The sequence below is a fragment of the Exophiala aquamarina genome (genome assembly GCF_000709125.1).
Source record: "Exophiala aquamarina CBS 119918 chromosome Unknown aczIA-supercont1.1, whole genome shotgun sequence".
In the NCBI taxonomy this organism is placed as follows: Eukaryota; Fungi; Ascomycota; class Eurotiomycetes; order Chaetothyriales; family Herpotrichiellaceae; genus Exophiala; species Exophiala aquamarina.
Window position 1 is genome coordinate 688,242 of NW_013550587.1, and position 257,510 is coordinate 945,751.

The following is a 257,510-nucleotide window of genomic DNA, read 5'->3' on the forward strand; positions in this document are numbered from 1 at the left end:
GAATGCGAATCAAGGACTTGATCATCGCAAAGATAGGACTTGAAGTCACCCGTTCTAATTTGTGATGGAGTCCTATCTGGTGTCACCGACTCACTGGAGGTGGGCATCGGATACCCGCAGTATTGCATGGAGAAAATGTCCGAGATGGATCATGATCTGCAACAAAGCATGAAACACGGGTTTGCATGACTGTTGCACTGCTGATGAGCCAGCTGACAACATGCACATAAACAAATCTGTCGGTCGATTTCTGTCAACGGCGATTCTGGACTCTCTTCGAGCCCACTGTAGAATGCGGCATTGGGTCTGATTGACATGCACATCGTGAGGGCGGTTGATCATTGACGGGATTATTATGCAAAGTGCATAGCCACAACCTCGATAAAAACCTCGCAGCCACGGACAGGGCGTGTTAATTCGGGAGGCGTCGCCAGAGATAGCACTGCATGCTGCAGGCCTGCAGAGGCCAGACAACGGGGCGGGAACTGAGTCCGTAGTGCAAGCCAAGTATTATGAAAGTGGATGGATGACGCCCTTGAAAGTGTCGCAATTCTAGTGTCATTGACGAGTGGGCAGTTAGGCACGCGGATGGGGCTCAAAAGGAGAATTGTGGGTGGTGTCGCAGTGTAATGGACGGATACCCGAGGGCTGCGTGCGTGGGCCTGGGAACTGGTGTCTCCTGGTGTGGCGTGGCTCGTGGCTCGTGGCCCGTGGGTTTGTTTGGGGCTCTAGACCATTGGGAATCTGGGATGCCTTACCCAACCAAGTCCCTAGCTGCCCCTCGTAATGCTCCTCCTCGTCCCTCGTAATGTCCGCCCGCTGCCGTGACGCCGTCGTTGTTGGTTCTGGCGTCCTGGTGCGCTTAGTGCCTTGCCCCCCTTGTTTGACCTGCCTGCCTCGACCCGTCTTGACCCTCCTTATCCATCCAGTCCCAACAGTGCATGTGGGTAAGCCAGGGCGCTCTCTAACATTGGCCCTGTCCGCCCCTGTCCCCGAAATCAACCCACCTGTTGTCAATCTTCAATCTCTCGCCTGCAGCTCGCCCTGGCTCCTGATACCTCCCCTCATGCCTCTGCCTGGGTCCCTGCTGACCCTAACTCAAACAAGCTTGACTGCCTCCCTGGCTCCCTCCCTGGCTTCCTAGCTCCTGCACGCCTCCTGCTCCTAGTCTCTAGTGTGTCCCGGCTGCCACTGCCAGCTTCCTTCCAAAATCCTGAATTTTTGATTCTCTTGCCTTTCCTTACCAGCCTTGGTTTCCCTACGAAACGTCCCTTCCTTTCCTTCTCTTATCATATTCTCCTTCTTTCGCTTCAATCGCTGCGGATCAAGGAAGGTGAAGAGGAGGTCTATCTGTCACGGTCAATCAGTTCTTCACAAAAGGAGGGCAAACGTAGAGTAAGCAGTGTGTCGCCTTGAACAGAAAAAGCTAGCCACGCTTGCCAACGGGCGCGTCTCCTGCAGCTGCATTGGCTCAGCAACCAAACCAACTCTGCCTTCACTCTCGTTTCACAACAACCACACCCAGCTTACACCACTTCTCCCACTTGCCTTGCACTTACGATATTCACCTGGGAGCCCAACTACCACCTAATTCAGTGTCTTTGGAATTCATTCTGTTCAGATTTTCATCACACTACTTCGCCGGTGTTTGCACGGTTCTCCTTAGGCTTACCGCCGAAAATACATTCACTGCTTACGGCCTGCACATACCTAATAATCCACATTTCAGGAAGCCGCACAGTCAAACTCCTTGGAACGCACCTGCAAGATTACAATTTGGCGTTAATGGGACTTCTGTGAGGTGCGTGTACGCAGCCGCTCTCGGGCACCAGCTCCCACTGCGGTGGGCCTGTATCTCCAACCCCCTGACCTGACCGTGCTCTGACAATACCTTAGATCTCGAAGCCTCCTTTCAACATGTCTGGCCATCCCCAGCACCCGCAGCAGCAGGGTGGTTATGACGATGGCTATGGCCAACAGCAGGGCAATGACGCCTACTACCAGGACGATGGACGCGATGGACGCGGCTACCATGATCAATATGACTACAATCAACACCAACATGGTGGAGAAGGATACTATGATGAGTCGTGAGTTTATCCTTGTCCCTTCTGTGAAGAGAAAATAAGGTGGCTGACATGCTCGCAGTGGCTACTACAACGCAGATGCATCAAACCCTTACCACAACGATGGAGGCTATTACGAGGGTCATCAGGGTTACCAAGATGACTACTATGATGGTCAATACTATGACCAAGGAGCTGCAGGACAGCAATACCAAGGTCAACGACCCCGACGCCGTGGCCACGATTCAGAGGAAGATTCGGAGACATTTAGCGACTTCACCATGAGATCTGATATGGCTCGTGCAGCCGAAATGGATTACTACGGGAGAGGCGACGAGCGATACAATAGCGGTTATGAGGGCGGCCGAGGATACCGACCACCATCTTCCCAAATTTCGTACGGTGGAAACCGATCCTCTGGTGCCTCAACTCCCATTTATGGCATGGACTACAGCAACGCTCTACCGGCCGGTCAGCGATCTCGAGAGCCTTATCCTGCCTGGACCTCTGATGCCCAAATCCCTCTTTCCAAGGAAGAAATCGAAGACATCTTCTTGGATCTGACAGCCAAGTTCGGGTTCCAGCGAGACAGCATGCGCAACATGTACGACCACATGATGACCCTCCTCGACTCTCGTGCCTCCAGAATGACACCGAACCAAGCTTTGTTGTCTCTTCATGCCGACTACATTGGCGGTGACAATGCAAATTACAGGAGATGGTATTTTGCAGCTCACCTCGACCTCGATGATGCAGTCGGCTTTGCAAACATGAAGCTGGGTAAAGGCAATCGTCGCACTCGCAAGGCACGCAAAGCCGCCGCCAAGAAGGCAAAAGACAACCCGCAAAACGAAGAGCAAACACTCGAAGCCTTCGAAGGCGACAATTCCTTAGAGGCAGCCGTCTATCGCTGGAAGACTAGAATGAACAAGATGTCGCAGCATGATCGTGCCCGGCAGATTGCTTTGTACTTGCTTTGCTGGGGCGAAGCGAACCAAGTCCGATTCATGCCTGAAGCTCTTTGCTTCATCTTCAAGTGTGCCGATGATTATTTGCACTCACCTGCTTGCCAGAACCGAGTTGAGCCCGTGGAGGAACTCACCTATCTGAACGAGATTGTCACGCCTTTGTACACGTACATCAGAGATCAATGCTACGAGATCATAGATGGAAAGTATGTGCGCCGTGAAAGAGACCATAACCATGTTATCGGCTATGATGACATCAACCAGCTTTTCTGGTACCCCGAAGGTATTGAGCGAATCGTCATGGAAGATAAGTCCCGCATAGTCGATTTTCCTCCTGCTGAACGGTATGTCAAATTAAAAGAGGTAAACTGGAAGAAAGTCTTCTTCAAAACATATAAGGAGACAAGATCCTGGTTCCACTTGGTCGTCAACTTCAACCGCATCTGGGTCATCCACTTGACAACTTTCTGGTTTTACACTGCTTTCAACTCTCCCACGCTCTACACCAAGAACTATCAGCAACAACTTAACAACAAACCCCATACCCCAGTGCAGTGGTCGGTGGTGGCGCTTGGTGGCGCGGTCGCATCTCTCATTCAAGTCATTGCAACTTTGATAGAATGGTCTTATGTTCCTCGTCGATGGGCCGGCGCTCAGCATCTTACCAAGCGACTCTTGTTTCTCATAGGAGTTTTGGTTCTGAATGTTGCCCCCAGTGGCTACATCTTCTTCTTCAACCAAACATCCAGAATTTCGCTGATCTTGGGTGTGGTGCAATTCTTGATCGCGCTCGCAACGTTCTTCTTCTTTTCCATTATGCCTCTCGGTGGTCTATTTGGGAGTTATATGAAGGGAAACTCTCGCCAATACGTTGCGAGCCAGACTTTCACTGCTTCATACCCACGCCTCAAAGGGAACGATATGTGGATGTCTTATGGTCTGTGGATCATGGTTTTTGCCGCCAAATTGGCGGAATCATACTTCTTTTTGACCCTTTCGTTCAGAGATCCTATCAAGATCCTCTCGTACACCAAGATTCGCAATTGTGCTGGTGACGCCATTCTCAAGGACTACCTCTGCAAGTATCAGCCTCAGATTTTGCTCGGTCTTATGTTCTTCACCGACTTGATTCTTTTCTTCCTGGATACTTATCTCTGGTACATCATCTGGAATTGTGTTTTCTCAGTTGCTCGATCCTTCTATCTGGGCGTCTCTATCTGGACCCCATGGAGGAACATCTTCTCTCGTCTGCCAAAGCGTATCTACTCCAAGGTTTTGGCGACCACCGACATGGAAATCAAGTACAAGCCCAAGGTACTCATTTCTCAGGTTTGGAATGCCATCGTCATCTCCATGTACAGAGAGCACCTTCTGGCCATTGACCATGTGCAAAAATTGCTGTACCACCAGGTTCCTTCGGAACAGGAAGGCAAGCGAACTCTGCGAGCGCCGACCTTCTTCGTTTCGCAAGAAGATCATTCTTTCAAGACTGAGTTCTTCCCCTTGCAGAGTGAAGCTGAGCGCCGTATCTCGTTCTTCGCGCAGTCTCTCTCCACTCCGATTCCAGAACCTCTACCAGTGGACAACATGCCCACATTCACTGTTCTTATTCCACATTACGGTGAGAAGATCTTGCTTTCTCTTAGGGAAATCATCCGTGAGGACGAACCCTATTCCCGCGTTACTCTTCTCGAATACCTGAAGCAACTTCATCCCCACGAATGGGATTGCTTCGTCAAGGACACAAAGATTCTGGCAGATGAAACATCCCAGTTCAACGGAGATTACGAGAAATCTGAAAAGGACACTGCAAAGAGCAAGATCGACGATCTTCCGTTCTACTGTATCGGCTTTAAATCTGCCGCTCCTGAGTATACCTTGAGAACTCGTATCTGGGCCTCGCTTCGCTCACAGACCCTGTATCGTACTATCTCAGGTTTCATGAACTACAGCAGAGCAATCAAGCTTCTGTACCGTGTCGAAAACCCCGAAGTCGTTCAGATGTTTGGTGGCAATTCGGACAAACTGGAGCGTGAGCTTGAGCGCATGGCAAGACGCAAGTTCAAGATTGTCGTGTCAATGCAACGGTATGCCAAATTCAAGAAGGAAGAACGCGAGAACACCGAATTCTTGCTCCGCGCGTACCCTGATCTTCAAATTGCCTATCTCGATGAAGAGCCACCGGCGAATGAAGGCGAAGAACCGCGTCTCTATTCTGCCTTAATCGATGGTCACTCTGAAATCCTCGAGAATGGAATGCGTCGACCCAAGTTTAGAGTGCAACTTTCCGGCAACCCAATTCTTGGTGACGGTAAATCTGACAACCAGAATCATGCCATCATCTTCTACCGCGGCGAATACATTCAGCTCATTGATGCCAATCAAGACAATTACCTTGAGGAATGCTTGAAGATTCGAAGCGTTTTGGCCGAGTTCGAGGAAATGACCACAGATAATGTCTCGCCATACACACCTGGACTTCCTCCTTCGAAGTTCAATCCAGTTGCTATCCTCGGTGCTCGCGAATATATCTTTTCCGAAAACATTGGTGTTCTTGGTGATGTTGCTGCTGGCAAGGAACAAACGTTCGGCACACTTTTCGCTCGTACCCTAGCACAGATTGGCGGCAAGCTTCATTACGGCCATCCTGATTTCTTGAACGGTATATTCATGACTACTCGTGGTGGTGTTTCCAAAGCACAGAAGGGTCTACACTTGAACGAGGATATCTACGCCGGAATGAACGCGCTGATCCGTGGCGGTCGCATCAAGCATTGTGAATACTATCAGTGTGGCAAGGGTCGGGATCTCGGGTTCGGCTCCATTCTGAACTTTACAACCAAGATTGGTACTGGTATGGGTGAACAGATGCTTTCCCGCGAGTACTACTACCTCGGAACTCAACTCCCTCTTGATCGGTTCTTGTCCTTCTACTATGCCCACCCTGGCTTTCACATCAATAACATGTTCATCATGTTGTCTGTGCAGATGTTCATGCTTGTTATGATCAACCTCGGTGCCCTCAAACATGAGACCATCACCTGTTTCTACAACCGCAATGTTCCCCCAACCGATCCCTTGAGACCTACCGGATGTACCAATCTGACACCAATTATGGAATGGGTCGAACGTTGTATCGTCTCCATTTTCATCGTCTTCTTCATCTCCTTTGTCCCCTTGGTTGTACAGGAATTGACGGAACGTGGCGTCTGGCGTGCTGCTACCCGTCTGGCCAAACATTTCGCATCTTTCTCATTCATCTTTGAAGTGTTTGTTTGCCAGATTTATGCTAGCTCGATCCAACAGGACTTGTCATTCGGAGGTGCTCGCTACATCGGAACTGGTCGTGGCTTTGCCACTGCTCGTATCCCGTTCGGTGTGTTGTACTCGAGATTTGCTGGGCCATCCATCTACCTTGGCGCCCGTTCCCTGATGATGTTGCTTTTCGCTACTATCACTGTTTGGGGGGCTTGGCTTCTATGGTTCTGGATGTCCCTACTCGGTCTCTGCATCTCACCCTTCATCTTCAACCCCCACCAGTTTGCCTGGACGGACTTCTTCATCGATTACAGAGATTATCTCCGATGGCTGTCCCGTGGAAACTCTCGTTCTCACGCCTCATCTTGGATTGCTTTCTGTAGGCTGTCACGTACACGCCTCACTGGTTTCAAGCGCAAGGTCCTCGGCTCGCCGTCGGAAAAGCTGTCTGGAGATGTCCCTCGAGCTCGATTCACCAGCATCTTTTTCAGCGAAGTTGTCGGTCCATTCGTACTTGTCCTCGCAACTTTGATCCCATATCTGTTTATCAATGCTCAGACCGGCGTTACGACCGATATCAAGCCTGCAACAAACTCTCTAATTCGTGTTGGCATCGTCGCCTTCGCCCCTATTGCCATTAACGCTGGTACTCTGGCAGTTCTGTTCGCCATGGCATGTTGTATGGGCCCTGTCCTGAGTATGTGTTGCAAAAAGTTTGGGTCCGTTCTTGCTGCTATTGCTCACGCGGTTGCGGTTATTATGCTTTTCGCATTCTGGGAGGTCATGTTCTTCCTCGAGGGCTGGATCTTTGCTAAAGCACTTTTGGGCATGATTGCCACTGTCGCTCTTCAACGGTTCATTTTCAAGCTGATCATTGCCCTGTGCCTAACTCGAGAATTCAAGGCCGATTCTTCGAACATTGCATGGTGGACAGGAAAATGGTACTCCATGGGCTGGCACTCAATGTCCCAACCCGCTCGTGAATTCCTTTGCAAGATTACCGAGCTTGGCTTTTTCGCTGCGGATTTCATTCTTGGTCACTTCATCATGTTCATCATGCTTCCAGCCCTCTGCATTCCATATGTGGACAAATTCCATTCCGTCATGCTCTTCTGGCTGCGCCCCAGGTATGTGTTCCCCTCGATTAACCTTCCTGCATGCTAACCTTGTTCAGTCGCCAAATTCGCCCACCGATTTATACCATTAAACAATCTCGCCTGCGGAAGAGACGTGTCATTCGCTACGCAATTCTCTACTTCCTCCTGCTTGTTATCTTCCTCGCATTGATCGTTGGACCGGTGATTGTCCGCAAGTATATTACCGCCTTGCCGTCAATTCCTATGGACTTGTATCAGCCCACCAACCAAAACAACAACGATACCTTTTCCAGTATTACTGGTTCTGCGTTGGTCGATTTCGGCAATGGTGGCGCCGCCGCAACTGGAACTGCAGGTGGCGGCGATGCTACGGCTGCAACAGGTGGTGGAGATGCAACAGCTACCTCTGCTTTGTTCACCTTCCGGCGGTGGTAGATTCGTCGGATGGTAAACCTTTGCCAGGCAACCTGCTCCATTTGCGTGGACTGTACACAACTGTAGCTGGATGGGGATTTTTGCCAACTTGCGGCACGTGATTGACCTGTGTGCAATCGTTTGTTGGCCTGTGTTCGGAAAACAAACTAATGATTGAAATGGCAATAGACACTCGCCTTTTCAGATCCTTCCCACAAAGATGGTTAGCTTCTGCGACGGGTTGAGTTAGGGAAACATTAAAGAAAGGCGTCAATGGTCGTGGATGTTAGGAGTTTCTTTGTTCTCTAGAACTACTCATATTGTACATGAAAATTAAAGGAGTTATTATTTACCAGTACTCGCTGCATTTGAATTCCTGCCACTACCGGAGACTTTGGACCATTTTAGGCCTAATAGAATCGCTTAGGAAGGACATTTGCCCAGTTCGCAACTTCGCAAGTGACGGAGTCTGCAAGGCGGAGGAGTCGGAAATTTGGCGTCCCCCTGAGTATGATCACGTGACCATAGAACTTCCGCGACACCTTGCGCCAAAAACCGTAGCATACCACTTGGGGAATATACCACATGGCTTTCTCTGACATTCTTGCCTCTCAACATTCAATGTGGTCGCAAAGATGGATGTTCAAGACGCTCAAGAGTATCTCACCACCCTAGTCCGCTCGACTTCAGAACAATTCCATAAACTCCCAGGGTCAGCCATCTTCTTACGCTACGTGAAATCGAGTTATCAGAACGATCCCATTCGATCCGCCGTTGAACTCTTCCTCGTCCTTTTTGCCATACGCTACCTGCTTGCCCCCAAATACTCCACCAAGCCGAATTATGTGAAGTTATCAGATGAGGTGGGTGACAGATATTCTACCGGATGCCCGCCGCTGACCTATGCGATTTGTTTAGGAAATTGATGACCTGGTCGACGAGTGGACGCCCGAGCCTCTCGTGGGGAAGACGACCCCTTTTGAAGAGGCAGATCTAGAGAAAAGACCAGTTATCGTTGGGTAAGTTCCCAATAGAGTTCACATTTTCCACCGCAAGCTGAGTCCTCATGCCCCGACAGACCCAGCGGTCCACGGTCCAAGCTGGCTAATGGACGTACCGTGACGAATCTCGCATCCTACAATTTCTACAATTTCGTCTCGAACGAGAACCTGAAAGAGCGGGCGATTCAAACACTGCGGACTTATGGAGTCGGTCCATGCGGCCCCCCGGGGTTTTATGGCACGCAGGACGTGCACATGAAGATTGAGGCCGACATCGCCGCATTCCTGGGCACTACGGCGTGCATCATCTATGCGCAGGCATTCTCTACCATATCCAGTGTGATTCCGGCCTTCTCCAAGAGAGGTGATATCATCGTGGCGGATAAGGCGGTCAATTACGCAATCAGGAAAGGAATGCAGATTTCCAGGAGTACGATTCGCTGGTACGAGCATAATGATATGGAAGATTTGCAGAGGGTGTTGGCCAAGGTCACAAAAGAACAAGCCAGGAAACCGCTGACGAGACGTTTTATTATTACAGAAGGCTTGTTCGAGAATGTTGGTGACATGGTCGATCTACCAAAGATTGTGGGTTGATTTCCACCTCTAGCACGAGACTACAGCTCAAGAGCAACTTCAAGGAATATCCTACTGACTTGTTAGATCGAACTAAAACTCAAGTACAAGTTCCGCTTGATCTTGGACGAGACGTGGTCCTTTGGAGTCCTCGGCCGCACAGGACGGGGCATCACCGAACACCAACATGTCGACGCAGCTGAAGTCGACATGCTCATCGGTGCTATGTCTGGCCCGCTCGCTGCAGCCGGTGGCTTTTGCGCCGGATCAGACGTGGTTGTTGAACACCAACGTCTGTCGGCAGCCGCCTACACTTTCTCGGCCGCCCTGCCTGCCATCTCGGCCGTGACCGCCAGCGAGACCCTCATGATGCTGCAGACTCAACCCGAGCATCTGTCTCAACTACGCGAGAATCTCAAGACTATGTGGTTGCAGTTGGATCCGCGCAGCGACTGGATGTACTGTACGAGTGCCCCTGAGAATCCAATCATGTTGCTCGTGCTCAAGCCGGAGGTTGTCTCGTCGAGGAGATTGACATTGGATGACCAGAAAGTGCTGTTGCAGGATATTGTGGATGAGGTATGTGATCCTCTCAACGTTTCCCTTTGGCCCCCAACAAAACGGAGCAGGCTTTCGGCTTCCGGCTTCCAGCTGTCTGTCGCTTCCTCGGCCTTCGCACTGACGACATTTTTCGCTGGTTTACCAATAGTGCCTCGCACAAAACGTGCTCATCACACGCATGAAAACACTCCCGACAGGCGCCTCCAAGACCGAGATCTATACACCTCTTCCGGCGCTCAAGGTGTGTGTAACCACAGGCCTATCCAGGAAGGAAATCGAAAAGGCCGGTATCACCATCCGCCATGCCATCACCAAGATCCTCTCGAAGAAGCGATAGCCCACTGCGCCGGGTTGACCAGTGGAGTTTTCTCACTGATATTGAGTTACTTTCGCAACGAGCGCGGCTCGCGGGAAGAAAGGAATGCCTGTTCTGTAGACTGTACCATAATTTAATAATGCTTTGACCTACCGTCTGTCCTACCTGCCTGGTGGGTCTTTGCGTTAGCATTGATCCCGGCAATGCGGTTGGTTTCTTTCTAGGTTTTCTGGCGTATGTATGTTGTACGTGTGTATGTGTGGATTAGGTATGGACAGAGAGGGGGGTTATGTGAATAAATACATCAGAGTAATCATGTGAATAAAAGGGGGGTCCAAATTGCAGCGAGCTATTTTTCTCTCTTGGTACAATCTCATATGTTATATACTACCTCGTACTGTTGGTTTCGCGGGGATACACAGATTGCCTGTTGATCATCAACTCGTTAAAAAGGTAAGCTACTCTTCCTGGATCCAGCGTGGCCGGAGGTTGTATAGCTTATAGTAGGTGTAGATCCTCTCTCGGATGTATCTATGGGTCTCGGGGGAAACGTGTCTCCCATCGCTCTTGCGAACATGTTTGAAAAACCGGTACATGGCATACTAGGTAGTGCAATGCCGGTTATAGCGGTATGGAATGGAATGGAATGTATATATCCAGCCTTGTGTTCAAGCTCTGCACTACTAGCAATGTTTTGTGCTGTGTTGTACTCGCTTGAGGAGGATCAAAATTCAGGACCTGCAATGGTAGGAATGGATCCAGCCTTATCCTTGAAGCCCCTTTACTAAGCAGCATTTCGGACTCAGTTTGTGGAGGTTGCCAAAATCCCGAATCTAGCCTCACCTGGAGAAGGTCCAGCCGTGTCTACGAGTAGAAGACCATCCCACAGGCCTCGGTCCTTGATGCTTCGTACTCGCTCGTGATGGGCCGTCATAACCCGGACATGGCGAGGAAATTTCCGGCCTCGCCCTTGAACGGGGACGGTTGAAGCTGAATGAACACTTGGTACTCTTCGTAGTCGCTTGCGATCGATCCGGACACGAGGCCTAGGCTTGGGTGCGGAATTTGATCTCGGGTTAGGTCTGCAGCAGCCCAGCCATTCTCGTACCAGCGGTGAGTTGGCGTGCGTCAGGTGTGCCCTAGAAAGAGGAATCAAATGTGTAGACGAGATGCATTCCATTATTGGGGAAACGCGGTGGATGCACGTGTGGACGAGGCTTCAATCCACACGTCGTCTGAGCCATTCCTTGCTTGCCCAAGCCACATCTTCGCTTACCAAATGGTTGTGCTGACGATGGGCGCTGTAATGGCGGACCCTCCCACGAATCCTATTTTTTAGGTTTGAATCCTTCGCTTACGGATCGAATGGTCTCGTATTATAAGAGCTTGCACGTCGCTGCCAGTGTAAATGGGAATAACTCGCATATGGCAGACACTCGAAGCAGATGCAGATGCGGACACTCTGTTGTAATTACTCCGTCGAATGTAGGGCAACTAATTCTCGGTAGTGTCGGAGCATCGTTTCCTAATCGTGATAATTAAGCGACATGACTTGGCTTGGGCGTTCGCTTAACTGGATTATTCTCCGATAGGTGGCAGTCTGGCAGACGTCTAGTCTGTCTAGGTGGTTAAATAGGTTGTGTCTATAGTGGCATTCGGATATGCAGGCCGCATTGCCTCGTGTCGGGGTTAGACGTCTTTCGTTGTGCCTAATCACTGAATTCTGATGCGTCCGCGTCATCATCGTGCCCTTTATGGAGGGCCACGCATTCTTTACGAAGCAAAGGCTTCTTCTTGGAGCTCATTTCCCAAGCGAAGGGATGCTGGTCTATCTCACCGTGGCTTGTTCAAGGCAGCTGCATCTGGAAGATGTGATGAAGGCCTCCACCGCTCTTCCTTACTCCCTATTCAGGCTGAGGGTTTCTACCCGACCAAGTATTGTTGTCGTATGTGCTCGCCTAATGAGACAAAATTGCAAACAAAGTCTCGCTTCTCGAATCTTTGCCCAGCTTTTAGGTTGGTTTTGAAACGCCTTCAATAGCGTTGGCGTATCATGGCTAAGCATATCAGTAATATTGTATACTATTGACGGTTTGCTTGCCTCACAACTTACCCATGTCTTGGGTCTAGCCAATGCACGTACGAGGCCCGTCCATCTCACTCTGTGTCTGGGACTTCCCTGGTTACTTTCGCTTCTTTCTCGCTTACTGAGGGCGCGAATGTACCGTCTTAGCGATTAAGAAGCGAAAAAAAGGTTAGATGTCCAATGGTATGTGAATATAAGCGAATTTTTCGTTTCTTGACGCATCGAGAGGTTGTGTGAAGCGAGTTGAACAGACTGATGCTCAAGAAATGTATTTTCCTGAATGCTTCTATACTCGTACGCGGGAACCAAACTGGCAGTCACGGGCGGCCATGTCGGAACTTAGGATTGTCCGGGGGTGCCTTCGCTTCCACCTTGTTGATAAACACCTCGTCTCCCAACTTGTCCTGGAGTTCTCCGACTTAGATGGCCTGTCAGTCTCAGTCCACCTTATCCATCACGCTTTTCTGGAGATTTTACAAGACGGATTCATCAATACTCTGCATCTGTAGCGTCTTCGCTTACGCGTCGCCTTCGCCGGTTCATGCTCAGTTCAGCAGACCCCAGACTATCAGGCAGAGCCACAACTCAAACCGGTGGCCTCGCCAATAGCAAGGACTGAACCGAACGGTTTCCTCGAACAACAGATGAAAATACGTCTGGGGCCGAATATATTCGGACTGTACCAGAGGATTCTACAACACCGTGAACAACCTTTCATCCCCGTATCGGTAGTTGCAGGGAGTTCAGCTCTCTAGATGCGGGGAAAGGCGCAAGAGCCTAGTGTTACCGTTCCCTTGCCTTGGTGTTTGGGAGCTCTTGCCTTAAACGTGTGCAGCTGCTTGCTTGTGGCGTTCCTTGATCAAGCTGTTGCTGGTTCACACTGTTGATATCTTGGTGTGACCTCGCTCCCACGCCGTATCAGACTACACTCGTTCAACTTTGACTGGTCAGGGTGTAGACGTAAAAGGTAAGTGGTAAGAAATGGCTCAGCTGTACGAGTGTTCTTGCCAGTAGGCAACGACACCTTATGCATGGCTCTGGGAAGGCACCGCTCCTTCATGCTATATGTTCTGTTATTGTCCCACCGTTCTGTTCTTGGGCCTGCTCCTCACACAAGTCACGAACAAGGCTCACTCCCAGATAATTACTCATAATACCCCAGAACAATCACCCATTCTTACGAGCGCCAATGTCTTCCTTCCCCACTCAGCCAGCTTTTATCCATGTTGGAACATGGGATGATAAAACTCGCAAGCACCCAGCAATGAAATGGATGGAAGACTACACCCTTGCTTACAACGCTCGAGCGAACTGGGACCAGAAGTCCTATGACTGGCACACCTCTGACTTCTCTTTGGTCAAACCTGATGGCACCGAGTTCACGGACGCGGAAGAAGCATGGGCTCAATCAAAGGCCCTCTACACTCCGTTCACGAGCGAATTCCACGAACCTTATTTCTTAGTCACCTGGGAGACGGATGAAGGGTACGAAATGCTTGGACAGGCTTATTTGTTCGCAAACTGCGTTGGACAAGCAAGCGAAGGCGAACAGAAGGTCAAGGACGGGCAGGGAAGAGAGTGGGATGTGAAAATCCCGGGCGCCTTCAAGTTCCAGTATGTGAAGAAGGATATTGCTGTCCATGGAGGATTTGAGATGCGCAGGGCTGAGATTATGAGTGAATCGATGCCAGCAGTCCAGATCTTGATGAAGAGAGGGGTCATGAAGTTGTAGTGGCTGGGCAAGTCACTGCTGTTGTTTGCAAGGGGAGAGCAGCATACGGAGTACACTGGGGCGAGCTTCTGTATCACAGTCACTTCCCTGGGTTGGTAAATATCAGGTATGCAAAGTCAAGTATCAAGTGCTAAATTGTCCGACTTGTCCATTTTCTCCACACATAGACAAAGTGTGGGGTGGGCCGGCACCCCAAGCTCACACACAGCACCGTTAGGTAGCCCTTTTCAATTCTTGGGCCTCATCATTGACCCCCAGCCACAACAAATGGGGACTGGTGTAATGCCCGCATGAATCCAGAAAACCTTTGACCTTCAATATCTCATCCAAGTCAATATTGGCATATAAGATAGCCTCTTCCTTATCTGGTAAGTCGTGTGACAGTTTCCTCCCATCGGGTCCAAATATTGCAGACGACCCACCTCCAGGCGTATTGAAAAGTGCTGCGTTTGAAGTTCGGAAAAACTCGATCGCCTGTTGGGAGATCACAGCCGTGGAATGAAGCACAAAGCATCCGCCTTCGATAGCGTATGCCGATGATATTGTTCGAGCGCCTAGTAATGTTAGTTTGTTCGCCCTTTTCGAGGAGAGAGACAAGTTACCGGGACTCGTCATAGACCACAATTCGCCCTGGCTAAAAGGCTCAAATAGTGGTGGCCACGCAGCAACGTGAATTTGCTCATCTTGAAGGTGGGTGTTGAATTTTAGCAGTGGGAGGACATGCTCCCAACATGCAAGGGCCCCGACCCTCCCGAAAGGCAGTGGCACGACGCTCTTCAACGAACTCTCACATCCATCCCCAAAGATCGTTCTTTCCATGTGTGTTGGCTTCATTTTCCGACGGTGCAACACGATCTGGCCGGCAGGATCAATGCTGACTTGCGAGATGAAGAGAGTGGTTTTCAATCTTTCAGAAAACCCAAGCGACACTGATATTCCCTGCGCTGCTGCTGCGGCTTGAATCGATTTCATCTCGGGAGAATCCACAATGAGTGAGTTTTTGATGTATTTGGCATGGAACACAGGATCAGTTGGCCGATCCCTTGACCTTGTTGTTAGCGTTTGCATGTTTTACACCAAATGGGCTCACGAGTCAGTTGGCTAGATGAGGAATACTGACCAGATCCATACAGGATATCCAGGTATCCATGTTTCCGGGAATGCAACCAATTGTGCACCATTCTGGCCTGCTTCTCGAATCAAGTCGCAAGTCTTCTGTACACTGGCACCTAGGTCCAGCCAACTCGGCTCGCTTTGGGTGACAGCGACCCGGACCTGACTCGAGTCCGCTGGTATTGCTTTCATATTCATCACCAGATAATTGCCAGGAAAGATAAAGAGATTTGGTTCCTGTGCTCTGAGAGTTCGAGCAGTCTACAGCGACAGTGATGTAGTCTGGGACATCGCTACCTAGGGTGTGATTCTGTACCATTTGCGGGTTGTTCTGCGATGTTGCGGAAGATACTGTTTCCGCACACCAAGGCCCCCGATACTGTATCATGCGGGCCCTCCATATCCGCAACAACCGCCAACAAACCAAGGATCGTTGCCAACCAGTGCTTCGCGATTCTTATCTTTAACTTCGCAACATATCATGGCATTGAGCATCGGCAGTGGCAGATATAGGTTCTAGGAAGTATATAAAAGGGGTACTACACCTGCGAGCATTGTCGTGTGCTCCGAGTCGATTCCACACGTCACCAGACTTTCATCTACACAGAATTTCGTCGGCGATGGCTTTCGGGGTTCTGCAGAGTGAGAAGGTTCCCTTTCCAGTTGGTACTGTGCTTCTAGAGTCGACCACTTCGGCATCCTCAACACTTGGAGCACTTGGCAAGATAAATCTTAGTCCACTTCCGTCGTCTTCTCCACGAGATCCTCTTAATTGGTCTAAGGTTCGCAAAGAATTATTCTTCCTTGTGATAATCTTCGGGTCATGCCTCAACGGGGTTCTCGGGCCAGTGCTTGTGCCTGCATTCGGCATTATACAGACCAGCCTCGATATTTCGCTGACCAAAGTCTCACTTCTCAACGGCGCTCTCATCATGGGCCTAGGGCTGAGCTCTTATCTCTACCCGATTCTAGCAACGGTAGTCGGAAAGAGGCCAGTATTCCTGCTCACATCCGTCATCCTTGTGGCTTCGAGTTGTTGGGGAGGTGGTGCGAAGTCGTATAGCAGTCTGCTGGGGGCACGTACTGTACAAGGTATTGAATCATTTTCTTTTCCTGAATTGACTCTTGAACTGACGTCTACTGAAAGGTCTCGGTATGGGCTCTTTCCTCAGCCTCTCAGGAACCGCGTCGATAAACGATGTCTTCTTCGTCCACGAGCGGGGTTTCCGAGTCGGTCTGTGGAATGCTGCTGTTATCGTTTCGATAAACGTGGCTCCTATAATTAGCAGTCGCATCATTGTCGCCTGCGGATGGCGATGGGCCTTCTGGATCCTGGCTATTAGCTTTGGAGTTTTAGTGGGTGCAACCCTAGTCGGTATGCCAGAGACCTCCTTCGATCGCAATGGGATCGAGGGTGAAGTAGTAGTTGGGAATGAAGACCCCGACGCCGCCAAGTTATCTGAGCGTAACGCGACAAAGAGTGGGTTTGGGGAAGATTCGGCCACTATTCAGTCGTCTCTGCCGCCTGTGAGAGAGATCGGGAAGTTGGAGATGTTGCCAATCACGTTTCAGAGCACGTTACATCCTTGCCCGGCATCGCAAGGGAGCTTCAAAGATGCTGGTCTTTCAATGATCAGGGCTCTCCGGCTCCTGAGACATCCAGCTACGATATGGGCCTGCATCATCTGGTCAGTAATGTTCAGCTGGGTGATCATTCTAGGCGTTGTTGCTTCCCAAATCTTTGCTGCTCCCCCATACAACATGACACCAACGGCAGTGGGAAATTTGATCGGCATTCCGCCTTTGATTGGCAGCCTTCTGGGAACTGTGCTAGGAGGGTATTTTTGCGATTTCGTCGCCCTTCGGCTCAGTCATCAGAACGGGGGCGTCTATGAGCCCGAGTTTAGGCTTTGGACCATTTTCGTGAGCTGCATCGTGCCCCTCGCCGTTGGAGTCTTTGGCCTGGGACAGGCAATCTCGAATGGAAGCTCTGCCATAGTTTGCGGCTTCTTCCTTGCCAGCCTGAACTTCGCGATCGGCACAGGTTGTACAACTATCGTTGCATACTCCAATGACGTTTTCGGAGACGAGGCAGGAGAAGTTTTCGGCCTGGCAATGCTGGTCAAGTCATCTTTCGCATTCGGACTGACTTTCATGCTGAACGACTACTATGCTTTCCATGGGCCAAGAGGATTTTTCTTCACATGGGGTTCACTGAGTCTTGGTTTAACGCTCTTTGGTACAATACCTATGTATATCTATGGGAAGAGGGCCAGGGCTTGGGCTAAATAGTGGAGCCACAAGGCTCGATCCTGATTGGACGCAGAATCAAGAGAGCTACAGTGGTTCAATGAGCGAAAAACGAAAATGAAGAATGATATCTGTTGTAGGTAGTAGTAAAGAGACAGATATCAGTATTGGAAACCTAACGAGCCTTCAGCTTGATAACAAAGCTTGATTCTGCCAATGGCTTCCAGAGTAGGCCTAGGAAATCGTACATTGTAAAGATAAGCCTCCTGACCCCGCTATTTAACTCCTCCATATTACTGGACCCTTTCCGCCTCCATTCCCATTACTTCTCAACTGTCTACTAGGTACTAGTTAGATACCTTAAACTTTTGCTTTATTATCTACTTCTTTCAGTCTGCTCGCGTTCGATGAGCAATGCACAGCAAGGCAAGGCAAGGATAAGCCTTGCTTGCGATGCGTGTCGTCAGGGAAAGCGTCGAGTAAAACAGCCCCTTCGTATCCTTGAGCGAAAAGTCTAACAAGCGGTATAATAGTGCGATGGTGGCAGACCTAAATGCGCCTTGTGCGTGAAGCACAATCGCCAATGCGTCTATGCTGACGTGATAGCGACACGGAAGTACAATGCTAAAGCTATCCTTCCTACAGGCATTCTGGCCGCTGACATCTTTACAGGCGGAAGTATTGGGATGAAGACTACGTGAAGTCCTTAGAAGATAGAATCGCCTTGTTGGAATTGCAGTGCAGAAGCAACTTGGATGATGAATCTGCTTTGGGATCCTGGGACTCTCATCAGGAATCTGCGTTTGCTGAGGATGGCTATTTCAACGGTGGCTCAGACCATTTTGCCTCGCCTATGTTTGCGTCTTTGGACGATGGGCAACGGTTATCGCTGCCTCTAAAGGATGTGGAAACTGATGCTCTCACCGCAGCAGGGAAAACAGATTCTGCTCTGGACGAACTTTCCGCCGTAATATGGAAACTGGACATCAATGAGGACGGCGAGGCTCGATTTACCGGGCCTTCGAACAGCCTCAATATCCCTGGAATGCCGATATCGAGAGGACGGCCAATCACCAGTGCCACAGCTATGTGTACGTCATCGTCAAACCAAACGTACAGTCAATTGGAATGGGATTACTACTCTGCACTATTCTTCGAGAAAGTGAACCCCTATTTCCAATTCTTTCCGAATGGTAACATCGACATTCTCCTGGCGTCTGTCGAATCCGAACAGACTCAGAGACTCGTGCGTCATGCAATCCTTGTTTCAGGAGCAATGCAGTGTGCAGATGGCTTTGCAGAGAACATAATCGAACAAAATGTCGTTGCCGCAAGTGATTTAGCACTCTATTGCTCTAGGACATCTCCAAGTGAGGTGTTGGTCACCGCCTTCTCGATCCTGGCAGTCAACGAGCTTACCCTAGATAATTACAACATGGGATGGATGTATAATTGCATGGCTGGGGCCATTTCATCCCATCTAGCGCTCCACGCCAGTAGCCTTGAATCACTGACTGACAATACGCCACAACAGGTTCTGACGAGTTCCGTGCGTTTAAGAGCGTTCTGGTCATATTTCTTGGTTGATCGGATTGCTACCACTCTCCTGGGAAGATATTGCACCACTCCATGGCGGCGTGTCAATGTCCCTCTGCTAGCAAGCTCTGAAGTCGGAAATCGTGACCTAGACGAGGTGGTGTTTGAGCACCAGTGTCGCCTGTGGCACATCCATGACCGCTTTATGGATCAAATGTGAGTCTCTACTGCATCCTTCCTCTTGGACTTGTCCCCGTCTCTGTGCCTTCTAGATTGACCAATCGCCAGCTATGTATTTGAGTTCAGCACGCTCCCTATGTCTCACCGGGTGAAGCTGCTGGGTGATGCACAAGCAGAATTACTGGAATTTCGAAAAGCTATGCACAACGTCCTGAAGTTAACTAGGACCACCAACAGGCCCAGTATCATTGTCATGCATATCTCATATGCTATGTCTCAACTCCTGATTCACAGACCCTACTTACATTCTGAATTCCGATCAACTGTCGTGGCACGATCGGCAATGCATACCGTGAATGCAGCTGCTACGACAATAACTCGCCTCGTCAGCACTGTCTTGCGATGCGCTGATATCGCAAGTGCCCCTTTCTTTCTAACCCACCACATTCTGAGTGCAGGAACCGTCCACCTTCTTAACTCGACCTCGAGTGATCCAGGCCTACGCAGAAGGTCTATCACGAGGCTGAAGATATGTTTTAATGCGCTGGAAAGGCTATCCAAGAACAGTTCCGACCGTGCTTCACATGCGATATCGTCGTTGAGGCAGTTGGCTGCAAGATGGAATGCCATTGACGCACTGCCGATCAAGCACTCTGCTCCGTTAGCACCCAAGCACGGATGTCATCAAAACGGGAGCGCTGTGAACCAGAGTCAAGGTACGGGGACGGGCTTCAATGATGGCCCAGAAGGCGACTCTCACCACATGGTCTTTGAGGATGTTCTCAATTCGGGGTTTTTAGACCTGTGGCAGCAGCAATCTTTTCCAGATGAAGCCACTTTCCCGCAGCACGACGGTCTCAACTTGGGCGATGATAGCATTGATCCTGAGCTCTTGTGGGCATACAAAATAGCAGACGATATCGAATCAGCGTCGAAAAATTACTGAAGTTTGGGCCAGCGGGATCAGAGATCAAATCCTCTTCAGCCGCTTTGCTGGCTACTCCAGCCAACATCATCTCTCTTTGCTGGGATTTGCTTTTCCTCGAAGTGTCTGCGCCGTATACAATCTCCCGAACTGGAGTAAAGTCGAGCCAGAGACCCTTCCCCCTTAAGTAACTACCCATAATTCGAATGAAAGTAAGGTACTTGCCTAGTGGATGGCGATGGTATGATGACGTCCTGCAACGTAGGTTTGTCGTGACACCCAAAGCGGGACCAGTGACTGAGGCCGGCGCGAGCTACGGGAGGATCCTAGCTCCTGTCCTTTTCATGATGCCAAGCCAATGACGCGTTTTCCTCTGAAACGGCAACGGCGACCCCAAATTCGACCGTTAACTGCGACTGTGCCCGCACCTGCCTCGTCCGGAGTGTGGCACATTTTTGGCGAACTGCATCGCTAAATGCAAGCCTTTGCCTACGGGTGAAAAACTCTCTACTGCAGTCCCGATACTTCACTTCCTGCATTTCAAGTTCGTCTCTAGCAAGGATGGCCCACCATTTTCTGCGAGGCAAGCAGGCGGGCATCCAAAATGATCTCTCATTCGGCATCACGCCGGGTATCTTCATGTTAGACGACGTAGGTCTGCTCCCGTTGCCGTCCCTGATTGTACCGTTAAGCAAGGCTATAGTTCGCCCGCTATGGAATCAACTCCCAAATTACCGTGATGGCCTACGATCCCGTCCAGTCTCTCCTCGCTGTCGGTACCGATGAATCCCGCTACGGCCCAGGCAAAGTCTATATCTTTGGCCAGAAGCGAGTCTGCGTAACCTTGACCCCTCCGAGACCTGCCTCAATCAAAGTCCTCCAATTCTGCGCCGACAAACTTATTGTTATGGACAGTAAAAATGATGTCAGTGTTTTCAGCCTGGAGAAAAACCATTTGATTGCAAGCTACGCTCCTCCTGGCCACGTGGTCGCACTTGTGTCAGATCCTAGTCTGGACTACTGTTTGTCCGGACTGGCCAACGGTGGGTGTTAAGGCTCCACGATTCGGCTGTTACAGCCCTGGTGTCACATGGCTGACATTATTTGATAGGAGAGATTGTTGCCTACGACCTGGACCGGGAGTCCATGGCACCCTTCAAGATTCCGAATCTTTGGAAGGAACGAAACCCAAGAGCAAGGATTCTCCCAATAGTATCATTACAATTCCACCCCAAAGATATCGGTTCGCTGCTCATCGGCTACTCTGAAGGGGCCGTCATCTACTCCTTCAAGCAGAATAAAGCCCTCAAGTTCTTCCAATATGAGGTCCCCAGAGGCGCTCGCGGCGGAGACGCGAACCCCAGAGCCCTTGACACCGTCAAATATCCACGCTTGACGCATGCTATATGGCATCCCACCGGCACTTTTATCCTAACTGCCCACGATGACTCGAGCCTAGTATTCTGGGATCCCCGAGATGGCCGAGTGATTCATGCACGAACGATCGAGGAGACAGACATCAACATCCCTGGCAAAACATCAAAGGCCGGCCCTGCCTCAGTGAAGGAACCCTACTTTCAAATCAATTGGTGTTCCAAACAAAACCCAGATGATACTGGTCTCCTTCTGGCCGGCGGGTCGCCCACGACAAATCCGACAAGAGGTCTGACCTTTATCGAGCTAGGCTTGACTCCCAACTATCAGACATCTTCCTGGGACTTCCTGGCAGGCCACTTCAGAAATCCTAAGAGAGTCCAGATTCTTCCTACTCCACCAAATGCTTCTATCAACACTTTCCTGGTTATCCCTCGCGCCTCTCCTCACTTCGCGGGTTCTCATGATCCCATAGCAGTCCTGACATCCTTGGCATCTGGAGAACTGGTGACCATTAGTTTTCCCTCTGGGCATCCGATCAGTTCTAGCAACCAGCTTCACGTATCTCTATCCTTTGTCCATCCATTTGTCACCAAGACCGCTCTGGCGTTTGTCGATCGCACTCGATGGCTTGGTATGCGAGAGGTTCGTCAACATGGACCAAACATCTTGGTCGGTGGCGCCGAAGGGAGGTACCCTCTCAAGCGCCATGAGAATCGAAATATCGTTCAAGCTGCACATGCTGATGGTACCATCCGAATCTGGGATGCCGGACATGGTGACTCGATCGAGAACAGCAGCGTGATCCAGGTTGATCTCGGAAAAGCGGTAGGTCGATGGGACCAAATTGATGTGGCACAGATGAGCATGTCTGGTGCAACAGGAGAACTCTCGGTCGGCCTGAAATCTGGCGAGGTTGTGATTTTCCGCCTTAGTCGAAATGAGCATGCTGGCCAACCCTCGATGCCTCCTGGTCCGCTTGAAGGACCCGGCAAAATGACAGACATCACCCCACGGGCCGATCCTGGCCTAAAAGAAGGCTTGCTACCCTTGACCATGACGAATGACCAACAAGGGCCCGTTACAGCCCTACGACATTCAGACGTCGGTTTTGTCGCCGCAGGATATGCCGGTGGTGGGGTCACGTTGATTGATCTTCGCGGACCAGCAATTATTCACTCTGCTCTGCTAAGCGACTTATCAGGCGGAAAAAGCAAAAGAGTCAGTATCAGACGAAACAATTCTCAATCCACATCATCCCAGGAATACCCGACAGTGTTAGAGTTTGGTATAATGACGCTCGAAGGCGATGGTAAGTGCTTCTCTCGCCCTCGCCACCTGAGTGCTGACCCTATAGACTATTCTTCTATTGCATTGTTTGTCGGCACATCCCGAGGCCGTCTTGTGACCTTCAAGATTCTTCCCTCTCAAACGGGCAGATATTCAGCACAATTTGCGGGAGTCATACAGATTTCAGAAGACAAAGTCATTTCAATATCGCCAGTCGATGCTGCAGCCGGGTCGCCTGCTGCAGCCACCGGTCATGCTATGGGAGGCCTCCAATCAGGTCGCAGAGTTGATGGAGTCCTCATTGTCATTACGGCCTCCTCAGCCCACATCTTCCGTCCTGCTCACGCCAAAGGCGCCTCCAAAACCTTTGACAATTACTTTTGTGACTCTGCAACCGTAGCTCGGTACGAAGACCGAGGATATGCAATCGTTGGAGTGTTTGGGGATGGCAACACTCGTGCATTCTCCATCCCCGCCCTCAAAGAGATCGGCAGTACTCGGGTGAACCATATCCTAGACACCAAACGATTCAACGAAGCTATCGTCACTCCAACAGGTGACATTCTTGGCTGGTCTGGACCGAGCGAGATTGCGATAATAAATGTTTTCGGCGCTGGGCTGGCGCTTCCTCCAAGTGTGGATCATCTTTATGACCCAGCCAAACTTGTCCCGCCTCGGCCTACAATCAGCAATCTTCAGTGGATCGCGGGCACGCAGTACATCACACCTTCAGACATGGACCTACTGATCGGAGGGCCGGGCCGACCGCCTTCCAAGCGCATGGTCGCAGAAGCCCGTGCTGCACAAGACGCAGAATTCCAACGACAGCGCGAGGCCGCGCGAACAGGGAAAGCCCCCGCGAAAGACCCTAGCCAAGAAGGTTACTGGGAGTACATGCAGCGCCAGATCCAAGAACGAACAGAGAATCTTGGTCTTGCTGGTGATAGCATGGACCGTGCTGCCGAATCAAGTGAGTCATGGAGTGATGGGGTGAATAAGTATATTGCGAAGCAGAAGAGACAAGCCGCCCTGGGATTCATTGGCGGAAAGCTGGGGTTCTAGCTTCAATGGCTAATCATTTAGTCTCTCTCCACCACCGATCAGATGAGTGTGGTATGGAATGGTGGTATGGCGGTCGATGCTTTCTCTGTGTTGGCCTTGAACGGCCGAGGAGCTGATCATACTGCGCGAGGAGAGAAACAAGCAGCTTTATGAACTTTGGAAGAAAAGCGATGATACCCTGATCCAACGCGAGGAGATTTCGAAGCGTATTCGCAAACGATCTCTCCCTGTTTCGATATCAAATATTTGCGGACTGAGCGCTCCACTGCCAGTCTTTGAAGAGTTAAAGGTTCAATGGAAACTAGATTTCACACTGTTCATTTCATGTATTGCGGGAGTCTATATGTGTTACCTGGCGACTTTCCCGAGATTCCTCATATGATTCGAAATCCCTTCCGGACCTCAAGACAAGTCAGACAAAGAAAGACTGAGGATAGAAGATGGGAGCTACGGCACAAATGTCCAATCTTGACACCATGGTGGCAAGCGGAAGGGTGTCGTCATCTTGGAGCTCTTTTCACCATCTTTTCACCTGGGGATGGAGAACAATTACAATTGCAGGTGGCTGCTACTGCAAACGGATGATCACATACGCTTCGTATCCGATTGGGCTACGATGCCGACAAAGACGGCGATCTGACTGAGCAGGTTCAAACAAAGACACTCGGATCTGGCACTATCGCGATCTGCACGCAGGAGATGTTTCGTTTGAGGCTCGCCAACTCTGAGAAGAGCCACTCGGAGGATATGGGTTGACGAGCGTCGTCTCCCACGTCACTTGAGCCGTCATTTGGATATTTACCAGACCACAAGCTCCCATCCAACGAACCATCCAATGGATAAGCCTACTGGCAGTGCCGTTGGGCCTATTGTCTCACTTTCTTTCATTGTCCCTCTCTCGAATAAAAGCAAGGAAGAGGAGAAAGAAACCGAAACAGCACGCACATCATTAAAGCGGTCGAGTCTCACTCTGCTTTCGTCAAACCAATACGCCACTGATTGTACACTCCTTTCCAAAGACTTCTCGAAGAATTCCTTCTAGAAAACTTGTGGAATTTGTTACATCGAAGCAGAGTAGAAAGTGAAAAGGGGCTGTGACAGATTAGCTGACCTTTGAGAAGGATTTCATAGCTTCGGTGAAAGCAACATCAGGAGGCAGCGAGTCTATACACCCCTTACTAGACCTATTCCAGCTGCTCCCTCTACATCAATCAGTCACTGGGAATTCAAATTTTTTGAAGAAACAAGGCACAATATTTTCGAGACTCCCTCCACATAAGCTTCCAGCCGACAAGATCAAACATTGACCAGTCCAAGGCGACTGAGAACTCTACGAGGAGCATACCAGGCACGAGATTCTTTCCTCGAGAGAGCGGTCATTCTCAGCCTTTGGGCTACCGAAAAGTGGGCCATATTTCAACTGAGCGTCGCTCTCTCCAAGATGAAGAAACTCGTCCGAAAGCTTTCCACCCGAAAGCCAGAAAGCAGTACTCTCACAGCACAGGCCAAGATATCGAAGGCCAGAGGGAGCTCATCGTCGCTATCACAAGCAGACCAACACTCCCAGTCCATTTCCGCTTCTCATCTCCCGCTTGAAGTTAAACACCCCTCCGCTTCTGGCACGCAACCAGGATTCATCCCATTCGGCACGACGCTCCACTTCCCAGCATGTCCACACACTATACCGCCGACACCTCGACCAGCGAACATCCCTCCAGTTCTTCTCACGCAAGTATCGTCCAGCCAATCCCCATCGCCCCGTGGTTCTCGAGAACACATCCTTGCCACCGACTCTGATGATGCCACCCGCAGAGAAGCCGTCGTCGTGAACCAGTTCTTCACGTCCCCGCGCCAGTGCCTCGACTGCACCTTATCACTGGCGCGTGAGTCGCAGCGCATGACGCACGAAGCGTTCGATGCCAAAATCCGTGCGGGCCGGAGACGCATTGGCCTTGCGTGCGCGGATCTCGCGGCCGCTAAGACGAGAGATGGTCGTGCTAATTGTAATAATGGGGCCCTGTGTGGTGAGATATTCCAGGCGAAACAAATCGTGCACGGCTGGATGGCCAAGCGCGACGAGCAGGTCAAGTCCATCTGGGATGCCGTGATTAAGGACTGGGAAGGCGGTGTCAGAGAGGTGGTATATGATGATGGCTCTGGTGAAGGACTGGAGAAGTGTAGCTTCCGGAGCAGATCGGTGCCGGTTGCGGATGCTGATGTCGATGGATCGAACCGCGATGGTAGTGCGGAGGCTGAGGGTGGGTGGTGCGTCGATGTTGTCTGGGAGAGTATTGATTGATCGATCTGATGTGCGTGTGAGATGGAAGCTACATATCTTTCTACATGATTGGTCTGCTTTCTCGAGCGCCTACATAGTCTTGACCAAGCCTTTGATAGGGCATCCAGATGGGCCATCCTAGCCAGACATCGATGCATGTCTGATTAGAAAGCTGGCTCATTTCAACTGGGAAATTAGAGCTGATCGCCTCCTAAGGAGCGAGATTCTGACGAGCTTCATCAAACAAGCAGAATCGAGCACATCTAAACAGCTCTTCATGTTTTTAACCTATTAACAAAAGTAGAATTTCTTGCTCAAATTATCGGCAGGGGAAAGTAGTTCCTTCCAATTAACCAAGACTCATGCTCACCCCTTAATTCTCACCACGTAGATTAGGTATTACCAATCAGCTATCGAATGAAGATCATGATAAAAGAGATCAAGAAAACCAAACAGACCAGGAACAACAGACGTTAAGAAAGGAGAAGAAACTAGCTCAGATCCTAGACCCTAGTCCCTAGAAGAACTGCGCACTCTTTTTTCCCTGCATCTTTGCAGCATTTCTTGCAGTGCCACGTTGCCACGTTGCCACGATCGCGTCAAAGTTTTCGGAGACACATTCTTCCATCACCGCCCTCGGGGCCCCCTTTCCGTTTCTCAGCCTTGTTCCCCCTCCTGCCCAGCGACACATCTCTCTCTCTCTCTCTCTCTCTCTCTCTCACACACATACACACACGCGCGCGCGCGCGCGCACCAACCCAAAAAGCACACCGCTGCCACCCCTTGCAATAACGACAACTGCCATGTATGAAGCAAGTAATAGGTAAATACATCTTAGTCTTCAACAGCCCGTTCCCCTTTCCAGCCATTTCTTCTCATTCCGCCGAGACTCAATAAATACCTGCCGATTCGTCCGCTGGACAAGATTAAGAATGCTTGCTCTGAGCGCGGGTGCTTCGATTGTGAGTCGGCTTGGGAGGAACGGGGGCGGCGCTCGATGTCGTCGCTTTCTTCTTGGTGGGAGGTGCAGCCTTGGGGGCAGCTTTCTTGGGAACCGTCTTCTTGGGAGCAGCCTTTTCCACAGGAGTCTTCTTCTTCGCGGCCGGAGCGGTAATTGTGGTCTTCTTCTTTGTAGCGGTAGTAGCGGCCTCCTTCAAAGCTTTGGCGGCGGTAGCCGTTTTCTTCGCGGCAGCTGATTTAGCAGCGGAGGCTTTCTTGACCCCGACTGTGGTGGACGCTTTGGACGCTTTCCCTTTCTCGGTAGCCCTCTCGGCCTTCCGCTGAATGATCCTTTCCTGGCGTGGGAGGAAGCCCGGGCTGTACCTCTCTGGAGCATTGCGTTCGCGGCGTGGTCGGCCGAGGCTTACGGGTGTGGGCCGGTGGTTGGCAGCAGCCTTCTGGCTCTTTTTGGGGCTGCTTCCCTCCATGGAAGAAGATGAGGATGAGCGTTTGATTGGCCGTTCTGTGTGAGTATTAGAATGATTGGTTATGTCAGAATTCTGAAAAAGGGAAAGATTAGATCGTTGCAAGACTCCCTTTTGACGTGTTGGTGCAGCGAGACACCGGGGAGGAATTATGTCGCTACGGAGGGTAGTGGCCTTACCGGATCCTGAACTGGAATTCTTGATAGACCTTGGTGGAAAAGAGCTCGAACGGTTGAAGCTAAAATGGGTGTGCGGTGTCGAACCGCTAGGGCTGCTGAAGGTGCGGTCTGGTCCATCTTCAGAGGGGGCCTTACAAGATCCTGCACTGGAAGTCTTGATAGACTGTGGTGGAAAAGACCTGGCACGGCTGAAGCTAGAATGGCTGGGCCCTGTCGAACTGCTAGAGCTGCTGAACGCCCGATCTGGTACATATTCAGGGGGATATGGACGACCATGGACCTCAATTATCTGTATTTGGGGGTGTTAGCAGGGGTCATCAAATCGGATGAGGTAGAGGCAACCCGGCCAGACCGGGGTTCCCGCTTACAGCCATCGCGTCAGATTGGAGTGTGCCTTCGCAATATCGATCGTGGTTGTGGTTCAGGCTGAGATAAAAATCTCAAGTGACCTGGGCTCGATTGTATGCCGTAGATAGCGGAAGGCAGTAGGATAGGAAGGGAACGACTGACAATGGAGATAGAGATAAAAGAAGGCGAAGCGGTGGAAAGGAATGAGAGGTGAAGGTCTTGGTAAGGGGAGGTTCAGTGGAACTCGGGAGAGGACAATCAATTAATGGACGATCCGCCTTGAATGAAGCAAAGCTGCCTGCCTGTCAATGAAGTGGACAGCTTGAATAGTAGATAGCATCGCAAACAAAAAAGCAGGTAAAGCAACCAGCAATAAGGGGATTTGCTGCAAGCAGGATGAAGACTAGGCTGTACTGCATGCGGCGTTCGCGAGGAAAAAGGAGGATGGTGTAAAATGAAAAGCAAAGTGGGCCTCTGTATGTGTATGTAATGCAGGATGAAAGCGGATGAGTCAACAGACGTTGCTGGGTTGTTGAGCGGACATTGGAATGTGAGATGATCGAAAATTAGGAAGACAATCCGGTAAGTGCATTCCATAAACCATCGTTGTCTCGCTCTCTCAGGGCATCGAGATGACTGACACTGCAGGTTTCCATTTGTTCGTCCACATGTCCAGTCCATATCCTCCTTCGCCGCAAAGCCTTTCCTTTTCCTTTTCGACTTTGCCGATAAGCCCCCTCCCTCGCCTAGAACAACATCGAAAATGGTCCGAAAACACTTCATTAATTACTATCGAGATTTCATGCTTCTCATTTTCCAAATCAAGAACAGGAAGACATCCAACCGTGGAACCCTCTTGTCGTATCCTTCGTCATTGGAAATTACCTGTCTTTGATACTCAAAAAGGGATTGCCAACCAAGTGGGGGATATCCTAATTTCCTAATGACGGGCTCTCACTTGTTCATCCTGAATGCTGGCCCCTTGTGTATTGTTGGTTGCGAGTCTCATTATAGCTAAGTGGTTGAATTTTCTTCATCACGATAATCGTGTTCATCACTCAACCAAGAGCAGTACTTTCCACGTTACGGAGTTTTGCCGCCAAGGTTGTATCGTAGAAATTGAAATAGGGATTTGGGACACAGAAAGTTGAATGTCGAAGGAGCGTATCCGCGGTAGGTCGGTCGGTAGGATTGCTGTGGCATGCGTTAGTACTTGAAAATTTCAAGGATGTCGCTCATGATAACTCACACTTGAAAACAATCGTACATAAAGTTAAGCCCGTCCATAGTTGCCGTCGATTGAACATCTTCAGGAATTGGGGGAGCCTGGCCTAGGCTGCCCAACTTGAAGATGGCTCCAATTGCCTCTTCGCGACTCCACGGTCGTTTCCCAGCAAACATTTCTAAGACCACGCAACCAAGTGACCAGATATCAACTTTGGCACTGTAACCTTGGCCTTGTGATCGCACGACTTCTGGCGCCATCCAGAAGACAGATCCTTGCATGCTATTGGTCACGTCATTGCCATAGATATTGTCTGACTTCTTTGATATGCCAAAATCGGAGATCTTGCAACTACCATCAAGATCGAGCAAAATGTTATCAGCCTTCAAATCACGGTGGAGGATGCCTTCCTGATGTAGATAGGCCAATCCCTCTAACGTCTGCCGTGCCAACGAACGAACTACTGATTCTTCAAATTTCCCATGCTTGCGCAGACAACTGCCGATCGAACCGCCAGGAATGTATTCAAGGTAGATGCTGATGGAGAACTCTTTTCGTTCGCAACCAAGATATTGCACGATATTTGGGTGCTCTAGATCTTTCATAGTGTCGATCTCAATATCCAGAGCCGCAACCATTTCTTTGATTCGATCTTTATCATGAGCTGCAACCTTCTGATTGACCTCAACCTGTTTGACGGCCAAGAACTCACCGGTAGTCGCGTTCATCCCGAGATAGACGCGGCCATACGTGCCCTTGCCGATGAGTTGACCTCGGATAATTTTGAAAGTGGCTTGCCTCTTGTGTGTCTCATCGGATGGAACGTCTTCCTGAGGAATTGGATCAAGAGTGGACAGCCTATTCCCGGATTTTGGCTTGATCTGAACGATATTGGCGCCAAACATTTTCGTGCTCTTACGGCGTTGTGGAATATTGCTCGAGTTGGCTTGCTCGGCTCTTTGCGCAATTGATGGAGCTCTCCTCACATCATTTCGTTTCTGTGCAACCTCGCGAATGGACTTCATACGAGTGATGCCACCAGACGCTCTGCTCACTTGTCTTTGAGCTACGCTTGCAATCTTATCACGGTTGTTTGCTTTCAAGGTCGATTCATCAGAACCAAGGGTATCAGAGTCGTTCTTCCTCTTGAATTCTAGATCCAGACCAGCCGTTCCAAATGTTACCTGCCTAGCCCTCTGTTGAAGGCTGTCGAGAGGGTCATGGTCAGAGGATTTCATGGGGGAACCATTGTTCTCACCCTTCTCTTCCAGGTATGGCTTGTCGAGATCAACGCCAGGGAAAAATTCGTCAAGATGATGCACGACATTCTCCACTGCAGGTCGATTTGCCCAGATATCACTAATGAAAGAGTCTCGTCGATTCATACGATCATCCGGTGACTGGGCCGAACCGCTGAAACTTCCATCAGACATACTACGATCGTATCCATCACCACTGGCAGTTGCGCTCTCTTCGCCATTATTCTGGCCCAAGGAGACACCGCTAGAAGATCCTGGTGACTTGAAACGAACGCTCTTGCCTGCATTTTGATCCGTATCCACCGTCAAAGCCGGTCGTTGGTCTTTACTGCTAATATTCTGAGACTCAGTCTTTGAAAGTGACTTATTGGATATGGGAATGGCGAAGAGTCCATCGTCGGAGTCATCATCTGAGTCATCATCTTTTGGCGGATGTGGTGAACGAGCGAATGTGACATTGTTGTCCTCAACGTCAAAATTTGGTCCAAATGACTTTCTCGACACGAGGCCTGGACGAGGCAACGTATCGCTCGTCGGACTGATATGTGGTGAAGTATCGAACAGTACAGTGTTTCCTGCGGGATTGCGAGAACGATTCTCGTACGAGGGAAGACTAAATCCGGTATTATTGCCTCTTGAGTCATAATCATCTGTTCGCATTCCGTGACTTCTGTCATGCTGTTGTCTGCTTTGGCTGCCAACAGCACCGGGCGCACCGGCCATTTTCCCAACATTGGCTAGAGCAGCGCCAATGCCTCCCGCTGCATAGGGAGTGGCGTTCGCGGACTTCTTCTTTCCACGGGTTACATCCTCCTCGGCAATGGGATCAGAGATGCGCTTAAGCGCGTCTAATGACGATCTCGTACCGGATCCCCTTGCTCGGAGAGAATTGACTTTGGTCAAGGTAGTCGACTCGGCTGGTGCGGTTGGAGGGCGTCTTACAGGAACGAGACTGTCAACCTTCTTATCCTCAAACGGAGACATCCTCGGACTATCGAAATCGATGACTGTATTACCTCTAATAGCAGTGCCGTTGTATGTGCCATTACCTTGTTCCTTTTGTGCCCTTCGAGACTCCCAATAAGCTTTTGATTTTGCTTCATTTTGTCTGTGGTATTCATCGGCACGTTTCTGTAGCTCCGGATCCATTGGATTTTGATCTAGGTTGGCCCCACCGGACGAGTTGGATTTGACCATGCTAGTGGATCCTTGGCCTCTTTGCGCGAATGATACTCCGAGTCCAGTAGATTGACCTGCAGCTCCGGGCCCAGCAGACAATGACGAGCTCTGAACATAAAGCTTTAAGCTACCTGAATTATCTGTGCGGCCTCGGACCGCAACAAGAAGGCTGTCCGACAAGGCGTTCTCATGTTCAGTTTGACCAGGCTCCGTGACATATATCTGGGCATATTCAGCATCGGCAATCCCCAGCTCAATACAGATGAGGCTGCGCAAAGCGATAGCACTTTCGACGTCGGTGACGTCGACAAGGCGGAAGTTCCAATGGTCAGGTGTGACAAAAACATACCTTCTGGAAACCGCTGGTGCTCGCCGTGTGGGATACAGGGCTTTTTCGTCCTCTGGAAGTGCCGTCGCCGATGACGGCCGCGGCATGAGTGCAGAATCGCTGCCGTTAGCTCCAGGTCGAGAGAACATTTGCCGCAATCCTGGGCTAGTGGGCGATTCGAGGCCATGATCATCACTGTGAGGTGGTGCATTCTCGTGCTTCTTCCTAATAAATTTACTAAGGAAGCCCTTGCTCTGATCTTTGCCACCAGGGCCTGGACCATGTTCACTGCTCCATGTGCGATGGGCATCAAGAGGAGATGGTCTGATCATCTCTTGGGCATCACGTCTATCAGCATAAAATCGACCGGTTGGCAACGCATCGGACGGTAGGATATTCCTTGGCGCGTCCTGTAGCACCTGGGTATTGGGATTGGATCGAGGGTGGCCGACAGCTTTGTTCATGGAATCAGTGCTATTGCTCTTCGAGTGTTCAGGGCGGTAAGTTTGAGCGAAGCTAGATACCGAGGCAGGAACAGCATTTCCGAGGCCTGGACTCGCGTTTGGCGACGCCTCGATCCCTTTTGGTAGTAAACCAGTAGCCATATCGCCAGAGAGATTAGGACTGTGACGGCCGCGATTGTTCATTCCAGTCAATACACCCCGAGTGAAGTCTGCACGGTTGCCGCCGTGGATGTTGTCTGGTGGTTTACTTTCGCTTGGTGTGCTAGAGGTACTGCTGTGTTTACTAAAGACTGGCATCGTACTGCTTCGGCCCTGAGAATTGCGAGGGCCAATGCCTGGAGGGAACTGTGGTGGCATTTGTTTTCCGGGGCTGCCTTCTGGACCCGCTGTACCCGGATTGCTACCGAACTCAGCTCGCGGTAAATGGGGTGAATTTTCGAGATTCCCATCGGTAGAAGCACTTGGAATACCAGATTCGCGGCGACGATGTCCCAGGCCAGCACTAGAAGGGCCTTCACCCCCGTGTTCGACCAATCGAGATACCAGTTTTCGCAGTCTCTTTCCCTCCTCGCGTTCTCTTGCTTGATCCCATCCTGTCTTACTGCCGGAGCAAACCTTTGCGAGTTGGGGATAGATGGTCTGATGCATCATGCTGAGGTTACCTCGACCATTTGGGCCACGCCCTAGATCTAAGAACTCTGAGCCTTGCAAATTGAGCACCTTGAAAGTCTCTTGCCAATCGTTGGAGAAGCCATTTGCAGCAAGCCAAATAAGGACACGATCTCGTGGCCATTGAGAAGCCAGCTCAGTCGAGTTACTGACCGTCACTGCGGCACTGTGCGCTCTTTGTCTGCCGTGATCGCCACTGGGGTGTGGGTTTTGAAGGGTTGCCGTCGGAGGTCCTGGCGATATTGGTTCCTTGACGTCTCGCAAGGGCAAATTAAAAGAGGGTCTGTGCGAAGAGGTCGAAGCGGCTCTGGATTCTCTATTGGAAATCTCAGGATTCGGCTGGGCAGGATTGGGATATGAATAGCTATGCGACGCAGTACCGTCGCTGTATTTTGTTTCCATTTGGGAAACGGAGGGCTCGGAAGTCAAATGCGCATCGTATCGGGAATAAGTTGAGTAGTCGTCGAGCGGGGGAATTCCAACACCGGGACCGAACGAGTCGCCGGTAGGAATAAAAGTGGCAGAGAGGATAGGTTTGTCGTTTTGAGGAGGTGGAGGGGGGATATTAAGGTGGGAAGGTTGTCGCATACCGTATGCTAGGTGCTGATTCTGGCCTGGGTGATGGCTCATTGGTGTCATTGGCGGAGGAGGTGGTATACTCTGGGCCATGCCCGATCGTCCCCAGGGCTGCTGCCATCCTGTTCCAGGCAGACCAAACACAGTTCCTAAAGGCAAGGCATGATTGGGGTGCGGGCCTGGGGGAGGAGGAGGTAGATTGGTTTGTGGATAGGGTCGCGGCGGCGGAGGGGGTAGATGACCCAGTGGATTCTGATTTGGAGGGGGCGGCGGGCCTGGAATATACTGTTGACGTTGATTGTCCATGATTTGGCTATTCGAGACCATGGCCTGGCGTATGATATCCTAGGACTGCGATGAAGCTGGGCAGCGCATCTATGTGCCGTGCCGGTCACCGTAAGCTCGATCCGATACTTAGCATGTCTTCGGCTATCGCCAAAAGTCCACACTCCCTGGGGGCGAAGGAATTGAGATGGCGGTATGGAAGGCCGGATGCGCCTCTTCTCGCATGCAGAACAATCGGATCACGTTGACTTTGTTCAATCGCCGATGCCCGCTTACCGAGATTCCCTAGTCCTAAGCTATTTTGATCAAGGCGACTGGGTGAGGGTCGGGTGTGGAATGAATGGTAGCTGGAGGGTCTCGAAGAGAATGAGTTGGAGAGCGGCAAGTCGAAGGAGGGGTGGTTGTTGTCCCCTTGCGCGGTGTGACAGTTGACGTTGAAGCCAGTGTAGTGGCAACAACAATGGCGGTGCTGTTTCTCTATGTGTTGAAGCAGCGCACTTCGAGGTAAGAAGGTGGAAAGTACTGTAAGCTGAGAGGATGGACGGAGTACGAGGTATGATGATCTTAAAGAGGATAAGAGTCTGTGACTGGGTCGACTGGCTTATCCACTGCTCGCTACGCTAACGAGGACGCAGTACGGAGTACTACGGAGTATACGACCTAGCTCGCGTCAATCGCGTATTAGCCGATTAGGATGCGGAATAGGCGCGTTGCCCCTAGCCTTGTTGGGGCGATGATGGTTGCTGTGAACTCTTCTGTTTAGACCCTCTCCCAGACATTCGGTGTCGCCAGGCAAACTGGCAAGTTTGCTCGACCCCGGCGGGATAACGTTCGTCTTAGAGCTGTGGTGACATCCGCTGGAATTGAGAGGAATACTGAGTCAATGGCATCAATTGGGCTTTGAGGGACTCCAGATGCCTACTAATGGCCTCGGCGAGTAATGTGCGATGTTATAACTAGCGATTGTGGGCAGAGCTAACAAGGTATGTAGCAATTCAAGCTCCCTTCCTACTCACGGTACCCACGTATGTACTAGGTATGTACCTAGTCTACCTTGCCTGCTCAGCTCTGTTCAGGTTCCCCAAGGTCTTGCAATGTGACCATCTCGTGGTCGTCCTGACGTATAAACAGCAAAAAGTATACGAATGCTTACAACTGTCTTCCTCGGCTTTGCCGAATCACACTTGAAATTTTGCTGGTGTGCCGCTTAGACGCTCATTTTGAAATGAAGCAGAATCCGGCTCCTTCCGCAATAAGCTAGCAGTGGGTATCAACATCGCTTTAAAAAAGAAAATCAATCAAAGACAGGGACGACTGCGAAATGTCGTTATTCGTAAAGTTAATGTAATTCTTCTCAGGGGTTTGGAAATAGTCCATGCCTGAGGACAAAGCAATTCAGGCTTAGGCATCATCGAGCACAATGACGATGTTCTGCTGAGGGATCGAGGACACACTGTCCAACTTTGCTGGGCTCGGAATTGCCTCTGTGTCTTGCTTCCCTGTGGTTGCATTACCGCTGCGGTTTGAACGGGTGAGAGGTGGCGCGTCAGATTTGGCCTGCCAAATTCCGTCCTCCTTAATCAAGATTGCCTTTGTGTCTAGCAGCCCTTGGGCCTCCAGCTGTTCTCGTACATCGAGGAGGAATCCATCGATGATGAGATTTTGAGGTCGTGCATCTTTCCTACATATGGGGCATTTCCATTGGTCAGGATTTGTCATTGAGCAACCTTTCACACGGCCTGTGCGGCTTGAGAGGAATGCTTCCAGATCGAAACATTCTCGGTGTTGACATGACCTCCCGCGGACGGGTGTCACCCACAGGGTCGACATGAACGGATCTACTAGGTCAATACTCATAAGCTGGTCCGCAATGAGTAGATCATCGTCGTCCTCCTGACTGTCTTTTCGTGACAAGGCACTCATAATCGAAGTCTTGATCTGCTGTGACGGGATGGTCTGCGGCATTGACGCTACCGTCTGATGGCTCGTAATGCGAATTATCTCAAGACACATACCATACACAACACTCTCCTCTTGAGGGGTGAAGGTAACGCAAACCTTAATCTCATTTGGCCCATCATGTAAAAGATCCGTGACATCTGTACTGAGGTCAAGTCCATGATGAGCCTTACGTCGAAAGTCAACTCCAAAATCTCCATTGACGGAAATCGACAAACACATAGGCCACGTTGTAGGAGCAGATACAGCCTCTTCATCGGACCACCTCGCAGATCGTTCCGATATTTTTCGTTTTATACACTTCAATCGGAACTGAGTCGACCCATCCGAAACCTGTAGCTCTGTGAGCCCAAATACCGTATCGGTAGCAATCTTGCGGACTTTGTTTGCTATTAGCGCAGGAGCAAGTTCAAGGTTCCACGTGAACAACCCGGAGTTGATATCAAAGAACCGAGGCAAGATGATGATCTGCTCGATGTAACGATAATACCGCAGCGGTTTCCTGTTGACAGAATCAGATTCTAGGAGGAAATCAGGAATATGCGTCTCAACCTGATGAATTGCGGTCCGACTTGGAGCTGGCTGAGCGAGGGTTGGCAATACATGCCTGTGATCAGTAGGAAAAAATCGGTCTGTTTCAGGTCCAGGCTGAATTTGTGGTTGAGGATGGGCCGGAGCCAGCTGCTGGCTGGGGTTGGACAAAGGCTGGGAGACGGGTGGCTGTCGAACGTGCCCCGGCGGGTTACCGTGTACAGAATTTGTGTATACAGTGGATTGTACATTGAACGCCGGAACTGACTGTTCAGGAATCACATGAGAAGGGAGAGCGGCTGTAAAGAAAGACGATTGAATAGGATGATTACTAGGAACTGAGGATGGAACCACCCAATAATTCAGGGTCGGAGGCTGGTTCATAAACGGAAGATAAACCCCGTTCCTAGTTGGATGCGAAGCAGCTAGATGAGGGTTCTGTGCTGAGGGCATACTGCGTTGAGAAGGACCCACAGGACGAATGTATGGCGATGCCATCTGAAATTGTCGCCTGAAAGCATGTGGATGCAGCTGAGGCTGAACAGCTGTTGCTTGGGTGTGAGATCCGTATCGTTGAGAAAAACGGGAACTCCAGATCTCAGACATATGTTGTTCCGATCTGTATGAAGTAGGGGAGATCAATTCCTGTTCAAACAGGTCCACGGCGTATCTCAAGTAATTTTGGTCTGGGAACTGGTTCCGAATGATTGACATATAAAGTCCTTTTTGTAGAATTGGTGATGGCAGATGAAGCCAATTTTCGAGCTCTTGAGGACAAGGTGGATAGCATCGCGTCGAAGCAGTGGCTCGCACTTGAGTGAATCGGGTGGCAAAAATGGTCAAAAAGGACCTGACTTTCTGGAGCTGGATGGACGATTGTGCCGTGGTCAATATGGAGGAGATATCTGGAAATCGGAGAAATAGGTTCGCGACTTCTTTGGTAAGATGACGTTGAGGTCCGAGGATGGGTTCTAGCATAGCGAGACCGCCTATTTGGCTATCGTCCAACGCCATGTTCCTCAGCACCTCCGGCCTGTTCGAGCTCCAAGCACAGAATATAGCATGGGTCATGATGTAGAAAACGTCATGGGCTATACAGGCCTCGCGGAGCATAGCGAGCCTCTGGTTGTCATAGACAGGTAAGTCGGCTGTTCTGATCCCCATCAGTTGGAGGGCTTTCAAGTCAGAATCAAAAAGCCCAAGTAGAGGGTTTACAGTCTTTGGGACTGGGGAGTTGTGAGGGGTTGGCAGCTGCACCGGGACTCTATTTGAGAGCGTTGAATCGGCGGTTCGACGCCTTTTTCGTCGAACTTCAGCATCATGAATAGCGCTTAAGCGTTTCCTGCACAGCTCACCATGAGAGACTGAACGGAAGTCTATGGTTGGGAGATGCGATGAAGTCTGTGGTACAGTTGAAACCGGGGTAAATTGCTCGATGGTAGAAGCGTGAATGGAATTCTCGTGTATGACTTGGGCATCGGGCGGCTGAGAGAGAATCGGCAAAATCGTTGGGCTAGCTGCAGGCTGAGGATCTAGTGGAGGTTCCACGATAGATGCATGCTGAAGTGGTGCCTGGACTAGAGGCTTTTGTACCGGCATTGTGGAGTATGACATATCGATAGCCTTAGCGGGCGGGGTTGACGGCAGTGTGACTATAGCAGTAGCCCCAATCGATCTTTCTGGATGTTTTGTTTGTTCGATGGTGGATGGGGCACTTGTAGGCGAAGCTGTAATTGAGCATCGGACGACGGCATCCATGACCGCTGGGGAGTGCCAAGGAATAGGTTTGAAGTCGTAGTCGAGATGGTGAGGTCTGCGTTCAAGGAGTTGGTAGTCGGCGGCGGCATGGTGAGTTAGTATCAATAGAAGTTATGTGGTGGTGGGCACATGAACATCTTATGTTTGCATGAGAAGAATGGCGCGGAGCAGGGTTTCGCAAACATACAATTCAATTGCATTGTGTCCTTGTGGAAGTATATATCATGTCCCATGTCGTCGTCGAGAGTGTGGGCAGTTGTCAAAGGCAATGTCAACTGCGTGACAAAGTTGGTTGACCATTACAAGAGTCAGCCTCGTGCTAACAAGGCTCGCACGCACATGGATTGGAGATGTGGAGAAAGCGAAAGTGCACTAGAGAGACATCACGTGCGTCACTGCCTTATTGGCCGTGCTTGATTATTAGCCACTAATAGCCTCGCTAGCGCCAGTGCCAAGTCAAAAATACCACTAAACTGGATCGAGCGTGGTGCAGCACGGGCTTTTTGGGTTCAAGCCGCTTCAACGTCTTTACCAGCATCCCTCAACTGTTGGTAGATCCATGTTGGTCTAGCAATATGTTCATTATTCTTCTTCTTGTCAATCCTACTTGATGGCTGGTGTCTCCTGTCAGGTTTCTGTCCATAATCTGTTCAGCCTGTACCTGCTCACGCGTGCCACAGCCCTGTCCTGTCCCGCCCTCATGCTCTAAATGACGCCTGCAGGCCCCAGAACGGTTCGCGCAACCTCGACCTCAACCACCACAGGCTCGACGTCGCCTTCGTCCTCACCCTCGCCATATCCTTACCTCACTGTGCTACCCACCTTCCCCTCCGCTCGATCTCTCTCATCTTCCTCTTAACATGCAGACATCTGACATTCTACATGGTGTCGCTCTCTCTTTCTCTGCTTTAACCGATCTTCCATCTTGACAACTCCACAACATGACCCTTCAACTTCCTCACCGTCAGGGCGCTCCGCTGTCGCCTGGCGACGTTCTTGTTGTCATTCGTACGCACATGCGCCCCTCAGCCCTTCACTCGTCTTCCATGCTAAGAATATTTTAGATGACTTCGACGCCAGAAGCCCGGATGAATTGACCCTTCGCAAGACTGATCATATTGAGTTGGTTGAGCTGGACAATGGCTTTGGTGATGGCTGGTACTTGGGACGACACTTGGGTCTGGGCATAACCGGGTTGTTTCCCGGAGGTACGGTTTCACCATATCACCACACAATTTTCACTCAGGCTAACGTATGTGCAAGTCTATACTGCGAAACTCCCCGCCCAATTCACTCCGTTTCTCTCTCGGAGCACAACCGCTGTCAAACAAAATGACCCCCCGAAGATCGAGACATCTGCTCCTTCTCCGATTGTCACTGAATCTTCTCCACCTGTTTACAGTCAAATGGCAAATCCAACCACCGCGACCAGGTCTTCTATCCCCCCCGCGCCTACCGCTTATTTTCCCGGAGTCTCTAGAAGTATTGGACAAGCTCTTTCTGGGTCCTCCGGCGGGGAAGACTCCCCTGTCATGAACGAAACACTCAGCGTCATAGACGAGCACATCACCGACCTAAGTACTCCACGCCAGAGCCTTGCCCCTCCTCGTCCTATCACGGAGGATTCTGAAAGTGACTATAGCAGCCACCTCGACCCGACATCCTACTCCTTTGTTACAGGCCCGGAGACAGACAGCGAGGAGAATCCTCCGTTGACTGAGGCCCAGGTCAAAAAGTGGGATCCCAAAGAGACAGCTGACCATTTGAGATCTCTTGGGGTCGATTCCAAACACTGTGATATCTTCCAAGAACAGGAAATCACTGGCGACGTCTTATTGGAGATGGACCAATCCTTCCTCAACATGAAAGAGTATGATTTTGGCCTTATGGGTAGACGACTGAAGACATGGCACAAAATCCGTGAATTCCAGGCTGAGGTTCGTAGCTCTCAGGACTCAAGGAAAGGCAGCCTCAAGCACAACACTTCCACTGAAGATGTCACTCGCATGCATTCTAGAGCCTTGTCCGGCAATACCATTCTCCCCAGAATTCCTAGCTTGATGGAGGAGCCTGGCCTGTCAATTCGCCCACCAGCATCCTATGCACATCTATCTGGAGACCCTCCCATGTCTCCAAGCTCTTTCGCACGCACAAATCTGGGTGCTGAGACTCCTCCATCCCCATGGCGAGCATCCATGGCTGCAGAAAGTCCAATCAGGCCCTCGGCTGCTTCAATCCGGGAACTATCCCACTCTCGACGTCATTCCTCCATTGAAGTCGTCAAAACCGCCCATCATGATCCACACTCAACTACATCCACCACTTTGTCCTCGCATAGGAAAAATACTTCCTTTGATCGTGATTGGTCCATGAGCAATGCCACGACTGCAAATACTGGGACCAGTACACCATCGCTTAGACTAAACACTGGTACCAAACGAGAAAGCTTGGACCTCGCCACCGATCTTCCATGCGATGGCGACCGCGCTGATGTTGACCTCGATCGTGGATATTTCAGTGGTAATGAGGTTGATAACCGAAAAGTTCGAAACCTCCTTAGAAAGCGAGATTCTGTTGGCAGTCCATCTCACTCTCGGCAAACAAGTCTGCTTGATGAACCGAGCAAGTCGGTCGCGACAAAGCGACATTCTCGCCTGAGCAGTGTCGACTCAATCAGAGACCGTAACAGTACTGCTCTGTCTCCAGCCGCCAAAGCATACCACAGTAGGACTTACAAAGGTCGGTTCCGCTCGGCTAGTGCCCGAAGTCTCAATCTGGCAAAGTCCCCTATCGCTCCATCACCTACTGTTACCAATTTAGAAGATGATAACCTGTCGTCTCTGTCATCTCCCAGAGTCAACAGCAGTGTTCCATCCCCAGCAATATCAACCACCGTGCCGTGGACGGCTTCGCAAAAAGCTAGAAAACTTTTAGGTTTGAGGGCTGCCTCTGAAGCTGTGACAGGAAATGAGAAGGAAGCTGCAGTCGGATTGAACATTACCTCGGAGCCGCTAAGAGAATCACCTACTGCATCCACGGCTGGTTCACAGACGCCCTCGATCGCGTCGAAAAGTTTCGAAGTTGACAGTACAGACACTTTGTCTAAAAGCACAGGTGAACAATTAGCAGCAACCGGGCCTCTTCTCCACACCAAAATGGCTGTCAGGACGAAGCCTAAAACAAAACAGCAAACAAGTGCCTACAAACGTGGCCTGTTGCACTTGTCGCCAGCAGAAGCGCGCCAGCATTGTGACCACCATGGCTGGATGAAGAAGAAGTCAGCCGGACTGATGGCAAGCTGGAAACCTCGCTTGTTTATACTTCGTGGCCGGCGTTTGTCCTATTATTATTCCGAGACTGACACGGAAGAACAGGGTATAATTGATATCTCGGGGCACAAAGTTCTTGTGGCCAATTCCGACCCTATCATCACAATCCATGCAACTTTGACTGGGGCTGCTCTTTCTCCCTCGGTTGGAGGGGGGAGCTCTCCGGAAAAGATCTTGCCTAACACGCCACGCACTCCCAGTGGAAGTGCTCCATTCTACTTCAAACTTGTACCGCCCAAAGCCGGAGCCTCAAGAGCTGTTCAATTCACAAAGCCAACCGTGTACTATTTCCAGGTAGATAATATCAACGAAGGCAGGAAGTGGATGGGCGAGATAATGAAAGCGACAATCGAGCACGATCTCTCCAGTTTTGAAACAACGAATCGGCAAACCACAATCACCCTGGCCAAGGCACGCGCGAGAAAGGAGCGGCCGCCAGCCTTAAAGGGAACGGAAAACATTTCAGAAATGGCAGAGACACCCAGCTCTTCCGAGGAAAGAGATCCACAAGAAAGTGGCTTGAATATACAAGGACTAGACTTTGAAGACTCGAAGCTCGACCTGGAGTTGGAAACGAGTCGGCTCAGTGGATCGAAGCTCACCGCTGAGGATGCACAGCCAAAGGTAGCGACATAATAATGGTCAAGATGGTGGATGATCCCATTTCCGTTATGTATAGATACATTTTTCTTTACCAGGACATAATCTAATGATGACCGACCGTTCTTGGATATCCTATGGATTTTGCTCAAATGCATAGCCAACGCGACAGCAGACCTTTTCTCGCCTCATATGCCTTGGATCAGAGTGAACGTATGGTGTAATACTGGAAATACGTGGCTGATTAGCGCCTTTCATCGCATTTCTACCTAGGGATAGTTCACGTCGAAAGTCCTCACTTAAACATACGTCCTTATCTCCCCAGTCAATCTCCAAACTTTGCTGATTGATAAAGCCTGTCTACCTTTCATCAGATGCTCCCCATTCGTCCTGCATTGCGACTCATGAGTAGCCGTGCCGAGGAACAAATCCGCCACACACCGGGGTCCAGGTTACAACCTCGAGGCGCCCACCCGCTCAGGATCCACTGCGTTTCCCCTGTTCTAACGCGCATCTTCTCCACATTTGCCTGACCTCCAAACTTCTTTGGTGAACGATTCTTGTCCTTCTTGCTGTCCTTCTTGTTCTCCTTGGATGTTTTCTGATGGCTCAATGTCCATAATCCCCTTTGCAGGCAGGTTGCTGCGCTTTTTCGTTCCCTTAGCCCTTTGCCTGAGCACATATCTGTATCTTTATGTTGCTTTTCACACCTGTACCTTCCCTTCGAAGGATGTGTCCTCATTGCGTGCTTTGTCGCAGACTTTCAGTCAACACTGGCCCTTTGCTCAGACATCAAAGACGGCAGTTGAATCCTCACGCGCTCCTTTCCGACTGCTTGTCTTAGCTGATCCTCAGCTCGAGGGTGACAGCTCTCTTCCACCGCCGGAGAATGCTTTCCTTGCGAAATTGAGTCGCCAATGGGGCCAGCTTCGGGCAAGAGATGGCACATCTATATACCCTCTGATCTCAGAGGTAAGCCGGCAAGTTCTCCTTCAGGACATCCCAGATGCGCTTCAAGAAGCACGGAAACGCCTGGACTTGTTTGGCAACGACTACTACCTGGGACACATCTATCGAACTCTCCATTGGTGGTCTCAGCCCACTCATGTCACTGTTCTCGGAGATCTGATTGGAAGTCAGTGGGTCACTGATGAAGAATTCGAGTGGCGGGGATGGAGGTACTGGAATCGAGTCTTCAAAAACGGCTACCGGGTTCAAGACGAGATCACAAGCATGGCGGAACAAGATGGGGAAAATGTCTTTGACATGACAGATGCTGCTTGGACAACAAGAATCATCAATATTGCTGGAAACCACGACATTGGTTATGCTGGAGAAGTCTCAGAGAGGAGGATGGAGCGGTTTGAAAGAGTCTTTGGAAAAGCTGATTGGGATGTCAGATTTCAATATCCTCAGCCCAAAGATGATTCAGGAGATGCTTCGCAATTTTGGCCATCACTTCACCTGATTGTCCTGAACAGTTTAGTCTTGGATGGCCCAGCACTGTCAACGGATATCCAAAGTAAGGGTTACGATTATATCAATTCGCTCATCTCCAAACGACTCCGCCCAGTGGAAGACCGGCTCTCATTCACTCTACTACTGACGCATCTTCCGTTATATAAAAGTGAAGGGGTCTGTGTTGATGCTCCACACTTTGACTACTGGGGCGACGATGACGGGGGTGGTGTTTACAAGCCTCGTGGTGTGAAAGAGCAGAACCACCTCAGCGAACATGTAAGTCGACAAGGGACTTTAGAGGCTCTTTTTGGCATGACAGGTAATATGGATGCTCCTGCACGTGGCAGAGGAAGAAACGGTCTTATACTGAATGGACATGACCACGAAGGCTGTGATACCTGGCATTTTATCCCAGAAGAGTCGACCTACACTAGTATGACTGATCGAAATGAGCAGCCCACGACCACATGGAAAGCTACTCGTTACACCCATGCCAACTTGAGCCAATCACATACTGGTGTGCGTGAAATCACACTTCGAAGCATGATGGGAGACTATGGTGGAAATGCAGGCCTGCTCAGTGCCTGGTTCGACTTCGAAATTGGAGAATGGAAATATGATATCCAGATGTGCGGATTAAATGTCAAACTATGGTGGGCTGTCCATGTCATCGACATTGTGTGTCTGGTGCTATTGTTGTTTGTTCTTGTATGCCACTATCTGAGAAGCGCTGAAACGATGGTCAAGCCAACCAGTCAGCCACAGAACACCTCGAGGCTGGCTGTTAAGGGGAACTAAACGGCCTATTGTTTTCCCGACCAATCTTCATGCTGCTTGGTTGTTGTTGTACCATTCAATCTTCACCTACCTCACAATGCAATAGACCATCGAGGCAGAACTGTTCACTGATACCTGTATCGATTCATCAACACCCTCTTGACCAGGAAGACCCATCATTGCCAACCCAAACACATCCCTGACCTCCCGAGTGCCATGGATCTCCCCCAGAATCCCGCCGGACAACCTCCAGCAGAGCCACCGAGACAAGGGAATCCCGATGTCCGCAAGTACGACGGCAAACTGATATGCTATGGGTGTGAGGAGCCAAAACTGAAGGGATTCTGTGACGGAAGCATGAAGATCTTTCCAGGAGACACGTGCCATTGGCACCGCATCTTGTATGTGAAACCAAGCGAGCAAGGTTGTGTGCAAATTTGACCCTTTTCCAACAGTCTCGACCAGTCCTTGACGCCAGCGAGACAACTTCAACGCACTCCAGTCAACCTACAGCCAAAAGTCTCTAAGACAAGTGTCTTCCACACAGGCAACTGCATCGACCCGACCGACTACTTCATCGTCGGCGAGGAGAACCTCTGGACCTCTATTTACTTTAGGAGGTGCCATGGAGCATATCAAAATTCACTTAGACAAGAGATGCCCAGCACCAAAGAGCACGTCATTCTCAAAGTGGAGTCGATCCCACAGTCGATCGACCTGAAGCCCTTGTGGCAGAGAATGGAGGCCATCTGGTCCTCATCAGAGGACAGAAAGCGGCTCTGGGCTGGTGAACGCCTCATCGCCAGGGGCGGTTGAGGTCGTGATACATACACAAGTGGTGAGTGCCCTCGCTATCGACCATTGTAACTGCTCAGGGTCGGTTACTAATTCTATAAAGCTGTGCTTCTTCGTCCTTGCTTTCCTCGCCCTCACCTCATCGACAACAAGACTCACCACCATGTCTCCAACATCTGCAACGTACTTGCTTGATCCCGAACAGGCTCGGCCTGTAGAATTCAACTACCAGAATTGCATCTATCATGTCTGTCCCAACTGCGCCAGAGCTTATGAGCTGAGAACTTGTCATGGTGAACTCATCGTGACCTTCGAACTCTGCGAGAAGCATGTTGATGCGTGAGCTTTTCCCCACTATCCATTTGACTCCTCTGCCACGTTGACCACCCCTATCCTTACCATTGCCAAAGCTAGAGTACAGCTGCAGCTTACAGTCTACGACTATGCTTCCAAGTTCGAACCTCAAACTGACAGGTAACAATCCGCAGACACAACGACCGCCGCTTTGATCAGGATCTTCTCGATCAAATTCGCCAGGACATCCATCTCGTCTACCCACCTGAGATCTGCGCTATAACAACACCCCCCGAATGGATCCCAACTCTCCTGCATGGCGACTACACCCGTGTCACCAGGGACGTCAAGCTCGAGACCGCGGAGCCAGTGATCATCTTTGCCCACGCCGATGGCTGTTCACGGTCTGAGAATCCAGACATCGTCATCATCTCGCTCACAGCCATTTCCCACCTAGACGACATCGCCAGAACTCATCTTGCAAATATCAAAGATATTCTCGACTCAGACAATCCCACCGCCCGACTGGCCCTCAAGGCCGAGCACACGCGTCTCGAGAATTGCCTCGCCGCAAGCAACACCGCGAAAGGAATGTACATAAAGTGCTGCACCGGCGAGTATCGCAATGCTCTCGACGACGAACTAATCCCCGACTCGACCGCACCCAATGGCTACCGTTCCTCAGACTTCGGCTACGCGGTGCTCGATCTCGAAGGCCCATGTGAAAGGAAACGCTGGACATTCAATGAAGACGGCTGGCCCAACCCCATCCCAACCACATTCACTTACTTGAAGCTGAAGAAGCAACTCGAGCACGTGACCAATGGCCAGGAGACTGAGGATGATTTACTGCAGACGGCTTGGTACATGACCCGCAGCGGCAAGCGGAGCGAGGGGTTTTTGAGGAAGTATCCAGATGGGAAGTACACTTCGCGAGGTTAAGCGGGCAGAGCAGGCATGCCTGCGCTAGGTACCATTCAAAGTTGGAGGGAATCAGTCATAGCGTTGGCTCGGGTATCATTATTGCATGGCGCAGAGAGTGAATGGCACAACAAACATGGCGTCTTCAGCCACTCACGAACGCGTTTTCACTGAGGGAAAGTCTTGAGAGACACAGATGGGACAATCCAATCAACATGTACAGAACCATATCTTCCGACCAGGCAGGCAGACTCGCAGAAAATAGGACAATCAGCCCCAATTCTAGGCAACATCATCAGAAGTGTCAATATGAACCCGACAGCTCGGTTGACGTGATCTTCTTTGAAGCCCTTCCATGTCCCAACGTGGAACATCATTCGCTCCAACCACGATGGTGCGTCCCCTGAAAATTTCACCTCATATATTTCATGTACATCAGAATGTCTCGATCTCGTTTCGCATTCGCTCCGTTGCATGTGTAGATCCGGTTAAAGGTTATGCGGGTCCATATACTCCGCACGTATATGCGTAAACGTACACGTAAATATTTTAGACATACAGGAACCCTCTCCTGACCAATGACCCCGTCGTTTTTTCGTCGTCGCGGTGACGGTGACCACAGCTCTCAAGCTACAAGATTGGCCACCTACAGACCAGTACTGACCTACACCTGAGGGAGGGTGGAGAGCTGGAGCAAGTCGCACTATCTTGCCAATTACATTGCTTCGAGCGCCGTCTGTATCCCATGCCATTTCCATTCGAGAAACCCCTCGGCGGCTAAGAGGTAGGAATAGTCAATGTGAGTACAGTTCTATACGAGGCGTGTTACAGGACCTTCAGGAAGCCGTCGAGCGTGCAAGGGACGTAGTATACCAAAGCAATTCTATTATCCCGTCTGCCACTTTCCTGCCAGCTCCATAGTGCTGGATATTGGGATTGAATTATCTCTGTGTGGGGGTAGAGTGCTGATTCTCCCAGCCAAAATGAGCTCCCATATGGAGTTCGAGAATGAGAGGTTGGCCTGTTACATGGAACGTTCGAAGACAGAGGCACGTGCTTGAGCTCGGTCTGTGTCGATTTTGCCTCTCCCATATCTACTATACGGTATGCTGTGCCACTCATAAAGCAGAGCCGACATCATACTCCTGCAACAAAGTCCATGCCTTACGCCCGAAGGAAAAGTACACTAGGGATAGGGAAATTGGAAAACACGTAGAATGGCGGCAACGTGGACCTATGATCCGATTGATATTGCTATTCTCCTTTGTGTCTGAAGTTTTGTCTAAAGAGTAGCTGACTCATTGGTTTAATCGGTTTGCACCGCTGCCCCGCAGATGTCTGCCTTATCATCTGCAAAAACCTATCTTCAATTGATGGATATCAGGGGGAGTATTTGGGAAGGAAAGATCGAAGGTTACTTGAATGTGCCCCAGCTGTTCAAAAACCACCCACGCAATCTCCATTTTTAGCACAGCCTGGGATATCACAAATGACGCCTCAGAAGAACCAAAACCCTGCCCGCTTACTCGGCCTTGTCGGCGGTAGGCTCTGGCGCAGCAGTGTCGTCAGTTGCCTTGGGCTGCTCGCTCGATTGACCCGCAGCTTCCTGTGGCTCCGCCTCAGATGAGGTCCAGAGAGTCTGCAATTCCGTTAGGGAAACAAAGGCCAAAATCTGACTAGAGCGACTTACCAAGTTGTCTCTCAACAGTTGCATGATGAGTGTGGAATCCTTGTAGCTTTCCTCGCTGAGAGTATCAAGCTCGGCAATAGCATCATCGAAGGCTTGCTTGGCAAGATGGCAAGCTTGGTCAGGAGAGTTGAGGATCTCGTAATAGAAGACTGAGAAGTTCAGGGCGAGACCAAGTCTGATGGGGTGAGTGGGAGCGAGATCGGTTTGGGCAACCTCGGTAGCAGCCTTGTAAGCCTCCAAGGACTTGTCGGCAGATTCCTTTCGCTTATCGGCGGTCGCGAATTCGGCGAGGTAGCGATGATAATCACCCTTCCTGTTGAGGTGTTAGCTCCGGAATTATGCGCGAGAGAAAGTGAGGTTCTGCTTACATCTTGTGATAGAAGACCTTGGATTCGCCGGTTTGAGCAGAAGCAATCAAATGCTTGTCAAGGACTTCAAGTATGTCTTCGCAAATCTTGCCAAGTTCCTTCTCGATCGTTTGGCGGTACTCCTTGATGAGCTTGACTTGAGCCTCATTGCCTTTCGATTCTTCCTTCTGCTCGATGGATGTGACAATTCTCCAGGAGGCACGGCGAGCACCAATGACGTTCTTGTAGGCAACAGACAGAAGATTTCGCTCTTCCACAGAGAGTTCCTGGTCTGCAGAAGCAACGACCTTCATGTTCTCAACCATTTCTATGGTAGATGTATCAGAAAAGATCCAAGGCGCAGGGGAAATGAGACCCACCTTCATATCGCTCAGCTTGCTCGGCAAGCTTTGCCAGGTAGACAGACTCCTCCACACCCATTTTGTGACGTATGACTTAGAATGAGATAGATAAATGGACACCTATTATGATGAACGATTAGCGGATGTATTTCTGCAATAGACAAAAACCGCAGATCATCAACGCATGGAAAAGACGGTGTGATGGAGCGGCAACGAATGGGTTGAGAGCTCGACAAAGAAGATGGTAGCCAGCCGCGCCCTTCCTTTCCCTTCCGCCATTTACAGGGTCGGTTTTGGAAATGGAGGCAAAGCGAGGGTTGGAAGGTGGGATTGACGTCAACTATCGAGCTTGTGTTGAGGAAGGGCATATCGAGGTTGGCCAACGGCGAACAAGTGTGTATAACAGCAAGACCACATGCAATCAAAGGAAGGCATTGTTCTTGCGCCCATCCATATGATTTCCTCGAGCGCATTTGAAGGTAGATTGATCGCGGCGGAAGACGTGGGGTACCAGGAACCCCTTGTTGTGGGCTGAGATGCAGCGGGTAGTGCAGGAAAGCTTACCTTGAAAAGGGAACCGAGAGAGGAAGAAGAACAGAGGGCGAACGAAGCGGTAGATGAAGACAAGGGAGGTGGAAAAGAACAAGAGAGGTGGAATGAGTTGGCAGTTGTGTGGGATTGGAAGAGGAGTGGAAGTAGAAGTGGAAGTGTTGTGTGCAGAGAACGCAGGCAGTGGCAGTAGGAGACACGGGACAGTAGTGGACAGTGGGCAGGAGCGGACAGGGGAACCCAGAGGCCTCAGGCAGGGAAAAGGGAAGGAGCAACCAGCGCCCCATTGACAGTGGGCAACGACTTCAACGGGCAATCACAACCACGGGAAAGTGCAACACTTGTCCCGATCAGGGATGGCGCCATCTGACCTTCACAGTGACGCATGCCCAGTATCAATAATGTCAAGAATGGCGAGCCATCACTGCCCTCTTCTTCCCACAGGCACGGAGACGGAGATTCACGATCCAATTTTGACTCTGAAACCTGAATCAGCCACAGTCATTCGTGTGTTTCAGCTTTAACGCTCGCCATTGCCAGGTTTCATGGTGGACTGAGGCCATTCAATGTTCTGTTACCACTGCTCGTGGGACTGCGTATCTCGTCGATTCACTTACCCAAACACCTGGACGCAGGTCGATGAGAAATTCTTCAGCATCATTGCAAGCAACACAATATACCTCTTCATTATTGCAAATTGCCTGCGTTCAGCCTTATTGTTAGCACAAACAAACGCGTACTTAATGATTGATATTACCATCTCCTTTTCGGCAAGCGTGACTGTCGCTGTTGACTGCTGCTGAGTGATCCGTGCCCTCTGTGGGTTGTGTTGGTGAAAACCACGTGACATTCAGCTTCGTTCGTCATAGGGCTATTCTGACGACTTCAAGCGAGCTCCCGCAGCCTGCAGGTAGACAACCAACCTACTACTACTCGAACACTCACAATCTCAGCACTTCACCAATCGACCTTTTTCCAGCCCCTCTGCTTTATCATGCTACGAACACAAGCAATCAAGCTCGCCAGAGCCGCCCCCGCGGTTCGGAGATCTTTCTCTTCAGTCGCCATGCGGGCAGCTGAAGGAGACACTGGTGCCACGAGACCAGGTGGTGTTGCATCAAGGTACGTCAAGAGCCATCCCTCACGATGCCCCTGAGACTATGTCGTTCAGCGTAATGCTAACAGGGTGATGACCAGTGATGCGTTCACTCGCCGTGAGCAAGCGAGCGAAGCAAAATACATTCGAGATAAGGAGTTGGAAAGGTACGACCATGCTGAGTTACTTTATCCACCTACCATTATCAACGGCCGTTCCACCGACATACTTGGGCTAACCCATCATTCCATGCTAGCATCAAGAAGCTGAAGGAGAAGCTTGAAGCTCAGCGTGAGCACCTCAACAAGCTGGACCAACACATCAAAGAGATGGAGAATGAGAGATCTGGTGGCGAGCATCATTAAACCGGAGTGATCTGGCCACTCAAGCGGCATGGGCGAGGTCGAGGGAAAGCAAAATAACCGGCGTGGATGGACTTCTCGTACCCCTGGGACCACATCTACGATGCACAAATCGTCTAATTCATCCGCCCGGCAGTCCCAATTTGTCTAGAGCGTTGCTGGACCTGAATGATAATTCCACTCTCCTCTGAGCGTGTTTCCAACAAACATAGAAGTTTCGTTCTTATTTTACACTTTCCGGAGCCCCCCGGTCAATAGACCTCATGACAATGCTTCTATCCTGCACTGGCTTGGTTGTGTAAAAATTCAGACAGTCCTGAGCTCCTGCTTTTTTTTATCGACGTCCCATGTAGCTGCGATAGAAGTCTTGAACAGCAGCGCCCCCACTGCCATCCGTTGACCCATTCAAGTAACCCAAGCTGTTGGCAGACTTTTGAGCAGCGGCGACCTTCTCTTGGAGAGCAGCTGTACCCTGATCAATGGCCTGGAGTTGGATCAAGTGAGAGTTGAGGATCTTCACAATTTGCGTGATCTGTTGGTTGTTAGTGCGTGTAAAGTATCCATGGGTCGGGTGACTTACTGGTTCATCCGCCTTCCCATTCTTGCTCAAGCTTGTATTCGCCGCATTCACCTCTTCCACCATGCTTGCTAAATCACGTTCCATTTCCTCAAGTCGCTCTCCAAGTTTCTCCGCTAGTTTGTATGTTCGTTCTCGTTCTTGGTCAGGTCCTCCCAGTTCACTGGGGTTCCCACTCTCCTTGGCCAAAATCTCATCGACATCATTTTCATACTTGGTCAGCCAACTTTCCAATTCTGCTTGCTGGTTCTCGATCGCAGAGAGTTGCATATCAACGCTCATAGTCTGCCGCTCGCAAGTTCGCGTACGCACATACAGCTTGTCAATTTTGGAAGAATTGTCCACTATGATCTGGTCCCAGCGAGCGATAGTCTCCGCGTGGTCTTTGAACTCCTTGGAGTATCTTGACATATCCGTGGCCCACCGAGTCAGGATTTCGTCCATGGTTTTGTTGCGGAGACGAGACTGTGCCGGTGGAGCAGGTCCTGCAGTCGATGTCTGGGCACCAATCGCTCCTGTGCCTATAGGAGGTGCGGATGACGCCGTTGATGCAGTTGCTGCAGCAGTAGTGGCAGGCTGTGTGGTGGAGGTGCTTGTATTTGCTCCAAGGGAGAACAGCGGTGCAGACGTACTAGTTGATGCTGCTGGCTGTGAGGTGGAGGCGGTCGGCTTGGGACCAAAGCTGAAGCCACCTGTTGCCGGAGCTTGGGATGCTGGCTGAGAACTTGAGGGTGCTGCAGTAGCTGGGAACGAAAAAGGACTTGCACTTGATGTGGTAGTGGTGGTCGGGGCAGTGGTAGTGGCAGCAGGGTTTGAACCAGTTCCACCTAGATTAAACCCTCCAAAAAGAGGTTTCTGGCCAGTACCTGACGCTGCAGGCGCCGTTGCCCCAGATGTCTGTGTAGGGGTAGGTGCGAATGGAGAAGGCTTGGTGGCTCCACCGATTTCCGGCGCCGATGGCTTCGAAGACAGTCCTGATCCATTTTGTGCAGGCGGCTGCGCACCGAACAGTGGTGTTGAAGATGTAGGCTGAGATGCAGCTGGGGCAAGTGGGGTGGAGGATGAGGCAGTAGATGAAGCTGCACCGCCGAAGGATAAAGTAGGCTTTGATTGTGGGGCTGAAGTGTTTGCCGCAGAAGTGGTAGAGTTATCTGATGGTTTGGATGGCGGTCCGAAACTGAAGGGACTTCCAGCAGGCTTAGATCCAAATATCCCAGCGGGCTGCGCAGGTGCTTTTGATGGTGCATCCGTGGCAGGAGGTTTCCCAAAGCTGAAGGAGGGGCTCTGGCTTGACTCTTGTGCAGGTTTGGGCGCGAATAAGCCAGCACCACCAGTACTTGCCCCGAATGCAGTGGTGGATGGTGGAGGGCCAGCAGGAGTGGTCGAAGGGTTGCCAAAACTGAACAGACCACCGGCCGAGGACGTAGCAGGAGTTGTTGAGCCAAATAATGAGGGTGCAGAGGTTGTGGGCGTGGAGGACTTGTCTGGAGTACCAAAACCAGCGAAGAGAGATTTGGGGGCGTCGCCGCTCTTGTTCTCGTCCGGCTTGCTTTGGCCAAATTTGAAGCCTCCAGCACTCGCAGTGTCTGTACTCCCAAAGATGCTAGGAGATGCAGGCTTGTTTTCTGTTGATGAGGGTTGTTGCGGCGCACCAAAGCTGAACCCAGTTGTACTGCCAGTCGCAGGGGCAGAAGTACCAGTATTCCCAAACAAACTGCCGCCAGCACCTGATGGTTTGCTTGTTCCAAACAACGACGGAGCGGAGGCACCACTTGAGGACGCTGACGCGCCAAAGTTGAAGGGCGATGCCATCTTTATGTGTAGCTTTTGGTTGATCTAGGAAATGGGCATTGCCGCAGCAGTGATGTACTTCTAGAGGCAGATGGTGGGATGTGGCAGCAGCCAAGTCGATCAGTTGAAATGGATGAGGTGGATCGAAGAATATGGATAATGGCTGCTGGACGCGAACTCCGTTGCCAGGATTGAATTGTTTGGCGAAGAGTCTGAGGGCCAGGTTTGACGCGCTCCTGTAGAGGCAGGTTGGAGGCAAGGCGCGCGGTGGACAAAAAGTAAAGTTGCAGCCGCTACTCCCCAAAGGAGCGGAATGCCAACCTCATCCTGAAATCCAACCAACGCCCTGCCGCTGTCACTGCTTGCCTGTGCCCGCCTCTCTCAGCCCCGGTACTCATCCCTCCTCCCTCCTCCCTCTTTCGGCTGACCTTTGATGATCTGGTTTAACTTCTCTTGACTGTTTTAAAGCAGCCGTCTACACTTCCATAGAAGTACAATGTCAAGACCGGTCTCAAGAAACAGCCTTGAACCTCCTAGGAAGAGTGTTGAATTGCAAGACCCTGGTGCCCATGAGCGTAAGCCATACCATTGACCGTCTATCTTCATATGCTAAAGGTCTTTCAGTCTCCTCAGACGGCGAAGAGTACTTCTCTGATGCATCTGAAGGCCGAAAGAGGTCCAGACCTGTCACACCTGCTTCCCCAATTCCCAGAACGCGAGTAGAACGGATCGATAATGAGCCAAGCTACGGCGAGGTTCCTGGAACTCCTGCCTACGAAAAGCGTATGCTTGATGCTGTACCCGATGAGGTCGAAGTTCTCTCCCCCGAAGCCGGACTCCGAAGTAAACGAAGCAGTCAATATCTTGAGCCTCCTACCACTCCCGGCGGCTCGGTCATTCCTCGCATGGTAGTGGAGAAACTAGACCCAGATGATACAAGCTATGGCGAAGAACCGGGCACTGCTGCATATATTCAAAGACAAATGGATGCTGCTCCAGATGTGATACTTAAAACACCTGCTCCTGGGAAGAGGGCAATGTATTCCGAAGATTCTGAAAGCACTTCCAAGCACAACCGCTCAGGCTCCAACTTTTCCATTCCCGAAACCATAATCACCCCTGTGGATGACAAGCCTGTGCATGGTGATCTCCCAGGAACGGCTGCACACAAGAAACGAGCTTTAGCCGCGTCCCCCGATTTCCGGGAGAAGCCAACCGACCAAGGTAAACCCACAGTGTAGAATCACAACTCAGGAGGGCCATTGACCTCATCCAGGGTCACCCCCTCTCGAAGGTTCGATGAGACGCTTTAGACAGATCTCGACAAGTCAAAAAGACGACGACGATGACGACGGAAATGGTAGCGCTGATGATGATGAGGACGAGGACGAGGAGGAGAATGGCACTGGTCGCAACGACTTTGGGGACGACTTTGATGATTTTGAGGAAGGTGCACAGGCTGGAGCTGATGACGACTTTGGGGACTTCGATGAAGGATTCCAGGGGCCTGAAGCTGAAGCTGAAGCTGATACTGTGAAGACACCACCTGTATCTACCTCAAAGATCAAATCCATACCTGCCGAGACTTTCGTGAGTCCACCATTCTTTAGCATTTTTGCTTTTCATATGTCTGTGCTGATAGTTTGCTGCCTCCAGCCTCTGATTGACTTCGACGCTTTATCATCCTTACCGGATCTTCTTGCTGCGACACAGCTACATCTCGACGCAATGTTCCCTATGTCGACCGCCGACAATATTGCATCAATTCCCAAACAAGTACCTGTTCCAGAAGGCTCACCAATTTTCCCATCAGACCGCTCTCGTTCATTATGGAAACAACTTGTCACACCACCGCCTCTCCAACCACCCAACTGGACCCAATCTCGGATCAGGCGGCTCTTTCTCGTCAGTTTAGGTGTTCCAGTGGACCTGGACGAGATATTGCCTCCCTCCAAACAGAAGAAACTAATACTTCCAGATATCAATCTAGAACCATCATCGCGTAAGTCTGAATCCGACAAGGCTCTCGGCTCTGTCGCTCGGTTGAAAGCAGAAGCCACAAATGAGTCAACCGGGTCCGTGGATAGCACGCAATCGGGGACGAAAGACCGCCCTAGCCGGCCAAAGCGTCTGAAGGGTCCTCTACCGCCGCCAGAACTCGATCTTGTCTCGGTCAAGAGGCTTTGTGCAACAACAGACGAAAAACTGGATGGATTCACAGATGAAGAGCTAAAAGCTCATGTGAAACTGTTGCAGGATACGTCTGAGAAGACATCAGAGTTGTTGGAATACTGGCTCAAGCGGAGAGATGGGCTGAGGAAAGAGAAGGAGGCCTTTGAAGGTGTCATTGAAAACCTTGTGAGGCATGCTAGGAGAGTCAGGAAATGAGGTGCGGCCCATCACTGCGCCGCTCCAATATTAAAGGGTCTTTCGAGGAGGTGCCGAGGAAGTGTTATCTTGTTCGGTAAATTACTTTTCCCAAGCCATCAGACCGCAGCGATCTGGCTTCTCAAGCCATTCTATATCTTCCCTAATATGTGGCAATTCCAACTCTGAACTAATTTGCAACCGTTGTCAGATCATTGCCTGTGCGGCTATGGTACAGAGCAGATATGGTCCACACGCCTTAAAACATTAGTCACGTGGCACTTTCGAGACCACCGCTCTTAAGCCACAATCTAGTCTCGAGACGACATGACATAGCCCGGTGGTCGAATCCCACCTCAAAGAAGGAAGAGAACGGAGACATCCTTCATTTCTCTCCTCAGAGCTTCATACCACGCCGTATAGTATCTAGGCCATGTACGAAGTACAAATCTAGACTCTCAGAGCGTGCATTGTGGATGAATCTTCCAACATAGGGTAAACTAGACAGGGGCCCCTGGGACTACTTCACCATCAGCAATTCTGATTCGCCATACCTCAGCAGAGAGGCGGAAAGGTTCATCCCAGACGCCAGCGCTGGGCCATGAAATTGCAGGTCAATTGCCGCTCTCGGACGGCTGTATTGCCAAATCTGGCAATGACTGGGATGTGTGATGTTGTGTAAGCGCCACTAAAGAGGAGATTTGAGCCAGGGAGTGACAGGGGTGAGAGTAGGGTGTCTGCGAGTACACATTTGTCAACGGCCGCAAGGGCTGATCGATTCTGGGCGGAGGTTAGGTGGGTGGGTGTGTGAATGTACGAGTAGATACCGTGTATTGCCAGAGTATAATGTCGTCTTCAAACTCGCTGGTTGTGTAAAGAGTCGTCTAAACAGACTGTAGCCGTTACAATATTTCTGGAGAAGACGAAAAGGAGGTAGTGTATTGTATGGCTCACTTTCAAGGATCCTGCCCATTGTAGACCGCTGTCTAGAAAACGCTATACTCTTTCGATGCACAAGGACAGGAAAGTCGTTGTCAGAAAATAAATGCCCCTTCAGTTGTGGCGGATTAACTACCTGTTTCGAGAATTATCGGAGGTTCGGCACGCCGCCGCTACTGACGGCGTGGAGAACTTTTATCGCCCCAACATAATTCTCCTGTGCATTATGTCGACAACACCTGAGGTCTTGTCTTTATCACATAAGGCTTTCCACTGGTAACGTATGGATACGTTGACGAAAATTCTCTTCAATTCATAGCGCTCGCATCTTGATTCATCTCACATGCTGGTGAGTTCGCTTATGAGTCTACCCGACCAAGACGAGGTTCCCCCTTTTGCATCTGTGAGTGACAGTTAGCACGTGAAGGAGTACTGTGTATTTGATTCTCCTTTCGCATGGCACCATCAGCACTTTGCGAAAACAAGGTACTTCGTTGACGCGCCCTACTGATTCGCAAAGAACGTTTTGTAGATTATGCCGAGCTGCTCACTCCCCTATCCTCACAACCCTTTTCCCATTTCATGTCGAACCCAACGTGACCCTGATATCAGCAGCTACTTGGCGGTTGCCTCAGCTAATGAGGACCTAGAAGCTGATAAGAATTGGAATCAGTATGCTCAGGCAGGCTCGAGAGGACATGTAAACCTGTTCATAGAAATCGATATGAGTTCTCACGCTTTGGAATGTCGCAAGAACTCTGCGATTGGCAAGGAACGTAGATCTTTTGCTTTGGACAGCGTTGCAGGCGTCGTACCCTGACTAAGGGTTCACCTTCTATTCTGCAAATCTTCCCGAATAGCATGACTGGCATGCCACTGTCTGCGGAGCAATTTCGCCGAGGACGAAGATAGTGGAAAGAGGAAGGGCAGGAAACTGATATGTATGGGTTCCGGTAATTAGTGAATCTAGTGATATTACTCAGAACAGGTTAGTGAGTACGAGGCTGTCTGCGGAAGAAGCCAGCCTGTCTGACAAGACAATGAGTCACCCAGACTCACCCACTGCAAGATAAACAGGGGCTGTCAGACGTCCTGAATTTCGGTCTGAAGGAAGCGGGCGGCCTAATCTAACCTCACTCTTCCAGCCTACGAGTAGGTGTTCTGACACAATGGACATCGGAAAAACTCCCTCTATTATTTTATCTAGTTCGCTGAGGCTGCTCTAAAATGTCAAATCCCTGGCTTGGAGATATATCCTTTCAGTTTCCGTATTCTTCCCGTCCAGATCTGCCACGGACGACTAGCCCATCGCCGCTAGCATTATGTCAGCCAACCCCCTAAAAAGGCCTCGACAGGAGCCAGTATCATGTCGATTTTGTCGTTCTAAGAAGCTCAAATGTAATCGGGAATACCCGTGTTCCAATTGTGCTGCCAGAGGCCTCGAGTGTGATGGTCCAACTCTGCGTAAGTCTTTTTTCATTCTTATCTCAGTACCAGTATAACCCGAGGCGATATTTGGGATGCAGCAAGGTAAAGATCGACCGGACGAAGAATAAGCATTAGATACCAACTGATGAAGATTACTCGATATGACATGTCATCGGCAGTTAAATACCTCTGTACAAGTGATGCACTCTCATGGTTTGCATTCTCTTTCACCACCAACCTCAACTCCACTGGAGTTCAACGCATGATTCTGACCGAGTGAATGACCAGATTCCCAACCCCGATTACCCTCTCATGGGGATACAACCACTTCCTCCGTTCTGGAGCGGCTGAAACGGCTTGAAGAGCTGGTGCTTAGATCGTCTCATTCTAATTGTCGTACCTCAAGTGAACTCCCATCGACAACATGTGAAATCGCAATGCTCCCTAAAACTGCCTCTCCTTGGGCTTCTGAATATGAAGAAGTTGTTCAATCACTTGAGGGTACCGGCACTCGTGATACAAACTCCTGGATAGGGCCACGGTCCAGTTGCTTCTTAATCCAGCTCCTTCCTGCCCCAGAAATAGCGGCACTCCATCTCCATACTCGATCTAGTGGACTTCTGGGTGAAGCGCCGGTCAAGCATTCTGGATACAAAGCTTACTGTCTACCGCCGAAGTTAGATGCAATCATATTTCTTGATATGTACGTCCATTATATCGACAGTCTCCAGCATGTCATATATGTACCGCAAATTCGAATAATGGTAGACGACATCTATTCAAATATCAAGGATGCCGAAAAACTCGTACCCGGACAGCTTGCCCTCTTTCTAGCCATTTTGGCAAGTGCAGCGGCGACATATCAGTTCTTTTTCGACGATGTTCCACTCGACCTTTCGATTTCCGATGCGTCTCAAGTCTCGTTGTACTGGACTAATTCTGCATTGGAGATGTTGGAAATAGCGCGTCGAACATGTGAAGGCGTGATTGAGGACATCCAAGCTACAATACTGCTGTCATTTCTCCTATATCATCTCGAAGGCTTCTCTGCTAGGGTTCGTGGTCTGTTTGCTTCGGCTACTTGCATTGCACGCGACCTGTCGCTCCACAGAATCGACGTTCCAAGTAGTCAGATTTCGGACTCTCGATCACAACCCGATCCTGTGTCACTCGAAATGAAGCGGAGAATATTCTGGCATGTTGTTGCCACTGACTGGTCAGTGTGCTCGAACCCTTATCTCGACAACTTTCATTTTTGTTTTCTCCAAGAAGTGTCTCACGACTTAGTCTGAGGTATCCTCCTTTCTTAAATTTGACATCTTATTTTGAGGAAGCAGCCACTGTTGCTCGGGATGCAGCTGATGTTAATCCCAGGCTTCTATCACTGAGCGGCGGCCCCCAAGAAGGCACCTATAATATGCAGCCTCGACATATGATTGTGAAACGACCGCGAAATGTTGATGACAAGGACCTACGACAGAATCCCAGTCTTGACCAGCCAATTTCATCTCCAACTGTTATGTCATATTACATACAGCGTATCAACCTGGCCGATTTATGCCGCAGGGTCGCAGATACAATGCCATTACTTAATGTGGAGGTCTCGCCAATAAACTACCAAGATATCATTGCACTGGACAAAAGATTTGAAGCATTCCTGGAAGAATTACCAACTTTTCTCAAAACTGACGAACAGAGTCGGATGAGTAGCGAAGAAGTCATGCTCAAGTACCCTCAGCTGCGTGCTCAAAGATATGCGCTAGGAATGATAGCATTGACAAGACGTTGTAAGCTGCATCAACCCTTTCTTATCAGAGGCTCCATCAACAAGGGGTATCATTTTTCCAGGGAAGTGTCACTCAAATCAGCGCGCAGTGTTATCAAGTTGAAGAAATCAGTGGAATTGGAACCTGGATCTGTTTTCGCTTCAGATGTCAAGCTCACAGGAATATGTCACCACATCTTCATGGCGACAATAGTTCTAGTGACTGATTTATGCTTCAACAGAGGCCACGGAGATGATGAGGAACGACACTATGAGGTAGTTGAGGCTTTGAAGATCTTAGAAGAAGCCAAAAGTCGATCTCGAATGGTTGGTGAGTTCGTGGAGTCATTGGAAGATGTTCTTCGGAGGCACAAGGTCCACCTGCTCAATCGGCCTCATACTACCAACAATGTTGGCTCATCAAATGCTCAAATGGACCAACCCCATAAGGATCTACAGACAACTGAAAGCATAAGGGTCAATACTTCAAACCCTTGGGAAACACTGGAAGATCCAATGAGTTATCCCTCTGAGTTTGACTCGGTCTGGAGAGACTATGTGCAACTTGGCCCAGTTCTCCAGATGCCAGAGTGGGATAGCTTGTTTTCTGACCTTGACAATGCTTTCAATTAGTGGAAACGGCTTTAGCTGACTGAAGGACAAAACTTATTGAGGCAGTCAGCGGTTGGAAGTTAATAACTCTGCTCAATCGTTAAGATAGACTAACATCTGAATTTGGTTAGCGTTGTGCTTGATCTTGGGGTGACCTTAATGCGGCAAGGACTTGGCGCAGGCTGGATGGAGAGTCGCAATCACTCCAACTGCCTGTCAGTACAAGTATGTGTATTATTGAATAGACAGACTGCAAACATAGACGCCTGTGCAAACGTCGAACTCCTCCCACATTAGAGCCACTACGCAAGTGATCTACATTCCTTTCAATTTCTCCTTCTGATCTCGTCGAGTGCGAGAGCTCACCATATTGTTTCTTCCTCACCAGCCGTTGCTATTCTCGCCATTCGTCGCTGTCTCGACATTCCTCCTTAGACACAACACGAAGCCTGATCGTACAAGAGTGAGGCATTCCGAGGTTCCCCAAATCTGTCAAGATGCCTGCTGCAACAGGATCATACTCGAACTCGCTTGACAACATTCTCCACTCCCTTCAACAATCCCTCAATCATGGCGACACCTCGCACGTGCAATCACAACTCCAGAAGGCAAAGCTAGCTCTCCTACAACAAGACGCACTAATACCCTCACAGCAGACACCTGCACCCACCCTAGCAACAGCTCGATCCATTCTGGAAGTCGGTGCTCTCCTGTCTATCCGGTCGCGAGATCCAGCTTCTTTCGTCAGATACTACTCCCAGTTACAGCCGTTCTACGACTATCCCCGCCTCCAGCAAACGCCTTCAAGAGAGAGATCGAAGATAACAGGGCTCTATCTACTGCTACTACTCAGTCAGGGTGACTATGCCGGTTTCCATACGCTGCTTGAATCTCTGATTGTGGCGGAGGGCGCCAATGGAGGATCGTCTGTGGAAGAAGATCAATTCATAAGATACCCTGTAGAGCTGGAGCGGAGTCTGATGGAGGGAAGCTACGATCAAGTGTGGCGGAAGACAAATGGTCGAGACGTGCCCGGAGAAGAGTTTGCCTTGTTTTCTGATGTAAGTTCAGCAGCTTGCAAGTTCCGCCACAAAATTGTGCAGTCACTAATCACCGGTTTGTAGATACTAATCAACACCATTCGCCTCGAGATCGCGTCTTGCGCGGCCCGTTCGTATCCATCGTTACCTATTGCCTCAGCTAAGAATCTCCTCTTCCTGGACTCTGAGGGTGCGGTCACCGAGTTCGCAAGTGAGCAAGGTTGGAGTCTTGAAGACGGGCGGATCTACTTCCCTGGCCTAGAAGATGCGAAGAAAGCCGAAGACGGTGATCAGAAGGAAGTGATCAATCACATGGTCGGGTACGCCAGGGATCTGGAGATGATCGTGTAGATTATGCGACCCAGTCACGGACTAGGGGAGGTAACGTCAGTTAAGCTGATCAGCACTTGTACTCATAGCATACACAGCCCGGCATGGTGTTTCGAGGCCACAAAGATTTGGCCGACTTCCAGAGCATAGAATTTGCATGAGATGAGATTCTTGTTGCAAGTCTTTATCCTGTGACTTAGTCAAGCAGCCCCTTGGTCCTGAAATGCGCTATCAAGAGCAAGTGCTGAGCATTATCTTGTTGCCTTCCTTTTTGAATTCATTCTCAGTTCCAGTGCCCAGTCATTTGTTCATTGTCTAATGTCTACGTTGCGACTGCTGAATATTCATCTCTCCTCTTGTAGCAGATGCAGTCCCACCTCGACACATTTCCAAGGTTCCACCTCGAACTCTTGATAGTTCCAGCTACCCCAATTCTCGGTGGTCCTTAATATTCAAGACCTTGATTGCTTCCATGATCCATACGTCCAAAAGCTCATCATCGTCGTCGCCATCCCCTCTATCTGATATCTCCTGTCTGAGGAGCCTGAACTCAAGCTTGTTGAAATACCCGACGACCAACTGTGTCATCGTTCTTTCTCGTGCAATCGATGGGCTTCAGCTGAGCACGGCCCTTGAAGCGATCGATGAACTTCCAAGTGCAAATCTTCTTGTCGTAGAAGCTGGTGCTGACGACGGTGTAGGTGGGGCATCGGGCGTCATCGTCACCCTCTCTTCTCGGCTTGCTGGATTTCAGGACCGCCTTGTAGCTGAAGCGTGGGAACAAGACCGGGGGGGGTTCCAGGCGGGCGGCGCAACAGTAGACCATGCTTTCGTGTCCGTCGCGGAATCGCTGCAGCGGCGTGATGCTCCAGGAACAGCCTGACAGGTCCGTGCCGCGGGTGTACGTGACTCGGATGATCATCGCGCCCGCGTGCATCAACGAGACGACTATCAACGTGTGGTGTTCCAATTGGCCGCCGAAGTGCTTGGTGCGCAGCGCGGTATGTTCTTCTTCGTGCTCTAGGAGCATCAGTTCGCCTTGATCGGTCGTGATCGTGCTGTATTCGTCCAAGACCTTGAGTCTCCACACGCCACCAGCAAACTTCATCTCTTTCTGCAGCACGGGCCGGTACGACACCATGTCGATCTCAAATATGCGTAGTGTCTCGTCGTAGCTGCCCGTGAGCAGAGGCAGGATTTCCTTCTTACCGTGCATCCCGGTGTCACGCGGTACGTGCATGGCTGGGAGTGGGAGGATTGCGACAACGCCTGCTCCGTGGCTACGGCGATCTCTCCAGAGCAGATTTGTATTGATGGAGACGTCATCGTAATTGAAGGATGGCGATGTAGTGTTTGGGAGCTGGACGGACGTGGCCATCAATGCAGAGTCGTCCCCGCCGCTGAAGACCAAACGGTCGAAGGTGTCATATGAGGAGCGAAGGGTAACGGCGGCGACCGTCCAGGCCTCAAGTTCATGCTTGTGGAGCTTCGCAGACATATGCGTGAGCTCTGGGACCTCTTTTGCAAGACGATGGTCGAACACGTCTCGGATTGCTGGAATCTCAACGATGACATAACTAGTGTTGCCAAATGATGAAGTGAATGCAAGGCCTGCGCGGTGGAAATCATCGATACCCGTGACGCCGTGGGTGCTGATCTCAGGGGACCAAGTGAACTGGGTGACTAATGGCTTGAGACCGTGTTCATCAGCGTCCGCAACCTTTGCAAAGCCCATTGGAAGGAGTCTGGCGTCCACTCGACGCCCAAGAACATCACCGTGCTTGTAGAACCGGAAGAAGTGAACGTATCCAGTGCTGGTGGCAACGCCGAGTAGCGAGCCATCGGTGGGGTGAAAGTGGATGTCAGGAATGGCACAAGAGAAGGATATCTTCTCGAGATTAGGTGGCAGCATGCCCGCGTATCTAGGCATCCATTTGTGGGTCACTAGCAGGATTTCAAGCGAGCCTTTGCGGACCTGCGCTTCGTACTCTGGGGTCTCCTCGCTGGCAAGAAGAGAGTAGGTCCCGGTGACCATGTACTCAGGATGAACTGGTGAAACCGCGACTGTGTCAATCTCCTCGGTGCCAGTGCGAGAGATATACTCTGGCTCGGCGTCTTCTTCCATGGCTGCTGACTGACTGTGGACAGGCCTAGGCATGAGTCTCAATTGTGCATGGAACTTGTGCATTCTGGCCCGCAAGCCGTGAAGGACACCAGCGAATTGGTGAAACTTCATGGTGAGAGGTATGATGCGCCGTAGTGCATCAGGAGGGTAGGGGAGGCAGCCTGCAAGAAAGGTGTTTGCGTGAGACAAAGAAATGGGAAAAACTCACAGGTGCGGTTTTGTTGAGGGAGCGAACCAGATCTAAGGCGACAGAATCTTTCCTCTTCTTTACATGCTTCGATGGATTCACTATCGTGCTCGCGCGACACTGGAAGATCCTCACCTGGTGTAGCAATCCAGACAACGATCGCGCTCCTGGGTGTATCAGGGTTCACACAAGATCTTTCAGGGCGGCAGTCAATATCTTCTGCACGGCCTTCCAGGTTGAATTTTGCAGTTTCATTTTCCACGCACTAGACAGGATCACAGCTGGTGCGTTTTGGAGGAAATTGAAGGGACAGCAAGTAGTAGATTAGATCAATTAATTCTATAACCCAAAGTTCACAAGTAATGTGTGTGAGATATGTGAAGTCATCATTGAAGACTACAGGCAAGGCTTTATGACGCTAAAATCCATAGCGCAGGCATTTGTAAGCTCCGCCGTAGATAAGGTAGCACAAGTTTGCTACGGTGGCGTAGATAGTCTGTCAGTAGTCACCCTCTTTTGGCGGCAAGAACCTCAATCAATTAGCATTCTAGCACGGTGGAAGACAGAGCTTGTCCTTGGACTTGAGTATGAAGTGACAATGGTTTTCGATGTCTCTGTTTTTAGAAGTTCAGGCTGCAAGTGCGTGTGAGCGAGAACCAAATCTGCGCTTGAATGCCCCAGCCATGAAGTCGGTGTGACTGTCAGGATGCTGAAAAGCTGTTCACCTGTTTTGACATTACCACCGGTTGAAGGTGATATACGATTCACCTGATTGCCCTACTTGTTTTCCAAGATGAATTTTGGGTGAGTCTCGCCATAGTTCGACTAGTCTACTCATTGCTTTGCCATTGCGAATACGCCAGTAATCAAGAGAGCACCTCGCAGGCCCCTATTGCCTTCTTCGGGTCCCAGGCTTGTCAGCGTAGGGATCGCGGTCCGGGGCCATATCAAGTTAGTGTTTGCGTCTGGTTTGAGAATCGAGGGCGTGGGAAGCGAGGCTAAGAGCGTGCCCTCTCGTAGACTCATATCACCAGACGGTCGAAGATCCTGAATGCCACTTGCGCCAGCACTGGAACAGATCAGAGAGCCATGCGCGACTGTAGACACAGCTTCAAATGGCAGCCGACTGTCTTCCATTTTGGTGAAATCTCCGAGTGGCGTTGGTGGAATTGGCAAGCCATCAGATGCCTTTCTCCCTGCGATGGCAAATCCTCCCTCGACAACAGTAGTTAGCGGCGGCAAGAGCTGGCCTGAGGTGGTGTGAAACTTGTGAACTCTGATATGCCAATCTGGCCATCGACTGCTAGGTGCTATCAGAGCTGTCTTTACCGTGAAGTCTGCGTGACGACTTGGCCTCCACGAGCTGACCAAAACTGGAATTTCCTGAGTCTTGTCCTCGCTCACAAACGTGGCTGTACTAAAGTGCGGCTGCAAAGGTCTCCACCTCCTTCCTATACCAGGATTCTCCTTGATTCAAACTCAGGGCTAGAGTGCTATCAGGTGCCATCTGCTGTATGAGAGCTCCTGTAGGCACACTAAAGCCGAAATGCGATGAAGACGCAAGCCTTCCGTACTTCGCTTCAGTAGCTTTCAAAGGCCAGGGACAGAAGTGCCCAGAGGAGAGTAAGAAATGATGGGAGCCACTATCGCAGATGATGTGCATGGGAGGCTCAACTTTTGTTGAGATCGAAGCTGTGCTAGATGGCAGCGACAGCTCTTGTGAGGTCCAGAATGTGTGCTCTGGAGGAAGGGCAACGACCAACAGGCTTTTCATGCATCAGTACAAAGACTGAGACGAGTTGTAGTCTTCACACATGTACATATTGGGGTAGAGGAAGCCGATATTAAGGGTACCGTCCACATTGAAAATATCAGGCTTTGACGCCCACCATCTCGGGTGCCGGAATAGAAGGCCTTTTACGATTCCCGGTTCATCCAGTGGGACAGGAAAGTTGACATCTACATATGCAGCCGCAAACCAGAAATCCCCCATTGCCCATCGGTATGTAAGACTCCTTCCAAAGGGTATCGCTGCACCTACATTGGCCTGTGAGTGTCGCTGGCTATCATGAGTAGTAGGCAATGACTCACCCTCTTGATTGAAATTTCCGGAAAATTGACTTGCAAATGTGCAATCACGTTCACGATAGGCCTCACATCGCTTTGGATCAATCTCTGCTGCCAATTTGACGTAGAGGAGCTGAGAGAATTGTATCGCGAATGAGCCTGAGTAGTAATCTGCTTGTTTTCCAGCATCGCTCCATTTACCGTCACTGGACCAACCCGCACCAAGATAGAACGAAACCAGAGCATCCAGGTCTTTATCCATTAAGGGCAGAAGCTTGGCTTGAGGGAGTCCACACACTCTAAGCAGTGCCAAAATAATCATCACACGAAACCAGAGCCAATTGGTCGGGGGCCTGTCCTTGCCTATGATCGACTCAAGGCCATGAAGTGATGTCTGACCTTGCCTTTGGAGTCTGACTGTTAAAAAATAATTCCGGTGATGCGAGCAAGGCATAGGAAATGATCTCCATTTCAACCATTCGTTGATCCCTCACGACAATAGGGCCCCAGTATTCTTCGTGGGCAGGGTCGGTCCCATTAGCTAGCCCACGAGCGAAATCTTCAGACACGGATATGACATCGTCATTCGTGCCGTCTGTGCCACTCAATAAGGCACCAATAGCCCAAAGTGGTCGTGCGTAACCCTCTAACTGCGCGGCGGTCTCGTCGAAGTGGGTTCTAGTTGCTGAAGGTAGTCGAATTCGCGCGCGGCCCGGGCTTTGATAACGACAGCATGCTCTCAATAGTTCGAGCGTGGCAGCCCGAGTATCATCTCTCGTAATGAGAGGGTTATCCGAGAAGCCAGTAAGCGGTGGCATTTGAGGACGATGATGCGTCACGTCCTACACGCCCCGACAGGGTCTTGAACGGACTTACCTGACTGATATCAAAAACGTGTCATTCAAGAACAAGGTTATATACATGAAGTCACACAACGAAGCATAAATATTCATCAGATGGGTTCAGACCTGTGATCATATTCTATGGCATTGCTTTGGTGGGAGGGCAATGGGGGGAGGAACGCAGCTGGCGTTCTGCAACGAGGACGGGGGACACCCTTTCCTGAAGGAACGAGTTTCTCCGGGCGGAGCCACTTCCCCCGAAATCTCGGTGGCCCGATGAGCTGTCGTTGCACCTGCCTCTTTCCTTGCTCTGCAGTGAGTCTCTCAACACTCACTCGCGTTCTGGTATAACTGCAGCCGTAGTCGTGTCTCTGGGTCGAGAAATCCTTCTGCACGCGCTGTGACATGCAGCGGGAACATAAACTCCGATTCAACGAGCCGTCTCGCTCAAGCTAACATGTTCCCTCAATCCTGTACCAAAGTGTCAGGCTCAACATGACCACCTCATCTTGGAAAATTGATCGACCGAATGATGAGCTAGATGAGCTGCCCGCTTGCTCTTCATGTCGTAGGTGAAAATTTCGATGCTCTCGGGAGTCTCCTAGTTGCCACCATTGCCTTCGCCTGGGTACGACCCCCGCCTCTTGGTAGGTATCACTCGATGTGATATGTGCTAAGTACCTTCTTAGACCTCCAGTGCTGTTACGATTCAAAACAGAAGCCAGGTCTTAAATCTGGAGCTGTTGAAAGCCTCAATATCCGCGTGGGTATGCTCATGGATTCATAGCAAGCCAGAATAGCGTGTTGATTAACCAATCTTAGCTGTGCTCGAGCAGATTCTTCTGGACTACAACGGTGTGCCTTTCGTGAGATTTAATTTGGATGGAAGCATTGTTCCTCGGGCGTCATATACCTCAGCTAACGCTTCAATTCGGGAAGGGCACGAATCCAGCTTCCCCCCTTCAGACGAGACTGATATCGACATACCTCCCAGTCCTCAGAAGGACAAGTTTCCACAATTGAATAGGCAATGCAAACTCTCTAGGACCGGTCATGCAGTACAAGACCTATCTCTAGGTGTTGGAGGCCGTTTGAAGCGGAAGGCTGACCAGCTGTGCCTAGAGTCATCTCTCCTCTGTTCTCATAGTGAGGATGTGAGACAACGTTTACCTTCACAAGATATCCTCATAGAACTAGTCGACGAATTCTGCATCTCATTCCACCATTGGATACCTTATCTTCACAAGGCTCGATGCCAGAATGAAGTAAGAAAGCCCACGATCAGCCCCAAATTCGTCATTTGTGCTGCATGCCATCGTGGCTACCGGATTACGGTGGCTCAGTAGAAGGAAAACATTTCTCAGCGATGATGAAGCGTACAGGCAGATTGAAGTTTCCAAGATGTTGGTGATGAAACAAGCTATGTCGGAGGTGTCATTAGAAAGCCTTCAAGCTCTTATCTTTCTCTTTTCGACGATGTGAGTACGACATATCCTGGCTAACCGGAGATGTTTTGGCATTTTAACAATTTGGTCAGCCCAACAGTGGGAAGTCCATGAATGCATTTTCTTCGATAGCGCTTCTGACAAGAGCCGTGGACTTCTTGCAATTGACTGTTGAGCCAGCAACCCCTCGTTCTCGGGTCCTGATGAAACCTCTAGCTCTGCAAGAACGTGCTCCCGACTGGACAGAGCTTTAATCTCGCAGACGTTTGTTCTAGTGCATTTTTCTCCTCGATAGGTCAGAAACATTATCCTGGTTCTCTGTGAGTCGTGCTCATATGCTGATCTTCTTAAGGTAGAATTCGGCTTGCACTGGATGGAATACAAGCTTAACATCAGAAGATGTCCACCGGCGGTTGCCAGCCGATGGCCCCTATTTTACGAGGGAAGTTCCGGTACCATGTCCCTTTTTCCGGGCTCTGGAATCGATCCTTCGCAAAACTTAGCATGTCCCTCACTGCTCATGTTCCAGCGCAGTACGATAATGAGGATGAGCCTCCATCGGATGCCCCCCTGGTCATAACTTCACCAGCAACAGTCAGTTCAGCGCCCGTCGATGCTTCAAAATTAGGCGCCTTTGCATACTGTATCGATGCTACCGAATCAATGAGCCAGGTGATCACATGCTTTTTACTACAAAGAATCGACTAGCAGAACCGACAAGATGTCGTAGATTGGCTCACACGTTTCAAAGAGCTGGATCTATGATCAGTGCAGTAAGTGGAACAGGAATAGTAAGATCTCCTGTACTGACTTCTTGGAGCTGGAAAGTCTTTCTCCCTAGCCGTTGGAAAGATTCAAATATCTCCAAAGACAAGTCTTTCGTCGACATGGACCCAAACCTTACCCTTGCTCATCTTACGCATAACACGTCAATGATTCTTTTGCATTATCCGATTGCATTTCCTCCCGTGGAATGGACAAACCTCATGCAGTTACCAAGTGCGTGTAGCGCAGAGACTTGCCATTTGGCTGCTGTGGAGACATCCCACATTGCAGGCAAGTTTCTCAAATATACACCCATTTCATTCGTGAACCCACAGTTTTCCTTCTGCGTGTTTGTGGCTGCTAAAGCGCTGTTAGGCGAGTTTGGGCTAGCGTTTCAATGCTCATGTTAACTGAGCTCAAACAGTGATTGCGCAAACGTCCAAGCAGTAGGTTGCACCCGAGTTCAACTAGTTGATCTCGAACCTTTGGACGATGTCGGCTCGATGGATGTGCCTATCTGACTCCGAAGAATACCGACAAGCTTGTCGCAGACAAGTTGATGTTGATGTAGCAGGTCAGTACGCGAGGTATCTGGAACTTTTACATCAAAGTGTCAGGAAAATTCAGATTTTCAATTTGATTTCCTAGACCACTCTTGCAGGAATCTGGGACATTCACCACGAACACCAGTGAACATACCTGCAGCGACAATTGCGAAGCAGGTAAGCCAGTCGGCCAGTACCAGGAATTTTGCCACTTCTCAAGGAAATACCAACATCCACACAGAAAGAGACACAAACTCGTCGATCAAAGAGGCCTAAACATATCCCAGAAGTACCACCACCAAGCACGACGGCTATGACCTCCCCTCAATCTATCCAAGCTACTGGCTTTGTACAGCAAAACGCAGTATCTCTTCCATAAGACATGTGTTGGATAGCCAAGTCTGCAGCCACGGACAGCAAGCTCCAATATTGGGTGTACAAGAACTGTCCAATGCAGAACATGTACATCCCCTGATTTATATTTCTCCTAGAAATGACGCGCTGTCCGATAGTGAGGGAACAGGAGTGTACCAGCAAAATCCGGATGCTCTTTTCCGATTGTCAGACACATTAATGGATGAACAATGCATGCAGCTGGACAGAGCCATAACCTCAAAATGCAAAACACGTTCTAGGACGACCGAAACAAAATTCCGACCAGTATTTGAATTGTGACTCTGTCACGTACTAATGGTCTACACGCACGTTTGATAAAGTCATCCGAGGGAGATACCTGGTCTAGCATCATACGCATACCAATATTCTATTCTGGTAATATGAATGCTAACAGAAACCCATTCTACAGAGCTTATTCCCGAACTCCAGCAGGAAGTAGTCAGCATAGGCGAGACCATAATCCCAATATCGTATAAAACCATGCTCGTTGTAGCAGGCGGTCGCGTTTCGCAATATGGCATCAAATGAACTCCCGTTCACTCTCGCATTCAGCACCATACACTGATTTAGTTTATCATCTGTACCCAACTCAGCTGGAGCCGATAAAGAGGCTAAATCTCGTTCGAGACACAGATCAATCGTGTCTTGGATGATCAACAAAGCAGCCCCTAAGAAGTCGTGGTCGCTGGGGATTGTGGACGACGCAGGAAGTTGTGCTTTGGAATCACGGGAGATGGCCTGCAGTGCCTGATGGATGAGCAACATACCGTTGGCCGCGATAACACCTGCATATGAATCACGGAGGGACTCCGCTGGATCTTCCTGGGGTGCGTCAAAGTCCCATACGGGGTCGAAAGGATTGTGATGACCCTTTAACTTGTCAGCATGTGCTAGTCGTCCCAAAAACATATCTGCACAGGCGATTGCCGTGTGGAGAAATATGACATCCTTCGTCCACAGATATGTCTGCGCAAAGCCCATAATGGCCCAGGCTTGGCCTCGAGTCCATGTTGAATCGTCATTGTAGCCTTGGTTCGTCATTCTGGCTTTGAATTTGCCAGGACTGCGCGGGTCGAAGTTTACCAGATGATAAGTCGAGTGGTCTTCTCGAAGTACGGTTTTCCGCACAGTTTGGGGGTGAGTCGTTGCGATATCTATGAGCATTGCATCCTGTTCCAGATGGCCGAGATAATACAGTAGGTTGAGATTGCACATACTATCGATGATGACAAGGAAGTTATCATTCATATCGCTGATGCTGTATCGATGGTTGACCGCTTGATCCCAGCTCCGAATTGCCCCTATGTCCGCATTGTAGCGTGAAGCAAGGGCGTAGGCTGCTCTCTTGACGGCTTGCAGGCTTTGTACATTGCCAGTCAGTTCCCAGTCTCGTTGCAATGCAGGCTGAACTATAAAGCCCATATCGTGGGTATCAGTCCGACTAGCCATATTCTGCAGTGCTACAGACCAGTGCCGACCGCAAGTCAAGAGATCACTGTATACTTTCGAGCGATACCACTCAGGAGTGCTGAGTTGTGCTGGGGATTTGGCTGCTCGCTCAATTAAAGCGTAGATACTTCCAGAAAAGACGCCACAGGTCCAGAAGCGTGCTTCTCAGTGCTTGTATCGTCCATCTTCAGGTCCTTACTGTGGTACTGACTCTGGGTAGGTCGCCAGAGGTGCTGGGAGCTTCAAGCCTCGCTCAGCAATTTGCAATATCTTTGCTAGGACGTTCTCTGAATATAGATCGCTAATGTCCAGGCCACAAATTGACGATGCACAGTGTAAAAGTCTCTTATTGGAACTCGGCGGTTGATTCACGCTTGACATCGTGGTGACTCTGTCGAGTTCAGAGACTGGCTCCTCAGAAACAGGAGAGGAGGACTCGGTCTCGGGCTGCATTGTCTTCCTTGCCTAAGCAGAATGGTCTCGCTGGTTGCGATTTCAACGTCAAGCGTCAGGTAATGAGGAAGAGACCACATGATATTCAGTCGATGACTATCAGCGGTAAATTCGAAGTTTTGGCACTCCATTGTTCATCTAGGTATCCAAACAGATCGACGATCTTCTGAATAGGTTCTTGCTCGGGGTCTCTGTCCAAGTCCGCAGCATATCAAGTGTGCTCATTAGTCGCATCTGGAATTGTCCCGATTTTCCGATTCATCTAGGGATAATCATGATGTCGAACCTCGACGTGATTCGGTGGAGTACGGGCTGAGAAGGGTACCCCCAACTCGCCTACAAGTCTAGATTTGTACTCGCACTTGAAGCCGAGCCGCTTGATTATTGTCTGTCGAAACTAGTATCCCTCTACAATTCTCGAAGGTTTTATCAAACTCCCCCATGGATCATCCGACTCTCACTATCCTGTAAAGAGGCTTTATCCCGACGCCCGATCCAAGGACCCCCATGGGGAAGAACCCAAGCCAGACCGGGGTTTTGCCCATGAATTGTGCATGACTTGTGAGCACTGGTCTGTTTTTCGTCCTGGATAGCTCCCATATTTATATCATTACCTCGACTTCTGTCCTTTGGCAGGCTGGGTCAAGGAGTGATTGGACAACTATTCTTCAATCTCTTCCTGGAAATCACTGACCAGCTGTCCTAATGGTAACGAAATTCGATGGTGACTAGAGTGAGAACGTCGTTGATCAAGAGCAACCACGTCAATTCAGGCCGATCAAGGAACTTCCAGTTCAGAATCGATTGTGGCTACGCAGTTTGAAATACACTGTCGACTGGTATCCTTCTCATCTGCCAAAGGAAGAACGAAAGCTACTGCGAAAGCAAGACGCCTCCTTGTTGTCGTTTTGCTCTTTCGTGTGGACATCGCGCCCTCAACCTGTAAAAAGAACTGAAAACTGATTCTAGAAGTCTTTCTCAAATGGCTCAACTCTTCGAACATCAATAATGCGTATGTCTCAGGAATGAAGGAAGAACTCCACCTATATGGAAACCAGTGGGCCTCCATCTCCACGCATTCTCAAACTACGTATCGGCCTTGCAAGATAGATATTCCCTGTTTGGGACCTTCTATAACTGCGGCTATCGTGTATTTCAAATTCCGTCGCTTCTGCTGCTCTCTAGGCCGAAGATTGCGCGGTGGTATCTGCCGACAATGGAAGTTCTGTGGTCCATCGTCACCTTCTGCCAATCGCAAATGAGGAATGAGCATGATATCTATGGAACAAGATTCTTGCTTGGCCTTCTAGAGACACCTGTCGCTTCTGGCACGACATATGTGCTCGGCTCTTGATACAAGCTTGGAGAAGTCTTTAAACGAACTGGGGTTTGGTTTATCTCGAACAATGTGGCTGTGATGTTTGGATGTACGTTCACTGCTCCCCAATCTCCCGGAATGTGTGAAGCGGATTGATAGTTGTTGTTCACATTGACTTTCAATCACACTAACTGCTGCAAACAGGCTATCTACAGGCTGCTGCATACAAGAATCTCAATGGAGAGGGAGGCATGGCCGGCTGGAGATGGCTGTTCGTCATAGACGGAGGTAAGGCGTTCCCAGGGAACACTTATTACCAGCCAGGAGCTTATGAAGCGTCTCAGTTATATCCCTACCAATGCGTTTGCCGGGTACTTCCTCTTCCCTGGGTTGCCATCTAGTAAGAAACCCTTGTGGTTGACGGAGCAAAAGCACGATCTGGCGCGCATACGTCTGCTTGGAGCCGGTATTGCTCCTAGCAAGAAACTCCATCTTGGAGCCGTTAAGCGAATCTTCAAGAGATGGCACTTTTACGTGGCTGTCTTTGCATACATTTTGTAAGTTATCCCACCATGGCTTATCGTTCGTCCGCAAACTGTGCTGATCGTACTGGCAAGCTTCCTCTCATCATCATATCCTCATGGACAGAAGGCACTCTGGCTTAAAGATCAAGCCAGCAAATACGGCAACTACACTGTGCCTCAGATAAATACAATTCCTACCGGAGCACAAGGTGTTTCAGTGGTAACAGCTGTGGTTGCGACATCGCTATGCATGGTATATCCATTATGGTCGATTTTCTCGATTGTACAAAGCATCTACATGTCTGCAATTGTATGCTTGCTGATATGGAACATTCCCGTGGGACTTCATTGTAAGTGGAATCTTGAACCCGTTAGGCGCAAGGCATTGCTGACGTTTCTAGTTGCTTGCTACTATCTGCTGGGCGTATCAGCTGCTATAACACCCATTCTCCTACCTTGGGTTAATGTGGTTATGAAGGACGATGCTGAGGCGAGAGCAGCAACAATTGGAGCAATGGTCAGTAAATCAACCCTTCCTTTCAATTACACTTCACACTGACCAGCATGCAGTTGACCTTTGGATGGGCGGTGTACTCCTTCTATCCAACCGTGGTGTTCCCCGTAATTGAAGGTATGATGTTTTCAGCCACAAATGAGTCACTGCGCCCTAACATCATTATGCAGCGCCACGCTGGCAGAAGGGATGCAGCGTCAACATTGTGTTCACATTTATGTGTTGGGCTTTCTTTATGCTAGGCCAATACCTTCATCATCGGGACAAGAGACGAGGTATAGTCGAGGCACCTGAGACCCTGATCAACAGAAGCGAGAGTTCGGAGGTTAGCCAGGACTCCATTGACGTGGAGAAAGCCGGGGTTACCGCACCTGTGGAGCGACGATAGGGAAGGGCTACTGCCGGAGGAAGCAGTGTTAGGAGGTTGATACTGCTCTGGCAACGATGACGCAAGTGAAGCTTGATCTATCTCGGGCGTGAAGGCCTGGTTCAGGATCCAAGACAGTTGAAGGTTTTATGTTGGTACAGGTCCAGTTCAGGAGCCATGACAGGAGCGTCAGCCTGATCACGTGCTTGGGGTGGGTGGCTGGGCGAGGCAAACGGCAGCTGTCAGTCGTGCCGTCAACATCTCCCTTAATTTCCTAGTTTTTTGAATGTCACATCGTACTCGCGTCACACAAAGGCATGGACGCCGACCTCATGAATTGGTGCCACTCCTGAGTCCGAGTCAAACTGTCACACAGGCCACTACGGCCTGCAATGCCATGGTCGCAGAGGGTGGTGGCAGATCTGATGATGGATCTAGATAGAGCCTGACAGTTGCACGCCTCCATCTAGCCGGGGCTCAACCCCCGAATTGTGCATAGACCATATTAAGGATCTTCCATAGGAGGCTGGGCGTGCACATGCTTGCCTCAGATCGGTCTTATAAGCCAGCACTTGCTTTCCCACTGAACCAGTGCATGGGTTTCTCTGCTCTCAAGCGAAATTATTACAATGCTACGCATTACCATCTGGCTTGCTTTATGTTGCATATTGAGCACTTGTCAGGCACAAACGTTGTGGTTCGTAAAATCAAGAAATCGGAACGCTCCCTACTAACTCTACATCAGTGATGTTGAGTTATTATACTCCCGACTGTTGGCAGACGCTGTGCTTGCGGATTCGTTTTGTGCACAGTTCCTTGCAACGAGGCCATTGTCATCTGATTTCGACCATCAATTTGGCTCAAATTGCGATGTCTACAAAGCAGAGCTGACGCTGGGCTGCTCTGTCTTCAAAGCCGCAAAGCGAGTGCTGCAACAGGCCACCTTGACGATCACAGTCACAGAGTCGCTGATTGAGACAATGACGGTCTCTGCATCTCGAGAAGAATGTACTCCTATTACAGTCACTGTTCCACTGGGCGCTAACCGCTCGCTACCGAGCTCATATCTTACTGCCGTTGAGGCTGTACGGGAGGATTCGAGCTCTCAACTGTACAACATTAATGCAGGCGTGATCCAGCGACCGCGTTTCGAAAGCAGCTTCATGACTTTTACCACGCGAACCACATCCTCCACCATGAGCACTGTTGGAGTTGTGGATGTACCTTCTTCAACACTGTCGACTACAGTTCTTCCAACCATATTCCCAACAGTGTCATCGTTAGCTCCAACGTCACCTACAGCAACTGGAGAATGTGTTCCTATAGCACAACCTCCAGCGGTTGACTACCATGTCTTCCAACCCCTTATTGACCTCTCCTTCGATAACTCTTCCTCTTCCATCGGAGCAACAACGGTGATCCAGCCAGACGATACAAACTTGGAGAATTGCACACCATACACCGTTATTTACCTCCCTGACGAATCAGTGAACACCTGCGTGCGAATGACTGGAGAGTGGACGCCGCAATATTCCAACGCTTACTATAAATGTATAGCTAGAGTACGTGCACCAGACTTCAACCCTGAGAATTATTTGCAAGCCACGACAGGGCTCAACTTCACTGCGAATGATGGCTCCTACTCTATGGTGACGAGTCGAACTATTGGGAGAAGGCCGGAGAAGAAGTACAAGGAGTCCAGCATGATGCTGTTTGCGCAGGAAAAGAAGGCGTACAATGTCGGCTTTTGGGCTTGTGGACCAGGGATGACGTTGTTTGTTTCGGAATTGAGCTGCACGCATTATGGTTGAAACGATCATGATTCAGCGACGTTCAGCGGGCTATCTTAAACGACAGACAACTTTGGAATGCTCCAACCTGACCACAAACCCCCACCAACATCAGATCTGGACTCAATGGATCAGAATGGCTGCGGTCAAGGAGAATGCCGTCAGTGTGATATGCACTGAAAAATGGTCCACATTAAGTTGACAACTTTCTGGGTCACGGAACCTTATTTTCAACGCCTGGAAAGCTACACTTATGAAGAAGTGTTGTGGGAGACACCGGCCTCTGTGTCAGCAGCCAAACCGGCGCAAAGCCTAATCGCATATGTCCGAGGATTGAGGAAACTGGAGCATTGACAGGAGACGACAGCAGTCTGCCATGCCCATATGATCAAGGCAGCCTAGTTTGTGATAATTCAAGATTCAAAGACCCCGGTCATGGTGGCTGGGGATTTAGTGTTTCAGCCTTGTCCCAAAGTCGTGGTTGCCTTGTTTCCCTCACCACTCTCTTCCTCTTTCGCGCCTCCCATTGTTTCCAGCGCGCGCATTAACCGACAGCTTTAAGCTGTACTTCTTCCTAGCATTGCATTCTGTTGAATTGCCATGCAGCGATCGCACTCCATGAATATCCACCAAGATGGCTTTACACCAAGAAAGGTCCATGAAGAAGGAACCATCTTCCACCAGTGCAACTTCTGAGGAGTTGGGTCCAATTGCGGACGATCTTTTGAGCGAGGAATCTGATTTCTACGGTAAGATTCATCTTCGCGGCTCCTCGCGCCGGCCCGTCCATAAGTGGAGCCAAATACTAAAGCCTGACAATTAGGAGATTCGCAAACAGTATCGGGATACAATAAGCTGGCCGATACATACAATCCACAAAAACACTGGGAAATCCATGGATGGAACGCTCAAGTAAACGCAATCAAAGGAAGGAAGGTGGCAAAGAGGCGTGCCAGGAAGCTGGAGAAGGAAGAGACCAGAGCAAAGGCGAAGACATTGAAATTGGTGGAACAGGATGGCCACGAAACTGTGAGGCGTGAGCATGGCTCGAAGCAGGTCGATACTGATCAAATGGATCTCGACCTTCTCCTACCAGCAGATGAGGTCCCCAAGCCTTCTGAACAGCAAAAGCCAGTCAACTATTACGAAGGCCTTCCAACAGCCAAACAACTCTCCGAGTCTATGAACGACTTTCTTGAACGCGTACCTCCATCCACAACCCCACGATCCCAAGGACCCTGGATCTGGGTCGCCAATCCATATCCATCGAAAGGCAACCAGCCTGATTCCGGCGATATCGGTGCTTTTAAACAAACAGGCTTCAACCTCTTGGAAGAATACCTTGCGCGCAAAGAAGAAGTTGAGACGAAGAATCCAGGGAAGTCACCAGCCACCATCACACGTATCCTCCGACCCGAACGAATGAAACTGGAGCGTGCAATTTTCGTGCTCGCGAAAGACAAGCACGTTATGGACGGCAAGTGGATGCTCTTCCCAACACCCGACGATGTCGACCGCGTCTGGCGCATTGTCGCCCAAGCCACCTGGGGTGGCCAGCTCGGGGTGGCAGCGAAAGTGGCCACAAAATCCGAGGGCCAGGAAGCCCCCGAGCGAGCAGCCCAGCGGCTGATCTGCATCTACACGTACGATTTCTCGGACCAGGATGACGTCAAGCGTGTGCTGCTTTCCATACGCGAGCTCGGCCTCCTCGATAACGGAGGCGACCATCCCGGGGCAGCGAGGCCGATCTACTACAAATGCGACGCATACACATACCTCGATATCGCTAGCGGCAATGAATTCAAATTGAAGGCGAGTATGTACAACAGCCGCGACTTGTTGAAAGATGGATGAATGAAGTGACGAAACGAAACGAAACGAAACGAAACGAAACGAAGAATGTGACATCTATGGTGCTACTACCGAGTCTGTTGAATTTATCGATTATGTGTTGGGCCGGGGGGGGGGGGGGGGCAGGAATTGAGCGAGTTTCGTCTGCTCACCCCGATGAATACCAGGGAAATTGTCAATGTATGGATGGAATCAAACTGCAGGGAAAAGGCAAGGTTAAGGGAAATTGAATGTGATCGGGCAAAGCAAAGGTGTTCCAGGTTGCAATATGTATTAAGTCAAGTAACTGTGAAGAGCAAAGAAGGGGGCGGAGTCTTGTCCCCGGCAGAGATTGACTGAAATGTAATCGAATGGAGCGGAACTAGAAGTCGCTAATATTGGAATGCTTCTGTTTGAAACGTAATGCTCGTGCTTTATTTGGTGTGGCAGGAGAAGAACCTGAGCCAAAAATGAACAAGGTGGGCCATTCCTCCCTCTCTACCTCACTGTGCTTCTTTCGTCTCTTTCCAAAACTGGGAGCATTTGATAGAGAGAAAAAGAGGGTTGAATGAGGAATTCTTTGACACCACAGTATGTCGTATACGCTAGTTAGGGAGTAGTGGACTTGAGAGAACACCTCATCAATCATGTCTTCATATGCAACAACACCCGTTGAATCCCCAAACATCTCGAGAATAGCCCGGCTAGAGAGCACCTCTCACTTCTTGGTAGGCTTCTTCTTCGACGCATCGCCCATGGCAGCTAGTCGTCGCTTCTCGTCTCTAGCGGCTTTCTCCTTCTCCTGCTCATCTCTTTCTTCCTTCTCGGCTTGTTTCCTGGCTGCCGCGGCCTCACGCTGCTCTCGGATAAGCTTCAGTCTGGCAAGATCCGCCTTGGCCTCGTCCGTCTTGCCTTCGGCGTGGAGTTTCTGATAGCGCTCTTTTGCTTGTTGGGCAGCGAGAGCTTCACGCTCCCGGCGGCTCAGGTTCTCCTTGTCTGCTTTTCGGGGTGCATCACTTTCTCCGCTGACACCTGTGACGGCGCGTGCTTGGGATCGGGCCTTTGAAGTGTGATTGGGATTGGCAGGCATGTCTTCATCGTCGTCCTCTTCCTCGTCCTCGTCCTCAGAGCTCGTGGGCATGTCACCTACCTCTGCGGCCTTTTTATTTTTCTTGGCGATAGCAGCTTGTTTCTTCAGGCGCGCCTGTTCTTTGCGTTGTTCGCGGCTGGTTTCTCCTCCGGCGGTGACAGCGCTGGAGGATGCGCCAGGAGCACCGTCATCGGAGGTTTCTTCTTCGGATGACTCGTCGTCTTCCTCCTCCTCTGAGGACTCCTCTGCGTTTCCGGGCTCGCGCCACATTCCAATGGGGTTTCCTTCTTTGTCAAGAGGCTGTAGATCGCGAGAGAACTTCTTTCCACCTAGATCAAGGGAGTAATGTTATTGTTTGATCTTTAGGAAATAGAGGGGTATGGTGGGGGTTTTTTTGGCTACCTCCTCTGGAGGGCTTGGAGAATTTTCCTCCCCTTCCTCGTGGAGCCATGATGTTAATTTAGGACGTAAAGTCTGTTCGAGTCTCTAGAAGACTGGGTATCGGTGGCTGCTTGATCGTAGTGCGGTAAATTGGCAGAGAAAGAAACTGGGGCGGCAACACGACGGCTGGTGGGGGTGGTGGCCGTAGAGCAGGGTTGTCACCAAGGAATTTCACAGAAGGGACCGTGGAGTGACTAGAGTTGCAATGCTAGAGAGGAGGAATCAGTTATGCAGTCGGTGAAGACTGAGGGAAGGGAAAAGTAGTTGAGCATGTGACTGGGACTGTGACTGCGGGAGGAAAGAGCGGTGCTGGTCTGCAACGCAGGTGCAAGCGCAGTGGGCAAGAGAATCTTTCTGCCCGCACCAAATGGGAAGGAACGATGACGTAATTAGGATCGCAAGTTAAAATATACCAAGTGCGAGGTACTCACATCTGCCTAGGGGTTGTTGTTCAACAGAGAGGAGTTCCTGGCGGAGGAAAAAATGTTCTTTGCAGAGCCACGCCGAACAAAACAGAGGGTGGGATGAAGCACACAAAGCAGAGTGCATTCTGGTTTGGTTTGTGTTGTGCTGGATTGTGAGTTGGCACGGGTTCGCCAATTCATCGAATCACGGCCTCCGTAAATAACGCAAGGCTGCCTGGGAGCAACTCCTAGTATGTCAGGAATCCTTCCTATTCATGTGAGCCACTTACTACATACTACCGCAACAGTCGATGACTACTACTTCTCGACTCATGAGGACTCGCGAGGCCTAAAGAAATGTGGAATTATCTATTCAATACTCGACATAGAAACATCAAAAGATTACACCTTGGTCGGTCTCCACCCAACAGACCATCGGACACTCGCAAACACCAGTGCTGAAGCCAACATACTCGTTGCGGAAAACAATTGAAGACCAAGGTAACTGCCTTGAGCTTGTTGCACCAGAGCTCCTGCAATCGGTGGGCCTGTTAGCACAGCGAACCCCTATTCATGTTTTTCGTTAGCATCAGGCCCATGGCATCACTTAGGCAAAAGCGGGCCAGCTTACCGCAATTGTAAATCCCATCCCCGCCCTAACTCCTGCCTTTTTCTGGTCAGACGTCAAACTGGTAAGTACAACAGGATATAATGCCTGCAAAGCATGTGCAGCAAAGCCGTATACGATTGTGAAAACCCACAATCCAGCCACTGAGTCCACGGCGATCCAGCAGTATAGAACGATGAAAGCAACTGCAACACATGGTAGCATCAGGTTCAAAGGACCCGTCCACTTCTGTGCCACATAATTTGGGACTGTCCGTCCGACAATTCCAACTCCGTTCAATACCATGAGCAAGTTGATACTCGTCGACTGGCTTGTCCCCAGCACATTTCTACCAAAGCTACCCACAAAGAAAAACCCAACATACACGCTCCAATAGTATAAGAACGTCCCAAGGCAGTAGAGCGTGTATGGAGTTTCTCGAAATGCTGCCCACTCCACGAGGGGGCCACTCTTTCGGGGAGGGAGGCGTGGCTGGTTTAACAGTGAGCAATCAACGCTCGCACACTTGCGGAGGTTTGAACATACCTTGAGGAAAATCGCGGTCACGATTGCCAGGGCCATCTGTACAAATCCCATGGCCCGCATTGCCCAGGGGAAGCCAGCGGAAGGGAGCATCGATTCTGCGATTGCAGGAAATACCAATCCACCCGTGGTTGAGCCCGTCACTGCAATGGCTAGACCCATCGACCTCTTTTTCAGGAAGTAGGTACTTACCAAAGCCAGGGTCGGCACAAAACAGAGGCCCAGTCCAATTCCCACACAGATCGACTGTGCAAGGAATATCTGGTAGTACTGCGTGCAAAGACTGGTCAAGAACATTCCGGTGACATATATGATGCTCCCCAGAATGAACTGAATCCGGAAGTATCCAGCATCTAATCCTCGGCCGCTAAACGTCCCAATGCCAAACAAAACAAACACCTGGGTGGTTCCAATCCAAGCCACAGAGCTTTCGCCACCAATCTGCATCACGTTCACATAATAGGTTTGAAACAGGCCAAAGCTGTTGATGTAGCCCCAGGAGTTGAAGATGACAAGGTGACCCAGGCAAGCTTGGAACCACGCCTGAAATCCTCCATCTGGTGGTGGGCCCGGATCAATGCTGTCCCTGGTACGCACTCTGGAGAGCGTTTTGGTGAGAAATGTGGTCGCCGGTGGTGCTTGAGAAGATGTCTGTTCCAGAGGTTCTCCAGGGACAGGCTCATGTATTCGCTCCTCGTTGGTTGGGGCTCGAGACGCATTCGACGGTATGCCATCCGCCTTCTCAGCGTCAAATTCGTTCTTCATGGCGCCCTCAGTAGTCCAACAAATCGCAATAGCTAGATTGGAAGAGACTTTATATTTTGATATCAATCAATGAAGATATTTCTGATATCAGAGGTCTGAAGAAAGGTCGACACTTCGATGATTTCATTCCTGCAAGTGGGCTCCCTTTCTCACTTCGGTACAAGCAATCAATGTACTGTCTGTCCCACTGGTTTAATCCGTCTCTTACACCTGGTTTGGGGCTGTTGTCAACCGGTACCACCTACGTCAACGAGCCGCTCTTGAAACGGCAGGACGCACTAGCTCGAGGCTGAGATTCAAGGAAGATTGACGAAGGTCCTCCGTCTTATTTTTCCCTTTAATGGAAAATTCGAGAACTTAGTCACCTGTGATGAACAAGGAACGCTTACACCATCTAAAGATTTGATCCTAAACAAACATCGATATCTTCGAGTACATACGCCCTAAGACAAGGTTTTAAGTGCCCCATTTTCCGCCTGGGTCCCTGTTTGGATGGCCTCGGCCAGCCCATAGGGTGACCATAGGTAGCTAAGTGCGAGGGAGAAGAGGGGGTGAGAAGCTTGAAACCCGCTGATTACGCGCGATTTGCTGATCTTCCTCCCCGGGCGGCGCCCTTGAGCCGTGATAACCGGGAATTTTTATATTCCCCCTCCCCACCGGATATGTCCTTTTCCACAGAATCTTCTCTCCATCATGATGAATATCTCCATGGCTTCTCCGACAAAATAGGAGAAGGATATACCCGGTGCATCGTAGTTGGGAAGGTCAAAATAATTAACTTCTTTGCACTATCTCTAGGTATGTTCAGTCTAGGACTACCAATACAAACACCATGGGCGTCAGAGAAACATATCAGTATGACATTTGTATGTCGAAATCTACGCCCACTCGCACTCAGCCTGGGCCCTTTCTGCCCTACCCCCCACAGAACTCTTTCGTCGACCTGTCAACTTGATACTTCAATAAGACGAGGGAAGCTACTCGTACCCTATCGAAAAGGGGATGGGCCGTCTTATTCCTTATCAGCCGCCTCGTGTAATGTTGGATGCTGAGGGGTGTGTGTGGCAGTCCGGAGCAGTTCCCGACGATCTCTCGTATCGTCATGGGGAGAACTGCGATATACATGCTGTACCATGCAAATCAACTCGACCCAGCTCGATCCATTTCATTCACCCCAGAGTTCTGAGTGCTGAGCCCTGTCTGACATGATGCTGATGGTGACCATCATCGACCAGCTCACTGCCCGTTGCATACACTCCGGTACGGTACGAGGCATCAAAGTATGCTCTGCACTCGTTATACTAACGGACTCTAACTGTCCTGGCTGAGAGAATTGTTTCGTGGGCTTTGCATTGCAGCCGCAATATGTCGGATCGACGCGTTTGATACATAGGAAATGACGGTGCTAGTCCAAATGAAAGGACGCTGCAGGTACTCGGTGGTATGTCACTATCCGATCGGTTTGGTGGGTTGGTCGACCCCCCGAGGGGAGCACGTCACTCTTACCCGCAACGATCGAACATGAGCATGAGGGATTGTTTGTCAGACTCGCATCTTTATGTTGTCTAATACCTATTACCCAACATTTTATGCAAGATCAATGAATGGTCCATGCCAATACCGAGTAGTGAAGGCGCTCTCTTTTGTCTGCCTGCCGCCATGTCGACCAACCCGCCGGTCGTTTCATCTTTCCGTTTCCGTTGATTCAATATCTCGCATCCGTCGTTGCCCAGGTCGATTTCCCTCATGCGTGTCCCAAAGAGAAGTGCATCTTTCGTTTTGAAATGAAAGGGTGGCCTCAAAAACTCTCCTCTGTTACGGTCTTCACGTACAAGCCTGATAAAGACCCCCCAAAGATGTCAAAGCTCGATCATTCGTCCTACCACCTGACGTTCGTTGCAAAAGTTCAGAGATTTTCCTGCTTGTTCAACGCTGCGATGCTCGCAATGACATCGCTGGGTTCGAGTAGATGCCAGCTTGCGAGCGTCCTTTTACTGCTCGCTCCGACTGTGCATGCAAAGACCTGCTCTTTCGGCAGGTCTGTCTTCAGGAGCGCGCGAAACATGTCTACAGGGTGAAAGAGTCAGCACAAAAAAGCTCAAACCTCGCGGGGGACTGCCTGTATTGGATAATGTAACTCACCTTCATCAGTCTGATCATCACCAAGACAGAGCACAAACTCCGGCGGGCATCCAGCGTCATACCCATATTCATTGATCAGCCTCGTGGCGATGAACCCCTTGTTGACAAATTGCGGGCGAACCTCCAGATTGGCTTTACCCGACATCACCTCGACCTCCCAATTCTTCATTACACTATCCTCCAGTGCCTTGCGACATTCTCGCGCCTGGAACGCTCCAAAATCAGGGTCAGCTTGTCGGTAATGCCAGGTCAGTGCGACCCGTTTCTTCTCGATCCATGATCCCTGCGTGCGCTCTGTGTAATAGGAGAACACGTCCATGACTTCCTTCTGCCAGCCCATGTCCATACTGGCCGCTAGATTTTCCCAGCTGTCGGAGCCCGGCCGGCGGAGGAAACAGCCATGCTCGGCGCTCAACCCCAGTTCACTGATATGGCCCATCCACTCTTCTAGGAATGCCGAGTCACGGCCGGATATTATCCAGACGTTGTTTCGTGGATCTGCCGCCAGAGCTTTCAGTGTTCGGAGCACACGATCGGCAGGGATCGCAGCGTTAGGGTCCTTTACAATCGGTGTCAATGTACCGTCGTAATCGAACATGAAAAGACGCTTTTTGGCAGAAGCATACTGCGTGAGCATGCGAGTGCGATCAAGCGCCGGAGTGAGATCGCTCTGGGCGAAGGAGGTCAGGTTAGTAAGCAAACGCCTGAGAAAGCTGTTCGACCATGTTGCCACGGTATGACTGATAACATAGTTGTAGAGCTTTTGGTGGTCGCTAGCCTTTTGAGATTCCGGCATTTCAAGAGCTTCCTTCAAAGCCTCGGCCACACCACCCAGATCCCAGGGATTTATGTGAATAGCATTACCTAGGCTAGCGGCGGTGCCTGAGAACTCTGACAAGATGAGGGGACCATGATTGTCCTTTTGACAGATGATGTATTCCAAACTTGTAGTATTCATACCATCACGGACACTCGTGATAAGGCCTACATCGGCCACGCGGAGAAGTGCAAAGTACTCTTGTGAGGACAAGTACTGCGGGTAGTGTTGAACCGGCGAGTGGCTAAGCGAACCATATTGACCATTAATCCTTGACACCAGATGAGAAATCTTGTGCTCGATCTTGTGAGCGCCATCAACTTTGTCTTCTTTAACGCTCGTTGGACTAGTCACCTGGATAAGAACGACCCTGTCACGCCATTCAGGGAACCGATCCAGGAAGATTTCAAATGCCATCAGCTTTTGCGATACACCCCTGACTGTATCAAGTCGATCGCGGCCCACAATGATTTTCTTCCCAGCATACAGTTTCTTGAGCGCCTCCATATTCTGCTCGATGACAGGATCCTGGAAGGCTTGTTGTTGGACGGAGGCGACGTCAATGCCAATAGGAAAGACATCGACAGCAACATGAGCGCCATATGCATCGACACCAGCAGAACTTGATTCGAAGCCAAGGATACGCTTGCAACAGGAGTTGAAGTGTCGAGAGAAGCTGAAGGATTGGAATCCGACCATGGTGGCACCAAGAGCTCCTTCTAGTACATCCTTCCTCCGGGGAAGACACCGCATGTATTCACTGCTGGGGAATGGAATGTGAAGGAAGAATCCAATGTATATGTTGGGTATTCGCTGACGAAGGATATTAGGAAGTAGCATCAGATGGTAATCATGAATCCACACGATATCGCCCGGTTGGTAGATATGTAGGATTCGATCCGCAAATGTCTGATTCATGCGCACGTAGTCCGCCCACGAGCTCTTTTCGGTGCGACCGTCGTCAGGACCATGCTGTCGGTAGTGGAATAAGGTATATAGCTCATGTTCTGCATACTTCCGCCAACGAGCTTGGTCCTTGAACTGAAAATCGCCGTTTTCAGCTTCGGGGCCATCGCCTAGCCAAATGGGAAGCGTTTTCCCCGAGGGATGAGTCATTAGGATGGATTCCAACTGGTGCCTATCTGCACGCGAGAGACTCAAATGATCTGGGTGCTGTTCTCGAGGGTTTGCCGGAGCTCCATTGACAGGATATGGGGCGGCTGATTTGTTGATCGGCAACGAGGCATGAGCTGCTGTTGCGGACACGGCCGCGGCATTCTCATCCTGCAAAATACTCATGGCACGAGCATAAGGCTTTGTTTGAATCTCCCCCGTCCAACCAACCAAGGTATGATTCCATGCTGTTTTATCGGAAGATAAATAAGCAAACGAGTCAAATAAAGCCGAGGTTCCACGCCGAGAGGAGAGATCCCAACCGCCCTTTGGATCGTGAGTGAGCTGATAGGGAATGCAGAAGGTCGCGCTGATGACATTTCCGCTCAGGCGAAGTCCCGGATGAGCGGTACGAGGATCGATGTCAACCGATTCGGTTCCATATGAGTCCACGAGGCTCAGCCGTCGGAGCAATTCTCTTCCGGATCTGGCTCCCTTCGCAACATCCACGGGAGAAGCAGGAGCTGCAGCATGATCCTTGGTCTGAGATGTTTGAGGCAGAGAGAAGTACGAGCTGGTTGGTCGTGATGCTGGAGAGTCAGCAGCTTGACCGCTGCTGGAAATGTTCACCATAGGTTTGGTTCTTGGGCTTGGAGGGTTAGCTTCATCGCGTGAGGCATTGTCCGCAGAAGTCGCCATCCTTGACAGACTATGATCCAAGGATAAGTATCAAGCTTGACCTGAAGTAGTTGGAAGAAAAATAGTCTATTTATATGTCAGAAGTGTGTTCGTTTGTCATAAATGGTGATGGCGATAGGAAAACGCCGGTCAAGGAGCGTGAGAAGTAGAGAAATCGAACTGTGTCAAGGTTGACAACAAGAAGAATCATTAATCTTGGACGAGACCGGCACAACCAGCTCGAAAAGAGAGGAGAAAAGAATACCTTGTAATTTTAAAATAATCCTTTCACAAAGTCCACAGATCAACAGATCAACAAATCAGGAAAACAGCTCATGCCACCACCCCCAAAGCACAGAAGGAACGATTGGAGTGGGAATGCGTCGGAGTTGGACTCGGCCTTTGGGCTGCAGTCTGGTACGGACACACCCAACAGAGGCGCAAGGACTCAAGGAGACAGCCGGAAGATAGGTATCAGACCAACCCAACGCTGCTCTGGTAATTGTCGGAATGTCTATCCAGAAGGAGAGCGGAGGGACAGATGGACCAGAACATGCCTTGAGCTTTTGATGTTGCTGGTCCCTAAGAATTTCTTTTTGATTATGTATGGAACTGGAGTTCTGTCATGTGCTCGGCCAGATTGACAGGTTTGGGTGGAGGAGCTCAAGGATGACGATGAATCACATCTCATTCGTCCGGGAAAGAGGCGGCTAGAACTGGGATCCGGGATAATAATGGATTCAACTTGGTACAGTAGTAACAGGCCTCGAGTCTCTATTCGTTCCAAGGTCGAAACCATCCGACGCTGGGTTATAAACTTAGAGATAAAGCCACTTGGTCAACTTAGAGTTGCCCATAGTAGCGAAGACCTCTTAGGTAAGGCAGCACCGGTTGCCTTTGATCACACAGTCAGCGGACAGGGACCTACCATAGGGATCTACCCCGTAACCTCTGGGTATGGTACAAGGAATCAAATTAGGCGCTTTTAGCATATGTGTCAGCCATGTGGGGGCTTAGTTACAGCCCAGACCTTACCTAAAGCCAAAGTCTTGCCTCAGCTATCACACAGTTTCTTAACCGCTGCCAAGCCACCTAGCTTCAACAACACTAACTACCTATGGTATGGCTTCCCGAGCTAGCTTATTGAATCATCCCTCAAGCTGCCGGCTATCTCTTGCATCTCAAATCGATTCTACAAATAAATCTCGACTTCATTCAGTGTTTGTCTTCACAGGCTTCTGTGTTTCAGTATCGGCTCTGGCTGCCTCGACTTCCGCCATTGGTTTTCCTCCCTTTATAAACCCCTTAAACCCTCCCTTATACACCCTAAAACCCCTTGCTCTAGCCAAAAAAAATTATTCCGGCTTCTCCTATGCTGTATGCCCTCAGACCACCTCTACACTCAGACGAGAGCTCTCTTTCTCTGTCGCCCTGCCGCAATCAGGCTATTTGCCTCGAATAATTCAATTGGAAGCTGGCCTCGGCTGAGCGTCCTTTACCATGGCCAGTCGCGCCCCTCCACAACCAAGACACCCTCTATAGAAATTGACCCTCTCGTTGATGTCAACAGCCTTGCAAACACTGTCGATGCCTACCGTGCAGCGAATCGCGCTCCGGGACTCCTGCTACAATATGGTTCTAAAGGCAGCTCGTTGCCAACAAATAAAGTGAACTGGAATAAACCCAAGCATGACCGCGCGAACCAATTCCCCAGGGCTGCTTCCCGCAGCTTGCGCAACCATTTGACTCCTGGCTCGACTAGAAAAGGTACGGTTGCAGATACTACCACCCAATGGGCGTTGGACAAGGATGCCATCATTCCGTCCGCCTACCGACTCCCATGGACTAGAAACTTTGGGATGCCTCTGTCTGGCTCGCCCTGGCTCTCAGCTGAAGAGCAGTTGTCTAAAGAGATCGAAGCGTTTGAGACATATGTTTCTCCTACTCAAGAAGAACAAAATGCTGCGGAGCTCGCATTTAGCGATCTGAGACGTGTGATCAAGGCTACCAACAAGCACATGGATGTCGACATCATTGGATCGCGCTCCACTGGCACAGCAGATCCCTTATCCGACATTGACGTCAATGTTTCCCTACCTATCACGCCATCATCGATGAAAGCTCAGATTCAACCTGATCGTATCCTACGCTCAATAAGCTCGTCGATTCGCACATGGAGAACCAATCATCAAAATCGAGAATGCCCCATAGAGACGGTCCTGTACGTGAAGAAAGCAGTGGTTCCGATTTTGCTTTGCCGCCACAGTCAGACAGGGCTTCCAATTCAGATTCAATCCACGCCTAGAACGTTCGATAGCACCGAGTATGTGCGATCATTTATGAAAGAGTTTCCCACACTGAGGAGTTTGTTCAAGGTCATGAGACAAGTATTGCATATGCGGGATCTTCATAATGGTCAGCACGGAGGGCTGACCTCATATCCACTCCTCAACATGATTGTTGCTTCTCTCAAGCTTTCCGAGGGCAAGTCCGCGCCTACTAACTCTGGAGCTCATCTTCTTCATTTCCTGGACCTGTATTGCGAGATCGATTTTGCTACGATGGGTATATCTACCCGACCCCTGGGCTTCTTCTCCAAAGATAAAGACCGCCCCGCTGCAGCTGAAAAGGCAGCAGCGGTCAGTGGGCTCTATACGACAGAAATCCAAGGCCAACAGCACTTGATCACCCGTGCCAAAACATCTCCATCAATTCTGGTCTTTCAAGATCCAGCCAACCCAACGAACAACCTTGGAAAGTCAGCCTGGAGGATTCGCGATGTGCAAGAAACCTTGGTCCGCCTGCGCCATCAGTTGAAGTTGGCAATGGAGGCCTGGGACAAAACACAAATCCAAGAAAGAGAAGAGACGTCCAATACCAAAGGCTCGGCGACTCCGACCAGAGGCCAGTCTGTCCTACGGGCGTTATTAGAGGGTGACTATCGTTTGTATGAGTATGACCGCAATGATATAAGGAAGGCCGTCCAGGATCTGAACCACTCCGCAACGTCCAAAATCAAACAGGAAATTTTGGGTGTGGATGGTGAAATAGATGTTCCGCTTAGCTCCCTCGATCAGGGAACAACAACAACTGCAGACGAAGCTGTTGCTGCAATTGATGACGTAGACTTATTAAGGGAAGTCGTATCGTCTCCAGACCAGGCGAGTCTTTTGGGCCAAAAGCCAGGGAACGGCCAGCTGACGGGTAAGACCAATGACGCTATGCGACAAGGATGAGCCATTGACCCGTTAGAGAAACAATGTGTATATTAGCAACGTAAGAAGGCTACCTGGATTGCCTTTATAATGAGAACGTTATATGTGGAATGACGATCTGTCTTACACTACAACTTAAACTGTCTAGCGCCTGGGTGGGCGCCACCCGGCGCATGTGTGACTGGCGATCACGTGATCACTGCCTCCTCGATGCAAGTCTTGGGCATCTGGTCCGCACTACATTATCACACGGAGGATCATTCGTACTAACGGCTATGGGTCAACTGCGCAGTTTCAGTCGAATTGGCGGTCCGTGTCTACTTTTGTGACATTGATTCTTTCGACGCAAACACACCCTTTTTCCTTCGCATTGTCCTTGAGGTCTGTCTGGTCTAATCCGATGAGCAGTCCTCGCATTGCTATCCCACGTCAGTATGGCGGGCAGTTCGGTGCAACAACCGACAGGCGGCGCTCTGACACCCGAATGCCTCGATTCTTCAAAAGGTATTTGAACAGACAGCCGTGTATGGATCGAAAGGGTCGCTGACACATGTTGTGTACAGGCTATTCAAGTTCCCTCAAATGGACTTTGAGATGGCAGTCTGGGAGATGACGCATCTGTTAATTGCACCGAAGAAGGTGTTCAAGTCAATATATTATCATAAACGTGAGAGCCTTGGACACGGCCTGGTTTGGCTTAGGATGACTGACGAGACGTCTAGAGACACGAAATACCTGGCATCGACCGGATCCGTCATTTACGTACCTGCTGTCATTCTTCCTCCTCCTCACTTCATTTGCATGGTCCTTAGCGTACACGCCTGCGTTCTCGTCGGTTGTCAAGCTGGCCCTGATGTTTGTCATTATCCACTTTTTAGCGGGATCACTCTTTATTTCGACAGTGGCATACTACGTGGTGGGCCGTTTGCTTGGACCAGGAATCGCCGGGTTGCCGGGTCGAAGGCGTCAGCAAGGACTGTTTGGTCCACCAGGAGGCACGCGAGGCGCGGAGGTACTGGAATTCGGCTACTGCTTTGATGTGTCGATACGGGCATTCTTCCCTCCATACGTTTTGCTCTACATCGTTCAGTATATCCTGATGCCGGTCATCAACCATCAGAATCGCGCCTCGACCTTCTTCGCCAATCTTTTATACCTGGCTGCGGGAGTATACTGGAGTTTGATCACTTTCTTGGGGTATAACGCGCTGCACTTTCTCCATCATACCCAATTCTTGTTGTCGCCTATGCTGGCCTGGGGTGTGATATGGCTCGTCTGTACGATCTTGGGAATCAATCTCACAACTGTGGGAACCAGATGGTTGTTCTTGGGCGTCAGGGGCTGATTTCGAGGCACAACAGCCACCCGCACTCCAGCGAGCCCTACCACATCTGTCTGTGAATTTGGAGACATCTGGCATTGACGATCCACCGCCCTACGAGGCCAACGAACAGATAAGAGGCACATACTATATTGGAGTGCAGCCGGCGAAACGAAAATCCGGCCGAGCAGGGACTGCAGAGGAGACTGCGCCGACCCTAGTTGAATCGCCACAGTGGGATCCTGCGCGACCAAACTAAAATTCAAGTCTTTGGCCATGTGTTGAGAAATACACGCCACGAGGGTTGATGATAATCAGGTTGATGGACCCAGGTCAGCTCCCGGGGTACAGGTACACACCTCCATCCGAGTGGTGCTGTAGGCTGGTAGCTAGGTTTGTCCCCGAATCGAGCACGAAGCGGGCATGGCGTTCGGTAGCGGGAGGGGCTAATGCAGGTCCCTCGGGCTCCTTAGGCTTGAATGTGGCCCTGTGGGGGGCCCTCGGAGGGCAAGAGCATTTCCAGGGGCAGCTGTGGCTAGAGATTAGGTCAAGGCCTCGCCGAGTTAGGGCGCAGAACCTGCACAACCACTGACTGACTACAGGGGCTTTTTGTAATATTGTCTTCCTTACCAATTCTGATATAGACTCAGCTCGGAGTATATGTACCACCTATTTCCTGGCTAGGGAGGTGCGTAAATATTGATGTTATAATCAGCATGCGAGTAGCACATCCTCTGTCAGGCTAGCATCGACTGGAGGATGCTGTCTCGGGTAAAGCCTCAGCCGTATTGGCAGGCAGGAGTTTGACAGCTTCTACGATATGGTGTCAGCATCAAACCTCTTCAGATGAGATAAGTTAGAGAGTGAGCTGTGATACTCGCTCAACACTTCCTGTTCTCTTCTTGTTTGGAACGAGTGTCATGTTTGTATTTTCAATGCACGCTCTGGTTCTCCCGCTGGACATGCATCTCAAGGCCCTAGTCTGACATTCGGCCTTATAGGGAGACGATTCCGTGCCTGGGGCTAGCAGGCCTGGGTTAGTGTTAGTGTTCGTGTTAGCAGTAGCAGCCAGTTGGTGTCTATCTGGGACATCCCTGTCGACTGTGCATCTTCCAAACTTCCACCCCCTACCCCTTGCATGTACAATTGGATTTCAGATATTCCTTCCTCTTGCATCCAGTACCTCGTACTCCGTATAAGCTGCACATCAGCTTGCATCTACAGTCACTCCTCTGGGGTCGTTCGATTCCACTTCTTCACTGCTTCTGGTCTGTTCCTCAACCCAGCGACGCGACCTTGATCGTGTTTGGCTTGCGTTGAAACCACTTCTCCAAAAAACCAAAACATAATGTCCTAGTGGACCAGCACATCAACGCTATCTCGCCGACCTCAACTCGTGCGACACTCAGCTGTCATCCCGCCTGCTAGCTGTCTCAGACGTCACCGCCCACCGACGTCAACTGATTCCCATTCCGATTGTCATATATAGAGCGCAGCATGACTTCGGTCCAATCCATGCCTACAACAACACCACACCCTCGCAGTCCGCGAAGTCCTCGAAGCCCATCCTACAAACCTGTCAAGCCTCACGACGATCTGCCTTCGGCCTCAACTTCGATCCCCTCGTCGCCCACGGAGGTTTCTCATCCCTCGCAGTCAGCCTATGGGGCACAGACAAGGAGAAATATGGCAGGGTCAGGTACCTTCTTCACCGATACCCCGTCAGTAGACAACACCCCAGAGGCTGATGAGGTCGAGGATCCCCACGACCTCTCCTTCTCTTCCAACCATATCCTGCGTGCTTCGATGGTGGACAATCTGGTCATGTCCCTTGATCAATTCTCCAGTGGCGCATTTGACGACTCACCATACACGCCTCGTAGCAATAGCTATGACACCGGGGCAAAAGAAATCCGCAAGAGAGGCCACACTTTTTCCTCGTCTGTATCGTCAGAAGGAGATGTTCATGACCTCAGGAGCATGCCCAAGCCTCCAGAAACTGTCCCTCGCATCCCTGCACGCAATAGTGTGAGATATCAGAAAAATGTCCAACGACTACCGAGTATCTTCGGCGAAGATGAGGACTCAGTACGCTCCAAGGTGTATGACGCCCAGCGAGCGACTCAGCCCGGACATGCCAGACGGAAGAAGAATATTTCGGCTGGCGGCAAGAGTACTGGGAGCAGCAACTCCTCGAGCATCGATCTCGGCCATCTTGCCAGTCTCAAAGGCCGATTGGGTGGACCGGGCAATCGACGCTCTCGGAGTTTTGATTTTGGCACCAGACAACGCGTCGCCCGTGCTACAAAGCCAAGTGTGGACGCTGACGGTGCTCCCATGCCTGTCATATTTGCGGGCCCGGAAGCTCGAGAAGGACCTGCTGGTATAACAGCATTGCCAATTATTCGCAAGAACAGCTCCAAATCCTCCAAATCCGCCTATGCAAAAAAGGGACGGTCAGCTGCATTAGGGACTGGCACCTTGAGGAATGATGCTTTGCCACAGCTTCCCACCATGAAAAGTGTACCTGGTCTAAACACAGCTGCCCATGACTACAAGTCTAATGGGCCGCCGCTATATGAATCTACGCCCGTTCCAAGACCGGGGTTCTTTCGTCGTGTCTTCGGCTCATCTAAAAATCCTGTGGCTCATACAGACTCGGGCCTCAATTTACACCTCTCCCTACACAAATCGCATGGTCGATCTACCCCCGTACAAGATGATAACCAGCCTCCAAGCACCCCTACCGGGAGAGGTCCCCGGGCAGCAGTTCGACGAACCTCCACAGATATTTCCGCGAACAAGGAGAACCAGCCCGTCATTACGAAGAAATCTTCGGCCTTTTTCCGCCGGAGAAAGAAGTCGTTCTCGAACGTCGTCCCTCCTCCCCTTCCCTTGACTTTGAATGCTGAGTTAAAGGCAGATGCAGAACCAACCAGTGAAACAAGTCCCGTCAGCAGCTTACGAGCATTTATGGATCCATACTTGGGGGAGGAACCGCCCCCAGGAGCCGGTCACGGCCGAACAAATTCCATGCAGGGCTACTACAAGAAGCCAATACCACCTCCTGCATTTGCGCTGCCAAAGGAGTCAGATAATCCTTCGGGGAGCCACGCACGAACAGAGTCGCATAGTAGTAACAAGACCTTGAAGTCCAACCAAAAACCACCATCCACCTTGCGCATTCCCCACCAGGACTCTTTTCTTGCTGATAGCAGCAGCACCGGCAGCACCGAGGAGTCTTCACGAATATCATCCTTTGATACTACTCAGCATTCTGATAGCGATAGGTCAGCTTTTAGAAAGCGCCAATCTGCCAACGACCTGCGGGTTGAGCGTTCTGGGTCGTACAATTCTCTGCCGAATCCAAGTCCTGATCCAAGAAAGACAACGCCGCGACAGGGATCATGGAAATCCGATAAGACATCTTTATCAGCCACAGGAATGGCTCAGTCGCAGACTCATCATGCCGAAACTGGTGAGCATCATGGCAGCAAGACAACTCTAAACCAGAAGGTGGCAGTATCGGCACCAGTACGCCAAAGTTCGGTGGTCGAATCTACTTCCGATCTCAGTGAATATAGATCCGCCCCTAGCACGCCCCTCATCATTGAGGCGCCTGACAACGGCATTTTGGTGACTCCATCACATACGCTTCGACCTGGCCATTCTCAGGCACAGATACAAGACCATAAAAGGAAGGCCCAACAGATCTTTGATAACGCTGACGACGAAGTCGAATCTTCCGATGCTGGGCCCTGGCTTGGTGAAGCCGGCCCCGACCGTGAACATGTGCGGAAAGCATACATGGAACTGTTTGATTGGGTCAATCAGGACATCTTGGAATCGCTGCGAGGCCTTTGCGATCGCATTGCTTTGAAGGGTGAGACCCAGCAAATGGACAGAGTGGTGGATTCCTTTGCAAGACGATGGTGCGAATGCAACCCTGCACACGCTTTTCGATCGAGTGGTAAGTCCAACACCATATGAATTGTTTCAATAGCTAACACCACCAGATGTGGTGCATACGATATGTTACTCAATACTGCTTCTAAACACCGACTTGCATCTTGCCGATATTGGACAGAAGATGACCAAGGTGCAGTTTGTGCGGAATGCGCTTCCCACCATCAAGCAAGTCGCTCAAGTAAACGGTACTGATGAGACAACACGAGGACTCTCAGTCGACTCAAGGATGAATATGTCTACTCTCGAAGATTCGAGCAGCGGTCGGACTCCCAAAAAATCCATGGATCCTACCAGCAATGTCGATCAGCAAACTTCTGAGGCTAGGCCCGAAGGCCGCCCAGATGCAGGACCTGGAAGAGCTTGGGAAATGCAGATGGAGTCCGTCCTGAGGTCTTTCTACAGTTCAATCGCACAGGAACCTTTACCACTCTTTGGCTCACCGATCGACCCGAATACGCATTTGAATGCATCCAATAATTTCCTGACCATTGGATCGAATATGCTGCGCCGAACACCCAGTGTCTTGAGCAAAGCACATTCTGATACACAGCGTGGACGATTAGGCGGCGAAAGTAAGTCTCTTGGTGCTAGGTGGGCCAGCAAGGCAAGATCGCGACCTCGTTTGCCATCAGCACCCGGGTTTGGCTCTAGTAGAACCAGCGTTGACGAGCAGTCGTCCGCCTGGAGTCCATCGATGTCGAGCACCTGGAGCAAGGTATCCCTTGGTAAAACACTAACATCGATGTCAGTGGACTCTCTGGGTACTGAGGCCACCCACAACGATTACCAGTCCTCGATTGGGTTTGCTAATGCTTTAAGTCAAGCAATTATTCGAGATGATCAAATGGATTTCCCAGTAGAGGAGAATATCAAAGCCGGAGCCTTGCTTGAGGATGAATCTCTCGAGCTCTGTGGCGCACCTTGGGCTAAGGAAGGAATTGTCAAGCACAAATGTCACTTGGAGGGTGTGGACAAACGGTCCAAAGACCGGAATTGGAATGATTGTTTTGCAGTGATCGAGAAAGGATGGATGAGATTATTCTCATTTTCCATGACGGCCAAGTCACTCCGAAACAAGGCTCGCACACCTCGGGCAGGAGCAGTTGTAGGAGGAGGCAATTGGCAAGAGAATGCGGAAGAAGTATGGAAGTTTATGCTTCGTCATACTATTGCAAGCTCACTGCCACCGCCAGGGTATTCCAAAGCGAGACCGTATGTGTGGGCGTTGAGTCTACCAACCGGTGCAGTGCATCTTTTCTCGGTTGGAACCCCAGACATTGTCAAGGAATTTGTCCACACGGCCAATTTCTGGAGTGCCCGTCTATCCAAAGAGCCCATGATGGGTGGGATCAGCAACATGGAATACGGTTGGAGCGACGAGGTTGTCAACCGAGCTCTGATGGTGTCTGAGTCTCAGCCTACCCATAACGGCGGGTTGAATGCACGACCAAGCACTCAGATGTCGATGCGGAGCTCCATGGACCATGTCGGTGGTGTGCGTGCTAAGCTTCCAGGAGACAAGGCCCAGATCAAGGAATGGAACCCTCCACAGCAGTCGATGTTTGCCTCACAATTACTTGAGGTGGACCAGTTAAGGGCGTTGCAGACATACGTCAGCAACGTGGAAGAAGAGTTATCGAAGCACAATGAGCTTCGGGGGTTGATGCTTCTTGCCTTCACGACTAAGCATCCGAATGCGAACAAGGCAATGAACAACTGGGAGAAGAAGAGCAGTTACTTGCTCCGTGAGATCGTCAAGTTCCGGACATATATCGACACGCTGCAAAATGCAGAGGCCACGAAACAGCGGATTTATTCTCTGCGAAAGCAGGAAGATGCGGCAGTCCGTGCTGAGATGGATGCGAGAGCAGTGAATGCATAGAACCAGCCTCGCGTAATATGGAAGGAGTGATGCGGCGGAGTACAAAGTATTATTGTCAGCGCTTGCAATTTCCTACATGTATCATATTACGAGTCACGACTTATGAAGCTGCTGAAGGGAAAGGGGGTTTCTGGGTAGAAGGTACGTAGCTTGTGCTACAATGATATGTATGAATCGAGTCCGTCGTAACTTGTATGTACCGAGTACTCCGTACTCCGTCTTTGATGACTGATGATGATAAGCACCTGATAGGAGTTCGACATGGCCCAATTCGACTTTGGTACACTAAGAGCAAGGGAGACCTCGCTTAGGGCGCGTCAGCCCCTGAAGCAGTGAAGCATGGATGACTCCCTGCAAGATGGACAGATGGCGTGTCCATTTCTGGAGATGGCGGCCCTTGGGCGTCGAGAGATGAAGCCGGCGAGGAGAGGACAGGAGGGGCGTTGCCCGTCTCTTGGGTGGCCGTTTAACTGTGACGAGTCGGGACGCTGACTAGGGTCTGAATATGTGCCTGGTAAAGGTGCTGTTAACCGTGTTCATTAGTTAAGAACCCGGGTGCTCAGTGAAGGCGGTTAGGGGCTCCGAAGGCTAATCCGAATAAAGTGGCTGAGTGGAGTGGCTAGTACTGCCCGAGGGGCCCCTAGCAACCCTAACTGCCCGGGGTGCTCCCTCCTCTGTCCTTCCGCATTTCGTCCTCGTAGTCTCAGTTTCAGGGAGGTGGAGGCGCACCAGATGACTTTGGAACACTCAGAGTCTTCAGTCTACAGTCTGCCTCACATTCACATTCCCACTCATCCCTGCACCCATCACTACCACAGAATACCGCTGTATTTTCGAACATAGCTGACATCCACCATCAAACTGCACATCTTGCGGGTTCGATGCTGCCTCCCTGAACACCTCATCTATACGAGGCAATAAAAAACAACGCGCTCTCCTCTCTCCACCTCGTCATCCCGCGCGTCAAAAGTCCGGGTTTATCTCCACACACATGCAGATGTCCAATACACGTCCCGTCAAAGGCTCGAACCACTTCAGCCGAAGACTTCTCAATCTACTCGTACGTGTGCAATAGTAGGACTTGCCACTGAGGTCGGCCCACACACAACATGTCGTCCTCAATCCTGTCCTCGCGGCCACAGACAGCGCGCCGTTCGTCAAGAGTTCCTGGCGGTTTTGATCCAGACGAGGAGGACGACGTGTCACCTGCAAGCAGTGTCAACAATGATTCGTACAGTGACTCCCATCATACCTTCTCGCTCCCCTCAGGCCCGCAGGATCCAAGCAGTCTTCTGCAGCCAGTCGACGAAAACACAAACCTCGGTCTACCAGCTAATATGACTTTGGACGAAAGCGCCATGAACAAAAAACTCCTGGACATCGAATCGAGCTTCAACCCCGACCCTTCCCAAATGACTAACGAGAGCTCGCAAAACCTTCCCCTTGATGATACTCACCAGTTTGGCGTCTTGAACAATAAGGTTGCAGTGCGAAAGAAGCCCCATCCTATCCAAATATCATATGCCAACCAGGACGACGAAAGCCTCCTCCTTCCTAGCCGCGTCGAAGTCCACTCTCCTCGCACACCGCCCGGTGGCTATAAAACTCCCGCGCTTGAACAGCAAGAATTTCATGACATGGATGCCACCGAAGACGCTATACCGCTCGCCCCTAATACTTCCGCTCTTGAAAACATGTCTTCCTCTCCAACCGCTGCTGCTACGGCGCGGACACTACAAAGGGTTCAGTCTCTGGCGACAATAGGTGGCTATGAGACCGCTAACGAGCAGGAAGATGCGCCTTCCGCTGACAGAGAAAGTGCCGTTTCGCAGGAAGATGTTGATGCCACCCCTAGGAAGGATGGCGTACACCCTGACAACAATGGCCGCTTTTTAGAAGTGCCAGGCAGTGTCGATGGACAGCAGGAGTCGTCCGATGGGAACTCTCGACCATCTAGAAGGCCTCGATACCTCCACAAGCGATCATCTCAGGCCCGTTTGTCCTACGACTCAATGGCAAGCTCGAATACGGATGCTAGTGACGCCACTCTCGGAGCAGATTTCGCCCTTCAATCAGGTGGCGCAGTGCCCGATTCTCAGCGGAAAACAAGAAATACCATTTCTCGGCAAGCCAGTCTTGGGAGCATGATGTCTGGCATCTCGAGTATGAGTGATGACGATCGCCAACAACGACAAGCCGGTGCACCTGATTTAAGCACTCTGGAAGAGGAAAGCCCCAGATCCAACAAAGCTGGAGGTCTGTTAACTCCCAAGGCTTCGACGTTCAGTTTCAAAATGCCTACTGATACTGTCATCGCGAATAATGTTCGAGATCTGGAGGTGCCTGGCACTTTTGCTCGACAATACCGCCAAGAACGAAACCTTTCACCGGAAAAGGCCACCATCATCGGCATGACGCCGGGCCCGAAGCGAGGGCTAACTTTGAAGGAGCATCGCAGCACCGTCGAAAAACTAGGCAAGGAGAATTTCGACTTGAAGATGAAGATTCATTTCCTAGACCAAGCACTTCAGAAACGGTCTGAAGACGGTATCAAGGAGATGATCACAGAAAATGTACAACTAAAGTCCGATCGGTTGAGGTTGGAAAAGGATAATCATAATTTACGAAAGCAAGTTCGAGAGCTGCAGAAAAAACTCGAAGAAAACGGTGAAAGAGAATCTCCCACGGCAGACCAAGGTTACGGAACCGATGAAGAAAGGAGTCCGACCGCGGAAGAAGAAGTGCTATACCTTCGTGAACGAGTGGAGATTACAGAGATCGAGATTGAGAAATTACGATCGGAAAATCTAGCGAAGGAATCAGAGAAGCGAAGACTAGCTGAAATGGTCAAATCGCTTGGAGATACTCGTGCTGCAACTTCCGACGTCGGTTCGCGAGAAGAGCGCGACATGTGGAAGGACATGCTTGAAGCCGAAACCATTGCTCGAGAACAATCCGAAGAAGACAACAAGAGACTACGGGAAGAAAATCAAAGACTGAAAAGTGATTCTCTTAGTCAAAGCAAGTCCTTGTCTCGGAAACCACGGATGGGCAGCTCAGTAGTCTCTCGCTCTAGCAGCTTTGAGGCAGCAAACGCACAGAACGCCGAGCTCGAGAGACTGAGACACGAAGTCTCAGAACTCCAAAAGATGATTGGAGCCCAAGCTTCGACATTGACATCCCGTAACAAGGAGAAAGAGCGTCTGTATCAGGAAATTGAGGATTTGAAGCTTGGCCGATTGGGAGGTCTGCGGTCTGTTGCTGGCGACAGTATTCTTGACAGGTCTGCATCGAGAGCGAGATCGCATTCACGTGCAAGCAATGGGACTCGCGTCTCCCGACTGAGTGATCAAGAACGAGAGGGCCTCGAGACCCGGATCAATGAACTCCGAGATGAGGTTTCCCAACTCAAACTTGAGAATCAGACTCTGCAAGGCCAATTCGACGAGGCCCTTGCCGAGCTGGATGCGGTCGATGCTCAGGCGCAAGCAGATGCTGATCAGTTCAATGAAGAGCTCCACATACTTACTCAAGAGCGCGATAATGCGCTCCGAGATGCTGAAGAGCAAGACCTTGCGTTCCAGAGTCTGAAGTCTGAGTTCCAGGGTGAAATTGACGGAATGGCAGACGAGTTTGACGCCAAGGTGGACGAATGCAATCGGCTTGATCAAGAACTCAAGGATCAAATCGAAAACGTCAAAGCGCTTCAATCAGAGATGCGATCAGCCTCGGAGGGACTGGTTCGACTGGAAGAAGATGCTCAGCAAAATCTCTCGCGGTACCAGTCTGTCAAGGGCGAGCTGGATGACGCTAACAAGGAGCTTGAAAGTCTCGAGAAGAATCTTGCTGAGGCCGAAATCAAAATCCAAAGGCTGACAGTTCAACAGGAGAGCAGTCATAATGAGATTGCATTCCTTCGTGAAGAGCAGGACGGTGACAAGATCAAAATTGGAGATCTTGAATCACTTCTCAAGAAGGTCCACCTTAACTTGGAGTCCGAAAGAGAGAAGAGTCGAGATTTGGAACGGCGGATTAGTGAAGAACGGTCTCAAAGAGAGACAGTGGCAAGCCAAGAGAAGCAGGATGTGCAGAGAATCATCAATGACCTCAACCGCGAAGCTACTGGGACGAAAGATGAGCTTCGACGAGTACGGAAAGCTCTTTCATCTCGTAACATCGAGGCCGACGCCTTTAAGGATCGCTTGACCGAGTTGGAGGAGAGCCTGCGCAACATCATCGGCGATCCAAATGCCACTCGAACGGGCTTGATTGGAGCCGTCGGTCGAATGAGCCGAGACCTCGAACAGACTACTATGGAGCTTGCATCAGTGAAGAGTCGACTTGAGGAAAGCGAAAGCCTTCTCGCTGATCGTGATACCCTACTTGAGTCTACCAGCCATGAGTGCCGCAGGTTAGCAGACTCGTTTGAGAGAGAGAAACAAGGTCGACGACAAGACAAGATCGACTTTGAGCGTGCGAATAAAGGCCATAATTCCACAACTCGCGCACTCACCAATTCATCGGCAAGAATTGCTGAATTGGAGGGATTACGACAGACGGACAGGAAACGTATGGCACAGATGGAGGCTCAGCTCAAGGAGCAGCTCACTGAGCGAAATCAGATCTTACTCAATCTCTGGAAGAAGCTGTCTGCAATGTGTGGTCCAGATTGGGCCCATAACAACAGTCTTATCAATGGCAATCTCCCATCACAAGAGGTAATTGGTAATATGCTCTTTTGGCCTGGTTTCAGTCGAAACTTGCTACTTGCTGCCAAGCAGGTGGAAGGAACTCTTTCTACTTTCAGAGACAAGATCAAGCGAGTTGAACGAGAACTGTACAAAGAGTATCAAGCCTTGGAGCAAACCCTTGAGGTGCGTACTCGCAAGCTCGAAAGGATCGAAGAGAGCTGGGAGAAGATGAAGCTCAAAATGAGCGAAATGGAGCTCCATAGCAATGCTGAACATGCACCACGGACACCAAGGTCGGGCAGAACACCTGAGATCAGCAAGCTCAAGGGAGAGAATAGGCTATTGAAGGCGGAGCTCCAGCTGCTGCAACAGCAACAAGTGCACCACCACATGCATCAGCGACGAGATCGAAATGAAAGTCGGGCTTCTGGTTATTCAAGTGTGATGTCTGGCGAGGGCGTCAACCAAAACGTTGATGGTGCGGTGAATGGGGTTGTTGGAGTTCCGACCCGGTCATCAAGCATGAGGCGCAGCCGTAATATGGAACTGCAGCGACATCATACCACGGGCATTGTTGAACATCTTGCCAGTACGAATTATGAGGTCACGTCGATGCGCTCGAATTCGATCTCCAGTCGAAATTCCGGTTTGACGCCAAGTGAGCGAGAGCGGGGAGGATTGATGGTTCCTGCGGGACCGTTCAATGCCCCGGTTAACGGCAACTTTGCGCTCCCTCCACCACCAAGGGAAGCGCCACCGGCACCTCCCAGTACAGCGTCGGGATCAGATCTGGGGAGCCTTAGCACCGCCATCACTATTGGCGGCCCAGGAGGCCCAGGACATGAGAAATGGATCCACCGACTTAGGGAGTTGGAAAGGAGACTGAAGCAGGAGCGGGAAGCACGCCTCTTGGATCGCAGCGGAGCTCGCAAAAGACTCGAAGAGCGCGACGCGGTCAACGAAGAACTCAGGCGAGAGCTGGAACGCGAGCGAGTCAGGAAGAGCACCGAAAACCCACCCGACGGTATCTTGCCTCCTCCGCAGTATCCAGCGTTGGAAGCTCCACCGGCTGAGCTGGAGGGTGCAAGCACGCTCCTCCTGACTGATGGGCATAGGAACGGAGTTGGGCTCGGAATTGGGCATGGGCATGGGCATGGGCATGGGAGCGGAAACGGCAGTGGGAATGGGAGCGGGACAAGGAAGCGCTAGGTTCGTTCAATTCGATTGTCTTGGGCCGCGACAGTGCAGTATATCTTATCACGGAAGAAGAGCAGGGCTGGCCTCGGGTTCCGGGTTCGCCTTCATCGTGCTGGTTCTCGTGTTGGGCTCAGGAGGAGGAGTTGAGCGAGCGAGCGAGCGAGGGTTTGTTTCTTGTTGCTGTTTTGGAGATGCCCGACCGTCGATTTCTAAGCCTGGAATTGGTGTTTGATGCGTTTCTCTTCACCTTTGCAGACTCCGTGTATGATTATAAGAAGGAAACGCGGTGCTAGACCGACATATCAGAGCGGCGCGAGTGTGCCGCGTTCATGTGCATGTGTACTTCTGTACTTGTGTACTATTGCACGTAAATGCAGTCACACGTGGATGAAACAAGCCTGTTTCTGTTCACTGCAGTTCCAAACCCGAGACGAGACGCAAGTATAGTAATGAAATGTACCCATCTAGAATGATTCACACTTTTTGATGCCTTTCACCGTGATCGTGCAGATTTCCGCCAAGAAAAAGTTCGTTGTCAAGGGCAGAGCACAAGGCAGAAAAAACGCATCTTTCCGACCAAACACTGCATTTTTAGCGTCTCTCAGCCCTTCGAAATTCTTTACGAGGTTCAAAGTACGGATGCTCTGGCACACGCAGAAGCCCCCAAAGGCGGAATCACTATGGAGGACATTTTAAACACTCCTCAACATCTTAAACTCGTGTATATGGCTCTACCCGTCCAGTGTCCTAAGGCTACAACCACCTCCAAGCGAATCACAGCCTGTGGAGTGTCGTCGGCCTCTTCAACGACCGCTTTCAGAACCAAATGTTGCGCATATCAGCTTGTTTGCATTCTCTGGCTCACTGCTACCTCGTTGGGGCTTGTGAAAATTGTCATGCACGCCTACGTTGACTTTCTAGCCCTCGCTGTCTCGCGCAGTCGTCCAGCCTTGCCGCAGCCTTTATTGCTGACACCACGACCCTTCTAGTGTCTCTCGGAGTTTCTTGGTCCTCCTGCACTGTGGAGTAGCGATCAGCAAGGTCGATATCTTCTCGGGGACGAGGTGGCACATCCCGCGAGCATGTGTGATTTTCTAGCATTGCCTTTGGTACAGTGTCTCCAGGCTCTCGAACGCTCTTGGGTTTCGTATGCTCCCCATGAGGCCGGTGAGATCATGCCGCACGTCCCCCCTGCCTGCAGGTTGTCTAGCCTCCAATCAGATCTCATGCATCGTCAGGGTCGAGTTCGATCGTCACTGCTTTTTAAGTGTCTATCAGCCTCGAATTTCTTCAATTCTCCACACTTACTATCAGTCCCTGATTCTCTGGCCCTGGCGAATAGCGTCACTGATCCTGCAGTGTACAGCCTTTTTAGCGTCTCTCAGCTTCCAACTTCTTGTATCGCCTCGCTACTACCTGAGAGGCAGTCGGTAGTCCATTGCTTGTTTGGTGTATTCCGGTCTTTTGTTTCCGCACATTGCCACAGCGTTCTTCCAGAGGCTCTGCTCTGCCATTTGCTTTCCAAGTGCGCACTGCATTTTTCGTGCTCCTCAGCCTCAACAGTCTTGGAATTGCACGTGGTTGGGGCATTTTGTCAGTCGAAAGGCAACTACGCTACTTTTTATTCCCCTCTATGGCGCTGCAATTCGGTCGAGAGTCTACGGCCCATTGACACTTAAAGAGCGGGTAAAAGAAGCCAGCTTCATTACAGTGCCGCGTCGTGATCTCACATGCCGACCCAAGTTATGGCTCCCAAAACCCACAGTCAAGCATATTAGCAGCTATGGTCTCGTACATACTTCGGTTGACATCGAAGGCCTCACTGTTAGGCCTTTCACCGCAATCCTCGTGGCATCCTTTGACGAGGGGGGGCATTGTGTGGTATAGCCAAGGAAAGGTATTACAGATTGGGATATTCATTCTTCCTTGCAAATGTGGATCGATCATTATGTCCTCTCCTAGTTCCTGGGGCTCCAGTGTGGGGTGTCGTTCGGCTAATTATCAGTCCCAAACTTACGAGTAGTACCATTGGTACGGGCCACAGAAACTTAAGTGAATAGTCCATCGTGAAGAGTACTACATATATTACATGCGTCTCGTGTTCACGTGCCATGTGGTAATTAAGTCCAGAACGATATACCAAAGTTTCGGGTCTGTAAATAGAAAGAACGGCAATTAACTGGGGTTACCCACCGTTCAAGTCGGCGATGGCGTGTCCGTTCAGTCTAGCACGCGTGGACTGGGCCAAGAAGGAGTCCGTGCAGCAGTTCGCCTCCTAAAGTCCAGACCTGGACCTTTTTGGATGGCACGTGCGTCGAAGATACTAGTGATGTCAATATTGAACTCTTCGAGCGACCATTGTTTTTATCTAGCTAAGTATCTCATCGCTGCTTTGGTTCTGCGACATAAGATTGGATTTGATGGAGCAACCGAGGGCAAAATACAACGTCGCCACCCATTGACTATCTAAAACAGACTTTTGCAGACTTGTTACTATCAGAATCTCAGGGTCTGCTACGTGTGCTACGCCAGGAACTAGAAAAGAAGTGTTTGTATAAGAAGCTAGACATCGTTCTTTGTAAATGGCATTATCTACACCCCTACGTTTCCACCTATCCGCAGAGTTGTTTCTTTCCTTTTTTGGGGATATCTTTGACAATGTATTTCAGTACCCTGTGCCTCGCCACGGCGCTTCTCGCCAGGTTCGGAGTCGAAGCCTGTTCTCGAGTCACCTATAATGCCGGTGTCGATGACCGCTTCGTTATCGGGAGGTCCATGGACTTCGTCGCTTCAACAAACGCGAGCATATACACGTTTCCTGCCGGCCTCCAACGGAACGGATCAGTCGGTGCCAACTCACTTCAGTGGACTTCGAAATACGGTTCAATGGTGACTGCGATGTACGACAGCGTGGCCATCGATGGCATCAACACCGAAGCATTGACAGGGAGCGTTCTCTATCTCGGCCCCAGTGACTACGGACAACGGAATGCCTCTCGCCCAGGTGTTGCCATCGGGTTCTGGCTCCAATACTTTCTCGACATGTACTCGACGGTCGACGAAGCCGCAACAGCACTGCAAAAAATGGACATCCAGGTTGTAACTGCAACATTGGTCCCAGGGGTTTCCTCCGTCGGACATATTTCGCTCTCGGACAAGTCGGGCGACAACTTAATTCTTGAATATCTGGATGGCAAACTCGTCATGCACCAAGGAAAACAATATCCAGTCATGACGAATGACCCGACCTTTGATGAACAGCTCGCGATCGCGGCTTATTGGAAACCTATGTCCAATTACTCACTACCGGGAACCGGTACTCCTTCAGGTATGTTTCAGATCTATCGAATTTACGTAACATCATGCTAACTGCCTTGCTTTCAGACCGCTTTGTTCGCCTATCATACTACAACGGCTTGGTCCCTCAATCTGGCGACCTGGTCACAGCGGTCGCAACCACGGCGGGAATGATCCGAGCTGTCAGCGTGCCGTTTGTGCCTGAAAGTCAAATCAACAAGGGCCTCGATGTCTGGCCCACTCTTTGGCGGGTCTATTACGACGTGAAGGACATGATGTTCTTCTATGAAAGCGCCGTCGCGCCGATATCCATCTATATGAGCTTAGGAGACTACGACCTGAGCTCGAAAGGCAAGGTGCAGCGCCTAGACCTCGCCGATGCTGATTGGGAAGACAGGTATGGTGATATGAAGGGAAAATTCGTTGAATCTAAACCTTTTGCTCCTGTTGGTGGAGTCTAGGCAGTTAGACCTATGACCATCTCAGGCTCTCAGCCTTCCACTGCAACGGCGTCGTTAATCTTATTAATGTACAAGATGCGCATTAGTGGCGCTCTTTGAACCCAGACCCAAACCAAAGTTATTCACACCCGCCGCTCATTCAGAGGTGATCGACGTCGGGTTTTCCAATCCTGCACCTTAATATAAGGCCAAACTATCTAATGGCCTCCTTGCTCTTCCACAAACGCCGTATAACTAACTCAAGAGCGTGCGGTTCAAGGTCTACAGGCCAGAGCCTCAAGGCTGATATATCATGTCTGGCCGAGCATGCCATGCCAATATCATAGATGCGCATTCATCAAGCCCTCAGCTCGGGCTCACACTTTGCAGCTAGGTTATTTTGCCTAGGCCTAAGTACCAATTGAAAATTCAATTAACCTAAAAGGTAATTTAGGAGTTATCCAGAGCTTGGTCCTTTAGGCTCCGGGGGGTTATTCAGGGACTAGATACTGTAATGCATATTCCGTACAGGCTCGCTTTTGATTTCGGGCGGCTGTGCATCTGCACTGCCTTTTTAGCGTATCTCCAGTTCTGCTTTTCCTTTCCCTCGTGTACTTGCAAGCCGTCTAATCACATTGCAGCGTCCATAGTTTTGGTTTCGAAGGACTAGTTAGCTACGTAGTACCTAGCAGTGGACGGAGCACGGAGGACTGACTTTGCTTGGCTGAGCAGTGAATGAGGCTGGCAGACCCTCTTGTGTTCAAGTCTGTCTGAAGACGCCTCCTCGGATTGCATTGGAGCTGGCTACGCTGCATTTTTCGTCTACGGGACGGTAAGACCGCACAAGGTTCATCGGTTGAAGGACTGCTGCGCCATCGTCCTAGTCAAGTGAATCCCACCTGATTTACTTTGTTGTCAGCCTTCTGAATGCAGCAGCATATATGAGCCACGAGTCGATAGCCGTTAGTCAGTCTTCGGACATCTAGGCTAGATATAGGATTCGGACCAACGATGCGGAATGCTAAGCAATATTAATGTACCAGGCAGAACATGACTCACTGCATTTTTATAGCTTGCCTGGATATGGCTTTATCCAATACCTCGTACCTCCTATACTTTGTCATATCTCGCGTGTCAAGTATGTCGCACAGACTCCTAAAGATTCCACATCCTCATCCGGTGGGCATATCGAATCAGTCTATGAAATCCCGACAGTTTCATGTTCTGCATAAGGCAAAAAAGGACGGACTCGAGCATTAGAGTCTAAAACAAAAGTCCAGACGCTGGGACATTCGTAACCCCAAGAGACCCCGAAGACAAGTGCCGTACCGCGAGAGCGGCCACATTTTGAACGCCAGATCCATGCACCTCTCACGCCCATAGCATAAATTTACAAAACCAAACAAGAAGCCATCTGTTCTGGGTACCACTCACCTTTCGGCGACCGCGACGCCAGGGGCTAACAGCGGGTCGAGTTGCGGAGGTATGTAGCATGCGACTCATAAGTGCAGTTACACCTATCGATCAACCCAGGCTAGGCCTAGCCAAGGGCTCGCCTGCGCCAATTCCATAGCCCAGTGCAGCGACATCGAGCAGAGCTTAGCTGCGCCTGTCATGAATCTTTTCATGCCTTTGGCAATCATTCTTTCTCGTAAACGCTTTCCCACAGCGTGGACACTCATGAGGCTTTTGCCCACTATGAGTCAGTCTATGATCTTTCAATATCGACAACCTCACAAAACTCTTGCCACATGTCACGCAATCATATTTAGCATGATTCATTGTCGGACGCTTAATGTCTTTGAACATGTCGGCCTTCGCTTCCGGGTCTAGGTGGAATTTTGCCTTGTGTTGCTCTAGGTCTTTCACCGAGCCGAATCCGAATTCAGCAGTACTGCAGTCCGGTTCAGGACAGTGGAATGGCCGGTCATGCCGCAGGACATGCTCATCGCGTGTTCGTTTATCCATGAACCCTTCGTGGAAATGAAAGCAATTGATCTTTGGACACTTGAACAGTCTCTTTCCATAGAGGGACCACAATTTATCGAGTGTCTCGTTTTCCAAAACCTTGTCGCTCGATATGGCTTCCAAAGCTTCTCGAATCGTAATCATCGCCTTTGCGAGTGTATTCAAGCTAATTTCATTCCGTTTCGCGAAGGGTTTCTGGCGATGGAGCACCATATGCGTCCATAGGGATTGGAAAACCGTTCCACCATCTTCGAAATTATCGAACACCACGCAAAGTTGCGGATTCATCATCACATCTCTTTGTGAACGATCAGCTATTGTGCGGTCAAGGTCAAGATCTTTGGAAAACCTGGTGCTGAACTCATGAGCGGCCTCGCAAAGCTCTTGCATCACAACTTCATGCTTTTCGAATTGATTGGGCTCTGTAAGGGAAACCAGTTTTCCGAAAATGCGGTCGAGATGTTCCATCCACTTTGCTACTGAGTAATCTGCAAATACAAAGGAGCCGTCAAGGATGTAGTGAGAAAGGTCATGTTGTGGGTTAGCTGCTGTGTCGAAGCAAGGAAGACAAAGGTGTTGCAAGCACAAGGTTGCAAGCTGAAACTCGATGTCTAAAATGTCAATGTGTTGGGATTCCAAGATATACCTGTGCCAGTCAGCTCTGCAAGGGCCAATTTCGCATTGAAGGGCTGCCGGATTTCAAACCACGGCATTTCCCACAAACTCTGGCCTTCAAATGACAAGATAAAAGATGTCGTTCACGTACCATTTCGCTGTGGCGTGCACAAGCATAACTCGCCCACCGCTGACGGTGACAAGTGCTCCACATAGGTCATGGACATGTTTACGTGCTTGGCCGCGGACGAAATCAACTGTTCCCCTATAAGGGAATATCGACATTGCGCCCTGCATCTCGTGCCATTTCAACGATCGAGTTGCGCATGTCATCCATCCAAGGAGCCTTGTCGCAAGCCTCCACTCTCCATTGCTGAGATTTCTTTTCATCCGGGCAATTATGCGGTCATATCTGTCAAGTCTCCCGGGTTAACAATTAGGTTTCAGGTTGCTGAGTTGCTCACAACCGAGGCTTTGGAAAGAATGAAAATGATCAGAGATAATTCATTCTACTCACGCTTCTGATAGTTCTTTTGGAAAGCGAGCCGTGTCCAGTTCAGCTTCAAAATCTTCGCGCGTTGCTTGATTAAACAAGTTTTCCAAAACAAGTTTAGCAAACAAGAATTGACCTCCAGAGAATTAGGGACCGAATACACGTCGTGAAGGAGTGCTCACCTCTCGCAAGTGCACATATCCTCTTCTCGAGAGAAATCGAGACCCCATCCTCAAGTTCGAACCTTTGACGGAGCTTTATCATCCATGTCCGCACAAAGATTGCTATATCTTCTGCATTGTCAACAGCTTTGATCTCAAACTGTTGGGCACGTTCCAGTAGATTCCTTATATCAGATTCCGACTGACTAATGACAAGCAGCCGAAATTTTGAGGGTGTTTTCGCATCAATCTTCGCAATGAGAGCCATCAGGAACGACAGAATCGTTTTCCTGTCCTTTCCCAGGCACTCATCCAACCCATCGAGGATTATGTATTGACGATCTCTCTCCCAAGCAACAGTCTCGAAGAGCTGCCTTGCTGTACTTTCCAGACTGAGGGTGATTTCGCTTTTCTGGTAGCGTTGCTCTCGAAAGTATGATACGAGATTCGGATACCAATGGACCTGCTGCATCAAAAGGCCTTTTAATATGCTTAGACAAGATAAGGTGCTACTGTCATCAGACCTGCAGTAGTAGTATGCTGTACGATGCTGTTGGTGATTTATACATGCTTGGATGATGATTGATGCCAAAACACTTTTGCCTAAGAGACTCAGTTCCAAGTTTGCCTGCAAGTACAGGAAGAACTTACCCGCGCCCGGCATACCATGCATCCATAATGTTGATGACCGAGGAAGGTCGTCGTTGATCCAACTTGAGACTGCAGCATAATTTTTGACCCAATTTCCAGTACTAGAGTAATCAGCTCTAGCCTCAAGTATCATTTCGTGAACTACGCCAGGATGATTCCCACCAATCCACTCTTGAATTGCGTGTAGCCGCTCGGCCTTGCGCTCTTCCTCCGCTTGCTGAAGTAAGGAATGAGCGTTGTGTAATTCTTGCGATAGTGCATTGAGCTTTGAAGTCAGTTCGGTGCGGTGGGTCGCTGTAGTGCCCCGATCGCTCTCGTACTGGCGTGCATGTAGGAATAGAAACTGTGATTCAATCAACTGGTTATGTCGACTGAAATTCTTCAAAATTCCGTCAAAGTTAGCGGTAAAATCGTTCCATGCCGATCGGAAAAGTTGTCGCCAGACTGAGGAGACTATTAGTTCAGTGTATGAAGAGACAGCTTGTGAACATACTGGGATGGTCGAAGAAACGGATTACTCGCGTATGGAATTCAAGGATGTCTTTGTAAATCCAAACCAAGATCTTTCTCATTTCTGTATGCTGTATGAACAGCGATTCGTACTGTTGCAATAGAGGAAAGACTTCTCCAATCTGTTGGTATGCCTCTAGAATTCGATCAAGAGAATTCGCCCAAGTACTGGACATTTGTAGAAGGAATTTCAATGGGCCCCAGATAAAAGCAACCATATTGGACGAGTTAGTGAACACTTCAATGACTTTGCCAAATTGTTCCATGGCATCAAGGAAACCACGGATTCGGGTCAGATTGCGCAACTCCCGTTGTGTTTCTTGACGTTTCTCAATGTCGACAAGTGTTTTCTTGACATCTTGGAGTGTTGTTCCCTTGAACTTCCGCAACTCGGTAGCTGTGAGCCGGTTTTTAAACCTGATCAGTAATTCATCCAGAGCAACTGCAAATGGGTCTCGAGCAGCCTGCGGGGCTTGTCCTGCATTCGCCATTATCCTCTCAGAAAGCTAAGTAGAAGTTTGTGGGATGTATCGCGCTCTGTCTCAGCAATATCGGCTTTGTTCAAGTCGAATCTAATGATCAGGCTGAAGTCTTTTGGAAGAATGTCAAACAAGCACGGGAGCTACTATGGAGTGGAGGACGAGTTGATTGTCAGCCGTTCAATGCCAAGGCTTCCGAGTTTCTGATGTGGAAACACTCAAGGAAGAGTAGAATTGGTAAGGCTAGCACAGGTGATGACTCGCGGACTGGTACTGCTGGTAATACTATAGTAAGGCTGGGACAGTCAACAAATCTGCGCTATGTCCGGCTGTGCTGAAGCAGCCCCGCAGAATTGAAAGCTTTAGAGATGGCCGCATTGTGCGTGAAGGAGGTGAAGGAGACTTGCAATGGTCTCGATCAACACGCAAGGCGCAAGGCAGACCGGATGGCCGGCGAAAGCCAAGGCAAACATAGTACTCTTTACCAGGGCAAACAAAGTGGAGGCAGGGGTTGTTGCATGAGTCTCAGCCGCAGTGGCCGAAATGCAGGCCGCAAACCACCCAGCCTTACGAGCGATGCGCAACCCCCTCTGCGCATACATTTCGTCAGTTGAGTCAAAGTGAAAGTTCTCGCTGGAACGAGATTATCAATTTGTAGGATTCCATGCTGATTAAAGTAAACTCAGTTGGGTTCTTCCTGACCAAAAGTCAACATCCTGTAATTAGCAGGCACGCTAAGCAACATGACATCATTGAAGCGTCCCTTCCACAACTTTGATCAGACGTCAACCCTCGGAGAGGAAAGCTTTGAACAGACGTTGAATCTTGACTGGGACAGCCAACAATTCGCACAGGACCCATCACGCTCTCCTCCTGACCATAGACACTTGTCTCGAGCAGATCATCATAACACCCACAGTTGGGGTACTGTCTGGGACGAAGTAGTCGGAATTCCTCGAGTTGATATTGGCAATGCTGCCGGTGGTGCCGAACTCACCTTCGACGAAAACATATTGCCTCCTATCAATGACACGCATGATGCATTTCAAACGTGGTCTTTCGATGACCATGACCTTGGGTTTTTCGCTACTGACAGCCTGGACATCCCCACCTTGATGCCGACGGTTAGTGCCGAATCTCCCCAGCCAGGCTATGAGATTTGCTATGGAATGGTGAGTCCAGCAAAATTCTTAATGTTACATATGTAAGAGAAATTCATTGTTCAGATATATGTCTCTGGGTCCAAATCCGGTGGATCGGACAGGAAATTCAGATATCCAATAATCGCTAACATCTTATCGTCACAATAAATGGCTAATGGCGATTACTCAGATCTACCGAGCAAAGGCCAAGCTTGAGGGTAATATGCCCGAAGTTTACCGTAAGCTCAATGGGGACATGACTCCAACGCGAAATTACTTCAACGAGGACATGATCCCAGCGCGAAATCATTTCCTCCTGGAGGTGATTTGTCTTGACGATGAACTTTTCGTCATTCTCCCTGATGGGACTCGCCTTGCTCAGCTCAATATGCATTTATATGAGGCTCTACAGGACCATGTGAAGTCTCAAACTATCCGTTTGGAAGCTTTGATACACAAACGCAAAATATTCGAGTAAGCTGAATTCTCTCCCATTAACCACCTGAGATCCCCACCCTTACCTTCTTCTTTCTGCTTCAGCATCAACGCCTAGGTGCTTGTTGCTAAGGGCAGTGTCCTATCACTATCATATGGAATCTGGTGCGTACTCAAAGCTGATTGCCTTAGGGACATTGCAGCCGCTACTCGAGAAAGGAATGCACACACTTCCTTGAACATCAATGTCTATGGAAGCTCCTCTGAACATGAAAGAATTGGTCGCGCACTCTCTAATGAGAGAGTCTGGCTTCAACGTCCCGACTGGCTGAACCCAAATACAACATATGATAATCCACACACCCTCAAGCTTGAGTCAAATGATGACCAAGTGGATCTTGAAATTGCCCCCGAGGACGAGGAACCATCGGCAGATACCAACTTTCAGCAGTCCGTCAACGAAATGTATTCTATGCTCACCAGAGACTTGCATCTCAAGGGTATATCCGGGGACGCTCGACTCCGTTCAGCGCTGTTCGCGCACCAAGAAAAGGCCCTTGATTTCATGATACAAAGAGAATCTGGTCCAATTCCAGAAGGCTTTAAATTATGGGAACCGGCATCCCAGGATTCCGAGACTTGGTATTACCACAAAGTCACAGGCATCAAATCAAGAACTCTCCCTACAGAGGTTGGTGGCGGTATTCTGGCTGATGAGATGGGCATGGGAAAAACCTTCTGCGTGCTTGCATTAGTGGTCAGGACTCTTAACCAGGCAATTTCCTGGTCAAATGATGCTGGTACCCATCTGGCTGAAGGAATATCTCCAACGCGAATACTCTCACGAGCAACCTTGGTTGTCGTGCCATCTCCATTATTGTTGGCGACGTGGAAGAGCGAAATCACTAATCGTCTGGATGTGCAATTGAAGATCTTGGTCCATCACGGTAGTGGGAGGCCTTCCAATCCCAAGATAATGGCCAACTACGACATCGTTTTGACAACCTATCACACTCTCATTGCTGATCACAATAGGTCAGCTCCCACTGCATCAGACGTTGCATGGTATCGGGTTGTTCTTGATGAAGCGCATTTCATTCGTAGGATGACTACTTCCTTGCACAAGCGTGTGGCCGAACTGGACGGAAAATTTCGATGGTGCCTGACGGGAACGCCTATTCAGAATGACCTAGATGACCTTGGTTCGCTTTTTGCTTTTCTCAGAATATTCCCATTCGATCGATTAGGCGTTTTTCGCAAGTTTATCTCCGTCCCATTCAAAGAGGGAGGCAGAAGCCGATCCGATGGACGACGGGCTTTAGTGAACCTTTTCGATGCAATGTGTATACGGCGCACTAAAGAGCACCTCAACCTCGCAGAATCCACTGAAAATATACACCACGTTTTCCTTTCTCAAGGCGAGCGCAATCAGTACCATAAAACGAAACATGATATGATGCGGGCGCTCCAGAACCTGGCTGGTGACTCTGAGAGCAGGAACAAGTTCTCCATGTTTCATGCTCAACTCCAGCTACGGCTGCTTTGTAACCATGGAACCTTTCAGCATCAATTCCACTGGGCCAGAAGCAGAAATTCTCGCGATTCTCGGAATGCCCGCGAATTTGTCCTCACCGCTGCCGGTAGTGACGGAGAGGTGTTGTGTGCTGGGTGTGCCGAGATGGTTCCAGGAATTCTCTCAAATCGAGCTCTTGATCTGTCTGATACTTGTGCACATGTATTGTGCCAGGAATGCAGAGCTGGCTCGGGTGACGGATGCCCTGTGTGTGAAGCAAGTTTTGCACCTTTGCGCCGGCCAACAATAACTCATTCTCAAGCCTCCACCGAGCAAGGCTATTTTCTGCCGGGAGGCTACTCCTCAAAAATGGTTGCACTCGTACAAGACCTAATGCAAACCTCGTTGGACGACAAGAGCATTGTGTTCACCTGCTGGACGACAACCCTCGATCTGATCAGCCAACATTTACACCATAGCCATATAGCCTTCCTGCGAATCGACGGAGAACATACCTTCGAATACCGAACGAGGACCCTGCAACAATTTGAAACCGATTTCACAATTAGAGTGCTCATCATGACGACAGGGGTAGGTGCCCTCGGCTTGAATATTATCGCTGCCAGCCAAGTTTTCCTGGTCGAACCTCAATGGAATCCAACTGTGGAGGCTCAAGCCATAGGACGCACAGTTCGAATCGGGCAACGAAAAGCTGTACAAGTCACACGTTACATTGTCAGGGATACAGTCGAAGGAGATATTCAAAAGTTACAGCTACGAAAGCGCGGTATCGCGAATATGCCTGGTCAGTCAAAGGAACCGGACGACCAAAGCATTAAGCAGGAGTTATCATAGCTAAAATGAAGCTTGCCGGTCTCAAGTCTGGTCACTTTGATGACTTACAGTGAGTAGGCCCTTATCGGTGTTGTCGACTCGGTGAGGGTGTCTGATATGGAGTGAAGTGTCGGCCGAACCAACACAGTTCAGGTTGGTAATGGTCCCAGGAAGACTGGGATTTACCGTTACGTAATTTGTCAGAAACCAACATTCCGAACGCGCATCGAGTCCCCTTCAATCTTCTCAAACGAATCAACGATGTACCTCGCCCAGATGTCCAAAGCAAATGGTAGTCTACAGCTCTTGGAGGCACCCTCTTGGACAAATTAGGATTGCAGTTTCAGGGTCATCCCCGTCCATTTTTTCATGATGTGTTGGCAAAAAGCAAAAATCATCCTTGTACTGCTTTTTTAGTCCCTCTCAGCAGTGAGCCGGATACCAATTCACGCCAATGAAGTCTGTGGCTGTTCCAAGGCTCACAGCACGCTTCTGCAAGGTAATGGACTGCAGCTTGGACTCGTTTTAAGCCGACGCCCGAACTCTCGTTAAAATTCTTTTTAGCCCAGATCCAGTCTCTTGAACTCTGTCTCTAGAGCTCCCTCTGTTAGCCACAGAGCGCGTGTCGGGTACTTGGTACAAATTCGGCCACAGTAACCTGATCCAGGATGCCAGATTCGCCAGAGGATGCCAAGATGCCACAGCCCCTGCAAGGTGCTTCGCACTTCAACCTGTTAGGGCGAGTGAAGTGATGGAGACTGTTATGGCTCCCGAGCCAGAGTAATGTGTTCCGAAACGTTATTCGAGATGCACTTCTTTTTCAGACTCTCCCACCAATGTCCTGCGGGTGTCAAACATCTCGGTATAAGGACTACGAGATTGGGCAAGGCCGCATGAATTGCCCTTTAGCAGTTCCCACTACCAATTTACTCCTCCGATCAGAGATACACCTTCTCAAAGGAGCCCCGGCCTCCCCAAATTACTGAGTCTAATCGGGGACCTCCAGTAGATCCAGACGAAAGACCACGCTTGTAGTGGGTATGTGTACAGATACTCAGATAATCTTTCCATCCCTTCAGCTAAGCATGGGCGTTCATTGATATGGTTCAGTGGCTGACTGTCCCCTTCCATTATTCACCGGGTCTGCCAGTGAATGGCACAGTGGCTTCCTGTTTGAAGAAGGGCTGGGTGATCCTAGATGTCTGTCTTGTCTGCACACATATCCTGGCATCGTCAATAAGCTAACCACTCTGAGCTTTAAAACATGAGAAATTAGTCGAGTACGTCGAAGAATGCCAGGCCGCATCACGGATGCACTGCCATTTCAGCGTCACTCGCCCCTTGAGGAGACGCCCAAACCACCGTACTCACGACGGGGAGGGTCGTGGATTCTTACGCAGCCTCGCATCTGCTCCTGCCAGAGCTATGTAAGACCCAGGGTCTCGCGGTGGTCGATCGCTAGGAACACTCTTTTTCTAGCGTCTCACTCCAATTCAAAATGCAGCAACTGGGAGTGGATTCATGCCAAAGGACCATTTGGCAACAGTAAAGATGTCGACCATCCACCCACATCCTTTTGCATGCCTTCTACCAGTTCAAGGCGTCAGCAGCCCAGTGAACGCAGGCCAACAACTACAACTCCAATATGCCGAGTAAGCTCAAACACCTTGCCCCTCTAGACCAAATGGTTGCCCTGACTATGTGTCCTAGCACTGCATTTTTAGCGTCTCTCAGGCGTTCCAGACACCAGTGGTACCATGCCAGACTTTGAGGAGACCTTCACCAGATACAAGTATTTCTGGATTTGATGCCTAAGTTTACCTGCACTGCTTTTTTGGCGCCTCCCGCAAGTTCAAGGCATAGGGGCCTCCGCCGGGGGGCTAACTCATTCAGGCCGCGCTGGGCCTGCTCTGATTGGGAGAGCGTAGTGGCTCAGCAAACCGGTGTCCGCAAAGTTCACTGCTTTTTTAGCGTCTCCCAGTCCTTCTCTGAGGCCCGATAGCCCATGTTTTCGCTCACGCTTCCAAGCCTCGGCGGACTTGGCGCATCAGCTTCTGTCCTCATCTGTCTGCTTCATATGTACGGAGTCGGAGGGAGGGAGATCAAGAAAGGCCGGCGAGTTAGGTACATCCATTGCGAACCCGTGTCTTGCAACTTTGTCCTGCTTCCATTGTACATACATATACTACGGCGCTCCGTCGTCCCCGATCAATTTGCTGTCTGCTGTCTCTGAAACCAGCTTCCACAAGTATCACTGTATCACGGTAGTCACTACATACCTGGTCGCTTTTCACCGGTCCTGGCCCCGCGAGCTTAGTCGCCCATTCAATCATCCCATCGTTTCCCGAAGAGGTTTCACGGGAGCGTCCTGCCAGCCTGTGGCCCACAGCACGAGGCTGAGGATCATGGTATATCGTATTGCCCTGATGCGGCCCACGAAAGTGTGAGAGTCCGAGCCCCACGATCATAACACAAAGGCCACACAGCCTTCGACGTCGATATATAATGTCGGACCTATCCGTCCTTGCGGAGAGCAAGTATGCGCATGCCTCGGACTCTCCGCCCAAGCTCTCACTGCTCACTACCCAGGCATCGTATTTTTTGATAGCAGTATGATTTTTTTTCACGTCGAGGTGTGTGCGAGAGATCTATATCATGTACACTAGGCGAGCGAATGTATGTACAAGCGGAGCTATCTGACCTGGTGAGGTGGATACGGAAAGCGAACACACCGTCCAGTGATGCTGGGACAGGTCCGACAAAATCAGGGGCGGCGATATCGTAGATGTGAGAGTGAAATCGGCTGCATGAAATCCTTCGTGCTTCCACATCTATCCGTGCTCAGAGCCCCGTCACTCTAGCTGTCTAGACCCGAACCAAAACCCTAACACCCCACTTCCCAATCCAAGGCCCATGCTGAATCCACATCTACCAAACTGGCCCAAGGTATAGACAGATGCGGCGTGCGAAAGACAATGCATGGAAATAAACGCCGGCGATGGCCCCTTCCGAGATAAACCAACGATTCCGAATTATAAGGCGTGGAAGGTCAAAACCATAAAAGGGTCGCGAGACTTACTTGCCCGGCGTGAAGGCACTCCGCATCCGGATCCTCGGACCATACTTGTACAGAACCCAGGGAATGGGCAGCAGAGCGACAGTGACGAATCCAAAGAGACTAGTGGCCCAAGCGACGCCCATAGCCCGGTACCTGGAGAGGAAAAGCTTGTCAGTCTCGAGGAAAAGAATCGCATAAAGGGCTGGAGAGAGAGGGAGCGGTATGACTCACATTTGGACAGTGAACAGCGGAAAGACAGCGCCGAGAGCATATCTCAGGAGGCCGTTGGCAGCAGCAGCACTAGCACCGTATAGGGGACCGTAGGTATCAATAAGGTAAAGGATGCAAGAGCAGAAGACGAGGAAATTGCCGATGCCGAAGGGGATGGTTCCAAGAACAGGGACGATCCAATGGACGTCGGCCCTCGACGTCCACGCGAACCAGAATAGCCCGATTGGGAGCAAGCAAGAACCCAGCATTGCCGCGTAGAGCCTCTCTTCCGGCAGCAGTGGCATGAAATCGCCCTGAGCCTGTCTCTTGAGCGTCTTTTTGCGGTAAATTAGGCGGTCTGTGGCGATCGCGATCAAGGTGCCCAGCACAACGCCGATGCCGATGCCGAGGAAGACGAGGCCAGCTTCGCCGGTGTTGAAATGGTAGATTTGAATCTCTGGATAAGGGGAGCGGAAAACAATGGGGAAGGCGGCGAAGAAGCCGAAGAGGACACTGAAGTTGAAGGCGGTGTAGACAGAGAAGAAGGCGACGATGGATTCGGTGAAGAGCATTCTCAGGGGCCGTGCGATGGTCACTACCAGTATGAAACGTAACTTGTTCACACCAGGAGGCACCAGCGACGGTGGGCCCTGGACGTTGAGCTTCTTCGCGCGCCGTTCGAGAATGATGCGCTTGTACGTCTCCTTCTGTGGCAGGGTGATGGCATAAGCTAGAACACCCCAGAAGAGGATCAGCCACTGCGTCCATCGCCAATTCATTTTCATGGCGACATATCCACCCACAGCTGGCCCAAGGGCCGGACCTAGGAACGGAGCCATCAAGAATATTGAACTGGCGACCGCCCGATGAATCGGTGCCCAGAGATCGGAGTTCGAACCTGCCCCGACAGCCAGGGTGCCTGAGCCTACCGTACCGGCTAGAAATCGACAGATAACAAGTCCTGCGAAGGTGTTTGAAAACCCAGCGCCCATAGTGAACAGTAGGGACGGCAGGAAGAACCACACATAGACCGCACGGCGTCCCCAGCTCTCGGATATAGGTGCTGAGATTGTCGGACCGAATCCTAACCCAAGTACATACACCGTCAAGGGAAGGAGAGCTACGGTAAGGCTAACATCGAAGTGCTTCGCGACTTCAGGAACGCCTGGAATCGAAATTATCAGTGGTCAGCAGACAGATCATTCGCTGGAGAAGCTGGTATGCTTACTAGGAGTGTAGACAGAGGATCCAAAGGTGACGACAAAGGCTTGGAGTCCGGGAATAACTGTATGATAGATCTTCTTCGCAAGAGACCAATTCAATGGGTCATCAGGGTCATCAGGGCCAGTCCAATCATAAGCAGATGTGATGGTTCGATCTAGGGCTGCTTCGTGTCTCGAGCCTTGCGGTCTACTACTGGTTGTTTTCTCGAGGTCGAATGTTGTCGTTGCTATCGGCACCGAGGCTGACAGAGCAGAGCTTGAGTCTGAGGGTGCCGACATCTTCTCTGTTTCTGTATCGGAGTCAAAATGTTCTCCTTGCATGGTCGAAGGGATAAGATAACGGAGGGAGGGCGAAATCAGGCCCAAGGTCAGATATTAGAATATGAAGATGTTCAAGGACACTTCTTCACAGCCAGTCCACAAGCGCACAACCGATGCTCAAGCAGTGAGCAGAGGATGAGCAAGTAAAAATGCTTAAAGGCCTTCAACTTTCTCAAGGGTACCCGAGTTTTCTGTTAGAATAGCTCGTTCACGTAAAAGCAGACACAACTCGCCAAGCAGGAAGCTTTATACTCCCGAACCGAGCATGACTGGAACAGCAAACAGCCTCCTGTCACATCTCGAAGTGGCGCCTCATCCAGAGTATTATCAAGCAAGGCGAAACGCCGTAGCTATGCTAGGGATATCGCGTGTAGAATTTGTCGTTACGCACGTTTTTGCAAAGACTCTGAACAAAGAAAAAAAAAAGCAGTGCTGAAAAATGGCCTTGCAACATCCTATTTCGTTCAATAAACGGGCCAGAGGAAGGCATATGGGCGCAACGCCACGGCAATAACCCAAGGATCCTGATCGCAGGTGGGCTTTTGTGTTTAGTGAACATCAAACCTTTGGAGAAGGATCAACAGCAAGCCTCGGACGGGAAGGCGTAGCTGAATAAAAGCCGCGTAAAACGGCGTGAGTAATGCCGCTAGCACCAGGGCGACTTTGCCATGAGGGATGCTTTGTCCTGCTATGATTGGAGCCGACACCATGCTGCTTTTCCAGACGGGCATTCAAAGCAAGCCTGGTCGATCCTGGTCAATCCAATCATGCACCTAGCACGTACCTGTCCCCTACCTGTGCCTGTTCGGGGTACAAGCGACCGACCAAGGACGGGTCGCCAGGGGCTGAAGTGTTCAGTAATCATGATGATTGTGCCTTTTCGAATGACGTGTGGAGACAGATCGAGAAGGTTTCTAAGAAATTGGAGTGCCGAGTTTGGAGAGCGTCTACGGCCGAGAATGTTCCGCGGCCACGGTTGAGGTCGTCGTACACGGCACCCTTGACTCGTAGCAGCCATGTCGTAGTCAACAGTGACTCGTGACTTGATTGATCGGGGACGGTGTGCATCAGGTACGGGCCTTGGTGATAACAAAGCTGGAATGAGGTAGCCCTTACCGGACGAAACAGCTATCAAGCCTTGGCAATTGAATCTGTAACTTAAGACCCAGACCCAGACCCAGACCGACAGCGAGCATCAGATTCCAAGAAAGCCAAAGAACGAGGAAGTGGCGTGAATGGGTGGGTGAGCGGCGAAGCAAAGCCTTGAGACAGTACTTCTTATATGAAGGCGGCCCTTTTCCTCCATCTCACATCTCTCAACCTACATGCCATAAATCACTCGGAGGCCGTCAGTCAGAGGCGTTTAGACCCGCAGATCAACTAGATGTTATTCCATACGTATGAACGACCCTTGCATCGGCTCCTTGATGTCATTGGTTTACTCCGTACGGGAGAGAGAGATTCCTGATGGGGGCAAACTAATCTGGCATGGTGAGTGGAGTCTGAATGGAGGTCAGACATCCTTTTGGACGGATATGGTACTCGAGGCTTGGGTTATATGAGCATGAGACGGGGTCGGACAGCCCGAAATGGGAATTTGAGAGCCTTTTGAGACGAGATCTACAAGGACTAGTGGGTGAGCCGGCTACTCTATGCTGGAGCCACGCATCATCGTATTCCACCCCGTGATCGAAAAGACTGAAGCACCAAGGTAAGACATCAGTAACGTTGCCAAAGGCTGTTAAGCTGCTAGCTACCTGAGACTCTTCACGAGATGAACAAGCTACAGCGATCTCGATACACCGCGGCTTTTGGTGCCAAAGGTGTATATCGACACGCCAGGTATCCTTGGACCATTTCTTTGTCAAGTCAGTATTGGGGACCAAACACGAAACCTCCCAACACCACCCCCTTTGAACAATCGAAACGAACCGTAATCAATACTCATATTTCTGGTATCCCTTCCCACCAAATCATGCATGGTATTTCCGCAGATGCACGGGATCTCAGTTTCTTTTCATTTCTTCTTTCGTCAACCTGCCGTGAGGTCATGGCATCTGTGTTCACAGTTCCAACTTTCCAATCAGTTCTTCCTAAGTCACAGTCTTCTGTTGGCTCAATGGATCCAGGTCTGCACCCTCATACTCTTCACGTCTCATAATGCCCTCAACAGGGCCTAGAAGACGCTTGAATCCATCTCTACCCAGTTTGGCCACTTTGACGTTGGTTTTAGCTACGACGCTGGCGGCACGAGGCTTGTCGTCTAGCAATGCCAATTCGCCAAAGAAGTCACCACGATGATATTCCTTGACAGATTTCGCAACTCCGTGTTTGAAGGCCGATGCCTCTCCGGCTTCGAGCAGATAGAAAGCATCTCCGGGCTCTCCTTCTGTGATGATATTTTCGCCTTCGTTGAATTTGACAGTCTCCAATGCATCTGCGATCTTCGCACGCTCGTAAGGCTTGAGAGTTGAGAGCAGTGGGACTTCTTCGAGGAAACCTTCATACATCTTCCGCTTTTGGGAGGCGTTGTCCATCAGAATTCGGCGGAAAGTGATACGATCCAAAGCCCAGAGCAGGCCACCCTTGCCTGCGCTGACGATGGTTGCAGCCCGGGGTGCATTGTACATCAATGCTAATTCACCAAAGCTACCACCGGGTCCAATGGTTGCGACTTTGTTACCCAAACCGTCAGGTCCAGCTTCAACTGTTCCACTAGGGTTGATGTAGACATCGAAGTCGCCAGACTCGATGACGTAGAAGAAATCACCTTCATCGCCTTGAGTAATGACTTTGATATTGGCGGCGGGGATAGACTTCTCGACCAGGGCGTCCAAGACCAAGGAGAAGGATTCTTCATCCAAACTCGAGAAGAGAAAGTTACCGGCAACTGCATGTCTGAGTCGTTCCAGTTGATCGGGGCTTTTGTGATGTTTTGGAGGTTTCCAATTGCCAGAGTCAGCGTCTGGTTGCATGGACTCGGCCGAGACCGAGGTGCGACGACCAGCTGCATAGTTTGCTGGAGCTTGCTGTGCTGATGAATCTGTCTCTTCGCCTGCACTGGAGCCTAGCCAGTTGCCAAACAAGCCTCCGGCAGCGGCACCACCAGCTGCAGCACCAAAGGGGGAAGCACCGAAGGGGGAAGAACGATCGGCTCCGCGAGGAGACTTGAAGGTGGCATTGGTGGGGGAGCCAAAGCTATCACGTTCCTCATCCTCCTCTTCTATGCTGTGTGGGTTTGTGCTTGCACCGAAAGGGCTGCGTTTGTCAAAAGGGCCAGCAGTATCAGCCATCTTGCCGTTGGTGCTGGAATGGGTGGCGAGCTTGGCTGGTAAGTGAGCGCTGCGCTCGGATTCGAGCTTTTGGTGGAAGTAATTGGCGCAGTATTGAAGAGGGTCGTTGGTATTTGCCTTTTGTAGGTCTTGAATCAGAGCATCAACGATAGCTTGGTGAGTAGCAGGGAGGGACATTGGTATGCGGAGCCTGAGTGAGGTTCGAGATGTGGGGGATATTGGGGACTCGGAGGCGGCTGTTTTTGGCTGGGCTGCAAATTGCAAGACCAGGCAGAGCAGAGCAAAGGCCTAAGAGTGGAACTGGAGGGACTGCACACTGCACACCGGACAGGTAGATGAAGCTAAAAGGCGGATCCCAATCCGTTTGGGAGTGGCCTGTGTCTGCGTGATGGGGAGGTTCTGGTTCGTGACTCGCGAGATGCCTATCCCAGCATGTGGTTTGAGGATGAGTGGCAGAGTGCGGTGCACAGTGGAGACAAAGAACCGGACAGGGAAGGGTAAGGCCTGGAGGGTGGGGCGAGATAGGACTCTAGGAGTGGTTTGACTCGCAGATGACGCTATGGAGATAGAGGGGGAGACGAGATGCGGTGCGGTGCGGGCGTGACTTTTTGGGTTGAAGGTTGTCGGTGGTGGTTTGTTTGTAAGCTGGCGTGAGATGGGCGATGACGATAAGGAGAATAAGGATGCAGATGAAGATGAAGATGAAGATGGAGATGGATGGAAGGAAGAGGATGAATCGAATTCACCTGTGACTGGACCTGACTTGACTCGAGCAGGGAGGGGAAAGAGAAGAAAAGGGTGGAGGCGGATCGATCCAAGGTCCAAGGTCCAAGGTCCAAGGTCCAAGGTCCAAGCTCAACGACACGGGCATGGGCATGGGAAACAGAATTATTATCACGGAAGAAGAGGCTGATCAAGTACAGGTTGTTGTCATACTATGGTAAACCGCTTCCACCAACGCAAGTTCTCTGTTATTGCGTCGTGAGATCGGTGGCTGGAAGGATGAAGCTCTCGCATCTCTCCTCTTGTCTCTCCAGCCGGGCTGCTATTCTGCTGTTTGTCCCTATCTACTGCCCGTGTCCATCTCAACAGCGATCGCTGCGAGTATGTACCCCTCAAAGCAAGCCCGCCCCCGAGAGTCCCGGCAACCAGTAAGACAGAAAATGAAGGAGCAAGCTATGTCATCTTTCCCAACTTTTGGCGGTCAAGGCGAGCCCCTGCAGCTGATGATTGGGTTGCGGACGCCACCAGAAGCATCCAGCAAATGCGGGTGTTGCAGCTCCCTGGAGTCTAAGACCCGGACGGCCAGAGCTCCCAGCATCTCTCGAGTCTCTGAGACGGCACGAGGAACTTGGAAGAAAGAGAAGAACCGACTCTTAGTCCGTCAACGTACTCCGTACTCCATCCTGCGTAAACGACAAGGGTAAACGTACTCGTAGCGAAAGGCAGACTGTGATCTGTGATCTTTGATCCATTCCCTGGGCGATCGTGATCAGCCCACCTTACCGACTGCTTCCCGCCTTCGAGAAGTTCGAGAACGATTCTGGAAGTTCAAAGTCACCCCCTATCATTATCACTCCTCACTTACATATCATTACCAGGTGCTCCGTACCGAGCACTGTCCCCTCATCTTCACCTCCCATGCATATGTTATCCGGGCAACGTCCTGTATTACAATACAACCAAGAATTGATTACCATTATACCCAAAAGCCTCATCTCTCCTAACCGAACGTAAAACTGATGGGGATATCTACAAGACACGTTCAAATCCGTAATCAATGGGATCCGCTGTCCAGCCCAGAGCAACGCGCCATGCTTTCGCAATGCACTCCTACCTCCCCCTGCATGTCCTGTTGTTTGCTGACACGATACCTACTTCCTGCTACCTGCGAACCCCTTCCCTATGCGACCCACCAAGTCCCTTCCCCTGCCTTCCGTGATCTGCCTCTCGGTCGCTGTGTTTCCCCTGCTTCAATTGCTGTTCGTTTAATCAAAGATTTTCTTGAACAATGAGCTGATGCGGTGTTTCTTCTTCTTTTCCTTGCTTGCTGACCCTGTTGCAGGGCTGGTGGTGGGAGTCGTAGCGGCTGCTTTCTTCGGTGTCTCCGTGGCACTGGATGCCGCCGCTGGAGTCTCCTTCTTCGTCTCGGGAGCAGCAGCCACTGCAGCAGGTGTTTCCGTTTTCGCCGCATCCTTGGGTGTCTCAGTCGTGCTTGGAGCAGCCGCTGCCTCGCCTACCTTGGTTTCCGGTACGGTGGCGTCGGCGGCGGCCTCATTTTGCTTCAAGTATTGGACCGCAGGCTCATCAAGGAGGGTAGGATCTTCAGTGCCGTCCGACAAGGCGGCTGCCGCCGCTGGAGACACGCCCGGGGCAGATCCCGATGCATGTGGAGGAGCATATTCAGTGTTGTCACCCTCCGTCTTCTCGGCTGGTGCCGTTGTGTGCGGCAACGACGTAGGGGCTTCCGCCGCATCTGTACCATCGGCAACGGCTGCTGCTGCGCTAGAATTGGTGCCTAGTGTCCCTGCTGGACCACTTGGTGAGCTGGGAGTCGCAGCAGTCGCAGCGGGTGCGGTTTCTGACGTGGCAGCAGCAATGGTCGGTGCTGGCTCACTAGCCCCATCGGTACTTGGGATCTTCTTCAGGAGTTCTTGTTCAACCTCGGATTTCTCCTTTACTGCTTCTGCTGATGTCGTCGCCTCAGGAGACACATGCGCCTCGGCAATCGACTCCTTGACAACTTCGGGCACGGTCTCAGTGGTGGCTCGTACATCATCGACAATGGCTTCCTTTCGTTCTTCCAATGGTACCTTTCCAGCTAGCTCGGCGGTGGTAGAAATTGGTGCAGCTGAAGTGATGGTTGGGCCTGCGTCAAGAGTCTTGCCTGCGTCGGCGCCCATGGGAAGAGATGATTCGGGGATCAAATTCTCTTCCTTTTTGGACGACAAAGCTGCCTCTCCTGCTGTTCCGAGTCCTACCGCAGCAAGCGCACCTCCAAGGAAAGGGACGCTTGAGCCTGCCTTTTCGTAGTCTTCTTTGGACGTGGTGGCCGTGGAGTCAATCGTGTTGGAAGTGACTTGTCCTGCTTCAGGAAGCTTCTCTCCTGCTGGCACATCGACAGGATTTCCTGCACCGACTGATGCGGGAATAGGGTTCACGCTAAACGATTCTGGCTCTTGTCCTGCCTTCTCGTAATCCTCTTTAGACGTTGTCACACTCGACTGGAGTGTGTTCGCAGTCACATCTGATTGAGGTGGGAGCTTCTCGCCGGCGGGCACGTTGACTGGGTTAGAGTCTCCGCTGGTTGCTGGGAGAGGGCTGACGCCGAACGAGTCTGGCTCCTTCATAGGTGTCTCCGGGAAAGCTCCTGGCGGGCTACTTCCACTAGTCTCTTTGGTAAGAGCAGATTCGCTGGCTGGAGTAACTGGTTGGGGAGTTCCCAGTTAGTAAAACATGGGCCTTCAGTGGTCGAGTTGCAGCTCACCTTCTGATGCCTCTTTCCTCGATTCCAACGGAACCCCTCCGGCAAGTGCGGCGGTTGTGCTGGTGGGTGCGGCGCTAGAGGTAGTTACAGCTTCAGGAACAACAGCTGCCTTGGTCTTGATCTGGTCGGGATGAAGAACATTGTTGAGGTTACCATGGCCATCATCCTCTTGGGGTGCGGTGGTATCGATGGTCCAGACGTCATCAACCACGAACTTGTAGAGTATTTTCTTGTCTGCTTCCGACAACGTAACCTCCTTCTCCCAGATTTCGCCAACTTTATTTAGTTGCTCGCTTTTGGACCAGTCATCGAACGTGCCAGTGACATGAACGTCGTTGGCGTTGGGGTGCGGCCTGTTCAGCACAAGCGTCAGCGCTTGCAGCTAGCGAGACACACTCGGTTTAGGGGCCTGCGCGGGGAGCACCAGGAGCGGTGCGCAGAGTACTCACCATCTAAATACAAAGGAACCCATGGCTGTCAGTGGTGTTTGAAAGGCAGCTGAGAATGGTTGAACTGGAGAATGAGGCGATGGCGCAATGCGTAGGCAGACGACAGCTCTCAAGGAAAAGCTTGGGGCACGGTCGAGTTTTTGGCGGGTGGAATGACAGCTGAAGATCAGGCACTGCTGTGTAGAGAGGCGGACAGAGCACCCTTGAAGCGACGAAGAGAGATGAGATGAGAAAGCAATCGCAGCGCAAATCCTTCTGTAAATGAAGGAGGGTGGGATTGTTGTGAGTTTCAGTTGACTTGGTCAAGAGGCAGGCAACGGTAATGATGGGTAATGGTGCAATGCAAGATGCATGGAAGAAGAGCAGAGTCCGCAGCCTCCTCAGGTGGCAGGTGGCAGGCAGGTGGGTGGGTGCTCGGCGGCTGATGCAAAGCACCTGCAGTCTGCAGGTAATCAATCAATCGGCGGTGGACAGTGTGTGCGGCAGGCTGTGTTTGGCGGTGGCTGGAGCGCCCACTAGTTACGTATCAGGCCCTTACTAGCAGCCTGCTAAACACGCCTAAGATCATCCTGTGGGGTCCCCAACGCGTCCTTCTGGGCGTTTGATAGGCGTCGGCTGCCTCTACCTCCGTGCACTAACCCACTAGTTTGTCACTTGACTGAGAGAAACGTCCCACTGCAGCAACCCATCGTGCTCAATAGCCATCTCCCTGGTGACAGTACCTTTTTGTAGTCATTTTCACTATCAATCCTTAGTATTCGACCATTACGAGTACCAATTCGGGAAGGGTGAATGTATATTCTTTGGAAACTGTCTGATACCACAAAGACGGACCGACTAACCAGGCATATAACTACCGAAAGGCCCGTACGGAGTAACGAATCCTCCTCACACCAAATCCAAGTGCACGCCATGACATCAGAGCGGGTCAGTTCTAGTCTTCAAGTCCGTACGTCTGGAAGCTCGTGACATGCCACCCGTTGGTTGCATTATATTCCGTTGCCTGTGTTATGCCGTAAAGCCTTTCATACCGCGCATAATCCGTGCAATTCCCATCCTGGTTCAGGCAACTCGCCACAGCTTCCCCCACAAATTGGCCCTCGAAGTATGCTCCTTGCAGAAAGCCAAAGTACTCGGCGCTGGTGGCCTCACCCGCAAAGTAAAGTCTTCCAAGATTGGCTCGGAGGTTCTGATGTTGCTCAAGAGTCACACCGATCGGCCAGTTTGAATAAGAGCCAAAGGTCCATGGTTCAAGGCTCCATCTCGGATACATAAATGCCGTCGGCATGGGCACGTTCTCTGTGCCATACATGTTTCGAAGGACCTCCAGAATCTGTTGCTTGGTGACTTCCTCGTCTTGTGCTTCGACGGTAAAGCTCTCTTCTTCGACCACTGTCACAAAAAGTATGCCGCTGCCAGGCAGGAAGCCCTCACAATCGATCGACTGGAATGCCGGATAGTATCCTCTTGTGAGCGGGTCGGCGTAGAGGAAGAACTGATTGCTTGTATTCCAGAAGACCTGGTCTGATGGAAATTGCATAAATATTTTTGTATACGTACCCATTTGAAAAGTTTCAATCGAGTTCTGTTTCCAGTCGGGTAACGGAGGGTCAAATGTGACAGCCTCATGTTGTAGAACACCCACACTGAATGTACATATGGCGTATTCAGCCTCGATACAAGATCCATCTTCGTTCGTGATAGTAACACCATCGTCAAAATACGAGATATTGGTCACAATCGTGTTGAGGAGCATTCGAGGATCTTCGGAGCAGTCAAATTCCTCGGTACAGTTCAGAAATTCCGCCGCCTCACCCCTGATGAAGACATTGAAGCCTCTTGAGTCCATTACGAAGTTGTTCTCCTCACTGTACTGATAGAATGTCGTGTTGTAGTTGGTAATTGTGAAGAGGGCAGAGGACACTTCTGGTGGATACGAATACCTATGAAAATTTCTCAGACGGTGTAACTGCAAATCATCAAGAGACAAGACTTACTCCCAGTCGAAGTAAAACCATTCAAGCACACTCATTTGGGGGTCTTTCATCTGCCGTGGCCGCGGATTAGCGGTCCATTGCCATAGTCAGGGAACAGATCCTCCCTCGAACGGCTGGCTTCTGTTCAAGTATAATGAATCACTCAACAGGGGACGTAGAGACAGCCACTCACAGGCTTCCAACCGGCCAAGCTAAGCCCGGCCCTCACCGTGTAATCCAACAAACCTTCACTGAGGATCACTCCCGTATTCTGCTCTAATTGCGCGTAGGCGTCATCAAGGTCGGCCAGCAGGGGGAGATAATCAACTGCTCCGGTTTCATTGAAGGTTTCCATGACTTCATAGTCGGAGTATCTGTGCTAACTCAGCATTGGGCCTGTGGGTTGTTCCGAGGCTGCTCACGTATTCTTGATATCGTACTTTTGTGCCTAAGTCCATATCAATGACCGAACAGGAAATCAACCAAGATTGAGGTCTCTCTACCAAGCGCCAGATGGGGTTCTCTGGACCATCTCCACTTTGAAGTCCTTGGACCTTGTAGATTCTTAGCTTTACTCCACACCAACAGCACCGGTGTTGATACCCAGTTTGCTCCTAGCTCGATGGTATATGGGGTTCCGTCTTCTTGCACTCCGAACGTTGTGTGAGCTACACGGCCTCCGAGATGCCCGAGATACTCGATAATGAGAAAATCATCGATCGATGCGTTCGAAAGTGCTTGCTAAGCTAGATCAGGCATGGAAACCCTATAAATCGCGCCGACTCACCGCTGCAGTAACTCCGGCAACACCGCCGCCACTGATTCCATGAGGATTCTGGTGCTTGTGAACATGAATGAGCCTTACAGAATAGCAACCTGCGTCCGCCTACAGCTTTCTTGTCGAGGAGTCGGCGCTGCCACGCAGCCCCTCGAGGAAACCAAAGACAGAAGCAAGAAGACAGAGAGGAGAAGGAACTCCATTATGACAATTGCAATGTCCAATGCCCAGGAGAGAATCTCTAACGCAAGGAAGGCATCGAGCTTTTCAAGACATGAAGCTCGAGGCCCCGTGGCCACTGTGTTATCCGCAGCATATTCCGGGAGCTCGTAAATATCTGATCATTGCCCTTTTTGGCAGGTTCAAGCTCAACACCGGGAAATCTCATGATCTTCTTGTGGGTCTCTCAAAAAGCCTTGAGAATGGAGAGAGATTGACCTACCGGATGTGCAATCGACATAAACCTTAACGGTGACGCCAAAAGCACAGCAAGAGTGCCCAGCGATCAAGAGCAGCTAGGTAGAATTTGGCAATAAAATGGGCAATGTGACTTGCGCAAAGCCAAGAGTCATTATCAAGGTTCCAGATGCACTGGGAGAAACAAGGTGTGCATGTTCATGAAGTCTGGGATAGACCCCAGCTAGGGCATCACAGTCGGCTAGCCTGCCAAGATTAGACAAGCCATCCTCGGCAGGCAGCTTATCGTGATAGCTTCATCCTCCAGTCACAAGTCACGTCTACGCCAAGCAGCCAAGACGTAGTGATACCTTCTGCGGAGGAAAACGTGCAGTCTTGATCGCGCGCCCGCACTCAGTCCTCCATCTGGAAGTCCTCAGTACTAACTAGCAATGCCATTACTACATACCCTGCCATTATTTGACCTACCACGACTCATTGCGCCTTAACTTGGTGGTTTGAACCCATAGCAGGTGAGGTTCTAGACACAAACAGAGAAAGTCGACGCGACGCCCCTGAGGCTCCTAGCGGCCAATATCGCCAGTCCCTGGATCAAGGCTGCAACGGTGACCGTCACTCCTAGGGGGATTTGACTCTTTGTGTACCGAAGTCAACATGCGTCTTGTCAAGCGCCACATAGACAACGACGGTAGTGGGACCATCACGCTGTGCCCGGAAGAGCCAGAAGACATGGTAAGACGCACGATCTCACCAAATATCTCCATCTGAAAGTTCCTAGTGGCATGCTTACAACCTCATTCGACCGACAGATCTCTTGACCGCTTCTGCAATCCGTCGAGTCACAAATGAGGCGGCATCAACTGGCTCAACATCCTCCCAGAGAGTACATACAAACCTTACCATTCGAGTTAAATCTTTAGACTTCGATCCGCAGGCTGGCCAACTGCACGTGTCTGGGCAGATCGCTCGAGAAAACCGCTTCACAAAGATTGGACAATTCCATACACTTGATCTTGAGTTGCAACGCAATTTTACCTTGGAAAAGGAAGTCGAAGGCATCCATGGAGGCGCTGGCTGGGATAGTGTCGCACGCGCACAACTGGAAGAGGCGATTGATCAAACACGAGGGACTGAAGCCGTGGCTGTCGTGATGCATGAAGGCCTTGCAAATATTTGCTTCATCACACAGTTTCAGACTGTACTGAAACAAAGGGTTGAGGTCACTGTCCCTCGCAAACGTACAGGGGCTGGTAGATCTGCCGATCACGATAACGGCCTGTCAAAGTTCTTCTCTACCGTTCTGGACACCTTAATGAGACAGTTGGAAAGCCTAATGGAAGGAAAGGATAGCAGCACGAGTTTCCCGATCTTGCTTGCCAGCCCAGGCTTCACGGCAGCCGGATTCCTCAAGCAGATCAATGAAACTGCAGCCACAAAAGGAGACAAAGTCCTGCAGGACCTTGTCAAGCGGAAAGCCTTCATTGTTATTCACAGCAGCTCCGGTCATTTGCATAGTCTGAACGAAGTCCTGAAGAGCCCAGAAGTGTTGGTCAGGCTGAAAGACACGAAATACGCCCGAGAGACTTCGCTAATGGATGATTTCTATGCATTGTTGCGCAAGGATGATGGCAGAGCTTGGTATGGACCAAAGGAAGTTGAGACTGCCGTAGACAAAGGTGCGGTAGGTCGAGGGGGTGGGGTGCTTCTCATCAGCAATGCTCTATTCCGAAGTCAGGACATAGGAACGAGACGGAGATGGGTTCGACTCGTAGATCAGGTTCGGGAGGCTGAAGGAGGAGAAGTAAGAGTACTGAGTAGTGACCATGAAAGTGGCAGAAGACTTGAGGGCCTTGGTGGGATCGCAGCCATATTAACCTTTCCCATAGAGGAGACAGATTCTGACGGCGAGGATCCTGATGTCGAAGGTAATGGCAGCGAAGATCCGTGATCCAGGTTGTTGAACCAAGAGCCTTGTTTTCAACACATCAAACATAAGCATAGTCCAAAGTGCATATCTGTGGGGATGGTTTGAGGCAGGCCGAAAAGGGTTTCCACAACATCAACTTTTGCGGCCTTGTCCCCTCATGTTTGTTGCATTTACCCCACTACCGTATAATACGAACCACGCGCGGGAGTTAGTTTTTCCGGGGTGTGACGTGCATTCTTCAAGCCCCATCGATCTCCAAATTCCAGGCGCGATCAACCCCTGCAAAACAAATTGCACCTTCCATGATCAAGCCTCCATCTCACTCTTTTGATCATGCCATGGGCTCCAAAGCCTCCTATGACCTTGAAAGAGGCAAAGAAGGCATACAAGAAAGACAATACCGGGTTTAAATTCACACCCTCACAGCTGGCACGCGCCGACCGACAAGATGCGCAGGAGGACAAGCGACGAAAAGCTCTAGAGAAGCAGCAGACAAGAGAAATTAACAAACGCAAACGCGAAGACAAGGCAGAAAGAGATCGCGCAGTCAAAAGACAGATGCTTGAGGAAGGCCGCATCACAGTCGAGGACACTTGGGGGAAAGTAAACGCCAGTCAACCCCGATTAAACAAATTCTTTGCCCAACCACCTACAGCGATTGGTCCCGCATCACATCTGCGTCATGAAGTAACAAGAAAATCTGACGACAATGCCAACAACAAATTATCGGATTGTTTAGAGCCAGAGCATGATAGCCGTCAAGAGACGCGTATAGTTGAGGCGAAGAATGGCACTTGTAGAGTACAAGACACTAGTGATTCAGATGCTTTGTTGAGTCCCAGAGCATCGTGTCAGGATCCAGAGTCCGTTGATGTCAGACATTCTCTCACACCGCCTAGACCTTTGCATAAACATTCATCTCCTCTTCAAGAGGTACGCCCCTCGCAACTCAATGCGCAACCAAAGCCAGGGGTCAACGACTTTACAGCCGCTGAAAGTGACCATGGTATCGAGGAAGATTTCACTGATGGCCTTAACGATGATGAATTTCTAGAGTTTTGCGACAAACAGAATGATATCGGCGAGGGACATGACTCTTCAGCCACACCACTTAGTGAGTCGGGAGATAAGGCATCGCCGAATCTAAGCCCTGACGATCATACAATGTCTACCATTGAACTTATTCCTCAGGAATCCCGAAACAAGGAGAAGCATACACCCACTGCTCTCCCTGCGAATGATGATACCCAAGAGCCTCCGCCAGCTGTGCTCATCGAAAGTTTCAGCGCCTTTTTTAACGAAATCGACGAGTCCGAACTCATAGCCTTTGCCGAGCAGGTAGAAGCCAGTATGGGAAATTCGCCTCAGGTGTGTTCATTGTCGACGAAAGCTATTGAGGAGCATTCACCAGCAGTATCGAAACAGTCAAATTTTCGGCCTGCTGTCATAGAATCGAAACCACCATATGTCAAATCAAGGAAGCGCCGTATGCCTTGGGACGATATAGACGGGCCAGGACCATCGACACAGGCGGCCATGCTAGAACTCTTGGAACAGGCAGAAGCGCAGATGCAAACATGAGCCATCTAAAATCGCCCGCCTACATTACTGCCCCCAATGAGGTTCTGAAGTCAACGATAGATCGAATCTTGTCAGAGATCGTTGCATTAGGGAGGAGAGGGCGTTCGTTGCCCGTTGAAAAATTTGCACCTTGGAGGTGTTTGGATAGCGCATACTGTAGGATCTGTGAAGTGTAGGTCTTTCTTGCATACTTGGCTTGGATAGGGGGCATACCGGATAAGCTTGACCACCGAGTCGCGGACATACGAAAACGAAATGAGACACGCTAGACTCAGCATTAGATTGCACGATTTGCATTACTATGGGAGGTAGGACCACGTTGCACTGCATATGATACCCGGGGCGCAGGTTAGCTAGCACAGGTCTGTAAGAGACAATCAGCCAGATGCAGAATGAAGAAATGCTCGTTTATCTGCACTTAATTATCAAGATCCACCGGATCCATCTTTCCTTTTCTGCCATGAAAAGCATATTTCAATCAAAATTGTCAACAATCTTGCCAAGTCCTTTCCTCATCTCCCATGAGTGTGTTCTATCGTGTGCCCATTATCGTGGAAACGATGGGGTATATGTGCAAGCCCGAATCATTGTACATTTAGTTGCTAGGTTGTAAAGAACCACTTCGTTAGCCCGCCCCGAGAACCGTGTCCTGTCCTGTGCTGTCTGTTGGAAGAATGCAAAAACAATCAGCAGACATGTCTCCAGCAACGAACACCGTGTGTGGAGGAAACAAATTGAACAAGAATCATGCTCAAACATCAATCTCCTTTCTACCCTCACCGGCCTCTTCATCACCCTTCTTCGACGATCTACTGCTCCCATGGCCACAATGGGCACCGCCCTTGCCGGACATCTTGCTCCAGCCATGGGTCTTCTCGTCATAGTGTTAAACAACGACAGGAATGAGGATCATGAAAACAATCAAGCAATCAAGCCGGGTGCCCGCCCTCTAGATGCCAGGTGGTTGAATATTTGGTCTCCGAAGAGCGGGAAGCCAGGGCCGAAGAAGGATCGCAGCAGAGAGTTGGCGGCGATGCACGACGCGGCGAACATCAAGTACCTGCTGATCAGGTAGCTGAGGCCTTGCAGGAAGGTGTAGAGTCCACCGAGCAGCTGGTCGATGATCAACGCGATGAATGGAAGCCAGCCATCGCCTACGTTCATGCCGTGTACTTCTAAGAGACGGTTGGATAGGCTCCTAGGAACAGATAGATCAATCTGTACACGAAAGACATGTCGAGCGTAAGAAAAAAAACAATTGGTTCGGTGACGAGCAGCCTGGCCGGACGCGAGACATTGTTGCTGATGAGTTCCCTGGAATCGACTTCGATCTCTTCGTGTTTGGCATGGATGGCAAAGTTCTTAGATAGTCTCGCGGCAGATGCGGCGTGCCTTGGCCACCAGGATCGCTGGTGCGTACGACTCGATCAAGAACAACGTCAGGCCGAAACTGAGTCACCCTATGATGCTGGAGATATACATGGCCCACCACCATCGGAGGGAGGCGACGAATGTGATGAATGCAAGTATCACGGACTGGGCCAACCTGTGGAAGGTAAAGTATAGTTTGGAACGAGTGGCAAGAAATCCTAAGAGGGAGTAGACGTACTTCTCAGGAAAAGGGAAATTCTGAGGATGCTAAGGATCGTAGTAACTGTCAAACTCGACAATATATTCCTCACTCCTGTTGCTAGGGACGGGCCTGCAGGCTCCCAGTGTGGTTGTTGTCCTTGAGGTAGCAATTGAAAGTTCGCGAAGTCGAGCAGATGGTCGACTTCCGAATAGTGTTCAGATATTGTTTTTGTTGCGTCCGGAGCCTCTCCAACCTAAGTGGGTGTAATGAACGAGTAGTCGTAGCGTGCTTAATGGCTGTTAGCTAAACAGTGTCAGATGTTCGATTCTATGGAGTTGTCCTGTCAGGTCTTGGTCTGTACATAAGTCGTCACCGTTGGATGTCCATAGCCTTTCGATATCTGGGCATGAGTGGCGATGTACGATAGTTGGTCTTCTCTGTCTCTATTCGCATCGACTTCGGCATTGATCAGGTCTCGGCAAGGATATCCATGAGTGCGGGAGGATTTGTTCCGATACTTTCGACCCGTGTCGAGCTTTTGGTAGTGACTTTGAAGATCAGTATCCATTACGAAGAGCTTCATTGTCAATAGCCAGCACTTCGTCTGTTGTATATCTCGAGCATTCGTGTAAATTCCGTAGCGGATGCTCGGGCTTTCTAGTATCGAAGAATTCGGGCCATGTCTCGTGGAGTCGTGGTAGAGGATGTTTCAGCAGAACCCCTGCTCTCTACCGGATGTGGAACATACCCACCAACGACGCTTAGGCACGGATAAGAGTGCAGCTGGCAGCATTTTCGACACTGATGTCATTCCCTCTATAGAGAGGGTTGACATGTCTTGCAATTGGAGTGGATCTTGGTGTTTCTTTTGTTCTTGTCACTAATGGAAAAGAGAAATGGAGGAAGAGGTAAGTTGCTCTTAAGTTAGCTGGGAGTCAATTCGCGGAATCACCCCTTGCAGGATTTTCCCTAGTAGGTCCTCCGAATGACAGCGTCTTATATAATATTGTGCGCCATTTAAGGCTCGCCCAAATCCCGGAAATTCCATCAGGAAATTCCTCTGCATCAAGGCTCCATTGGAAAGTTAATCTGTGTCAGCGAGCTTTATATCCTCCGCGGAAGGCTAGAGCATCGGACGAAGTGAGAGCCCTCTTGGATGGCTCGATCGCATGCGCATGCGTGAATCCCAAACGAGTCACAATCACATGTCAGAGTCCATATATTATGATCCTCCCTTGACTGATACACTGTGATTTGATAGGTTGCTCCATCCAAATACCCGTTAAATTTGCCCAGCTGTCAAGCAACTCCACTTGTCTCCTTGACCACAACAGGAATTGTGAAAACCTCAAGCATCTCAAATACACCATGAGACGCCTACGGAACACTCCAGGTGCTCACAACTTTGAGTCTGCTTGAAGCCGAGCCTTTGGTTTGGTGGAGACGGAAAGCTCCGTCCACCAAGGATATGTACGAGGAGCGTCCTCTGAAAGCAGATCGGTGAACTTAGCCTTGCGTTTCTCAAAAAAAGAGTTTTTGAATTCCAGATGGTCCCTATATTATGTCAGAAAACGATCGAAAGACGGTCCAATGCCGTGAGAAAACTCACTTCGAGCCAAACATGTCATACAACAACGGGCTGTCAACCAAGTGAGCCTTCTCGGCGGAATCCGCGTTTCTCCATATAAGTTGGCGGTTCAAGTGAGCGGCCATGGTGCTTACGTTCTCAAGAACATCTTTCGCAATTTCAAGAGCACGTGGTAAGACATCTTGAGGCTCGGGCACGAGTGCTGCGAAGATGCCTTGTAAGACGCTGGACTCTGCCTTGTGTCTTGCTCCCGTCGTCAAAAGGTACGTCGCATTGCTGTAGCCGACCATACGTGGCAAGAAGAAGGAGCTACTGGACTCCATTGTGAGACCAATGCGTGCGAATGGAAAGCCGAACTCGGATTTAACGCTGGCCACGCTTTTGTCTGGATATTAGTTCCTGCCTCATTACCCAGCCAAAGCAGGATAAGTCTCTCACCGGATAGCAGCAGCCAGGGTCGAAGTCATGCCAATCCCAACGGACAAACCATTGTACGCCACAATAATCGTCTTACTGCAATTGTACATCGAGAGCGCCAGCGTGCCGCCAGGGTCTCTCAGCTCACGGGTCGGCGGGTTCTTGCGTTCAGTGGCATCTATGGACAGGTCAATTCCAGCACTGAACGTTCGTCCAGCACCAGTCAAGATGATGACTTTGACGCGGTCGTCGACATCGACAACGGTGAAGAACTCCTCGAGCGCATTGATCATTTCAATTGTGAATGCATTCAGCTTCTCCGGTCGGTTAAGCGTCACAATTTGGATCGGTGTTACTCCAGGTGCCGTCTCTGGATAGTTCGATATCAGTACCTGACGATTCGCGGACGTGCGATATCTCTGGGGCACTGCGATGCTGCTTAGTGGGTTCGACATAATCACTAGCTTTTGAAAATGTTCGAGTCTGATTTTCCCCTCCCATATAATGAAGAGACAGCGCTTTTATTTCTAAAGGGCACGGTTTTGTCCAGGGTCTGCAAAAGTATCAGCCTCGGGCCTGGCCGTTCGGCGAATCGGCACAGGCCTGGCGATCAGTAATCGCGTCCCAGCACTACATCTTTTGTTTACACTCTAAGTCGACATTATTGAAGCAAATCAAGTCATCTCATGTCTCACAGATAACCGTGGCTATACGAGGAATAGCCATGATTAGATATTGCTTAGCCGACTACCTCGTATGCATTCAAAGGGATCCGGATGGTTTGCTGTTGGAAAGCTGCCGGGTTGATTCGCGAGACGTTAGGCTTCCGGTGGACCCATACCAATTGGGTGAGACTCGCAAATATGTCCTGGTTCGACAAGGACATGATTGCAGGATCAATTGGAGGGCCTGGAGTATTCAGGGTCACTCAATATCACGTGTGTAACTGTGAGCCTGCTCTAGACATTCAGGCTCATTTATTGATTACTTGATAGACACGGGAGGGAGAAATCAACACTCGCTTCTGCTACCCTAAGCAGCATTTACTCATCACACTAAGCGGTAGATCTCAGGGGAGTTAATGGGGTCAGGAAAGGTGAGTAAAATCACAATGACTTTTCAGTCTAATGTCAAGTACTATGGCCGCAAGGACATCCAGCGCCGTTGGAAACCAGAGCCCGTACAGCACACATGGATAAAGCCCATAAATATCCATCCTCAGCCTTCCGCGACAGGAGTGAACTCAATCCCACCATTCCAAACCCTCGCGATATCCCTGGTAGCCGAGATACTCTTCAGCGGGTTCGATCGCAAGAGAACAAGATCCGCACGCTTTCCCTCTGCAATGATCCCGCGATCAGAAAGCTTGTGCATCTGAGCCGGGAGGAGCGTCGCCGCGCGTAGGGCCTCATGTGGTTTTATTCCAACCTGGTTGACAAATATGTCCAACTCTTCATGCAAGGTACTGCCCAGCGGATGCGAGACTGGGAGTGGTCCATCCGATGGAATAGCGTCCGTGCCAGCCAGTAAAGTGACGCCCGCTTGGTACATGCTCCTCACGTTCTGGATCACGAGCGGCCAGGAGTTGTTGTCATAAGTCGACAGGGCCAGCGCCTCTGGATACTTGAGAAATGCCTGGACAAGGATGGTGGTCGGCGTGACCCACTTGTTGTTGGTCAGGATATCGCTGACCATGGCTGGTGTGACTGTCCCGTCGCCTGGAGTATGCTGGATTCCGTCTGTATGCGATGCAATGGCCTGGAGATAGAAAGGGATCATCGTCGCATGTGTCATCGTCTGCCGACCTCTGGCGTGGGCTAGTTCCACGAGCCGATTTTGTGACTCCTGGCTAAGACCGTTTGGCTCCGCTGTGATCTTCAGCCAGTCGGAGTTATTGCTGAAAGCATTTTCGACGAAAACCGGTGCTTGTGATGGATCTGTCATGAGAAGTTCCGGTGGAGTCTGGAATACGATGGCATGTGTCGTGTTTGGTGCCGTTATCCCATGGTCCGCGGTGAAGAATGAGGTTAGACCTGGTTGGTCCTTCAGAGACGCGCAAAGAGCATAGTTGGCGCACGCCATGTTCAAGGCCGTGGTCACGCCGTAGCTACTCAGGCGTTGCAGGTCGCTGGTCGAAGCTGGATGGCAGTGGCTATCGATGAGTCCGGGGATTAGGAAGCCATCTTTGCCATCGATCCATGTCTTGACCCCTCTGAGGTTGAACGTGATAAGGTCACCTGCTATGGCCAGAGCACCTCGGCGAAAGTGAGTCCCTTGAAATATGTTTACATTTGAAATCCCGATCTTGGACGTCTTGTGAGGTGGGTATGCTGACCGCCTTTGTATATTGGCATCGATATGTTGAACATTAATATCCCGATGAACACAAGATCTTGTTACGGAAACGAGAACCGCAACCAGTATAATCACGGAGAGCATGATTTCTAGTAACAAATACGAAATGCGAGGTTGTAGGAAATTGATTGGAAGTCAGCATGATGCAGATATGCGAGGGACCAGGACTGTTATTTAACCCTGTTATAGGTGCGGTGCGGTCCCCCCCCCTCTCCCCCACCCAAAACTCAGCCTTGTTGCGAGATTAGTTGTTGAACATTGCGGGGGTAAGGCTGTGGGGAAAGTACGCTGGCATGGAGGCCGCTTCGCAACTTGGCGCCATTCTCACGGGGACAATCAGGCTTGCCCCGTCGAAATCATATTTAATGATGTAATCACTGGGATAAGTGGGACTCTTGAATCATTCCAAGCTTCGACCAATCCATATTGTGCCATGGGCGTCCAACTTTGCTTGTGTAGATTAATTCGCTCGCTCATCTGGACTTCCCGGACGAGTGGATCATTCCCGCCAATATTCGCGATTTCAAGAAAAAGACCAATGCCGCGAAGACATCGTTGGGGTCCTGTTGATGCCCATGTAAGGTGATCATGGGACATCGCTTATTAGAGGTCCTATTCAGAAGCGGGGAGTATCGAGTATCGAGTATCTGTCCGAAGAGGGCAGCGAAAGCTTTGCACAGGAAAAGCCTATGCTTGTGGGGCATGGAAATCCGCAGAATTTAGAAATGAGATACCGGTTCTTTCTTTGTGTAGCTTGATCCAAGGTCTCTGTTTAATAGCTCCACACTTTGACCGCGCCTCTGCCTCGATAAACCGCCCAGGCTAGTATATAATTTCGCAATACGAACTCAATGGGCAGGGGTTCTTCTGCTGAGGACGTTCTTGGAATTAATCTCGAAGCGCAGGTAAGAACTATGGATATCGCTGCTTGTACAGGCCTGGCTCCAGTTGTGGAACGACCAGACCTCCTTCTCTGTGCCCGAAACTCCAGCTTTCAGCTTCTAGACCAGGAAGGGAAAACCTTGGGAGAACTCGGCCAGATATGGAGGGCTCCTATACCTCGTTGAGTTTAAAGTTGGATTTGGACAAAACTCTTGATACTGGGAAGATTACTGGCACACTCCTCAGCCAATATGCAATCCAATCCGGCGACACATTGAGTGAAATCGCGGAGAAAGTTGATGGAGATCTGAAGGCAATCATCCAGGTGAGCCCATGCGTCAAGCCTGAAGGACTCTGTGTCGGTCAGATCACCAATATCCCCACTGGTCAGACTGGCGTGGCAGTGTTCAGTCTAGAAGACGTGGCAGGCGTCCTCGGTGTCCCATTATCATCGCCCCAGTCCTTCAATTCTGGGATATTGAATGAGCTGAGCTTCAATCAAGTCATCGTCGTGCCTGGCCCACCAGAAGAAACACTAGGCTCAGTCGGCGGAACAGACGGTGGAGGTTGATTCGTGGAACACTTTGGCACAGCTTCCAACTTGAACGATCCATCTGGTGCAACAGCCCATTACGTTAAGAACGCGGCGAACCGGTTGATGGGACATGTTTGGGATGGTATGTGAGAACGTTAGTGGCGGATGGTAGATACTTCGGAGTACAGAAGAAGAGTTCCGTTCTCGCAGTGACTAGAGCATCGCACGAGGCTGGACTTTGGAAGAGGTTGGTCTTAAAAATCCTAGACAGAAGGATAGATGCTTGTTCCTGAATGTAGAACGATAGTCTCGAGCGATTTCTCATCATTCATCTCATTTCGCTATGCAGGTAAACTGGTTTTTATCAACAACTTCTTGCGTATACAAGACGACAACCATGCAAGGGCTGGCTTTCCTTGTCCGGCCTTTCCCGTAATCGAGCCAACACCCGAGTAAATCCTATCGAGGATGAAGTTGTCGTCACTCATGACCGCTTCTTTCCACCCGTTCTCCCCTTGAAGCTGCCCTCAAAACCCGGCCGTTTGACTTTCTTGCCTTTTCCAGACTTTTTCTCATCCTTTCGCTTGGTCAGGTTCTCATTTCGCTTCTTCTGTCTCACTTCCTGAGCCTTTTGTACACCTTCGAGTCTATCGTGCCATTCTTTCTCGCTCTTTTTCTTTTGACCCTGTTGTCTCTTCAGGGCCTTTTTCAACAAACTTGTATCGTCGCGGACACGCTCTCCATGAGCACGCCGTTTTGCGTTGAGCCACATGTCCTTCTGTTCAATCTCCTTGCGCTTCTCTTCATCCATCCCGGCCAATCTGCTTTTCTTGGTCTGTGCTGCTTTCAGCGCCGAAGCAGTGTCAGCAGTAGCTTTCCCTGTGCGCCGTTCAAGAACTCCGGAACTGGAAGGGTTGACCTGGGTGCCATCATCGAAAGCAATTTTTCCAAAACTGAAGTTGTTATTGATGTTTGAACTTGAGGAATTGTCGCCGATCATGGGGGACCTTGGTGATGCAAGCAAAGAGCCTGATCCTCCAGGAGAGAAACGTCGCGCAATCTCTTCATCCTGGCGCCGTGCTTCCTCCTCCTTCTCTCTGCGTTTTTGCTCTTTCTTTGCAGCCTTCCGGTCTTCTTCCTTCCGCCGTCGCTGATCCAGCAATTCCTGCCGAGTCTTGGGAGTCTGTCCATCACCACCACCAGCTTTACGTTCGGCGCGTAGCTGTGAGATTGCAGCTTGCAACCGCTCACGCGGGCTCTGTTCTGCGCCTGAAGTACTTGATAAAATATCACTTTTTGGAGCAGCAGCGGCAGTTATCTTGATTGGATCTTCGGATGGTGGTAATGTCGATGAGGTAGATGACGTTCCTGATTCTTGTGGGGGAGAAAAGACTTCTGCATGATCATCTTCTGACGAGGACGCTGTCGCTGCTTCATCATCGAAGACCGAGTCTTTCGTCGTGAGCGGGGTTCCCAGGTCGAGGGGACTTTTCAGCTTTAGATCATCCTGCGTCTTTGTGGAGCCCGATGTTGGCTGGTTTTCGATGCTCGCTTTGTTTTTCTTTTCTTGTTGCCTTTCAAATTTGGCTTTGGCTTTGGCTTTGGCATCCTGCTTACGCTCTCTTTTTGCTGCTCTTTGTAACGCTTTCCGTTCCTTTTTCTGTTCTTCTGTCTCTGGCTGCTGGGTTTCTAATTGCCCCTGTTTCCCTGACCTTTTCTCGAGTTTCCGCTTCTTGATATTTTGACTTTGTTCCTCCTGCATGGGCTGCGACGTTTCTAGATTTGAGGCATCTGAAGTGTGTCCGACATCATCGTCTTCGTCATTCCGTTTTCGTTTCAGGGCGGCTGCTGCTCTCTCATCCATGACATCTTTGGCAGTCTTCCAATTGTCCGGATCTAACTTGGCCATTTTTGCTGCTCTTTTTTGCTCGGGTGTCTGTTTTTTGCGCTGCCATTGATCCTGCGCGAGTTGTGAGTAGGAGTCTTCTCCAGCAAGCCGACCAGGTATATACATACGCTAACGTCCTCTCCATAGTATAGCTTTGCCGGGATCAGAGACAGTAAACTATCAAAGGCACGTGCATGGCTTTTGAGCCGTTGCTATTGATCATTAGCAAACTCTAGCAAGAGGATTGAGGTTGCAGTGAGATGATGATCATACCTCGAGCTCGTCTGTCATGCTGAAACTAAGGATTCTTCAATGGAGGCGTATAACAATGCTTGAGTCTTCCCGATCGTGAGGTTGCGTTCTCTGTTCACCAAGGTCTGAAGAACCAAAACCTCTCATAGAGTCGATGAGGAGCCACTGACCGACAAGATGTGGAGAATGAAGTGTAGCCTTCAACGAAATCTTGGCATCGATTTTGCTTTTCGGCTCAATTCGGTGATTGGAAGGTGCGGTTACATAATCTCTACGGCGCACCATTTATTTTGGAGTGCATTTGCTCTCTAATGAAACATGCTCCACCGTTTTAGATTCCGGTTCTGCAGACCACATGACTCGTCAGGTGGCACTGCCGTAGAGTCCGCCGATCCATCAGCTGGAAAATCACCCCTTATTGAGGTTTTTTGGACCTCTTGTCATCATCGAGTCCTCATGTCTATGAGCACACGTTGCTGGCTTTTGCTGCCGTCAAGGTGTGTTATTCCTGCCTACAACGAACAAGCTCAATAACAGTGACCGAGACGTGTTTGTGGCTTGTGAATGCACCACCATATACACTACTAATACGCTCGCCGCAAAGCCGTGCACGCCCTTCTGGCTCCCTTTTTATTGCCCAAAATTAGGTGACAAGAGCCCGGTTACTAGTTGTCTTGAAGAATAGTCGGTACTTCTCTTCGACAACAATGGCCACATGAAGGTGGTGACTTTCCATTAAGTCCCTTTGGCCTACTCGCAACTGGCTTCGTCTCAACTGGCCCCGCGGAAATACGCGGAGCAGAGGTGCAAGGTTTGTCACAGCTGAAGACAATTTTTACTGAGAATAGGAGCCTTGCACTGAAGTCCCGCATATCGGCTGCGTTTACAAATCGATGACACCGTATGTTCCAGTCAGGAGTTTTCATCGAGTAAACGAGGATCTATATCGAGTAATAGGCGCAAGAAGTCGCCAGCCTAGCCTCTGCCCAAAAAGGATTAGGCTGGTCAATAAACTTTATCGCATCCGGAAGGGGCCAGGCAAGGCAGGTGCGACCGGCGCAGGGGTTCTCGCGCTGACAACCGTGGAACTGCGCACATGGCTGGATTCCCAACGATAACGAAATGCGTCAACCCACACCTCACCTCACCACTCAACACCCGCAATTTCCAAAGCCAGAACTTTGCCGCAACTCTCCTTATCTATACTCGATCTGATCGAGTAACAGATACACCCTTCCGGCGCCTCAGCACCAGAGCCCATGCTGCATTTGCCAATGACAGCGCTGAGAAGTGTTTGCTATCCCTCAATCTTGCCCGCGGACTCGGCCGCCCTCTCCACTCCACACTATCCCCCAATGTCTCTCTGGGCCTCCGGATTCTCGTCTACGTCCGAAGATGGACTTGACGAGTCCGATTTGACGCGAAGGTTTGGTTAGCATTGGGCAGGTTTGCCCATTGTGTTCTTTATTAAATGGCTTCTCTTTGCTGCTCTCCCTGTTTGTGCGCTCAAATCCGGTCTTGCACTGCTATCAACACCTAAACTACATATACTCGGCATCTAGGGAGCAGATATCGCTTATCGCCTGACTGATAAGAGCCATAGTCCTTTTGCACATGCAGCCAGGTCACCTAGATACTCTCTTTATGCCTTTTGTCTTTTCGCCATACTATAGCAAAGCCTATCTGCGAGCGCTAAATCATCCTTAGCCATGAATAGCACATCAGACACCTTCCATCCTTATCCGACACCACCAAGATCTCCGCCCAACGCCTTATCAGACACGATAGACGCATCACCAATTACCGTAATCGCGTCCTCGCGCGCTATCCGATCGGGAGGGATCTCAGCGGCCACTATCGTCATATCCAATGCCACGGGAAAGATCACATCGACGTTTGATTCGGTTGTTCCTGCGTCCGATTTCCCACCCAATACCCCATATACGGATTACTCGCCTCATATACTACTCCCGGGATTGGTCGACGCCCATGTCCACCTTAACGAGCCAGGTAGGACAGAATGGGAAGGATTTTATACTGGCACACAGGCGGCAGCCTTTGGAGGAGTCACTACTGTAGTGGATATGCCTTTGAATGCAATTCCGCCTACAACTACTGTGGCTAATCTCCATGAAAAGATCAAGGCTGCACAAGGACAATGTTGGGTGGACGTGGGCTTCTACGGAGGTATTATCCCAGGCAATTCAGGTGACCTTAAGGCCCTGGTGAGAGAAGGAGTCAAGGGGTTTAAAGGATTTTTAATTGAGAGCGGAGTGGAAGAGTTTCCGGCTGTTTCCTCGACAGATATTGAGAAGGTCTTTGCGGAGCTTGCAGATGAGCCCACAACTGTCATGTTTCACGCCGAGATGATCCCTCCAATCTCTGACTCGGTTGGCGACGATGTACAAATTTCGTTGCCGCCTCTTCAACCTCATGGCCCATTGAACGCTTATAGCACGTTCTTGGCCTCGAGACCACCAGCCTTTGAGACATATGCCGTCGAGGAAATCTTATCACTGGCTCACTTGGCACCAAACCTGCCACTCCATATCGTTCACCTATCAGCCATGGAAGCCATCCCACTATTGAGAAAAGCACGAGCCCAGGGGATCAATATCACTGCTGAGACCTGTCCTCATTATCTTTCCTTGGCGGCAGAGCAGATTCCTTTGGGTGACACTCGACATAAATGCTGTCCGCCAATCCGCACGAAATCCAATCAAGACAAACTGTGGGAAGAGTTATGCCAACACCTGGAAGAGGGAGTCATCAAGACAGTGGTTTCAGATCATTCACCCTGCACGCCAGATCTCAAGCTTCTTCCGTCCTACGTTCCAGGACATTTGGCCCTACCAAAGGATAAAGCCAAGTCATTAGAGTTGGAGAAAGATCGAGGTGATTTCTTCTCTGCATGGGGTGGAATCTCATCTGTTGGTATGGGCCTACCCATTTTGTGGAGTGAAATGACGCGCCGAGGTTTGACGTCGAAAGATGATGCGATTATGGATGTAGTAAATTGGTGTTGTGTCAACACTGCAACTCAGGTCGGTCTTGAGCAACAGAAAGGCCAACTGGCAATCGGATTTGATGCTGACGTTTGTGTTTTCGATGAGACTACGGAGTGGGTGGTGGAGCCTAGCACGATGTTGTTCCGCAACAAGTGCAGCCCCTATCAAGGTAAGACAATGACAGGACAAGTAAAGGCGACGATTTTGCGAGGTCAACAAATATTCCTCCGAGACGGACCCAACAATGGATTTGTTGGAAAAGAATGCTCTGGACAATTGTTGCTGGAACCGAGAAGAGCCGAGTTGAAACGGACCAAAAGCTGGTTCAAGAGATGGATTTATGACTTTTGAGCGCGCGGCGAAACATCTGTTTTAGATTTGACCCATGAGACGACCAGAATGAATTCACAGCCACAGATTGATCAGGTTGACTGGGGTGTGATTGATGGCTTGATACCAAAATGCTTCTATCATTTGATAATACCAATCAATGGTCGTTCTTGTTCTGTTCTCTCTCCCACTTCTCCCGTACTCTTCTTCTCATACCACCATGTTTTCCACGACCCCAGATTTCCTCCTTCTCATCGAGGATATGATCCAGAGGTATGCCTGGCTCATCACCCCGAAACTCGGTGATGAACTGTTTCTTCTCATGTTTGGCTCTCTCTCTTTCTATGCTGACCCGGACGTTCCTCAGGTAAGCAGCATACACAGTCACTTCAGCGATACCGACCACGAGACCCGTACCTAGCGATACGAGGACTCGAACTCCGTCATTATGCCACCATCTGGTCAAATATAACATGGTAGCAGCACACATGACAACGCTAAGCAAGATATTGAGTACCAATGAGGGACTGATGTCATCTTTGCCTCCGTCCGCTTCGACGTCTGCCTGCTCAACTGCCCGTCTTGATACTAAAGCGGCGTACTCACGCTTCTCCTGCTCCTTGCGTAGGCGGGCCATGAGCGCAACATACTGCGGGGACGGCTCGGACTTTCGCAGTGGAGGGGCAATATAAACATGGGTGCCATGTAACAGAGCATTGAGAGTAAATTGCCTCGAGCATCGAGATATCGCTAGAAGGGTCTTGTGCTCGATGGGTGCGTCGATCGTGGTAGGAAGATTGCTTAGTGAGGAGCGATCAGAGGATGGCAGGGATGAGATCGCGGAGAGTATTCGTGAGGTTGTATTAAGGAGCACCATTATAGGACGAGTGATGTTCGACCGCGGAAAGAATGAGATGAGGTTGTGAGGGAAGATGAATCCGCAGATGTCATCTCTGTAGGACCGTGGACCCTGCACAAGGCGGGATTCTCGTGCACACGCACCACCCCGGCAAGGCTAGTTAAGCGTGTAGTAACCCCACTTTGTTAGGCTTTGATGCTCCTCTTGACTTCGTTGGAAGAATTGCGAGCGCGATAGGACGCAGTTGGCATATTTCAATAGATGGCAGTGAGGTTAAGATAAGAGCGATTTTTGCAGTGCAGTCGCACCTGCCATTTCAAGAGTGACTGTTGGCCACACCTTCCAAGGTCGCAGCCTCTTGTCTCTTACCGTTTCTGCCGTACAATGCTCTGGTCACATCCCCACTTACATTTTTCACTCGAATCATGGGCGCCAACGAGAGTCAAGAAGCCAGGCCAGAAGAGCCCACTGCAGACGTGGACGAAGAGAGTAAGCAATACCTCATAATCACCCTGCTCTGATTAATAACACCCTATTGTCCAGATTTCGATCTAGATGAGATTCCTGACGACCGCGACCCTGCCGATGTTAGTTCCCAACCTCTGACAACCCCAGAGAACAGGATGCCGACCACACAAGCCGAGTCGCAGCTTTCAAACAGAAGAAAACGGCGGAAGAAGAGGAAGACTAGACAAGATTACAATGACAGCAGCAACGATGAGCCGACCATCGCCGTGCCCGAACAGGTTCAACCTTTGAGCCAAAGCCCTCCTGAGAATTCGCAATTGATGGAAATCGAACCTGAGACTTTTCACATATATGCCAGTTCAGACGATAGTGATGCGGCTGAAGCCCCTGGATGGGATGGTGATCATAAAGTTCGAGAATCAATCGAGGACAAGAAGCAAGAAGCAAGAGAACGTGCCTCACCCGATACTACAGACCATTCATCTCCCTCGGACCAAGATGAGCCTACCACGCCTCCCAAGTCACCAGAGGCTGTCGACATGAAGAGATCCCCTCTTTCGAAGCACCAATCACCAGGCAACGCTAATCTAAAGAGCTCAGGAACGCACGAGTCTGACGTAGAACCGCAAATAAGCAACGGCTTCACCGCCGTCAATGAAATGTCTCAACCTGAGGTGGAATTACAAGCCAATACTACTCTCGATCCACCTTCTCTAATCAAACGCGACGGCCGGTGGCTATGCCCGTTTGCCGAAGAGTATCATTGTTCCAAGACTTTTTCAGTTTTGAAGGGCGCGAAAAGGCATGCACAAAGCCATGTCAAAACGTTTACTTGTGCCGTGTGCAACAAAAGCTTCGGTCGAAATGACACTCTTACGAGACATATGGAGCAACACGATGGCTTGGAACTCGCGGTTGCTGAAGCTGGCGAGGAGGATGAGCCCTTGCAAGTTGAACCTGAAGTCGAAAGTGGTGCTCCAGAAAACCAAAGTGGAATGGAGGAGGATAACCCTGTCGAATACACCACTCCGCTGGAACCCTCGCAATTTGAGGTCGCCGAAGAAGAAGAAGAAAGTCAACTTCGCATTTACGAGGATGGCGAAAGCGTTGAGGCTGGCGATGGCATTGAGGAGCATCAAGCTGATGTTGAGGAGGCTCAAGAAATAATTCCTGCACAGCAGGCAATCTCTGAACGGCCAGCCAGCCTTGATCTAGAAGACAGATCATTCGAAGATCGCATCAGAGAGACACCTGTGGCCACGCAAGGTCAGAAGCGTAAAAGAAGGGTTCAAACCTCAAATCCCACCGAAGATACCCCTAAAGCGAGGAAAAGAAGAAAAGAGACTGCCATGTCATCGTCTAGGTTGCTACCTTCGTCCGCAAATTCTGCGACAAATGTTGAGGCTCAACAAGTCACTGAAAAGATAGTTCCACAGCTACAACTACGTCGTCAAAGCAGTATCGAAGGCTGGGCTCAACCTTACAAGCTAGGCTTGAAACTCCGTCACCCTATTCCCAACCCAAAACCACCATCGAAACAGATGCAGCAGATAGTCGAAGTTCTCATACCGAGCACTAGTCAGGCCGGCCCTTCATCACATGATCTAAACAAAAGCTTGACGCGTAAAAAGGTGATACGAAAGCAGAGAGACCAGGACAGCGATGGTGGACCTGTGAACGCACCGTTTCATTCAACTTCCATCCGATCTTCCAGCTATACTACCACCAATGGCAAGGGGAGAGCTGTGGCTGGAATCGATTACAGTTCTCCTTCTAAAAGTCATGCTGTTCTTAGTTCTTCCCGACAGCCTTCCGGGATTGCAACTTCGGTTGCCAAAAGGACATTTCCCACGACTCCAGCCGACAGAGTCAACGGAGACTCAGGTTCGGATTATAGTGGTGATAGTGCTGCAACCTCTGGTGACGAGATGTCCGACACTGAGCACACCCTGAGAACTATTATGAACAAAAATTTCGAATGTGAAACCTGTCACACTAAATTTGGATCTAAAAAGGCGCTCAAGAATCATCTCGAAAATCCCAATGTGCACTTGTTGAAATGTCGAACCTGTTCTAAGAAGTTTGTGTCCAAGCCGGCCTTGGCGAGACATGAGAGCGAGACTGGCCATGGAAAGAGCCATGGTAGCAAAGGCGCTGGCCAAGTGGGACAAGTCGGTGCCTTCGATACTCACGAGGTTCAAAAGCTGAACAATTGGAAGGACAGGTTCTGCGAAGAAAACAACATCACCGGTGCACAGTTTAATGACATGATGACGGCCACTACTCAACGTCGGAAATCAGAAAGTTGGACCTGTGTCTTTATCACAAGACAGGAATTCCTGGATCAATTTTTCAGTGTGCTCCCAGATCGCAACAGGCGATCAATGCTCCGGTATCGTGAGCGTAATTTTCAAAACCTCGAGGGCTCTCTCAATTGGACAAAGGATGATGACAGGGAGCTTATTCGGTTAGTGAAGGAGATGGGAACCAGATGGTCGAAGATTGCGAAGATAATGATGCGAACGCAAGATGCCGTCTCTCAACGATGGAGACACAAGCTTCAATACGCAAAAGTCGAATCGGGTGAATGGACCAGGTCCGAGAATTCGAAGCTCAATAAGGCAGTGGAGGAGATCAGGAGGCAATCTGGAGTCACTGCAGATGCTAAGGAATGGACCATACCTTGGGTACAAGTTAGCGAGAAAATGAAGACCAGGACACCACAGCAATGCTCAAATCATTGGCGTGCTCTGCATGGCACGAAGAAAGATGGAAGATGGATCCCTGTGTCTGGACTGGAGAAAACCCCTGGTGCCAGCCGGATTCTCGCCCCTTCCAAAATGCAAAAACGTCTTGCTGGTACAGGTCTTGGATCTGGTAAACGTTCACCGCTTTCATCCAAATACGTCAAGGACGATGACACCGGTTCTGAAAATATGTCAGAAGAGCCCGCTGTTCCTGGCAAGAGAGAAGCAAGACTATCAAAGCCGGTGGAGATTGAGTCGAATAGCCAGGTTTCGGAAAATGGAACAACAGAGACACCCCATGTGAGCCGCAGGCTTTTGACAAAGAAGACGCCTGGAAAGACACTTGGATCAAGCCAATTGTTTGAACAGACTCAGGTAAACACATCGGCTCTCAAACTACCGCAGTCCGGCTCTAAGCGACCTACCTCGTATCAGGCTCAATCACAATCACAGGAGAGGCCTTCACCTAATATTTCCATACAACGCCGTGCAATATCTCGATCACCTCTGCAAGAGATCACCTCTTTGCGGAATGGCGGGGTAGACAGAGCAGAAAATGATAGCACAGGGGATGTGGAAGTTGAATATGACGTTAACGATCACGTCGAGATTCAAGAGACTGAGGTCGAGAAATCCGAAGCCGAAGATGACGCCATGGCTGATGAATCTGAAATCGAGGATGAGACTTCCAGTGAAGGAACAGGGAGCGATGTCGATGAAACGAACAAGACAGATCTTTTGCTAGGCCAAGAGTCAGATGAAACATCGGAGGAAGACTCTGACGACGAAGACAAAGACGAAGACGAAGATGAAGAAAGTGGCGATGAGGACACAAAGGATGAATCTGAAGAAGAGCAGCAGAGTTCAGTCAACGATGAGAGTTTTGATTTTATGAACAGCATCAATGAGGTGGCGCAACGGGTCAAGAGTAGCCAGGTCAAATTGACGAATGGCAGAATCCTTGGGTCGAAAAGGAAAGCGCATATCGTACAGGATGAGAGTGGGGATGAAGACACAGAAAGCGAGTGATCCTGTTCCCCCATGGGGTATTAACCTGACCATCGATCCCTGGATTCTGCTCTACATATTATACCAACCAGAGAACACCCACCTGTATGGGGGTATGGTATCCTATTCTGGAAAAACCGGTTATCGCCACATGCGTTGAGCATCATATCCTATGGCATGGACACTTACAGCGAGTTAGGCGTCAAAGAATAGTGATGCCTTAAGAAATGCCTTGTAGACACCTAATTTACGTCATTGATAGCGTAGCGTATCCTGATGCAATGTAATGCGCCCTTTCCAATCAATCATCGAGATCGACACAATATCACACTCCACAATAGGCCACCGCGTATTGAGTGGGGTTCGCCCCGCGTACAAAAGGCCCAACGAGCGTTCCCACATTTACCAGCAGGAGGATTCGACATAAAATCTCCGTTATCTACTGCTGGTCGTGAAATGATGCTCGCAGTGGACTGGTCGTGGTTGGGTAAGTAGTTGGACTTTCCGTGCCTTGCCTGTGTGGGTCGAGGCGAGGCGAGGCGAACCTGTGTCTGATCGTCCTTTTAAGGGCCGGATTGCTAAGATTATGGTCTGGGGGGAATAGTCAGGTTAGTCACGCCGGAGTAGAGGGCAAGTTACATATCCTCGATCGAGAAGGTGGTAGTGAGGAAGAATGAGTGCTCCATCCGTAGTAGTATGAAGTATATATAAGGGTAGAGATGTCAAAAATCTTGCAACAACAGACTGGTGTCTTGGACGATTTCGTACCGAGTACGGAACACTGCCAACCGCGGGTTGCATTGTCGCGTATCTCATGACATGACCTTGAAAGCCACCTTCACGCATCACACAAGTCAACAACAGAGGATGTCGCCCGTCCACCATCTCCCAGCGAGCAAAACCTTCCCGCATCCGACATCCACGACGTCCTACTGGCGCACCGAACTCAGTCCGCTAGACCGGCACCGCTCAACGCCGGAGCTGCCATGCAGAGTCAACATCGCCATCATCGGCTCCGGCATGTCCGGCGTCAGTATCGCATATCATCTGCTCAAGAATGGCTCGTCAAAACGACCAGAGGAATGCCCGTCAATCCTCCTCCTCGAAGCCCGCCAGCTCTGCTCCGGCGCGACAGGCCGCAATGGGGGCCACACCAAGCTGGCGTCCATCCACATGCAGAAAGCGGCGTCCCTCCCAAACGGGCGTGGCGGCGTCCGGGCTGCCGAGGAGTTGGTCGCATTCCAGGTCAGGCAGATCCAGGCGCTGAAGAGTGTGATTGAAGAGGAAGCGATTGATTGTGATTTCCTCATGACCAGGAGCTTTGATGTGTTCTTGGAGAGGGAGTTGGCACGGGAGAGGACCGAGATGGTCAGGCAGATGACGGGCCAGGGGGTGGACACTGCAAGGAGAGAGGTGCAGATTTTGGAGGGCAGTGCCGAGGTCTTGCAGGGGGTGAGTGAGGTGACTTTGCTTCAGGGGTCTCCAGGGGCCCGGGTCGTGTCGTAGGGAGCAAGTTGTGTGTGTGGAGTTTGATCCGTTGGACTGACTTATGTTGCTCTCGTTGCTTCGGCGCAACGACAGATTACAGGAGTTCCCGGAGCTTACGCGGCGCTCAATGTCCCCGCTGCACAACTGTGGCCGTATAAATTCGTGTCCGGCCTGCTCTCCAGCATCATCGACAAAATAAACTTCCAGACCGAGACGCAGGTCGACTCCGTCTCCTCGACCCCCGACGCCGAAGGCTACTATATCCTCTCCACGAAATCGCGCGGAAGCATCCGAGCGAAGAAAGTCGTCTTCGCCACAAACGCCTACACCGCCGCCCTGTTGCCGGAACTGTACGAGGACAAGATCGTGCCCGTACGCGGTACAGCGAGCCATGTCGTGAGGCGAGATCAGAGCATTGGCCGGTTTCAGGAGATCCAGCAGAGAGTCAATACCTACAACCTCGCGTACGGTGGCACTCGGCAAGATTACCTGGTCCACAGACCTGACGGCGGGGTTATTTTCGGTGGTGGATATTGCGTCTTTGGATCTCATGAAGAGTTGATCAGAGGGACGGTTGACGACAGCGAGGTGGCGATGGAAAAGGAGATGACGGCTTATTTTGAACGGCTCATGACTGAGTCGTACAGGGATTGGGCCGTCTCCGGGGCAAAAGTTGATCGGATTTGGACGGGGAGTGAGTTCTTCTAGCCTTTCGATTTTGTGGTCCACATTGGATTTGTTGGTTTGCCATGTCTTTGTCTCTTTCTAGTTTTGGAGCATCTCACTAACCGCTTCGAAAATTGAAATCAACAGTCATGGGTACAACTCCTGATGGATACCCTCATATCGGCGTGGTTCCTGGCCGACGAAATCAATTCATCTGCGCAGGCTTCAACGGCGCAGGAATGCTACATATCTTCCTCTCTGCAAAGGGTCTGACGCAGATCATCAATGATGGTGTTGACTTCAAGGATACCGGGATCCCATCGATTTTGAGGCGAGCTTGAAAAGATTGTAGTGTACACGCACCGTGGAGTACAGCAAGGAGTTTTGAAGTATTGGGAAAGGCGGAAATGAGGAGGTGGGGTGGCTTTGAGGGGCAGCATATCTGACTGGAATCATCGATAAGCTCTGACTGAGTGTTGAAAGATGGGTGTAGTGTAGCAACAGCTAGTGTTCTAGGACTGACTGGGTGGAGATTAAAAACTAGCGCTATGGTCCAAGTCCCTTCCGATCTGACAGGATGCTTTCGTTCGAAGAAGTACAGTAGTGTACACGAGCTAACTCAGGTAAGTCAGATGTGCCACGTTGCTATGGTTGGAGCAAAGTTCGGGTTCGACGCTTTGCTTTTGACCACAGCGTTCGGAGCAGATCGTATAACGCCGTACAGTAATTCTATGGACTGTCAGAAAGGGCAATGGAAGATCCCCATCAATCAGTGACCACAATAGAGTACTGACACTTGTAGCGCTCGAGTCGTGATTGTCCGGGAAAGCGAGGACCAAAGAGGTAGGAGATATCCGGAAAGCCTGTAACTGTTCGATTATTTTGGAAGGCCAATCATTGATTGTGCGGGTTGCGATGCCATTCCGCTCCCAGAGCAATTGGTTCCTCCAGATGTCGACATTAACACATCAAAAGGAGAGCATCCGCCCAAGATGTCAAAAAATTCAAGCATAGATATTTTGGCGCATAAAATGGAGTACCGATTTTCGGAGGCCAGGTCATTTGACACCCAGGCTGGACGATATCAATGACTTCGGTCATCTCTCACAAAGGGATGAGAAATAAGGTTGTTGAAATTCAGAACACGCCATGGAAACATCAGTGATCGAGGCTTCTGGGCATTCCCAAGTCCTGAATCCTAGTCACTGCCTCGATGAACCCCTGGCGATCCGACCTGAGCCTAGACCAATCCTGACTGAACAAATACTGTGCGTAAATGTCAAGCACTGGCGCCAGATGTTTTACCATGCCCCGAGAAGACGGAGGCTCTCCACTTCTAGACTGCATGGGTAAAATACCAGTAGTTGACCCATGGGGAGAGGCAGACGGTGCCCTTGTGATCAGGTAGCGGTTTTGCAATATATCCTTGCTAAGGTGGTCTCAGTTGATCTACACGTCAAGGAGAGCTGCGCTGGGTTAGGTCGATGTCTCGATAGGCAGGTTGGGCGAGATAACTATCGTCCTGCAGTGGAGCTAGCCACGTCCGGTTGACATTGTAATGGACAGCTCGAAGCCGAACGCGAAACTCAGCAGCGATAGTATGAGGATACGCAACAGGATTGACACATGCTTCGGTTTAAATACAATGAGTGACAACTGTTCAGTGTCCGGTTCAGAAATTCTGCCCGCAGTAAGTCAATATCAAATGGTACCTATTACAACGACGATTGCTCCGTAACAGGCGAGGTGTACAACGGATCGGAATAATATTAATCCGATAACAGGTTGGAGAAATTTCCCCGCATGCGCTCGATCCCGATTGGGTAACCCTGTCATCTCCGGGGGAATTTTTGGAACAGTTAAGAGACACCAAACAACGACAGCCACTCTGGCCTCATGCCCCAAGTATCAGAACTCATAATGCGCCCACCGAGCGAGATGTCAACCGTTCAGTCGTAAAGCCTCTTCAAGTTCCAGTTTCCCTCCTCGATACTCCCTTTCATCCTTCTTATGCAGACTCCATCATAAGGCCCCGGTTGGTCGATCCGAGACTACAACCTCACCTCCAATCTTGTCACTCTTTCAACTCCTTGTTCACTCAGCCTTGCTATCATGCATCCGTTGAATTTGCCCTGGAGGGTCCTGGTGACCGCTCCCCTGGCTTTATCCGTCTTCAGCACTTTGTCTCAATGTGGTCCCTCCGTCAACGTTGCCCTGAAAGCATCGTTCTCCTCAGCCCCTTATTTAGTTGAGTTGCTGTACGTCATGCTCCCGTTTCCTCTCTTAGTGCACCGCCTAACTTCGCTCTAGAGAAACTGCCGCCCTCGAGAACTCCTCCTCCTATTTCCCACTGCTCGATCGCATTGCCGATGGTGCCTTTGCAGACTTGACATCAGAGCAAGAGTTGTACAACAAGTTCATTGATATTCTGCAGCAGGGTGGCCATCTTGCTGACCCAGAATCACTCTCTTCCTTTAAATTCGCTCTCGCTCTTCATGCCGCCGCTCCTAGAGTCGAGGCTCACTTTCAATATTACAACACATCAATACAGCCTCATCTACCTGCCGCACAGGATGCTGCTTGCCCTGTTTGGGTGTACCTGGATGGACAACAATACTGCTCGCCCGCCCTGGATCGCTCTCAACAATCGGTAGATCTACCCAATGTCGATGATGAGCTTCCATTTGATCGTGTGCTCGGCCAGTCGTCTGAGAATCCGTCGTCCATCCTTTACGCTGACATCACCCACCCTTTGTTCGGCCAATTTCATCAAGTGGTCAGCCAGACCGCCCGTGATGGCAAGACTTCATATCGAGTGCGATATCGGCCTTCGACCTCACTCGAGTCTAAGCCTCTCTACGTTAGCGGCTACGGGGTCGAGCTGGTTCTGAAGCGAACTGACTATATTGTTGTTGACGACCGAGATGCTCAAAAGTCCGACTCCAAAGATCCAGGACAACAATCCCTTGAGACTGCTGAGGAGGAAGAACTAACTGACTTGAAGCCATTGACCGCGTCAGAAGTTGCTAATCTAGCACTAAATGCAGCCAGCTTTATTGCCGCCAGTACCAATCCGCTGGACACTCTCCTTCAAATTTCCAGCGACTTTCCAAGGTATTCATCTCTACTTGCCGCCTCAAATGCTAGTAAAGAATTTGTTACTGAGCATCGCGCCAATCGTGAACAATTTCTACCTTCAGGATATAACGTTCTCTGGATTAATGGCGTCCAAATCGAACCTCGTCAGATCAATGCCTATTCTTTATTGGACCACCTGAGACGGGAACGGAAAATCATTGCTAGTGTCAAAGATATTGGGTTAACTTCCTCTCAAGCTATAAGCCTGTTGTCCAGTGAGGTCATCGCAGAGGCTCAGGCCAATGAAACTCCGCAAAGATTTGACTGGAGAGATCAGACCGAATCCGGGACCGAGAAGGTGTTGATGTGGTTGAATGATCTCGAAGTGGACAAAAGATATGCACAATGGCCATCGAATCTACATTCTCTTTTCCAGAGAGTTTATCCAGGACAGCTGCCACAGCTCGCTCGGGACATCCATAACCTCATCGTCCCAATCGATATGAACGATCTCAAGGATATAGAACTCGCAGCAACTTCTTTGCAAAGTTTGGTCAGAAGGCTAGTCCCTTTGAGAATCGCTCTTGTACCTGTAGGTACTGGTGAGGTTGCAGACACTTATGGAAAGCTTTCTTACTACATCCTGGACACCTACGGCTTGGCAATATTGATGAACTTCTTCTCAGATGTTGTCTCAGCCAAGAAACTGTCCTTGTCTGCTGCCGAAAAAAGCTTCGTCGCAGTTACCAAGGAACGTAACCCTCGAGAAGGCTCAGAACCCTTGTCATTCGAAGATGTCTTGAAATCTGAGCATTTTCGTCGGCGTCTCGATGCTCGTGATTCCTACACTGAGCGACTTGCGATTGAAGGTCCTTCAATTCCTTTTATGATAAACGGTGTTGTGTTGCCACGGACCGATAACTGGTTCGAGTTGATGAGCGCCCGTCTTTACGCCGATCTCCAATTACTTCAACAAGCTGTCTATCAAGATGTTATTCTAGAGGACTCATCGGTGCCTGAATTTTTTCTGGTTGAAGCGACTCCTCGCCGAAATCAATTGGTTTTCCCTCACGATCCCAAGGACGTCAAAATTGCCGACGTTAGCTCTTTGGCTGTCACTTATGCTGAAGATTTTGCTAACCTCCCTCGGATTCTTGGTTGGGAAGCTACTTTATTGAGTGATCGTGTACATCTTCTCCTGTCAATCGATCTCAATTCCGCCGATGGCCTGGCATTACTCTCAGAGGCAATCGCACTGCAGCATCAGCGGCCACACACAGATGTGGTGATATTACACAACCCAGTCCTTGAGTCTACACCATCTGAAGTTGCTTGCCATATCTTTTCGATGGTCGAGGATGGTCGGCGGGATGTCCATATCGAAAAGTTATGGGATCTGCTTGGGGGAGAGCAGCCTCTACCGACGCTGGCCGATGACGCTATCCATGCTTGTAAAAAATATTGGGCAGGCAAACGAGATCTGCTCCATGACATTGGCTTTTCTCCAGGCGAGAACGGCCTTTGGGTAAATGGCAGGATAATTGGGCCCTTGTCAATGACATTTACCTCGGTAGATATGGAAGCTTTACTTGATTTCGAACGAACCGAAAGGATTGCTCCTGTTACTACTGCGATTACAAGCCTAGGCTTGGAGCAACAATTTACGGATGCTCTGAATCTGGCAAAGGTTACCTCCTTGATCGCTCGATCCTTGAAATCTGATCTTCCAGAAGGGATGCGTGAATCCGCCCCGCTTATTCGCATGGACCGCTTCAAACGATGGAATAGCACTCACACGGCCATCAATATCGCCAACTCGGAGGACCCAAGTGTGCAAGTAGTGGCTGTAGTTGACCCAGCCTCGGAACTTGTGCAGCAATGGATCCCTATCATTCAAACATTATCGCAACTGAGTGGAGTCAATGTGAAGATCTTTTTGAACCCAAAGGACAGATTGACAGAGCTTCCAGTGAAAAGATTTCTCCGCCATGTTATAAGTGCAGAGCCCGCATTCGATTCAAACGGGTCTCTGTCAAACACTGGGGCTTTCTTTAAAGGCATTCCAAAAGATACATTGTTCAATCTTGGGATGATTGTTCCTCCTTCTTGGCTTGTTGCGCCGCAAGACTCTATCCACGACTTAGACAATATCAAGCTCAGCAGCCTAGCAGAAGGCCAAAATGTCGATGCAATTTACGAGCTGGAACACATTCTCATTGAAGGCCATGCCAGGGATGTGACCAGTGGGCCACCACCTCGAGGAGTACAATTGCTCCTAGGGACCGAGGATGAGCCTCACTTCACAGACACAATCGTCATGGCAAATCTAGGGTACTTCCAATTCAAAGCCAACCCGGGTTATTGGCATATATCTTTGAAACCGGGTCGATCGTCAAAGATATTCAACATCGACAGTGTTGGGCAAAATGGATATTCCGCCCATCCTGGTGATGAGACCACCTCGGTCGCACTGCTCTCGTTCCAAGGGGTAACACTCTTCCCTCGACTCTCTCGCAAGCCTGGAATGGAGGAAGAAGACGTCCTTGAAGCCGCAAGTGGAGCCATGGACTATTTCAGCAAGGGTGCATCATTTGCCTCGTCAGCACTGTCATCTCTGGGGCTCACAAAAGCAACATCCACCAATGCCGAGGTCAATATCTTTTCTGTTGCATCCGGTCATTTATATGAGCGTATGCTGAACATCATGATGGTATCTGTTATGAAGCATACCAAACACACAGTCAAATTTTGGTTCATTGAGCAGTTTCTCTCACCATCCTTCAAAGCCACCCTTCCTCATCTTGCAGAACACTATGGCTTTGAATATGAAATGGTCACTTACAAATGGCCCCACTGGCTTCGAGGTCAAAAAGAGAAACAACGGGAGATCTGGGGTTACAAGATTCTCTTCTTAGATGTACTCTTTCCCCTGGATTTGGACAAGGTCATTTTCGTCGATGCTGACCAAATCGTGAGAACTGATATGATGGAATTGAACAAGGTGGATTTGAAAGGTGCGCCATACGGATTCACTCCCATGTGCGACTCGAGGACAGAAATGGAGGGATTCCGTTTCTGGAAACAAGGCTACTGGGAGACATATTTGAGAGGGAAGCCATATCATATCTCAGCGCTCTATGTGGTTGATTTGAAGCGATTCCGACAAGTTGCTGCAGGTGACCGACTCAGACAGCAGTACCAAGCCCTCTCGTCAGACCCAAATAGTCTGAGTAACCTCGATCAAGACTTACCCAACCATATGCAACACAATTTGCCAATCCATAGCTTACCCCAAGAGTGGCTATGGTGCGAAACGTGGTGCAGCGATGAAAGTTTGGGCAAGGCAAAAACGATTGATCTTTGCAATAACCCACAAACAAAGGAACCCAAGCTAGATCGGGCAAGAAGACAGGTCCCTGAATGGACGATATATGATGAGGAAATCGCAGCGGTCATTCGAGACGCTCAAGTGGAGACCGCTCGAGGAAGTGAGGTACCGGAGCGAAAACGCGACGAGTTATGATCAAGGTAAGCGTGAAGATTAGGCTAGATATAGACTGTACATTATGCTGTAGACCAGAAATTCAGCGACAGTGTCAAACCAGTAATATGGCAGAATTCAAGTGGGTTTTGATATCATCCCTTCGACTGCGATTCCCAATACTCGTAAGGAGTCAGTTTTAGTGACGCGTAGCCTTGCCCCGCTGTAGTGGAAACTAAACCTGATGCAGACTAGTTTTCATCTCTCTCAGCCTTGCGGGTCAATTCAATTCCCAGCCGACCAGCGCCACGTCCTCTGCTACCTCGAATCTTTCATTCTCAGTGCGAGGAGTTTTCCCGACCTACGCCGGTCTACTACAACTCGCTAGAAGGAAGCATATCCTGGAATACCCCTCAGTTATTGCTCCGTGATTTCGGCCACAGGTTCACTCACTCGGGCGGCCAAGTTAGGATGCCACCCACCCTAAGAAAAGCTTGTCACGCCTGCTCGACCGCAAAGCGACGGTGTACGCCTCAACTCCCACAGTGCCCCCGCTGCCTGGAAAAGGGTCTAGCTTGCAGCTATGATCTCGAACCAGTCATGCATTCATCAGACGAGGCCACAAAGCCCTATGGCCATGCATCCGCCCAAACAATGGCAGTTGCAGTCGAACGCCCTCGCATCTTCGATTCGATAGAGTCTGCGCATCAACACGCCATCTCAGGCTTCGGAGCTAATGGGTTCACACACCAAATGACTCTGATGAAGAATCCTGAAACGTTCTCTCTGGTCCTAGAGCACCTCATGCAAATCCCGCTCCTTACCTTTCGAGGCCATACTTCGCCATTCGCCCATTCTCAGATCCTGTCCAGTGATCAGTCCGCGAGAGAAGCCCCACCTACACGCTCCGACAAACAGTATCTTCAGCCAAATGACGCATTCTCATCTACCCAACTGCATACGAAAATCCGACATTTACTCTCCCAGGACGTCCAGAAATTGACATTCACAAAATTCCTCTCGAAACTCCACGTCCTGATAGCCGTGATCTTCGCCGCCATGTTTCAGGCTCTCCGGAGCGGGAAGCCGCCGGAATTTCCACAACTGGGAGCAGCCGTAGAGCTCCTCTCTCTTTGGGAGAAACATTTCAAAGCCAACCTGCCCCAACACCTCAGCACGGACCTTTCCGCGTGGCAAGCATGGGTGATCGCAGAGAGCTGCCGGAGGACAGTCCTCGTGCTCCCGTGGATCTCCGGCGTTATCGAGTACTTCCAGACGGGTTGCTGCTCGTACAGGCCATTCGTGGAATCCCTCCCCTTCGACGCACGCACTGGCCTGTGGGAGGCAGCGACTGAAGACGAGTGGAATGCCGCGCTAGAGTGCCACACAGGCCCCGGACCGGGGGAGCCTGACAACGAGTCCAGCCTCGTCTCATGGTGCGAGTTCATCGAGGACGGCGGCGCCTCTCCCAGGCCGCGGTTTGACGGCATGCTGCAGAGGCTGTTCCTCGTGGCATACTACGGCGTGGAAAGCCAGCTGCCTCCAAATCAACAGTCTTCTTTTCATCCAAAATTTCGCTCGTCGGTTCGGTAAGATAGAACAAAGCGCCAGCTTGAACATTGACAAGACAAAATTGATACACACCCCTAGTCCTTCGCGTAGAAAACTGTTTGGCCTCTCTTGGGGCCTCTTCCCCGGCAAGGCTGTCGCCACAACCGCAACCACAGCCCCGTCCCCACTCTTCTCCACCGCTTTGGGTTTAACTTCCGCAAAGAAAAATGGACCTCACACTAGGGTCGGTGAGGGTATTCAATGCTCCGAGCATAGCGAGCGACGTTCATAAGAGTGTTTCATGTACAGCTAAAGGAGTGGATGTAGACCAAGAAATAGCATATATTTAATTTAGAGAAATCCCACCACCGTGGCAGTCCTTGCAGCTAGTATTTTCACCGCCGTCCATTTCATCGCCGAGATCGATCAGCTCAATACACTTTACAGCAGAATAGCATATCAATACTCGTACTAATCCTTCTAAGACTCTTTGCACCGTAGACGATCCCTGTCCTAAAGCGAAGTGGCCAGCCGCGACCGACCATGGAGTATAACCAGAACCTTCCCAAGGGAAATCCAAAGTACGTCGCTTACTTTTCTCTCTCTCTCTCTCTCTCTCTCTCTCTCTCTCTCTCTCTCTCTCTGTGTTGCCGGCCTCGTTAGGGCCCCATGCATCACCTTCCGTTCACCCGTCTCTCCCCCTCAATACATCTTCCCAGTCCTGACTTCCCCCAGAGAACCAGTATATTGCTTCGGACACAAAGCGCTCCCCGTGCAGCGCGGGATCATCACGTACCGGCTATCGAGCAACCGGCTGAGCCCGCTGGCGCACGCCGGCCACAACGCCATCTTCAACACTTTTCGCCGCTCGAGGAGCCAGTTCCTCTATGTCGTGCCCCCGTTCCTGCTGGCGTATGGGTTGATGAGCTGGGCTGAGGAGAGGTATGTTATTTTTAATTTTGTTTCTCCCGTCTGACTTTTGTTGGGAAGAGAAGAATCAAGTGGTGGGTGATTGTCTTGGTTTGGTGTTGGTTCTCGTTTTGGGTTGCTTCGAGTGGTGAATTAATCGACTAACAAGTGTGCTCCTGCTATGGGACGTGTAGAAATGAATACCTGAATTCGAAAGCTGGGCGGACGGACGACGAAGGTGACGGTACTTGAGAGGATTTTCGACGAGGCGATTGAGCATTCCAAATAGGCCTTAGGGGCTGAGATAGAGGAAGGCTTCTTGAGTCGATGATGCGATGGCGCTAAAATCAAGGTCATTTTTCAGTGGAAGACAGCTTTTTTTCCCCTTGTGGAACCCCCGGGGGTGGGGGGCGGAAAGGGGGTTAAAGACTTGTGAACCCGGTATCAAAATTGGTGAGTCGGGGCCACTGTAAAAGATATAACATAAGACCAGCAGATGATAGGGGACCAGAATCGATGGGAAGAGAATCCGCATGGCGCACGTTATGATTCAAGCCAGATGAATCGAAGCCCCCCGAAAAAAAAATAGGAAGATGTCCATATGGTTTGAAAAGGAATTGAATGCTCCAGCTTGAATTAGTTAGGGTTATGGAAGCTTGATAGGTACCTAGTAATCAGCGTCACTTTGAACCACCTTCTTGAGGGTTTGTTGTGCTTCATGCTTGAAGGGATCGAGCCACGGATAACGGTGCGGGACCTAAGGAGCCATCATCGCCAACACCCTCACCAGATCAGTCACCGCCCCCATCGAAGCCTCCAGAGCCAGAGCCAGAGCCAGAGCCAGAACCATTATTGGAGTTGGAAAGACCAAACCGCCCTTTCTTTCCTAGTGATCCATGCTCAACACCCCACGTCTGGCCTTTGTCAAGCTTGGGATGGAGTATATCAACGAGCGAGTCATCAGACTGTTGATCTCTTCCACGCCTGGCTACTGAAGAGCGTAAAACTTCCCCGCTAGCAGCAGACCGAAGAAGACCAGCATTGGGATCAAACCCTCGAACAATTCCGCCCCATTTCATATTGTTTCTCTTCTCCTCAGCCTGGCGTTTCTTTTTCTCTTTGTTGTATCGCTTGGACCTCTCCTTGTCCGCTTTCTTTTGGTCATTTTCGGCTTTGATTTGAGCGTCGCGTTTTGATTTGAGATCCTTAGCATCTTGCAACTTGCGAGCTCGTACATACTTCTCCCTGTCCTCCGCGATGAGTTGCTGTAGGCTTCTTGGTCGTGCAAATGAGATTGGCGACTTCAGTACTTTTGGTGGTGTCGAATATCTAGACTGAGTTCTGGGATGTGTGGCGGGTTCTGAGTCAATAGAATCTATGTGTGCCCTGCTTCCTTTGCGACTACATCGGACGCTCTTGAGGCTTTGAGGATCTGTATTGTCACAATGTCTCCCAGCCCTATTTCCTGCTATCGCATCGTGGCTAGCAGGTTGGCATTCGTTGCAGTTTGAAAGGTCTTGGGACGAACTTGACTCAGGCATCACTTTTTTGAGTCAATTGCGTGATTCGGGATAACTTGGGTCAAGGTGTGGTGGCAGTGGACTCGATCTGGAGGGCTCGCTGTCTGCGATGCTGATGCAGATTGAGAATAGAATGGATCAAGAGTGTGAGGGCGAGGACAATAAGGATGGGAGTCAGTAAATAGCATGTTAGTGACAAGAATTCATACAGATGAAGAGAGAGTGGCATGGTGACATGTTGCGAACGCGTTATGTCTTGAGTGAAGGTCTGAAGAGTTTATGAGTTCATGTTTGTCGCAATGCACCTGCCAGTCACGTTGAGGGGACAGATGGGGCAGAATCTACCCGCACGATATTGGCAGGTTCGACCTTGATCACGAGGAGCATCCTTTTTGATAATGCAATGTCGATGCGAAGGTACCAAATGAGAGATCTGATATCATCTGACTTGTCGTTGGTTTGCTGTCAAGTGATTTGCTTTCAGTGAGGACTGGGCAGTCGTTTGCCACCGAAGGCTATCCGGTATGATCTCCGCGTTCGCGGGGGCTTTGGAACGGTTCAACGTACTCAGTCCACCCAACCAGCAGTGCATAATGTTCTTGATGCCAAAAATGTGTCGTTAAAACTCTCGTCTGAGACTGTCTTCTGTTCATCTCCTATTATCACCCATGCCAGGTGGACCACTTGCATGGAAGTCTGGAGGAGCTCCAGGGGCTTGATTTTGGCCAGGCACAGATCCAGCAGCAGGATTCGGACCACCAGGAGCAGGAGCGTTCTGTGCAGTTTGTTGGCCAGGCAGCGGGAAGCCACCTGGTGCGCCAGGTGGAGGAATTTGGAAGTTTGGAGGGAAACCTCCCGGGGGAGGAAATGGGAGATTTGGAGGTGGAATGCCATTGGGAGGGAACGGAGGGAATGGAGCTCCTCGACCACCAGGAGGAGGAATCATTCCAGGGCCCAAGGGAGGGGCACCCGGAACACCGAATGGCGGTGGCGGCATGCCTGCTCTGGGTTACTAATGATTCGAAAGCTGGGCGAGATATTGTTGCACTAACCTGGGAAGCCTGGCAGTGGCGGAGGAAACCCGACGGCAGCTTGTTGAAGCATTGGATTTGTCTGGCCTTCTGCGGCATATGAGGATGTAATGGAATCAATCACAGACTGCGCCTTCTCATGGCCGATTTCTCCTCTTTGTTAGCTGACGAGATCTCTGGAGGCATGCTTCACCTACGTTGGTAGTATTCCACCACGTTTCTGATGTGATTTCGACCAGTATTATGATCCTTACGGACGGACATGGAGTCGTGCGTGAGGTAGACATCACAGTAGTCGCAGAAGAGTGCTAGGCTTGTTAGTTGAGATGGATGAAGAAATTGCGGTAGGATACTTATATTTAGGCATCTTGAAGATAACTGTATGTAACGTGCGTTGATGGACTGGACTTGCGTTTGCGTCTGATTGATTGATTTCCTACACGAGTAACACACTAGAAAATAGTTGTTGATCAGCAGGAGTAGTGAGGGAAGAGATGTTATGGGTTGAAGTGGGAGGTGGAGGAATGTTAAGTTACAAAAGCGTGTACATAAGGGCGGTGAGAAGCGGCAGAATTATTATTTGGCAAGACCGCGTTTCTGGTGCGCAGTCTCCGTGTACGCGACTCCTGGATTGCTGTGACTACGATTCATCGCTTTTCACCCTTCCAGCATCTCTTCCTCAAGAAATGAGCTCACCGAGACTACTGCAATAACCTCTTGACGTACTTCAGGCCCATGTAAAGGGTCATCTACCTCCTTCATCCCTTTACTCTCTCGCCATGGCAGACGGTGGGAGCCTCCACAACGTGCCACTGGTACTGGACAATGGTAGTGGTACTATTCGAGCCGGCTTTGCTGGTTCGGATCTCCCAGCTGCTTACTTCCCTTCCTACGTCGGTCGCCCTAAGCACGTGCGGACTCTGGCTGGCGCACTCGAAGGGGACATTTTCATCGGCCCCAAGGTCCAGGAACTGCGAGGCCTTCTTAAAATCAAATACCCTCTCGAACATGGGATAGTCACTGATTGGGATGATATGGAGAAAATCTGGACCTACGTCTATGAACAAGAACTGAAGACACTGAGTGAAGAACACCCGGTCCTCCTGACTGAGGCTCCCCTAAATCCTAGACAAAACAGAGAGACCGCTGCTCAGATTCTGTTCGAGCAATTCAATGTCCCTGCGATATACATGTCCATCCAAGCAGTGCTCAGTCTGTACGCCAGCGGTCGCACCACGGGTCTTGTTCTTGACAGTGGCGATGGAGTTACACACGCTGTCCCAGTATACGACGGTTTCTCTATCACCAATGCGACCCGGCGTATTGACGTGGCAGGAAGAGATATCACAGAGCATCTGCAATTGTTGTTGAGGAAAAACGGACACGTTTTCCACACCAGTTCAGAGAAGGAGATCGTAAGGACAATCAAGGAAAAAACCTCTTACGTGGCCCTCGATCCTAGGAAAGAAGAGAAGGATTGGTCTCAAGGAATCTGGAAGAATGAGAAGAGGGATGTCGACTACGTTCTGCCCGACGGTCAAAAGATCAAGATCGGTGCAGAAAGATTCCGAGCCCCTGAAATCTTATTTGAGCCTGAGCTGATCGGGCTAGAATACCCGGGCTTGCATCAAATGGTGGTTGACTCTATCAATCGAACCGACATGGACCTTCGAAAGAATCTGTTTGGAAATGTCGTCCTGAGCGGTGGAACAACATTGTGTAAAGGGTTTCCGGACCGACTGCTGTATGAGATGCAACGACTGGCGGTCAAGGACATGAGAATTAAGATCTTTGCTCCCCCCGAAAGGAAGTATACCACCTGGATCGGTGGAAGTATCTTGGCGGGATTGAGCACATTCAGGAAGGTAAGTGACAGCGCGTTCAGCGGGTAAGCGAATGCAGGTGCAATGACACTAACAACGTGGTGTAGATGTGGGTCAGCATTGACGACTGGCATGAGAACCCAGACATCATCCACACCAAGTTCACCTGATCGTCGTTTCGTACAGAATACCGCGATCAGCAGCCAGCACCATCCAGCACCGACCGACTCTATGACGCTGGCTGGACTCTGGCTGTTTATGGACCATAAAGTCTGGCGGTGTACGGGGAATCCGTACCTTCGTGCTCGTTGACAGCCACGAGGCACTGCAAAGTTAGCCATCTGGACGGACACTTGAGAGCCTATCGGACCCAGCCAATGGCAAGGTCAAAAAGACAAATGGGTTGGAGTCAGTCAGAGTCAGAGCACCATCTGCTGATCTCATCGTTGGGCTAGGGAGATGTCCGGTATGCGAGGAGACCAAAGGTCCGGAATCTGGGGATGGCCAATGACAGGGTGCTAGCACGTCAACACTCTGACCAGACAGGGGGGTTGCTAGGGCGGCCCCAACTTGGGGGCGTGAATCCCTGAAGCAGGGGTGCTCCGACGGAGGAGGCAGCGGAATGGACATGGATTTACTCGTCAAGAGTGTTTGGTACCTGTCTGTTCCTTGCGCCGGGTCGGGTCAAGGGCTCCGTACACGTGTACGAACAGATTGGATAGCAGAGGACATGGGGACATGGAGGACAACAGGATAATCACAATGCTGGGGACGACAAAGGGCTGGCCTGCGCCGTCCAGATGCAGGAGGGTGAAGAGTTTTTCAGAGGTGCATCAAAGGCAGCATTGTGATGGAGTTCGATGAGGTTTCCATTACCCCCAGGAAACCACGTCCCCTCGCGTCAGGCCAAGTCAGGCACAGGCTATTACCCCATAGTTTGGTGGGAAGCGGCGCGTGGCGTTGAGGACAAGGGAGGACAAGGAGGACAAGGCTCGTGATGTCTCGGCATGACTAACGAATTACCATTCCAGCCAATTCCAGGCCATAAATCCTGGCAACCATCGAACCCATGACACCTAAAGCTGTAGTCTGTGCGATTCTCCCATCACGTGTGCTCCATCTGTGCACATTTCCGCTCGTGTGGCTACGTTCCATCATGGCAAATTTGCACCCTGCTTGGCTCCAAGAATCCTTTTCACCTGTCTCGCCATCAGCGGCCCCAGCCCAATTGCCAGCCATTTCCCTCGTAAGCTAGAGTGCTAGCCCACACTGTTGCAAATCCGGGGTGATCTAAGCACCTATTCTCAGCGCAGATGACGCCAAACCTCAATTTCCTCGCCTCATCCCCAGACCATCGTGACCAAGAAAAAATTTGCACCAGGTCGTGTTGTCATCACAGCCCTCACGGCCCGCCTACTGATCTGGATACTCTTTGTTGCTGCGGCGGACACCGCAAGAAATTTTCCGCGCTTTGCAGTTAACGGCAACCTCTTTCCACTCTCCTCCCCTCTACAGCACCATTGTATGTTTCGCGCTTTGCAGTTAACGGCATCTCTTTGAGAAGATGCTGGATTTCATCGTGTAATCTGCCGCCCGTTCCTTCCACTCGAGCTTGATGACTGGCGTCTTTGTAGCCCTTCAGGCGCCGTTGGTCCTCTGCTTTTGCCCCTCTCCGGTCGTGAATCCATCCTAACCCTTGCAGGCTTTGCAGAAGGTGATGTACCTCGTGAGTGCATTTTTCTGGGTTTCACGGCCTGTGTCACCACATCCGTACATCGTAAGCCACCGTTGCAAATTTGCAATCCATGGAGAATATTCGAGAGTTTCACTCAGGCACTTCACACCATCCCCGTATATATTCCCCTGCTCCCCTTCCCACCCACACCCTATCTTGACCTTTGAATGGACTTTTGCTCGTTGTTCATCAGATAAAACAGTTGACCATACACCATCCAACAATACCTCGTCCTTCACTTTCCACCCACCATACTACAACCACCACACAATCCATATCACCTGATCTCACCTGACCACACTAGACCCAAGTCGTCTCCCAACAACACCACAGCCTCCAATCAACCAATCACAGATACAACACACGATGTCTTCCATCTCATCGTCAAATCGCTACTCAATCGTAGAGCCACATCCATCGGTTCCAGCATCCCACTACTTCACCACAGGCCGGGGCGGAGCTGGTAACCGGGTAAAGGCACCGAGCTCAGTAACACGCGGCAGCGACGCATCAGGGCCGGCGGCACGAGTGAACCTAGCCACACACTACAACCCACCCAAGACATTCACCACGGGTCGCGGCGGCGCCGGCAACGTGCACCCCAGCTCCGAGCGCGCCATCTTCTCCTTTGACGAGGAGCTCGAGCGCCAACTGTCGCAAGAACGACACGCCGCCCCCGTCTACCACGTCGGACGCGGCGGCGCCGGCAACGTCTCGTCGTCGTCGTCGTCGTCGTCATCGGGCTCTTCAGCCTCGCAGAAACACAATGTCGGCAGTATCTCTGGCTGGGCCAGCCAGAGGCGGCGCAGCACCGACAGGGAATCCTTCGCCTCGTCGGGTTCCACCTCAAGCGAGTCTGGCGCTGACTACGTCAACCGCAACCTGAAGAAGGGCTTCAAGAAGATGTTGGGCTCCGGCTACTAAGTCCAACCGATCCCAAAATCCCATCTGCATCTGTGACGCATTGCTCCTGAGCATCTTGGGGATCAAGCGCTCGGTATGCCCGCCAGCTACCCTTCAATTTGGTTTTGGCGTGGAGTTCCTGGGGTCTACCAGCCAACTTTTCTCTGCTTCTGGGTTTTTTTTCCGCGCTGTTGCGAGCATGAACATGGGGACAGGGGAATAATGGGAACACAGGGGCCCTACAAAAAATGCATCATCAACTCCGGAAACAACTTCACACCTTATGGGGGAGCGGGCGGAGTCTATACTTTCTTACGTCTTTTTGTTCTTTTCGCCACCTCCGTTGGCCCATGGAGACATGGCCGCAGGATCAGAAGGTGCATTTACGAGTACATCTGGCATGTATGAACATACGTCATTCTGCCATGGAGTATCTTTGTCGACGAATTTCCTTCTTCTGTTGCTATTGAGCATAACGACACAACCACGGTCCTGGCGTTTCATCCCAAGTCAACATATTATTTAGCGTTACGAGCATGTTTCATTTAGGCATTACATACTTCATCGGTCATCCTAGAGCGGATTGATCCAACGTAATTCTCTATGCCCTCTATGATCTCTTGAGCTCTCTCTCTCTTCGAAAAGAATTCGATTTTCGGTGCGGTGTAGTGTCCTAACGGGACGTCTTTCCTTGGTCTTCTGTTCCTTTGAATCGTCATTATTACGAGGCACTGTTGCTTTACCCCGCTCACCCGATCCTGCGCTCAATGCCTTGTCGGCTGACGGTGAGATACTTGACACCCTTGTAAGGCCGAACGCCATCACCCAAGCCCTTGGATTTCTTGACGTCAACAAGAAGCGCGTCGACTTTGATGCCACTGGGGAGCCAGCCTTTGACATTGAAAGAAACCGCGATCGACCGCGGCATGAGCAACCTACTCGCTTGAGATTTCTTGGCCCCGTTGCCCGTTGAAGTTCCGGCTGCAGGAGTCGATCGGATCCCATCTTGTAGGTCGGTCTGATCGGCAACGGCATCTTCCTCATAGTAACCTGCCACGCTGTTCGCTTTCCCGAGTTCGGACGCTTCCACATCGTTGTCGTCATTGGCAATTGACAATGCGTTTAGTGGCCCAGTCACTGTTCCTGTCAAGACCGCTACTCCGTTGATCGATGCGCCGTCTTTGGTAGGCACCTTCCACTCAATTACTTTCTCGAATGCATTGAAGCTAGCTTCGCCTCGAGATGGTTTAATTTCTGTGACATTGCGAACTTCACGTGGGAACGGTATTGTCACAACCAGGGCTTCAAGCGATGGAGCGCTGGAATTGCCCGCATTGGCACTTCCAAAAGAAAATGGCCCAGTACTTGATGCTGACCGTGAGGTGCCGGGCTTGCTTGACGAGGCAACCCCCGGGAAATTGTTGTTAAGTGTCAATCTGGCTTCAAATTCGGTCCCTGAGCTACCGAGTCCTGGTCGTAAATCAACAGTCGCTGGGAGATATATCCGATCGCTCTGGCTTGGCGGTTGATCGTTGTTTAAGTTTGTTGGCATTAGATCTGTTTCATACCCGCCTAGCATGAATCGGCCGTCCGGTGGCACAAAGGACAACTCCCCTGGGTGCTCCTTCCAGCGTGCAAGCCGTACGCAAGGGTGGAAAACTGGGTTCTGCATGGTCCGAGCAATTCCTGAAGATTTGGCACTACTAGTACCTCCCGGAGCATTCAATGTCAGTAGGAGATCCGGAACGCCAGATATCTTAGCTGTGAATGCGATGGCACCATGAGAACGAGCTGAAATAGGACGACCTGACGGAGCAAAGATGACGGACAAACTTTCTATAATGTCGACATAAAGCTCGTTCGACGTGTGGCGCACGTTTGACTTTCTCCAGGGGATTGCAGGTCCTGCAGAAGGTGAAACTGTCGGACGAAGGCTTGCAGCGAAAGAATTCTGTGGACCGAGAGCCGGAGATGCCCTGGAGGTTCAGCAGATATCAATGGTTGTGACAACAGCGGAGCATACCCTGGCAAGCCAACCTGAGTAAATAACTTCCCAATCAACGAAGAGACCTCGACCAACTCTCGTAAGGAATTGGGCTCTGTATTGCAGACGACCCCGCCATCACACATTTCCCCAAGTAGTTGCGCGACGATCTCATAATTGTCTTGTATCTTGACTGTCAACAGGGGGGTTCCAAGGAAGTCCTCGAATACATCGATAAGTCGATGGAGGAAGTCTAGTATCGCAAGGGGTTGCGCATCTTTGAGAGCTACTGCAACCAGAAGAAGATTCCCTTGGGTTACGGAATAAGCGGTCGCAGATGGAGCAAGATCTGAAAGGTGGAGGACAGAAGGCCGAGGAGAGGCTCGGCTTAGAATGCTGGAGATGAGAAGGTTGGCCGTCGGTGGTCGGCCGTTGTAAACGTGTTCGAGGACACACTCACTGTTCTCGTTAGCAGGTTGAGATATTAATGCAAAGAAAACAGCATACTTGTGTTCGTCAAAGATGTAGAGCGCATCGATGTTGACGCTCATCGTTGGAAGTCGTCAGTGTTCGCTTCATTATCAACGCAGGGTAGATGGTGAGTGATGTGGGAACGCGTGCACGTGTTCCACAGAATGATCTAATCTTATCATGAGTACTGTCGTGTGGGTGAGTTTCACCTAGTGAGCTGTTTACCCCGCGATTACATAATATCACACGCAAAACCAAATTGCCTCCTACCAAGTACGAGTCAGTTTTTGGCGGCTGAGTGGACTCGGTACATCTATGACCCAATCGACTGCCATCCGCCAGTTGATTACGGGGTACTAGTCGTTCCAAAAGAGATGTTAGCTCCTACATTATCGATCTGCTGCGCTCTGGACTCACGCTAAAGGTCAACCAGCCAAGGGTTCAAGACTGCTATTAATGAGCGGCCAGGACAAGCCTTCATGGCTGCTGCATGGGGGCTTTAAAAGGTGCTTGAAATGGCAAGTGCTTGCTTTGTGTCCTACCAGCCGTCCTGCCAGCGTCCCGTCCAAGGATATCGATTCAGTGCCGAGGACGAGGTCGTTCATCTTCAGATGGGCCAACTCAGAGCGAAGCTTCCCAAGCCTCATGATTGATGTGGTCTTACAATCCTTGGCGTGATAACAAATATCACGTTCAGCCCGACAGTATCAATGATCTCATCCATCCGAGTCAACAAATTGCGGCACAGTCAGAGATAAACCGGCAATATCTCAATTATTTTGAGTTCTGGTCCCATCACATGGAAGCTCTGAAATGGACCGTTACGCGTCAGACCTTTCAGCTGTGCTCAGAGAGTTGGAAGTTTAAGCATTCGGACACCTATTTTCTGGCCAGCACTAAACGATAGCTGCCGTGTATGAGCTACGGCCGATCATCTTTAGGTGCCCATTACTATGAGGCTCCTGATTTGCTTCAATGGAAAGCACACTTTGTCGAAGCGGCCACGAGCGACGACCCCATGCTATCTTCCAGATCTTACGAGTAGTAGGCAAGGCATGATCTTAAGCCTGAATGTGTAAGCTGGTGTGAGGGGCATTGGTCCTTTCGAACCACATGCAAAAGATGATTTGTTGCCTTGGACGCCAACGCTGTTCTCAAACAGAATGCCTCGATCTGTGGCTGCCGTCGCTTAGACGAAGGTTAGGCCCTAGAGAATCATGCTTCTCGACCGGCGTCAATCAGCTCGACCTCTTTTCGTGTGGCGTAACTCAAAGCTGAACGCCTTCCCATTAGGCAACCTTCAAGTCCTTGTTCATTTCGCCCAATGGTTCTGGTGTATTTCATTTGCGTCTCGTGTGGCCGAACATGATCCCGTACCCGTCTTTCAGCAGCGAGTGCATATATTAGCCAGCGGTGTCCTGCCGGGTCATCTCTGCACAGGAATTCACCATCTCGCCCTGCGTCCAAACTCGCCGAAACAGCACAACATAAATCACAGTGCCACCCTCCAAAATTGTGCCAAGCATGGACCTCAGGACAATGTTTCCTGCTTCGCAGGAGAAGCCGCCCTACCAGTATAGCGTCGGCGCAAACCTCTCAAAAAAGAAAACTGGAGTTGGTCCAGTAAATGGGACAACAATTGCCGTAGGTAGCGTTTCATGTCTCACAATGCCTACTGATGCGGAGTTTCCTGCGTCAGCTTCTTCGAGATCATTACAACCTTTCGACATGGATACTCCTCGGCTGCGTCATTCAATCGGGCGTTTATTTCATATTTCCACGCTCCCACGCAGCCTTTCCAGCTTTACTTCTCTTCGGTTGGGGCATTGTGGATGTCTTATTGATGCATTTCGGATTGAAGTATAACGTCTACATGGACGGCGTGATTGCTGGCAAGTGGAGTGTGGCATATCCCAGTCTACAGGAGACGGAAGTGGTGAATGGAAAGCCTGGGGACAATGGACCAGGCGCCGTAATGATTCTGGGTACACGATCGAACTCTCCGATGGGGTTCTTAGCCGATGGTATGAGCTTTTTCTTTATCTCCACTTGGCGCTTTCGATCGCAACACCATGAATGGAATTGACAGTGCCACTGAATAGGATTCAAAGAAGTTGGGGATCGATTCCGTGATATGATAGCACAACTTGAAGAAACGAGAGAAGAGAGCGGCTGTAAGCTATTCCACGCCTCATTGTCAGTTGAAACTCAATGTTCACATACTGACGCTTCGACTTGGATGCACAAACAGTGATGGGTATGTCATCATGGATCAGCGCTGGAGAACGATCTTCACGCAACGAATACGCTACGATAAGCTACTGGCGGTCCGTCGAAGATATCCATCGTTTTGCGCTATCTCAAATCCACAAGGATACGTGGCAATGGTGGAACGACACAGCCAAGAAACACAAACATATCGGTATTATGCACGAAATATTTGCCTTGCCCGAGCGCTCCGGCTGGGAAGGGATTTATGTAAATTATCAACTAACCGGCTTGGGTGCAACTACTCGCCCTGTCCGGAACAAGGAATCTGGTGAGGCAATGTGGATAAATCCAATTGTGGATGCCAGCAGGGGTGTATACAGGACTAGCCGTGGCAGAATGTCCAAAGGAGATCCTGATGGGAAAGGATCAACAGCGATGCCAAAGGACCCCGACGTCTATAACAGGGTTTAAAGACAGCATAAAACAGTCTCAGGCACCTGAGGTTTATCCTTTCATTTCTAGCTCTACCAAGCCCCAGGTTTTTATTTCAGCGTTCCAAATTGGCTGATCCGGTGAATCAAAGAATATCCATACACGAGCGATCTCTGTGCTGTTCAGGAAGCGTAGATGAATAGGACCTATTTCTCAACATCGTCACCAAATGTTCAAAGTTGGATTCCCTTTGATCAACACTATAGTGAACCAAGCAACCTCCTAATTCACGATATCTGAGCTTGAGAGGTGGCTCTCGATCCTAAACGCCTCGAAATGTTCAACGATGCCCGAGCCAGCACACTCAAGTCCATGCCTCACTGCATAGACCTAAACAATGGTTCATCACCGTTTCTTATACCACTTGAAATCGCTATGAAACTGAGAGGGAAGATGGCAGTCGTTTGCCGATAACCAGTACACTTTGCCATGTTGTCGTAATTCCGTAGCAATGGGATCAAGAAGCGGGGCGACATGGGGATCCTTTGCCGGGTCATTGATCACTTGTATCTCAAAGGAGCCATTTTCGAACACGTTCGGTGGCCCTTCGACGTCCCAATCCTGCTCGGGGGCGGGGTCACCTAAATTATCGGCTTCCCATGACTCTAAAGCACCCGCATCCGAATCATTGCCATCGTGTTCGATCACACGCTGGTCTCGGTAGTCGTCATGGTCTAAGAAACCGAGTTCTGGTGGATTCGGGCCGAAGCAAATTTGCTCTCTGTGCCATCGGTTCAAAGCAGCTATTTCTTCCTCATCGGAATAGTCGTCTTCCACAATATCATTTTCGTCATCTCCTGCCATGTCGATTCCAGGCACTAGAGTAGCTTCCAACTGCGTTATTGGATTGTGGAGATATGGAGCTGGGCAGTCAGGCGGATATGGATTCTCTCCTGTTTTGATGTAGCGGATCATGCGGACCTCGACGTCGAAAGTGTACTTCGCAAAGACCTGGTTTCTGCGTGTTGATTGGTACTCCCAATCACCTTCATCATATACACCATGCTCTCGATGTTCTATGCGGTCTCTTTGGTAAGCATCTCCGAAGTGCCTGATGCGTTCACAAGCTCTCACAGCCCAACGGAGCACGATTGGGTCTTTTCGTGGAAGAGATGTCGGGTCAATCTCGAAAATGAAATGAATAAAGCATGGTCTGAAGTGGTGGCCAATCCCATCTCGCCGTTCAGGGCAGTGTCGATTCCTTAAGTCAGACACCGCCGCTCGCCGAAACGTAAGAGAAGGGATTCTGAAAGGCGAATTTTCTGGAGAAAGAAAATAGTCGATAGCCACTTGCTGGCGCCAGTTAAACCGCCAGTACAAGCGGTCGCACTCTTCATACCAGTCGTCTCCGACCGGTCCACGGTAAACCCGACCCAAGTCTGTCCAGAACCGCTCAGTTTCCTTGTCATTGATCCCTGTAGTGTTGCATATTAGGAGGTTCATGTATTCAGAAAATGGTTTATCCGCGACCCGGAACATCCGATCCCCGTCCATGCCGAGAAAACTAAGGCACTCGTGTCTCTCTAACCCAGCACCACAAAAAGTCATCGTGAACTGAAACATTGTGATTGAGTTCTCGTCATCGGTATCATCAGCGAAGAATATGGAAGACCCCTCCGCGGCGGTGGTAAATTCAAGTTGTAACGGGTGAGAGCCTTCCAGAGAGGCTACCTCATTGCGACGATCGTTATGGGCAGACCAGAATTTTCTCGAGTTTGTATCTGATAAATCGACTTTATAGTTCTGAATCACTCTCTGAGCATAAGAGATAAGGTCCGACCTTTGCGATAGACGATCGACTGCAGCACTGAGTAAGTTTCGTGAGAACTCTAGTACCCATGAATTAATACACCACCGGGCACGAAGCACTGCCTTAGTGATAGATCGGGCCATCCATGGAGAAACTGGATCCGGCAGCAGTGGTATCATGAAACTGTGAGACTGGTTAATAGCATGAAAAGGATGGTCGAGGTACACTAACTAAGCACTTACGAAAGACTCAGATGATCGAGAACGTCGTGCAATTGATGCGCGTAAAACGCAACCGCGAAGGCAGTTCTACAAAGTGAATCATTCCCAGAAAGCCTGTGAGCTATCCGGGGCGACGCCACAAAAAGATTACCATTCAGGCATCTGAGAAAGATCTCTTCGAGTATCTCTGTGGGAAGCTCTTCGAAGAGAGCCTTCGACATCACGGTTGACAAGGCGATAGTTTGTACGGCGGCTCTTGCTTTCTGAGATGATGAATTGTGTTGCTTGCAAGCAGAGAGTCGAGACGAAGGCAAAGCTCAATTTCAATACAGCATGGCTGCCAAGAAGAAATTCGGGGGCGGACATGAAACAGTGTAATCAAATGGCGAATCTGAGGCGGGTTGCGTAGAGAGAAACACCTCTTCGACCTCTAGTCTTCGGCCGAGAAAGACATTATTGATTGAGAAGTCGCCATGATCATTGACAAGATTTTCGCAATCCATCAACCAAGATCCTGGGGCACGTAGATTCCATGGCAATTCTACGGCATACCACTAGACAGTATGCTCATTGCGGCTAATTGGATGTGGCGACAGATTCGTGAGAGAGAAGAGAGAAGAGATTTTGATTACTACGCTGAGACGGGGCGGTTTTCCTGGGCTTTAGCCAAATCTTACGCAAGCGAAGAAAGAGTATTGGAGATGGAGTATGCAGTACTTACAGTAGGAGGTCTAAATTGACCATAGCCATCGACTGCAGATCACATGACTACCCACGTGATACTATTTCAGCCTTGCTCTCCTATCCCTAAAATGGACGGGTCTACCAGTCAAATCATTTATGATAGTCTAACTTGCGGACCAAACTCCCACGGAGGGGATCACCGAAGCGTACCTCCTCACAATCAAGGAAAATGTACCGATTTATTCTTGCACTTCATGACCAACGCTGTGGTAATAATGCTTTTAGCACATCTTTGTACACTTGCCCTCTATGCATCTTCCATCAACTCGAAGAAGTCGTCCGCAGTAATACCATCCTGTAGATCCATAGCTTGGATGTACTCCAGTCTCGTAATACCATATACAATATCCTGATCCATGCCGTACCGCAACAGTATTGGATTCTTGAAATAAAACGCCCTTCGCCGGTCCCACGATCTTCGTGTCATCACCTTTAGCATCGTCGTCAGCCGGCGCTTTACTAAGTCCCTTTGTCGCTGAGCACTATATGAGAACCTGGCCAGGTCGTCAAGAACTTCGAGACCGCTTGCGATCACCGACATGATTTTCCCAGAGTTGATCAAGTCCGAAACCTTCCCGGCTGCGGTGAGGACGTCCAGGCCCGTTGTGATTGCATATTCGATACAGGGGCTTGTGATCTTTAAGTCAGTAAGTGAGTTTTTCGTTTTCTCATCGCTGTTAAGATACTGCACGAGTTCTAGTATTTGGTGAGCGTTTGAGTATGCGGCTCTAACATGTCCTGCGTTGGCCACAGGATCCAATGCTGCATGACAAACATAGCGGTGCAAGTGTAGATTCGCGTAGTGGTATAATATTTGTAAATTGAAAAAGCACAACTTCTTTCCACTCTGATTTGGAGCCTTGTGCAAAGACTTCTTCCAGATGTTCAAGCGTGTTTCAATTTCGCCGTAGAACGACAGAAATGTCTTGACATCTGCTGAAGTTCGGTGGTATTGCTGGTGGTAAGAAAACTTAACGACTTCATGAAACATTGCTGCTATCTGTATCAGATGACCGAAAGTTTCCAGATCTCCAGATCGGTCCGCAGGTCCTGGATTGCATTCTGCTGTCTCCAACGGTCTGAGTGATTCTAGGTCGATCGCTTCTCTTGACTGGAAAGGGTTTCCAATACGTGGCAAGCATAAGTCATAGTCGGACAACGGTGCTGTTAGAAAAGGGGTTGTGTAGCATCCGTTCAAGCATTCAATGATAAAAGCTGACCACGTTAATCTTCGCCTACAATCAACAAGGGTGGTGATCTCGAAGAGAGATTCCCATGCTCCACTTCTTGATGCAGCAGAAATGCCTGCTTCCGTATTAAACTGCAGGCCAAGAATCGTGCGTATTGTCGAACCAGAGGAATTCCATGCTCGCTTATACTCCCCTCGTGAGATGGCCAACAACGTTGATAGGAGATATGTTGCCGCCAATTGAAACGTGAGGATGCCACCACACTGGTTTATTCCTTCTTGCACGTTTTCTGACAAAACAGAGGTCCAAGTATGTGGGGTCGAATCTTCCACAAAAACCGAGCCAACCGCCATGACTGCGTAAATCATCATCTGGTCCGACAGGGACTTATGCTTACAGTTTCTCACCCATGGCACAAACGAAGCCTTAGGTATCGCTAAAGAAATTTGCTTGTCCACGAAAGTGAAGAACCTTTCAATGTAATCTAACGTCAACTCTCGATCAATTTCAAAGGGATCTGCTTGTAATGAAAACTGAGGAGTCATTGTTGCCATCAATGGAGACCGTGATAAGACTTCTGACTTAGTGTTTGGTGTATTTTGGTGAGTACCATTAAGAGGCGCTGCTGGAAATGGGAGTAACATAGTCTTCCTTCGTGCGTGCTGGCCGATAGTTGCACTAGACAACTCTTCCCTCGTTGTCCGTGAGCCATCCAGGGTTTTCTTGGCCGCTCGTATTGATGATACTACAGACTCAGATGCTGAGACCTCCTGAGGAGAAACAACTCTTTGTGGAGCATTTATGTGGGGTGATGATATTTTGGCCCAAACCTCCTCCGTCGGGGCGAGAGACTTCTCAGATAGACGGAAGTCTGTGCTCGCCCGGCTGAAGGATATTCTGACATCCTCTTAGTATTTAGGAAGCTTTTATGAGTTAGGGAAGGGACAAGGGACGTCTGCTACTGACATTGATTCAGCATTGCATTCGTAGCCACGTTTCTGGCAGTACATGCACTTTGGCAGACGGAGTCGACATTTCACCTGAGGATAAGATCAGGATCATGTAAGACGTAAAAGCCAGCAACAAGTACCTTTTTCTCTCGACAAGTATCACAAGCCTTCTGCAGACGTTTTCTTTGCCTCCCAGACTTTGTGAGAGCTATCTGCTCATCCGAAGTGAAGAGCAGGTTCGCATCTCGCCCAACTTTGCTTTCGCATGAGCACGGGGTGAGGCTGGGACCAGGAGCAGAGATCTGCTCGGTTTTGATACATCTTTGGGGGGAACGTGGTAGATCCATTCTTGCAAGGACGTCTGGTACTGCATCACTCGTCTTTGTAGCTCTCAGTTTGCAATAGGATGGGATCTCGTGGTGATTGACCGCTGCTGTTGCGGAAGCATTACATTCCACTCGGGGTATTGTATTGGCTGATTTGGTGAAATTGTTGAGGACCAAGGCTGGCCTGAGTGACTCTGGGTTTGGATGTAGTTCGGCTCCTATGGTTGAAAGAAGTTCTTGAAATGATGGCAGACTCCACTGACATGGGCTTGATCTCATCAAAGCTTGGCCGTTCCAAGCAGGTTGCCCCATTTTGGACCTCGATTCTCTTCAAGTCTTTAGGTATGGGGTGATATGTGTATACGTCCTCTTTTCGCGGACAGGACTGAATCGATATGTCGCGCTGTTATTGCATTAATTATGACATGTTTTTCTTCCACGCGTGGAGAGACTTGACATCTTGGAATGACCGAAGCCGTGTTCAATATCTCAAACTTCTCGGCCACATTGATAAGGGCCCTTACAAGCAATCAGCTAGAGATTTCAGTTAAGAGGCGTCCGCTAGTGAGGTTCGGAATGAGCCAGCGCCGAAACGACGTGAGCATCTATCCCACCCTCGAACTAGAGGGCCAACGAAGAACTGCTGTCCCAGAGCGGGGTGTCTCCTTCTACATCGTTCTCGGTTAATGGCCCCATGATATGACTACTTGACCAAGTCCTGCCCTGCACGACCCGTCTTTGGTGGATCTGACGGGAGGTGCATGGGATCTCGTCATGCAGCTCGACAGGCTGCATGGTTCCCTTGCCCCTTACCGACCCAAAACGAAGATCCGGGAAAATGCCTTGCGCCAATCACATCGCCACGGGAGGACTAGAGCCTCATCTACCCAGAGTTCATCAATTGCCAAAGGATTTGCTTTGGAGCATGATTAAACATTCGATCGAGCTCAAACACCGCCATGGGTCCGATTGAGGATGGCATGAAATTCAGTCAAGGCGTCATGGACGGAGTGAATAACTCGCCTAGGCTTGAGCTCGCTGTGGCTTGCGGAAACATTCTCCGTAACCGAGCATTCCGTCGAAATTTAACTTTCTACCCACTCGTGTGACACTAATCACATCCACCGACAATTGGGCCTATGAATGCCTCGTACTCGATAGGGTTTGAGTCAATCTACCACCCTTGTAAGATCTGATCGATCGTTGCTAGGGCCTTCACTAGCCTAGCGGGTGCGGATGGCTATGAATATGACTGTTCAAAGGTCTCCTTGTAAGATCCGAACTCTTACTATGGGGTGAGCTTCGAAGTTCGCCCATAATCCTGCCCGGCTCCTGTTCCCCAATTGAACAAGGAAAAGAAAGTCTCCTTAGGAATGAAGTATCAGAAAGGCACCTAGAGACAGCTGTCATTTCAGGGGCGACTCCGGCAGGCTGCGCTAATCTATGTCCGAATGATTCGCTAAGGAAAGGAGTACCCCGGTTGACCCATGGAGATCGAGACAGCGTGACAGGAAAAAGCTCCACTGCTGTATCTCGTCAAGGTTTTCGGAATCCTTGGGCGTCCTTCACGGGTCGGCACTTCTAAACAGGCTGCGGCGTGGTGGGGGCCTGGGCCAGTGACATATGTATCACACCTGAGGTGGAATAGATGAGATAATTTTTTAGGTGGTGACTATGAGCCACCATGCCGTTGTTTCATAGATCTGCCACGGGTTGCATTGCCGACGCCTTTAATACGAATGCAATCCCACGTTCGCTTCGTATTCCTGCTAGCGGCTGAACTGTCATTGGGCTGGCGCTTGAGGAATGGGCCCGTAACAGTCAAATATCGGGCTCTGCGTTGAAATTCTTGTGCGTCAAAAAGACCAAAAAAGGAGGAGTGAAGGCAACTAGAGATTGATGATCTTACTCTTGCAAGCTTTACTTTGAATCCAGATTCTAGAGGATCGATCTATCAGGGGCATCAAAAACAGATCGACCAATCCTGCTGACAATGGCTATCCTTCTTCGATAGATCCAACTGTTACTTGGTTAGAGTGGCTCTCAACTTAGCCATGGCTGTCGATGCATCTCTCGCCTTCGCCTCAACAATTCGCTTCCTTAGAGCTCTTGATGCGGCTCTCGCTTTGTCAAGCTCTGCTTCTCCTTCAGTGGTGCCAAAAACACGGTCGAATAAGGCTTGAATCGTCTTCCCGCCGTCATCTGGCCAAAAAGGCGTAAGCTTGGTTCTACCCATGATTGGCTCGTAATGGTTTTCTGAAATGGTACCAACGCACATCCCGAGATGGCGCATGACTCTCGAGTCGATATACTGGTCTGATGCGACAGGACTTGTGATGAACGGCTGCTCAGCATAAATTCCCTCGATCATGGTGCCAAACCCTCCGTGCGAGATCACGCATTTGAGGGCCGGGTGGAGGAATATGTCTTGTTGCGGCGCCCACGCGGTGACGACTCCGTCGGTAAAGCCCTCGCCTAGTCTCCTTTTCATCTCTTCGGTGCCTTCTCGAAAAAGGAGAACCCAGGGAGTATTAGTTCTGCGTAGTGTTTCAACGAGGAAAGCGGCTTGATCTATGGTGAGTTCGATGTGGCTGCCCATACCCACATATGCGACTGATTGGTAAGCCTGCTTGTTCATGAATTGAATACATTCGTCACTCATGGCAGATAGTCTTGGTTTGGGGCGCGCTCCTCTATCCAGAGCATTTTCATACCAAGGTGGTAGTATAGGTCCTATCATGTATTTGATTGTCTTGTCCTCGAAGGGTGCAGGAAGTAAATGGCTCTGCTCAAAGCTGTCGCCTTCGAGTCCAATATTTGTGTTCGAATATATCATCCCCTGGGCTGCTGCTAATGTAACGCCCGACATTTGCAGCATAGGGCCAGCAAAGTCCATAACGTCGTCGGGTTCAGCTTCGAGGTCCTCAATTGAGCCTCCAATTCCCTTAAGGAGTACTCTTCGCCTTGAGTCTAAGTCGGGACGATGTTGGGAACCAAGTCGTATCATGTAGGCTTCGACGAACCGGGAACAATAAGTCAGCTACATCGTATCAACGGGCTGGAACGAAGGGCATCCATTATGGCTTTCAGCAATCAAAGAAATTCGGAGTCAGGGCTCGATCTCCATCAAGATCTCATGAGGGCGTATTCTTGAAGGATCACACAGTTGTAGTCAGACAAGGATAGGAACATACCAGCAGTGGGATTCAACACATGGAGTTGAAGTTGAAGCTCCTTTGTCATCTCCGGCAATCCTCCCATGAGAGGATTGCATATAAGCGCGGTCGTCCTATCAGAAGGGAAAAGCCGGCGAATCTCCTCGATCATCTCGCGCACTGCTTGATTGAATTCGGCACTGCGGACTTTCATGACCAGCTCCCTTGGTTCCTCCGGATGCCAGTCTTCCCACTGGCCATTTCCAAGAACTCGCAGGTGCACATTAGGGTTATGGTCTTGTCCGGTGGCACGCATCCACTTCTCTCCATCCTTCCTGCTCAGGACCAAGACGTGGGCGGTGATGTCGTCGTTCGCGATTGTGGTCGCCACGTTGAACATGTTGACTGCATGGCCGGCACCTGGAAATGGAGCGCAGAGGATATGCGTCTTCTGGGTCATTTTGGCTTAAAAATGAAGGGAACAATAATGAAACTAGCAAAATTTTGATTCCCTGATTCGCCTTTCGAGACTCCAATTGTGATACATCGCTGATACAGTGTACACACGCACTTGTAAATATTTATAAGACGGCTGTAGTCAAGCTCGGAGACAAAATATGATAAATGTCTCCGACATCCCTCTTGCTGGAGGCCTAATCTTGGACTATTGGTCTCAAGGCCTCGGAGATCTTGATTTGTATGCATACTGAAACCTGGAGCACGCCCCGAAATAAGGCAGTGAGATGTTCTAAGAATACTGATTTCCTGAGCCTGGAAATTGACTATGCCTAATTGATGGCGGCTCAAAGCTTATTATGCAGTGGGTCCCTTGGGGCCTTACTGATGACGGAGAACTTATGTTGGGCGGACCCGGGCGTATGATGATTTGCAAAAGGCTGCTGTACCGAGTACGGTAGCCTTGATCAGTGGCCGACGGAGGCAGGATTAAAGGGCTAAACCCCGACCAGGCATCGATTGGGCAATAACCTATAACTTGATAAGGAGATGCATATTCGAACGATTGATGGCGGTGGAGGTTTTGTTCGGTGTAGAGTATCAGACGCTACATACAAGACATTCCCTTGCCATGTCATATGATGAAGCTCGAATTGGCTTCGCAACCAATAAATTTACATGTCAAATATTCGGCGTATCAACCGCTGTGACCTTGAAGCCACAGCTTGACGAGATGGTCCCTTGATAGTTGAAAGGGGCTGTGATATTCGAGGCGGTGTTTCTACGGTTGAGTTTGCAGTTGTAAGAACCACCGAAGCGTCGTTTTGAGGCGTCTTTGTAAGGGAGGTGCCTGGAAGAGGAGAGGGAGAGATTGGTTCAGCATTGCCTTTATCAGAGTTTGAGACAGGTTCTTTTGCATCATGATCCCAATTTCCAGTCCAACTAGGGGCAACCCATCTTCTATCATGCTCCAACGCAAAGGCAGGAGCGTGCGATGTCAATACTCGCTTGCGTGACTTTTCAAGGACCCATTTCCAGCGACGTAGAGGCAGTCTCCGTCGATATTTGTGATATAATGCACTCATGTGCTCAACGTCGCCAGAAGCGTATGCTAACATGGTATTCGATAGTGGTCTCTTTGTAAACACGTCCGGTGAACCTCCAAACCTCGGGTTGAATAGTAATTTTCCCCTTTCCTTCTGCAATTTCCATTTCTGAATCACATCTGGAGAAGCAAACAAGTGCCTCTCAACGCATTTTGCGAGGCCCAACACCGTGAATCCCGGAGCATCTCGTCTCGAAAAGAATTCCATCAACTGGAGGTCCCGTACACCACCAAGGCATATCCCATACTCGGTGAATAAATTATCTGAATCATTGCGAGCGTCGAAGATGACTTTAGGTATTTCATCGCTTTCTAGGATCTTCCTTAAAGTCATGGTGCTCTCATCGGTGCATAGAGTAAAAGCAGCGTCTTTGAGGACATGAATGTCAACAACAAAGATACTGTTCAGCGGGGTAACCAGAATCTGAAGCAGTGCCAAACTTCCAGTTCGTCCCAAGTTATGGCCTTCTGCGTCGATGTACAGGGAAGGTGGTTTCACTGGTAAACCCTGTATTTTGAGAAGCATATCCTTCAAAGCTTTCTCGGTGTCTACCAGTACTATGGTTGCGGGGCTTTGAGGCTCTAGAAATACGTTTTCAGGTATTGAGGCCAGACGAGACGGTTTCGCCGTGCTGTTCGCATTGGTTGCTGCGAGAGATTGAGAAGGGTTGACACGAGACGAGAGTCCTTTGGGAGCCGAGGAAGTTTGAGGACATCTATTTTGATAGGCAGCGCCAGCGGGGCAACCAAATCCAGTGAGTGTCTTGCCATCTCGTGGTGCTGGCAATGACCGGTGCCTTGTCCCAGGGGAGAGAGATGCTATTTTTCGCCCTCCTTCGATGAATCGAAGAGTCTGGTGAAGGCAGAGCTCCGGACATGTCCTGAAGAGGATGTGCATAATGCATTGAAAAGGCGATGCTTTCTCGATCGATCCTCACCCCTTAAGTCTCAAGGATGATATCAGTGTCCTTCGTAAGAGGCGAGCTGCCATCAAGTTGGATACTTTATCAAACCCGGACAACCTCCAATTGATTTGTATATCATGTGCTCTGGCTTAACGCCTTGGTATGATCCATGAGGAGCTCTCAGGACATTTCAAGCGGTCGCATTTGAGTGATAATTTAATCCTGGAGAGGTGGCAAACGTGTTGCAAAGGCGCAGCTGCAATAGATAATCTGGACGGTTTGAAGAAGCAATTATACAACGAGTCGATCAAGGACACGGTAAGTGTAGAGACTGTAAGTGACCAAATTAATTATTGCACCAACTTCAGACGTCGATTGAATTATCTCTTGAATTCGGCATAGTTACTGTATCTGGAATCCTGGCAGCCTTACGCCAAGACCAAGCATTGGATTGTGGTCATCAGGGGAGCTGAATGAGGTAAATTTCCGGTCCCTTTAAAATCTTGCAGTGCAACTCGAAACTTTGCTAGACCGGTATCACCGGGTTCGAAGCAAGCTATTTCCAGAACTAGTTTAGTTGGAAACGAGCTATATCCGACAACGAGACAGAGCATGACACAACACAACACAAGAACATTAAGGCGGATGCGTAACCAATCATGTCCTATGGGGCAAAGGGACACGTTTTATTAGGCAACTCCTTGAAGCTGACTAAGCTGCTACCTGTGGAAGTTGAGCAGGTGTCGAGTTCAGCACATCCGGTGGTCTTGGAGCCTCCTTGCCAGCATCTTCGATTCTCCCTGTTAAAAATCCTAAAGGGATGTTCGGTCCCCAAATATGCAGAGTATCTGCTGCTGCGGGCTCTCTGCTAAAAGGCGTGTCTTCATTGACCAAATCACCATCTGAATAGTGTTCTACAATGTTGCCCGAGCCATCGAACCTGTATACCCAGCGTCAGCCTTATTGTCAATGATGCAGCTAGAGTATGATTGATGAAGACGTACCAGTAATCGAAAATTTGACTGCCAAGCACATGTCTTCCGATGCCCCAACAATTTGTCCAGCCTTTAGAACGGAGCCAGTCGTGGCCCAGGGTCTGAGTGTCAAAGTCATTGATCTCGTAACTGGAGTGGTGTACATGGGGTGGAGCTTCTTCAGGTCCCGAGGCAAAAAACAGGCTCTAATTCTCTTGTTAGCATCATAAGATCAACCCCGTCCCGTGTCAGACTCACGTGATGGTCGGTATATTCCTGACCAAGGTCAATGTGGTTGAAGATTGTTTCCTCTTTACCTGTCTGTGGATTGAAGACTGCATCTGATGGCTTCAAATTCAAAAGATCCAAGTACCATGATAGTGTGCTATCGAATTTACTACCGGGAACGACAAACCCATAGTGACCTAATTTGTGCACTGGACTTGCGCCTTGCTTAAATCTTCGAAAGGTGCCCTTGCGTGGCTGTTGTACAGCTGTGTTTGATGGAAGTTGGTCGGATTTCTGTTCGAGGTGGACTGCGGAAGGCTCTTCCTTCCGTAGCTTCTGCCCATGCACAAATGAAATTTTGAAACCGTTAGGATCAGTGAGAGTGACAATTTGACCACCTCCTGGGGCGTCACTGTCTTGAATGGGAGTGGCACCAGGCTTGCTAGCCGCAGTCTCCAAATCTTCGAGCTTGTCAACTACCCAAGAGCCTCCAATGAAATGTCTCTTGCTGTCAGGTGATTGCTCAGCAACGTAAAGGAAAGGTTGGATTCCATGGCCGCGGAGGTAAACTTTGTTCTGCGTTCGATGTTCTTCCACAAGGCCGAAGTCAAACAAAAATGTCAGAGCTTTCTCTAGGTCGGGATGTTGGTATGTTACGTGTGCAAGTCGAATAACACGCACTTTCTTGATCGCCATTGCCGATATTTTCGAATGAGGAGGCTAGGAGGAAATTTGGAGGATAGTTGCACTTGATACTGAAATGGCTGGTGCGGAGATGGGCTGGGTTCATATGTCGACTTCAAGGCATTTATGGCATCATATTAGCCCAGGTATGCCCCGCGTGCTTTGTCCCGCTTGCCCCGTGTCTTTATGCCAGTTGTTGATCACCGGGTTTTCCGTGTAGTGTGTACATGGCGACACAAGCTATCGGTGTAACCCGGTGCGTCAACAATGCCGGTCACGTGATGAGATTCGGCTTGTTCAGACTACTCTCGAATCTCGACTAATGACAACTTGCACCTCAACCGAGCTAATGCAGTGGATTCCACTAAGTGTTTTCTGACGTAGAAGAAGGTGCAGTAGTTTGTCAAGATTGTTAGCCGTGAGCCTCTTCTGTAAAGAAGATCCAGTTGCTGGAGGCCTAGCTGATTGGTGGCTGCATGAAGTCGAGGTCATGATAGCCACCAAAAAATTCAGCAAACCCAAAGTCAAGGTCGTTTTGTTCATCGTACATGTTTGCTTGAAGATTCGGAAAGTTCTGTTGTCCATATGCTGCAAAGTTGGGCATTCCGTCTTTGTCAGACATGCTTACTGACCGCGGGTATTCGTCTGGGGCTTGGCCGGGCTGTTGATGACTGATCATCTCTCCTAGGTACTGGGAAGGATCGCCGGCACTGGTTTGATTGACCTCATATCCATAATTCTGGCTTGTAGATCCCACCGGGCTATTGATTGTGAGCCGTGGCATGCGGAAAAACACCGCATATCTTCTTGCGAGTTGCTTCTCTTCGACATTTAGGGAACCAGGCCGTTCCAGCATCTTTGCGATTTCTAGAAGACGTCAGCAATAAGCACATGTAAATTGACATTGCCTTACCCGAAACAACACAACCTAGCTTCCATTTATCACTAAAATGGCCTAGGACAAGCTTCGCCAGGTCATGCGCTGTGACAATGAGAGGCTGCGTCTTCAATACCTCTCCATCAATCGCATATGTTGGTAGGGTCATGCAGGTAAGGAAAGGGTGTGCAAGTGCTATGTATCTTGCATCCCAAAAGCCTATTATTTTTGACAGTTCAATCGCCCGATGCCGCAATGACGGCAACACTGTGTTGTTGGCACTTGAGACGCTACGATCATCGGCATCGGCAGTCGCAATTCCAGATACCATGAAAGATATAGTCATGAGCATTAGATGAATGCCAATCACCCAGTTGCATTTTGCGAATGTCTCTGGCGTAAATATCAAGTTCTCGGCTTCCAATCGAAGCGTTGCTGGCAGTGCTAGCTTAAAGCAAACAATTTCATTCTGCAATGTCAACTTCTCATCCATTGACACATCTTGTCGTTGCTGCAAGCGATCGTGTATGGTGGCCATGAAATGATTCGCCACGAGGAACCAAGCCCTTTCGTCTTGATTACTGCAACCGGATAGAGATCGCCAAGACTGGCCTTGAAGATAAAGTAACTCTGCTGATTGTATCTCGGTTCCTGCGAACCAAGCTTCATCCGAGATCGGTAGCGTCACTGCCATCCTCTTGCGGTCAATTGCATACGGTCTCCGGGAGACGCATGAAGCGAAGGTGTCCAATTCCCATACTAACCACCAAGCTCGTCTCAATTCCTCCTTGTCTATATTTCCAATAGGAGAGACTGGAGTCCAATCTTCATCATCTATTTCTGATAAGCCCAACTCGTAAGCCAAACGGACGCACACTCCGATTAGAACCCATCCTTGGGGTGTTGGACCAGAAGTATAGAAGTAGTTTGCGAGTAGAATGCAGCCTTGTAAATATGTCACAGACGGTGTCTGTGTTGGACGCGCCTGGGTGTAGATTCGTCTTGCTTGTTCTGCAAACCAATGACCTCTTTTGAACGTGGGAACACTGCTGAATGCCGGATGATTGGAGAATCTCGCAGAGAGCGCAAACATGCTGTAGAACAAAAGCGCATCATCAGGAGAAAGGCCTTTCATCACATCTCCATCGACTAGTATTTTTGCCTCAAAATGTGCTTGAAATCTCGGTCGATGTAATAAAGGGAGCCACGGTTGAATTTTGTCGAAGAATAGGCAGACCAAATCTACAGCCATGGAGCAGGTAATCTCAGCAGTCCCTTTCCCTGTATTGGGCGGGGTGCCTGATTCCGCGTCTTGGTCAGTAATCGAAGTGCTTCTGTGATTGACAGTATTGTCGGAGCCGTCTTCAATGGATTTAAGCTCCTTCTCCTCGCTTTCTTCGTCGTCTTCAATGGATGATGGAATATGCGGATGGTGCGTAAGAGATTCAGAATCGTTAGATACCTGTTTCTGTGACGAGTCGATCTCTGCTAGAAATCCTCTAAGTGAGTCTCGAAGGACTGAATTTGTTATCAACGGACGAGCATGTGATTGGCCTTCTTCGCCCTCTGAGCGAGATGCAGCTTCAAGGACTTGAACCAATTTGGAAAGACTGTCGCTTATTTGGCGTGATTGTGCCTTCAGTTGAGGCTTGCGCGAGACAGGCTTCTTCCTTTTCGAGGGGAAATGGCAAGTATTCCCAGTGCGTAAGCAGAGGCCACAGACAGGATGTTTCATATCACACTTTGTCTTCTTGCGATTGCATTCTTCACAGGCCCTCCGTGGTTCTGAAGATGACTGAGACATCCTTGGCTCGGCCATGGTATGCACTAGACACGGAGCTTGAGAGCTCGAACACGGTCAAGAGCACCATCTAGAACGAACGGCCTGGACGCGGTTCGAGATTAGCCCGGCCGAGTTTTGTGGTTGTAGATGTGTTGGACCTGAATGATAGAGGCTGACAGATCAACTTCGACATGCCTGGTGAGCTTAGACTTTCCGAGATCTTGGCGTTGACTGATGAGGCAGGTTATGCGGCGGTGCATCAGGAGGGGAAGTGGGGAAAGCCATGCATTTTCGACTTACGAGTAGTAATCACATCCTGACTCTGTACTCTCTGTCTAGCATGAGTAAGCAGACGAAGGAGGACATACCTGGGTGCATACCCACCCAATAAGTGTGGCAAACCTCCTACGTAGCCTTATAATATGTGAGGAGCAAAAGTGTACATCGAGTGTGTGTGCTTCGACATTCCGTAGTCCAAGGGCTTCTGCTTAGTAAACGCATTTGGGAATTGAGAGGACAAGGTGTGTCACACAACCTTGTGTGGATTGACTAACTTAGAACGTGCGTCGCGGGCAGGATGACTGCATTGAAGCAACAGTCCAAACAAGCATCTCGGCGTGGCTGATCTCGACGAAGCCACGGGATGTTGAATCTGGATTTAGAGAGGGAACGCCAGTGCTTGTCTGGTGCTAAGTACAATGATTATTCTATCAGCAGTCGGCGTCCAAAAGGAGTTATTATTAGTCAGAGGTATCCTACGCACCCAGTACTCAAACACGAAGCTGGCACCTCGAAAGATGACTGGAATGGTAATTGACTCAATGCTCGTATCGCGGCCGCTCAGCGTGCGTGACCGACTCAGGTTTCGCATAATGTTCGTGTTTAATTTGCACGTCCAGCAGCCCAGCACGTCCGTGCGCTATAGAGCAGACATGTGGTATATTTGTTGTTGACCTGCCTCTGTACGACATTTCAGCTCGATGCGAGAGGCAAGGCTGTTGAGGTGGGGTTGCATATCTTCAGCCAGTGCCTATCCCCGGCCTCAGTGATGTGGGTCATGTGGTGACAATCTGGAGAATACGCTAGAACTATTTAGGTAACAATGGGCTCCAGCACCAGGCTGTCCAGACTCCCAGGGCCACGCTCGTGTTGCAAGTGGGTACGTACAGCTGCATCTCTTGCCAATGTATTCGTACTCTGGAGCCCGTAGTAAGCTCCCGAGGTAGCGGCTTCAGAGCTTTAGCCTAAACCCCAAGGTTCGCTAATCGATTCCATTGGATACCTCACTGCTCGTGCGAGGTCTTCGCCTCGGGCCAAAACTATCCGGGGGGGAATATACACGCTCTGTACGAACTTAAAGTCCAACAGCGCGAGCTCGTCAATGGACTGGAGGGGGGCAATAACAAGAACCCCAAGGTCCGCAGTACCCCTTTGAGGGTCCGTCCCATCAACAACTCAACCGAGGGCCGAAGTGCCGAACGGACTTAGTTGATCTCTCCCGCGGGCACTAGAAAATTAATCGTGAGGTTTTTCCTTGGCTTTCCCTGCTTTCTGCGCCTCCATGTTTGATGGGGCCTCATTTTGGCGCATTCGATGCATCTGCCTCGTGCTCCAGCCCTTGGGGATGGGACACGCCTTGGATCCCACATGGATCGCTGTACGTTAGATCGCCCAATCTTGGGGTAGACACTGACTAGTCCCACTTGGCTCTTTCATTTCTCCCTCGAAAACGGCACCAAGGCGAGAAACGAGTCCGTTACTGACCTGATCGCAGCGACTCACGCGCCAGGTTATCTTGGCCTTCCAATGTTCGCCTGCGTAGGGAGAGAGATGCCAACTGGGTCGCGAGCTCATCTTAATAGGCAGAGCTTGCTTATCGCGCAAACCGATCTCAGGCGATTATAAAACGCGACAAAAGCAATTAGAAACAGGACTCGCGCAAGTGTCAGCTGCGCGTCTTTGCCATGGACAAGGCGTGCTTTGAGGAGCGGGATACTCCGACCCGCTCGTACTACATCCAGCCCTGCTGAACGCGGGCACCAGAAACCCAAAAAGTCGGCGATAACTTCACAGGACAAACAGGTCCACCCCCATAGACTTATCGGCTCTCGGGAGGAGTCTAGCTTAGCCTCGATAAGCCACTTGCTCTTGCTCATCTGATTAGTCGAACAATTCGAAGAGGAAAGGTTAAGATATGTGTACCCAAATCCAGGCTGGCCTTTGGCACCCCCAATCCAACAAAACAGCCATATATTCCCGACTCGTCCTTTCGGGTAGGAAATCAGTCACCTCTCACTGAGACTATTTTGCGTGGTTTGGGTTGTTCTACGTTCGCAACGTGCAATGATGATATATGCCAAATTACAGATCTCATCGCCTGCTGGCGAGGAGAATACTCCCAGCGATCGACGCCGAGTTAGTGGGCGATTGAGTGTCTTTGACGATTCTGTGCGACAACTTGCTTTTGATACTGTGCAGCTATGCTTTCGAGGTAATACAAAATCCACTACACTGTCTAGTTCTGATCTAATGTCGCACTTTCAGGCGTTATAGCATCATGCATAGGACGACAAACTAGCCTGGAGGATATTATTACTCTAACGGATATCAAATCAGCAGGAGATTTCCGGTCGCATACCGTCTCAAACCCGAAGCACTCTACCCAAGCACACTACGTGGACTTTTTCTTCAAGCTTCCGACCCACGCATCTGCAAGTGCAGGTCTCAGCAAAACTCTCCCCCTTACCACGTCTATCGAAGGATCTACAAGCGTAACTCAGTCGACAGCGATGAATGACCGGCATATCGTTCAGGGTGAATGTGAGGTCTCGTACTGGATCGAGGCACAATTTCGCTGTCGTGGCCAACAAGTCGGGTCCCTCCACCAACCTGTACGAATATCAGGACTATATCCAGACCTACATATTTCGTTATGGAACGGCCAGCCACTCACCATCGGCGCCACTCCTGATCTACTAGCCCGTTGGAAGATGCAAAAGAGCCCCAAACTGTCGGTTTCCATTTACGAGCCCGAAATCACCATTATCCAAGACCTGAAAACCGGAAAACGACAGATCAGCATCCCTATCGCGGTGGCGATGGAAATCCACACTCCTCCAGGCGGAACCACATCCATTGACGGTCGCCAATCACTCAAATGCTCTGTCGACACAAAATGGCAGGTGAGTGACCGCTTTTCCATCATCCCGGTGAGAGCGAAAAGCCGGATACCCCTACGCGGCGAGGTTATCAACAGGACGTCAACCACGTCAACTCAAAAGTCCAATATCCTCTTCCGCCCACTGCCAGTGTACGAAAAAACCGACACGAGCAAAAGCAAATCCAATCAAACATCGTACGTCGCGGCTTCCGCACTCGAACTCTCCGTACCTGATGCAATCTCGCAACCATCTCTATGCTGGAACTATTTCGCTCGGTCATACACGCTCGACCTGTCATTAACCTTTCATGGCTTTCAGGGCGCGCCGAAGTACAAGGTGACCAGAAACATCCCGATCACAGTGACAACGCAGTATGAGAACGTGGAGACGCAGAAGGACCAGGTAGTTGTTGGTGTTTTAGAGACCGAGGCCGACGAAGTGGACGACGGTGACGAGCTTAATGCATCGCTGTCGAATGCGCCCGAGCCACTAGTGCGACAAGGACAACGGACAGCCTCGAGGACGCCTCCACCAGCATATTTCCGATGAAACAGTTGCCAACTTGAAATCGATAGATCTTTCAAATTTGCAAAGAGTTGCATTCGGTTTAATGCTAGAGAGATCTCAACCTGCTCCAAGAAATCCACATCACGGAATACAATGCAAAGACACTCAATGATAGCCGTCCCAAGACATTCCCTGTTTGCCTGGGAAGTTTCACCATGGCTCTGGCAAGTAAAAGACGCCAAAGGGGAATGTGGGACTTAGCCAACAAGATTCCTCCCGATCAAATGGGGGTGAGAATGCCGATCAGACCGCTTATTCTCCCCAAAAGCATCGGAGACATCCCGGCTTACCTGGAAGCCCAAAACAATGTATTAATTACGTGTCTCCCTCTTACAGATTCTGGAATCGTCAGATTTGCGAAACAGTCAACCTCGTCACGGCCTGAATTTTTTTGGGCACGGATCTGGGATCTGGGATCATGTGTTGGGGGGAGTTCTGGTGGGGGCTGGATTCTCCCATCCTAATTAATTATTCAAAACTTCGGCTGATTACTCGGAGGATCTCCCTCCCGCGTGCGGCCTTGGCTCCTACAAAGGTGCCGGCGTCAGCAGCAACTCTTGATTCTCATCCTGGTGCCCGCGAGGACTTTGCGTCGTGGCACAAGCGCAATTCAGGTTCGGTTTCAATTTCGGCCTTGCGCGCCCACGGCTCCACCTCGGGCAGGAAAGAATGCGAAGATATTTGAGGTGACTATCGAATTGCTTAGCCGGCTGAGATCACGTGAGCGGGAGGGCTATCAAAGGGACTCCCAAGGCTCTGGGTCCTTGAGAGAGTCGGCATAGATGGTGGCGTAAGTCGCTGATAGAGAGCATAGATTCTGTAGCGGTCATCCTGGGTTGACGGTTTTGCACAAGAGTATTACCTGGATACAAGCCACTACCTAGAATGGTTGGCGGCAGAGCAAGTACCAGGTTTGATCGCCTAGGTACGGAGTACTCTTACGGTAGACTAGTGGATAGACGGACCAGACAGGAAGATAAATGGGACATCACACGCGACTTCGGAGTCGCGTCTCCCGCACGACATGATACACATAAGTTTTGTTATAGATTTTATGTAGGAGGGGAAAATCAAACGATTGCAACGGGCAAGCAGCTTGCGCAGCGCTCTCAAAGAAGAAGTGAAGAGATAAAACTCCCCGGCCCGCGCCCCGCCTATGTGACAAAGTAAAAAGGGCGAACTTGCCCGTGGCCGATTCTGGGCCCCAGATAAATCCCGTTATCGGTCGAGAGCCTGCTCTTGGCACATCTGCCAGTAGGCGCCTCTCCTCCTCAAGAGCTCATTGTGCGTGCCCTGCTCGAGTATCCGCGAGCCTCGGCCGACCTCGCTCTCACCAAAGACGAAGATGACGTCTGCTTTCTGGATAGTCGCCAGACGATGTGCCACCGCGACGACGGTCATGCTGCGATGCCCGACCAGGCGCTCGATCGCCGCTTGCACGAGCTTCTCCGACTGCGAGTCGAGGCTCGAAGTCGCCTCGTCCAGGAGGAGAAGCTGGGGATTCCGTAGGAGTGCTCGCGCTAGACACAAGCGCTGTTTCTGGCCCCCGCTCAGTGCGGTCTGAGTGCTGATACCCAGCGACGTGGAGTAGCCATCCGGCAGCGAGACTATGAAGTCATGTATGCTGGCATCCTTGCAGGCGCTGGTGATCATCTCATCCGTGATTTCGGCTGAGTCGAGGCCGAGAACGAGATTTTCTCGGATCGTACCATCGAATAGCCGTGGTTCTTGTGATACCAGCGACAGGGCTTTGCGGTAGGATGCTATTTGGATTCCAGTGACGTTCTGGCCGTTGAACTGAATGGACCCGGAGACAGGTTCGTAGAATCGCTCCAGCAGCGAAATCACTGTCGTTTTACCGCAGCCAGAGGGGCCGACGAAGGCAACGAACTGGCCGCTTTCGATTGAAATGTTCAGATTGCGATAGATGGGGCTCTCGCGCGTCGGATATTTGAAAGCAACATCGGTAAATTCGATCTTTGCGCCTGTCTTGACATCTGATGGTACGAGAGCATTGCCAGTAACCATACACCTGACTCTGTAGCCGACCTCAGCACGTAGTTTCAACATACGGTTACAAGCCGCAGACGCCTGGGCAATATTGGGTGCAAAGCTGAAGAACTGTCCGGCACCTTGTGCACCCTGGACGATAGCAATATATACAACGAAGTATTGAACAGGGTTGTACTCTTTAGAAGCCAGTAATTGGCCTCCATACCTAAGGTGTTGTTAGCGGAGATCGCAGAGCCTGACTCAAATAATACTGACCAGAAAGTCAAGGCCAAGACACAAAGGTCGATACTGTCTGACAACGCGAAAACGAGCGCCGCATATGATGCCTTTTTCGTGGCCTTTCGGATCTGGGCTTGCAAGAGATCAGAGTATTTGTTGATGATAGAATCCTCCATGGTCAAGGAGGTCACCGTACGAAATGCGCCAATGGCTTCAGTGGCAAACTGAGAGCTATGGGCGAACACTTGCGCATTCCATTCTTCGAACTTGAGCTCGTATCCAACCCGTACGAATGCGGCGATAAATATGACAGGTAGTGCGGAGAAGAAAGTCACGAGCGTAAGTTTCCAACCGAATGAGAACGCTATCGCAATACAACCAGTCATGTTGAAGATCGAAACCAGAGGGAACACCCCGTTTAAGCCCATTAGTTCGTGGAGCTGTTTGGGGTCTGTGGATAGCCGAGACATTAGCGCTCCTGAAGCATTTTCTTCTTCGTCGAAGAAGGAGACAGGATTTGAGAGCATGTTTTGGAAATAGTCTCGGCGATAATATGTCGAAATATTCTTCAGAATGTCAGCCAACTTCGCTTTGTAGGATATCTCAGAATGGTTCTTACAGATGCGAGATGATTAGACGCAAAACCCAAACTGAAATAACACGCCGAGATACCGAGAGCAAGAACGAAGAACATTAGCGACCAGAATTCGCTTCGTTCCTTCAATCTTGCGCCCGTGAACTGGAACACTTCGATGAGTTTTGCGAATATCCACGACTGCAGGGAGAATGCGGCTGGACGGTGTTAGCATCGTCATCGAAGCATGTATGATCCGGGGTCAAACACTCACATCCAGCTCCCATAGCAGCAAGAATGACCAAACAATAGAGCTTCCAATGGCGTCGTTGCTCGTAAAGGAAAAGTCCAAAAGACCTGAAGAAGCCTCTTGTTTTGTAAGAGAAAGCTTCGTCGCTGACACCCTGCTTTAAGGACGTTATCGTCCCCTTCCTCACTAAAGTATCCAAGTCGTCGGCTTCGTCCACTTCGTCATCTTTGGGGGCAGACTCATTCTCGAGCTGTTGCGCTTGTACAAGGCCTGCATATATCCCGTCTGGCAGTGACAACAATTGATCGTGGGTTCCCTCTTCCATACTTCGACCATCTCGCATCACGATGATTTTGTCTGCTTTGCGGATGGTCGAGAGTCTGTGGGCGATGACAATCGTTGTTCGGTTCTGTGACACGCGTTCTAGGGCCTTTTGGACAATCCTCTCGCCCCTAACGTCGATCGAACTAGTAGCTTCGTCAAGAATGAGGATGGCTGGCTCTCTGATGATACTTCTTGCAATTGCAAGACGTTGACGTTGTCCACCGCTCAATTTGATTCCACTCTCGCCTACCATAGTGTTATATCCCTGAGCCAGGTCAGCAAAGTTCTAGTATCCAGGGGTGACAGTGCTTACCTCTGGAAGTTGTCGTATATACTCATCTGCAAAGGCTTCTTCGCATGCCTTCTCAACCTTTTCCCGTTTGGTAGCAATATCAGCATCTTCCCATTTAGTGCCGAGTAAGCCGAATGCCACATTATTGAAGATGGTGTCATTAAAGAGGAATGGTTCTTGCTGTACAAGACCAATCTGCGACCTCCACCACTTGAGTTTTATATCGCTGATATCAACGCCTCCAATCGAAATTGTGCCCTGATTTAGTATGATCTCTGGTTTGGATTCTTGGCTCTTCTCTACCGAATCTTCAGCCGCAATTGTAGTCTCTGTAGCGTTTTCTTCGTCGGTCTTGGCTTCCTCGCGCACTTCATACCAGCGCTCCAGCAAGGCCACGATCGTACTTTTGCCTGAGCCTGACGGGCCAACTAACGCATTTGTTTTGCCCTTCAGGAAGCGTGCGTCGAAGTTTTTCAGTATCTGGACATTTGCGCGAGTGGGGTAGGCGAAGAAGACATTTTTGAACTCGATATCTTCATGTGCAGATACTTCGGCCTCATCCAAGCCATCGTATGAAACAGAATCGGCGTCGATCATAGAAAAGAATGTGCCTGACACGCTAATCGCCTTCGTTATGTTCATGATTGGAGCAGCCAAAGTACCCAAGATAGCCACCACCAATAGAACGGAAAAGAAAACGCTAGCAAAAAGATCAGTATTGTGAGGGAAAGACAAGGCACAAGGTTACCCACGTAACAACAGTGGACACGCTGCTGATATGGCCATCGCGAAAGAGCTTGATGCCGAACCAAAATGCAAGGGCAAAGCTTGAATACATGGCGAGAAATATTGGCGCAAGCTGTAGCCCAAGGTGAAGAGATGTTTTCAGACTCTTCTCGCGAGAGACCTCGACACTTGCAAAGTACTTTTCCTTCAATTGGGCTTCTGCTCCCAGAGAGAATGCAGTTCGAATCGAGCTAAATACTTCTCCTGCTATTGACGCGGCTGATGCATCTGCTTTCTCAATCTGCTGCACGAGTTTGATGATTATAGGCGTCGTGATGCTGTAAACAATGAGCACAAACAATATCGCTGAGCTCGTTACCAATGTAAGAGCCCATGAATATTTGAATGCGATGACATAGGCAGCGATCGTGAGGGACAATGACGAGAAAAGTGAGTGCAGCTTGTCTGAGATGCTCAATTGAATAGTGTTTGCGGATGAGGTAACAGTATTCGCAATGATGCCTGCTGATGTTTCATCAATCCTCCTAACTGGTTGCGAAAACAGTGATCGGACGTAAGCCAGTCGCAGGTTCGCAGAAATTCGAAGCCCGGTCGTCCGAAAGCAGAACTATGTGGGGTTATCACTGGGTGCGTGGATATGAGGGACTCTGTGAACTCACCATCGAGACGTAGGTAAGCACAAATTTACCAATAAACAGATAAACAAGATACAGTCTGCACCGCTCTATTAGTATATGTAGCCTTTGTATTGAATCGATGGAACGGACGAATTCCTGTTGACAGATGCTTTGAACTGACTTTCCGTGACAGTGGTATTGGGAAGAAAGTAGCCATTGAAATCGCCAACGAGCTGTCCAAAAACAATGTTCATGAGCGGGAGTGCCTGAGAGGTGTCAGTGGAAAGGCCTTCCCATTGATGTTTTATCCGACTTACAACTCCCGACCCAGCCGCGCAACCAAGTCCAACGAGTAGAGCAAATCCATCTTGCTTCGTTCGAAATGAAATGATGCGCTATAAGCGGTAAGTAATGCATTCCATGTGCTGAATTGAAAAGAGCGAACCCAGTAGTTGCTGACAGGAGCTTTCTCCGTTTCGTCTTTCTTCTCCTCGACGGTAAGGACGGTTTCCTCGACTGCATCAGAGGTGACTTTCGGCTCAGTAGACGGGCCTGACTCCCCAGGAGCGCTCATCCTTATGTGAAGTTAGGTGCTTGTGTTTGAATGGCGTTCAGCATCGTCAACTTCAGGCCTTGGAGAATGGAAGGCGTGGCATTGATGAGAAGAAATATGGACGAAGTTGTCCTTTTGCGGTACAGGGATAGTCCCGATTAGTATTAGTTTAGTCGTAATAAAAGGCTAAACGGATACGTGGGAGGAGAACGCCGTATTATTCACGGGATCGGTGGTTGGTGGACGTACTCAGGGGAGAAATTGAGGATCAGTGAAGATCTAAAACCGTGGTGCCTGACAGACCTGGCACCACTTTGTTAACACATAGAACCATGGAGTACTTATAATTGAACTATGAAGGTAGTTAGGCTAAAAGGCATCCGTTTTGGCGGGTGCCTAAGGAACGAGGCCTGCATACGAGGTTGGTTCTCGCTAAATGCCCCAGCGATGAATGCTCGGGAATATATTCTTCCAGAACATCCATGGCATCATAATGTATTCGTGTATAACGGTGTATCTTCTCTGGAGGTACCTCACGAGGGAGCACAGTACGGAGTACGGAGTACTATGAATGAATGTATCCGTCTCCTCGGGCGACTTGTGCCTGATTGAACCATTTGAACAGGCTCCTATCTAGGTACGGCTCCACGCTCCGTATTTGTTCCCATGTAGCGCTTGTTTCGGTGGGGACGACGTTCTAACTGTGTCCGGACTCTTTAGTCATTGTGGCAAATTGTGTTCCGAGTACAAATCGGAGATGTCTTATACACGGTTACGAATACTCCATACGGATACGGGTACGGCGCATGGTGAATGCTGCTGCTACACACTTGGTATCTTCTCGGATACTTTTCATGCACAGATACATGGTGCTCCCTACGACGTACTGAAAACACGCATCAGCATTACTGATGTTTTCAAGTCTACTACCAAGAGTGTCCACCTTGCGCAACACTTGTAAGATTCGGATCGGGTTATCCGAAGTCTTCTGCCCAAACCACCTCGAGTCATCTGCCCAAATCACCTCTAGCAAAGTCTCCTACCCAAATCACCGCAAGTCTCCTGCCCAAATCACCCACAAGCTACCTTCCCATAGAGACTAGATAGCTCACAGGGAGGTAGTGGAAGTGGCTAGGTGAAATGGTGCTAAGGACTATGAGTACGAATCACTGTGGTTACTATTGATCTAGTTAATTAGCGGACCGCCTAGATAGTACCGTTGACGTCTCTTCTTCTTACCGTCCTTATTGACGATCCTCACAGACCGCAAATTCTCGACGGCTACAGCTCCCAGCAAGATGTTTCAAAGGAGACCCAGCGGTCGAGCCAAGCGTAAGTGGCACCGTGACTCATGAGGCCAAGACACCCTTCATCAACGACCACTGAAAATGCTTGGAGCCTAGATCTTGTGCATATAGCAACAACCAGTGGCTCTAGCAAGGGCAAAGTACAGATACGAATACGGATGCAATCACCTCGGCGATAGGACAATTGCTCAAGGGACCTGCCAGAGAATAAAGACCTGGTTGAAGAACACCACTCATTGAACAATCTGCCCTGGGCTCGAGGCAATGTTGTTATCGCGGGTATCACCCGCACCTCGCAGAGCACTTTTGCTGGCAGCGTACTCTGCCGTTCCTCTCCTACTGTTTAGATTTGTGACCAAAGATCGGGCTCCTGGTGCTTCGCAGGTACTCACGCCGACCAAGATGGCACTCCCGTCTGAATCCCTTGAATGGGCGTCGAGGCCGTTCACGATGATACCCACGCCAAAGTACACGCAGAACCTCGTAAGAATCTAACCGTGAGATGTTGATTTAGTACCTATGCTGCCCTATCTGGAGATCTGATGAACAAGCTGGGATATTTAGTCAGACTCCGATACGGATGAGTACGTCGAAGCCGCGAGTTTCATGGCGGTCTTCCACAACCTGCTGCTGAGGTCTCTCAACACGATATATCTTCAAGCGCCATATGTCAAGGACGGGGATAAGAAGGCCTTCGTGGGCTATGCGTATTGCTGGTATGACGCGATAGATGCACATCATACCGGCGAGGAGAAGGAGTTCTTCCCTTGGATTGAGGAGGCAGCAGGCGAGAAGGGTATCATGGACGCGAATGTTGAGCAGCATAGTCAGTACCGGTCGTCGTCATTCTCCTTGCATTCCCCATCTCCCCATCTTGTATCGATGCCGTGAAGCTAAATAGGAACCCGGGAGCCCGACAGAAATCTTCTCCGACGGAATCGAGGAATATGCATCCTATCTGCGTTCCCTAAAGGGCAGAGAGCGCTCTTTTTCCGGTCCCCACCTCCGATCCATCATCGATTCCTTCGGCCCTACCCTACACCAGCATTTGGCGGACGAGATACCTTCGCTCCTCGCTCTGAGTAAATACGGAGACAAAGTTCACCTCAACAGACTGTGGGACAAACAAAGCATTGGGAAGTTCACTTTGCACTCGGCGGTGACACGGATCCCATTTTATTTATGTAACCTGGATCGAACCTTTGAGGGCGGTCTCTGGAAGGATTTCCCAGAAGTCCCAAAAGTGGCCAAGGCGTTCATGGGGAATTGGGTGTCGCGGCTGAACGGAGCGTATTGGAAATTTGGGGCATGTACAATGGCTGGTGAGCCCAAAGAATTGTTTGCCCGGTGACGCTTGGGAGAGCGCTGGACTTTACACGCGTGGTCGATGTCAAAAAATGTCCGATTCGACCTCAAGAGAAATGTCGATGAATTGGCTCTGCGGACTTTTAGTTTCGAATGCAGCAATTACTGTTCTCGGGCTTGATATCGCAGTGAAGGACATACTATCGCCTTCTTTACGCTCCTCGCCGAATGAGTCTGCACATAAGCTTCTAAATGGGCCTTCCTCGCCCTTCCTACCGAACTCGGTCCAGCTACATGGTCGCCTCATGTGGCTGCGGGCCGTTGCATTGCGGCCTTTGCCTTCCGGTGTGAATGATTGTTCACCGACAGTCCAGTCTATGTGAAAGTTGCCGAGTACTGTGCCCTTTTTCAATAGCCCGGTAGAGGTGTGCTTATCTGGGATGATGGTTAGGGATGCTCCGAGGTGAGTATACGGGCAAATCTTAGATGGCCATGAATACAGGACGCACCAGTGAGAGAAGAGCAATTTGTAGTGCAAAGGCAATATCATTGATATAATGGTTTGAATTGTGCAACGGATGGCACATACCAAGCAGCTAATGCTGGAAATGGGACAGTTTGCAGTCCCATTGCTTTCCAACAACCGACTGTGCTAATGATATCCATGAAGAATCTCCTTGGAGGTATTAAATATGATTAATACTAATTGTGGCAAGAGTAAGCCTAGATGAAGCTCATGGTCGATCGTCGTGATTGTTCTTAACCCATCATCAAGTGCCGGAGATGAAAAGTTGGAGCGGAATGCAGATGTCCTGGACTTCTGGTCTGTGCTTCGCGTGGTCACATGTCTGGCGTTTCAGCTTCATCATCCGTTGCATATCAAAACAGCAACACCAACTGGGTGTCATCATTCTGCAAGCTCTTCATCGAGTGCTTCAATCTCTGCTTTCTCGTAGGCCTCCATGATCTTCGGATCCCAGATACTGTTTCCAGGCTCGGGGATACCGTGCTTCATGTCTTTGAAAACCGGACCAATGCAACTCTCCCAACGCTTACGTCGGTCCATAAGCATGCGAGCATTGTCACCAATATCTCTCGCTCTATTGACGCTCATTGCTGTGCCATGACCAGCTGTGTTATGGCTACCTGGCCGTGGCTTGTTGGCACCAGGACCGCCTTTCTTTGATTTGCCAAGAGTTCTAGTTCGTTTGAGGTATGCCTGCTGCACTTGACTGTCAAGATCCTCGTGAATTGTGCTGTATTCTTGGTAAGCAAGGCGTTCTTTGGCAAGATCAAGCAAACGAGCTTTTCGAGCACCGTTGACGATCATGACTCGGCGTAATTCTGCTTGAAGTAATCTCATTCTCTCGCTGATGTCATCATCGTGGTGAGCGTCATAATCAGGATTCTCATCTTGTCCAAGAAATCCGATATGGCGCAATTCATTTTTAAGTCGATCCTCGGTTTGGACGTAATCAAGTCGTTGAGAAGCTGAAGACTTTGAACCTGTCATATCAGCTATAGCTGAGGCAGGAGCAAGAGGTTTCTCCGTATTATCGTGACCATTTGTGAGTCCGTCTAGGTCCATAGTGTCATTACCGTCCATAAATGTGTTCAATTCATTTACCCCGTTTGCACTTTCACTCGTGGGTGGACGGTGTTCGAACTTAAGTAATGAAAGGAGTCTGCTTGCAAGAGGTCCAGTCGAGACTTGATCAGATGAAAGGTTGTCATCGTTAATTTGCTCGACACTCCCTCTAGGATGATTGGCTGGGAGTTTGTCATGGCTGTTGTCCACCAAGACGGTTCCATCCTCTTCAGCCCAAATCTCGGTGTAGTGACGCTTGCCGCGCGGTACAGCTAAGAATGGAGTGACACGATCGCCCTGTGCCAGAATTAGTCTGGGCATTTGGTCAGGTTTTGTGCCACTTACGCGTTCTCTCAGCCATGCCATATCTTCCTCAGTGAGAGGCCGGACATAAGGTTCAACGAAGGTGAGGAAGGTGTTGGCAGTGACTTGGTTGCTGGGTTTTGCATTGCTGAAGTCCTTATCAGGTGGAACGCCCGCAATTTGATCACTGAGGTCTGTTTTTGGATACGAAGTGACACTGTAGATTTCTTTCTTCTCAGTATCCGACATGTCGGGTGTGATATCGCGAATATGGTATATTATTGGATCAGGGGCAAGCGGATCCGGGAAAAATCCTTGTTGGGGGATTGGAGGCTTTCCATGGCTGGCGGGGTTCTCTTCTGCATCAGACATTGATACGTCAGATTTTGCCGGAGATGGGTGAGCACTGGCAGCGGCAGCTACTGGAGAATCGGCAACTTCTGACAGGGATGAAGTTCCTGGGCTTAGTTTCGTCTTCTTCGACGGAGAAGGGCTATCAACAGGGCCCGGAGTGCCAGTAGCACGACCAGGCTTTACCTTTACAGGCTCATCTATCAAACAAAGTCAGTGATAAGTGAAACGAGGCAGCCTCACATCAACAGTGAGGCAATTGATAGCTCGAGGGGAGACTTCGCCAAGCCAACCGACTATGCCACTGCTGATAGATTGAAGGTGAGGGTAAATAAGGAACATACCTTCACGCTTGATCTCAACACTGTCGAGGGTTTCTGCTCTGTCCTTCCGCTTCTTTGCTTTGGTATTCTTCTGCGACTCTTCTTTCCGAGCTTTCTGTCGACGGGCATGCTCGGCCTGGCGCTCCCTATCTTGTTGGTCGGATTCCAATTCTTTCTTCTGTTCGTGTATGAGACGAATTGCCTTTTCACAGGACTCAATACGTTTCTCGGCCGATTCACTCAAGTGCTTCAATTGTTCTATAATGTCGTGCAACAATTTGGGTTCGACCTTGGCGCCATGACTGTCGAGATAGTCGGTGGCTTCAGCATAATTGGGCTTGGACGGGACCAGTAACTTGTTCAAGTCTAAGTCCAGCAGAGGTGTTGTCGTCGCGCCGATTGGAGCCGTGCCAGCACTAATGACTGAACTCGGGGTTGTGTTACGACTGCGAGACCGACGAGCATCTTGTTTCTTCCCTTTGCCCTTGCCTGCACTGGCGAGAGAAGGCATCTTGACTTAGACTGGTCGGCGTGGCTAATATGTCGAGAGTAAGAATGCGTGGGAGGGTAATCAAGGAGATCGGCCGTGGGTCATATCGTCGGCGGGGATTGAATTGGGCCCTTCAAATTCCTAGGCATTAGTTGCGAAGTGTTCAAGTGCAGGAATATTGAGGTGAAGACGCGTCGCGTGTCTTGGATGAATCAGAATTGATGTTGACGATCCAATTCGATGCGCTGTGTGTCTGTACCGTTGTAGGGCCTGAGAGGCAAGTTGTAGTCGGAGCCAGAGTTAGATCACGTGACGCCAAGCCAATATCCGCCAAAACCTCAAATGCCGCCAAATGCTGATGCTCGGCTCACGGACCACTTGAGCAGCTTTGGTTTCCCCAAAGTCTGTAGCCCCAAGGCTGGTGCCCAGACAAGCCATCCCCAGGCGGGAATAGCCCCGCTCAACCTACGAATGGACTCGTCTTAGGGCTGCTTAGAGGCTGATAGGCGAGCTTGGGGAGGCGAAGCACCCAGAGGTGATGATGCACGAACGTGAGACTCCGCGTCAACGAAGCTGAGACAAGACCGTCAGACCCATGGGGAGGAGACCAGCCGCGTTGTAACCGCCACCTTCCTTCCTGCGCTCCCTCCTCGACACTAGTCTTTCGGTCATCTCATCGACATTGTCGTCTCCATTGTGCCACTTTTCGATTGTTGATTCCCAGAATATTTGTTGCAATATCTTCCATGCAGTAACCCGCCCATAACCCTTCTGTCGGCAGCTGTACAACACCCTTTGACCGCTGCAACTCCCCGGACCAAGCCAACAGCCTCGCACTAGTACCCTGAGCATGCATTCGAGACGTTGACCAGCTAACTCGTCCTCGCGGCCGGCCGGCACTGAGCCACGATGTGTGAGTTGCATTCATTCTACATATCATGAACGTATTCTGATGTTTGTAGCTGTCTCAGACTTTGGCGTGGTCGCCATTGTTATCCCAAACCCTGAGTACGATAATTCTAATGGCGCCCGGATAGTCACGGTATGCCTAGCAAGATTAGTCACACAGGTAATCGATGAGTGACTGATAATTGAATCAGGATGCCTATGGCTTTTCACTGAGAGCCTCTGGTGTTATACGCACCCTATTGGCCAACAATCCCCAGAGATGGAACGTTATACAGGGCCTACTCTACTATCCCCAGCTTCCAACCGATACACCATGTACCAATGCAACCCAGTCTCTTGCACCAGCCAACGTGACAACCCGCGCGAATATACCCCTCGGAAACTATCCAATAATTGCAGTCGCACCATGGACCGAGCCTGCTTGCGTACAATCCTACCTGGAAGTCATCCGCTTCGACAACGCCCGAGGCGCCATCTTTTTCCATCCAGACAACGAAAGCAACCAGCCTCCGCCTGTCAATGATGCCTCGTGGTCGCTTAACGATGGAGGCCAGTGGAAATCCGCCAATCAATTCCCCATCTATGGCCTTCCGGGGATGCTTGGGGCTTACCTTCTCGGTGAGTTAGGACAATACTCTGGAAACATGTCCTCCGCTCCATTCGGTGAGGAGCTCGTACAGTTATACAATCCCAACGACACAGTCAGATTGTACACAAGGATGGACATCAGTCAGTCCAGCGGTATCCCGTCACTTTGGGTTTTCTTGATTATTGTACTGGCCATTCTGCTCGCGGTGGTTCTAGTGACCTCTGTCTTGATGCACTGTGTGCAACGCAGGCAACGCCGCGCACTACAACGTCGTGTCGCGAATGGCGAAGTGGACCTCGAAGCCCTAGGCATCAAGAGGCTCAATGTGCCCCAGGACCTTTTGGATAAGATGCCACAGTATCTCTTCACTCCCAAAGCTGAAGGGACAACTGTTGAGGCAGGAGAAACTGAAAATACTGTCAAGCCAGAGCCGAATGACACCACTGCTGGCGTTTCATCCGCACCAAGAGAAGTTCAGTTCACGCAGTCAACATGTCCGATATGTCTTGATGACTTCGTAAACGGTGAAACAACCGTTCGAGAGCTTCCCTGCAACCACATCTTCCATCCTGAATGCATTGATCCGTTCCTTCGCGATAATAGCTCATTATGTCCGATGTGCAAGAAATCAGCGCTTCCTGCAGGATATTGTCCTGTTATTGTGACTAATTTGATGGTTCGGAGGGAACGACTGGTCAGACGAATGCGGGAGCGACGAATAGCTCAGGCCCTTCCTCCAGAATCCAACCCCAGCAGCTCGCCTACGCCGCTTGCCGCAATTCGCAGTACCGTACGAAGAATGTCCACTGCCCCTAACAGGCTCGCCCAAAATGGGAGCGCTAGTGGGGCGCACGGGGTAGCATCCGCACTACAGCCTGTAGGACGCCGACCCACCCAAGATGAGTTGGAGGAGATGCCTGCAGAAGTGCGGTCACAAGGCATATCTGCCAGGAGAGCCTGGCGGCGAGAACGACTTGCACGCCAACAAGTGCAATCTTACGACCAACAGGCTAACGAAGCACGAACTGCCGACATTTCAAGACCTTTATGTGAGTTTTGTCCGGCATAAATCCCGTGTGCTTACTGATTGATCTGTTAGGGCGTCGAGTCGTCGGTCGTGTAATCCCCAGATACGAATGACTTATGAATTTCTGTTGTATATATGTGATGATTCATCTTGGTTCTTTTGGGCAGCATAGCGTTGGTGGGGTTAGAAACTGCTGTGCTGGACAACGATACCTTCCAATGCATCATGTGTTATGGAACATGATGATGATGATGATACCTGAGGCTGGTTTTGGACACACAGGCGATATTTTGTTTAGTTGATGTTGCTATTGTCGTTTGCAAGTTGTGTACGAACTTGGCGACAGGGATAGCAGAGTTGCAAAAGTAGATGAACATTCCGTTGCAATTTCGTGAGTGGTAATCGCCATTTAGTCGTCTCAGAGTTGGTATTGTTCTCGGTTATCTCTTCCAGGGACACATCCTGCGGTAGCAAGCTAGCTCTGAAGGGGCAATCGAAAGGTTTATTTCTTGCTTCACTCTGCGCGAGGCCGGAAACCCCTAGATTAGCTGGCAAACTTATCATGCTTCCCCTTGACCCGGACATCAAGGATCTCCTCGTAGTAGGTGCCATTCCTCTTCGCGCGCTTCAACCGTTTGACCTCGTCATCGTCAAGTCTCCTCCCAACAACTTGCTCAAGTTCACGCCGGCTGACTTTCTCGTTGGCCTTGGTCTCCTTGTGCTGTTGCAGACGTGGCTTGAACCTTGCTTGCATCTTCAACACGACCTGGGTGGTGTCAGACTCCGCCTCGCCGTCGCCACGTATTGAGATGGATACTTTCTTCATCGAATCCTCGCCGTCCACCCTCGAGGGATTGGAACTTGTTTCTACCGTCGCAGACAGATAGCGCCGGCCTTGATCTCCGTCCGCAGTCTTCGACGCCGTAGTCCGCAGTCTGAAACGGAGACGACCTTCGCCCGTCTCGGCGCCTTCGACCACAAACCCTTCTTCCGCGCCTCGTGCTTCGCGTCTTGCGCCCAGGACACCTATCGAGTCGCAGGACAGATACCCGCCATGACTTGCCTTGAAGCTGATTTGCCCGGTGCCGGCCACGGTGCTGGCAACCCACACTTGTCTCACATCATGCGGCTCAGCTGTCTCTGCATAGCTCTCGACCATGTTCTCCAGTTGCGAGGCAAAGATATTTCCATGTGCGTCAGATGCAAGGCATGTGGGTGGAGTGGTAGGTAGGACTATGAGTGTGGGGCCTGTGAGGTCAGATGCCTGGTCGGGTGTTGTCCAGGAGTCATCGTCGGCCGGGTCGACTGTAGCGGGAGGACCTGAGTCGTGCTCGTCTTCGTAACTGCGCTGCTTTCTCTTTTTGGGCCTTTTTGCGTCGCCTTTGAACGAAAGTGGCTTGACCGGCATCCTTACGCAAAATATTCGTGCAAAAGGTCTCTGCCTTCGTGTTTTGCTGTATGACGTGGTAGTCTGGAGGGGATACTGAATTTGGATCTGTGTTGCGCAAGGCGATACAAGGCTGCAAGTATTCCTTGCGTCGGGCCGGGGGAAATATATTCCGTATAGCTTGGCATGCATGTCATGGAAAGTAGGACCTCGGGATTGCTCAAACCTCTCCGAGCCTTTGTTAAATCACCTGGTTGGAACTTGTAACACATTGTTGTTGTCCCAACTCTATTGCTAAGTACTCGCCTCCCGCTGAAGTGGTCCATAAAAAAACCCTATCTTTGCATCAGCGCTGCTGGTTTGCCCCAATTAGTTCAAACCTAGTCGAAGATCTATCAGGTTCCTAAGTAGGATTCCTACCCGAGAAACACTAAAATTTCGCATCTATTTAGACACTGCCTGCTATCACAAACGCCTAGCTCTCTCAACCTCCCGGGCTGTATGTCTCGACGGTTCAAGGAACAGAAATTCATTGATCGAATCCGTGGGTGGCGGCATTCTATGTCGCTACATCGAAATTTGGAACGCATGCAATGAATTAGGGATCTGTCTATCAATGTTCCTTTCATTGCACAGGAAACAGTTCTGAATGCATCACCAACAGCTGATGATGAAAAAACCACGACCGACTTGTCGATGACCCAGCAAACCTCAAGCCCTTGTAACTCCAGCCCCAGCTTCATCGGAGGGAGTTCACAGCTGGTCCAGCACCGGTGATATTGTTCCTTATGATCTTTCAATTGGCCTCTTCAGTACATCGGCACTGTGTACACTCTTCCGCGGCGAATTCCCTGGGAGGCTCTCTCCACCTATAGCACATTGACCCAGTGGTGAAGGGTGAAAGCAGCCACTCTAACTTCAGCTTACCGAAGCCGGCAAGGATGCGGTGGTGACAATTCTGTCTGATGTCGAAGAGCTTACATCTCTTTCGTATCGTTCTACGATGCTCCCTAACAATGTGCTCCAGAGTCGAAAACAGGCATACTTCGGGGCGTCCTGTATGACTCCCTTCTTTGCCGCCACTTTTTTGATTCACTGCTGCTGGGTCTCGCTTCCACCAGGACAGACATCAGACCCTGACTTGACCCCATTTTCAATGCCATTTCCCGTGGAATCGAAGTCACTCACCTTACGTCCGAGTTCGCCCTTTCTCGGACCAATCTTAGTTGGAGAGCCTTGCCTATTCAGGTGTAGTTTGCACCGCCCGTCAACGTCAATGCGCCATGTATTAGTCTATCCTCTTGAGTCTTAATTTCACCTATTCTTCACTTGCACAAATTTGCTATAAGTACTCGCGACAGTAAACAAATGCACAACGTGTCTCGGCTTGCACGAAATGCGCATGACCTGTATCTTCAAAGACATTAGTGACACTACCCCTTAGGTCTATGGTTTATTCTGCGCCAGCCCGCAATATCTCAAAAACCAAACAGCGACAAGCGATGGCCCGGGAGGGTAGACTGCCGGCTCTTGTTGGCATGAGTGGAGCGGAATATGTGCAAAGCAGCAGCCTAGGCTGGGAGGAGCGAGACATTTGTGAAGAACCACATACAAGTCAGTGCTGAAGACAGTCAGAAACTAATGTCCACTTTGCAATTCACGGCGATAGAACCTTCGTGTTTAGGACGTACCTCCGCTTCCGGTGCCAGGAAGAAGGGATCATCACCACCGTTGTTCGTGTAGCATTGCATAGCATTCGTATCTCTGGCCTTTAGTCAACAGTACATCATCAAATCAGGATATTCATCAAGCCGCAGAACGCGGCACAAACGAGTGATTGGCCTCGAAGATTCAAACAAGGCAGCCAGTGTGGCGTGAAGTATGTGAGTACTAGATCTGCCTGCCAACCCGGGCGGCTTGTCGATCGCTCCCCTTTACGTTACTAATCATTCGCATTCGTATACTCATAGATCTCACATCAGGCGTCTTTCTCGAGGACAACGGCTCCCGCATTGGGAAACATTGTCTATTAGGAGCAAATACCCATCTAGACATGCATCTGGAAACAACCTTAAACCAAGTCGGATATCAGGGTAGACTCCAAGTTCTGTCTACGGCAGACACTGGTAGAAAGAAGGGAGGCAAACGTACTCGGTTGTCCATTCCAAATAGTCGATTGCTTGCCAACAGCAATAACGCTCCGCTCGATAGACCCAGGTGGGATGACCAGGGTGTATCCACTCTAGGTAGTCGGTGGGGCGGCTAAGTTCTAACTAGCCACTTAGCGGTAGGATTAACATGCAGGTACCGGATATAAGACTGGTATTTTAGCCCATGGACACAGAGCATTTCCCTTTCGCCGTGGAGGCAACTCAACCAGTGCCGTGTATATAAGAGAGAAGTGAGACTGTTGTGCAGACTGGGAAGCGTTGTGTCTTTCGCGGCATACGAGCAACAATCTGATCATTTCAACGCCTGGCCTCTCATCATTCACAACTTCAAAGTACTTCTTTCTCGTCAAGTGAATCCTATTCTATATACTTGATCAGAGAACCTTCAAGACTACCCGTTTCATACACAACATGACTGCCACCACCTATGCCGAGTATGGCAAGGAGACAGAGGCGTTCACAGTGGCAGCAGCATTTCCGGAAGCTATCAAAGGTCGCACGATCATCATCACTGGCGTCAACAAGCAGGGCATCGGCTACAGCACCGCGGAAGCCTTTGCTTCACAGAGGCCTGCGCACCTGATCCTCGCAGGGCGCTCGCCATCTAAAATCCAGGAATGCATCGATGCCCTCAGTAGCAAGTATCCAAACATCGACCTCCGTGCCCTCAAAATCGATCTGGGCTCCCAGAAATCCGTCCACGCTGCTGCAGCCGAAGTTCTCGGATGGGCAGACATTCCGACAGTGGATCTGCTCATCAACAATGCCGGGATCATGAATATCCCCACGCGCACGTTTAGTGAAGATGATATTGAGATCACCATGGCCACGAACCACGTCGGGCATTTCCTCTTTACTAACCTGATCTTCCCTAAGCTCATCGCCGCGGCGAAGAACGCACCAAAAGGCGCGGTGAGAGTAGTCAATCTCAGTAGTTCAGGAGTCAGATTATCAGGGGTTCGTTTCGGTGATCTACGCTATGAGAAGAAGGCCTCACAACTACCAGAGGATCAAAGACCGAACTTCGCGATGATGAGGGCCTTTGACTTGAGCTTTGATGAAGAGGATGGGTATCTCGCTTTCCCGGCTTATGGTGAGTCTCAACCTTTCTTTGCCTATAGACGGCGCCAGCGGCCTTTGTGCCCTGCCGTTGCAGCTCTTGGATGATTGATTGATTGATTGCTTCATGGGAACACTGGCCTAGTAAGCTGACCTTGTGCGGCTGTATGTCGCGTATAGGCGCCAGCAAGACCGCCAATGCTCTCTTCGCCATCGGCCTCAACGACAAAGTCTATGCCAAGCACGGTGTCCTAAGCATCAGTGTGAATCCTGGTGAGATCAAGACCGAGCTTACCAGGTACGCTGATGAGGGCTTCAAGAAATTGCTCCCAAATTTGGAGACAAAGTTTGGATTTGTATTCAAAAGCTTGCAGCAAGGTGCCAGTACCACATTGGTGGCCGCAACTGACCCTAAACTGAGCCTTCCCGAGAGCGATGGCCGTGGAGCGTTCATGAGTGACTGCCAAATCACTGAAGTTCCTGCGTACGCCGCGAGCCTGGAGAACGCACAGAAGTTGTGGGGGATCTCGGAAGGTTGGGTTGGGGAGACATTCACTTGGTAGGCACATGAAGCAGCTCATAATCAAATCTGGTCTGAGGGATTTGACTGAATGGGGTATCATTTGAGTCCAGCGCATGACGAAGGAGCCAACACTTGGTCCCAGATGTAGACGGAGACGAATTCAGCCTAGAATGGAGGAGACCCAACGGAAGAGACCTTGTGCATGGCAGCGTGGTCTCTTGAGACATCATGTTTGAGAAGTGGGGAAGTGTAAGCAGCGCTGGAAAAGACAAGGGTCAAGAAAGAGTAACTCCGATTGAAATCCGACGAATCAAAGTGACGTTCGTTTACTCATTCATTCTCCTTTCTCGTATGATCCGCATAGATTCAAGGTCGATAAAAACTCCGCTCCCGTGAAACGGAGTTTGATGGCGGCCCGAATGTCGCCATCCGTGCTTTGACGAGCCTGATAGCTCATCATTCAGACTCTCTCAACACAGAGATCGACCTCAAATATCCTCAAACTCGAATTTCACAAGCAGAGTGCAGCTTGTTTCTCTTCCTTTCAAATCCAGCAATCGGATAAATCTCCAACCAGGCGCCACGTAGAGAAGGCGGACTGCTGCGACAGCGAAGATAGGGTTCCTGGCAAAGCTATCATCGCTCTTCAAGATGATACGAAGGAACACCAGCTCGTTGTCATCATAATTCCATTCAAGCTTCTCGTTCCAGATGGGGTCTGTTGGAGGTGGATTCTCGCCTCTGTGAAGAAGGCCAAGCTTGTGTTGCTTGTATCCAGCTGTCTTCTTCTTCTGCGGCTTGTCCTCGAGGTCATCTGGATGTACAAGTGAACAAGTCACGTAGGGCTTGATATCGTCTGCCTGACGGTCGGCCGGGATTGGAACATCTGTTGCCCCTGCGAGATGGAGTCGCAATCGCCTCTTTCGGCCTGTATTCAGCTTGCCATTCCCGCCAGCTCGGATTGCTGCTGGCTTGAGCACAAACCCATCGGAGCCACTGAATAAGGCTTCGTTCAGCTGCATACTCGCTCCAAATGTCTGCCAGTTGAGTGCACATATCTGGGCGCCAACTCCCCAGAAAGGGACTGGCTTCAAGTTCTTTGACGAGATGCGAGTGCCTTTTGGATAGACGCGCATCAGATGTTGTGAATTGTTGATGGCGATTTTGTCGTTGTGTGTCGGCATATGCGATACCAGGCCGGACTCCGAGAGGTTGATCAAGGGATGATGAGGACTGTTCGTGAGCTCAACTTTATCATACCATGAATTGTCTGCAGGCTTCACTGATTGAGCATAGACACCTAGTTCCGCAAGCTCAGGGATGATTGTCGAGACAGCAGCTTTCTTTTTGTCTTTATACTCCTTCCGTGCGCTTTTCTCCTCGTCATTCTCTGATTCAGAGCTCGAATCGCTGCTGTCATCCTGCTCATCTGGAAGATGATACTCAACTATAACGGCGATCCTAGAACCTAGTTCATCCAGGCGAACGTGATCACCGGTACCCTGCTGCTCCTCGTGCCCTTTCTGTCTGACAGCTGAGCTAAGAAGCCTGTCGCCCCAAATCTCTTTCATAATTTGGACCAGACGAAGTTGACCATGGGCATCGCAATGGTTTTCGAGAGACAGCAAAATTGGAGCCGCCCGATATCCTTGAGCATTGATGGATTCTGCAGCTTCCTTATCAACGACATCACGGATGGTTTCACACACAGCACGGAAGGGGATATTGGACACGAGTGTGTATCCATGAGTGACTTTGGGTTCATCTTCATTTTGATCGTCATCCCATGCATCGATTTCCACACAGCGTGCGCCCGCGGTAAGTGCGGTCTCATAAGCACTAGCGGATGAAGTGCCATAGAGCTGATGAGCCATCAAATAGGTGTTGTGGCTTGAACTGATGAAGTAGTCGGGAAGTGGGTGGCCCCTGTCGGTGATTTCTTTTGGGACGTTGATATGCGGCTTGTTGAGTAACGCTTTTAATCCGTCACTCAGATGCTCCGAGTCGAGGTCGGCCTCTCGTTTTGAGAGGATCTTCTCCTCAATAAGAAACGATCTGATGGCTCGGCTCACTTTAAGTTGGGTCTTGGTGACATCGCTCTTGCGAGCGCTGTGGCCGCCTCCAGCAACAGTCGTAGAATCGATCTCTTCTCCTACATCTTCATCATCAACTTCACGCCTTGACTTCGAGAAAGGATTCAACTTGGCCATCCGCGAGGTGATATTGGCAGGAGCTGATTCGGACATTTTCGATGGAATGAAAACTCAAAGCCTTTACATGAAGTACAATTGAGAGTCTATCAGTCAGTGGCCAACTCTGATACCTTGACTTAACTGTTGACCTCATCAAGATGTCAGCTTGACGATGCCAGGCTCCAACTAAAGGGATCCTGGATGAGGTGGCAGGGTCTTGGCTGATGTAAGTTCACCTCTTTATTCATGCAGCTACTTAGTGCAGGCTAGGAATAATTTAGCATACACTAACACCAGATTAGGTTAGAAGGTGACCATCCTCCCGTTCGGGCTACCTTCTCTCTCCGTCTCAACCGAAAGAAGAAAAGCCCAATCTCGAACTGGGAATTTGTCCAGAGCATGTTCACGTTGAAGCAATCGTTTTGGTAGCCTCTGTCGCAGAAGAAATCATATCTAGCTGTGTGTTCGTGAACAATGTCAATATGAGGAAAAGTTTCAAGTCGATCACAACCAGACAAGCGCTCCCAAAACTCAGGCAAACGGAGCGAGAGAGCGGCATGTTATTGATGCCGGATCCAAGTGCCAGTCGAGGCAGGAAATTGGCAATGACCAAGGTAAGGTGATATGAAAAGAACTAATTGCTTCATTTAGCAAAGATTATTACCAGTTCCAAGCTGTCGTCTCAGTTTGTTCCTGCGTTGCTACGTCAAGGTGAGGGTTTCGTGGTGTGATCAGGTGAGGATGCGAGGGGTGCCGTAATCATCACACCACAACCTGGCGTGACCATCGATGAGCTACAACAAAGACACCTACAACTTTGCTGCGGCTTTCGCCGGAATATGGCTCACGATATGGCAATGGATTTAGTACATAAGCCCCTGGAGGATTTGGTAGGAGGAAGTCACCACACCACGAAACACATCAGCAGCACAGAACTGGAACCTCCAACACTCGGAATCCCGCCAAGCAAGCCCAACTACATCCTAATATCGAACTCTCAAAACAAAAATCTACCAAGATGACTCCTCTTTGCTGGAAAGTATCAGCCACTCCCGCGACAACGCACGGTCTACAATTTATGGGCTTTTTCGGCGCAGCTGCCTGGCCCATGGCGCTATGGATGTGGGCAACTTCAGACCCAACCAGCACGGCCTTGGGAAGGAAACGGGCACAAAACCGAGCAGCATGGTTGAGCAAATAGACGGGGCCCAATCGCACGAAATCACAACACATTATTTGGCGCACTTGAGCCTCCCATGAGGATCATCTCATCCGCAGCCTGTACATATACTGTTTTAGTCACACTACACCTCGACGACAATACAAGGCAATGCTGCCTGAAGGGCGTTTACTCGGGCACTAGATACTAAGGAGCAGGATTCTCGTCATTTGGGAGAAGGGTACAACACAACACAACACGTCATCGTCATCGTCATCGTTCACCAAGCCACCTACCTCTGTACAGCGTACCACCCAGCAACATATGGAACGTTTTTGCATCTTACAACCTAAACGAAGGGAAAACCTAGATTGTGGTGTCCAGAAAGACTGGGCTTGGTCAGTCATAACAATAAAAAGAGAAGACAAGGAAAACTGCTAGTCAGATGGAACTCATGACCATTGGCATAGCGTTATGCTTGGACAAACAAGACCAAATGTCAAGCAAACATAAAATCGATCGAGGTCAATATGAAACCCAGCAATGATGACTATCGAGTTTCTATGTTGATCAGCACAGCAACACGTGACATGCTTTTTTCTGTTCATGTGCAAGTTCGCGTGTTCGCAAATAATAACCCTTTCGTTGTGGCCCGTCCCACCAATTCTTCTATGGAGAGGAGAACTAGAAGTTGCTTGGTGCGTGAATCTGTACAATTTCCATTCTAGTGAGATCGCAGGCTTGTTGAGTCAATGCCAACCTAAAGGCTTCTCAATCGCAAGAGTACTGCGTCGAGCCTCGATCTTGGCCTGTTGTATTGAGTTTGTCATTTTCCTTGACAAGCAAAGTGTGTGTCAATTTCCAGGTCTCACGTCTCAAAGTCTCCAATTCCATCATCTTGTCCATGACTGCTTTCTGCATCTTCCTTACTTCGGCATTGTTGCTCATCGCTTCTTCGAGCTCTGCCAGAGATTGACGTGCAGTATTTTGAAGTTCCTTGGATTTTGTCGAGACCAACTTGAGCACTGTGGTACATAAAAGGCACTGAGCACTTTGGGGTTTGACCTCGTCTCCGTTTGCAGCGATGGCAGGGGTGCGGGACGAGCTTGGTTTTACGTCAATGAATGAACGCTCGCGCTTTTCGTTTCCACATTCGATAGTGTTGGATCGTGGAGCGAGGATACGAGTAGGTAGAAGACATATAGCGGTCGCTGTAGGATATGCTGGATGTTCGATACTGAGGTTGCCGCAGCTCAACCGGCCCCACGGCTTTGGCTCGTCACAAGCATGCCAAGTTTCAGCTTTATTCGGATTGAATATGAGGGCAGCGATTGGATCATGGTCTGGGTAGGGACAGGTAGAAAGTGTGTATCGGCACATGTTGATGGAGCAGCGATGTTGGATGGTGTAGTTTAAGAACTGATTGTTGTGATGGACAGTGATGGGATAAAGGACGATGATTGCTGAAGAGAATCAAGCTCCTCTTTAATGAGAGAAGATGAAGGCAGTTAATGATACAGTACTGAGTCAGCCCAGTGCCTCATGGTTAATGCTTTCTGGGTGTGATGAAAACTTGCGGGACAGAAAGATACCTAGTAACAAAGGTGAAAGGTTGAGAGTTGAGGCAGTGACAAGCCAGCAGCCATCAGTCATCAGCTCCTCCTGCCGATGTACACCTTACCACTGATACTGACTGTATCACGACTGCGCCATGAGTGAAGGAACCCTCCACCCCTCCGACCTCTCTAGGTTGGAGTGCATGGTCCTTAAACACGTCGCACTTTTGGTTCTTCAATCTGATTCTGTAATTGCAAGCTTTCTCTCTGAAAGCTATCCTTGTCGACCAAGCCGTGAACATCCCATCCACGAAAGCAATTTCTCCCACCAATTCCCACGTTTCCTCCGAGCTTGTACGCCCACTTCTATTCCATTCTTGAGCCAGAACATTCCGATCAATGTGCTCATTGGTTCCATTGGCTTTGTCAGACACTAAATATTGTGTAAGGCGCCAAATCCCATTCTATGATTCGCCCACTGACAATTTCTCGCAGACATTGGAAAGATACCGTTTCACCTGTTTCACCGGTTGCCATGAGCCTCCTTTGTCCTACTATTGACGAACCTTCAAGACCAGCACTGCATCATATTGCCCTGGGAACCCAAAATGTGTTGGTCAATATTGGTGGTTCCTTTCGGATGCGATGAAAAGCACGTGATGGAAGTGTTGAAGCGCTGCAAGCCGGGTACAGAGTGGCAATTGAACATGAATATCACAGGCACGTGCCCAGGTTGGAGAATGTCGGAAGATTGGGTCATGAGCCGTTGTCGTTTCTGTGAGGAGTATTTTCAGTCCAAGGAGACTGGCAAACCTCGAACAAGGGCTGCTTCATGTACAGCAATCGTTCTTCCAAAAGTGGAGCGTGGCGAAATTGGAAGCTCTGACCTGAAGGAAGAGCCGATCACTCGTCGTGAGAAGGACTCAGTCAAGCAAGCAGCTCTTCCCATATTATCCAGAAAATAGTCGAGCCGATCAAGATGAAATAATATCTCTTGCCAGATGCAGCTGTGCCAGTTTATCACCCCTGGCAAAGATCGAATTATAGACTTGGATTTGAGGTCAATATCGCATGTGGTTGCTGAATTGTGGCGTCAATGAGTATAGGCGCTCTTTCTCGCTCGATATCGCCCAGTCATACCCGTTCACTTATCCAGATTGCGCTTCGGCAACCATAACGGATGATATCGGTGATAGGCTCATATGGCTTCGCCTCTTTTGCATCATTCTCGAGGGCATGATCCAGATGTTCCAACTCCTCATCTCGGATGCGTTTGATGTCATCAATCAGCACCTTTAACTCAGGATCTAGCTCCTCGCCCTTCTCTTTTAGCTCCTGCATCCACCGGAAAAGCTCCCGCACTTGGCCATTGTAATGGTTTCCAATCTCTGTCTCCACGGCTTCGGTACATGCCATTGCAGCCTCTCTTCCCATCATACCTGTTGTCCAACCAAGAATGGATGCAGCTGCTTGCCAGACAGGATACATAGCAGTGGGTCTGATACGGTGCTTGGCCAACAGTTCATTGAATGTCTTGAAATGTCCAGCTTCTTGGTCATACATGTGTTTCATGAGTGGCCGCAGCTGAGGATGTGCTTTGACCAATGGAGGTGTCTGTGCTGTGTATATCAGGGTGGCTGCAAGTTCGCCAGCTTGATTAACACGAAGAGCACTGTCGAGGAACTTCCTTTGTTCATCTGAGAGGGTGGTTTTAGAGTGTTGTGTATCGGAATTCGTGCTCTGTACAGACATCTGCCGGTATGCTGGGAGATGGCTGCATGATATAGGGACTTTGAGGGGTCGATGCGATAACAACAACAGCCCTTGTTGACGCATCTTGGACGATGAAGATACAAAGGCAACGAGCAATAACTTCAGGAAGACAGGAAGTTCCTTCGGTGGTTTGACATGTTCATTGTGACCGAGAACTCTACCTTATTCTAATCAGGTGGTAGCTACGGCGGACTTTGCCGAGTCATGTAGCACTCCCTTTATCCCAGGACATGACTCGTGTGACTCAACAACATGTCTTCACTATGTTCCCATTCAAGGTTCTGCCAGGACTTCATTACCCACTGTGCTTGAATGCGGTCTTTACCACTTGCTTCACATTCGGGCATTCGATTGCCTCTCCCGGACTCAGCATCTTTCCCCGCCCTTCTTTTGAGAAACCACCGAGTCTTTTGCGTCATCTCCTACCTTTCGAGTTGAAACGACTTACTCCCCTTCCCGCTTGATCATTAAGCAAGAAATCACCATCATCTCTACTCAATCAATTTCAATTCTAATCTTTAACCGCTATTTACCGCATATCCTATATCCAGTCCTGTCTCTGAAGCAGTGCCTGTCACCTAATTTTCACTTCACTCTTCACTGTTCGCCACAAGACTGCCTTCAACATGGCCGACCTCGATGCGGAACTTCTTGCTCTTGCCGGAGGCGACTCCTCTGGCGAAGAGAGCATGCCTTCGTCCCCCAAGCGCAAATCTCCTTCACCTGCCCGCTCCAAGAAGCCATCAAGAGAATCCCCACCCCCAGACATGGCTCGAAAAGGCGTCGCAAAGCCTACGAAGCGTGCTAAACGGCGCAAGAATTACTCGGATGATGAAGATGACCTGTGAGTTTTCCGAGTTTTTCAAATGATATGCTCGAACTGACATCTCCCACAGATCGTCATTGTCACAACATTCCGAATCCGCGTCGATGTCCCAATCTGATTCAGAGGCCAATTTTAGCCCAGGAGCTGAGAAACCTATCTTCCCATACGAGAAACTCTACTACGACTCGGCAGACAAGACGAAAATCGAGGCCCTACCAGAAATTGAGCGTGAAGAGATCTTGGCACAACGGAGTGAGCAAGTAGAACGACACGAACAAGATCTCACCCTGCGTCGCCTGGTCGCTGCAAGGGCTCGGGAGGAAGCAAAAACTGCAGCCAAGAATAAGCGCAAAGCTAGCGCCGCTGATTTGGATGATGGCCAGCGAAAGAGTACTCGACAACGTACCAAAGTGGGCGGTGGTCGTGCCGGTGAAGCAAGCAGTGCGATCGAAGCCTACAAACTTCAACGAGCCGAGAAGAATCTTAGGGATGAACAACGCAAGAAGGATGGATTCGCAAGAAGACCAGCCTCCCCTCGCAATGACTTCAGCGATGCAGATGCAGATGGCGAGAGTGATAACGATTTTGATGATCGAAAGTACAGGAGACGGACACCTACACCACCCAAAGATGACCCGATTGCAGAGTTAGCTGATATTCAGAGAGCTCGTGTTGGTCGTGACAACTTTGCACAGGTCTGCTATACTCCCGGCTTTGAAGAAGCCATCACCGACTGCTATGCCCGCGTGTGTCTTGGTCCCGGTCGTACTCCTGGCGTCAACGAATATCGACTTTGCTTGATCAAAGGTTTTACCAAGGGGAAACCATATGCAATGATTGGGTCGAATGGCAAACCATTCCCTGTAGATATGTACATACGAGCTGGGCATGGAAAGGCTGAAAAACCTTGGTCTTTTCTCGAATGCTCCATGTCGAAGTTCACTGATGATGAATGGCGGCGGTACAGATCGACAATGGCCAACGATGACTTGAAGATGCCGACAAAGGGTCTCATTAACTCAAAACTCGACCAAATCAACCGACTGTTGAATCATCGATTCACAGACCCCGAGATTTCAACCAAGTTCCAGAAGCAAAACGATCTTCTTGAGAAGATTTACAGAACTCAGGAAAAGGATGCTATTCGGGCCAAAATCGACCAAGCGGTCGCAGATGGGAATGATGAACGAGTAGCAGATTTGGAGCATCAGCTTGCGAATATTGTACCGATGAAGCTTGCTTATGGGACAAGTCTTTCACGGGCAGAGAACACCTACGTCAACAAGGAGCAGGAACGATTGGCTGAGCTAAATCTTCGAAATCTAAGATTGAATGCCGAGAACGTTCGAAAGGCACAATTGGCTGAGCTGAAGGCACGAAAAGTCAAAAAGCATCTTGCGCCTGGTATTGATGAGCTGTTCGAAGGAAGTGATATCAGCAGGACTGGTACACCCGTCAACGGTGTTGGAACACCAAAGGCCGCAGCTAGCATCTCACGGGCAGCAACGCCGAATCCATCGGCAGTTTCCAACGGTACTCCACGTAGCTCGACACCTAATCCCATCCTTTTCAAGCCTGTGGCAGAGAAGAAAAAGGGAGGGCTTCCCACCATCAGAAAAGCGGCAATGGACGATGAGATATTGGCAAGCATGGATCTTGGAATAGACATCGACATCGACATCTGAATCTGAGCCTGAGCATTGAGTCCCTGCTCATCCTGAGGAGGACTATTTTGAAGTTTAGAGCATGGAGAATAGGAACGGCGATACTTCAAATCAGCCATTGCTTGTGCATATATCAAAATTGCTAATCCAGAACGTCATTGTTACGCCGTCCACTGACTCATCAGGAATGAATAAAATTTCAATCTCATAGAGACTCCTCTTCACTTCGGGATTTGTATTCAACTGGACGTTCAGGGTCATCCACTTGGTGGTTAGTGATGGATTGAGTCCTCACTTTACTTTCAGATGGACTTCACTTGTATCCAATTCGACTTTCCAAAACCGCACCAGAGGGCAACCCAACTATCTCCTTTCTCGATTCTTAGACTCCGTTGGCAACAAACACAACTCTGATGAGATACTGGTTGCTGATCGTTGCCACAAGTATTTTGAAAAGGTCCGTCTACTTCCTTGGACCTCTGATGGACTCCATGGACGCATACCAGAACTGGCTCAACAACATCTAGCTCACCACTACTTCCGATCACTCTCCTTTGAACACCACAACGTTCTGGAAAAACGATCTCAACCTCCTGTAATCCTTCGGCCCTCCGTTTCACCCGGCATTCCTTTACAACAGCAGCCTCCATCTTCTCAAAATGTGCTTCTACCACATTGATAAATGTCCACCCTACAATTACCTTCGTTCATATGTCTTCTGTAATCATGATGAGGCAAACGTTCAAATTACCCGATGTGTTACCTGGAGAGGTCACAGTAACCCTGTACCTAACGGTGCTAAAGAAGTGTGTCCAAATATGGTGATTCGCCATGATAAGGGGTTAGAAAACGGTGATTGGAATACCCACGGTTTCGGCGTAGAGAGGCCTACAATCACTCGTGGCTGTCATGTGTGTTGGATGGTGATCTATGCGGCGAAGTGGATGCGGACTATGGCAACGGATCTAAGCAGTCCAGCTTCGTCCAACAAAGAGGCTAGTTCTGATGAGAACCTTGAGTTCAATCCAGATCATATGGCAAGAACAGAGGAACGAGACACCGATGAAACCGCAAGTGATCAAGGTCTTGGTGACGAGCCCGAGACTGACCATAACGAGGAAATTTTCACAACTTCTGACAACGAGGACGAGCCCAGAACTCCGAGCAATGATGAAATAGCGCGCGGCAGCAAATATGATGCGAGTTTGATTCGCGACAGCGACTCAACCAGTGATTTCAGCGTCGAAGACGAGATGACGTGTTCGATGTACCGATATCGCGGGCCTACCAAAATATTTGCTGCGTCGCCACAAGATCATCGAATTGAGGAAGTGGCCGTCAAATCAGAGCCGCCAAAAACCCGAGAAACACATCCGAACAATGTTTTGCGACGACGACGACAAAAGAACGCTGCGACTATGGCAACAGAGATGAGTCGTGGTGAGGGAAATTTTCAGCAGAGCTCAGCACGTTCGCGAACCCGAAGACGGGTTTCGAAATGGGTGACAAGCCAGTCGAGCATGAAAGCCGCAAGTCCATTTGAGACCACAAACAACGCGAAAAGACCAGCTGTTCACACTCGCTCTCAGTTCATGTCACAACCTGGAGCGTGTGTCGGAGACGCCTTCGAGGCCCTTACAGAATCCGTGGAAAATTCCAACGCTCTTGACAAGAAAGACTCCGCAGTCAACGATGATGACAACGACGATGACGATGACGACGACGACGAGCAGGAGATCTACCCCGCAACCCAAGATGGATCGTACAAAGATAGCGTATCCAACCTCTTCGAGGATAACGATCTGGAAACATCCCCTCATCGAAGCTCCCTCAACTCCAAGAGTGATCAAGCAGCCTGTGAGATGGCGATCAAGCCAAATCTGCGAAAACGGCCACGCCTGGTCGAAGACAGCACGTACGTCGAGGCAGACATGCTACGGGAGAGCGTTAAACACCTCCGTTGCGAGACCGCAGCTCTCAGCGACCGAGTCGTAACCTTGCTTCAAGAGCAGTCAGCCACGGCAATCCGCGAAGTCGCATTGTTGAAGAGGGTGGCTGAGCTTGAAGCGAAGTTGGATTCTGCGTGAAGCATGGGACACATCATGTTGCACGGAAACCATCCTACCTGGCACGAAAGGATGGTGTTCGCAGCATGGATTGCGAGAAGGAGGTCAACAGGGTGGCAAACACACTAATGTTCAGGAACAGCGTAACGAGGACAACGAACAGAAATGAAACGTGGTGAGAAAACAATACAAACGGGCACCCTCTGGCTGGTAGCCGTAGCCTGTCCGCACGTTAGCCATCTCTTCGCTCAGGGCGAAGTTGCAGGCGCAGCACACGACGGTCCTTACAGAAGAATCTTTGCGCTGTGCGTTGTTCATCTACTGAAAATGGTGATACTCCATTTGAGAGCCCGTTGGAATGGCCCAAAGGAGGGTCCATTTACTAAAAGGAGAGATTGGCAGCGTGGATTAGGATACCAAGTCACAACACGAGAAGGCCAAACCAAACCGAGTCGATTGACTGAGTGCACATCGAGCTGACAGAAGTATATACTGTGCCGACCTAGAAGCAAGAGTCGCCCGATTGGAAGTCAGCGGACATCACGCGTGCATCTCTTGGATCCCTCTTACATGCATGAAGCCCAAAGCCTCAAAGGGTGCAAAAGGGAGATGCGAAGGGCTGGGCTGTGCTGACGGGCAGGCAGGCAGGTACACAGGTAGACAGAACAATCGTGAAATGGATCAGAATACGCCATGATGCCGTGTGTTGTTCAATCTCACCTCCCTCCATTTCTGCCTGTGCCTCTGCCTACCTACTTCCATTAGGGGAGCACTTCCACTTTCTCTTTCACACAGGATCGCATAGTCGCGTCCCTTCGACACCCGCGGATGAGGGCAGCGTCCCCCTCTCCCGGGGCGTCTCCTCAGGACCCACCAACGGATTCCGCCGGCCTGCATACTCAGGATCGGGCCGCGCATGGTTCGTAGTCTCAAGGCATACATGCGTACATAGGATGCAACAGGCAGACGTCCATGCAGATATGCACACAGGATACGTGGTGACATGAGATGGAGGTGGCGGGAAAGTGGTCAGCGCGGGTCAGCACAGGCAGGCTTGATAGCTATCAACCATAGAGCTGTCAAAGAAGGCTGCGGTAAGCGGGAACGCACCAGCTTCCTCTGTCTCACCTTCGCCCTCGGTGCCTACGTGCAGGTGGGTACAGAGTGCTAACTGGCAGGTCAACTTCGTTTGGCTCATTGCTTTGCCCATGCTGTATCTCGTATATCCAAACAACTTCAGCTCAAAGGTGTGGTTAGGTGATGCTCACTCCTCCGCGGGGGCCGATGGGGAAGGGTTATGTTCGCCACGTTGGGTTTCCGCTTCGGCCTTTCACGCGCGCCAATCTCCCAGTCATATACCGGTAGGCATACTTTGGCAAAGCGTGGCCTCTTTCGCCTCGGCGTTGAGGGCTGGATCGAATTACTGATCACCCATTGCCCAAATGGCGCAAGGAAGCCAGTTGGCCAATTCTGGCGCGAATCTCGGTGAAACCTGGGAATTATTATGTCGTTTGTCGGCGGAATATTATTTCGATGCCTACTTCTGTCGGGGACTTTGGGTATATGGCGTAAAACTATCCTCACATAGACAGAGATACTACGTCAGAATAGGGTAGCTCGTACACAACATGCGTGTACAACTGTTAAGTGGCCAATTTCTCCCCTTGCAGAGATCCATCTGATGTCGACCCGAGTCCCTAACATCGTCTCGTTACTCGCGTCCGTCTCGGCGCCGAGGACGACGACCCCTTCTGAGATTCGCAGCCTTGGGTCACGGGCGGTACGGTATTCTAGCGTCCGAATACTACTGGCCTCAGTATCAGGATGGCTGCCCCTCCGGACAACCCAGTCTGCGGAGGCGCACACGCCCACCCTCTCTCTCCTAAGCAGCGTTTGCTGACCCAAGGCAAATGGAAAATGCAGGTCCGACCGGTGTAAGAGATACACGTCTTCCGAAATGCCAGCGCTGTAATATCGACTACAGTATGTATGTCTGTGGACATGTACGTCGTTCGGCCCCGCAGGTCCGCGGTGCGAACGACGGTTCGGCGCCTTCGGCCAGGTATGTACTTACTTTACCTTCGCTTCGGGGTGCTCAAATCCATTCGTAATGATGCGGCACTACGTCCGAGCGATGTGTAGAATCCCCGCGTGTGCACACAGCCCTGCGCAGTAGAAGATTCATGGGGGGGGCGCCACAGCCGATTCGGGGCAGAGACTGAGGGAGGTTGGCTGTAGAAGGCTGACTGATCCTCGAGAGCATAATCGACAAGGCAGGGTGAGATGAAGTGCCCAAACCCACCCCTTCCTCGAGAAGGTTTAGTCAGCCAAGGTAGGCAAGACTTACAGAGGCAGATGGATGGATAGGCGGCCTCTGGTGACTCGAAATCTAGGTAGCGCCCTCGACGGTGACATCCTCGCGGTATGTTATGCATGCTGCGTGAGCCCCTGGCTTCAGAACCACCTCCAGGAGGCATCTGTGCTTTGCCTAATGGTCGTCATACCCGCAGGAGTCAATCGGTAAACAAAGAGGGGCCTCTTCTTCCGAGCGTGGACGGAGTAGCGGTGCCATAGAACTTGGCATGGCTATAATTGACAGATACCACGCGGAAACAAGCTCATTACTTCGTCACGGAGACAACACGCGTGCGCATGCATCCCAGGAGGCATTCATAATTAGTACTCGGCCTGTTCCTTAGGATAGCCTGCAAGGGAGCGAATTGCGCACATAGTAACAACATGCTATTTCAAAGCCTGTTGATAAAAGTAGCGTGGAGCTAACATATCCTTAGACTCGCATTGTGCTAACTATAGTAGGCGCTTGACTAGATAGTACCTTGTAGTCTCAGCAACCACAATGAAATGGCTTGCATGGGGCGACCAAACCAAGAAGGTGAGTCCCGGAGACTCGGCCAGAGCAATGTCCGGCCAATCCGTTCGCTAGAGAGCATCTAACGTAGGGGCCTGAATCATTCTGGGGGACTTCCACTAGGTGCAGGATAAGTAAAGAGAGGCCTGAATGTGGTGTCTGAGAGGGGTATAGAATACGTGGCCATTGAGATTCATTCCTGTGGACGGGCGAAGTCGTGGATGCCGAAGACCGACAAATGAGACCGCTCGAGGCTGTGCGAATACTAGTTAATTAGATGTGTAGTAATCGCAAGTACCTCGCACATGGTACGGAGTAGGGCCTCCTCTATTTAGACGGTGATAGCGTGGGCTGATCCATGTGTTCGCAACGATATGTATACCAAGACATGCCTAATTCAAGTCATGCTAGTTGGAAGGACTATTAACGGCATTGGGTCCATATGCGAGTATCGGGGAAAGCTAGTTAGTGATGAAAGGGGGCCGTCCACTTATGATTCTGGTGCGGCGAGGACATTGCTGGCCTGTGTAGGATTATCTGTACCCTGCTGGAGAGTTGAGATATCGACTTCGCCCTCCAACCTTGGCGCTTCCATATTCCTTACTTAGGACCTTCTGGCGAGTACTCGTTATTAACTTAGAGGCTCCTTCATTTTGTCGCTCCAGCCATAAACGGATGCCGTCTCAGTGTCGCTTGTGGTAAAGTGTGAAGCGCTGCTGCTTCTTGGCCTGGGGGCGAAATGCACACACTGGAGACCGATGGTTCCGCAATGAATCGCGCCTCGAGGATCATTGGGGTTATCGATAAAAGGAGACGGGGGATGAACTGCTCTCCACCTGTTTGGGCATAGTTTCTGAGCTTACCCACGACTCGCTTCTTACCACCAAGGATTTCCCTTTCGAGGGCATAGCTTGATGAACGTTCGGCATCAAGAGACTGGGATTGTCAGGGAAGACAGAGAATGCATTCTCGCAAGACGTGTTCGAAACCATGTGGGATCAGCAAGCAGGCAACTTCGTTCAAGCAAGGGCCAGATCAGCGATCAGCGTGTTGGTATGCTCACAAGGTGGATTCTCAACTCTTTGCATCGAGACTAGAGCCTCAAAATTGAGACGGTCGTGACCTTCCTATCCAGTCGAAGATCATGGGGTAATGGGGTGGTGGTCAGCGACCAGGAGACTTGCTGAGTGGCTGTATCAGACGTTTCACTCGAACGGTTTCGTGCTTGCGAATGAGAAAGAAGTGCCAACCTCCCACTGGGGGCAGTTTCACGATGGCAACAGGTCGCTGGCCAGCAATGGTATCTCCAATAACCTCATGCAGATCTCTTGGATGTCTAGCCAATCCACCAACTCGAAATCCTCAAGTTCCTTCCGGCTGCACAGCGTAAGCACTTGCGAGTAACGTATGGCATTATATGCATGCAAGCGGATCTGGACAACGTGAGGAAGTGTGTGAGTGCCTTAAACAATAATGCCCCGGCAGCCAGGCACGCACAGCGCTTGTAGAATGTTGTCGTTGGCCGGGTCCGAAGGTTGAAGAGGCGCGCCGGGGGCGAAAGGAAATCTACGAGTAGGGTTACACGGAGAAGCTCACCTTACACAAGAGGCCTCCCGGCCGGCATCCGAAACATAGTGGCAGAGAGCATGTGAAAAGCATACCCTGTATGATTCGATGAAATATGCTTGGAGCGTTGAGGTCGTCCAAAGATGCGCATGCTCGGTATGCAAGGCCCTTTGTCGAAGTCCCATGATGGCGTGAAGGGGCCTCGGTGATATCTCCAAGAGAGTGATAACATTTTCCAAAACCCCCGAGGGCCAGGGCGACTAGCACGTGTACACATGTTTGAATTCGTTCAAATGTCTGGTTGGATATCAAATGGTTAGATGCATCACACCAGTGCACCGTTGCCGATGACTGAACAATAGCTATTTTGGAGGTGGAAAAATGCTCCGTTGAAGATCTCTCCTTGACCTCTCCGTGATGTTCAATGGGACTCTCTGTTCGCCACGGCGGCCATACTGGACCACTACGCGTGTGTACTGCTGTATGCTGAAAACATCAAGGTCTATCAAGACCAACGGCTCTATTGTGCGAAAGGTCGTTCGCGTACTCCGTACTGATAATACAACACACCTCTCAAACGACCCATACCGAACCGAGCTACGAGTACTCGTATGTCCGGAATCTGACGAGAACCGAGGCTAGGACCCTTTGACAACCGATTTCTGGCTTCCTCTATCGATAACAAACACGATCAAGCCTTTTCCTTCTGTGGAGCCGGGGGAAGCCCTGGCAATCTCGAACCGCAAGCCTGACAAGAGGTCATGATTGGGCCGAGGGCCCCGGTCTGCTTCCGCGGCAAAGCGGCTGAAACGTTGGTTCTGGTGGAGCGATGGACCTCCATCCACACAAGCCAGATCCCGTTGTGGTTTAGCATGCTGTGATTTTCACCCTGGCGCCTCCCACGGTTGGGTGTCCACCAGGCGTGCCTGGATTTCCCTCTACACCCCGCGCCGAGAGCAGGGCAAGAGAGTCGTGGGCTCTTGGGTCGTGACAGGGAAGGGCGGTCGTGATGATTGTACTCGTACAGTAAAGGATCAGCATCACAGTGACAATGTACGGAGCATTCAATACCGGGTCTATTTTGCATCTCCACTGATCAACACAACAAGACCCTGTGCTGGTACCTGGGTAGCAACCCACGCCTTGGGTTGTTTCATAGACCCGGCAATCTTGGAAAAGAACCTCCAAGAACGATGAAGAATCTGATGAGACAGGTGATAGCCGAGAATCGAGGACAATACTCGGAATCCACACACAAGCTCATGCAAGCCCGTTCGTTCTAGCATCCGAACAGAGAGGAGTGGATAAGTTCTGCTGCGAACGGATACGGGGTACGAGCGACTGGACTCTGGCCTCAGGTTTGAATTATTATTGCGTCTGCACACTGTGGACGAAGAACGGAAACCCGTCCCGTCGTGTGTTGGCAGCGGCCGTGTGAACCTTGCCACCGTAATTCCTAGAACAGGACACCTTTTGTGTGGATGCTTCAAAGTTGTTTTCCACGAGTAGCTTATTCGATGTGATACGCGTTCCGCGATCTGTATTTGATTTTTGTTAGGAGTGTTTCTGGATGGACAGGCGCAGACTCAGTGCCGATAGTTTCAACATTGCTGCCGCTTCAACAGGCGACGTTCTCAAACTCTGACTGTTAGGAATAGTTGTCTTTGTTACGTCGGGTAGAAGAGACAAGGCCAGAGTCATCCAGACGCTGTAGGCCGCGGTATTTCTGTTTCCATAGCCGATCGCCACCAGACGCCTTGTAATCAATGATGTTTCCGGCAACTACTAGTGTTGTTGTTTGCGGCCAGCATTGAGACCACGAGCGCCTAATTCAATGCGCTGGACCAAGAAACGAAAGCGGGCACAGAACGACTAGCAACACGAAATCCAGTACGCGTCGACTGTGCTGGACGATATTTCGGAAATTCGGAGCATCGAACATATTTAGGACCAGCCAGTGGTGGGAATTTGGCCGATTAAAATCAGAGGCCTTGCGAATTTGAACATGTACCCGCATGTGAAAGCCACCGTGTACCATTATGGAAATTGAGCAATAGTAGAAACATGTAAACATGCACTCTGTAACCCGTACTAGTAGTATTTGATGTGAGTTCCCCGTCCACACAACAATCAATCAAGAGGTCGAAACTGAGATGTATTCCGAAACTGCCACTTGCTAATTTCCATCGAAGTACTACCAACCAGGCTTGATCCTGGTTTTTCGCCGGGACGCCGAGGTGGTGTGGTTGGGTGTCAAGCGGGCTTCCCCAGAGTTTTCCCAGGCGCCACCGACCCAATAAGCGGGCCAGCCAAACAGATCAAAAAACCTGTCAGTCGGTATATTTCTCGCCGTTGTCGCCGACGCCAATCTGGGTGTTTATCAGAAAACGCCACCAGCAATTGAGAACTTGGGGCAAATGGCGACTTGTGCAAAACAGGGCGGGGGAGTTCGGTTGCAAAGTTCAACGTTGTCGGGACTAGGTGGTAGTAGGCAGGCAGGTTCACTTGCGAAGTATGAGTAGAAACATCGTACCGTGATCCGCATTGCTAGTGACGGATGTTATCACGCAACGAGGATAGTGAATCCGTTCACTGACCGAATTGGAATTCGTCTTGTCGACGACAGAGCTTAACAAATGCTAAAGCACGAGGTTGCAGTCAAAAACCGGGCAGAAAGAATCTGCACCGATGACGTTTGATGCAGTTGAAGCCATCGAAACTCGCCTCCCAAGTCACGCTTGAGGGTGTTTTCTCGGCATTCCAGCGCTCTGTCGCGAAAGGTATCCAAAGTCCTAGACTCCTCACAAAGTCGGACATACGAATAGTCCTGGAGCCAGACATCGAGTGCGCCACATCGAGGTGTAATAACGCGAGAGGAAATTTTCTTGCGCCAGGCTTGGCTGTTGCGCAAGCAGCAGGTAATCAAATGCTTGGGCAAGCCAAGATTGAAGCCACACGCAACACATCATCAGCACTGAAATGACTCTTGAGTGTTGACCAGGGCTGGATCATTTGACGGGGAGGCTGGTCTAGGTGTCTCGAAGATGATTTTAATCCCGTCATCCAAGTCACCTGGATGCGTCGAGTGACTCGTCTGCTTAGCAAATCCTGTCCAGTCTTGTAGGCAACATGGCATGGCAAGAGGGAGGGGGAGGGAGGGGGAGGTCGGCGAGTCGGTATGTCGGCGAGTCGGGGCGCCGTCCACCGATGGTCTTGGCACCAGTTATTCTGGCAAGGCACCAATGACAGCACCGCACACACACAATTTCCCTGGGACCTGATTTTTCCCGTGCCTTGGTTGTGGCATGAATGATGGATGAATGGCGTGGAGGAAGCTTTCCTGTCTCGAAACGCAAAATTCAAGCCAGCTCGATAGCCAAAGACGTACTACGAGCATGTACCAGGTACGAGGGATGGACTGTGCTGATCGACCCTGTTTCCACAGTGGTCTCAGTTGTGGCCTCTACTAACCCCCGGCATGAGGTCAATCAATTGTCTAGTGACGACGAGTACTGACTAGTGCCTGCCGAAAGATGAAGGGAGTGTGCATACCACTGCTAGTAGTACTGCACGACAAGCGCCGAGGGGCCTTAATGATCGGGACGGTTTCTAAAAGAAATGTGTTTCTATACAGAGACGAAGAGCGAGCGATCTCTATATCGGTACCTCCTAGTCGCAGGGCCATGTAGGGAGCAAAGCATATTATTCTTAGATGCATTAGACACCACCATCTGAGCTATTATTGTTGTGATTGCATCTCTTCTGCATGAGCCGAGATCCCATGTTTGCTCGATACAGACGCAGACACGAGATGACAGCAAGCGATCTCGAATGGGTTTCCATAACGTGGCTGGCCCACTAATCTCACTGACGTGACCTCTGAACGCGTCGAGCAGGTCGCCACTACTCGGTATTGACATCTGTACAGAGTAGGTCGGAGAATCACAGGCCGGGTTTTGAGTTAGTATTGATCGCCAGTAGAATGGCCAGGAACGGGGTAGGCCTTGGAGCACGGGGATTCCCACCCAGAGCCGGATGCTTTCGATGGACAGAACAGGGAAAGCAGACGCGGGAGTCTGTCGGGAGTACGCGCTATGTCCTGATGATCGGAACGTGTGATGATCGGCACGGATGGGATGGTTCTACTGTACGAGGGATCTCGAGAGGCGTACGGAGTACCCTGGATTGCTAGAGTAGGAGGCGGAAAGAATCTGTCAACCCGTCTGCAAAGCCACACTTTTGCTACGACCGAATTTGTGTATTCAACTCTTGGAGAGGCATCTGACTATACAGTACGGTAGGACCTTGATAGAGAACAGTCAGCGAAGGACTGCCGAGATCAAAGACCAGTGTAATCGATTGGCGTCGAGTAGCGAGTGTGGGTGACGAGTCGCAAGGGAGACCAAGACAAGTTGGTGCTGGTGCTGGTGCTGGTGCTGGGCTTTGACCTGAAGCAGCCCCGGGGCTGGCGAAAACACAGCTTGGGCGTGGGCTGAGAACTCAGCAGCTGTCCTCGTCAGTAGTCCTGGGGCGGCCGTCTGGGCAGTGGGCTGTGGGCTTAGGCATGGCCATTGGCAAGCCGCGAGTCGGGTGGGTGAACCGCAGAGAAGGGCCTATGGCTTATGGCCTATGGGCGTTGGGCATTGGGTCATGGGCGTTGGCGCTTGGATGCGTCAGGCAGGGGGGTCAGCTTTAGCCGACGCTCTCTGCACAGAGTTTGCACCAGGGACTGTGGACAGGGGGGCAGGGGGCAGGGGGCAGGGGTCATGAGTGCTACGCCTGCTGACCAGGAAAGGCCACTAAGCGAGAAGTGACAGGGGATTGACAGAAGGGATGGTGGAACCACGGCGAGTGTGGCTTCCGTGTCACCTGGGGTGGTGGATGTGGGCTTGAGCAGGCGTAGGCAGTGGCATCCTCGTAGGCGTGGACCAGGGGGACAGGGCCCAGGGGACGCCGAGGGGGGCAGCCCGGGATTGGGCAGTGGGCACCTGGCACTGCAAAGAATGCTCGAGACTGCAGAGGCCCTTGGCAGCGCTGGTCACGTCTCCCACCCATTGCGAATTACGCATTCAGTCCACGCAAACCATTGTGGCGACCATCTTCCCCCAACTGGGCCTGTCAGTCGGGAGGACCCCGTTTCAGAAGGCCGACATACAGGGCCTGTGCCTCATGCTTGATATACTCCATCTCCTCCATATTCATGCTTCACCCTCCACCCTTCTACTATCTTCACCACACTACCTGTATACCACCATCTAACACATCTGCATTGATCTCAGATCCCAGCCAATACTACCATTACTTGTTCTCAGCAACACCATCCCCGCTGACTGTACAAAAGACAAATACTTTCCTTTGTCAGTCTTGGTCGACGCAAATTGCCCGTCCGCTGACTGTGTTCCATCCCGTCGAGGCATCTCTTTGTCCCAGCACTTCATCTTCGACGTTCATATACTGGAATACTACAGATAGCAGCGTTCTATCGCACCCACTCATTCCCAAGTCCCTCAATATGGCGGACTACGACTATCCCCAATCCCCTACCATGTCACAAGATCGGCATATGGGTTCCATGGCTGCGGCCCTCAGAATGAAACTCGAAAACCTCCCACAACTAAACATGCACAACCTCAGCGTTCACCACGCTCAGCAGAAGAGGTTATCAGTCGAACTGAACTCCGCCACTTCATCTCGCTCAGCACATTCCTTTTCCTCCCAACAATCAGACGACACCGATGCCACAGATCTAACCGTCACTCCCAACCGGTCACGAGCAAGCACATTTGACAACGCCGAGCGAATCACCTCTCCTCTGGTCCAGACTGTTCAATGTAAGCCGCCGTTGAGAGTGGTTCTGGGTACCGCTTCGGTCGGATCCAAACTTTCCCCCCTCGCCAAAATCACCACTGTTGAAGAAGCTTCCAAGTTTGTACAACTCTTCCGATCTCGGGGTTACGCAGATATCGATACTGCCCGAGCATATCCAGTTGGTCGTGGTGGTACTTGCGAGAAACTGTTGGGTGAGGAGGAGTTGCGACTGGGCAAATGGGCCAATGTATCCACAAAGGTCTCATCCTTTATGCCTGGATCTCACCGAGCCAAGAACATCGCCATGAGTATCGATCGCTCCCTTGAGGCCCTCAACACTGATGCCGTCGATGTCATGTACCTGCACGCACCCGACCGAGCCACTCCCTTCAAGGAGACCTGCGAAGCAATGAACAAGGCCTACCTCGAGGGCAAGTTTGAGCGATTCGGTCTATCCAACTACTCGGTTGAAGAAGTCGAACAAGTCATCAAGGTCTGCGAAGAGAATGGTTTTGTCAAGCCGTCTGTTTACCAAGGGCAATACAATCCTATCTGCCGAGGTGGTGAGGAGCGCCTGTTTGCCGTCCTCCGGGAACACAACATTGCCTTCTATGCATACAGCCCCTCGGCTTGTGGCTTCTTCTCCAACAAGGTCTCACGAGCCTCGACCAAAGACAAGAACAGCCGATGGAATATTGCCTCCCCCCTAGGTGCCAAATATGCTGGTGACTACTTCCACGATCCCCTCTTTGCCGCTGCAGAGCTTGTCAGACAACAAGCCAAGAAATACGGCATTTCAGGCCACGCTGCCGCTCTTCGATGGACCACGTGGCACTCTCAACTAGGTGCCGAGTACGGTGATGCTGTCATCGTTGGTGCCTCCAGAATCTCTCAACTCCAAGAAAACATGGACATTCTTGAACATGGTCCCCTGCCCGAGCCTCTCGTCGAGACGCTTAATAACATCTGGGAGGATGTTCGGGCCTTGGAAAAGGGACCCCGCTTTTCCTTTGTTTAAATTGCATGATGATTGCTCTAGATATGGGAATGATGATCGGGTCAAATCAGGTGACATGCGCATTTTCGGGAAACCCCATGATCGGCGTTTTACGGTGGTTGCCCCAATTCGAGTGGCTTCACCAGGGAATATAACATTCTACTTCTTCGAGATCCCTCAAGTGCTGAGATGGATCTCAACTTTTTGTTACGCAGGCAAAAACCGCTTTATTGAAAGGGCAGTGAAAGTTCACTCGTATGTGTTATGATACCCTTGTGGTTTGCATGGAAAATTTGAGGAAACGCTTTGATGGCAAATGTATTACCGGTCTCTGGAAGACGCGGGAAAACGGCAAACGCACGACAAAAGAAAGGCCCAGCAAGCCATCAATTGCAATGTGCCGAGTACGAGGAGTAATGCTCGACTCTCACATTTACAAATCAATACCAAAAATAGCCAGAAATAGCCAGAAATCCAATTCAACTGATTTCAGTTGAAAACCAACCTACGCACACAAGTTTCATTCTTTCTGATCAAATTATCAATCGTGTATCCCGCACATATCTGCACCTCCCCGTGTCTTTGCCGTCGCTTTGGCTTGTGATTGATCACTCCCGTCCTCTCCCTCCCACCCTTCTTCCCGGGTCTGGTCTAAGTGCTGACCACTTCTGGCCTGAGGCAACTTGGCCACTCAGAAGAAACAATCCTTTGCAGGTTGGACTGATTTCGGGTTCGCTTGGGGGACGAGGGTAGGCACCTGGAGGATATCTTGGACCTCGTACCATGGGCAGCAGCTAACAGGCTGTTCTCAGAAGTGTGGTACCGGTCCACCCCAGATGTCCCGTCTTTATGCACGTTCCGCATTACAGCCAGTTGAGTTTTGGTTCCGAGTCTGGTTCAGTCAAGAGGCCTGGAACCGATCAAACTCCCGCTCCAAGAACAATTCCGGGCTTACCTGGGATCCAATGAGCCCCGGGACCCCCCATCTGATCCCGTTTCCTTCTGCGAGGGGCGATTAGGTTCCCCGTTTAGCTGCACCAAACCAAGGGCTCCAATATCCAAAGCGCCAAAGCGATGGTCTGTCTAGTACATACATGGCAAAAGTTGCTATAACCAAGAGTTTGCTAACTGCATACTGTGCAGGACTCGTTCACTGTAAGGCCCTATTACAAGCTGTAGGGACTCTATTCGCGCGCACACAATGCAGTTCGACCTGCAATACCCACATCCTCAAGCCTGACGCTTGCGCAATTGTCTAGTCGTAAAGAAAGGACCCCGCCCGAGGATCGTTGGAATTTCACGCACACCATTGCGAACCGGAAAACACCGAGATGGTAAGCCTGACAATTCTCACTCGTGATGCTCCCCTGTTTGAGGAAAACCCCTCGCTTTCCTGGCCGTTCGTCGGCGGTAAGATCCAGTCTAGTAAGGTCGACTTCCCTATAACGCCGAGCCATTTATCCGCCAGAAAAACTGGTTGTTGAATGGAAAGACTACCCGAATATGGCTGAGGCGTCCACCAGAACATCTTCCCACCTGGTGATCAACCTGACTGAGTCCAGGAATCCTTGCGTCAGATCAAAAAGTCTATGGGACCAGGTTTCCGTTTGATCAGACGACAAAACTCTTCAAAAGAGCCCACCAGTAACTACCCCGTACCTAAGTCTCCGACGATGACCATTATTTATTGCTCACCAGCCTTGGCAGAAACTCGCCTCCCTGACTTCGGGTGCGTGTCCCTAACACCTGGAAGACTGGTCATGGAGTAAGCTTTGCACAAGGGAAAGCTGGGAATCGTGTTTACTCCCTGGGATCGGGGGAGGTGGAACTCTCTACCAGTCCCCCGTCCCTCAAGCTTATACCTTCTAAAACTTTCCATCTCCAAGCCCGAGACGAGCAAATCCCTCCACGTGGTTGGAGGTGTCGATCACGTCCATGTCTGTTCAAGACGCCCCACTTTGCCCCAATGTGGCGAGGATAGACGAGAGGGTAGTGTCGTTTGGTTCATTGCCTCGAGTCAAAAACAATCAGTCAACAATCAATTGCAATTGACCAACTAGACATGATCACATCATTGGGAGGAGGAACCAAAATACGAGCTTTTCAGCCAGAGAAACTTATTCAGCCCTCGACGGCATCTCCGTCCTCCTCTGATTCGCAAAGCCAAAATGTCTGGCTGTCGATAGTGATCATTCAATCATACGGCTGCGGTAGGACAGCTGAGAGTGGCTTTAACGCAGCTGGCGATTCTGCACTTCTGTGGCTTGCCGGGACTTGCAGCGGGCATACCGATAGAGTTATCCTCTGAACGCCTCAAAACCAGGTGTCTCTTCTCTCCCTCCTCCTTTCACAGCCTCTTCCGGCCTTCCCAAACTTTTTATTTCCGCATTTCGGGGCTTTCTTTGATTGTTGACCCCAGCCCAGGAACACAAACACTTGCTGTTTACGGAATCACAGTGTGACAGAGGGCAACTTTCGGGAGAAGCAAATGCCTCTTAGAATGTCTACCCTCACACCCAATCATCCTTGGGCCGAGTGCTTCGTCCTTCGTCCTTCGTCCTTCGAAAACTCTGCTTTTTATACTTCTTACATGGATCTGGTTCTCGCAGATCTGCATCGTATATTGGCTCGCGATCGCGATTCCCCTGCCACCACAAAGATAATTGTGGGAATACATAGAGCACAGCTCAGGTCAACATTAACTTTATCGGTTACTGAGGGGCGTAAGCCCCTTGTCGGGGGTTATCGATAGTGATAACGATTCGTCTGTGGGAGGCCCTCTCCCCGGGGCTGACCCTGCAATCCGCGCCCTTTAGAGCATGGCACCTGGCACCTGGCCCCTGAAAAATGAAAATTCTAACTATCAACTACTACTGGGCACTCGGGGACTCGAGATTTCTCTCCCCCTTGAACCTTTTTGTTCATCTTCATTAGAGATGGCTAACTAGCCAGCATTTGAGACCCGCGGACCAAACACAACAATCCATGATGAGACACTACCTGCTTTTTCCACAAGAAAATCTCACTCAGCGCGTAGGCACAACCGCCGACGGTGCTACAGCTTTCAGATTGGCGAGGAGGAACAGGAGCCTACCGCAAGGGTGCATGCGTAAAGATATGGATCCCCCGGGTGGGCCATGGCTGTTGAGGGAGTTCAAACGAGTTTCAGCCTGGTGGTGCTTTGCTAAGCTAACTCCCTCCTACCTTGGTCGCTTGGCTTATGACATCTTACGCGCAATTCTTTCTCATCTGTGACTACCAGTCATTCCCTGGATGTGTTGCTGACATGGTTGATTCAGCGCTGTCGCATAGGTAAGCAAAGCAGGGGGAGAATCGCGAGAGCCTCCATTAAGAAAATACTTCGACCGCGAGTCGTAAGCACTACACGCACGCCCCCGCCTTTGAGTAACGCCGATGAACCTTTGCGCGCTGGTTGCATTCATGTGAGAATCGCCACATCTTGTCGACCACATTCCAGGCCAGGAGATGCCTGGTTCTGCCAGAGCCATGCGTAAACACGACGAAGAGCGTCTCTTGATTGAGACGTGTGACGACAGTTACTCCAATGCGATGAGCTACCGGCTGGAGTCACCCAGACGCGCCATGACCCAGCCACGACGCTGAATTCTTTGAGACGCTGTCTCTCAGAGCAACATGGCCCGATTCAGTAATCGCTGATGAAAGCGATCCCCTTTCGAGGCGAAGCATCATGTTCCTCAGGGCTTCGTCCAAACAATCGTTGGAAGGTGTCTGTAGCAAAGTGACCTCGCATACCAGGCCGATGCTCAGAACTGTGCCATCCAACAAAGCAAGCAGAGTCTAGACCTCAAGTCCAGCCGATGCATGCCGTTCGTTCTATTGCGTGCGTACGCCATGTTCGCATTCAAAAAGCACGTGTTTCAAAGCTCCCCTGCTATTGCATGCAAGGGGTGACTACTTTTCTCGTACCTGCTATCGCATTCCTTCTGTGCACGCACGGACGGGCACTCACCTCATCCCCCACACCACGTCGGATGAGTCTAGGCTTTGCCAACTCAAGGAACACACAGACCACCGACGCGCGCGGTGGGCGAGCTGGGCCTTGCCTTTAAACCCGTGCCCTGACATACGGAGAACGGCCGAGTCCCCCGAGTCCCCCGATCCCCGAGTCTCGTCCTCTTCGCGGGCGCTCGAGCCTCTCTCTGAATTTCGGGTCTGTGCTTTGTGGCAAAAGCAAACCCAGAGTCTTGTTCCTGGCTCTTGTCATTAGGCGCGCGAGAGCTTGGACCCCGAGCTGCCAGAAGGGAGGTCTGACGTCTTTTGGCGGCCCATGTGGAGAGTGAGCTAGCTGCGTAGATCCTCACAGGTCTACGGTTTCTCACACAGATCAATAACACGGCATTCTGAAGTACCGACATGCCGTCTCTTCTCGCTGCGATCTTCGCGACTGAAAGGTCGATAGTCTGAGTGTGTTGGTTCTTTGACATCAAGTGTTGATTAGTCCACGACGGTTGTGAGAGAGCTTTGAGCAGTCTACCTCCTGTGAGTAAGGTACTGTGAAGCGATGATGCAGGGTCCCTCAACATGAAATGATCTCCGCATGCATACTGCTTGCTATTGGCGACCAATCTGCCGTTGGCGGTATAGCTTGAGCTAAGGTAACCGGCTCATCGATTGTATTCGACACCCATAGAGACGAAATCGGGACAGGCTAAAGGCGAAATCTTTAGCAAGTTACAGGTTCTTCAAGAGTCGCCAAAACGGCAACCACATGGGTAGATCAAGATGAAGCAAAGCTCGAGTAGGTAGGCCACGACACGGGTATCAAGGAGAACTTGCCGTCCACAACAAACAACACGACACTCATCGCGGTGCCATCATCACAATACCGATCCCATGTACATCCATCCATCCCATTGCTGAGAACGTCGCACGGGGCTCTGGTGTCGATAGTCTAAGTACTGAACGCTGGCGGTACCGCAATCCATACCTAGGTATGGATCATCCTCGTCTGCTCGTCTCCCCATCGTCCATCCTAGACCACAGCAACAACCCTTTCTCTGTTTCCATCGCACCTAGAAACCCCACGGCCGTCAACTCACCGACGACCAACACCCAGCCACGAGTCACAGGCACCTGCATGTGCCAGTAGCAGCACTTCACCCGGTGATAATCCCCTCTGAACCCTGACCGAAGGACTAGTTTTCAAAATCCGCCCACGCGTCCACGCAACGACGAAAGTTGACGCCATCTCGCTTTGGTCCCATGGTCGTCGCGTTCTGATGTGGGGTTCTCACCGTCTGGTACCTAGTGTCCTTCCGAGCCTGAATCGAAACCCCGCCTACCTCTGCGTCCTGTGTATGTGCGTGTGTATCACCAGCACGAGCTGGTTCGTGTAATTTGCTGAGATCCACGCAAGTCTGTAGGTGAGTTGATTAGGATTCAGGTGAGTTCATCATTCTCCCCGTGCCCATAATCGTCCTTCCCCTCCTCCTTCTCCTCTTGAGTATTGGCGAAGAATCTGCCTGTATGACTATGCAGTGTAATGTAACATGTGGCATGTGATATCCTTAACAGCTTGAGCATGCTGTGCTACTCCTCTTGAGTGACGGGGGAAGTGAAGTGCGTTCTGCTACTGCTCCTCTGGCTCAGTCAACATCAAGAGCACCACCAACATCAACGGCATGCAGTCACTGTGTCAGGTACGTCAGGCAGGGGGCGTCGCTGACTTTACTTTCTGACTCTTCCTGTCTGTGCACTTCCTCGCTGGGGTTTTATCGTCGAAACGCGCTGGGCTGTGCTTAGGTGTGTTACTCGCGGGTTTCACACCGTAAATGATGGTCTGCAGGAGAAAGGAGAGGGGATGAAGAGGGAGGTGACTTTTATGGACCATGGCACGGAGATGCCGTTAATATGGCCAGGCCACGAAGAGGAGCTTCATCTATCGGTTGCTACATGAAAGTTGGTCTAGAATGGAATGCCCTGGCATGCTCTCCTTTTGTCTCCGTTTCTTCTTGCATATTTTCCACTGTACTCTCATTCCTCTTCCAAGCCTGCATATCAAAATCCCATTCCCACCGCCCTTGATCAGGCTGGCTGCTCCGCTGTATTGCTGGCCCCTGGAACTGGGGTCGGGCCTTGGGAGTGATTTAGTAAGAGACTGTCCTCTTACATAAAGTAGCCTGCCTCCTGTACCCTGCATCCAGACGCAGGGTTTGAAGTCTTGTGGTGTTGCTGCGGTGCTCAGGGTGTCCTTGCCTTAGGCTTTTACCCAGCAGGGCCAGTGAGACCCTGCATTGGCCTCACGTCGCCTACCTCAGGCTCTCTCCCATGAACGATTCCAACCAGCTGCACACCATGCGACAGTCCAAGCATGAATTTCTGCACATGGGTGTTGACGAATAATGATTGGATCACTGTAAATCCATAGCCAGCTAATATGTGGCAGAACTATACAGAGCTATGGGTCTCGAGAGCATGACAGGCCGGCTACACACAATTCATGAGAGCCCCTAATCATCCAATTTCCTTCTGGAAAAGAGAAGAAATGTCTGCGACATGCGGCGGAGCACCTCACCGCTGATAACAAGGGCATGTCGTGCACAAGCGTAAGTTGCAGCCCTCGTAGGTCGACGATATGAACAGCGGCAGACAAGGTTCCAGAAAGTTAATAATTTCCCCAGCTGAAGCTGTACCACATTCTCGGGAACAGCGAAATGAAGAAGGGCAAGTGAGCTGCACCCCTAAAAAGACAAAGAAGTGCTGCGGAAAAGCCAATTTAACTGCTTGGCCAGATTAGAAACCTGGGGATGCAGGAGAGCATATTGTCGTTTTGGCTGTCTGGTCAAACGCACGCCTAGGGTATGACAGAACTGAGCTTAGCTAGGCCGCTTCTCGGAGAGTTGGGTAACGTTAGATAAAAAAGTGTGGCACAACAGACTAACCTTGAGTTTGCACCTAGCTCCCCAGGCAGGCAAACGGCCCGTTTCTGAGACATAGATGCATATGGCGTTTTGTGAGTTTCTACATCCTGTCGTCCTTTCTGTCGCCAAGGACCAGATCGTGGGTGGGAGAAGCGTATCTGTGGTTGTATATGTGTCTCGCTCGGTTGTGGCGCGCTGGCGGCCCACTGTGCATGATTTTCCTTAGGCGAAGCGGAGGGGTGGGTTTTAAGCGAGGGTTTTCTAATTAAACCCATCCGTCGTGACGAGCGAACGCAACTTTTGAGCAAGATGTGTATTGGTAAGACAGAGGTCTAAGTGGAAGCTTTGGTAGGTAGGGGAAAGGTCTCTTGCGCATGACAACAATGTTTGACAGGTCCCGAATCTCATGTCGAGAATGCTGGTGGTGATCCAGAGCGATCAGCAGACACGTGGAAGATCGATGTACAGTATATAGAGTGGCGGAGTACGCGAACAATATCGGTCCGCGCCTAGATCTGTCGATGCATTTCCCCGAAAAGGCGGTCCCGTGTAACCTGTCTCCGCGTAGTGCTGATCTTTAAACGTGGCCAGACGATTGTACCGCTCGTGGACCTTTTGTTGATGTAAAAGGAAGGCTTGAGTGGAAACCAAGTCCTGGCATGATGGTGTGGACGGCAGACGAAGATAGAAGATTGCTATGTCGATTAGCATCCAAGTCCGAATCGCGTTCGGAGCCACCGGCGAATGAGAAATTGAGGAGAGAGTAAACTTGCCTCTTCTGACGATGGGTGGGGATTCATTTGGGCAACGATCTTGAGTAGTGCATTATTCGCGATACATGGAATTCGGCCAGACAGTTGCTTTCGAGATTCCAAGTGCCGTAAGAGACTGCACTGAACTGCGGACGGCGGAGCCGCGCGATCATGAAAGCCATGGCGAGCTACCAGCGGGCTTGTTCCTAATTCGAATGTCTTGACTTCGCCTAGGCTCTCTAGAGTGTACTTGTCTCCGTAGTTGAAGTGGAGAATATTCTGATCCCTTGTCCCTCGGGTTCGTGAGGTAGTTGCCCGTTTGGCGTGCTTGGGCAAACAGGTTTCGAGCTCTTGGGAAGAGTTTCCCACATTACGGGGTAACAAGTTGGCAATGCGTGGTCTCATAGGAGCATATTTAGGCTAGCTCCACCCAAGCCTTCGTGAGAGCTGTTAGACCAAAGGCTTCGAGCGAGTACCCCGAAGATGGACTAAATGGAGGCTGTATCCATGGAGTCTTCAGGCGCAAGACCATTGTCTCGCGCCGTCAAGAAATACCGGCCAGCGAGCGTTTCTGATGTTGCGTGTCCATAATGTCGTCAAAGAAGTCGTCATAATTGACTGCTGATGGAGAAGTAGTCTCTATGAAGATGACTTTGGTAAATATGGGTAAGACAGAGGCGGTAGGCCATGCTGCATTTTCGCATATGAGCAAGAGGCACTGATAGTTCGAGCGTGCCAGTGAATAAAGCGTGAGACATGTCTTTAACAAGCACGCATCAGCGTCCCAACTGTGATTTGACAGCTCACAACCGACGAACCTGATAGCTAAGCCACTGCAATATTGAACCCGACCAACTTTTCGAACTTGTAGACTCCTTGATTGATGATCTTCATGAAGCCTCTCTACCTAGTATGTCACGGAAGTCAGGTGAAGACAAGGCACGGCACTTGCCACCTGTCGCTGACAATTTACTCGCAAACAGGTAAGAAACAACGAGGCTGGGGCAAAGCCTCGTGGCAAGAATACGCGCCTCGTCATACCTTCCTCTTCCAGTGACGCTTGGTACACCTTCTCTTTACAGGTGACTACCCCTCACTGGCAACTCTTGGCATGACCAAAAAGCAAAGCCTACCCCTCACCAGGCACCCTGGACTTACAATTGGCTGAATCTCCGTGACCGCTCCCAAGGCTGCGGCTGCGGAAAGAAGATTCAAGAAACATTGGAATTTGTGTGGGCAGGTAATAAATCACAGGTTACCGACAAACAAGTGGTCTCATTCCCTGAACCTTTCATTTCTCCTTCAACTCTATTCCACGCTTCTATCGGTTCTCTAGTATAAAGCTAGCGTCGCTCACATTATGGCAGACTCCAAGAGTGGTAAGGCCCACGTGGGATTCTCTCGCACCCGACCACCAATCTGACAATATTCCAGGAAGGCCGCGTGTCTACTTTGACATCACCATCGGTGGTAGGAAGGAAGGTCGCGTAGTCTTTGAGCTGGTAAGCCGTCCCTTTCGCTTCTTTCTTTCACAACTGACTCATTCCAATAGTTCAACGATGGTACGCTTCACACCCACCACCTTTCCTCTTTTTCCCTCGACTAATCTATCTGCTTCATAGTCGTTCCCAAGACTGCCGAGAACTTCCGTGCGCTATGTACAGGCGAGAAGGGCAAGGGCAAATCCGGCAAACCTCTGAGCTACAAAGGATCGATCTTCCACAGAGTCATCAAGAGCTTTATGATTCAAGGCGGTGATTTTACTAATTTTAACGGCACCGGAGGCGAATCCATCTATGGCGAGAAATTCGATGACGAGAACTTCGAATTGAAGCACGATCGCCCATTTCTATTGTCAATGGCAAATTCTGGTCCTGGTAAGAGGTTTGGAGCGTCGGCCCTTGGACATTGTATTGACGCCTAGTCAGGCACAAATGGCTCTCAATTCTTCGTCACCACTGTCCCTACACCCCATCTCGACGGTAAACATGTTGTGTATGGCGAGGTCATCAACGGAAAGAACATTGTTCGGAAGGTTGAGAATTTGCCCACACAATCAGACAAACCGGCACAGGATGTGGTGGTCGAAGATTGTGGTCAACTCGATGGAGAGGCTTATAGTACAGCCACTCAGAAAGCACCAGATTCGACCGGTGACCCATATGAAGATTTCCCAGATGATCAGGGTGAAGGTTTGAAGGGTGAGGAATATTACAAGATTGCATCGGATCTGAAGGAATACGGCAACAAGGCATTCAAGAGCGGAGATGTCGAGACGGGTATCGAAAAGTACCAGAAAGCTCTTCGGTATCTTAATGAGTACCCAGCAGCCAACGACAACGATCCAAAAGACCTACAGACCAATCTTGACCTTTTGCGATTCACCTTGAACAGCAATTCGGCCTTGCTAGCGAACAAGTCGAAGAGATACGATGAAGCTCAGAAATGGGCAGGGTTTGCCATCGATGCAATTCCCAAAGACGCAAAGGACACAGACAAGGCGAAAGTGTATTTCCGACGAGGACAAGCTCTTGTGGCGACCAAGGATTTGGACTCGGCGTTGAAGGATTTCGAACAGGCGGCTAAGTTGGCACCCGAAGATGCGGGAATCAAGAACGAACTGGCCAAGACGAAGAAGGCCCTGCAAGATAGCATCAAGAAGGAGAAGGAGAGCTACAAGAAGTTCTTCAGCTAGGTGAATTGCGAACATCAACGCCTTGGCCGCAACAGGCCGGAAGCGCACAGGCAGATATCCTCCATTAGAGAATCGGCTTCTCTGGTTGGTCTGTATGCATCTAAAGAGGGGCGGGCCGTCACTCGTAGTTGGAATCGCAAATTGAGTGGAGTGAAGACTCATGAAATAGCCATGAAAGCAGGTCTTATTACTATTCCCACAAGATATACACTGACAATCGGATGAAGTAGTTGCTGGACAGAGAATTCAAAGTCCCCCGCAGAACCAAACCTTCAGTAAGCCGGTTGATCCGTTTTATGGTCATTGACCATGAAATGCGAGTCGTCTTTGTCCTGGAAGGTAACGCCGTAGCGCGAGGGCACGGAGGAGGTTCGGGCGAACACCGATGAAAATTTATTGAGCCAGTAGATGGATAGCTGCAGTCTTAGACCGTCTCGATGATCCTACCTATCGACATGGAAAAAACCGCATAGCCAGCTGGGGGCGTATCATGCTAACATCAACCTTTTCAGCCATACACATCCTCTGGAGTGTAAAGACCTCAGCTCGCCTCAGCCCACCTCACCTCATGCCCAAGCCTTACAGGCACGGGAAAAAAAGATCCGTCAAGGCTGGCTCCTACCATCCGGATTTCCTCCCTCGGGCGCCAAGTTGCCTGTACTCCTGCCGACCTTCATTTCCTCCCTCCAGGTCGACCTCTCCTGCTCCACGACGCCGGGGCCCGAGTACCGGCTGCCATACAGGCCCTGGGCCCAGGCCCTGCCCTGCGCCGCGACGTCCGACGCGCTGTCCTTGTATCGCCTGCGATACCACTTCCCGTAGACCAGCAGATAGTACAGCCTGAACGCCAGCAGGGCGAACCGATCGTTCTCCAGGTCTTCCGGGTACGTGGCGCCCAGGTCCACGGCGGCAGCCAGGCCCGAGATGATGGCGACTTCGTGCGCGTTGACCAGCGTCCAGTTCGCGGCGAAGCGCGTGTGGCTCTTCGCCTGCAGGAACATCAGCCACGGGACCACGAAGACGTAGTGCGTCCAGCTGTGGCAGAGCTGGTGCCACCAGTCGGTGCGGATGATCTTGGACGTGTCGATCTCGCCGTCCGACCACAGGTGCCCGTCGCGCTCCTTGTTGAGGTAGATCGTCTGGAAGACGTGGTCCTCGAACGGCACGTTCTCGGGGAACTGCGCCTGGTAGTTGGTCGTGTCGAAGCACATCTCCAGCTTGCTCTGGTCCGCGTCGTACATCTTGATGTAGTACATGGGCCGGAACCGCGTGCGCGCAAACTCGTTCCGTGAGGCTTGCGATTCTCCGTTCAGGCCGTCGACCGCGAGCGCGTCCGAGTGGAAGTTCTGGTAGTGCTTTTTCATGTAGTTGGCGTCCGAGTGGGTGATGGTCACGTCGTTGGAGAATTTCGCGGCGCCGAGGACTCTCCGTTCGCGCCAGGTCGACGTTTGGGCCAGGATGCGTTTTGCCGTGTCGGCCTGCACGCAGAGGACCATTTCGTCGTAGTGTTCCTTGTAGGGAGCGCTGGCGGTCGGTTCGCCTGTGTTTGGGTTGTGGCCGTCCGGGGCGGGGGTGCGGTTCTTCAGACTCACGAGCACGCCGGTCTTCTGGCCCCGTTTGAGGACGGAGACGAGCTCGGTGGAGAGGCGGACGGTGACGCCGCGTGAGAGCAGGTCCTTGCGCCAGATCGAGTAGAACTCGCTGAAGTTGGGGAACACTACCATCGGAGGCATGTTCGAGGCAACGGATAGTGGATCGGGAGGGTACCACATCCCATAGGTGGGACTGGTACACAGCCGCTCGAGCATCATGGTCGGCGTCTCAGGCGTATAGTTCCCTGTGCCCAGAAATAGAGCTGTCATGGGTAAGGCAATGGTATTCGTGAACTCGTCGGAGAAGCACCACAGCTTGAAGAAATACTTGAGCGGGATCAGGGCGAAGAACACCTCGAACCAGCGCATGAATTTCAAAGCAAACACCAGACGTTTGACTTCCTTCTGGTGGCGTGCAATCAGCTCTGTCGGGAAGACATTCGTCCAGAAGGTCTTGTCCTTGCCGAACGACACCTGCAGGTTGACCGGGTCGGCGTGGAACCCTTGGCGGGCGAACATGGTCAGCGTGTGGTGGAAGATGTAGCTTCCGCCTTGCACGCCTTGGTTGAACCAGCTGGCGCCGTGCCGTTCCTTGTCGAGTGGGATCGAGAATGCCTGTCCGCCGCAGTAGTCGACCGCGTCGATCAGGGTGACGTCGAACTTGTCGGGGTGTTGCGAGAGGTGGTATGCTGTCGACATGCTGGGAAATCTGATTAGCGGCCACAGAGCAATGGACATACTCAGCGCCTTGAGAGGTCTCGCTGATGACTTACCCGCCAGCCCCAGCACCGACGACTAGGACCTTCTTCCGGCCATCTTTCGCGTTGAGAGGTTTCTGCGACATGGTACTGCTGGCGTTGGCAGAGCTTGCCTGTTGTTGCTGCTCAACGTCTTGTCTGAACGCAGCGCTGTCCATTCAAGGAGTGGCCTGGCTCATCTCGATGAAAGAAATGGAGCATGGCATAGAAATGAGCCTATGAGCAGAAGTAATTCTCACTTAAAAGGCATCTTTATTTTTGTTTCATCACCTGTGCCAATTTGTGCTGTGGTGGATAGGCCTACACGAAGTCATGACGGGGTGTAGAAAATGATCGACGTCATCATATCCTGGAACCTGCCCAAAGCCCCCGTCGAATCTGTGGCTGTCAAGCGGACACAGGTACAGTTACTAGATCTAGATCTGAGAGCGGGTTTTGCCGATCATGGGGTCGATCCAGCAATGGGATCTGAGGTGGCATTTCTCTTCATGTTGTCTGCCTCATCATAAGGTCTTATAGGTATCTGCGTTTGAGCAGGATGCTAGTGTAGCGCCTTTCGGATCTGGCTTGAGTCGTCCTATTTCCGAGTGTCGACACAGTGTGGAAGGCATTCGGAATATTGATTTCCCGAGTTCCGGTTTAGGGTGTCCCATTGTCCCTTCGCTCCGCAATCATTCACCGTCCCCAGGGAAGTGCAAACGCGCTTTACATAGACAGAACACATCAAAAATGTTTGCTGGATCGGCCAAAAACAATGGCATTTCTCGATTAGGCAATTCAGACTTCCAAATTCGGAAGAATATATCACATCTTCTCCTCCATCATGCATTCACTCTGTAAAAGTGGATGGACATCTCTTTTACCCGCCCCAACTTAGTACATCTTCACAGGGTATTAACTATATCATCACTACAAACGCGTTGGAAAGGATTCGGACGAAGGATGCTGAAGAAACACCACTTATGACATGTCAAGTTGCTCATCATTAGAAATAACCTTTCTCATAGCCTCACTAGGTAGGTTGGTGGCATCAGCTGAGCTAATAGCTCTCGCCTTGCATCGTTGTGAAAGGACCGACGGTCCCCAGCGTGGGAATCCTACCGAGAAGGAATTCCAGCTGTCGATATGCTGCGCTGGGTGCATACTGAGGAATCATGTGGCCAGAAAGATCGACGGTCACCAAGGTGAAGCCTCTTTCAGTGTGATATTGACCCATGACTCCAGCGCCCGCGAGCGAACCCAATTGATTCTCATACGATGTGCGATAAGGAACGTAAAAGTCATCCCATTGGGACGGCGGGGTGGAAAATCCTTGAGCGTCGTTCCAGGTCATGTTCTGTGTGGCGAGCAATGTGCCGTTCCACAGGAGGATCATGTCCAGAAGGCCGTGGCCGATTATCACTCGGTCGGCTTTTTCGATGACGCCTGGGAGAACGCTCAGAGCGGAAGGGTCAGAGTTGTCGGTCGCATTGACGAAAACGTCGACACTGGTGCATTCGAGCCATTCTTGGACCGGTGCATTAATAGCCTTCTGAACATCGGTCCTGTTGAAGTAGATGAAGGCCCCGTCGGGAACATAGTCGAATGAGCCAGGAAATCCCAAGACGTCCCAGAGCAATGGGCAGGTGGTTGCCACTTGGTAGATATCAAAGCACGGGTTGACCAGTGATATGGCGTTGAACACGGCATCGAATGTATCACATGTGTCGTTGGACAAGTCATAGTTTGGAGGAGTGGGTAAAGGACCCTTGGGAGGGTACACGAGATAGTCGTCCATGAAGGCTGTATAACCACATGCGTCCGCCTGGGCATGCAAATCGGCCACGAAACTGGCATTTAGGTCAAGTAGCGGGCCCCAGAAATCGACAAAAGAGGTGACGGGAATATGCTGCTGAACCACGTCGTAGCTCAAGCTTGGATCGTAAATCATGATGGAGCTGATATTGTAGTAATCGGTGTCGTTGGCATTGAACATCGCGTCCGCAATGTATGGAACGTAGTAACCTGCATAGGACTCTCCGGCAATATAAACGGTGTATCCTTGCATGGCAAAGGTATCGACAAAATTCTTGAAGAAGCCAAGGAATTGTTCCGCCACGTCTTTCTCTGAGGTCGCAGTTGGCGTCCCTTGAGAAAATCCCGTCCCGACAGGTTCTGTGCGCCATTTTCAGTAATGGCCGTAGCAATACCATTCAGGGACAACTGACGCTCGACCCAAACCATGTTTGTCAAGTTGGTCCAGGACCACTGGTTTTGAATTGGTTTGAAGGTTCCATACTGCCACAAGAACGGGCCATTCTCTTTGATTAAGGGTTAGCAAGAGAAGGATGATTGGATGCCTGCTGTAACTCACCTTGAAGAAAGCCTTCAAGTGAACTGCATCCTGGTCCTCCGTTCAACCAAATGAGGATCTCACTACTCGCGGCAGGGTTTATTGAAGGGAAGAACCAGAAGTAGAGCTCGGATGCGTCGGTGGCATTAGAGATGGGCATGAGACCGGCGTATGATTCGCCAATGTCAAAGTCGACTTCTGGAATCGCAGAGCCGTTGACAGCGAATTCTAAATCAAAGTTAGTAGGGCGCTGTTCTTGGGCTCGGTGTGATAACCCACTCTTTGTAGCATCAGTCAGAAAGGAAGGAGCCTGTCGCTTCTTCGGCTGGGGAACAGCAGGAGCAGCAGCTCGAGGGGAGAAACTCCTCTTGATCTCTGGAAGCTTCTTTCCAACATGTTGACCACTTCGTTTGGCAGAGATGAGGGGAATAAGGCCCAAGGCCAAAGCAACGACTGAGAACTTCATGTTCGCAACGACCAGGCGATTGGAATGAGGAGGGACCAGCTTGCGAAAGAGAAACAGGAATCGACCCGTCCGTCGGTGGGTGAAGTGAGTTAATGAAGACTGAGCAGAGCGGAATCAAAATCCAAAAAAAAAAGAGGGAAACAATCAAGCTTCTCTCCAAGCCCAGAGTGAGTGATGCTTGATCACTTTCCAAGCAGGAACCTACCTTGTTTGGGCTTCAATGATGCAGCAGCGACCCACCTCAGAGCGACGGATGTGCACGGGAAGCGATGATTATTCGACAACAGCAGACTCGACCTCGCGTAGGATGCAACAGGCGAGAGCCGACATATGCAGAGAAGGTGAGCTAGAGGAGGGTTGGTTGCCACCAGAGCAAGCAGCCCGGCATACTATGGAGATGAATGTGACGCTGTGAAGGATGGAAATGAAGCGTACAAGGCCCACGGCAGGTAAACTTCAGGAGGATGACGCAGTGTTATCTGGAGGAAGATGCAAGGGTGGCCGAGGTGCCCTGGTAGAGGATAATCCTGGGAAGCCGGCCGGGGGGCGATATGTGGTTGCAATGGAACGATTCGTTGATCCAGTTGATGCAGATGATTCAGACGAGCGTGTGCTTGCTTGCGTGGATAGAGGATCCAGAGATCCAGAGATCCAGAGATGGAGCAGCCCACGTATCGTGCTAGTTGAGTCACCTCGAGGCATAATGCCTCGGTGGTTCAAGTTACTTAGTAGCTTTATCATTGCATAAGCTCCTTGTTGCCTCAGTAGCTGGAGGTTGTTTGCCACGACTGGTGGAACGACCGGAACTGGACGTAGATTGTGCGAGGATACAAACCCGTAGTCATTTCTATCTTTCCTCAGTAAAAGACCCTCGGTGCGCCGTGAGAGGTTGAATAGGGAAGGCTTCGAGAATATACGGTTGATCTTAGAGCTGACCATTCACATGGAGCGGTCGACACCGGGAACCCGAAGCCGGAGACGAAATGATACAGTACGGATACAAGCTGCTAGCCGGCTTAGCCCAACTTGGCTTAGCCCAACTTGGCTTAGCCCAACCTAGCTTAGCCCAACTTAGCTTAGGACTTGACCGTCGACGACGCCCGAGGGCGTCCGGAGGAAGCCCCCTCCAGCCCTCCCCATGCTTCGAGAAGCTTGTCCCCTTCCTGCAGATCGCCTCGTCGACTAGGTCTGTTAAGGGAGCCACTTAACGCTCAGCCAACCAAGTTGCCTGGAAGGGTACATAGTACTGTACCTCGTACTCGTACTGTACCTAAGATAACGCCTTCCCCGCCCGGAGGCATTTCCCCATAAGGCAGGTCGATGTCTATTTATGCACGCAGGTGGTCGAGAGTCTGACAGCTACCAGCGCCAGTTGAGAGTTTTCAACATCGTTCCTGTTATCTGGACCGCAGGCATTGCAACTCGATAATGCCGCGTCTGATTACGAGCTCTAACGTAGCTAAGAATGACTAACGATACTCTGCAAAGTACAGTGAGGACCTGACCTATGCAGGTAAAGCACATCCATCGCCTCTCAAATCACTGCCACCACTGTAGACAGGAATCTTCGTTTCCTCATCGACGTGTCTCCTAATAATCTGCCCTCTTCCAAACCGACCTCGGCCCCAACCACCGACCACCTCGACATCGTGCCCCAGTTGCTTCAGAGCCTTGACCACCTGCTTATCGATGCCTTCCTCGATGTAAATCGTGCCCATACTCATGTCTTCTCCCGCTGCCGACGGCAGGCCGGCGCCCAGGCAGATCCTAGGTGCGTCAAGTGCCTGTTGCGGGTTCATGCCAAATACTTCCATGTTCAAGAGGACTTGCACATGACCTTGTGGTTGCATAAAGCCTCCCATGACCCCAAAGACCGAGTGAAGCTGTCGCTCTGCCCCTTCCCCGTTCGTGAGCATGCCTGGAATGATAGTGTGGTAAGGCCTCTTTCCTCCTTTATAAATGTTGGGATGGTTTTCCGGGCCCAGTTCGAAGTTCGAACCTCGATTTTGTAGTGTGAAGCCACAGCCTTGTGGGATGATGTTCGATCCGAATCCGTCGTAGACCGAGTTGATGAAACTCATCCCATTTCCGTCTTTGTCGGCTACCGCAAAGTAGACGGTGTCGCTGTGGTTTTGAGCCGGACTAGGTTCTCCATTGAGGTGATTCCCAGCTTTGTCCTTTTGAAACAGCTTCGCCCGTTCAGCCAAGTACGAGCGTGACAGTAGCTCTGCTGACTTCACTGGCATGTATTCAGGATCCGTTACCCACCAGGTAGCATCGGCAAATGCAATCTGCAGTGCCTCGATGACTGCATGCAGGTATGGAGCACTGTTGTGGTCTTCCAGTGCGAACGTCTGAATCTTCTTGGTCCGCTCAAGTTCCTCCAGTATGCCGAGTGCCATCAGTGCCACGATGCCCTGACCATTGGGCGGATGCTCCCAAAGCTCCACAAAATGTCCCTCTGATGTCCCATTGCTAACTCTTTGAGCTGCTGTGTTTTTAATGTTCTGGCCACGGAATTTCAGAGATATAGGAGTCGTCTCGTCTGCACCCCGGTTCAAGTGGTCTTCCAAATCAGACAACTCCAAGTGACTACCCAGTTGTTGGAGAACCTCGACAATCGATTTGGCAATCCGACCGGTGTAGAATCCCTTCTTTCCTTCCGTGGCTAGGGTGCGGAAGGTTTTACCAAGGGTAGGGTTTCGCATGATTTCACCCGCTCGTGGAGCTCGAACAAAATGTTCGGCGGTCTTGTCCTTCTTCAGTAGCTCTCTAAAATTGGGAGACGCATTTCTGAGACCCTCTTCGCCCTCTTTCCACTGGAATGCCATGGAGTCAGCTTTCAATAATTTGTGCAACGATAACACATCGACCCACAAATTTGGCAGAGAGCTCGGAGACTGGGAACCCTTCCTCTGCTAGCTCGATCGCCGGCATCAAAATTTGTTCTAGTGTCAGCTTTCCACTGCCAAATTTCTCCACTGTATCGACCCAACCTGCTGCTGCGCCAGGGACAGTCACTGCGAGAGCACTCTTGGTTGGGATTTTGGCTCGAGTGGTGGTGGAAGGAATATCCAGTTCCTTCCTAACTTGTTCGACCGTTGTATTCTTTGCACTTCGCCCGGAACCATTCAGGGCCTGGACCTTTTTGGTCTTTGCATCGAACCACAGACAAAACATGTCGCCTCCTATTCCTGTCGAAGATGGCTCGGTAACATTCAACGCGGCAGCTGCAGTATATCGTTAGGCATGGGGATTGTCCACCAGGGTCAAATCAATTTGAACCTACCAGTGGCCACAGCAGCATCCTATCAAGGCATGTCAATATGGGCAATCCTCATCTCGCTAGGATTGTATACAAACAGCAGCATTTCCACCCATCTTCAATATCCTCTGCCCGGCTTCCGAAGCCAACGGTTGGGTACATGCTACCATACCTTTGGTACTGTGTACAACACTTCTCCGACTAGGAAATTGAACAAACGGCGGGTCTCCAATTGGGAAGATGGCTTGCGCCCTGAAGGTCTTCTCCGTTGATCCCATAATGATGTCGGCGTGTAATGCAGGAGAGTATTACTGCAATGAAAGAAGCGAGGAATGGCAGAATGCGAACAAAGTCAAGCAATGTCGAAATGCGAGCGCAGGCCTAATAATCTGGAGGCTCGACATGTGGCTCCAGTACACAAGGAACCAGGACCGGGTAGGGTTGTTGCCAATGAAATGCGATTCATACAAACATTGCCACCAGTTGAAAGGATGCGTGATTGTTCTGCCGAAGCTCAAAAAAAAACCAACCACCATACTTGAGAGGGGCAGATTTGCTTTACCGTTGACGACGTTCGGAAATGGCCGTCGTGACGCGTGACATTTGAGAATTTGGAGAAGGTGCTGCGTGGGGGAGGAGCTGCTCCGGTCGCACTTGTAGTACCCGGTATGATACAGTGCAATCAATACTGATGGCAAGAGGTGCCCTCCGCACCAGGCCCGAACGTGTAGGAGAATGTTGCGTAATAAGAATACGCTTCGGGAGAGAAGCCCACCGGCATAGAATGCCGATAATACGCGATATCTGAAGCACTGTGACCCAGATCATGACCATCAATCCAAAGGCTATGTATCTTATAATTCATCCAACTCATATCTCGTTACATACTCGTGACACATTAGATATACAAGGATCGGCCTATCTGCCGAATGCCGCCAACAAATGAAAACCTAGCACTTCAAAAGAGTGCATCCCATGCCTCCTAGCCAGACTCCTCTGAAAACCCTGCTCTATTTCCTATCCTGCTTCCAGCTGATACCATATCGCTTGGTTCCTGTTCGTTCCCGTAGTCTATAGAATTTGTTTGAATGATTGATGTATCCCCAGACACCTTGTGATCATGCTCCAACCCGTTCTGGGCGGAAAGCATCCCGAAATTGTACATGCTCGGCGAATGTATCGAATACCTTTTTGAGAAGCCCTGGCCTATCTGTTGAGGGCCGTGAAGTCTCATGGTATTGCCTTTGACTTCTCGAGCTCGAGTACCTTGAGATTTTTGGACGATCCGCGTCCGATCGATGGTGGTGGTGATGTCGACTAGATCCACCGGCCACTTCACCCTCACGGTCCTTGTCCGAGTCGCTCCCTCTCTCTCGCCGTCGATGGCTGGCGCTTCGTGCTCCGTCGTGTTTATCATTGACCCTAACCATGAGAAGGGGCCCCCCTGTGTCGCTCTCACCTGTTCCAATTCTCTTCAATATGGCGGGAATGATCTCTCCAGCATTGCTACTTCCGCTATTGTTCGATCCAGCAAAGCTCGTTCTGCGTCCTGTCCTGCGCCTAGTGTCGCTGGTGGTTTCCGCATCGTCTGGTAGCTCTTTCTCCTTCCCTTTCCTCTTTTCTGCTTTTGCAGCCTCCTCTTGTTCTCGTCGCTGTTTTCGCTCGTTATGAGCCTTGATGCGAGCCTCTCTGTCCAGCCTCTCCCTTTCTCTTTCTACATTTTCTCTTTCCCTTTCTCTGTCCCTTTCAGCTCGGCGCTGCTGACGTTCTTCTTCTTTTTCAGCTGCCTCTTGAGCTTCACGTTCTTTTCGCTTTTCCTCTCGTATGGCCGCCTCCGCAGCTTCTCGTTCCTTCCGTAGGCGCCTCTTCTCTTTGTATTCTTCACTTTCATGTCGGCGATGCTGGCTTTCTTTGGCTTTGGATACTTCTCTGCCAATCGCATTCTCAAATAAACCTGTCTTGTCTTTGGTTCGCTCGAGTTTTGCCTTGTGTCCGTGTAGAGGGTCTTTAGAGTGATGTTCGCGAGTCTCGCTATACCTTCTGTGTGTTCTCCTCCGTCGCTTAGTCGCGACTGAGCCCGCAAGGGCTGCACCAGCTACAATTACCCCCGTCGCTACTGCACCTTCTACTACAGCAGCTTCTGTTTCTTCAGGAGCGGCTTCAGCCTCATCGGGAACTGGAGCCTCTTCTGTAGATGCTTCTTCGGCGGCAGCGGTGACTTCCTCAGGTGCGGAAGCCACTTCAATAGCTAGAGCTTCTTCAGCGGCAGGGGCTTCTTCAGCGGCAGGGGCTTCTTCAGCGGCAGGGGCTTCTTCAGCGGCAGGAGCTTCTTCAGCGGCAGGGGCCTCCTCTATAGGAGGAGCTTCTTTAGCGGCAGCGGTAGCTTCCTCAAGCGCGGAAGCCTCTTCAATAGCTAGGACTTCTTCCACGGCGGAGGCTTCTTCAGCGGCAGGGGCTTCTTCAGCGGTAGGAGCTTCTTCAGCAGCAGGGGCCTCCTCTATAGGAGGAGCTTCTTCAGCGGCAGCGGTAGCTTCCTCAGCTGCGGAAGCCTCTTCAATAGCTAGGACTTCTTC

The 257,510-nt window shown here is 50.4% G+C and overlaps 85 protein-coding genes across 85 annotated transcripts in view; 44 read left to right on the forward strand and 41 right to left on the reverse strand.

The window, feature by feature from the left end:
* Positions 1-1,917: 1,917 nt before the first annotated feature.
* Positions 1,918-7,824, forward strand: A1O9_00254 (1,3-beta-glucan synthase component FKS1; the record flags this gene model as incomplete). The annotated part of the gene is made up of 3 exons (XM_013409418.1): positions 1,918-2,090; positions 2,149-7,419; positions 7,467-7,824. 3 exons carry the CDS (start codon positions 1,918-1,920, stop codon positions 7,822-7,824), a joined length of 5,802 nt encoding a protein of 1,933 aa, XP_013264872.1.
* Positions 7,825-8,438: 614 nt separating this feature from the next.
* A1O9_00255 (serine palmitoyltransferase) lies at positions 8,439-10,278 on the forward strand (the record flags this gene model as incomplete). The annotated part of the gene is made up of 5 exons (XM_013409419.1): positions 8,439-8,666; positions 8,722-8,822; positions 8,882-9,392; positions 9,468-9,959; positions 10,090-10,278. The coding sequence occupies 5 exons, from the start codon at positions 8,439-8,441 to the stop codon at positions 10,276-10,278; spliced, it is 1,521 nt and encodes a 506-aa protein (XP_013264873.1).
* Positions 10,279-13,607: 3,329 nt separating this feature from the next.
* A1O9_00256 (uncharacterized protein) lies at positions 13,608-14,075 on the forward strand (the record flags this gene model as incomplete). Its single annotated transcript, XM_013409420.1, has 1 exon — positions 13,608-14,075. The coding sequence occupies one exon, from the start codon at positions 13,608-13,610 to the stop codon at positions 14,073-14,075; it is 468 nt and encodes a 155-aa protein (XP_013264874.1).
* Positions 14,076-14,288: 213 nt separating this feature from the next.
* A1O9_00257 (uncharacterized protein) lies at positions 14,289-15,380 on the reverse strand (the record flags this gene model as incomplete). The annotated part of the gene is made up of 2 exons (XM_013409421.1): positions 14,289-15,117; positions 15,196-15,380. 2 exons carry the CDS (start codon positions 15,378-15,380, stop codon positions 14,289-14,291), a joined length of 1,014 nt encoding a protein of 337 aa, XP_013264875.1.
* A 428-nt stretch (positions 15,381-15,808) lies between these two features.
* On the forward strand, positions 15,809-17,480 carry A1O9_00258 (uncharacterized protein; the record flags this gene model as incomplete). Its single annotated transcript, XM_013409422.1, has 2 exons — positions 15,809-16,280; positions 16,336-17,480. 2 exons carry the CDS (start codon positions 15,809-15,811, stop codon positions 17,478-17,480), a joined length of 1,617 nt encoding a protein of 538 aa, XP_013264876.1.
* A 3,338-nt stretch (positions 17,481-20,818) lies between these two features.
* On the forward strand, positions 20,819-23,805 carry A1O9_00259 (uncharacterized protein; the record flags this gene model as incomplete). Its single annotated transcript, XM_013409423.1, has 3 exons — positions 20,819-21,122; positions 21,191-22,765; positions 22,811-23,805. 3 exons carry the CDS (start codon positions 20,819-20,821, stop codon positions 23,803-23,805), a joined length of 2,874 nt encoding a protein of 957 aa, XP_013264877.1.
* Positions 23,806-25,246: 1,441 nt separating this feature from the next.
* Positions 25,247-26,104, forward strand: A1O9_00260 (uncharacterized protein; the record flags this gene model as incomplete). The annotated part of the gene is made up of 1 exon (XM_013409424.1): positions 25,247-26,104. The coding sequence occupies one exon, from the start codon at positions 25,247-25,249 to the stop codon at positions 26,102-26,104; it is 858 nt and encodes a 285-aa protein (XP_013264878.1).
* Positions 26,105-29,092: 2,988 nt separating this feature from the next.
* On the reverse strand, positions 29,093-34,061 carry A1O9_00261 (STE/STE11/BCK1 protein kinase; the record flags this gene model as incomplete). Its single annotated transcript, XM_013409425.1, has 2 exons — positions 29,093-29,228; positions 29,284-34,061. 2 exons carry the CDS (start codon positions 34,059-34,061, stop codon positions 29,093-29,095), a joined length of 4,914 nt encoding a protein of 1,637 aa, XP_013264879.1.
* A 1,359-nt stretch (positions 34,062-35,420) lies between these two features.
* Positions 35,421-36,962, reverse strand: A1O9_00262 (uncharacterized protein; the record flags this gene model as incomplete). Its single annotated transcript, XM_013409426.1, has 1 exon — positions 35,421-36,962. One exon carries the CDS (start codon positions 36,960-36,962, stop codon positions 35,421-35,423), a length of 1,542 nt encoding a protein of 513 aa, XP_013264880.1.
* A 2,246-nt stretch (positions 36,963-39,208) lies between these two features.
* Positions 39,209-42,232, forward strand: A1O9_00263 (uncharacterized protein; the record flags this gene model as incomplete). Its single annotated transcript, XM_013409427.1, has 3 exons — positions 39,209-39,275; positions 39,332-39,475; positions 39,531-42,232. The coding sequence occupies 3 exons, from the start codon at positions 39,209-39,211 to the stop codon at positions 42,230-42,232; spliced, it is 2,913 nt and encodes a 970-aa protein (XP_013264881.1).
* Positions 42,233-42,808: 576 nt separating this feature from the next.
* A1O9_00264 (uncharacterized protein) lies at positions 42,809-44,455 on the forward strand (the record flags this gene model as incomplete). Its single annotated transcript, XM_013409428.1, has 1 exon — positions 42,809-44,455. The coding sequence occupies one exon, from the start codon at positions 42,809-42,811 to the stop codon at positions 44,453-44,455; it is 1,647 nt and encodes a 548-aa protein (XP_013264882.1).
* A 195-nt stretch (positions 44,456-44,650) lies between these two features.
* On the forward strand, positions 44,651-45,250 carry A1O9_00265 (uncharacterized protein; the record flags this gene model as incomplete). The annotated part of the gene is made up of 2 exons (XM_013409429.1): positions 44,651-44,835; positions 44,890-45,250. 2 exons carry the CDS (start codon positions 44,651-44,653, stop codon positions 45,248-45,250), a joined length of 546 nt encoding a protein of 181 aa, XP_013264883.1.
* Positions 45,251-45,392: 142 nt separating this feature from the next.
* A1O9_00266 (uncharacterized protein) lies at positions 45,393-46,465 on the forward strand (the record flags this gene model as incomplete). Its single annotated transcript, XM_013409430.1, has 2 exons — positions 45,393-45,568; positions 45,718-46,465. The coding sequence occupies 2 exons, from the start codon at positions 45,393-45,395 to the stop codon at positions 46,463-46,465; spliced, it is 924 nt and encodes a 307-aa protein (XP_013264884.1).
* Positions 46,466-47,966: 1,501 nt separating this feature from the next.
* On the reverse strand, positions 47,967-48,922 carry A1O9_00267 (14-3-3 family protein; the record flags this gene model as incomplete). Its single annotated transcript, XM_013409431.1, has 4 exons — positions 47,967-48,083; positions 48,135-48,447; positions 48,503-48,809; positions 48,862-48,922. The coding sequence occupies 4 exons, from the start codon at positions 48,920-48,922 to the stop codon at positions 47,967-47,969; spliced, it is 798 nt and encodes a 265-aa protein (XP_013264885.1).
* Positions 48,923-50,386: 1,464 nt separating this feature from the next.
* On the forward strand, positions 50,387-50,853 carry A1O9_00268 (uncharacterized protein; the record flags this gene model as incomplete). The annotated part of the gene is made up of 3 exons (XM_013409432.1): positions 50,387-50,514; positions 50,590-50,655; positions 50,745-50,853. The coding sequence occupies 3 exons, from the start codon at positions 50,387-50,389 to the stop codon at positions 50,851-50,853; spliced, it is 303 nt and encodes a 100-aa protein (XP_013264886.1).
* A 331-nt stretch (positions 50,854-51,184) lies between these two features.
* Positions 51,185-53,239, reverse strand: A1O9_00269 (uncharacterized protein; the record flags this gene model as incomplete). The annotated part of the gene is made up of 2 exons (XM_013409433.1): positions 51,185-51,382; positions 51,431-53,239. 2 exons carry the CDS (start codon positions 53,237-53,239, stop codon positions 51,185-51,187), a joined length of 2,007 nt encoding a protein of 668 aa, XP_013264887.1.
* A 475-nt stretch (positions 53,240-53,714) lies between these two features.
* A1O9_00270 (uncharacterized protein) lies at positions 53,715-55,606 on the forward strand (the record flags this gene model as incomplete). Its single annotated transcript, XM_013409434.1, has 4 exons — positions 53,715-53,793; positions 53,843-54,442; positions 54,495-54,808; positions 54,875-55,606. 4 exons carry the CDS (start codon positions 53,715-53,717, stop codon positions 55,604-55,606), a joined length of 1,725 nt encoding a protein of 574 aa, XP_013264888.1.
* A 3,107-nt stretch (positions 55,607-58,713) lies between these two features.
* A1O9_00271 (uncharacterized protein) lies at positions 58,714-60,350 on the forward strand (the record flags this gene model as incomplete). Its single annotated transcript, XM_013409435.1, has 2 exons — positions 58,714-59,168; positions 59,327-60,350. The coding sequence occupies 2 exons, from the start codon at positions 58,714-58,716 to the stop codon at positions 60,348-60,350; spliced, it is 1,479 nt and encodes a 492-aa protein (XP_013264889.1).
* A 476-nt stretch (positions 60,351-60,826) lies between these two features.
* On the forward strand, positions 60,827-61,720 carry A1O9_00272 (uncharacterized protein; the record flags this gene model as incomplete). The annotated part of the gene is made up of 2 exons (XM_013409436.1): positions 60,827-61,390; positions 61,454-61,720. 2 exons carry the CDS (start codon positions 60,827-60,829, stop codon positions 61,718-61,720), a joined length of 831 nt encoding a protein of 276 aa, XP_013264890.1.
* A 529-nt stretch (positions 61,721-62,249) lies between these two features.
* A1O9_00273 (uncharacterized protein) lies at positions 62,250-63,935 on the reverse strand (the record flags this gene model as incomplete). Its single annotated transcript, XM_013409437.1, has 1 exon — positions 62,250-63,935. One exon carries the CDS (start codon positions 63,933-63,935, stop codon positions 62,250-62,252), a length of 1,686 nt encoding a protein of 561 aa, XP_013264891.1.
* Positions 63,936-64,845: 910 nt separating this feature from the next.
* A1O9_00274 (uncharacterized protein) lies at positions 64,846-66,896 on the reverse strand (the record flags this gene model as incomplete). Its single annotated transcript, XM_013409438.1, has 5 exons — positions 64,846-65,311; positions 65,430-65,777; positions 65,832-66,048; positions 66,103-66,441; positions 66,497-66,896. The coding sequence occupies 5 exons, from the start codon at positions 66,894-66,896 to the stop codon at positions 64,846-64,848; spliced, it is 1,770 nt and encodes a 589-aa protein (XP_013264892.1).
* A 2,081-nt stretch (positions 66,897-68,977) lies between these two features.
* A1O9_00275 (uncharacterized protein) lies at positions 68,978-69,504 on the forward strand (the record flags this gene model as incomplete). The annotated part of the gene is made up of 2 exons (XM_013409439.1): positions 68,978-69,138; positions 69,186-69,504. A coding segment is annotated over exon 2 (252 nt), but the record flags the coding sequence as incomplete, so codon positions are not given.
* A 954-nt stretch (positions 69,505-70,458) lies between these two features.
* A1O9_00276 (uncharacterized protein) lies at positions 70,459-71,520 on the reverse strand (the record flags this gene model as incomplete). The annotated part of the gene is made up of 1 exon (XM_013409440.1): positions 70,459-71,520. The coding sequence occupies one exon, from the start codon at positions 71,518-71,520 to the stop codon at positions 70,459-70,461; it is 1,062 nt and encodes a 353-aa protein (XP_013264894.1).
* Positions 71,521-72,938: 1,418 nt separating this feature from the next.
* A1O9_00277 (uncharacterized protein) lies at positions 72,939-74,329 on the forward strand (the record flags this gene model as incomplete). Its single annotated transcript, XM_013409441.1, has 6 exons — positions 72,939-73,030; positions 73,084-73,400; positions 73,496-73,579; positions 73,636-73,848; positions 73,909-74,165; positions 74,217-74,329. Coding segments are annotated over exons 2-6 (669 nt in total), but the record flags the coding sequence as incomplete, so codon positions are not given.
* Positions 74,330-75,325: 996 nt separating this feature from the next.
* Positions 75,326-76,507, forward strand: A1O9_00278 (uncharacterized protein; the record flags this gene model as incomplete). The annotated part of the gene is made up of 2 exons (XM_013409442.1): positions 75,326-75,393; positions 75,442-76,507. The coding sequence occupies 2 exons, from the start codon at positions 75,326-75,328 to the stop codon at positions 76,505-76,507; spliced, it is 1,134 nt and encodes a 377-aa protein (XP_013264896.1).
* A 613-nt stretch (positions 76,508-77,120) lies between these two features.
* Positions 77,121-78,340, forward strand: A1O9_00279 (uncharacterized protein; the record flags this gene model as incomplete). The annotated part of the gene is made up of 2 exons (XM_013409443.1): positions 77,121-77,235; positions 77,325-78,340. 2 exons carry the CDS (start codon positions 77,121-77,123, stop codon positions 78,338-78,340), a joined length of 1,131 nt encoding a protein of 376 aa, XP_013264897.1.
* A 694-nt stretch (positions 78,341-79,034) lies between these two features.
* Positions 79,035-79,857, reverse strand: A1O9_00280 (uncharacterized protein; the record flags this gene model as incomplete). Its single annotated transcript, XM_013409444.1, has 2 exons — positions 79,035-79,735; positions 79,809-79,857. The coding sequence occupies 2 exons, from the start codon at positions 79,855-79,857 to the stop codon at positions 79,035-79,037; spliced, it is 750 nt and encodes a 249-aa protein (XP_013264898.1).
* A 796-nt stretch (positions 79,858-80,653) lies between these two features.
* A1O9_00281 (uncharacterized protein) lies at positions 80,654-82,166 on the reverse strand (the record flags this gene model as incomplete). The annotated part of the gene is made up of 4 exons (XM_013409445.1): positions 80,654-80,818; positions 80,883-81,350; positions 81,405-81,569; positions 81,594-82,166. 4 exons carry the CDS (start codon positions 82,164-82,166, stop codon positions 80,654-80,656), a joined length of 1,371 nt encoding a protein of 456 aa, XP_013264899.1.
* Positions 82,167-84,072: 1,906 nt separating this feature from the next.
* A1O9_00282 (trehalose 6-phosphate synthase) lies at positions 84,073-86,937 on the reverse strand (the record flags this gene model as incomplete). Its single annotated transcript, XM_013409446.1, has 2 exons — positions 84,073-84,233; positions 84,309-86,937. The coding sequence occupies 2 exons, from the start codon at positions 86,935-86,937 to the stop codon at positions 84,073-84,075; spliced, it is 2,790 nt and encodes a 929-aa protein (XP_013264900.1).
* A 1,358-nt stretch (positions 86,938-88,295) lies between these two features.
* On the forward strand, positions 88,296-90,152 carry A1O9_00283 (uncharacterized protein; the record flags this gene model as incomplete). Its single annotated transcript, XM_013409447.1, has 1 exon — positions 88,296-90,152. One exon carries the CDS (start codon positions 88,296-88,298, stop codon positions 90,150-90,152), a length of 1,857 nt encoding a protein of 618 aa, XP_013264901.1.
* Positions 90,153-90,531: 379 nt separating this feature from the next.
* A1O9_00284 (uncharacterized protein) lies at positions 90,532-91,476 on the forward strand (the record flags this gene model as incomplete). Its single annotated transcript, XM_013409448.1, has 3 exons — positions 90,532-90,635; positions 90,695-90,798; positions 90,854-91,476. 3 exons carry the CDS (start codon positions 90,532-90,534, stop codon positions 91,474-91,476), a joined length of 831 nt encoding a protein of 276 aa, XP_013264902.1.
* Positions 91,477-93,138: 1,662 nt separating this feature from the next.
* On the forward strand, positions 93,139-97,303 carry A1O9_00285 (uncharacterized protein; the record flags this gene model as incomplete). The annotated part of the gene is made up of 3 exons (XM_013409449.1): positions 93,139-95,335; positions 95,358-95,422; positions 95,456-97,303. 3 exons carry the CDS (start codon positions 93,139-93,141, stop codon positions 97,301-97,303), a joined length of 4,110 nt encoding a protein of 1,369 aa, XP_013264903.1.
* Positions 97,304-98,412: 1,109 nt separating this feature from the next.
* A1O9_00286 (uncharacterized protein) lies at positions 98,413-103,203 on the forward strand (the record flags this gene model as incomplete). Its single annotated transcript, XM_013409450.1, has 1 exon — positions 98,413-103,203. One exon carries the CDS (start codon positions 98,413-98,415, stop codon positions 103,201-103,203), a length of 4,791 nt encoding a protein of 1,596 aa, XP_013264904.1.
* Positions 103,204-105,849: 2,646 nt separating this feature from the next.
* Positions 105,850-106,949, forward strand: A1O9_00287 (uncharacterized protein; the record flags this gene model as incomplete). Its single annotated transcript, XM_013409451.1, has 2 exons — positions 105,850-106,519; positions 106,576-106,949. 2 exons carry the CDS (start codon positions 105,850-105,852, stop codon positions 106,947-106,949), a joined length of 1,044 nt encoding a protein of 347 aa, XP_013264905.1.
* Positions 106,950-108,527: 1,578 nt separating this feature from the next.
* Positions 108,528-109,738, reverse strand: A1O9_00288 (uncharacterized protein; the record flags this gene model as incomplete). The annotated part of the gene is made up of 2 exons (XM_013409452.1): positions 108,528-109,384; positions 109,663-109,738. 2 exons carry the CDS (start codon positions 109,736-109,738, stop codon positions 108,528-108,530), a joined length of 933 nt encoding a protein of 310 aa, XP_013264906.1.
* Positions 109,739-110,024: 286 nt separating this feature from the next.
* Positions 110,025-111,817, reverse strand: A1O9_00289 (uncharacterized protein; the record flags this gene model as incomplete). The annotated part of the gene is made up of 4 exons (XM_013409453.1): positions 110,025-110,092; positions 110,187-110,761; positions 110,804-111,260; positions 111,310-111,817. The coding sequence occupies 4 exons, from the start codon at positions 111,815-111,817 to the stop codon at positions 110,025-110,027; spliced, it is 1,608 nt and encodes a 535-aa protein (XP_013264907.1).
* Positions 111,818-112,548: 731 nt separating this feature from the next.
* On the forward strand, positions 112,549-115,750 carry A1O9_00290 (uncharacterized protein; the record flags this gene model as incomplete). The annotated part of the gene is made up of 3 exons (XM_013409454.1): positions 112,549-112,977; positions 113,138-113,421; positions 113,575-115,750. The coding sequence occupies 3 exons, from the start codon at positions 112,549-112,551 to the stop codon at positions 115,748-115,750; spliced, it is 2,889 nt and encodes a 962-aa protein (XP_013264908.1).
* A 3,054-nt stretch (positions 115,751-118,804) lies between these two features.
* On the reverse strand, positions 118,805-120,541 carry A1O9_00291 (uncharacterized protein; the record flags this gene model as incomplete). The annotated part of the gene is made up of 3 exons (XM_013409455.1): positions 118,805-118,940; positions 119,019-120,162; positions 120,226-120,541. 3 exons carry the CDS (start codon positions 120,539-120,541, stop codon positions 118,805-118,807), a joined length of 1,596 nt encoding a protein of 531 aa, XP_013264909.1.
* A 2,093-nt stretch (positions 120,542-122,634) lies between these two features.
* On the reverse strand, positions 122,635-124,011 carry A1O9_00292 (cAMP-dependent protein kinase regulator; the record flags this gene model as incomplete). The annotated part of the gene is made up of 1 exon (XM_013409456.1): positions 122,635-124,011. The coding sequence occupies one exon, from the start codon at positions 124,009-124,011 to the stop codon at positions 122,635-122,637; it is 1,377 nt and encodes a 458-aa protein (XP_013264910.1).
* A 1,811-nt stretch (positions 124,012-125,822) lies between these two features.
* Positions 125,823-127,793, reverse strand: A1O9_00293 (uncharacterized protein; the record flags this gene model as incomplete). The annotated part of the gene is made up of 3 exons (XM_013409457.1): positions 125,823-127,261; positions 127,322-127,674; positions 127,771-127,793. 3 exons carry the CDS (start codon positions 127,791-127,793, stop codon positions 125,823-125,825), a joined length of 1,815 nt encoding a protein of 604 aa, XP_013264911.1.
* Positions 127,794-128,704: 911 nt separating this feature from the next.
* A1O9_00294 (N1-acetylpolyamine oxidase) lies at positions 128,705-130,101 on the reverse strand (the record flags this gene model as incomplete). The annotated part of the gene is made up of 3 exons (XM_013409458.1): positions 128,705-129,713; positions 129,768-129,817; positions 129,940-130,101. The coding sequence occupies 3 exons, from the start codon at positions 130,099-130,101 to the stop codon at positions 128,705-128,707; spliced, it is 1,221 nt and encodes a 406-aa protein (XP_013264912.1).
* A 1,494-nt stretch (positions 130,102-131,595) lies between these two features.
* Positions 131,596-132,889, forward strand: A1O9_00295 (translation factor pelota; the record flags this gene model as incomplete). Its single annotated transcript, XM_013409459.1, has 2 exons — positions 131,596-131,673; positions 131,720-132,889. 2 exons carry the CDS (start codon positions 131,596-131,598, stop codon positions 132,887-132,889), a joined length of 1,248 nt encoding a protein of 415 aa, XP_013264913.1.
* Positions 132,890-133,201: 312 nt separating this feature from the next.
* A1O9_00296 (uncharacterized protein) lies at positions 133,202-134,449 on the forward strand (the record flags this gene model as incomplete). The annotated part of the gene is made up of 1 exon (XM_013409460.1): positions 133,202-134,449. The coding sequence occupies one exon, from the start codon at positions 133,202-133,204 to the stop codon at positions 134,447-134,449; it is 1,248 nt and encodes a 415-aa protein (XP_013264914.1).
* Positions 134,450-137,419: 2,970 nt separating this feature from the next.
* On the reverse strand, positions 137,420-138,482 carry A1O9_00297 (uncharacterized protein; the record flags this gene model as incomplete). Its single annotated transcript, XM_013409461.1, has 3 exons — positions 137,420-137,576; positions 137,632-137,988; positions 138,049-138,482. The coding sequence occupies 3 exons, from the start codon at positions 138,480-138,482 to the stop codon at positions 137,420-137,422; spliced, it is 948 nt and encodes a 315-aa protein (XP_013264915.1).
* A 763-nt stretch (positions 138,483-139,245) lies between these two features.
* Positions 139,246-140,466, reverse strand: A1O9_00298 (uncharacterized protein; the record flags this gene model as incomplete). The annotated part of the gene is made up of 1 exon (XM_013409462.1): positions 139,246-140,466. One exon carries the CDS (start codon positions 140,464-140,466, stop codon positions 139,246-139,248), a length of 1,221 nt encoding a protein of 406 aa, XP_013264916.1.
* A 958-nt stretch (positions 140,467-141,424) lies between these two features.
* A1O9_00299 (uncharacterized protein) lies at positions 141,425-141,835 on the forward strand (the record flags this gene model as incomplete). The annotated part of the gene is made up of 1 exon (XM_013409463.1): positions 141,425-141,835. One exon carries the CDS (start codon positions 141,425-141,427, stop codon positions 141,833-141,835), a length of 411 nt encoding a protein of 136 aa, XP_013264917.1.
* Positions 141,836-142,283: 448 nt separating this feature from the next.
* Positions 142,284-143,708, reverse strand: A1O9_00300 (uncharacterized protein; the record flags this gene model as incomplete). Its single annotated transcript, XM_013409464.1, has 1 exon — positions 142,284-143,708. One exon carries the CDS (start codon positions 143,706-143,708, stop codon positions 142,284-142,286), a length of 1,425 nt encoding a protein of 474 aa, XP_013264918.1.
* Positions 143,709-145,648: 1,940 nt separating this feature from the next.
* On the forward strand, positions 145,649-147,298 carry A1O9_00301 (allantoinase; the record flags this gene model as incomplete). Its single annotated transcript, XM_013409465.1, has 1 exon — positions 145,649-147,298. The coding sequence occupies one exon, from the start codon at positions 145,649-145,651 to the stop codon at positions 147,296-147,298; it is 1,650 nt and encodes a 549-aa protein (XP_013264919.1).
* Positions 147,299-147,434: 136 nt separating this feature from the next.
* On the reverse strand, positions 147,435-148,154 carry A1O9_00302 (uncharacterized protein; the record flags this gene model as incomplete). The annotated part of the gene is made up of 1 exon (XM_013409466.1): positions 147,435-148,154. One exon carries the CDS (start codon positions 148,152-148,154, stop codon positions 147,435-147,437), a length of 720 nt encoding a protein of 239 aa, XP_013264920.1.
* Positions 148,155-148,909: 755 nt separating this feature from the next.
* On the forward strand, positions 148,910-151,564 carry A1O9_00303 (uncharacterized protein; the record flags this gene model as incomplete). Its single annotated transcript, XM_013409467.1, has 2 exons — positions 148,910-150,472; positions 150,548-151,564. Coding segments are annotated over 2 exons (2,580 nt in total), but the record flags the coding sequence as incomplete, so codon positions are not given.
* A 1,662-nt stretch (positions 151,565-153,226) lies between these two features.
* On the forward strand, positions 153,227-154,854 carry A1O9_00304 (uncharacterized protein; the record flags this gene model as incomplete). Its single annotated transcript, XM_013409468.1, has 3 exons — positions 153,227-153,815; positions 153,951-154,541; positions 154,661-154,854. The coding sequence occupies 3 exons, from the start codon at positions 153,227-153,229 to the stop codon at positions 154,852-154,854; spliced, it is 1,374 nt and encodes a 457-aa protein (XP_013264922.1).
* Positions 154,855-156,625: 1,771 nt separating this feature from the next.
* On the forward strand, positions 156,626-161,114 carry A1O9_00305 (uncharacterized protein; the record flags this gene model as incomplete). Its single annotated transcript, XM_013409469.1, has 2 exons — positions 156,626-156,771; positions 156,824-161,114. The coding sequence occupies 2 exons, from the start codon at positions 156,626-156,628 to the stop codon at positions 161,112-161,114; spliced, it is 4,437 nt and encodes a 1,478-aa protein (XP_013264923.1).
* A 612-nt stretch (positions 161,115-161,726) lies between these two features.
* On the forward strand, positions 161,727-162,665 carry A1O9_00306 (uncharacterized protein; the record flags this gene model as incomplete). The annotated part of the gene is made up of 1 exon (XM_013409470.1): positions 161,727-162,665. The coding sequence occupies one exon, from the start codon at positions 161,727-161,729 to the stop codon at positions 162,663-162,665; it is 939 nt and encodes a 312-aa protein (XP_013264924.1).
* Positions 162,666-163,392: 727 nt separating this feature from the next.
* On the forward strand, positions 163,393-163,599 carry A1O9_00307 (UcrQ family protein; the record flags this gene model as incomplete). The annotated part of the gene is made up of 1 exon (XM_013409471.1): positions 163,393-163,599. A coding segment is annotated over one exon (207 nt), but the record flags the coding sequence as incomplete, so codon positions are not given.
* Positions 163,600-164,413: 814 nt separating this feature from the next.
* A1O9_00308 (uncharacterized protein) lies at positions 164,414-164,818 on the reverse strand (the record flags this gene model as incomplete). The annotated part of the gene is made up of 1 exon (XM_013409472.1): positions 164,414-164,818. A coding segment is annotated over one exon (405 nt), but the record flags the coding sequence as incomplete, so codon positions are not given.
* An 883-nt stretch (positions 164,819-165,701) lies between these two features.
* Positions 165,702-166,049, reverse strand: A1O9_00309 (uncharacterized protein; the record flags this gene model as incomplete). The annotated part of the gene is made up of 1 exon (XM_013409473.1): positions 165,702-166,049. The coding sequence occupies one exon, from the start codon at positions 166,047-166,049 to the stop codon at positions 165,702-165,704; it is 348 nt and encodes a 115-aa protein (XP_013264927.1).
* A 50-nt stretch (positions 166,050-166,099) lies between these two features.
* A1O9_00310 (uncharacterized protein) lies at positions 166,100-166,347 on the reverse strand (the record flags this gene model as incomplete). The annotated part of the gene is made up of 2 exons (XM_013409474.1): positions 166,100-166,233; positions 166,281-166,347. The coding sequence occupies 2 exons, from the start codon at positions 166,345-166,347 to the stop codon at positions 166,100-166,102; spliced, it is 201 nt and encodes a 66-aa protein (XP_013264928.1).
* Positions 166,348-166,862: 515 nt separating this feature from the next.
* On the forward strand, positions 166,863-168,076 carry A1O9_00311 (actin-like protein; the record flags this gene model as incomplete). Its single annotated transcript, XM_013409475.1, has 2 exons — positions 166,863-167,948; positions 168,014-168,076. The coding sequence occupies 2 exons, from the start codon at positions 166,863-166,865 to the stop codon at positions 168,074-168,076; spliced, it is 1,149 nt and encodes a 382-aa protein (XP_013264929.1).
* Positions 168,077-170,007: 1,931 nt separating this feature from the next.
* On the forward strand, positions 170,008-170,565 carry A1O9_00312 (uncharacterized protein; the record flags this gene model as incomplete). Its single annotated transcript, XM_013409476.1, has 1 exon — positions 170,008-170,565. The coding sequence occupies one exon, from the start codon at positions 170,008-170,010 to the stop codon at positions 170,563-170,565; it is 558 nt and encodes a 185-aa protein (XP_013264930.1).
* Positions 170,566-171,292: 727 nt separating this feature from the next.
* On the reverse strand, positions 171,293-173,079 carry A1O9_00313 (uncharacterized protein; the record flags this gene model as incomplete). The annotated part of the gene is made up of 3 exons (XM_013409477.1): positions 171,293-172,520; positions 172,568-172,987; positions 173,036-173,079. The coding sequence occupies 3 exons, from the start codon at positions 173,077-173,079 to the stop codon at positions 171,293-171,295; spliced, it is 1,692 nt and encodes a 563-aa protein (XP_013264931.1).
* Positions 173,080-174,872: 1,793 nt separating this feature from the next.
* A1O9_00314 (uncharacterized protein) lies at positions 174,873-175,681 on the forward strand (the record flags this gene model as incomplete). Its single annotated transcript, XM_013409478.1, has 3 exons — positions 174,873-175,023; positions 175,102-175,173; positions 175,251-175,681. The coding sequence occupies 3 exons, from the start codon at positions 174,873-174,875 to the stop codon at positions 175,679-175,681; spliced, it is 654 nt and encodes a 217-aa protein (XP_013264932.1).
* Positions 175,682-176,047: 366 nt separating this feature from the next.
* Positions 176,048-177,894, reverse strand: A1O9_00315 (uncharacterized protein; the record flags this gene model as incomplete). Its single annotated transcript, XM_013409479.1, has 2 exons — positions 176,048-177,635; positions 177,695-177,894. 2 exons carry the CDS (start codon positions 177,892-177,894, stop codon positions 176,048-176,050), a joined length of 1,788 nt encoding a protein of 595 aa, XP_013264933.1.
* Positions 177,895-178,664: 770 nt separating this feature from the next.
* Positions 178,665-180,152, reverse strand: A1O9_00316 (uncharacterized protein; the record flags this gene model as incomplete). The annotated part of the gene is made up of 2 exons (XM_013409480.1): positions 178,665-179,581; positions 179,657-180,152. The coding sequence occupies 2 exons, from the start codon at positions 180,150-180,152 to the stop codon at positions 178,665-178,667; spliced, it is 1,413 nt and encodes a 470-aa protein (XP_013264934.1).
* Positions 180,153-182,906: 2,754 nt separating this feature from the next.
* Positions 182,907-184,498, reverse strand: A1O9_00317 (uncharacterized protein; the record flags this gene model as incomplete). The annotated part of the gene is made up of 2 exons (XM_013409481.1): positions 182,907-183,895; positions 184,078-184,498. 2 exons carry the CDS (start codon positions 184,496-184,498, stop codon positions 182,907-182,909), a joined length of 1,410 nt encoding a protein of 469 aa, XP_013264935.1.
* Positions 184,499-185,168: 670 nt separating this feature from the next.
* On the reverse strand, positions 185,169-186,497 carry A1O9_00318 (uncharacterized protein; the record flags this gene model as incomplete). The annotated part of the gene is made up of 1 exon (XM_013409482.1): positions 185,169-186,497. One exon carries the CDS (start codon positions 186,495-186,497, stop codon positions 185,169-185,171), a length of 1,329 nt encoding a protein of 442 aa, XP_013264936.1.
* Positions 186,498-187,215: 718 nt separating this feature from the next.
* A1O9_00319 (uncharacterized protein) lies at positions 187,216-188,402 on the reverse strand (the record flags this gene model as incomplete). Its single annotated transcript, XM_013409483.1, has 3 exons — positions 187,216-187,444; positions 187,509-187,684; positions 187,737-188,402. 3 exons carry the CDS (start codon positions 188,400-188,402, stop codon positions 187,216-187,218), a joined length of 1,071 nt encoding a protein of 356 aa, XP_013264937.1.
* Positions 188,403-188,847: 445 nt separating this feature from the next.
* On the reverse strand, positions 188,848-191,086 carry A1O9_00320 (uncharacterized protein; the record flags this gene model as incomplete). The annotated part of the gene is made up of 2 exons (XM_013409484.1): positions 188,848-189,257; positions 189,304-191,086. 2 exons carry the CDS (start codon positions 191,084-191,086, stop codon positions 188,848-188,850), a joined length of 2,193 nt encoding a protein of 730 aa, XP_013264938.1.
* A 2,310-nt stretch (positions 191,087-193,396) lies between these two features.
* On the forward strand, positions 193,397-194,604 carry A1O9_00321 (uncharacterized protein; the record flags this gene model as incomplete). The annotated part of the gene is made up of 2 exons (XM_013409485.1): positions 193,397-193,541; positions 193,595-194,604. Coding segments are annotated over 2 exons (1,155 nt in total), but the record flags the coding sequence as incomplete, so codon positions are not given.
* A 1,392-nt stretch (positions 194,605-195,996) lies between these two features.
* A1O9_00322 (uncharacterized protein) lies at positions 195,997-200,068 on the reverse strand (the record flags this gene model as incomplete). Its single annotated transcript, XM_013409486.1, has 9 exons — positions 195,997-196,996; positions 197,047-197,576; positions 197,630-197,802; positions 197,859-198,423; positions 198,472-198,723; positions 198,820-199,150; positions 199,203-199,804; positions 199,857-199,911; positions 199,965-200,068. 9 exons carry the CDS (start codon positions 200,066-200,068, stop codon positions 195,997-195,999), a joined length of 3,612 nt encoding a protein of 1,203 aa, XP_013264940.1.
* A 2,212-nt stretch (positions 200,069-202,280) lies between these two features.
* On the forward strand, positions 202,281-203,025 carry A1O9_00323 (uncharacterized protein; the record flags this gene model as incomplete). Its single annotated transcript, XM_013409487.1, has 2 exons — positions 202,281-202,500; positions 202,595-203,025. The coding sequence occupies 2 exons, from the start codon at positions 202,281-202,283 to the stop codon at positions 203,023-203,025; spliced, it is 651 nt and encodes a 216-aa protein (XP_013264941.1).
* An 861-nt stretch (positions 203,026-203,886) lies between these two features.
* A1O9_00324 (uncharacterized protein) lies at positions 203,887-206,055 on the reverse strand (the record flags this gene model as incomplete). The annotated part of the gene is made up of 3 exons (XM_013409488.1): positions 203,887-204,864; positions 204,913-205,421; positions 205,566-206,055. The coding sequence occupies 3 exons, from the start codon at positions 206,053-206,055 to the stop codon at positions 203,887-203,889; spliced, it is 1,977 nt and encodes a 658-aa protein (XP_013264942.1).
* An 888-nt stretch (positions 206,056-206,943) lies between these two features.
* Positions 206,944-208,601, forward strand: A1O9_00325 (uncharacterized protein; the record flags this gene model as incomplete). Its single annotated transcript, XM_013409489.1, has 3 exons — positions 206,944-206,947; positions 206,997-207,076; positions 207,135-208,601. The coding sequence occupies 3 exons, from the start codon at positions 206,944-206,946 to the stop codon at positions 208,599-208,601; spliced, it is 1,551 nt and encodes a 516-aa protein (XP_013264943.1).
* A 502-nt stretch (positions 208,602-209,103) lies between these two features.
* A1O9_00326 (uncharacterized protein) lies at positions 209,104-209,967 on the reverse strand (the record flags this gene model as incomplete). Its single annotated transcript, XM_013409490.1, has 1 exon — positions 209,104-209,967. One exon carries the CDS (start codon positions 209,965-209,967, stop codon positions 209,104-209,106), a length of 864 nt encoding a protein of 287 aa, XP_013264944.1.
* A 2,561-nt stretch (positions 209,968-212,528) lies between these two features.
* On the forward strand, positions 212,529-213,739 carry A1O9_00327 (uncharacterized protein; the record flags this gene model as incomplete). Its single annotated transcript, XM_013409491.1, has 2 exons — positions 212,529-213,210; positions 213,357-213,739. The coding sequence occupies 2 exons, from the start codon at positions 212,529-212,531 to the stop codon at positions 213,737-213,739; spliced, it is 1,065 nt and encodes a 354-aa protein (XP_013264945.1).
* Positions 213,740-214,187: 448 nt separating this feature from the next.
* On the reverse strand, positions 214,188-215,945 carry A1O9_00328 (uncharacterized protein; the record flags this gene model as incomplete). The annotated part of the gene is made up of 1 exon (XM_013409492.1): positions 214,188-215,945. One exon carries the CDS (start codon positions 215,943-215,945, stop codon positions 214,188-214,190), a length of 1,758 nt encoding a protein of 585 aa, XP_013264946.1.
* A 1,900-nt stretch (positions 215,946-217,845) lies between these two features.
* Positions 217,846-218,430, reverse strand: A1O9_00329 (uncharacterized protein; the record flags this gene model as incomplete). Its single annotated transcript, XM_013409493.1, has 1 exon — positions 217,846-218,430. A coding segment is annotated over one exon (585 nt), but the record flags the coding sequence as incomplete, so codon positions are not given.
* A 1,310-nt stretch (positions 218,431-219,740) lies between these two features.
* A1O9_00330 (ubiquinone biosynthesis monooxygenase Coq7) lies at positions 219,741-220,358 on the reverse strand (the record flags this gene model as incomplete). The annotated part of the gene is made up of 1 exon (XM_013409494.1): positions 219,741-220,358. One exon carries the CDS (start codon positions 220,356-220,358, stop codon positions 219,741-219,743), a length of 618 nt encoding a protein of 205 aa, XP_013264948.1.
* A 647-nt stretch (positions 220,359-221,005) lies between these two features.
* A1O9_00331 (uncharacterized protein) lies at positions 221,006-222,890 on the forward strand (the record flags this gene model as incomplete). The annotated part of the gene is made up of 2 exons (XM_013409495.1): positions 221,006-221,223; positions 221,276-222,890. 2 exons carry the CDS (start codon positions 221,006-221,008, stop codon positions 222,888-222,890), a joined length of 1,833 nt encoding a protein of 610 aa, XP_013264949.1.
* A 638-nt stretch (positions 222,891-223,528) lies between these two features.
* On the forward strand, positions 223,529-224,956 carry A1O9_00332 (uncharacterized protein; the record flags this gene model as incomplete). The annotated part of the gene is made up of 1 exon (XM_013409496.1): positions 223,529-224,956. The coding sequence occupies one exon, from the start codon at positions 223,529-223,531 to the stop codon at positions 224,954-224,956; it is 1,428 nt and encodes a 475-aa protein (XP_013264950.1).
* Positions 224,957-234,882: 9,926 nt separating this feature from the next.
* Positions 234,883-236,196, forward strand: A1O9_00333 (uncharacterized protein; the record flags this gene model as incomplete). Its single annotated transcript, XM_013409497.1, has 1 exon — positions 234,883-236,196. One exon carries the CDS (start codon positions 234,883-234,885, stop codon positions 236,194-236,196), a length of 1,314 nt encoding a protein of 437 aa, XP_013264951.1.
* Positions 236,197-245,189: 8,993 nt separating this feature from the next.
* A1O9_00334 (peptidyl-prolyl cis-trans isomerase D) lies at positions 245,190-246,524 on the forward strand (the record flags this gene model as incomplete). Its single annotated transcript, XM_013409498.1, has 5 exons — positions 245,190-245,208; positions 245,264-245,331; positions 245,382-245,391; positions 245,452-245,706; positions 245,758-246,524. 5 exons carry the CDS (start codon positions 245,190-245,192, stop codon positions 246,522-246,524), a joined length of 1,119 nt encoding a protein of 372 aa, XP_013264952.1.
* A 605-nt stretch (positions 246,525-247,129) lies between these two features.
* Positions 247,130-248,815, reverse strand: A1O9_00335 (uncharacterized protein; the record flags this gene model as incomplete). The annotated part of the gene is made up of 1 exon (XM_013409499.1): positions 247,130-248,815. One exon carries the CDS (start codon positions 248,813-248,815, stop codon positions 247,130-247,132), a length of 1,686 nt encoding a protein of 561 aa, XP_013264953.1.
* Positions 248,816-249,913: 1,098 nt separating this feature from the next.
* A1O9_00336 (carboxypeptidase D) lies at positions 249,914-251,672 on the reverse strand (the record flags this gene model as incomplete). Its single annotated transcript, XM_013409500.1, has 3 exons — positions 249,914-251,028; positions 251,082-251,174; positions 251,228-251,672. 3 exons carry the CDS (start codon positions 251,670-251,672, stop codon positions 249,914-249,916), a joined length of 1,653 nt encoding a protein of 550 aa, XP_013264954.1.
* Positions 251,673-253,177: 1,505 nt separating this feature from the next.
* A1O9_00337 (gamma-glutamyltranspeptidase) lies at positions 253,178-255,215 on the reverse strand (the record flags this gene model as incomplete). The annotated part of the gene is made up of 4 exons (XM_013409501.1): positions 253,178-254,491; positions 254,550-254,902; positions 254,962-254,980; positions 255,036-255,215. The coding sequence occupies 4 exons, from the start codon at positions 255,213-255,215 to the stop codon at positions 253,178-253,180; spliced, it is 1,866 nt and encodes a 621-aa protein (XP_013264955.1).
* Positions 255,216-256,055: 840 nt separating this feature from the next.
* The window catches only part of A1O9_00338 (uncharacterized protein), a gene marked incomplete at both ends in the record, with an annotated part of 3,766 nt that continues 2,311 nt past the window's right edge, over positions 256,056-257,510 (reverse strand). Inside the window, one exon of the mRNA XM_013409502.1 lies at positions 256,056-257,486. Coding sequence (XP_013264956.1) covers positions 256,056-257,486 — 1,431 coding nt within the window. The remainder of the gene's footprint in view (positions 257,487-257,510) is intronic.